The following is a 288,358-nucleotide window of genomic DNA, read 5'->3' on the forward strand; positions in this document are numbered from 1 at the left end:
ACCACTTCTGCAAGCCAGAACAACTGTGTGGAAACCACAGCCTAATGCTGATACTCACAAAGCAACAGAGGACACTCTTTCGGTGTTGACCCCCTCAGACATGCTCCAGGAGCTAACAGATCAGTAATATAAAGCTGTATTCTTAAAAATACTATTTATCATTTCCCCACTAGGCAAATTAGATATAATCTTTTATAGTCTACAGTCACCTGAATCAATATTCTTATGCTGTGATCCATGCTAGCTGAAGAAGTAATAAGTTCATTCTTTTTACCACTCTTGCCTATGACTTCTTCCTTTTATTCTCATTAATTTGACAACTGTTTTTGGCTTAGCTAAGGCTAAAGCCTTCAACTGTAAAACAGAGAATTGATAAAATATTCTCTGGTCTGTTAGAAGCCTACAAAGGTGTACTAGCACCACTAGCAGAATGGCATTCCCCATCCACATTTCTTATTTGTTTAGATAAGGAGAAGCCACTCATTTCTTCCTTGCGCACTGTTTTAGCGTAACAGTGTTTTGGTCCATGATTTGGGATCCTCCATGTTACTACAGGAATGTCTTGCAGGAATTCATACCAGTGCTGTGTTTGGTCTGCTCTGGCACTCTCTGCTAGTCTCTTGAACATCAACACTGGCTTCTGTCCCTAGAAAGTAAAGGTCAAATTTGAGCCAACACAATATTTTTTTTCAATCAGTTTTAGTACTTCATGATTTTCTTCCCTGAACAGAGAAAGAATTTCTAAAGAATGGCTGACTTGGTAGGTTAAAGCACACACACATGAATTATTGTTTTACTGCTTATTACATCAGTCCTTAATTACCACTGAGGGGACAGAACTGCTGATGCAGCAATGCCAGTAAACTGCAGGATTTATAGCCAAAAATCTTGGTGCTAAAGATGGCTGATCACAGGGCTCCACCCTGAGAAATGGCATGGCTGTAAAAACACCTCACTTTGTTCACAGGTCCACAGAGGCCACAGGAAGGGTTGCAATTGTAGTTAACTTAGGAACAATAATACATTGCATAACAAGTACAATTCACAGTGTCAAGTGGGAAGAATGCAGAACGGCAACACAACTTACGAGGTTTACCTTGATGACCCATTTATTATCTGTTTAGCAAACAACATAACTTTTAAAGCCAACTTTCTCTCCCCAGTGTCTGATTTTATAATAGGTCATTCATCTTGAATGACACAAAGCCAAGTGGTGCAGCTGATGCTCTTGAGGGAAGGGATGCCATCTGGAGGGACCTTGCTAGGCTTGAGAAGTGGGGCCAGGCAAACCTCATGAAGTTCAACAAGGCCAAGTGCAAGGTCTTGCACGTGGGTCAGGGCAATCCCCAATATCAGTACAGGCTGAAGGATGAATGAATTGAGAGCAGCCTTGTGGAGAAGGACTTGAGGATACTGGTAGATGAACAATTGGACATGAGCTGGCAATGCACACTTGCAGCCCAGAAAGCCAACCATATCCTGGGCTGCATGAAAAGAAGTGTGGCCAGCAGATTGAGGGAGGTGGTTCTCCCCCTCTACTCCGCTCTTGAGACCCTACTAGGAGTACTGCATCCAGCTCTGGGGGCCCCAACATAAGAAGGACATGGACCTGTTGGAGTGGGTCCAGAGGAGGGCCATGAAGATGTTCAGAGGGCTGGAATACCTCTCCTGTGAAGAAAGGCTGAGACAGTTGGGGTTGTTCAGCCTGGAGAAGAGAAAGCTCCAGGGAGATCTTATTGCAGCCTTTCCATATTTAGATGGGGCTTATAAGAAAGGTGCAGAGTAGCTTTTTACCGGGGCCTGTAGTGACAGGACAAGGGGCAATGGTTTTAAACGTTAAGAGGGTAGGTTTAAATTGGACATAAGGAAGAAATCTTTTACGATGAGGGTGGTGAGACACTGGAACAGGTTGCCCAGAGAAGTTGTGGGTGCACTATGCCTGGAAGTGTTCAAGGTCAGGTTGGACAGGGCTCTGAGCAACGTGATCTAGTGGAAGATGTCCCTGCCCATGGCAGGGGCGTTGGACTAGATGATCTTTAAAGGTTCCTTCCAACCCAAACCATTCTATGAGTCTATGATCTCTATAAAAAGTACTTACTCTCAGCAACTTTATGTTGTACTGAACAGGATGATTATATGATAATGTAGGCAATAAATTAAGGAACAGTTCTAAGCTGGTACATCTTTTTAATCAACAGAGGCCGACAGGTATTCTTCAGCATGACATGCATTACCAAAATATTGATTTAAATCATTACAAACTTGAGCTGTCTTTCTTCCAATTCTTTTGAAGGTAGACTTCTTCATTAGGACCCTGTAACTAATTTTTTCCACAGAGAAAATCAAGCATGCCCTTGTAGTACCCTGTCAGAAGTAGAAAGTACTGTGTGCCCAACCTTATCTGAGAGAATGGAAGGTCTAAAGTGAAAAAATGTAAAATATCTTGACCGATTTGAAAGCTGGATAATACCCACATAAATGTGCCACAAATGAAAGAAGAATCATATTCCACCATATTTTTGCCACTCTACTCAGTTCTGTGTTGCAAGTAAGAGGAAATCACAGATTTTCACCAAGAACTCTGGAAAACACAGCTTGTCGCAGACATGTGATGGAGCTCTTCAGCTGCTATGCCCTGTGCTCCAGGCTCAAGAACTCCTCCATGTCCTAAGGAACACCTGCAATGATGCTCAGTCCCACAGAGGGAACAGAAGAAAGTTCAAGATCAGTGAAGGTGTTCCTAATATTGTCCCTTGAACACCTATGTGAGAGCCAGCTGTGGTATTGTTCAAATGACATCTAGTATGGAATGGAAACTTTAATCTCATTGCTCAGGAATTTAAAACTGGAACCAAGATCAATAAAAAGTTTTTGCTCTGCATATTTTTGCTGACCATTGATAACTACAAAATATTTCTTTTCTTCCACAGAGAAAATGCCCCAAGAAAGTTTTTAGGCAGCTGCTTGGGAATTATCAAAAATTTTTATCTCAGTGCACTGCAGGCAAATTGAGTACTTACACATGAATCAAATTCTGTTCTCAAGTACACACACGCAAGTCCCATTAGAACAGTGTAAATTCACACAAAGGCCAAATTGGGCAATTTAAATACTTTTGGAAAATGGAAACTAACCAACAAAGGTAATAGAACAGAGGAAAATAATTCCTTTTAAATGTCAAAATACTGACTAATGTTCTATAATTTCTTTTCTACTTATCAGCAAACAAAGACTAAAGCATGAGTGGAATATTCTTGCTGCTGATGGAAAGAATGACATCACCTTCTCCAGAAAAATACCTGAACTATTTTAAAGCACTTCTATGCTTTTGTCATAAAGGTTTAAATTACAGTTGTTATTGGAAATTAGCTGGAAAAAAGCAGTTTTAAAGGCTTGTCAAAAAGGTTGATTGCCGCCCTTTATTCACTTGAACGAAAAGGTAATTGAGAGAAAGTTGTTGATATACTGGGGGGTGTGAGAACGGATCCAGAAGATACTTTGTTTCCTTGTGAAGGGAAATGTTGCACACTGTTCCTGAACCATGGAAGTTCACAGAATCCTTCCTTTCTTCCAATGCTCCAACCTACCTCCATATTCTCTGCATAAACTTCCTATTACTGTGAAAAACACTCAATACGATTTGTTTCAAGCTGTTATAGCTGTGGGTCCCACCTACAGATATACGCAGATTTATATTTCTTTGTTTAGATCCTTATTCCTATTTTAATTATTAGCCTCAACTGGAGTCTCTGAGGAGCTGTGAGACCCCCCTCTCATCTAACTGCATCCTTTTAAGAAACAATGAAATTAAAAGTTTCCTGTCTGACAGAATGGTAATGGTCTCTGGCAGTGCACAACTTTGGTCTTAAGTTGATAAATGGTTGTAATTAGTTGAAAAGGGCAGGAACCACTGTTCTTTCTTCTGTTTTAAGAGACCAATACAGGAATCTGAGATTTGTTATCTTCTTGATGGCCTTGAGTGGTACAGGGTGTGTAGGGGGTATGTGTAAGAAACGTTTGCTCTGCTCTGGTAAGAATGCTCCAATAGGTCTTTCCCTGCAGTGCTTGTAGGCAGAACTGCTGGTAACATCCACAAGTTTCTCGCTTCTGTCCACCCCTCAACTGCATCGGTGGTTCTAATAAAAGAGTGTATTTCTCTCTGCAAGCTATGCTTTGCTGATATTTCCAGTCAACCCCTCAAAGCTGCAGAAAAATTGCTCTTACCAGGCCCATGCAGACCTTGCCTGGAGGACTCCCATGTGCTTTTTTGCAAAACCATGCATATGGACCAGTTCTCAAGAAGAGCTCTAAGAGATGGTAACTCTGGGTAGGTAGACAATTTTTTATAGTTCAGGTATCAAACTATGTATCATGTTCAATAGTAACCTCCATCATATATACTAACTCTTATACGTACTGAGCATAAGAACAGTAAGATTTTTTGAAGTTTTATAACCCTGCCTGGGGGGGGGGGGGGGGGTTACACAGTTACGTGCCACCAGCATGACACTATTGACAAATTTCAAGTGTGGGTTCCAATCTATGCAATAAAAGAGCTTCAGGATGAAAGAATTTTTAACATACAAATTTCTACCACCAGCACAGCATCTTTTCTCCTAACTCGTTTTTAGACCTCTAAGTTGAGCCATTTTATCTGGAACTTTTATTCCCAGAGTGCTTCTCTAAATGCTCTGGTTCAGCAGGCAGAGCTCTAATCCATATCAGGGCTCTTCTAGCCTATACCAGACAGTGGGGCCTTCATAAACTAAAGAATGAAGTAAGATTATTCTTCCATTTAAGATGGAGAGACAGATTTTTATGCTACTTTTAGAAGAACACACTGTAAAACTACTAATCAACACTCCTGATAAAAGAATAGGAAAGCATGGGGGGTAAAAAAATCACACAGACTATGGAGGCAGTAGAAAGAGTCCCCTTCTGACAAGAGCATAAACCAAACCAGAAGCAAGATTCTCTGAAACAGAAGAGGAAAATCTGGAGAGGATATTTATAGGACTTAAGGTAATCAACTGATGAAATAATTTGAAAATAAAACAAGTATAGACAACTACTATAGATAAAACAAATATATTTTCAGTATAGAAACCATTACACCGAAAAATGTGATTTACTTCCTTCCATTCTGGATATCCTTAGTAACAACACAGGAAGTAAATAAAAATACAGGTAATCAGATTATCCACACAAATAAGCACATATGAGAAGCACAGCCCCATTATTTATAATGACACTCCAGACCAACTATTACCTAAAATATACTTAGTTGAACTAAGTATCCTAACACATAAAAAGAGAAAAGTACCTAGTACTTAGACAACCAGGGAAGCATCTCTGTAAGCACCACCTATGGCCTTTATAATCTAAAATAAAATAAAATAAAATAAAGTAAAATAAAGGAAAATAGAAATTATCTGAACAACAGTATCATTCAAGAAATTCAAAGCACCTCTTCATTTCCAAGAATCAGTGGACATATCTGTAGCTTTCCAATGTTAATAACTTGAAAAAACATACAGAATAGAGAAATCAGAATGTATATGTGAAGAATCTACTCTTTAAAAAAGTTTTTGACTCTGTATAGCTGCCAGGATTAAAACTCTAGCTGATACACACTGAATCAGATGAAACATAAACCTAATTTATATTATTATTTTAAATAATTTTCGCTTATTTTTTTTTCTTATCACTAAGCAAATTACGCAGATGTGTCATTTCTGACAAAAAAGGTAATCATGCCTGTGATCACAGGTAGATTGAGCTCACTCCGAAGCTAGTGAAATGCCTAATCACCAGTTACCAAAAAGTCCTCCTGCTCCCTTCTTGACTTTTGGAAGGTTCTTCAACACTTTAATCAATGTTTATTCTTGGAAATTTATCACCTGTCAAATGTACCCTGAAACACAAACATTCACACCAGTCTTCTTGGAAGATATCTACTTTTGACCTGATATTCACAAGCTCCTGCTTTTTTCAGTACCTCTACAAGACTACAAATAATTGCAGTTAAAGATGGACCTTGAGGTCCATCTTCTTACAAGAGCAAGAGATATGCTAAGACATAGCCACTATTTACAAGATAGCAGAGTTATCACATGAGGAAGAAGGCAAAGACATTTGGCTAAACCAAAAAAAATCTGGTGCATTGAACTCGCTCTTTCTTGTGAATATTGTCATTTTGAAGTCAAGCAGCATGAGATCACAGACTTGACTTTCCTGAAAGTCCATGTTGAAAAATTCATGATTTGTACTCAAGATTTATATTTTCATATTTTCATTCAAACTATCCCACCATTTCAGTTTCAGCAGAAAAAAGCAATCCTACACAACACCTTTATCAGAACAAAATTAATTCAGAAAAGATAAGAGTATATGAAATAAAAAAAAAATATAGGTTTTCTCAATCTTATCAGTCTTTGGACACAGTCTCATCAGTCTTGTTATTGGTTCATTATATAACTGGAAAGTTCATAGATGCATAAATTCATATTTTTGTAACATCTGCCTTTGCAAAGACAAAGATCCTGGCTGTAGGTTCTTTTAAAGTTGTGGATTTAAGGTAGAAGAAGGAAGGGTTTTTTTGTCTTTAAATGCCAGTGAATTGTCTCCTTGAAACTGGTTCAATTAATTAATGTGATTTACTTAACAATATTGCTTACTGTGGTTAGTAGTATATTTTAAAAGTACAATATAAACCTGAAGTAAATGCTTAGAAATGTCAGTGAAATTCTCTTTCAAAGACCGAGATTCTGAATGATCAGATCAAAGATGGATTGAAGCAGTTCATCTGTATAGAGTAATTTTCATGTTGATTGTTTTTCAGTTGACTACTGTAGTAGAGATGATGACAGCTGGTATGAAGTTGTCTGAATCAGTGATACTAGAATGCAAATACATGCCCATACTTTGTATAAAAACTGCAAAGCAGATCTATTTCTGCACTATGCCTTTTGAAATCTCAGCGCACATGTTGACTTGAATTGGTGTCCTCTCTTTTTGATTTTCTTCTGCCAAAATAAAATGGAAAGCTAAGAACAGAATATAAAATCAGACACAGCTACACAGCTACCCCATAAAAGAGGGCAATGGTGAACAAAGAGGATCCTTTCATAACTGAAGTTTAATGTTTAATTCTAGCAAACAAATATATTTAAGGAACTTTGCTGTACCTGACTTCATAGTCGTTCAAAGGGATGCCAGTCAATCTGGGGATAGTTCTGAATATACTGAAAAGAAAATTCAAAGTCTGACGAGTAACCTGATAAACATTTGTAATCTGTTTGTCTTGCCAGGTGGCAATGACTGATTAATTTGGAGCACACTATTTTATTGGATACATATTTAGAGCCGACTAGTCTACATGTCATTCTAAATACAATTTGTAGAAATTATAGATTTTGATGAAAGTGATACATTTTCAAAAGATTGTACAGGGTTTTAGTCAACTAGCTCATTTAGTCAGAACTATGAATCAAACTTCACTGCAACGCTTTGAAAAATCAATCACCTCCAAACTATCTCCAGACTGTTTAATGTGAATATTTTGTGAAAATCATGATTCTGAAAGACATAATTATAAATCACTGTAGCTAGGAAATTACTATTAGGAGTAACCAATGTTTTGAAAAAGAACCTGAGTGCAAAGGAACCATTCAAACAAATTGCTTTTATGGTTGTATCTATAAGAGCAAGTCAATAGGAAAAGAGATTACATCATTAATGGAAGATTTTTTGCCTTGATTAGGAAAGGGAATGCGTAATGAGACTTGAACTAATAACACATTCATACTAGATTTAGCTGTGAGAAACTTCCTCCTCTGTCACAGAGGGATGGGTGTAAAATAAACCTATGAAGGGCCGGGACAGAAACTGTAATAGAAACCAGAGAAGAAGTATTGAGTTGAAATAAGTATTCAGTCTAAAATGGACTTGTACAACATTTCATTCCTCTTGCTTTTTTTAGCAAATTTTGAGACTGTGACTAGAATTCTTAGGACAGATGCTAATGTAATGCTCTGCGTGTCTTTCACAGCCAGCAACCACTGGCTACTGAGAAAACATGTGTGACTTACTCACTATACCATATGGCTGATAATCTCAACATCACAAATTGTTCTGGTTTTGGAAGGAAATGTTTTGAAACACTGTGGGATAGAACATGAAGTGGGGAGAGAGAAATAGAGAAGTGTGCTATGGACTGTCTCGGTAAAAAACAGAAACGCAACTATAGCCTTAACAGAAGCCAACAGTACCCAACTACAAACAGGACAAGAGCAGGATGAGATAAAAAACTACATCTTCCCTTTTTTACCAGCACAAAACCCCGTACTCACAATGCACTGTTTCAGAAGACAAGCAATGTTACATGCAGTTGATTAAACACACACGCATAGCAGGGTCAACAGCAACATAACTTGAAGTTGGGTTAAAACACACAGACTGTTCCTACGTAACTGAATCAATGGCTGCTTGGATCTATGGAAACTATCAGATAAAAAGCAACATGACTAATGACAAAATAAAACTGAAGACAGATGTTAATTCCTTTCACTCTCTGAAGACACTATGACTACAAAGCTTATGGGTATGCGTGCAGGTATGCATGTACAGCCAGGTGAAAAAACATTTACCTGCATCTCCAAATTCACTGGGTAATAATGATGTTAACACCTCACCCACTGCTTTATACCTCAGAGTAATAAAAGTATAATGCAGCTAGACTTTTTTACCTTTGAAACTTGATTTGCTAATCCAAACATTTTAAAGTTTCTCCTTCCTGTGTTCTTCTCTCTCATAATCTCTTTAGCTGTGCAGAGTATGATATATGAGAATAAATAATTCTTGTTTCACAGAAAGTGAGATACAGCCTAATGAGAGTGTTAGAGTATTGCCTCCTAAAATTAGTTTCAGATGTATGAATAAGTAGCTTGCTCTTTGGAAAGGCATAAACACCTGTGGGTAAAGCAGACTTAAGATGAAGGTCCTCACCATCACTCCCTATCCCTGTCCCACTTTCTGGGCAGACACCAAAATGCCGTGCCTGGACCCAAGCTGTGGAAGCCGTTGGATTTCTAACCTGGTCTGATTTGTGGAGTTGATTGTTCATAGCTCTAGATTTTTTTCAGATTTTTTTGTTTGGCGCACACATGGGTGCTGAACCCAATTGGTATCCAGCTGCTGAAAACAAAGTGCTGCGAGACAATTGAGAGGCCTCTGGGTAGCCAAGATGTCTGTCTGGGACAGGCAGATATGACACAGGGCCTCAGAAAAGACCCACATCCTCTGAAGCAGCAGCTGGTAGCTAGGGTGGATACCCTCCAACTGGTCTACATCTAAAATAGCACTAAATGCCTAGGTTTGGGCAATTGAATGTCACTCCCCATGTCTGATAACTGTCTTTAGCAGGGAGACCTCAAGAGTTTTGTCACCTAAATCCTGGAATTAATGTCTTAGCCAAGGGAACTTCTAATAATTTAGACACATTTTGTCCCCTATTAGAAGTGCAATCAGCAGATCAAAGTGCGTGGTGTTAAGGCTCCTTGCATCTCCATTATATGAGCTTCAGGAGGCTCACCCTGATTCAGATGTTGGCTAGTTTCCTGGGCCAAACATCTCCACTACATAGCTGGTTCAGTGCTCCGGGGAAAGCGATAGGCACAAACTGGAAGACCTTTCGGTGGTATACTCCACAAGTTAGGAACCTATTATTGCTGAAGAGCACTGCAGCACTTCTGGAACAACGTTTCTGATTTAGTTTCCTTCCATACAGAATCTGTTTCATGGGTACACAACTGTCCTCAGAACTGAACTAATACACAGTAAATTGAGACGACTAAGGGATTTGCTTCAAAACTGCATTACTGCTCTGAACCAAGCTGCTACTGTAGACCTGGTTACACTGTGCATTCAAACCTTAGATTTGGCACAGGGCCACTAGGCCAGACCACTTTTACAGTTTTATCAGCTTCACTGCTTGGTGAAATAGTTTCCATGTTTTAGAAAGCGTTATCTTTTAAAAAAACCTCTCCTGCATTTACTTGCCATTGCACATCACCTGAGGAATTTCCAGGCTCCAAACCTCCATGGGCAACTGGCAAAAGATACCTCCTTTGTGTTAAAGGGGTTAGAGCAACTCAGAGTTGATAGCCACTACCTAATCTTTCATAGTTTCATGACTGCATTTCAAGTTTCTGCTACAGTACAAATATTCAAAAACCAAAACAGGTTTCAAGCAAAATGATGGCTGAATTATAATGGCCTTAAGTTGACATAGATATATCTCAGTACCTTCAAGAGACAGCAGCTAATGTAGAAATCTTTTGCAACCACCTAATTGAAATATCCTGGTTTTTATCAGTTTTGCAATGCTGAAACTATTATCATGCCTAAGTAAATTTCATATTCACTCATCTGTGATTAAATCTACAGAGACACCCTCAGTATATGGCTGTGTAACTTATCTCATGATTTGTTCTTCCCCATTCCACACATACTGCTTATGTGTCAACTTCTACAAATGGTCTTCTATAGCATCTTATATAAATAGTATAGAATCTCTGATTCCTTTTGTATCTATTTTAATTGGAAGACTAGTGAAATGGCAGTTCTGTGAAATGATGTTCATCATTGCCATGGTCTCAGAGTCAAAGATGCTGTTGCCATAAGGAGGTAGGTGCTAACACCCTGTGCCCACTTTTAACCCTGCGCAGAAGACTTCTCTTTTTGGTCTAGGAATCCAGAAGCATTAGCTGGCAGGGTGTGTTCAGTCAAACGTGGTCCTAGGGTATCTTTGAAGTATTATCTTACCATCCATCCTCCTTTTCACATGTTCCACCTCACTTTATGGGAATTGCTTGGTCACTTATGTATAGGCTATCCAAACCACACCTACTACCCAGTGCTGCTGGGACATCGTTATTAATGACTCAATAAGCATTCAATGAATCCGACTAAAACCAAAGAGGTATCATATTATTTCATTAAGAGCAGGCACACAGAATCCTCTCATGGCAGTTTTCCATGAGCGGAAATGCATGGGTGGATGCATTTTCTATGCAAAATTTCTGACTCATACAGGAGCACGGTAAGCACAAAAGTGCTGTGTCACTTTAATTTGGTGAAGAAGCTACTCTCATGCTGATGCAATAGCTAAACCGCATAAGCACATCAAATTTCAAGTTTATTTCTACCCATGAATTTGGAAGGCATAATGTATTTTCCTCTTTAGCACTTAATCTTTTGTTTTCCTTGGAGTCATCAATATTTGAAAGCTGATAGTAGAAGCAGAAAATCATCCTGCAAACTAAATATCTTGTTTAGAGCAGGCTACTAGTGAATGATCAAATCCTACATGAGTTCTTGTAGCCTAGAATAGTTCAGAAGTAAATGCTGTTGATTGTTTTAGGGCACTGCCTAGCACAAATACACAAAATAGCGCAAGCAATGCGATGCCTAAGATGCAATCTCATTTGCTACTATTTGTTGCTGGGGGAATGGTTGGCTTGGAATTCTGTTGACCTTTATGGCGCCTGAGGGAAGCTCTCTCAGACAGCTAGGTCATTCCATCATGCTTTGAAATTCAGCCTATTTCGAGAGACCAAGAGCTTTCATCGAATAAATGGATGTTCAACAGATTATAAGATTTTCTCTCGGATGCAAAATGATACAACTGTAAGAATAGTTCCACGGCTTGTCGGAACATGTTTCAATTACAGAAGCTTGCTTTATTTTATTACAATATTCTAGGACATTCTGCATGAATGTTTTTTAATAATTATATTCCTTCATTCCTCGGGCTGCAGTGCAATTGACCTCTCTATATGGTTGGGCACTAGTCTGAACTGCAGCAGTGCAGTTGCCATGAGAAGTCAGGGGGATGCTACCTTTGGCACCCATAATTATTTCGAACAAATGTAGAAAGTGCTGGGCCTAGCAACTTCACAGTCTAATATCAACTCTTCTACCCTTTACTGGCATTACCATGTGTTAGCCCCTATAATGCCCTGAGCCCAGTTTAGAATAAACACATAGTAGAAACACCAAACTGGTGAAAAATGAATAATCAGGAAGGAAAGCAGTTTTTACTCAGACTTTATGAACACTTTTTAATTAATATGTATTTATTATGTATTAATCAATAAGTAGTATGTACTGTTTAAAGAGATTAAAAGTTGCTGCTTACATAAAAATACAATTTTCTTTCAGATTTGTTTTCAGCCTGCTTCTGTAGGGCCACTAGAATAAAAATGGGAATGTAAGAGATGATATTTCTGAAAATTCTAATGTGAAAAAACAATCATTCACTGCCTTGGTATTAAAAAATGTTGCAAAGAGGAACAGAAGCGCTGCACATCATTCAGTGCAAGTGACTTTTATATTGAAGTCTTGGGAAGAAATTAATCATTGCTGTAAGTGGGCAGAACACAGCTGGGAGTGGCTGAATTGTGTTTGCAACCGAGGCAAGCTGAACAGCACTCTGCGAAGCAGCTCAGCTGGATTCCTGAGCAGTGAGGGGAAGGCTAACCATCAGCCTTTTAAAACACCGCAGCAGTAAAAGCCCATCAAATGGCTGCAAGAAAGTGTTTGGTCTCACGCCCAGTGGGAATTTCCTGAGATTTCAAATAGTGGGGGCCATATGTCAAAATCCCTGCAGCAATGCTTATCTCGAAAGTAAACAGCTGAATATATTTGGCACAGTTCTTACTACTGCTGCTCAAGCAGCTTTTGTATGGGTTTGCATGAGCGTAGCTATCACAGCACTGGAATTAGGAAGAATCCTTTTTTAAGTCAATATTCTTTTGCTAAATCTCCAGAAAGCATGTATAGGGAAGATATGAAAAAACCCCTTAAGAAATAGATAAACAAACATGCAGAATTTTTTACTCATCTCAAACAGAAATCTCCCCTCCAATCATCTACGTATACATAAGGGCAACACTTCTGAGTGCCGGATAGAGTAGGATGTGCTCTTCAAACTTCATGAAGGACTATTTTTCTCCTTTTCCAGATGATAATTTACAATCTTAATGTCAATGTTGCAGTTACTGTAATACACAGCCTTTGCCTCCTAATACACTAATGCTACTGTCAAAGTAGGTAAGTTCCAACAACGCAGATTCACATTAACAGACCAGTGGTCACACTGACATGAAAAAACATCATGTTCAAAGGTCATGCCAGAACTCTTTGGTCTTCAGCTGGCTGACACCTGGACATGCTGCAAATGATAATTACCAAAACATTACAGCACTGAGCAGTATCAACTCATCTAGTCCCAACAGCTGTTTTGCTGGCAGACTCCAGGGAGACCTCTTATCATCATCTCATAATGAGGTATTAATAGCGACCTCAGAGGAAACTGCTTGCTCTTTCTCAAAGAGGAATTACCAGTAACTGCAGAACTTGGTTTATTGCAATGTACTGGATGGAAATGCTGGTGACGAGGAATGCATTCCCTGGATCCTCCTCTGCAGGTGGGAAGACACTCCTGAGCTATGTGCTTCCTTCCGATAGGAAAAATTGTACGTTGAAAGTCCAATACTTGGTCAACAGAAAACTAAAACAAAGACAGTGGTCTTTGATGATTCTTTTATATGAGGGATAGTAAGAGGAATTTTTGGTTTTGCCTGCTTAGGTGAGAAAAAGCATTGATCTGTAGGAAATGAGTGAGAGCCACTTACATAAGGATGCTACAATGAGTTCATTTCATTGCATAATAGAGGACAAACGAAGTAGACTAGCTGTAACAGAAAAGGACCAAATCACAAAGCCCAGTCCTCTCTCAAAAGCACACAAGGCTATACTTTCTTGTGGCTGCTATAAAAGTTCTCAGAATATTTCGAAGAAAAAAATGTCTTTGTTCAAGGTTACAGTCCTTAGAATCCATAATATCCGTATCTGGACTGTTTATAAAAATCAGTGTTTCTCAGAGCAGCATGAAATCTTACCACCTAGGTTCAGTTTCTCCTAGGCATTGTATATGTGTATATTGAGGACTACCTGCCAGGGGAAAATCTATAGCAACGCAGGCTAGATGAGCAGGTGGCAACAGAAAAAGGGCTGCGTGGAAGAATAAACATTCACAGAACCACAGATGCCTATTGCTGGCTGATTTCTCCAGGACTCCTAGGCCTACAAAATATCTCTCAGATATTGATCTTTTTTCCTTGGTATGGAAAAGATGAACAATCCCGCTGAAGTTCGCAGGAGCTGACAGATGCTATGAAAGGCTTTTCACAACAGCACTCTCAAAGTTGCTTGCCTGTTTCTTCTGCCAGATGAAAAGATCATATGGCTTCACCGTTGAAAGAAACAAAATAGCAAACAAATACTGAGCAATTCTTTTAAGGTGAAATAAGTATTCAGGCTGCTCTTGCCTTCCAGATGTAGAGAACCCCATTGTTTCCATATGAAAAGCAGGTTCTGCATTGTTTAGGTTTGAAGAAAATAAGATGAAGCAACACTTTTGTCAATAATTCTGAAGCTCTTACAATCCAAATGTTATAATCAACGTTTCAATAGTGGTATATAACAATTAAATTATGGACATGAATTCTTCAAGAATTTCAGCACCTCAGAATGCAAGGAAGAAACAGGGAGCATTTTTGACAAATTAGACCTGAACAAGTACGATAGAAATGATTTGACATTGTTAATCTTACCTTCTGTCAAGGTAAATATTTGTTTGCTATGATAACACTGATAAGCAACTTCTTTCTACTAAAACAATTCAAATTCATTCAAAACTGCACTAGGTACCGAGTTTTTATCAACCACAGTATAAACAGACAATTAATGTAAAAAGTGATATTTACATCTACGCATCATGAAAAGATGGTGACTCCTCCCTTTTACCTCTTCCTTATTTCTTAAGATTATTAGAGTCATTATTTTCCTCTTCAATGAAAAAAGAAAAAACCTTCACAAAATAATTCTTTGTCTTTGGGCATATAAATCCTCAAATTGGGTTACTTAGGACTTGAGCCAACAGGAGGATTAAATGAGCCAATGGGAGGGTTAAATGAAGCTGCAATATCTAGCAAGGCAGTGTTTTCCCCTCGGATGACAGGCTGTTTATACGGAGCTACAGGACATCCATACAGCCTTTCTGCTAAAGCCATCTCTGACTGCATGAAGGGGATACATAAAGTCTAAATGGTTTGGCCAGCCCTTTTTTTTTAATCCATTTCACTCACCAGATGCATAATCCTTGATCGTTGTATACTAGTGATATTATCCAAAGCGATGTTGGTTTAGCACCCTGAACAACCGCAATCTCTTCTGAGACATGTTTCTCAGTGGAGAGCTGAGCTTGTTTCAGTGGAGACCCCTTTAGCTCTAGCTGTCCTGCCTTTCCCAACACATTGACCCAGAGGCAAGCGGCTGTCCTGCTTTGTCTCAGCTGGAGATCCTGAGGCGGACAGGGTTGACAGCACTGGCACTGCAGCCTGGCAGGGAAGCCGGCTGGGGACGGCTGGAAGGGCTGCAGCACAACACCCTTTCTCAGTCAAGCTCCTGTGGGGCAACCAGCCCTTGCGCCCCGCGCGATGCAGCGCTCCCAGGGCTGTGCGGTCATACGGACTAAATGCTAGACTTGTCTGGTGTCGGCAGCATGAAAAAGGCTAAAACCTTTTCATCCCTTCCCCACTGAATTAATTGTTGGTATGTGAAGTACTTCCTTCACAAAGGGAGTATACTATTGAAAAGGCTGAAACGCTGGAGCCTAGCGTGGGCAGAAGGTTCAATTTTTCTTGTTATCTGAGGTTGGCAGGCACGTATTTACAGGTGAATCAACTCAGTTTCTTAGGCAGAGAGACAAATCAAGTCCCTAGTGCTTCATACCATGGGAAATGCTTTGCAAAGTGTTCCAAGTAGTCCTTTATCAAATAACACCGTGGTTTTGAGCCAGCAGCTCCTCATCAAAGTATTGATCCTTTCCTGGCATTACAACATCTTGCTGAGATGATGACATAATGTTTCCAGTGGAGCCAAGGGCAACTCATCCCCTCTCCAGACACGCTTGAACACACTGAAAAGAGCAACGAGATGCAGAGTGCTGATGAATAGTCCTTTGCCTTCAAGAAAGGAGAACCTGAATGCAAACAAGGATTTATTAACATAAATGCTTCTTCCACACTTTGTGATGAGTGAAAACAAAAGCACAGAAGCTTCAAGCTTCAACCTGGCTTATAAAACACAACAGAAGTTTTCCTAAGCAGAGTTAGGTTCTGAAAGGTTACTGAACAACGAGGGTGCTATGAAAAACATCATGGCCAAACCCAAGGCCTACTGAAGGCAGTTTTATCCTAGATCCATCATTTCTAAGCACTAGATGAAAACTGACTGCTATTTCTCTACCATAATAATTTTCTCATTAATTTTACTGGTTTTGAGCATACTGCCAACTATCAGGACTGAAATAAAGTGGACATTTTCTTCTTTTTGTGCGGTGTGTAACAGACAGAAAATTGGAATACTGTAAAGAACTCATATAGCTGCTGCTGTGGTGATTTATTCCTTCACTGCCCCCACATGTTCACACTTCAACTGGCTAATTATTTAAGAGCTCTGAAGAAATTGCCTGAGTTACTTGTTCCAAAGGAAAAGGCCCCAATTTGGACCCTCTCTCATGAGGCATTTTACAGAGGGAGCCAACCCTCCTGACTTCTCAGTGAAGGGAGACAGCGCGCATTTCCAGGCAGCAGTTTAGGTCTTAGCCGGACTAAAAACTATGCAGAAGTGGTCCTCTTTCTTCACCTACACCAACACAGGAAAGCTCATTTTTAGACTCAGCCATTTAAATAAATTTGTTTCATTAAATTTCCTCTTTCCACAAAGAAAATGTCACTATTCTTGGTGATACTCCAACAAAACCACAATTTAATTTGATTCCTATAGAAGACTAAGCATGTGCATCTAATCTGCATTCATATATATATATGCATATATACATATGCTATGTCTAAACCAATGTAATGTAACTATTTCTCTATTGTAGAGAGTTTAAGTAATACAAGCCATAAGAGAAATGAATAATAAAAAGAAAACCAGAAGGGAATAACTTTGAGTGCAATTCATAGGTTGTACAGCCCAAGGGACTGTTATGATCATCTCCTCTGATTTTCTGCACAAAGAACATAGATTTTTCACACAGTAAAACCTCAATCAAGACCAATGAATTGTAGCTGAACTACAGCATATTTTTCAACAAGACATTCTGCCTTGATTTAAAGAACCAAATTTACAGAGAAGCTCCTACACCCTCTACCCAATGATGCAATTGCTTATCTTCACTCTTTAGGTAGTATTCCCCTTAACTTCTAGTATTAATTTCCAACCATTAAATCATGTTATGACTCTGCTACATTCTTTAGTAGTGATTGCCATTATCATGATTTGCAACTCTTAATTTTTCCCACCTACAAATGCATGGCACCAGAGATTTTGAATTTTTAGAGCATTAGTAAGAATGTTGGCTAGCATTGTCTGAGGACTGGTACAAACAGAAGGATACCACATACAAATTAATTTAAATCATAGACAGTAAAGATGGTATGGGATAAGCTTGATATTAATAGTGTTAATAATTCTATTATTATTAATGTGGGAACATAAATACAGTATGACATGAACTATGAATTTAAAGTTTTTGTCATGCAGTACTCATAAAACTTTTTTTTCAGTATCAAATAAATTCTTGGGTTTTTTGGGGTTTTTTGTTTGTTTGTTTGTTTGGTTTTTTTTAAACCCAAAGGTTTGCCTGGTAGAAACCTGGCCGTTCTTCCCTCGGCTACCTTAGCTAGTCTGATATAAAATACTATCTCCTTGTACAAATCTTTCCTCTCACAAAGCAAAGCCAAAAAGGAGAAAACACAGAAGTTTTCAAGCTTCATTAGTATTTCAATATTGTTCCTGTTCTGCAGCCCATGGCTGATTTTCAGAGTTAGAGAGATTTTTGAAAAATGATGCATAACGTTATTTATTTCCTCTGGCTACTTATGAAATCCTATTTTAATGACCATGCATACTAGAATTATTACCACTATACTTCAGGATTTCAGTAGAAAAGATTAATCCTTTGAGCTCTTTCTATTTAAAATGGCTTTAACTTCGGAGGAGCTGCCTGTGATTGCCTTATCATTTTCTCTTCAAAACTTAGGGACTCTCTGGTGGTTTTACGTCAGTATTCTTAGTTCTTTCTTGAGCTAAGATTGCCAGTCCTGAAACAACTGTCAAGACCATTCAAGCGAAATTGCAAATTTTCATTTCAAGGTTTAGAAGCTAAGCTGTTTTTTCTTTTATTAGTTTACAACATGATGCTACATGCCATGTTATACAAGAAAGTGATATGAATAGCGAAATACTTCATCCTCACTTTATAGTTTTCTTTTTTTTCCTTAGCTGAGAAACTTATACTGTTCCTAGCCCTTTCTCAAAAGTAAAAAGGTCTAAAAAGAACAAAACTATGCAGGTTTTGTTTTTTTCCAATTCCAGCAAAATTCTTAAATTTGGGAAAATATTTATCACCTTCAGCTAACAAGTACTTCGTAAATCCAATTCACTAACAGACTATACCTCTTGGATAAGGAGCAGCAACGCTTTAAAGCAAATGTATAAAATATTTTGTTACCTTTATCATATCTTTTCACCCAAATATCTGGAGTTACCCTCATTTTCTTTGCAATGTAATTTTGCTTATGTCTCTTCCGTCAAGCTCTCAGTCCCTCTGTTGCTAAATCATAAGCCTTCCCAATACTCTCACTAGTAAAATGGGCTTCTCAGCCAACAGCATTACTGCAGGAGCACTCAGTAACTCTTTTCTACTGAAAGTCATGCTGGAAGGATCCTGTTACTAGAAGTCCAACTGCAATATCTTCATTATACTCATCACTCATGTTTACATTTGCTCTCATTCAAACAGGAGCATAGAGAAACCACAAAAACAGTAATAAAAAAATCAGGTAATAAAGAACAGTTAATAAGACCTGATATAGACATACCTCTAAAGTAGCAAATTCCACTCCTCTTTAAGGAAAAGAAAACATGATTTTGATACAACTCACTTGACTTGAATAATAACTATAAAGTATTATACTGAAGATATTTTTGGAAATTATACGTATGCAACACACTGCAAGGCCAACTGTGAATTTATAGTCTATCCTGTATTTGTTATTCACCTTACACACCACTGTACCACTAATCCTTTTCTACAGAAATTGTATTAATAGGATTTCAATACTGAAAATATGTGGAACACTAAAAAAGAAGGGAAGAAGGCTGTTTTCAGTTTAAGCGTGCATTTCAACTGCTATGCAGAAAAACTCAGAAATGGATTAAAAAGCAAACAGGGAAACCTAAGTACCTTCTAATATATATTTGGATCAAAGAGAAATTAATTGAGAGAGAAGTGGGGTTGAATAACATGGTAAAGATTTGCTATCCTCAAGAAACACCAAAAAACCCTAATCCCTCACACAGGTATAGATGACATGAAAAAGGCATTAATGGTGTCTTTGAGGCATGAAAAGAGAAGTCAGTGGTAGGCTTAAATTAGATATAGAGATCCAAGGAGAAACCACAAGAGGAATTTAAAAAAGCGCTGGTGATGGAGCTGGATGGTCAAAGACAAGACTAGAGCAAAAAAACCAAACCAACCAATCCCTGCAGCAGTAAGTCACGAAGATTGTCAGAGAACAAATGTATGCTCTCAAGATAAACTGTAGATGCCAATTAACACACAGCTTGATGAGTTCTAACACTTGAAAAGATCTGCTGAAGATAATGCATCAAAATTTCTGTGTAGTATCATGTCTCCATTCTTCTTACATATTTGGGAGGAGTTAAAGATTCACTTCTAAATAGCATTTTTTTCACCAAAAAATGGAAGGGGCCAAGGACATGACTGATGCCAGTGGCATGACAAAAGCAACGTCTCCATGCTGAATACATCTTCTGAGAAACTTTGTTTAGAACCATGGATCAAACAGGAGGAGAAACACAGACTGGCCAGGGAATGAACTAAAGGGAACATGTCTTTTATAGACTTTTATAGGTCTGGAGGTTTCCAACACTGAAGAAGTCTCAAAGATCTACGTACAAATTCATCAGAGATTGTTATAAACCACAGGTCAGAGCACGTCAGTATCAGCAGTCACAGCAGCAGCAGGATAAACAAAAAAGTAAATAATGCTGAGAAATACTTCTCTCCATGGCTGGTGCATTTCCTGACATTTGAGATGAAGTTGTCCATTAGAACAAAAAAGACCAAAATTGAGAGGTTGAACCAAAGCATCTAAATCTGCTGTTTAATTCCTCCTTAGATTTACAAGACACTTAGTTTCAGGTACTTTCTCCGAAAAATTCAGTAGTACAAACTTTGAAAATAAGAAAAAAAGTGAGGCCACTTAGCAAGGTGAGTATGGCTATTCTAAAAAGAAACCTAAGGGATCTGACAGCCCTACTCACTCTCATATTACATGCCCAAATCTGGTTTTGCACTCCAGTTAATTACAGATGAGACTTTAAAAAAAAAAAAAAGCCAGCATGTAGATTCAGAAGAAAAACTCCAGACACCCATCTTTTACATTCTGCCCTATTTCATGTCCAGTTTTTAGATTAAAGCAATAATAGTTTTGCTATTTGTTATGACTTTGGAAAAAGAAGTGGTTCTGTGTCTGTTCCAAGGAACTGCCTACTCTTACTGACTTTAGAGAAATGGTATTGCCAACTTCCTCATCAAGCCACAGTACTAAGCAGGTCTTCTGGCACCTCCAAAGCTCTCCTGATAACTGGAGAAGATTTTTTAGCCTCAGGAAAAATCAACTAATGCTATAATGATTTTGCTTTTCACCTTGTTCTGACAGCAAGTGTGAAGTTTAGAAACTGATTTGGATTGTATAATTTAAAGAAAAGAAATTTCTATCAGCAATGAACAGAAGAGAACTATCAAGGCTTAGAGCCAAATATGCATTGATTTCTTTCTCCGTGTTTAAAGTTCTGTCGTGCTGCAATGCTATGTTTGAACCTTCACTGTATGTACTGGAGGCATAATAATGTGGAATTTCAAGGGACTAGAAGCATGTTGGAAAGAGGACTTGTTGCTTTTGCTAACTTCCCTGTCTTCTACCCAAGACTTCCACTTACAAAGCATCTTTCCTCCTCTGAGTCATTTAAGCGTCAACTGCATATTGCATCGGATTTCAGGAAAGAGCAGTTTCATCCACTGGACTGCGGGTGAGCGAGCACTCCTTGGACACAGAGTGCTGTTCCAGGCTATGCCCAACAGACGGTGTCAGATTATCAGTTGATGCTGTGACACAGATAAAAACAAAACTAAAAACCTTCACCTAAAAATGCATGAAATATAACTATAAGCACTGTTACTAAAATTCTAGTGAATGACAGCTTTTGAAAACTATCCACATTGATCATTCTTCTAGAAGGAGAAACAAGAGACAAAGACGCTTACCCAGAGACAGCACATATTTATTTATGCTCTTTTCTGTTTCACAGTCTTCTTTCACTGTTACTGAATACAGAGGGTGAGTGTGCACAATTCCATACATGTGTACTACCAGCGTGAGTGTATTTTGGCAAGTCCGCTTTTATTTTCAAAATCTTGTTTAATTCATGTGCAATAGGGAAAGCCACTTACAGAGAAAAAGTTACAAAATGCTATGATGACTGTCCGTCTGCAATGATAACTCCTCCTGGCCATTAATCTCTCGTATTATTTCCTTCCCCCTTTATCCCTCTCCAATTTTCTGGAGAAGAATTACACTGCACTGAAAGACCTGTTGTGACTGTGCAATTTGCTGGACCGTGTCTAACCTCTTTCAATCTAGCTATTGGCTGTCCCTCTTCTTTAACATCCCTTTGTTCTTTCTTCCATGGTTCTACATGACTACTACTCCCATTTATATTACGTTACCCCGTATCTTTTTGTCACCGAGTACTGTACCCTCCGGGATTGCTGTCTGCCCTAGTATAAGTGGCTCTCTCTGTTTTTACCTCCCTTTTCTCTTTGTGCAGAATGCTGGTTTTGGGTTAGCTTGCTTGGGAACTTCACTCCCTTTGCTCAATTTTATTTTAAAGAACTGCTTCTTCTATGATATTTACAATAAAGTAGATGGGTACAATGGCTCGGTAGAAAGGCATGTGCATGACCAAGCAGAAACAGTGATCAGCCACCACAGAAAGCCCTGTGTGCTACATTCAGAAGCACTTCCACCGGTTTGTTAAAGCAGTAAAAACACGTGCAGAAGCTAATGCTTCAACATGGAAGTGGCTCATTCGCATTCAGCTTAAATTCTTTTTCCTTATTGATTAAAGCAAACAAAAAATGCATATAGAGAAACATAGTCTTGTTAGCTTGTAGAATAAGTCAGTTTAAACCACACCTCGCAGTTGCATCTACATTACAGCGTGTTGCTGACACAGCGATGTAAGGATAAGCATGAAAAAGCACACTCCCTAGCTTACACAACTTTATCAGCAAATCTTCCTGGTGTGAGTATAGCTATGTTAGCAGGGGAGTGCTGTTGTCAGCTTAGTTAATTTTGTTTAGCATCAATCTATACTTTCCCATGCATCATCAGAAAAGCTTCTTTTCCCAAAATACACTGCATCTCCACAGAAAAGTCTACCTGTATAACCATACCAGCACAGCTATATTAGCAGCAGCTCTCTAGAACAGATGAGCTGAAAAACAATTTGGTATAACTGAATGTCTGCTGAAACACATGCATATATAACTCACCAGCTATCACACTAAATAGACATCTCAGTGGCTACTTTGTTCAAAACATTGCTAGCGCAAGCGACAACACTTCTAATTTTGATCAGCCAAGAACATGGCTACATTTCTACATTTTAGAACATACCGAAACTTCCTGGGCATCCTCAATAACATTTACTGACTGTACGCAGTAGCTCGAGTCTGAAAAGTGCCCAAGAAAAATAAAATCAAAGAAAAAAAGAAAAAAGAAAAGCCCACAGCCTACAAACCTCTCATTAGCTCAGTACATTATTTGTCCATGCTGGCAACAGACCTCTTCCTAACTATAGATTCTTGCATACAGCTTTGCATGAAACAAAACAAATATTGCAGCAGGCCTTTTATCATTTCTTCTTGCCCTGAAGTAACAAAAATTCTGATGCGAGAGGTAACTGAAATATTGCTGCAAGTTTAGACTGCAATCCCAGCAGGGCAGAGCTTAGTTAACATAGCTGCGCAGCCTTTGAAATAGCTAGTTTGGATGTTTGAAGCAGTGTAACTACAGTTAAGCACAACTCAACATTAACCGATTTCCCCAGTGCTTATTTAGATTCTTGGGAGTATTTGAAGGCTATACTAATCAGCTGCAGTAGGCGAGTCCCAGCAGTGACTGCCATGTTGTTATACTCCTTGAATGACAGCACCTGAACGCTGGCAGATCTCCTTCTCAAACACAATAAAGAGTTTGACAGTGGAATCTGTACACTCCCTCAGCTGCCCATGTTACATTTCTGTAAGTGAAAAAGTTAAGCAGGAACACTGCTAAAATACATGTTCAGACCACCTTCTCCTTCCAAGTGCTGTATAGCTGTGAACTTACCTTCTTATGATACTCTATTAATACCATTTCATAAGTCCTTTTCAAGGACACACTCTTTGTGGTCAGATCACCCTAAGTGATGGGCATAAAGAATTGTAGCTAAATTACCTGATGGGGTCTTGAAAGGTTCCTCCTTCCAAATCCCTTCCATCTCCAGAACCTTGGCAACATAGGTTTGTGTCAGGGATAAAATAAAACAGAGAATAAGGAAAAAATATGAAAGTGAACGGAAAGGGAATGAAAATAGTGTCCTCGCCTTCTTGAAAGCCAACAACAGAGAGGGCCCACTCCATCTACGGATGACTTCAGCCCAAGGGTCTGAACTGGCAACAGCCCTCCATAGTAGCAGAGAGAGATTTTGTGACGGTGTACTTCCAGTTGTTCTTGATACAAATGTAACCCCATTTGTAGGTCAGACTTATTCACAGGAACAAAACAATGCAACAGTTATTGGTTTCCAATACAAAATTCTGCACCACACTAAAACCTTAAGCACAAGGTAACATATACTGAATATAATGAAAACTAAATAATACAGTTTGTACTGACTTCATGATGTAATTCAATAAAACCTCCACTTCTAAAATGAACCAGATGTTCCACATGGCTGCACCAGACTGACACAAAAGTTAAACGGCATTACTTCAGGATCCAGGTCAACTTTTACAAGGATGACAGATGGCTTAAGCTACCTAGGCTGAAGTTAATTAAGTTTCCCTTTGATAAATATCAACAATGAACATACAAAAAGAACAGAAATATAGTTTCAACATCCATATTAGTGCTAATGATAGAATGTATCTTTTATGGATTTATCACTTCTTTGACTGTCAGAACTGAAAGTACCTCATTTTTGTATTCTAACAGCAACAGGTCTAATTTAAATTTGTCTAGCTAAGACCAAGCAAAGTTCCACTCATGACCTTGCAGGTTTCATTTTCGCTTTAGCTAATAGACGTAGTTCATATTACATTATGTTTCTTGTGTATTCTATTAAAGCTGCTGATACTCAAGGTCGTGATGCATTACAAAAAGCTTACAGGTCCAGAATCTGTGAGGGGGATCCTATTTAAAGGACATGAGTAGAGAAGAGGATACTACCCATAGCATATTTCTCTATAAGCAGCATTGAAATTACCAGGACATGCAGCTCTCACTTGTGATCTAGCAAGATCTGTGAAACATTTTATTTTTGTCAGTTCTTAGAAGGTAACTGCTAAAGTAAATCCCAAAGCAGGCAGAAAACTTTGTTATTTTTTTATTCTTAATAAATAACTTACACATGAAATACATACTAAAGAACAAACGTTGCATTGCAGGTCAGGTCTTGTACTACATGCCAGTTTTTGAGTTAATTACGGCATACTGTTCCCTGAACGATCTTTGACTTATTAAATCAGTCTTGCATTAGGATGCAGCAAAAAACTCTCTAAGTCAGCATTGTTTTCTCAGAAGCCATACTCCAAAGAGTAACATAAAACTACACCTATTTTGTTTGCAGAAGCAATGTATCCTTGGATCAGAATTGCTGAGAACTCTACAGATTCGTATAAAGACCCTCAATCTTGTATCATCTCAAACCAAATAAACAAAGTGGATACAGTGACTGGATGAGTCCAATCTTCAGAAGAACTTTAAAGCTGAGAAAGATTAAAGCCCTTCCCTGGCACCCCAAGGTAACTGGGTAAATAACTGTAAATAACTGGAAAAAAATAAAGTGGAAAAAATCTGATGTATTTTGTTATAAAATGGTGTTAGATCTAATTTGATTGAAATCTGTCCTCTTATCTTCAGTTGACATCTCCTTCCAATGACATGGCAGTTTTGCATTTCTTTCTAAAGAGTACTCTGAATTACTCTTAATTAAACCAAAAAGGATGAAAGCCTGAAAACATCATACCCGAAGTACCATGAAGTAAACCTGACTTTATAGGAATACTTTAGTTCACCACAGACAGGAACCGAGAGTGGGTCTCTGTACCATTACAGGCTGGCACCTAACACACCACAAGGCCCGGTAAAGTAAGGGAAGGGAGAGGCTCCCTGGCGTCAGCGGCCTCAAGCAAAACCTCCCAGCACTGGCCCACCGGGCACCGCCGCTGCCGGCTGCTTTCTCGCCGCCCGTCTGCCCACCCCTACTACGACCTCCCCAAGCAGGCGAGGCTGGACCCGACCCGCAGCCCTACCGCCACGACGTGAGGGGCGGACTGAGCCCCCAGCGCGGCGGCCTCTTCCCTCAGTTCCCTCCCCACCCACCGCTCAACACTCCCTCGCTGCGATTGGCCTAATCTGACCCACCCGGCAGCACTCTCACTTCTGGTTGGCTCGAACCTCCGGGCCGCCTTGGGGGGCGAATGAGGAGCGGGGTTGTTTCCTGGTCTCAAGATGGCGGCGCTCAGTCCCGTTCCTGTGGAAGGGAATGGGGGGGAGTGAAGCCTGAGGGAGCGGGTCGGGGCTGCGAGCCGTGTCGCGGGGAGGGGGATGAGGTGACGGCTGCCATGGCGAGCGACGGGGGCAGGAAGCAGTTCTGGAAGCGGAGCAGCGCGAAGGTGCCGGGCAGGTGAGAGGGGCCGCGGGAAGGTCGGGGCCCACGGGAGGAGGCTCTCCGCGGCGGCCGCGGGCCCGTCCCGCCGCCAACTGATGCGCAGGGCGGCGGGGCGAGCCTCCAGCCCGGTGGTGCCGGGCCGTGGGGAGCGGTTTTGCCCAGCCCCGCCGTCGCGGGGCCCGAACCGCTTAGTTGTCTCTCCAGCACCGTGTTCTGCCGCCTCGGCCGCTGAGTTCAACGGATCCTCGTCGATCCTGTGCCCTCTGCAGGGAGCGTGTCTGGTCGGTCACTGCTGGTAGCTGGGAAGTCGGCGTAGGGCCTCTCCGTCCGTCCCTCGGCTCTCTCTTGTTAGCTCAGTGCCCGCAGTGTTTCAGTGTTGGGCGCCTCCAGTTATCTGATCGAAGATCACTGGTGCTCTTAACAAGCATTAGTTATAACTTGTATCAGAAAAGTTGTTAAATAATTACCTGAACGTGCGTTCCTAGCTTGATGTCATGGTTAAAAGAGTCAGTGTGATTCTGGGGATGTATTCCCTCGAAAATTTTGAATGGGAGAATGTATTTGTAGCTTTTAGCAATGATACAAGTTATGAAATTTTGTGACGATACAAGTTATGATATTTTGAAATACTACACAGGAAACTGCACTTCATAGGCATATACCTATATTTTACTTTCTGTTTGATAGTTCAAAATATCATCAATTTTTTAATTTTCTTCCTGAAGTGTAAACAGCAGACCCAGTCATTGTATCATTGTTAAAAGCAACAAACACATTCTCCCATTCAAAATTTTCTATGGAATACATCGCCAAAGTCACATTAACTTTTTTGACCATTACGTCAGGCTGGGAACGCATGTTCAGATGGTTATTTAACAATAACATTATCTTCTCCCATCTCTAAACTGTTCTCGCAGTAGGGTAATTCAGTTTCTTATGTTCTTTTTGTAAGAATGATGCATATTCTTCGCTCTCAGAAAGCAGTAACTCTATACTTCATACCATTTACCTGAATTCCGCAAAAGAATCCTGCTCCTTGTTTAACTTCTTCCATTTTCAGTTACCCATAAGCATTAAGTGGTAGTGGTTTTGTTTCTCTAGTTACAAACTCTTTCAGTTCAACTGTTCGTGTCTCTCTGAACTTCTTATTTTGCAACTTTGCTGAGCCCTTTGGGGGTAAAACTCTTCTGACCCTTCTCGATTACACAGGGTCTATGAAGAGTTGCAGTTAATTAATTTGCAGGCAACTGCAGACATGGGGAAAAATGAGGACACTGAAGAACGTGCTTTTGTTTTTTGCGTTTTTTTGACATGAAGAGGATTGTTGTTGTTTTATATTTGGGTGGATTCCCATCGTGGTCATTCACAGCGTGTCTGAAGGAAAAGGCATGTTCTGTCTGTATGCCAAAATGGAAGGTGACACTTGACCCTCACGTGAGCGTAGAGCAGGAGAGTGCAGACTTGACTGTGGAGTGTATGGCGTACAGTCGTATAGAAAGACTGGTGGTGGAATGACTTTTTGATTTGCATGGAATCACATAAAAATTGATAGAGTTTATAAACCACCACCCTCAATCATCTCTAGGGCTAATTTCACTACTGTTAATGCTGCCCCTGTAGTATAACTGTAAGCCTCTCAAGATTTGTTATGACTACAGTCTTTTTGGTTTTGTTCTATCTTGGGTTTACTAAGGTTGGACTTATTTATATTTATGGTCTGGAGATTGGTTTTGATTTGTCAGGAGGGCATGTTTGTCTCTTTTTATGTGGTTTTTAGTACAGGTTTAGGTAGATGTTAATGTTGCATATGATTTGCTCCTCTTGCAGTCAGAGAGTTTTGTAGTAATAATTTCCATTATGAAGCCATATGCAAATCCTGATGTGTTTTCTGTGGATTTTTTTTTACTTATAATTCGATAGCTGAAAACTGGGACGAAATGAACTTTTAGTTTGTAGAGAGTTTTATTATTCACACAGTAACATGCTGTTTTATAATGTTAGAGACTGTAGTGAGTACATCTGTCTTTGGAAGCTTATTTATTTCAAAGCATTTGTTTTTAATAATTCCATGAGTTTTATTCTCTAACATGCTACCTTTTGCATTTTTCTTTAAATGTATCAGCCTTGTACTTTAGTAATGGTTAAGAATTGACTGGTTGGATTTTGGGTGACAAGGGTGCATTCAATCTTTGCAGACGTTTCTTTGAGACTTTTTATTTTTTTTCAAGACATAAATGAAGAAATGATATATCAGGGAAGAGAGAGAATTTAAAAGCAGTGTAGATTCTTATTGTGGAGTTAACTTTTTTCTTGTTTTAGTTCCCGGTCAGAAAGTTAAGTCAGCCTAAGTTAGCTTAGGCCTCAAAAAGAGCTCCTGTTTGGCAAATCTATGATTTTTATTAAGTTACTTTTTAGCATACACTTCAATTTCAGCTTTGTTATTTTCAGTGGTTATGTGGGATTCTTTGGAACAGAAAACTGTTGGAACATTTCAGTTCTGTTTATTACTGACTATTTACTTAATGCACAGAAAAAACCCAAATGTTTTATTATTTTTGTGATAACTCTCTTTCTTTCTTTTCCTTTAGTATTCAACATGTGTATGGAGCTCAGCATCCACCTTTTGATCCATTGTTGCATGGAACGTAAGTTAACCTAATATTTAAGTATTCCAGGTAAATTGGATCTCCTCTGCCTTCTCTCCTCTTTTTTTTTTTTTTTTTTTCCCCGTTGGCAATAAAGCTTAGCGTTAATCTTCCTTTTTCAATTTTTGTCATAATCTTGACTTCTCTATTCTCACTTCTCTATTGTAACTTCCTGGTGCTTACCATATTGGGAATAACAAATCAGCTGTTCAGTTCTTAACTAACATAGATTGCCAACTTTTATTATCTGTTTGCAGTGCCTTATAAATTGGAAATTGTATGGTAAATACTAATCTTAATTTAGCAGATGAAGGTTACAACTCAGGTGTAGGTGGCTTTCCTGCCTGCATCTTTCTGTTGCCTCTATTTGTCTATCTATAAGAGAAAAGAGTCAGGTTGTGTTGTAGTTAATTTTGAGGCAAAGGTGGGCATTTTGCTTGTGAGTGAGAAGGCAGTAGGTAGAATAGATTTTCCAGTGATTTAAGAGTTTATTGCCTTAGATCATGATTAATGGATATCAGAACACAGTGTACATGAAAGTGGCAACATTATGTTAAGCATCAGTAGTAACCAAATAAAATTCATGCTGATAACCCACAACTAATGCAAGTGAATGATTTTCATCTCCTTATGGCTGCGGTGTTTAGTAAAATGATGAATTCTGACAGCTTCTGCTTTTTATATTTTGCTTTATTGTCTTTTTTTTTTTTTTTAGGGCAGTTTGTTTTTAGCTTTGTGAAGGACAAAGTCGTTTCTGGTTTGTTGGTAGATTTCACAGCTGCTTTGAAACCACCACTGCTGTTAAAACATCTGTGTGTGTGAGAATTTTGAGAAAATTGTATGACCAATGAAATGAACAGCCTAAAGCAGTAGGGACAAAAAATAATGTTAGAAGGAAAAGTATTGGCTTGAAAGGAGGTCATACTTCTAGTGGATATTTTCAAGGGCTGGTTTGAAATGTCACTGGAAGTAGCCATGTGCTAGTTAATTTTCAGATGACACAGAGTTGAAGGCAGTTGAAATGTGTGACCTTGAGGACTGAAGAAAAAGGAATGGGATGAATTGATTCAAAATGCGGAGTTATAAAGAGAGACCCAGTAACAAAAACTAGAAGCTTATTGCTTGAAATGGTGACAGAAGAAGAGAAAGACCTTGCTGTTTTAGACAATTATGACAAGTTGGGCAAAAGTGTTAGTGTTGTAGCACATGTTAGGAAATACATTCCCTGTAACGCATAACAGAAACATTACTGACATTGTATGAAGACTGTGTGGGAACTTTTTCTGATTTCCAATTCTGGCTGCCTTGTCTTAACAGAAAAAGGTTAAACTAGCATAGGTGGAAAGACAGGGATGGTCAGAAAGTGCAATTAAGTTAATGGCAGTAACTTTTTTTTTGAGAGCAGATTGGGAAACTTTCTCAACTTAATGCCTTATTTAGCTGAAATCTGAAGGGAGATGTGATTGCTCTGCATTACCATAAGTGAGAACAAGTGCCAAGCTAGGGAGGGGTACTTGGTTCATCTCTCATACTGCGTGTTGACAGAGGGACAAAAGGTTAGGAGCCGATCAGGGTACACTTAGACTAGTAACTAGAGGAAATATCCTGCCTATGAGAAGAGCAAAGTTCTGAGGCAAATTCATGCTGGCATGCCTGGATGGGGAGGAATGATAGATCTAATGAGTTGTAAGGTGAGACTTGATTTGTTTATGACAGTGATTGTATTACATGATTGCTTATGATGATTTAGGAGTAGACCTGATGACTTGATTACTGCTCCTGTGTTGTTATGCAGCAATTCCATTGAAAGGCCTGAAATGTCTACAGAAGTTCATGAAGCAAGAGAATTGCAATGTATCCTGTCTATCTTATAAACTATTCCAGTAGTATTCATTTTATTTTCATTTTATTTGACTTTGGGGTTGGTCTTTGGGTGGGTTTTTTTTGGGGGTGGGGGTGGGGCCAGCGGTGGGTTCTGGTTTTTTGTTTTGGTTTTTTTTTTTTAAGACAAGGGAAGGAAGGATTTATTCAGCTTCTATTCAAAGCTGAGAAAAGTCAGATTTTTACCTGCCCTTTTTCTCAGACATATTCAGTTGTAAGTTATCATGGGTGGATGTAGCCGTAACATGAGCGGAGGGAGATAAATATTTGCTACCTATATAAAGTCAACCATGGACTTCTGGTTTTTTGGCCCTATCCGTAGTGTTTTGCTTACTCCATTACTAGCTCTCTAAATATTGTTTATTTGTTTTTGAACAGCTTGATAAAACCAGGTTCAAAGCCACCTACAACTCCGGTGAAACTAAAGAAAGTCAGCACTTTCCAAGAATTTGAAAGTAACACAAGTGATGCTTGGGATCTTGGGGATGACGATGACGAACTCTTAGCAATAGCTGCTGAAAACTTAAATACAGAAGTGGTCATGGAAACGGCTCACAAAGTAATTCAGAATCACAGCAAGTTACAGGAACAGCATAAATTTCAGGAAGAACGTCTACAGGAAGAAAAACAAGTAGAATCTGCAGAGCTAACTTCAATTGCATGTGGTGATAATAGGCTTGTTAAATCAGTCAGTGAAGGTCATACATCGAGTTCATCAGGTATGTTAAAAAATGAAAAAGATGTTGAAAATCAAATGAGAAGAGCAATAATATTTGCCCTTTAAGACATTAATCCCTTCCCAACCTTTTCCTAATACCACAGGAAAATATTATTAACCAATATTGATTTATTTGAGGGAGACAACTGCATGCCATACTAAACTGTAAAACATGTGTGTGAGACATACATGGGTGAGGGAAGAATAATTAAACTTTTTTGTTTTCAGCCTTGATACATCCTCAGTTCTGGAAGGAAGTTGCTTTATTGAATATATTTTAATAGTTAACTGCACCAAGATGTATGCAAATAATAGTATTCCTACTATTGTCAATAATTGTTATTAAAATGCTACTTTATAAAGGATATTGAAAAACTGGAGAAAACCATGCATGTGGACTGGGAAGTTCATTCTCATGTGATCTGGTCCTGTGTTTTATGTATAAACTTTCAAGTAACCAATGGCAATGATTTCCCAGTCCCCCTTTTTTTTAAGAATGGTGAGGGGGATAGAAACTGCTTTCAGTAGCACAGAGGTTTTAGAAATCAATTAGCCTTGCTGTTATATGAGCTCTAATTGATGTGTTTTAATTGTGGAATACTGCTTGGAAGTGGAATGCTCCTCCTGCTAAATCCAAGTCCTTTGAAGTCCGAACTTGTGCTATACTTGAGCTTACATTTCTCCAAAATGTAATTCTATTTTAAATTTAGAAATTAAATTCACGTTATTAGTAGCCTTCTCACTAGTTGAGGATAACTTTTATGCTTCTTTTTTCCCTTCAGATAATGCTAGTGAAAATTCTTCCATGCAGAGATCACAGTCCTTTCCACAAACTTCCACACCTCCCTTGGTGAGTGGAATTGCAGACTATAATACCTCAGTTACTCCTGCATTAACTGAAAGAGAAGCATCCCGATTAGACAAATTTAAGCAGCTACTTGCTGGCCCCAATACAGATCTTGGTGAGTATTTCTTATAGGAGCTATAAATTAAATCTAAATTATTCTTTAACTCTAAAATTTTCCTGTTTGATGTACTGTTCTGCCTAATCCTTTCAATATTTAGAATTGATCTTGCAAAAGAAAGACAGAATATAATTGAATGCTTATAGTATTCATGCTTGTAATATGCAATTTGCATACATCCTACTAATATGTAGGGTGTTAGATGGCTTCTTGTTCTTTTCTTTCTCACATTATTTCTTCCTACTGGACTAATCTCTGGAGAAAAAACAAAGTATCAATAGCTGTGTTTAGTGTTAATGCCTCATAATGGAACAGCATACAGTACAAGAATGATTCTCACGCTTAGAAATATGAATGTGAAAAATGAGGCGTGGAAGTATTACTGCTTGTCTGCTCAGTGTGTGTTCTTAATGTTCACAGACTGATACAGTAGTTCTGTGTCTCATCTGTGAATGCTGACATGTTAACATGAAAACAAATGTATTGTCAGATAACTTGACTGTTCCCTTTGTGCACTGGATTTTAACTGCTGAATAGTAAATGCAAGTATTTGAGAGGGTATCACAGAACCGAATGGCTTCGTATCCCAAGTGAAAATCTGGAGCAAGTAGAAATAGTACACGGCATTCGGAGAACTTGACTGGTCACTTAGAAGTAGGATTTTATGTCAAAATAATTAATAAACAAAATCGACTTTAAGTTAGACCATTCTGGAAGATATCTACAGGAAAATGTTATGGAAGGAAGTAGAAACTGCATGTTTGCAGTTCTTGAATTGATGCTTTCCTGCCCTGTAGTTCTCATGAGACTTCTTCAGTATAATACGGTTCAAGTTGTGGCTATTTTTTTTTTCTTTTTGTGCTGTGTCTTATTGTGAGATTGATACTAGCAAAGTAGAACTATGGAAACAATACTAACTAGATGAGACTTAACACTTCACTGAGTTATAGGGCATTCTTATAAAATGCAACTGTGAATAAACTCTAAGGTGTTAAAACAAATTACATGTTTTATATAAGCTTAAAAATGATAATCAAGTATCACTTTTTCTCCCTTTGAGCTAACAGATGTTATGAGCTATGTGATTGTGACTGATGTGAAAACTTACATAACTTTTAAGAATGTTGTAATGCTAGAAATATTTGTTACATAAGGTTAAAAAGGGAAGACAAAGTTTAGTTTAAACCTATCCATTTCACTTCGGCTGTCTAATTAAATGGGAATACTTTCCCAGTGAACCAAATTTAGGGATTAAAGTAAAATATTTTAGAAGGGAGTGAAAGAAAATTTCCACTCCTATTAGGAATGCAGTCACCCTGACTGTGGTGAGAGTTTAGTCAATATTACTTAAACAAACTGGGTTTGTTTTTTTCCCTATTGAACTTTCTAAATCTCACACAGAAATACACATAGGAATACAAAATTTGAGTATGTTGCTCTTATAGCTAATAAGCTCTCAATATTCTTTCTTGTAGATAACACTAAATAATGCCTTTTCTATGTCTGTTTATAGGAAGCTGCTTCTTTCTCTTTCTGTACAAACTGTAATGAGTACAGGGTTTGAAGTTGTGTGAATTACAATTTTAAGTCCATTTTTTGTTTTTTTGATACAAATATTTTGACTTTTGTATCTGGGATATATCCAGCAGCATTTCCTAATAAATCTGTAAATAATTAGCGAATTTTCTTAGTGAAGGAAATGAACTCTTTATTGACGACACACAAACTCTTGATGATCATGAAGCTATTAGTAGTGGATAGTATGTGATGGTAGTGCTCGGACTACATTATATGTATATATTAGGGAAAGTGTGTGTATGCATATATACATGTATATGCATATGACCACATGTACAGTTCATCAGAATCTGGCATGTGGATGTGTGTATACGTTTTTGTGAGTTGTTTGGTTTAGCTCCATGGTATAATGAAGACTATGTTTAAAAAGGAATCGATTTAATGACAGGAGTAGCCTAGGAAACTGTTGTGGGATGTGTGTGGTGGGTTTTTTGTTGTTGTTTGGGGTTTTTTTTCTTTTTATTTCTTCTTTAGAGTAATATTGAAAATGGACTAAGGTAGAACTAGGTAACAGCCTCCGAGCTAAGATTGGTAGTGAGTAATGAAAGGACAGGTAGCTCTTCTGTTGCAGCTGGCTCATTCTCTTTGTGTGTGATGTTGTGGTATGTGTGGGCCTTTGTTTTGTGTTAGATCCACAGATAGTTGGGTTTTGTTTGTCATGATGGATTGAATTAGTGGGTAGTAGTCTTGGAGACATTTTAGCAAATATTTCTGTTCATTTCTGCATGTAGGAGTGTTGGTGTTGCTTGGAAGTAGAAGTAGCAGAAGTAAAGTATTTCTGTTGACTTTGTTTTCTTGATATAGTTTTGCATATTGTTGAAAGAGATTATGTGACAAGTCCTTTAAATGCAATATAAAAATAAGTTAATCTGTGGAACTGAAACAATGTCATGCGCATTTTCAAGTCAAGGCTTTTCTCTTATCCTAACATGAGAAATCGACATAGACTAAGAACACAAAGTAATACAAATGACCTTGAAATCCTTTCAGTCACACTTGAATAATGATTATCCTATAAAGACTGTAAAATGCAATGTTGGTCTTGTATGTCAACTAGAGGTTGTGAAAGAGTGTGTTCTTTCACGAGAAAAGTCTCAAAAGATGGATTATGCATATAAATTTGGAAGTGAAGGTTATTTTAGCTATTGAAGTCCACTAATAGATTTTGGAGTTGGGTTTGGTCCGTAGGTTGGGTATTGTGAAGTTGTGGGAATAGGTAGGTTCTATCAACCCCATTAAATTATGCACTGAGCAAAATAATATATCATGTATAGTCTTGTCGCGAATGAGTGGTTTAGGCCGCTTAAAGAATCACTGTCAAGGGTTATTGGCAAAAGTTATTTTAATACAAGTTTATAAAATGTGACTAAACAGAATTCGATGGCAAGGTCCACTCTGCTACTTACTTAAAACATACAAAGGAAAATCAAATTAGAATAAACTCAGGATGATTTATACAGAGAGAGCGGAGGAACAAAAGGGGTAAAGAGTAGGGAACACTCTCCCGTAGAGTCACGAGGTTCAGAATGGACTCCCTTGCTTTCTAAACTTCTCAAAGAGGAGTTTAGGTGCGGCTGAATCCAGACAGACTTGGTCAACGGTTTGTGTCTAAAGGAAAAAAGAGGGTACAAGGGATAAAGAAATCCTCCCATTGAGTCACGAGGTTCAGAATAGACCCCCTTGATTTCTAAAGTCCTTCTCAGAGAGGAGTCTAGGTGCAGCTAGGTCTAATCCTAGTCCCAGACTTGGTCAACGGGTTTTATCTAAAGGATTATGTGTATTTAGCAGCACTTTCAGGTTCATTTATGGTTTGAGGTAAACCATAAGATTTTACCAACAGTTAATCATGGATTAGTTTTAAGATTTACAAAGCAAGCTAATCACAACAATAGCTTGATTACAGGTTGATTTGCACACATGCACGCAGACATAAAGATATAGATATGTACAAAGTTCTGTGAAAATACTCACTTCAAATGTCTCGGCATTCCTCAACAGGCCAGGGTTGAGTCTTGGGGAGGAGAGAGTTTTAGCCCAGGTCCTGTTGCCAGCTTGGCGCAGTCCTCCAAAATTTCACGAACTGGAGAGTTTGTGAAACTCTGAGAGGCGTCCCACTCGGGGGGAGATGCTAGTTGCAGCCCGCTGCAATCCAGGAGAGCTCAAAGGGTCTCACTTGGGACCGCTGTTTATAGGTTCGCAAGAAGATTGGCTTTAGTCATTGGTAAGATGATGGAATTTCAGTAACCATGGTGTCATTCCACTTGGGTTATGGTCCTGATAAGGAGTGCTCCAGGACTGTTAGGGAATGATGGATCATCCCATTTTTCTTGCTCTCATTACCTGCTTCAGTCAGGTAGCAGGTGTGCCTGGTACAGTCAGTGCTGTTCCCTGCCTTAACCATGCAAGAGTTCCTGGTACGGTCAAGGGACGCTTAACCGCCCAACTCATTACACAAAGGCCAGTGCCTAGCTGGCATTTCTGAGATCGTAGAGTGGTCCAGGGGAGAGGGGGAAGGAATGCATCACCACAAGTCTGCAATTGGGATATGAATCCACTGGTAAATGTTACGTAACTATATAATGACAGAACCATTCTCAAAGTTTCTGTGTACAGTTTTATCCAGCAGACACTCACATACACAAATACTTATTAGAGCAAGGCACAATCTGAGAACACAATCTAGGAAAGCAAGAAAAAAACCCAAACCCAGAATTCTCAGAAAAGAATGAATTCTTTTAGGTTACTTAACTCTTATTTATGAGTAAAGAGCCTATTTCTGTGGCTCAAAAGTGCCCTTAACTAATTTTTTAACATTTTGTAGAGCTGAACTAATAAACTCACTCTTGTAATTTACCTTGTAATTGTCCTTGTAGTTGTTCTGGGTCTTCCCTTAAGCCCTCCCAACACACTTTACTTCTCTGTCCTGCAAGCATTTTTGTTGTTTGCATGATAAACAGATGCAAATAATATGCTTTATTTCCATTTGGCACTTTTTATTTGACTATTGCTATGTTGTTACTACCTCTAATATAAATGGGGAAAGTATAATATGAGTTGGATGTCAAGAGTAGTTAGCTGTATGAAAAAAAACCCAGTTCCTACAGAAATGTTACTTCTAGGTATATGATTTGTGCTGCAGGAGAGAGGTATTCAGGAGCCCTGACAATATACCTTCAAGTAGTAATATAATGCAAAGAATGGGGAGATAATCTCATAAAGTTAAAATTACAAAATGAAAGCTGCTAAAGAAGCTGAACCATGTTACGGCAAGAAATGTGAGCTGGTAGAAGGAGCCTGTTGTAAGAAACAGTTTTAGTTGGAGAGGGACTTGAGGACTGACCCCTGTCGATTAGATCATATTGAGGTATGCTGGGTGCAAATTCAGGAAGCGGGATAGGACTGGAGGTAGCAGTACAGCTGTGTTTAGTAGACAGCTGCAGCTTAGACTGTAGGGCCTATGTGTCTGCATAACCTCACACTACTGTTACTGCATGCCAGGTTATTAAGAGAAAACAATTTATGCTAGTTGTTTTGTGTAATCAACCTGTGCTCATGCTTGCCTTGCAGTCAATTTGATGTAAATTTGCTTCATGTCAGGCCTTGTCTTTCCTTGTAATGGACCTGGGGTTGCTGAATGAAGATGGGCTCTGTGCTTGCAGAATCTTTTGCCAATAATCGGTTGCTTTAAGAGGAGGGGAGGGGAAGGAACTTTAACAAAGCAGTACAGGGAGAGTGTCTGAGAAGAAATTTATCTTTCCTTCATCAGATCACTGTTTACATGTTTAAGAGTGACGATACTGATATGTTTATCCACTTTCCAATTTAAGTTCAATTCTATTAAATTTGTTAGACCTGTGTTTTTAAGTAGTCTTGTACAATGTTTTAGGGAGCTGTTTGCTGTGCAAACACAATGGAAGCAAACTATGTTGATAAAATCAGACTGATTTATAACAACAAGTTATCTCATACTTGTAACCTCAGCATAGCAGGTGTATGATGGGGTTTCTAAATATCAGTTGAAAGAACAGATTATTAAAGCACTTCTTTAACTCCCTCTTTATCTTCAAATCAACTAATTTTTTGCTTTTTTTACACACATATGGTTAATGAGTATGTAATTGAATGTTAGAAACATGTTTATTTAACTCAAACAATAACCAACAGTGAGCTTGGTATACTGTGTTCTCTTGATTTAATAAAGCTTCATTACATTGTAATGCTACTGTTATCACAGAATCACTAAGGTTGGAAAAGACCTGTAAGATCATCAAGTCCAACCATCAACTAACACCACCATGCCCATTAAACCATGTCTCACAATGCCTTGTCCACACATATATTATGCAACATAGCACATGTGTATAAAATTTTTCAAAGTCAAAACAACTGATTTCTTAAGATGTAAAGTTGTTCTGCGTGTCAAGGTGACTCTTCTTTCTACATATTCCAAGTTGAACAAAATAACATCTTGACGTTTTAGCATTACTACCTTGGTAAAAATAATAGAAGGCCCTGTAAAAGCACCCATGAAAATGGCAAAGCATTCCTGTCTTAATTTGCTCATATTGCTCTATCCTATATTCACTTTCAAAAGCTTTTTTCTTTGCACTGTTTTTAAACTCATCTATTTCGCTTACTCATTCGAAAAAAATCTGTGAAAAGAAAACCTTTGCAGAGAGCACCACAAGCTGCTGAGTGGGGTGCTGTCTCTTAGCCAGTGCTTTGCTATAGAAGTAATAGATAATGTTGTGAAGTCTTACAGAACATATAAAGAATAGCTGAACCTTTGATTAATCTGATGGCAAAAATTAATTCCATATTTTTACAGAGATTACAAACAGTGTAATCTCAGATTCTCATAACAATAGCTGGTTGCCTCTGTGTACTATAATAAAAGAATTCCAGGGTGGTTCTCTAGAAATGAAATTTAGAAAGAAAACTTATGAGATGTGTCTTTTTTTCCCACCACAGTGGTCATCTGTATTGTTGCAGCAACTTGAAAAGTAGGATTTTCGTATTTGTGCTTACAGTTGTTTATACATTCTGGATGTATATTAAACCTGATTAAACATAGTAATTATCTTTTATTTATGGTTCATAAATATAGTAGTCTGTAACAGCAATCTGTTATGTCCTTTAAAACTGTTTGTCAAACTGTTATTGAAAAGTTTCAATAACTTTACAAAATGCATTAATTGAAATGAACTTGATTAATTTTGTTCCCAGCCTCATTAATTTATCTGCACTGAACTGCATATTGATTTATCTTTATGCTCCTAGCCCATCCATATAATTTAGAATTTTATTGCCCACTGCAGTTTTGAATTATCTGTAGTTGATCATGTTAGTACTTATTCTTCTTCCAGTTCATTGATACATAGTATAAAGTGAACAACATGCGTCTTACCGCTGCTTCGTGTGACATGTCATTAGTCATATTTATCTTTTCAAACTATTATCACCAAAAGGCGTCCTCTCTGATTCCTATTCTGTTCTAGTTAGCTTGTTATCTGCAAAACATGCTTGCCTGTTCAGCTAATAAACACAACTAATAAAAAAGGGTCAGTACTCTACCGGTAGGCTTTGGAATATCTTTTTTTTTTAAAAATTAAAAATCTGAAAGAAATCAGTGGTAAATATCCATAAATGATTTCTTATATTAATTGCTTTTTGCAGGATTAGTGTATTGTCTTCTTATTTTCTATGGCTTGGTCTCGTAACTTGTGGTTTCAGGAAATAAACAGCATTTATTCTGATTACTGCTTTAGTGGGATATTACAATTTAAAGGTGTTAATTTATTATTTTCCATTGTAACTAGGTGATAATAGGTTCTTGAAACAATTTTGAGAGGATTTTGTGTAGTTTGTCTCCAGAGGATATATTTCTCTTCTTTTGTATATGTGATTGATGTAGTAGTCATTGCATTACATAATGTGTTGATATTTTTAACTAGTTTGCTCTGTATTGGACCAGTCTTGAAACTTTTTTTTTTAGTAAACTTCTTTTCTTCTAAAAAAGTAAAGTCTCTCTTCTCTTGTTGAACCTTGTGAGATTCACATGGGCCCACTCCTCAAGCCTATCAAGGTCCCTCCAGATGGCATTCCTTCCGTCTAGCGAATCAACTGCACTACTCAGCTTAGTGTCATCTGCAAATTTACTGAGGGTGCACTCAATCCCACTGTCGATGCCATTGATGAAGATACTAAATAGCGTTGGTGCCAGTATGGACCCCTGAGAGACACCACTCGTTACTGGTTTCCACTCGGAATTGAGCCATTGATTGTAACTCTTTGGAAGTGGCCACCCAGCTAATTTCTTATCCATCTAACAGTCCATCCGTCAAACTCATATTGCTGCCATTTAGTGGCAAGAATGTTGTGGGGGACTGTATCAAAGGCCTTACAGAAGAACTGTAGTTGGAATCAATAGCTTCAAGTAGAAGAAATGTAGATTTTCATTGTTTTCTTTCAACAAGGATTTGTTAATTTTGACTTGAGCAAAGACTTCTGTTCCAAGTTCCAAACATCACTTATCATTGAATTACATTTTTATTGCAAAAAGACGACTAAGATTGAAGAGCTGCAGATCCTTTTAAAAAGCAAAATAATCTTCCCCTTTTCTCAGTTGTGAAAAAGGAGCCTGTACCCTAAATCTTTGCCTTTTTTTTTTTTTTTTTTTTTCCCTCCGGTCAGGAGCTTTGATATTCAAGTATTACTCAATTAGTGAACAGATATGGGACATTGTGGACTACACAGAAGAGCCCTAGTTCTGAGGTTCTGGACTTCTTTCAGGAAATGCTTGCCTATAAATTGAGAAGCTCGTATCTGATTTTTGTTAATATCAATTGCAGTGGTATAGCATAGAGAGTAAAACTGTTTCTTTTTGTGCTGAAGTCCACAGAGAGTATTCTAGGTTAAAACCGTTGATCTGAACACCACTCAAAAAGAAATGTGCTCTTAGTGCAGTCTTTAAAACTCCCATGTTATGCTCATGGCAGTAGGTTCCTTTCAGCAAGATGTGGAGTTCTGAACTAATTCTGTTTCCAGATGGGTTTGGATGTAGAGCATTACAGTGGGACCGTAACTTCAGCTGATGCTAAGGGATTACTGTTTAAAAAAAAAAAAAATCCCAAAATTATAATCCAAATTCCTGTGTACACACAAAATTACCTTGGTAGTTACCACTAATAGATCATTGAAAAAAATGGGAATTAGACATAATTCTACTACAAATTGCAAAATTCATTAATTAAAATTTTTTTTTTTCATGTCAGATAAAGTTTTAGCAGAGTTTTTAGGAGATCATATACCCTTTATTGTATTGATTTGTGATCATCTGTTCAGAAATCATCTTTAAGCCTGAGCCATGTGGTGAACAATATGATTCAGAGGGATATTTTACTCTGGATGGGCTGGAAGAAAGAAAGTTACTATATGATGAAGTATTCTGGCAGTTTTTTCTGGGTGGTTGTTTTTGGTTTTTTTTGTGTGGTTTTTTTTTTTTTTTTTTTTTTTGGTGTGTGTGTGCTGTCTCACTTTCTTTCCTGGTAGTGTCATGAAAGCTGAACTTACAGACACTATGTGCAATCTGCATTATCACAGTAAAAAAGGCTTGGGTGAGAAGTTCAGTGTTCCCTGTGGTAGCCATAGTCTTTCCAAGGGAGCAGCCTCATCTGCTTCCCGCACCATTGTGCAGACAACACAGCAGGGGAGGAACTTACTAGGAATGTCACCAACAAGGCTAATGGGAACTTTGAACTTTCTATGGGCCCTGAAACTTTTGAACATCAAGATTAGCAATTTACCTGTTGTAATGAGTGGCACATCCTGCTTGTAAGTCAGTTTACCAAGACTCAAGGAAGTATAATTCATCTTGTATGTTCTCTTGCCACCATCTCTTCCACTGTTAAAAAAATAGAAATTTAATTCATGGTTAGTTACTTCATTTGCAGTGACTTGAATTTGTGCATCCGTTGAGAAACTGCATATTAATCTTTCTGCAAATGTTTTGCCTTATTGTAGGAATTAACTGTCATCTCCAGAAAATAGGTTGATGCTTTGTCCCTCTGATTTCAGCCTCTTTTGATGGTGGAAAGAACCAGAACCTAAACTATAATATGAAATTTTCATAAGATTCTCTGATCCTATGAATACTTTCTGAAACAGCAGTACAGTCTGTTAAATATGTCTCCTTTGCAGGATAGCATTCTTCACACATGCAAACAGATTATACTGCATAAAAAAAAAATCAGATTGTAACTGGAAATTGTTTTGCAGTGAAGTGTGTCAGCTTCAAACATAGCTTTAAAGAAGCATCCTTTGAAATTATAACTTAATAGTTCAGATTTAGAAAATGCCTGGAAGAAAGACGGAATTGTTATTAATTTTCCTGATTGCAAGATGTAACTGAAGAATTTCTTTAAAAAAATACTTATATTTTCTTGCAATCAAGTCTTGCATTTAAAATTTTTTATTATGTGAACTGCTTTTTCAGTATGAAAGCCTAATGCCTATTAAGATAGTTATGTTTGCCAGCTCAAGCTGGAACACAGTCTGGTGTAGATTAAAGGTAGAACCATTGTAGTGGTCTGAGAAGTACATGGAAGAAAGCTTAAATATGAGAAGTGTTTTCTATGAAAATGTACTTCTGAAGTTTGAGTCTTGCTTTTGTATTTTGAAGGAAGTCCAAAACTGGAAGATTATATATACACACACACATATATGTATGTGTGTGTATGTATAAAAATATATATAAAGAAATTATTCCTTGGGAAGGTAATTACAATGGAGCATATTTCACTATGTATGTTTGTGCTATGCTACCGTCCTGATACTGATTATTGGTTAGATATGCCCTCAGATGTATTTTAGCAATAATGGACATCTACTCTGGAGAGGTAATGCATGTTTGTACTTAACCGAGAAAACCTTATGTGGATTAGAGGTTATGGGCTAGCCTTTTACAGGAATTTGATGTAATAGGAAATTAGGGAAAAGCTTTTAAACCCTATCCTGAATGTTTAAAAAAATTGGAGCTCTTACTGTTATAATTGTGAGTCTTTACTCCAGTGATGGTATTGGAAATAATATGTTCAGTTTAGGTATAGATGAGGTTCTTTGACAGCTGGGTGTTTGTTGTTGGTTAATGCTGACAATTAAGATGAGTAAAAGGATTTCTCATTGTATGTACTAGCAGTTTTTCATTTTTTGTGACCTGTGAGCTAAGTTCAGTTTCTCTACCTCCTTGTACTTGACCACAGACTGAAATTCAGCCTTGTTTCCTGTCTTTGCAAATCCATGAAACATTTAGGAGGAATGCACTATAGTCCCACTTTGAGTTGATTGGCAGACATTAGCTCTCCTTAGAGGCAGGAAATACTAAAATGTCAGATGCCTGAAAGTGGCACAGAATTCGCTGTGAAGCAGAAAGAGCCAAATTCAGTAGTTGAAAGGCAGTCTGTAAACTGTTTTGGATGACCAAGTCAATTCATTCATTTTGCAAGATTGCCTGCTTTTTTATTTGACTTTCCCAAGGAGGACAGTGATCCAAGAGCAGAACTGTAGCTTGTTAGGTGCATTCCATGTGAAATTCTTTGCCTGATCAGGATCCTCTCTGTTCTGTACATCATGGAGTTTATCAGCAGCTTTTCTCCTAAGCCAAAGATACTGAGGGAAATTATAAAAAGAAAGGAAGTCTTTGCTTTTCTTATGTGGTAAATAAACACACATTGTAGATAGACTTACTGGTTTTGTTAATGGGGGAAGCTCTCTAGTACTAGCTCTTGTGAATAATGGCGTGAATTTTGTGGCTCAGTAATCTAGACGTGTATTTATTAATCCTGATTATTTCAGTTGTGCCTTTCTTGTACTGTAGTTTTACTATGAAGGACCAATGTCAGTTAGATTGCATTTTTGAATGTAGATATTGCAATAGTGTTTTTTTAAAGTCTGTTTTAGTTTGTTTTGTAGGAATCTTTTCTTAATAACATGAAGCTTTAACATTATAATTAAATTTATGCCTTGGTTATTTGTTCCAAATGCATGTGAATTTTTTTTTTTAAAAAAGGTATGGGGGGATGGAACACAGCTGACATTGTCCAAAAGTAAATAGTTATTACATGGCTGTTCACTTAAAAACTGGATTTTTCTTGTGATTGGTCAACAGACTGCAAAATTCCATTGTCTCCCCAAACAAAACAAATAAATACTGTCTGTTATTTCTAAATAAGTGGGAAAATTGTCTCCTTGAACTGTTACTGTAAGTGGTATTTCCTATTTTCTCTATTTCTGTGTAGGTAGATACCTTAGTTCTACTTGGAAAGTTTGTTAGAGACAGTTTGAATGGCTTTAAGGTAAAAATAAAAACAGTTGATGATGCACAGAAATTGAATGTTGCAGGAGAACTATGAAAAACTATAACGCCATTTAAAATCTTCTGCCAGCATAGTTGTTTTCCATTACTTATTTCTGTAATTTACAACGTTGGCTTCACTTAGTGGTTTTATTAATCTTCCTTTTGCCTTACTTTTCCTAATTTTCTGTTCACTTGCTTTCTCATACCTTCTAACACCAAACTCATCTACTTCTGCTTCTCCAACTTTCTACATGAAATAGTGGACGAGGTGTACTTTCCTGCTCTTTTCTAGCAAAGGTCCTGAAAAGGAACTTTACCTGCATTTACAACATTGGATTGAACTTTATTTTCTGTTTTCTGCATGCATTCAGAATAATTCTTTGTTCCATTGCAAAGATTAAGGGCAGTGTTTGCTTGAAAAAAAAAATTAATGAAGTGCCTAACAGAGCTATTACTCATTTTGGAAACCAGTTGCTGTGGTTGCCATAGTAATAACAAGCCCACTATTAAAGCTGTTTTCTATATGTGCTGCCTGTATTATAACGTGCTGTTGGGGGAGCTGCAGTTCCGTGAATCTATGCTCTTGAAAGAATTTTCCAGCTTTGTATAGTTAAATTATCCAAGGAATTTATGTTACAGGAACATAAAATATGTAAATCTAGTTTATCCTATCTATCATGGAGTTGTTCATGCAGGCCATCACTTCATGTAGCCATTTACAGTAATCTCAATGAAATAACAGCTGTATCAAAAATGAATAATGCATACCGAGAAATTTTGAACTCCTTTAATATTTCTTGACTTATTTTTTATTTATTTGTAACTGATAGAATGATGAGCTTGTAGTTCCAAGAAAAACGCTTGTAGGCTTGGTTGTTTCCCCTTGTGTGTTTTAGGTGTAATGGATAATAGCTCTGGTAATAGCTCATGGGGTTAGAAAGCTGGCAAATTAATGACATGTTTTCTTTGTAGAATGCCCCGTGAAATATTTATGGAATATGAAGAATCTTTAAATCTACTGCGGTAAAAGGATGCTGTCCTAAGATTTCTTTTAGAATGATTGCTTTAAAATATTTCTTCTTTAGAGAGAAGAAAAATGTATCTGAATGTATTGTAGTAAACCAGATAAAAATTTTTAATTAAAGGAATTATATAAATTTGAAGCATTTACCTACCACATAATTCCTTCATAATAAGATACCCTAACCCAACAACGTTTCTGCAAAAAATAGATGCTGTCTCCTAAGCCGAAGTGATAGTTGGCTAGTGCTATCAAATGGAGATATTTTTGGTCTAGAATCTATGAGGATTTATAAAGATTTTGATACTTATTGGTCACAGAATTATGTAAAATAGTGAGACAACTGAAAGACAGAGTAGCAGTTGGGGTTCAAAGTGTTGCTTCAGAAAGTGTCCTTTCAGTCTGGGACAGGGTTTACAGACAAGGTTTTGCAAATACTGCTCTTGGATCTGGCTAATCTCAGCTCTGAATCAGTAGGTTAAACTTAATTCTGTGCTCGCATTTTTAGCAAGTGATCGTGTCTGTGATAAGAATGTTTTACAACTGCTAATTTTCAAAATAATTGTTCTGGAATTTTAAGAAAGTGTTAATTATATTGAAGCAAGGATATTTTTGCAGTACTATCTTGATTGAAAATGTGTGTCTGATTTGTAGGTGACATTAAAACTCCTTTGTAGAAATCCTGTGCTGGGGAGCATGTTCTCATAGAATCATAAATCTTTTAGGTTGGAAAAGACCTTTAAGATCATCAAGTCCAACCATAAACCTAACACTTCTCCAGCTCATAACTAGGACATCTGCTTCCTTGAGAAATCTACACGGGGAAAGAGTTAGTATAATGACAATAAATTGAAATTATGCTTTGACTAGGGAGAATGTAACATTTCAACCAATGACAAATAGTTTAATGGTTAATTAGGTATTAAATAGAGGACAGGTTTCAAATATAAGTGCAAGTACGTTTCCTTGGTACTCTCAAAGTCTTGTTTGAGGAGGGATTTCTTCCGATGCCTTGATTTAAAGTGTTGCAAACTATGGGGTAGGCATATATAGTCAAATAGGTTTTTACAAGACAGCAATTTCCACGTTTGAAACCTTCACACCTATACTTCTATGCTGCTACATTCTATGGAATAAAAACTAATAAATTTACTGTGTGGTTGGAGTCTCTTTGTATGCTACACAGCAGAAATGTGGTAGCTTTAGATTTGTTCTTTATTTGCCCCTTATTTAATTCTTTCCTGTTTGACTTTATTAAAAGCAAAATTGAGAGCACTCTGATAGCCAAGCACGAATTTGGGAAAAAAGGCATGTCCATGGCATCACGGGTATAGAAATGATGTGAATATTAAAAAAACCAAAACCGAACAAACCCCTAAACAAAACCAAAAACGCCAAATAAAAAAAAGCTCCCAGCACTTTACTAATACAAGTCTTATCTTCAGAACTATCGTGAAGGGGTGTCAGCATGGCCAAGACCCTGTTGTGAATCAAACCAGGGGATAACAAAGCTGTGAAGTTCAGATGAGCATTTCTTTGGAAGAAAAACTGAAATTCAGCCTTTCTTTGGTGTAAAATATTAGCCATTCCTACTGCTGCGTAAACAATTACAGAAATCAATGCAGAGGAAATCAGTAGTTAACAAACACTCTTCTGTTTTCCCCAATTATAGTTGTATTTGGATAGGTGCTCTAGGAATGTTCCCCTCAAAGAAGTAGTATCAAGTAAATTGGATTTTGCATTCATCCTTTGCCTTAATTATTAACAATAATAGATGTGTAAAAATGTTTCAGAAGTTAAATATAACCTGCACCTAGACACTTCATTTTGACCATTGGTTGCCTTTCCTGCATTTGATGGTGTGTAGACAAATTTTTTGATGGTCCTTTTATATTCTACTGATCTTCCTTACTAAAGATGACCTGGAATAAGAGTACAGTGCTTAGCTGTTACTGATGAGAGAAAGGCCCTAGTTATACTTTCGCTTGTTGGAAATTGATCAGAGAAGGCCTTTATATTGTGTATTAACAGCAAGTGATATATATTAGCTTTATCGTAAGTATTATAATATATAGTATATAATATAATTTCCCTTCTTTTGGATGTTATACTAGACTTCATGCTAAAATGAAATAAAGAACTCAAACTTCAAGGGCTAACAGTGAGAGTCAAACAGCTAGAGTATTTTAGTATGCATACAGCTCCAGCTGCATCATCAGACTTTCTGTCTTTCGATTTACCGGCTTCATCTTAGCAAGTTATTTTTGGCATCTCTTTCCATTAGTTGGCATTCATCCTTTCGTTTTGTGAATCCATTGGAATAGTCATATATGTTAGGCTGGGAAAGGGCAAAAAAACTTTCAGGAAAGGAAGGAAGTGAAAACTCCTGGTGGACAGGTTGAAGAGGTAACAGATTCCCCATACAGAAAGCTGTCTCTCTGCCTCCTCTTTGTGAAGATGTAGCATCTGTGAATGTAGGTGAGAACTATCCAGTTTCTTTGAAGCTGTGAGATGGGTTCCAGGTTTGGAACTTCTGTGGCTGTTGGGAGCCACGTGGGACTGGTGACAGCTTTCAAGGCCAGACACTTGGGCATGCGCAGATAAACACAAGGCATTCTTTTTTCTTGGATACCAGGAAGGATTCCGTATCGGATGTTGTGCGAGCTGCATCTTGTCCTGATTTTTATTATGTCAAGGCTGTTCATAAGAGCAGCATGTCATATCTGTTTTCTAACAATGTTTTGTCAAGTGTCTCATTTGCTTCTGTTTCTTGGAAAGATGCTGTTTTTTAGAGGTGTAATCAAGTAGTTTTTTCTTTGTGACATCTGTGTGGATTTATTTACTCTTAAGTCAAGCTTCTGACCTCTGCCAGGCATTTCATATATTTTTGTAGCTCTTTTGTATTCTCAACAAATTTGTGTCTAGCTATTTGTTCTCTTGAGCATGTTGTGTTACATATTGGCCTAGTATGGAACTTTTTTTAAAAAAAGTATTTTTATCATGTGTTTATATGAAGAAAATTCAGCCTTAAATGGATTTTCTCTTACAAGGTACTGTAAAATATGAATGTACTTAGCACTTCTCGGTGGGAAAGTTAGATATTCAGTAGGAAACATGGTAGGAAAAGGGAAGAACCAGGTGTTTTAAAGAAGAGCTAGTGAAAATTGGTTAAAAAAAGTGTGATACTGTGGCGACTTACAGACTAGAACTTAGTATTTTAATTTTGAGATAAAACATCAGAATGATTTCACCCCCCTCAGCTCTTTTTTTAATTAAGATTCATGTGTCTCAAGGAAGCCTGAGAACTTGAATGCAAGTATTTCAATTACATGTTATCATTTGATTTTACGAAGTGATCTGGTGGGTCATTTATAAGAATAAAGTCCATCTTAAAAACAGTAATAGATACATTTGCTGTAAAATTTATGCATGTATTTAAAATAAAATGTACGTATAATTCATGTATTTTGACAGTATTATTAGAACAACTTCACTGACAATGTTTTACGTATATCTAAAATGGTACTCTATGTATAGGCTTCAATTTGTTCTTGCCTCTCTTGTCACCAGAAGCATTTTTATTTTATGCTATAGTAGTGTTAGACTAAGTCTAGGAATGACTTTTTTTCTGCTTTTGTAATTGTTGTTGGGAAGGGCAGTGTTCTTTGTTTTCTTTCCTCTTGTTTTGGTGATGAACTATCAGAGGAAGGCATAATGTGAACTGATGCTTTAACGATAGCAAGGCGCAGGGGTCAGACCATGTGCTTTTGGAGTGATAATTATGAAAGCTTCCTAGTACACCCGATAAGAATTCTTGCATAGCCTCTTTCAGTTGTAATGTGTGCTGTTTGTCACTGGCAAAATGCTAGTTGAGCTCACTGTAGTGAAAAATTAGGGCCAGAATTTTATACGATTTTTGGAGTAGTCTGAGATCCTGGAATTTTGGAGGACTGTCATATAGGACAGCAGTCAGTGTTGGTGCAGAAACGGAATTATCGCATACCTAGGGCTAATGGGTTGTGATGGAATTGATTTAACTCTCAGATATGCAATCATCTGTCTATCTAACAGTTTCTGTACTGAAAGCAATTACCGTACCACTTATGAAAGCAAAAACAGATACAAAAGCCTTGAGAAAGTTCAGAAGGATCCTGTATGACAGGACAACGGAGTAGAGGAGGTTATTAAATACAATAGGAAGTTATTAAATACAGTCCAATAGGTAAAGTTCTGTGTCAAATAAGGAGAGTAGTACAGAATATAAATCCTGTCAGGCTAAATGCATGGAAGCACTTCTAAAAAAGAATTTGAGAAACAGCTTTCAAAAGGTATAAAAACTAGCGTTCAATGCTTTTTATCAAATATATTGGGAGAAGGAGCATTGCCAAAGATTCTGTAGGCCCAGCAGACAATCCAGGTGTAAAAAGAGCACCCAGAGAGGATAAGGCTCTGGCAGAGGAACAGAAATAATTATTTAATTTGTGTTCAGCATTCAAGAATGTAGGGAGGTATTCACTCCCAAATCCTACATTATGGAGAATTAATTAGTCAGAGGATCTGTTTCAAATCGGTGTTATGTTGTAAAACAAAGATGTTTTGTCCTTGGTGTACATTTTTATTTCCATGTTCAGTGCTGAGATTTTCTTCCAGAAAGAGCAGTTCTTTGAAACCCAGTCCCATAGGTTATATACGTTATTGTTTGGAATTACATGACAACTCAAATTATCTCTAATTAAAGGAAATGTATGTTCATTGCAGAAGAGTGTCAGGAATGAAAACTGATTTCTCTTGAAACTTGCTGAAATAAAACATTATTCCTCCTTTCTCTTTAATTTTCAAAGAATGACTCCTTAGTTCAGTGAGTCCTACAAGTAGTTGTTTATATTTAGCCTAGAAGCAGAGGTTTCATTTGAAATAGTGCCATAATTTAAATTTTCTTTGTAAAAACTGTCTTTGCTTGGTCCTGAACACAGAAGGAAAGCTCAGCTGCATCACAAGCTAGAAAGTTTTACTAGAATAGGCTATATTCCAAATTGTTTGCATAGTTCCTGTCTTTGGCCTTAAATGAGTTACCTAAGAGTAAGTGGAATTTTTGTCCTGGATGGTTTGTCACTGATTTAATCATATGCTTCACATTTCTCATTCTGACAGTAGATTGGCAACTTTTCTTGTTTTACGCTTGGCTTTTTTTTTTTTTTTCTTTTTTCTTCCTTCTTTACATGGGTTGTTTTTAGAGGTTGATACCCATGTTTGCGCATAGATTCTTATTTGCGTCGAGTTAAGGGAGGAGGAAAAAACCTGATAAGGTGAATAGAGTTCAATGGGGTATAGAGTACAGAATGAGCAGCTGATGTTACTTGAAAGGAATAAAACTAGTTTCTGAGTTGCAACTTATTTTCTGTTTTCTGCATATACTATGACTATTACATAGTTTGTAAATGGTGTGCTTGTGTGTAACAGTAGCCAAAACTTGAAGCTTTAGCAAAACGATTGTGTAAGGTATCACACAATCATTAAGGTTGGAAAAGACCTGTAAGATCAAGTTCAACCATCAACTCAACACCACCATGCCCACTAAACCATGTCCCACAGTGCCACATCTACATGTTCCTTGAACATCTCCAGTGATGGTGACTCCACCACCTCCCTGGGCAGCCTGTTCCAATGTTTGACCACTCTCTCCAGAAAGAAATTTTTCCTAATATCCAGCCTAAACCTCCCCTGGCACAACTTGAGCCATTCCCTCTGGTTCTATTGCTAGTTACATGGGAGAAGAGACCAACACCCACCCCTCTACAACTTCCTTTCAGGTAGTTGTAGAGAGCAAGGAGGTCTCCCCTCAGCCTCCTCTTCTCCAGACTGAACAACCCCAGCTCTCTCAGCTGCACCTCGTAAGGCTTGTGCTCTAGACCCTCCACTAGCTTCATTGCTCTTCTCTGGACATGCTCCAGCACCTCAATGTCCTTCTTGGAGTGAGGGACCCAAAACTGAACACAGTATTCGAGGTGTGGCCTCACCAGGGCCAAGTACAGAGGCACAATCACCTCCCTACTCCTGCTGGCCACACTATTTCTGATACAGGCCAGGATGCCATTGGCCTTCTTGGCCACCTGGGCACACTGCTGGCTCATATTCAGCCGGCTGCTGACCAACACCCCCAGGTCCTTTTCTGCGGGGGAGCTTTCCATCTACTCGTCCCCAAGCCTGTAGCGTTGCATGGGGTTGTTGTGACCCAAGTGCAGGACCCGGCACTTGGCCTTGTTGAACCTCATACCATTGGCCTCAGCCCATCGATCCAGCCTGTCCAGATCCCTCTGCAAAGCTTTCCTACCCTCGAGTAGATCAACACTCCCGCCCAACTTGGTGTCATCTGCAAACTTGCTGAGCTCTCAATCCCCTCATCCAGATCATCAATAAATATATTAAACAAGACCGGCCCCAATCCTGAGCCCAGGGGAACACTGCTTGTGACCAGCTGCCAGCTGGATGTCACTCCATTCACCACAGGAAGTAATAAACTAATGCATAAGATATGTTTCTTTTCAGCCAGACTACCAGTGACACAAGTAGATCAGACCCGGTAATGCATACTTGTTCATAAATACTGCACAAGGTCTAGTGGAGCAGTATGATGCACAGTTGGAGATCACTTGCTTTTGAAGACTTGGGGCTTTCGTTGTTATTAATCCGACACTGGAGCTTGTAATCATGTTCTGGGGTGGAGGAGAAATACATATATAATTTGTAGATGTGTTTAGTGAAGGCAGATATTCTCTCTTTTTTTTATTCATAAACTATACAAAATACCATTTTTCTAGTGTTGTTCATCATTGTCTTCTTACTTTGCCTTTACTTGTTCTGACCGATTCCTGCCTTTTTGGCTTGTAGAAGAATATAACCAGTGATACTGTTACTTAGGATTTAATGCTTGCTAGCTTGGGGGTTTACTTGACATTGAATCATGGGTGGAATTGAAACTTATTGCACATGTGTTAGGGCTGCAGGCAAATATCTGAGCTACTGACTGCCCTGCTCAGAGGTTGAGCTAACTCCCTAGGCTGTGGAGAACTATTGGAGGTGATGTGAGAAATGGCTGAACATAACAAACGGTGTGAGAAGCTGACGGAAGTTATAGATAGCACCCTATGGGATGGCTGGATTTGACAAGTAGTAACGGGGGAATTGTGTGAGAAATGTCCAAACAGTGCCATTGCATGGAAGGGAGCTCTGGGGCCACTTTGGAAGGTGCAGTGTTACAAGACCAACAGTGCCTAGGTAATCATTTCAGAAATTACAAATTTGGGTATAGTTGTAGCAAAACTGGGGCCACTAAGGGAAGGAGTAACTGGAGTGGTTTGTTAATTTGGGGCAGAGAAAAGGAGCTAGAAGCGTGGTGGAAAAAGAAGATCGAGTAATAGGAAAAAGGGTAAGGTATGTGACCTGGTCCTTTCCGGGGGTACCTGTTGGGCAGCTTGTGCTTGATTATTGCAGCTGGAGTCTGACAATAAACTAAACATGTTAAGACCACACAATACAAGTCAAACCTACTTCGAGGTGATGGTTAAAAACGCATGGATTTTTATATTATAGAATGAGAAAACTAGTATAACATTACATATGGTGTCTACTTGCTTCATAAGATAAAATACTTTTCTAGAGTGGGACAAATCTTTTAAAAAGAGAATATAATATAAAATAATCATGGTTTTTAAAAAGTTACTGGGTAAACAGAGTGACTATAGTTCATGACAGCAAAATTGCCTAAGTTACAAAATTAATTTAGAATTAACTTAAGGATAGAAGTAACTTGATACTTAAGAGATAAAAAGTGTTCTTTCAACAAAAACTTCAAGGTAAAATTTGCTTGTGAGAAGTTGTCATAGCAGGACAACTGTGTTCAAAGTTAAGTAAAAATAATGAAGACCATGTTAAAAAAAACCCCTGCAAAATTTGCTGCCTAGACTTCATTTTTGGAAGCCCTATCAGCAGTCTGGTGTTTGTAAGTTAACAATAGAAAATAACCCAAGCTGTAGAGAGTAACATGACATCAAGATTAATTGCGTTGAAGCACGTACTTTGTCTTTAATGATTCTAGTGTATTTAAATGTAGTTTGGTGATATACTGATCCTCTACAATAGCTTGTCTTTGTGAAACTGAATAGAATTTTATTTTTCTGATGGCAGTTCTTGTTACAGGCTTTAGATTGTAGAAGGGTAATGAACATTTGGACTTCATGTAATTTTTTTCCCTTTCTAATGCACATTCTTACGTGTTAATTTTAAAACATCTGTGATGCAAGAAGTTGTAGTTAAATTTATTGTTACAGTGTGGTATAAGTAAGAAAGCAAGAGAGCATCAATCTCTGAGATCATTCTGAGATAAAGAACAAAAAACAGGTTCCTCTGAAAATACTTAAAATAATTAGATTTTGGGTTTTTTTAAGCCACAGTTCTGTTTTAAAGATGGTACCACTTTTCAGTTAATAATTTAAGGTTTTAACTATACAGTGAATTCTATTGGCGAGCAATGAAGACAGGTGTGGAACTTCGGTTGATGATTTGCAGAAGGATACAGCTGAACTATATAGGGATGAGGGCCACAAAGGAGGAAAATAAGGAAAAAGGAAGTCTGGAGAACAGGGTGACATGGATAAATGGGACTTGGAGTGATCTGCAAGTATGAAGCAGAGATTAGGAAATTAGTGTTAGAAGGGATGAAGGTTTTCTTTTGGTTTTGTAGTCATGCTACTATCAAGGAACCTTGGTATAAGAGTGAACTTCGTCATTGTTACTAGTATTGTGTATGTACCTCAGTAGGTGCTCCCTTCTGAGGTACCTCTGTGCTTAAAGAAGGGGAAGTAAAAGAGTTCAGCGCCTTGCCGTATCTAGATCTTCTCTGAACCTAATATGTCTCTCAGTCTGCCAGTTTGGGTTTCCCTGACCGAAGCTCCCTTGCATTTTTTGTTTTGGAGTTGGACTGTTAAAATGAGTTGAAATTTGTTTCTGCCTGATAGTGTATGTTTTTATTTCCAGATTAGAGAGCAGGCAATAATCTGCCTATGCCAGTTATTAAAGAGGGAGGGGAAGAACTGGCATTACAATTTTTGTGCAAAGAATATTTGCTGTAAATGATCAGCATATTGGATAGGGATGCACTGTAGATAAGAAAGAAAATAAAATGTAATCAGTTGCAGTGAGGGTAGTTATGTTATTAACTCTGTACTGCATTTAATCTTACTGTTGCCATAGACATGATGGATAGGCTGCAAGTACAAGGAGATACAAGGCTGAGGAGTCTGTTGTTTGCTGGAAATCAAATAAGTCAGTTCATATATGGTGTGTTCTTATACTTTTTCCTTCAGTATTTGGTATTCTAGTCTTTGGATTGCCTAGGTATATGACTGAATTTATCTTTGGTCGTGCTGAATATAATCTTCCTAAATGGTTAGATATTCTGCTGTTTTGGTACACTTACACAGTAATACATGTCTAAATATAATTTGTACTGATAGAAAATAACCTTGACTTATTTATGTACTCTTGCTTTAACAAGGTGTCACCTTGATGTCCTTTTATTTTTTCTTCTATAGGAAAGATATACATTAGTTCATTTAAAAACAAAACTACAGAACAAACCATGTCTTTAAGTCAAAAACGTATTAGAACATGTATTTTTTTTTTTCAGTTTTTCCCTTGTGTCAGTGTATTTTGATTTCTTCAGGGCATTGAAATGTTGTAGAAAAGAAAAGCGTCTATTAATGAAACTTATTTTTGTCAAACTCAATACTACTTTAAAGCTTATAGATGAAAGACAGTTTCATTGGTGTTATAAGTCATCCTTTAGACAGGATTCAAGACTTGTGATAGACACATTCACTTTGCTATGATGGGCTTTGAATGTCTTGTTTCTTAATATCTGTTCTTTTTCTCTGGTTTTGTGAGTTTCTGCTGTGTTTTGGTCTTAATGCAGCATCTGGTCACTGTGTTGCTTGGATTTTGGTGCCGTATCCTCGCTGTTCTAAGTGAGATCTCTGTGCAGCCGCTGTTGTCTTGGCTGAACCTGCTGCTCAAAGTGAGAGGGAAAACATAACTTCTTGAATGTGTATATCCAGTACTGTAAAATTTTTCTTACTTGAGCAATTGTTGGTAAGCGCATGCCTGTTTGGAATGGTCGTGATCGGTTTGAAGTGACCACCCTGAAATCAATCACCTACCTATGACCATAAGAATCTTTCATTTCTGCCTCCTGCCAATTTTCCTTTCTCTGTATTTTCTGTAAGAAAAAGAGATGGAAGTATAAATTAATCCAGCTGGATTTTTTTTTGCTATGATTTATTTAACTTCATATTAATGCTGTCATCTCATTTTAAGACAAAATGGATTTTGCAAGTATCATTTTTACTAGCATGTATCTAAAGTAAAAATAGGGCATCTTAATGGTCAGATAACTTCATACTGCAAACTCCAGGTTACTAGAACTTTTTTTTTTGTTTTAGGTGATGCTTCTTTGAGCAACTTTAATTGCTAATTAAGAATTCTTTTCTTTTTTTTTTTGCATTAACTATTTAGCACCAATACACTTCTAAAATCACATTTCTTGTTCTTGGAATATATTATATATTTTTTAAATATTATACTGGTTTCAGTGGACTGTGTTTTCATTCCTGGTTAAAAGTAGTTGTAAATGTGTCTAGAAATAATTTGCTCTATGATAACATACCACACCTAACATGATAACTTACATTTCTTGAGATTATAGATGCAAGTTTCTTTCAGAGTAGTAGAAGGAGGGTGGGAGGATGAAGACAGAAGTTACTAATAGGAGTCCTTGTCTTAACAAAAAATGAAGAGAATATGCATCTATAAATGGCCAAAGTCAGTCTGTTGTGGTATCCACTCAGAAAGTTCTTATTCTGATTACTTTCTTCTGTGCTTCATTTTCTTGGGGTGGGTAGATAGAATATTTTATAAGTCTTTGTTAAAGCATAGAATTTGGAAAATATATGCTTATGATAGAGACCAAATTCACTGGAATATACGTAGTTAACTCAAATATATATATATAACTAATTGGAATAAGTATATACAAAGTGAAATGTAGAATTTTGTTGTTCTGTATTCTTTAGGAGGTTGATAATTTAAACTTGTGCAGTCTTAACCCATATTTTCTACTCAGAGTAACAAGAGAAAGAGCTGTAAGTAGATATCTCATGAAAATATTGTTTCTTAGGGACACTGATAACCATCTTTTGTCTTTACATTTTCCATGATTTTGCTATAATTTTTGTCATATGATAAACAGTTTTCGCATGTGTGAAGTCCCACAGATTGGCTTAGCTGGGTATAGTATCTGACAAGAAACTTTCAAGAGAAAGGAGTACAACATGAAGAATGAGAATAGGCATGGGGTTCAATTCCAACATCCAGACATAAAGTATCATTCTGTTTCTGTAACTGTAAATCTCATTTTTAATTAGGATCTTTGTAAGCATATTATACAATAAGTCTGAGTATCTGTTGCATGTTAATAGAACGCATGTATACTGAAAAGTAATGCTGAGAAGTACTCTAGAATGTTACCTTATCACACTCACTACTTTTTATTATCATAGGTATCCCTATGGTTAGTAATTATCCAGTATTTTATTAAGTCATTAGAATTACCATATAATTCTGATTTCATTGGACTTTATAAAAAGACATGATCATTGTAATCAACTTTGTGCTAACTTGAATATATCTGTGGTAATAGTTTCCTTAGTTCTCATGAAATACTTCTCTTTTAATAGAAGAATTACGGAAATTGAGTTGGTCTGGCATTCCCAAACGGGTTCGTCCAATTGCATGGAAGCTTCTTTCCGTAAGTTGTAATTTTTTTTTTTCTTCTTCCTTTGCATTTAGTAGTAATAGTTTTTCCAAGCATTGCAAATAACTTTGCTTGTGTGTAATCCATCAGTGATACTTGAAAACATTGTGTCTTGTAGCTGAATTGTAATGAAAGTTCTGTTCTTTTGCTCAATTTCAAGATTAATTTGTCAAACTGAAAGGAGGGGAATGAGAAGTAGTAGTAAATCATGTCAGCTGTATATCTTTATTTTTCAGCCTGGCATTCTATGAAAGAAAGGCTTATGTGATAACAGTGGCCTCTTTCAACCAATTTTGATGGAACGGTGGAGAGTTCAAAGACAAGTACATTCTTACACTTTTCTTGAAAATAGTCGCACAGTGGAGGAAGTGAAGCCTATCAGTGTCCTACGAAAGGCTTCATTCTGACTTCACATTAAAGTAACTGCAAGAAAGGATTAACACTGTACTGAGGAAAAGCTGTGATAGGATCTTAGAGGTTTTTTGGCCGATTTTTCTATAGTGGTTTAAGACGAACAAATCTGAACCGCTGTGGTCACTTACTTACCTTGTGGCACTGGCTCTTCTGATGTCACCTGTGAGTCAGTTCAGGGAGACAAGAAAATTAAAAAGCTCATAACTTTTTTGTAGTGTGAGGTTTTGGCTGGCTGAGCTCTCTGAACTTTGCCCAGTGGTGAAAGGATTTTGCAACAGCAGTAGCTTGGGAGTAGGTTGACTGAAGTACCATGGAACAGCACATGGAAGTGTTTCAGTTGGGCATCAGAGACAAGCTTGCGGGAATTTGGGATTAACTGAGTTTGGTGTTACAGAACTGGATTTTTTTTTTAATCTTACACTATATTTAAAAAGGTTCTTCTGCAAAAATACAGTGTATTGTATTCTTCATAGGAGTATTTTTCATGTCAATCTTTTCAGCTATAATACTTGTGATGGCAAACGGTTGTGCATTGTAGCTGTTGTTTGTCTGCCTGTGGTTGGGAGAAGAACTTGTGAAGATGTTTGTATTAAAGAAGCAAAAATCTCATGCTGTCTACTCTCCAGAGGCTGTGAAAGACACTTGATCAGCAAATCTTCATGCATTTAAGAACTGTTTAAAATTCTGAGTTATACACACAACAGTTTAACACTATTGAGTTTTTCAGAGAGTACACTTAAATAGCTTTGCTTTTTATAGAATAATTCAGTGGGGAATGCGAAGTATTTACTACAGATTGAGACTGATTTCCAGTGACTGAAAGAGTCTCTCTTGCTGATGAGTTCTACTAAATTTGCAGCTTAGTTCCTTCTAAAGCTAAATGCAGATGCAGCTTCTTAATGGTGGATATTCAAATATCGTGCTCTAATTGTAATTAAACATGCAGTGTACAATTTATTTTGGTTCTGTTTCCGAAGTTGTTGTCTGAGATTTTGGTAATGAAAAGAGCATTTCTTTTTTTTTTCTCTCTTGAAGTTTAGGATGCCTGTTTTAAAACACTCCAAGTAAAAAAATTATGGCTAACTCAAAATTGACTTTGAAACACAGTAAGCTAAAGCATAAGGATAGGTTAAGTTCTGAACCAGAGGACTGACACTGAGGTTTAGAGAATTGCAATTACACAAAAGTTAACTGCAGTCACTTTCTTACTTTCAAGTAAGAGCATGGGCTTTCTGTGAGCTTCAGCTTCATTCCGTAAGTTGATTCTACTTTAGTATTCCTGAGATTCCCAGTCTAGAGAAATTCCTAAGTGTAGAGTTCCCTTGTTCTATTGTTTTAACCACTCCAGTTCACATCCATTCCAGTTCGATTGTTTTCTGTGGCTGTCTTGCCATGCCTCTGCAAAGAAACTGTCTTCAGTTCATATTGTTTTTACTGTAAGAATTAAGTGGATTTTTTTTTTTTGAGTAAGAGACTTCTGAAAGTGTGGTTTGTTTTTGTTTTTTGTTTTTTTTGGTCACCAAATAGCAATATTTTGAAAGTTCTCAGCTTTTCTTATGTAATTCTTAACATGATTTCTACATGATCTACTAAATGGTCCTCAGTGAATATATTTTGGAAACCCAAAGACAAGTCATTTGGTAATCATTACTTCTCTGTACTGTAAGGCAGCAGCTTGTTTTATCTCCTTTCCGAAGTGGGGAAGAAAAAGTGCTTTGTGTATTTGTGGTCATAAACTCCATGATGCTTCTTTTTAATGGTAATTAATTTTTAAGTCACGTTAGTTGTTTAAGCATGTTACCTACTGCTAATGCACATCCCAGGTAAGAGGGGGTAATGTGCGAATCTGTTGTGCTATAAGGTGCACTGGGAGCTACTGGGGAAACAAGTGTACAAAAGCAAAACTGTTTTGGTTAAAGATCAGTTGCAAAACCAAAGAAGACCAAAAAAGCAAAGAAACCAAAGCATAGTTTAGAGCTAAATTAAAGCTGGATGTGCTTGTTTTGGAATTATTCAGAAGTCTTACTTGAAAAGCCCAAACTATGACTTATTTGGGGAACTGAGCACAATTTGTAGTATCTGAGGCAGAAGGTGATTGTCTTGTTTGTAAAATCAGCATTGAAGTTGGAATTTTTAAAATATTATTTCAAAAATTTGACAGTTGAGATATTTATTACATAGAAGGTTAATAATGTTAACATGTATTTGATGGATACAGTTTTTCAAAGGGAAAGCATATGAAAAGCAATATAATCCTCAGGGGCTGTTGATGTTCTGCATGTCTACTGGTAAGAATATATAAAAAAATTACATGATTTATTTTTAAAATACAGCAAAAATTTTAGCTATACTGTACCTAAAGAGCAAGCAGAACTATTCAGGCTCAATTCTCTTTTGAATAACAAAACTAAAGCTATGGTTGCAAAAGCCTTTGGAGGAAATAAATGAATAAATGGATTAAACTCTCCACCAATTTATTCCCTGATGATATGTTCAAGCCTTTCCAACTTTTAAAAATAAAACCTAATTTGTGAAGTGAACAGGAAACAAGACATGTCTAACTGAAAGATTACTTCAGTCTTTGGAACTGAATAATGGCAAAAAGACTTGCTGAGAAAATATTGGTATCCTTTGAACAATCACATTTGATCTCACAAATGAATTCTTTTCTAATGGAACTAAGATATCCTACAGGAAAAAGAAAACAACTGCTGAGAATGAACAGGAGGAAGAATTCAATATTTAACTTAATACAAAACACTGGGACAGGATATTAAATGTCAGACTGAGTCTTGAGGCGAAAGTTAAGCTGGTGCAATTTAAAGTACCTGGAACCAGACGCAAGTCCGTACATCTTAAAAGACACAGTTTTGCCAAAGCAAGTACTTCTTAAGGTATCTGGAATGTAATATAGTTTGTACTTATTCTGTTGTCATCTTAAACTAAGAAATTAAAATATAAGGGAATAATACTTTAAAAGGTTTTAATATAGAAATATTTTCAAAAATCTATTGGTGTTTTAGTATGGTCTGTATTTTTTATTTTTCCCTAAATGTTGAGCAAAACAGAAGTTTTAGAAATGGGATATGATGTTGGATTGTTGCAGGGAAGTAATGGAACCTATATACTTACTCTTAGAGTGTTTAATTTTATTGTATAATTTGCAATTTTAGCATGTTGGTTTTACGCCTTCCATTTTTGTTTGTAGTGTTTAGGACCGAATAAGAAAGTTGTTTTTGTAGTCAAATGCGCAGCATTTTATTAGTTACTTGTGGTGGCTATGGCTCATTGTATAAGTGCAAATATGTGCTGCACTTCCAGTATAGGATTTTTTGATGTTATGAGGATTCTTTCTTTTTTAAGGAAACTTAAATCTAAAATAAATTTGATTTCTCTGTTTTACTAATTACCATTAGTATGGTGGTAGCCGTTATTGTGACAGGAGAGCTTTTGTAATATTGGCAAGTAATATTTTAATTTGACTTGACTAGTGAATAATATAATTAGTAGATTTTTGTTACATTGTCTTGGATGTTCAGTTCTCTTTCAAAGCCATTGATCTTCAGAATGATTCTTATACAAAGTATTTTTTCAGGACTGCCATGTATGTAAAATATGAACTAGCTTTCTTTTTTTCAGTGTTACAGGATATTGGTATTGATTGTTTGAAATCAAGCTGCTTATAAGAAAGCATTAACTATTTCTGAACGTTCAGGAAACTTTTTGATAGCCAGTTACATGAATAATGGTGTTTCTAATAAGTGTACTTTATATATAAACTGAATATTTAATAACATTCATGATATTTCCTTTTGTAAAATGCTGAAATAGTAACCTGAGCTTTTTTTTTATATGGAAAGTGGGCTGAGATGCCAGAAATGGGGATCAAACTGGACAAAAGAAGAAAATGAGAATGGATTTTTTTGTGTGTGTGTGATTGGGATTTTCAGATATATGTATGAATGAGTTCAATCAAGAACAATTCAGATATATTTTGTACTCAACGCAACAGTGTGTAATCGTGCATATCTGACACGTGACTTCCTTAGTGTGTCCAGACCTTATTGAAAATAAGATAGTATTTGTAAATTGGTTTTGGGAAACAACTAAAGAAGTATATAGGTAGTGTTCTTGCATCTAAGAGCCCAGTCACTGGTGCTGTTGAGTCTTTTTCTGTGATGAAACTTTTAATAACCTTTTGAGATGAAATGAAAGCTAGAAATAATTTTTCTTCTCATCTGAAATGATGAAATAAAGTAGCTGGAATGTTTTTAAGGCTTTTGTGTTAGTACCCCATTGTACTACAAGTTTAACCATAATTAAAATGTATTTGCTAATGTATATCATTCCTACTTGAAGGCAACTGAGATAATACGCATTTTGTTTGAAAATTTAATAATGGCCACATAGAAATGCAGAAATTAATGACTCATATACCATTACATTTATCTGAACTTATATATTTGAGCTTTTCTCTTTGGAAGGCAAACATCATCTCTGAATTCTTGGTGAGAAATTGTTTTTCAAAGGTGGAAAAACTTGAACCTTTTTCTTAAAAAAAAAACCCCAAACCTGATTTTAGTAAGGTGTTTGTATCTGAACTTCTGTATCAGTTAGAATGATTAGAAATTTCATTTACTAAAGGATTATTCAGGTCCACGTAGGACTGCATGGCACTACATCAGTTTATTAGCTTTCCTGTCACATGTAATCAAATGCCAGCAGTTCTTTTTGTAAGGTAAAGAGTAATATCCTTTTCATTTAACTGTTTTTTTTCAGGGCTATCTTCCTGCAAATGTGGACCGAAGAGAAAGCACTTTAAAAAGAAAACGCAAAGAATATTTTGCATTTGTTGAACAATACTATGATTCCAGAAATGATGAAAATCACCAAGATACCTATAGACAGGTAGAACACCAATTGAAGTAACTTTTATTTACAGGACATCTGCTAAAGAACTTGAAGAGATTATTTTTGAAGTTCGCTATGGTTTTTCTTTATTTCTTTAATCTTACTTGATAGACAGCTCTCTAATAATTGTTTTTCTACATTTCAGAAGCTAAAATATGAAATATTTTGGTCTGAAATTTGAAATAGTGGATTTCTTTTAATGTCAGCTTTAGTCATGCCATGTGGTGCTGCCATTCCGTGCTGCCATGATTTTCTGTTTAAGAATAGTAGGGTTTTCAGATCTTTGATCTCCTGCTCAGACCCTCCTTCAAATGAGTGAGGACAGGGAAAGTATAACAGTGACTGTTTTTCTTACTGGCTCCATACTTCTGCTTAAAAAGTTGAAACTGTACGATGTGCAAGAAACATAGACATGTCGGATTTTCTTGTCCACCCAGATAACCAGATAACTTTTCTTCAAGTTTTATATTAAAATGAAGAGTTTGTATGACTAAGTATAGACTAAGCAATCCTATTTTAGCCTGCCTTAGAACAGAAGAAGCTGCGATCTTTCTTTCAGCTTCAAGCCTGATCCTTAGTAGCAAGAAGTATATATGATAGTGTCAATTGAACATGACTTTACAGGAGTAGTAGTATGTATTAACTCATAATTACCCTGAGTTAATGAGTATTGCCAATATGACTATAATTAGCAAACAATCAAAATGTGATATAAGGATCCTAAAATGTTGAAAATTAAGTGTATGATTTTTTAATGGTGCCTTATTGATAGTTTAACAATGACTTAAAGATTCGGCTGTATGTTTTGAAATACAGTAAATCCATGTTATTCCAAAAACAGTGATACAATGGGATTGTAACTAATACTGTAAACCTGTAGGATCGTTTTAACTATTATGGTGTTAAAAAGTGTGTTGTTGGTTCCTTTTACAGTATTCTTCTTTCTGTCTAATTAGATCCATATAGATATCCCACGCATGAGTCCTGAGGTTTTAAGACTTCAGCCCAAAGTAACAGAGGTAAGAATGATACAAAAAAAACCCAAAAACCCACCACCCAAAAAAATGAATCTGATATCACAGCATTGGTTATTAATTAATTTGACAACACTTGCTATTTTGACTTCAGAACTGGCTTAAAGTCCAAAAAATGAGGATATATAAGTATAGGCTAAGAATAACAGTGTAAATATGAGTAGTAAAAGGAAAGGCATCTCATTAATCTCCTGCATTGAATCTGTCAGTTTTTTCTTTGGTCTTGTGCCTTTGAAGTTTTTTTCATTTTTTGCTTTTAAAATATTTTGTTAATAATGTATTTTTGAAGGATTCCAGAGGATAGTTCCCATGGTTCTATGTATTTGTTAAAATCATTCAAGGTCTGGAAGTTCTTATCATAGTCTTCCACTTGGGAAATTCTCTTTTTGTGAATTTGTAGCATGACAGGTTTGTGTTCCTTATTTGATATTGCTTCTTTGGAAGTTCTATATGTTGACTACACTATTTAAATTCTTTTACTACTGTAGCAGATACATGTCAATTAATGGTAAATATGTTAATCAAATTGGACTATATTGTTGGGTAATTGAATGCCACAGTGACTTTTCTTTGTAAAGTATATAGGTCATAAATAATATAGATGGTGTGAATCATCCTCTTTCAATTATTTCTTTTAATGCTTCAATTTCTTCTCCTTTCAAACGGTTCTGCTTAGACCTTGAAATGTACTTCCCTGTAGGTTCTGTTAGTATCATTATAGAGCCACACAGAACGTCTTCTGATAGTTCATTAGATATGAGAAGTTAAATGCGGAACTAGCTTTCATTTGTTTTTCCAGTCTTGCAATTATTTGTTTAATGTAAATGCTTCTCCACATGTGTTGGAGGAATTGATTTGAAGAAATAGCCTATTACAGTTTTTGAAATAAAATTGTTTAAGAATACTTCTTTCTGTCTGCTTTCTGCACAGTGGTGTTTTACTTGGGCTCTTCTAGGGACGAATCAAAGAGTAAAATAAGAAAAATGAAGGGACAAGAAGGGAAACAATACCAGCAAGAAATAAACTATTAAAGAAATGAGTAAGATCAGTGTTAGTGTTGTAGCTAGAAATGAGGCAGTAAATGAAATAGGAGGTGAATATTATTTAATGAAAAAATGGCTACAGAAAGAAGAATGCTCAAATACTTCTAAGAGGAGAGAAATACTTGAATTGTATCAGGAATAGTCTCTTAAATTATTCTAAAGAAGTATTTGCATTCAACATAAAGTGGTGGCTTTTTTGCAGTGTGGTTTTTTTTTTTTTACTTCCTTGCATCTCATGATTAAACTGTTCTTAAGGTTTCAATGAAGATCATCTGTGTCTCAAATGAATACGACTGTGGTTCAGATGTACAATGATTGTGTTTTTCTATTCCTTAGTTTGGGTGAACATACCCCAGAATGATGTTGCGTTTTTCCCCCCTGTGTTTTAGTGGAGAAATTAGGAGCTGTTTAACTTGTCTGGTATCATAAAAATGTTATTAAGGCAGACAGTCTTTGGAGAATATTTTGAACTAAAGTGTTATTTAGTAAAATTATGAGTCTGTCAGGTAGAAGTAGAAACCTGTAGGATCTTGGACTAGTTTTGTCTTTTTGTTTATTTGATTATGCATGAGACAAGATACATTTATGTGACTGCTCTTAAGAGATGGCTAGTACATTTCTTTAGACTAGATGCAGACTTAATAATAGTTTGTAGGAACACAGCTTTGTATTTACCATGGATATCTGCTTTTTCCATAATACAGTTAGAAACGTTAGAGTCAACTTGTATTGATATTTAAGGAAAATATGGTCAATGTTTTCCAACAATTAACAGAAATACACATTTCAAGTATTTAGTGTGTTTGGGAAAGCATCCTATAATAAGACATTGAAAAGTATTAGAATTACAGGATAGTTACAAGCCTTTTTTGGTTGAAAGATTAATTTAGAGCTAAAGAGTTTATTTGGGAATTTGGAGAATATATTAATGTGAAAAAGATCTTAGTGCAGTATTTTTTACAAGCAGTCACAGTTGAAAGGTGATTTTCTTTTTTAATAGCTGAACTATAATTAATCTGAAAACATGAAATGAAAATGCTGACAGTCAACTTCAGAACTAGAAGACACTCCCAGAATTAAACACTTCTCTTATTATTCCTTGGGAGTAATTAAAATAAAAAGGAAATACTGTGTCTGGGTAACTTCTTGCTAAGTAAAAGTGTAAAACAAAGGTGTATTTTAATAATATTCTGTTATTTGGGAGTGAGTGGTCTGGAGGTACAGAAGAAAATGAAAAGGGTGGATAGCAGCAATCAGTGGGATAAGGGGAAATCGAGGAAGTATTTGAGTTATAAACAAGTGATAGAGATCTGATATAACTTCTACTGATCCATCAGTATCCTGAACTTTACAGAGTCACGGGATCTTCATGTGTTAGATGTTTTTAGAGCTCCACTGATCTCCTGACTAGGTGTGTGGGCTACTGGGAGGGCGGGCTTGTGTATGTCTTTGCCTTTGCGCTCTGTCTGATACAAGAGAGCCAAGCCCAACTTGCTTGATGTCATCTTATAAAGACTAGTGCAAATGATGCTGGAAGGGTCATAACATCCAACTTTTCCCTTGTTTTTTCCTCTGGGTTTTTGGAGCCCTACCCTAGCACAGCCTAATCCCTTATCCTCACAGGGGAGCCCTGCCTACTCCCAAGGGCTCAATGTAGACAGGGGCCTTGTGTTGTTCCCAGAGCTGACTTCCTTCTAGGGAGGGGGAAGATGTTGCTGGTGCCAGGCAAGCAACCATCACTTCCCAGTGATGCTTCAGAAGGTGGCATAGTATGCAAGACTGTTATTGTGGATTTTATGATGTTTTTTGTACATATTAATTTTTGATGTTGCAGAGGTTTAGAATATTGATACTGCTACTAGGAAGAATGTTACTTAGAATGAGGTGAAGAGATTGTAGGTGACAGAACTGAAAAAAGCTGCTAGTCAAAAGACCAGAAACATAACATGTGTAAACCTCACAATGTCTTTTGACTTCAGTTTTCAAATGTTACTATTCCAGGATTTTTGTTGTTCTTGGTAGTATCTGAGTCTGTTCCCAAAGGGCTTTTCGTTAGGGTTAGTAAAGCTGTTCTAATTTTTTTACCTGAACTTGGAATTTGTTTCTGTAATCAAATGCTTCGTTACAGAAGAAGGTGTTTTGAGTCTGACGTGTGGAAATAACTCATTATTATATGTTCCTTTTTAAGTCAGTTTGAAGTGTTTATTTTTTATGGGAATTATGTAAGTCCAGGACGGGGGGGAAGGTGATGTTGGAGCCAAGACTTAAAGGACTGGGAATAAATAAATAGTGGCCCTTAAAGAGGAGGAGAGAGAAGGGGGAGTCAAGTTTATTTTAAAGGCTAATGACTGTAAGTGTAGGTTTAATAAAATTGATTAGTTGATATGGAGTAGTCTGTAATTTATTATCAATTTCTGCTTTATCTTTAACTGAGTTTTGTTGAAATGGATAGTACATGGCTGTGTATTTCCCATCTAAGCTTGTATTATCTGGGGAACTACAGGCCTGTCAGTCTGACCTCAGTGCTGGGGAAGGTTATGGAGCAGATCATCTTGAATGCCATCATGCGGCACGTAAAGGACAACCAGGTGATCAGGCCCAGTCAGCATGGGTTTATGAAAGGCAGGGCGTGTCTGACTAACCTGATCTCCTTCTATGACAAGGTGGCCTGCTTAGTGAACAAGGGAAAGGCTGTGGATGTTGTCTACCTGGACTTTAGTAAAGCCTTTGACAATGTTTCTCACAGCATTCTCCTGGAGAAGCTGACTGCTCATGGCTTGGATGGGCACACTCTTTGCTGGGTAAAAAACTGGCTGGATGGCCAAGCCCACAGGGTTGTGGTGAATGAAGTTAATCGAGTTGGCAGCCGGTCACAAGTGGTGTTCCTCAGGGCTCAGTACTGGGGTCATTCTTATTTAATATCTGTATCAATGACCTGGATGAGGGGATTGACAGCATCCTCAGTAACCTTGCAGATGACACCAAGTTGAGTGGGAGTGTTGATCTGCTTGAGGGTAGGAAGGCTCTGCAGAGGGATCTGGACAGGCTGGATCGATGGGCCGAGGCCAGTTGTATGAGGTTCAACAAGGCCAAGTGCCGGGTCCTGCACTTGGGTCACAACAACCCCACGCAATGCTACAGGCTTGGGGACGAGTGGCTGGAAAGCTCCCCTGCAGAAAAGGACCTGGGGATGTTGATCGACAGCCGGCTGAATATGAGCCAGCAGTGTGCCCAGGTGGCCAAGAAGGCCAATGGCATCCTGGCCTATATCAGAAATAGTGTGGCCAGCAGGAGTTAGGGAAGTGGTTGTGCCCCTGTACTCGGCGCTGGTGAAGCCACACCTCGAATACTGTGTTCAGTTTTGGGCCCCTCACTCCAAGAAAGACATTGAGGTGCTGGAACGTGTCCAGAGAAGGGCGACGAAGCTGGTGAGGGGTCTGGAGCACAACTCTTATGAGGAGCGGCTGAGGGAGCTGGGGTTGTTCAGTCTGGAGAAGAGGAGGCTGAGGGGAGACCTTATCGCTCTCTACAATTACCTGAAAGGGGGTTGCAGCGAGGTGGGTGTTGGTCTCTTCTCCCAAGTGACTAGCGACAGGACAAGAGGAAATGGCCTCAAGTTGTGCCAGGGGAGGTTTAGATTGGATATTAGGCAAATCTTCTTCACTGAAAGGGTTGTCAGTCATTGGAACGGGCTGCCCAGGGAGGTGGTTGAGTCGCCATCCCTGGAGGTATTTGAAAGACTTGTGGATGAGGTGCTTAGACACATGGTTTAGTGGTGGACTTATCAGGGTTAGGTCAACAGTTGGACTTGATGATCTTAAAGGTCTTTTCCAACCTAAACGATTCTATGATTCTATATGGGAGAAGTAATTTCAAGGAAACAACACAATTAGAAAAGTTTATAAGTTTTTCCTCATCTACTTCCCCCCCTCCCCCCCCCCCTACTTAGAGAAAGAACAAAAGCTTTCATCATTAAAGCTTTGGGGGTTTTGGAGTTCCTCTGAGGTGGTAAAACCCACAAGAAATTAAAAATCTGCCTTTAAGCTACTGGATTCTTCTCTTTGTGTATATGAATATAGTTCTTACTGTTATGGATGAAAGTTAAATTCAAAGTATAATAATTGATTGTTAATGACATCTCATGAGATGTAGTGGTTCACAGTAGAAAAATAGTTCTATTTTCTGTTGCTGGTCTGGAAATCAAGAAGGAAATCTTTTGGGAAAGTGACCTTTTTAATGAGTGCTATTTGAACACAGTGATGAGTGCTGTATAGAAACTTAAATCAGTCTGCCTTTCAGGTATTCATAGCTCATTTTTTTTCAATTCAGAACAGTAAATGAAATTTTATGAAAATGGGTAGGAAATTAAAAACACTATTTCAGTGTGTATTTGTTGAATTTCCGATTAGATGCGTTTGGGTATATTAAATCTGGTGTGTCAGTCACTGAGTGATCCTTCCTGCTCAATAATACTAAAAAAACCCAAACCCAGACAAAAAAACCAACTACAACGCTCCACTGCATCTTAGCTTTCATACCTGGATTTTAAAAATGCTTTGAAATCCATAGGCATCTCAACTTGCAGTGCAAACTATGTGTATTGTCATGTCCTGAAAGAAGGAAGGGTTGGTGGTACAATTTTTGGGGTTATTTGACTTGAGACATACCTTCATGAAAAGCACTGTTTTTATAGTTTTTACAATGGGTGGCTGTTACTTACTGAATTACTGATCTTTTTTTTTTTTTCTCACTGTGCATATTTTGTAACCCCATTGCACCAGGAGTTTTTTGTTTAGCCTAATGCAAAACAGTATTTTACATTCAACAATTGCTATTTAAATAGGTTTTTGTAGTTGCCTCTGTCTGATACTTGTTTTCAAGAAATGTTCAAGTATGTTAAACCTGTCCTTTATTTGAAGCGAAACACAGAATGATAACACTGATAATATCGAAAAATCCAATGTTACTGAAACTAGAAATGGCAACTGACAGAAGCAGGAAGGATGGCTGTGAGCTAACTAACCTAGATAGGTTTGCAGTTTTCCAATAATAGTTAAAATATGACATAAACAACAGTAGTTTCATAAAGGTATAATTTTGTAAAATGTAAAAGCAAGCTGTAAACAGCAGAAGTTAAGGTCTTTATACAGTTGTTGATAGACAGTGAAACCCCACTGGATATTGCTTGATGGGCAGAGGATGGTGTTTTTTCAGTTTTATATGCAGTGCTTATTAAAAAACATGAGGTGACAGGACTAGCACCAAGAATAATTTATAGCTAAAGGAATAAGCATCTTGGCTAATGAAAACAAGAGGCTTTTATGGAGAATTTGCTAAATGAATACCTCTTTTTCTGCCTAATCTTTGCCCCAAAACTGAAATCCCATTAAGCAAAACCTGAATCTCAGTTGTAGCTCTAATGGATCAGACATGAGCTGCGTTAAGGCTTTTGTTTCAGTGCCCGCTAAAACTTTTCATATTTGTTCTTGTTGACCATCTCTCTTGTTCTGTGGATTTTCAGCATGCCAGGGAAAATAAAATCTGGAGATTAAGGAAGGTTGATTCTCAAAAGAAGCCTGTAGGAGAGGGGTAGATGTTGATGTTAGGGATGAGTTTTCAAAGTAGAAAGTGCAACTTTGTTTCAGCTTCAGGTTTCTCATGTGGAGGCCTGTGATGGGACACTCAGGCACCCGTATGTGAGTCATATATGCCTAGACCTTTCCTTACTTGAAAATGACTGTAAGAGGGCTTTTAAACTAAAGAATAAGACTTTATTTACAATTGAATTAGAATAGTTAACTACTTAACCTGGCAAAAACTTGAAGTGAGATTGATTAGAAATAGTACAGGCTTCATAAACTAAACTTCCTCTCCCCATTACGTCCTTTCAGGGCAGGTCTTTTACAGGCTTTCTTAAAGCCTGAGCATTCATTGACTTCTGGAGTTGCAGCAGACTATGTGATCTCCTTGGGGTCCTTACAAAGTTTCTCCTTTTTTATTAGTATTGAGGCCTGCTCTTAGGAGCGACATAGTCCTTTGGTTTGAGGTCTTCTGCCTCTGCATTCTGGCTTCTTGGGCAGACCTTCCAGGGAAAGACCAAAAGTTCTTTTGCCTCAGAAGGTTATACCTGATTGAGTACCTGTAGTTAGGACAAAGCACATAGCAGCTTTTGCTCTGCTGCTTATTTGCAGCATTTTAAAGACATTTAGCACATTCAGAAGCAAGTAATTGAGAGGAAATACAGCTTGTCACAGACATAAATTGTGTCAGAGATAAGGTTCCCTGCTCCATACTCTTCTCATGCTGTCCTACCCATGATCAGGTATGTTGTGGCCTTAGGAGCTTTTGCAGATCCTAAGCAGGGTACAGTTTACAGAGTTGAGGGGCTGAGGTTACTTGATAGGGCAGGCAGTTGCCTTTTTTCTACATTTCCTGGTATTTTTTATGTGACTAAGTGCTACTTTGTTGTAACTACTGTAACTGAATTATATACTAGATTTACACTAGTTTAACATGTGCTAATACCCTGAAAATGCTTCTTTTTGAAGAACTGAGAATCTTACTTATCACTTGAAGTTAATTATGATTACCAGTGTTCATTTATGATTTTGTATGCATATTTTTATACTAGTAACTCTATGATATTAAATTTGTCCTTGTATAATTTTCAAGTGTCTTGTTTAAAATGTGCTCCTCACTTGATAAATTATCTGATAGTTTCTTTAACTCTTTTTCAGATCTTTGAAAGAATTTTGTTTATCTGGGCAATACGTCATCCAGCCAGCGGATATGTTCAGGGCATAAATGATCTTGTTACTCCTTTTTTTGTAGTCTTCGTTTGTGAGTATATAGGTAAGATTTGTCTTAATACTGCATTATGAATTGGTACGGGTTTTGAAACAGCATCTTCATTTTAATCTGAATAATGATTTGGATTAACTAATCAAAACATAATTTGATACATGAATTTTATCAAGGAAAACTTTTAAATGAGTGGTGGGGAGTTAAATGAGTAGTAGGGAATTTAAAGTAGAGGGAACCTATTAAACTGGATCTGTGACTGAAAGAATGGCAACCTGGAATTAGGGTCTGAAAATTAAGGCAACAGTAATCAAATTTCTCTGGTTTTCCAGGGCTCACAACAGTACTACAAATAGTAGTGTAAACAGATGTATTTCTGTTGTATTTGTGCCTTTATATGTGAATATACTTTTTGAAAACTCTTTTATTTGGCAAACTCTGATGTTGGTTAAATGCTCATCTCTTACTAGAATATCATTAATATCTTAAATGTATATATTAGTATCTAAGTCTCATAAACATTAAAAGTATGACTTGTTAGCAATAATTCATTAATAATTTGGATAGAACTATAGATATAAAAGGTAAGATTTAACAGTAAAAATTACAATGTTAATCTGGCTTGAAACTGTTTTCCTTGTATTTCTATTTGTCATGCACATATACAATGAAAATACACAACGCTTACATGTAAAATTTAGCAATGCATTGTCTGACTGCATCAGTGAGGCTGTATATACTGGATTCTTCCTACCTTCTCTATGCAAGATACTCATTGGTGTCTTAATCCAGATTGATTAGATTTAATGAAGGACAGATTATCCTTGAGTGGATCATAGACTATCCATTTACTCATTTGCATGGTAACACCTCTGTTGCTTTGTTCGTTTCTTGTTTCGTAGGGGCATATTTCATTGCTAAGCAACTAATGAGAACTACTGTTGCTTTCTCCCTAATCATCTCTTAAGTAGGGTAGAGGCCTACTCCTGAGAGTACTTGCAGTTTCTGCCTTTTACTCCCTCATTTGACAGATAATGAAAATGTTCTTAATGATCCTAGAACAGTAGGGTCTCTAGTAGAGGTTAGGGTTGTTAATTGAAATAAGAAGTTCAAATGAGATGTGATTAGAGAATTGATATTCCATGTTAAATAGACCATTTAATTAATATGGTAAATAAGTTTGTCTTTACCACCAACTTACATTTGGAGACCCTGGTGATTGTTAATGTATTTACCAGTTCTTCATTGTTTTCATATTGGAGAGTATAGCTGTTCCAGTAAGCATCCAGTAAAGAAAGACAAAACTCAAAAACTAGCAACCATGAAAGATATTTTGCCACTGAAAATTTATGAAGCCTGTGTTCTAAAAGCTCATTTAAAAGCTACTATCTATATAATAAGAAAAATACCAAAATGAAGGTGTTTTCTTCAATATAGTAGTTAGTGGTCCTGGCTAAGTGCTAACAGTAGTTATTTTCCCCAGTGACATATAAAACTTTCTAAGATTTGTCTTTACATAGCTTTTCGATTTGAGTCTTTCTAATATATTGAAGTTACACTGAGTGGTGTACTCAAGTTAGAATGAATAAGAGTGTGCATTTTACTTTAACTTGAAATGAGGACATGAAATTTATGAAGTACCTCAAAAATCTTGAGATCTGTAATAGTATTACAGAAAGATTAAAAACTCAGACTATGTATTGTGCTTAAGTAATTTAGATAGAAATAAATGCAGAATTGCAGAAGATTCCTAGCAAAAATGTTTAAGCTATTAGTGTATTTAGTATTTACTCTAGTAATACTCTGTATTTACCTTACATTTTTATTCTAGATCTTATTTCTTGCTTTGATTTTAAGTGAATATTGGTTTGTACCTTAAATTGCTTTATTTATTGCAGTCTTTTAACTATTGCTTTTTGTTTTTTTTCTCAATTTAACTGAAACCTTTGGGTTGCAGTTCTGAGTCACTTGGGTCCTGATTCATGCCACTGGAAGTGATAATGCCTTTTATTTTAGGTTCTTTCTGTAATTAAAAAAAAAAAAGAAAGAGGCCCTGAGGCCCTAAAGGATTATTAAAGAGTAATAACAAATTATTATTATTATTAACAATGCCATTAATAATAAATCTGTGCCAATTAGATCATCTGATGGTATATCCTGATAATGTTTACACACAGTTGCAGTTTTGTCAAATATTTTGGTGAGAGGAAAGCCATGTTTATTTTAGCTGTATGACAACTGAGAGAGCCCTTAATTGTTAATCTTGCATAACAAGTGTGTGACACATTTATTCTAGTGATGGGAGTCTTTCTGCTCTGCTAAAGACATCCAAAAACCATTTGGAAAAGTGTTGTTAAAAGAACTTTTGAAGATACCAATTACATGTATGGAAGTGATAATTTACTTGCCTATAACATTTTTTTCATTCAAAACCGAATGCCAAAAAGTAGGTTTGTGGTGGGTCTTTTAATAAGGACCAAAGTCATAGATTTTTTTGATGGTTTAGTGTGGATTGAGATACCTAATTTTAGCACGTAAGTTCACATGTTCAGAATAGGTTGAGTGACTGAATGTAGGAATTGAGTATGTTAAACGTTGAGAGCATTCTTTCAACCTTTCCAGCAGTGTAAGTATGATGAGAGTGTAATTCGGTAATGTCTCATTAGTTCCCTACTCTGCAATAAAAGCAGAATACTTTAACATTTTCAGCAAGATAAAACTTGGTTGTCAAACCAAGCCAGGAGAGGCACAACCGCAGTTAAAATTTCGGAGGGGGTAGGTACCAGCCGCTGCTGGAATAGAGTAGATCCAGATTAGGATTCCTGGTCTAAATTAGGAAGAGGAGGAATGTAAACCTTAGGTTTCTCATACCAGGTGACTGTGTATGTCAATCTCAACTTTTTCTTTTTTACCTCCATGATAAATGCTAGAGATCTGTAAGCTTGTTCTGCCATAATGTACCAGCTTCTTTAGAATTTCAAACACTAGTGGTACGGGAAAATATTTTGTGCTTACATCTAACCTCCTACATGACATAGCACTGTTATAACATGTGGTGTTAGAACAAATGCTAATTACTGTCAGGGAAGTTTTCCTGAAAGCTCTGTGTCTTTGTAGCATATTAGTTTGTGTCAAAATGAATCTCGTCCTTGCAGATGAAATTCCAGAGGCATTTTTGTTAATGAGATAAGATATGCCATGTTACTGCTCACTGTTTGCTGACATAATGTGGACAAGGAAATTTTGCACTGGATTGCAAGTCCTATTTCAGGTTGCCACATGTTGCTCTCTTTACACACCTTCCTGTTGCTCTGAGTTCCCGTTGATCTACATTGTTTCTAGACATTAAGTTGTGCTGCACAGTTGCTTGTGGTTTTTTGCTCATGGAGTCACTATACTTCACTACATCTGACATTTCAGTACTACGTCTGCATTTTAGTAATTCACTGGGCCTTGTGTGTATATCTAGAGCTACAGAGAGGACCTGGATTTATTCACCATCCAAAGAGATGAAAGCTCAAGAGAAGCACCATCATAATAAGCGTGCATGTCAGGCCATTGCTAAGTGGGATGGCTGTGTGAGATCACTTTGAGACCCCTAGCAGTGTTGGATCAAGAGGAAATTAGGAGTTCGTAGGAAGTCAAGGGCAGAAATTGAACACTATCGTAGCACTTCATCATTTTATGTCGGATAAAGAATGTCAAGAAGAATGAAGCTGCTGAAGACGGGAACGGCAATTGAGATATTGTCTGCAATCTTCTTGCAACAGAGGAGCTTGAGACAATTTGAGGATGCTTACAAGAACTCATGAACTGAAAACTTTGGAAAGAGAGGGGCCTTACCCTTGTAAGTATTTTTCTTGTGATCTTAAATCCTTTTGCAGAAGGCATTCAATGCCACTTCTGTTACCTAGTGTTTTTTAAATTGATACTGCCAAGACTTTATGGAATAATTATTCCAGGCTCAAATCCTAATGGGATTGGGATGGGATTTAGTCCCAGACCAGTGTTACTGTGAGAACATAAAGGTTCTTTGGTCCTGGAAAAGCCAGTCTGTCTATGCCTCCCTCGCTTAACTTTCTTTCCATTCCTTCTCATGTGTCACAGGAAGTCTTCCTGTCCTTAAAATGAGATTTCATACTGGTTATTGCCTTCTTTCCTTCTTTTTCAGCATATCTATCTGCTGCAAATAATTAAATTTAAAGCTATTAATTTTGGTTTTTCCGTAGTTTGTTGAATGCTGTATCTAAAATTATTTTCATTATATAATTGGAGTAACGTTTCAGAGCATTGTGTCATAGCTGTATCTGAGGTAATTCCTCAGTGTTTGTTTATAAAATATGAAAAAGTTGTCAATTTAGCAGAGCTTTTTTTTTTTCAGGAGGGTTGTAATTTTTATGCAATAAGTAAATCTGTTCAGAACGTACATAAAACTGAATTTCTGAACGAGGCAAAGTAAGCCAGAGAGCAAAGAGTATTAACCCACTAACTCCAGAGAGCTGTTAGAAGATTTTTCCAATACTTACAGGGTTAGACGGTAAAATTTTATTTAGCATGCATTATTTCCTTTACAAGACCAAGCTGAAATCTTGATTGTTGCAGTATGTAAAGTAATCTGAGATAGTTAATCCTGCTATCTAAATACCTAGACCTTTCTTACTCAGTTCCACCAATTCACTAGTCGTTGGACAATTGCGAATAGGGCTCATGCATTGGGGTTTTGAGGCGATAAAGTGGAAAAGATGTAACATATTTGTAGTTCTTCTACTTAGAAGAGACTGAGTGAAACTGAGGGAATGACAAATTATTTTGATAAAATGGAAGTTGAACAAGAAGCTCTAACTGGATTAACTGGATGCTTCTCTCCCTCCCAGGCCCTTCATATGGTTGGAGACTGATAGAATCATCCTTGCTGTCTTCTGGTTTGCCAGGAAAGACATACTGGAAAACCTCGCAGCACATAGTGCTCAGGAATGTGAGGGATTTCTTCAGTTTGAGAGATGAAAAGATTTTATTTGCAATTGTTGTATGCTCTTGAACTTTTCTGATAATTTTGGCATTGCACTGTGTAACAAACTTCTACTGTTTTTAATGCTTTTCTTTGTTCAAATAAATACATGTTTTTGAACAATACTGTATTAAAATGTTTTTATTTACAGATTTTTTTGAAATGATTTATGAAACTTATACAAATTAAATCTGCATAAAAGCACTGACATGCAGCATAACTGACGTTTTAACATTTTCTTGCAAGTTGTAAAAGTATTAAGAAAATATTTCCTCATTTTTAAAAAACATTGTAAAACTTGAATGAAAAACTATTCAAAATAATTTAAATCACTCTTTTGTCATATGAAAATTCAATGCTACAAGTTCCATTTGATCACATTAAATTTTCTCTCCTTAATTCAAATCACCATAATGTAGTTTGCACATACAAAGGTATATTTCAGTGCTGCTTCTTAATAATTTCCATGATGTTTTATAGTAATCAGTGAAGTTAACTGAAATTCTCATAAACATGAACGATATTCTATGAAATATTCATTGATAATTGAATGGAATATTGTTATCTGTGTGATTTGGGTGGGCAAGGAATGAAGAAAGCTTACACAAATCTCTTTTGAATTAGAGTCTTGAAAATACTGAAAACCCAATTCCATCTTCTACATAAGTCCACAAAACATCATACACATTCCTCTGGAGTGGATCTGCAACATAGACAAGCCGCTCAGTGATCTGAAACTTTTGACTTACCTGTCAGTTCTCTTTGAAGCACTCTTTGCTTTCACATATTATGAAACACTTACTGTATACATAAATATATGTAACTATAACATGATGCAGAAATTGTTCAGCGTTATGTCAGCTTGCTGTGAGATAACCACTGTTCACTTTTTCAGTTTCTAGGAATATGTTCCCACACTCTCATTCTGTTGATGCATTAATCTGTTGGCCAGTGAAAGTATTTTGAAAGTGGTGCAGAGTAGCTGAAGAGAGGGAGGACTGTGATGAGTAAGATAAAGAGCATTTGAATTTCTTTTGACACATTGATTCCTGCATTGCACCATGGAGAAGGTAAAGAAGGTCCACAAGTAAGCAGAGACCTGTGTTGTGCCTGTCCACAGTGCTGAGGACTTGGTGCTTCGGTACCAGTCTTCTGTGCTGTGTGGCAGCACTGATTTTTGATTGCAGTGGGAAAGCAGCTAGAAATGATAGGTTCTGAAAGAGAGTCCTAAAAGGGTGTTTCCTAACTCGTTATTAAATAGACTTTGTAGAGCTAAATCGTGTTTTATCCTGTTTGTTTCTTATGATTTGGCTTGTTCTACTTTATTTAGGAGCTTCCTGAGACCCTTTTATAGGTCTCATTTCCTCCTTACGTCTTCTGTTTTATACCACCTATCAGATTCCTCAGCTGGAGTTCAACCATTCTTTTTGTGCGGAAAGTACTAATTGCCTTATTTTTAAGTCACTGCAATTTTTAGACTCTGATGTTTATAGTCCTGTTATAATTGATCTTTGTGAAGAAGCAGTGTATTCTAAGAATTTGTATCACTTTAAAATATATGCATATCCTTCTGTAATTCAGAAGGTTGTGGTATTTTTTTAATTCATTTAAATATTTTTGAGTTGTAATGAAAAAACCCCAAAGTTCCTCCAGGTAAATTACATTGCATCAAAGGAGATAAAAATATAGACCTAAATTTTAGTTCTTTAAAAAAACCCTTAGCACTCTTTTGAAGCACTTGGCTAGATTATATTTTTAAATTGTTCATTTTTTTATGTATGTCTCGCTTAAGAAAAATGAACCATTCACAATGTCTGAGCAATTTTATTTATTAATATATAATAAAGTTTCTCAGGCCTAATTGAGCAAAGAAATCTTACTGTTTTACATCCTTCTATTCACTTCAATCAAGGCGGAGAATCCATGCGAAAATAACTATCAGTGAATTGTTCGAATTGCTTGTCAGCTAGCAGTGCTTGCCATAACATACCGCTGTGTCTAGGGTTGGTTAATAAAGCAGTATATTTGGAGGCATTGCAAACAGAACTGTAAGGAAAATGTGAATAGAATTCAGAGGACATCTCATGCTTACTTTATGAAGGGTTAGGGACTGAGAGAGCATGAAGGAGGGCAAGTGTGTCTGCAGGACTTGTGGAATGGAGAGAATTGATTAATAAGGGGCCAGTGAACTATAAATTGCCTTTAATCTTTCGATCCTTTTGTTTTTGTGTCTGGATATTTATTTTAATTATTTACCTGGACAAATTAATCTTTGTCTTTCAGCATGACTTGTTGGATTATTTATTTTTTAGTTGCAGTTTGACTAATCCTGTAGTGAGCACTTTGTTCTGGCTTAGAGTTATAGAACTATTTCAATTAAGGACTATTTTTTCATGTAATTATAAAAGCCCTAATGGATATAGTTGATCTTTACTCAGGTATGTACTTTGTGTGTGGCTTGCTAGTGATAGATTTTATTCCCTACTGTTTTTCCCTAGTTGCTTAACCTCCAGGAAGTCAGTGGTGGCATTCAGTATCAAATATATGAGTGAATCTGTCTGCGTAAGCTCTTTCTTAGTCTGCTTTGCTCAAAATGAGGCGATTTACTTATTTAATTAGTGGATTTTTAGCTAACTGTATCAACCTGATTTTTGCTACTGGCATTTCTTGGAGTATAGTAACCTTGAGAAGGTGTTAATAATGAGCAGCTGAGCACACATCTGCAAGTAACTGGTGTACTTGGGTGATAGTATACTGCTACATATGTTTTTACTCATTAACATATATGATTCCCAATAAGGGATTGAAACTGTGTGAGCTAGATTACTATGTGCTGTAGAATTCATTTTCTTCCAGATCTCATTTGCTGTTTCAAGAGGTTTACGTACCCTGCCTGTCCTGGCTTCATTTCACTGCTCTTTAAACTTAACAGTGGAGCTGCATATTTGAGTATTTCCAAATCAGGTTTAGTTGGGCAGAAGAGGGTTTGCTTGCCATGTGCTTAGATCACACAGCTAAATCAGGACTTGTTGCTGTCAAAATTGGTAGCTTTGCTTTGTCTTTCCAAACCCCAAACATGATCCTGTCTTCTCTCTTTGGTCAGCATTGGCTTTTCTCTGGCACAGTGGATCAGTTCAGCTAAACTGTCAGGAAATTAGCCCCATAATAAAATGAATAATTTAATTTTCATCTCTCACCTCAGTGATCAGAGATGAATGTCAGTACTGGTGTGGGGATAGGAGTATGTTAGAGATCCTGCTTCTCCCTTCTTCCCCGTTTTATGCCAGGTAGCTCTTAGACTGCTTTAGCTGTATTATTAAACTGCACCCTCATGATAAGCCTTTGTGAATTCCACTTATTTTTCTCTTGGCAAGATAGGGAGCACTCATAAAAGCATCTCAACAGACAGATGTAGGGTACGGTAACCTGCTTTTCTAGTATTTTTACTTTCTAGTATTGTCTTGAATGGTCATGATTTATTATAATAGACAGTACTGTTTTACAAAATCAATCCTTCTCTACCTCTGTGTTTCAGTTTTGATTTCTCTCTCTTCAATATACTGTCAAATTTCCAAGCTAATTATAACAGTTCATCTGAAACATTGGATGCATGGTTGCATCCAATAGACTTCTTGGAGAAAGATTTGAGGCTGATTGAACAAGTTTTTATTAATAATTGTAATAACCAAGCAATGTGAATATAAGTTTTCCAGTTAACAATTTCAACTTCAAGGCTAATTAAAAAAAAAAAAAAAAATTGTTATACAAACTTTTTTTTAGTCTTCCTGAAAATTCCCCTGAAAGGTGGCAAAGCTTAGGCTTTGCCGCCTTTCTTTGCTTATCGTATGTAGATATGTTTTCTATAATCTTAATTTTTTTTTTTAAGCGGTCCATAGATCTTTGTAACCAAAGTGTTGGAAGTTGTATCAGACTGATGGGATGGAGAAAATAACTCAAGTCATCTTCATGACCTCCACTGAGAAAAAATTAAGTTCTTGAAAATCCATTTGCTTAACCACACAATTTGCAAAATCAAATTTCTTATTCTTATGAACTGGCACATATTGCAAGTTTGAATAAAGTGTGGACTGTGATAAAATGTCTTCTTTAGTTTGATTATAGAAGCATAGTAGTAATAGTGCTGAGTATTTAGCTGTGGTGTGTTAGTAGAGGAAGTAGGATGTACCCTCAGCTTCACTATCTGCCAGGGAAAAAGTAGCTTATTTTAACTAAAACTTTTCTGTGAGTACTTTAAAAAAGGTTCCTATCTATCTGAACTGGAATAAGCCTAATTAAAGTTAGATTTCTCTGGCTGTGGTTAGCAATTGCTGTTAGAAGTGAAAAAGAGACATAAAGATTATCCTAGTAAGTATATCCAACTGCTTAATCGCCTGTTATTTTTAGTTCGCTATCTAAGAGAAAATTAATGTTGAGTAATGGTATTAATTGCTGATAGTGTCTTACGAGTTTCTGTTTCTAAAAAAGAAAGGAAAGAAAAAACCCCAAACCCTGAAATTTTAAGGTGTATTAGTCTTTCAGACTTTCTTAGGCTTTTAAATAGTCTTCAAAGAAAGGGCAATCCACATAACTAAAGCATGGATTCTTGAATGTTAACGGTGAATGGAAAAAAAAAAACCCACTACATAAAGTATCTGTGAAAGATGCCTGTGCAAAAAAAAAAAAAAAACCAAACACCAAAACACGTTAACAGGGAGTCTGTTGTCGTGTTGATGTAAAACTTAAAATATCTGCAATTTTCTATGTTAGTAGAGTTACCAGGGATGTCAGAATTCAGCTCATGAAACCAAAGCACTGTGTTTTAAGTCCTAAAACATATAGAAGAAAAAGTTCAAAACCCATGATCTGTTGAAAAATAAAGCAATAATATTTCAGTTTTACTACTAAATGAACTTCTCTGTTGCGTTTATTCTTTCATACTCTAGTTATCGATCTAAATTCAAGTTTGAATGACAAGGGAGAAAGAGAATCTTCATAAAACTCTAGTAGATGAATACAAGTGTGACAGATTTTCTAACTATCACTGCATCTAATCTGAAACAGTTTGCTTTCTATTTTTAAAGTGTAAAGTAGGCTCTACTAAATCTTAATAGGATTGTTGCATTGCTTTATAACATTACTGTTTACAGTCTAGATATCCATGGTATTTTTTGACTATTCAAAAAATTTTTCAGATAATGCTGTCTTTGAGTTTTATAGTTCTGAACTGTTGTATATTCAACATACTTTTGTGGGCAAATTATCAAAATATAATTCAAGATAACAATTTGGTTTAAAATTTTCTCATGAGCTTTTATTTGATAAATAAGAGTACATGTTTGCTTAAGTTGTTTTTCTTCTTTTGGAAAATACTTGTTCTATTCCTTTGTGCTTATACTAATGTCATAATGTCCTAAACCAAACTGAAATAATACAGTTGTCTAAAAACAGTTCTTCAATGTAATCTCCCTGATTTCTTTATCTGATGCAATTTGAGCCAATTTCTGTAAATAAAGAAGTGTAAACAGAAAGATGCTTTCACCTGTTCTGAAAGCTGTTTCTAACTTTTGGTGTTCTGAGTCAAATTATGGTAATGCGAGGAGTAGAAAAGTTAGACAAAATGCTAAGTGGTGGATTTGTACTAAGAGTATGCTAGAGGTTACTGAGGTATTTCAAATTTAAAAAGGTGAATGATTTCTTATGAATATACCTTCACAGGAAAACATTGTTATATTTAAAATGTAGCTTTTCCTTTCTTCAGGGGAAGAAAGCGTAAAAATCTGTAATCCCCAAACTTCCCTTTTTTTTTTTCTTTCTTTTATTTTTTTTTTTCCCAAAATGTTAGCATTATTTTTGTAGGACTTTGAATAAAAAGAAAGGACTTTCACGTAACTAAAAAGAAAATAATCTGAGTGGGTCAGACTTGTCATATTAGAAAATGCTCTTCCTTTTTCAGAGTGGCATCTACATACTAAGTCGGTGTGCTCTGAGTCCCAAAGGTGTCCCTTTTACCTACCTAAATAGGTATTTCAAAGCAGTAATATATCTAATTGTCATACTGCCGTATTTTCATTGAAAGTGTAGTAAGCAACAGTCTTTATTTTTGATCTGTGTTCTGGTGACAAGCTTTAAAAAAAGTGTCTAAAAGGATTAAGAAAGATTGGCTATGGAGAAAAAATGTAAGAGCAACTGTTGAAGAAGCAAACACCTACTATCTCAAAGATTAATAAGTGTCAGATGGAGGATTTATCAGACATAATGATTTCTGTTGACTGGTAGTAATTACTTCCGGGTACTACTATTTGAATTCATTTTTTTATCTTAAAAATGCTGCTGTATGTAACTGTCTTTCTTGTTAAACAGGGAATTAAATGAAAATATTTGATCTTTGTTGGCATAAGATAGTAACTGAAAAAATGGTAATTGCCATTTCATACAAATTTTTTTGAATCATTTATGTCCGTAGGTGTAAGATTACCTTCATCTTCCTACTCTTCCTAACATAATACCTTGTTCTAGTACAAAAATTTCTTACTGCTGTTAGGGCAAAAATAACTAAATTATATTTCCTTAAACTTACAGCTTCTTGTTATCTGTTCTTCTGTTCTTTGCATTATTGTGAGTGGAGGCATCTGCAGGTCGGGCTTGGGGAATTTTTTGGTTTTGGTTTTGGGTTTTTTTTTAATCTTTGTCTGCATGCTTCTGTATCATGTGAAAGAAGAGTATGTTGAGAATACTGATCAGTATGTTACAATGTATGGCCCAGCCTCTGTTTATTATTCGTAGTAAAGCTATGGTGTGAAGACTTTTTCGAAAAGCAGAATCAAAATATGAGGAAAAAAAAAAGGAGTTTATAATCCCAGGAAGTTAAATCTCCTTTTGGATGACTATCATCGTTTTACATTTTAGAGGAACAGCCAGGAAGTGACTTGAAAGTTGCTAATAAAAATTTCTTCAATCATATCAGTGCCAGGAAGCCTATCAAAGCGTCAAAAAGTCTGACAGATGTGTGAAAGGAACCTCTGAAATGTCACTCCATGGCAGAGGAGCTGTGTGGATGCTTTGCTTAGATGTTTCCTGTGAAGAAATTTTCCAGACCCTGTCTTATGGACAGAAACAGAGTAATTCTTACAGCAAAAATTCAAAAGAGATATATAGAACAAATCCCTAAATTAATAAGGAATTTCTAAGGTCAAATGGGACTAATCAAAGGCTTCTAACAAAATTAAATTAATGTTTCTGTAATGTAGTAATATCTCTTTATAGACTATGAAAGCAGCTTTTGTGTCTGTAAACTTGTCTTGTGTTCTTCTCCCTAATAGATCAGTTGGTGTGACAAGAAACATGTTCATCCTACAAACCCTGCTGCCTTTTCTGACTATACTTTTTCTTTTCCTGGCTATACAGTTTCACCACTGAGAGATTCATCCAGCTTGAGTTACTCAGCATGCTACCTTCTGTGTTTTACTAGAGGAAGTCTTCAAGACCTTTAAGGGTCATTAATTTAATTTTATATTGTGATTAAACACACAAGCTCTAAAAATGCTGAGGTAGCATAATTATATTAATTTGTCTTCTATTTCTGCTGATTGGTGAGCAGAATTGCTTCTTAGACTACATGTTGTCTCTGCTGTCTCTTCTCTTCCTGAAAGTTTATTCTATATCATTTTACTACTACCAGGCATTTCCGTTCTCTCCAAGAAAGTCTGTGAGGTCATAACAATTGCTTCACTGGCTATGTGATTTTTATTTTATTTTATTTTTTCTTTTAAAACAATGTTTACTGTGCAGGTGGTGAAACACTGGAACAGGTTGCCCAGAGAAGTTGTGGATGTCCTATCCTTGGAAGTGTTCAACGTCAGGTTGAACGGGGCTCTAAGCAACCCGGTCTAGTTGAAGATGTCCCTGCTCATTGCGGGGGGGCTTGGAACTAGTTGATCTTCAAGGTCCCTTCTGTGATTCTATACTGTTCTTCAGATAGAGAGCCATGATCGTATGTTCTGCTTCAAGTGCTTTGGGTAGTTTAGAGGCTTAATATGGATTTTCTTCTGGCCTACAGTTACATATCTAACTGTACTCTATATTAAATACTATTTTATGTTTTCATACAAAAAAACAAGCTCAAAAATTTTGTCATTAGTATTCAGAATAAATAAGTCAGAATTAGTTTTTTCTGTTGATTTTAAGTATTTGAGGTTTTCAGCTAACTCATATTTGTCTGTTAAATAACAGTCTTTATATTATTGCAGTATTTACTTCTAGTTCTTCTGTTTGTTGTTTTTTTTTCTCTGAGGTATACTAAAGAGTACTTGAAGAAAAAATATTTTTATTCCCCATGTACATAAAGAAAAATTCTAACAGAAGTCCTATTTTTGTGCATAGGATGATGTGTTTAAGTGTATAAATATGATTACTGATGGGGATTTTAATTATCTATTTTTAAAGTTTGCTTTGCATCTGTATGTGTATTTCTAAATTTTTCAATGCATCTGTCTGAAGAAGACGTTATTTCCTGATGCTTAATGCACACTCCCAGAATTTTAAAAATTAAATTAATTTGATAATATGAATGTTACCTTAAAAAAAACCCCAAAAACATTTCTGTTAAGTTTGAAATACTTTTTGTGGCTTATATTGTCTCATTTCTGAAGGCAATTAAGAAACTAATAGACTTGCACTGTGAGGAAGTCATGAGAGGTTAGTGAACGGTATTTTATTTGAAATTACAAACTGGAATTGTTGGGTCATGGGAATAAATGGAAAACAAGATCTTGAATAATGGTAGAAGCAGTAAAATGAAACTGAAGAGAAACCAAAAGATTTCTGCAGGTGTAAAAATTAAAGAATTGTGAAGAGGGAGCAAGTTAATTACAATTAATGTAACTATGGGAGAGACATGTATTCCAAAGGGAGCTGCATATTTTAGTTCTGGCTTGTGCATTCATTTTACTCTCCCCCATGGTTTCCATATAGTTATAATTAATGATCATCTTTCTATAGTGAAGCAGCACAGAGGTGGTTATACTTTCAGATCTAAATCTTCTCAAGCATGCTTTCCAATAGACTGGGAAATTACTTTAATGGCTTTTGGCATCCAAATATCACAACTTTCTGTGTTTATGATAAAGTAACTCACAGGAAGAAAACCTGAAAGAGAAAGAATTACTTGAGCAATGATAACATGCTGTACAAATGTCAGGAACGTAACATTCAAATACCGTTGTATAAGATGGGTAGTATCTCAAGGTCTAAGAGAAGGTTTTTAAATTTGGTGGATCAGTGATTTAAACATAGTTGTACACAGCTTTTTTTTGTCTTATTTTCAATGAGATACATGGTTAGTTGTAACTTTCAAACCAGTTAAAATACAGTTGTCAAATTTTGTATGCTGAAACATTTTAATTTGTATAAGCTTTGCTTATAGTTTAAATGCAAGCCTTTTTTAATCATAGTAATCACAAAGTAATTGGGCTTTTTCATCAGTATGGGGATTTCTTGCTTTTTTTTTAATTGGGGAAATTGAAATTTTTAATTTCTACTTTAAGCTGTGGAAAACTAATTATAAATCAGAAATGAAAAATTAAGTACTTAAGCACAGTAACCAAAAAAAGGAAAAGGGTAAGTTTTTTTGCAAAATAATTTTTCTTCTATGTGTTTTAGTTGGCTTATTTCATAGAAACAGAAATTATTTAATGCTTTTATAGCACATTGATTTTAGTAAAAATTAATACTTCAAAAAAAATTATTGACTTATGAGTTGTATTGTCATCAAAGACATTTCTGAACTGATTTGCATGTTCTGTCTTTAGTTAATTATGAGATAAAAAGTTTACTTTGTTACAGTACAACTGCAATTTAAAGGCACTACCTTTCTTACAGTAATATAGGGAAAGAAAAATAAAGTCACCATACTCTTATTTTTGAGTAGATCGAGCAGGTTTTTTTCTTATAGCTTGTACTATGTGATATGATTATTTCTTTATCTTAAATACCTATACAGTATGTAAAAATATGATTGAATCTCATGACTAAAGCAATCCTTGTGGCTTTTTTGCCACAGACTCATATGTGACAGTTTCATTGGGAAACTGTAAAGCACAGCAGATTAAGATAGTTAAGGATTCCACTCAACAATTAAGCAATATAAGAAGCAGTGTTGCCTGTGCAGTCAGAGTTCATTCTCCTCAAATATGCTTCTTCTAATTCAGTATACTCAATTTGTGCTAAAAAGTGCAAATAATGGATGGTACTTATGTTCTGTTGAAATAAGGTGAGAAGTCTGTGAGGTGCATTTCTTTCTTACTAGCTGTGAATGACATGGGAGATTACAAAATAAGGAAGCATGTAATTTTGATTAAGAAATTTAACCAACATTTCACAGTTTGGATTTGCAGCAAACTGCCATGATCATAGGCTCGTGCGTATGATGTCGCAGAAGAACAGTTAATTCCCCTGCCATCCATTTTTCTTTGAGAATTTATTTAGTTGTTCAGTTCAATGACAATAATAGGTTAAAATAAAAATTTCTTCATGAGCAGGTGAATTTATGCTTATATAGAGTTATTGTCATATGTAAATGGTTGCTGAGTATACTTGACAGTGGCAAATTTTTCAATCTTTCATCACTGAAAAAATTAAACTTCTGAAATTTTAAACGTTTTTATATTTACATACAATTTCTTGAATAATTTTTATTACTTTTATATTTATCAAAGTTAAAGTTGAACCTTAAGCTTGCTTAAATTATCCAGGTCATGTATTAAACATATTACTGTTTATGGGATTGTTCAAATGAGTTCTCTTTGCCTACCTTTTAATATTAACTAATCACATGCAAGACAATTTCTTTTTTTTATTATAGTTTCAGGTAAGAAGTATTAATTTTTAGTACTTTAAAAATTCACCCTTGCATACGCAGATATATAGACTGGGTTTTAAAAATATTTTAAATACATTTTGGCCTTTAATGCAGTTTAATTTTTTTCCTGTCCAAAAAATAATTCCTTTCAAAATTAACAAATTATAGATTCTTTTTGAAGGCTCTTCTGTTTTAAAAAATACAGTGCTAGAGTGACTATCTCTAAAATAGCCCTGCAGTCAATCCCATACCTTAACACAGGCAAGGCCTGTGTTCCTGAGGCTTGCTTTAGACTTGTTTGACCACTCTATGGTTCACTCTTATCTCATTCTTGCTGGTTTGTGCACTGCTTGTTTTTGTGTATGTGCGTACATAGGCTTGATGCTTTAAAAAATTAAATGATAAGCACAAACTAGATAATTAAAAAATGTGGTTTGGGAGACATGTTCAACCTTTAATCTTTCATTTCCTATTCTCCAAGCACCTTTTGGATTTCTCAGAAAACTCCCTTATCAGGCATTCTAAGAAAATGCTCATCAGCATCCTGTGCTCATTGTGCATATTGGATGCTAATTACTAGTCCCGTAATTTGGTATCACATGCACCACTTCTGCTTGGCAATCTGTTTTGGTTGACAGCAGCAAACCTACTGAAGTGATTACTCTGAGAAGGATTTGTGCTGAATGTTGTATTCTTCATTGTTGCTAAAATACATTTTTAAGAAGAGCTGTCATCTTACACACTTTGAAGACTCCTGTTTCACAACAATGTTATACTCAAGGATGTGGCTTGTACCTTTTTTTTCCTAAGGGTAAACTGCATTCACTGGCTAGATTTCTCACCTGTGTAAGAGGTTGCCAGTTTTGTATGTGGCATTGTGTAAGTTCTGTGGGTCAAAGACCTGTTGGTGCCACCTGGTTTACTTAGTTCTCTTTTGTACCCTATTTTGGTGGTAGAGCTGTTGAAGCAGTAAAGATGTGTTTCATCTTTCTCATATCTGAATTGTTGCATGGTAATTTCAGTTGTCTGCAGCCTGTGAGGAACTGATGTCTTTTGTTTAATTTGCAACATGAGCTGAGAATTTGCCCTATTTTTCAAATAGATTTATCATTCCTAAAAACAGGCCTATTTCTGTGTAGATATGTGCAGTGGCTCATGAATAGGAATTAAGGGCAAGTTCTGGACTACTTAGTGTGGGGGAAACAAAAAAGCCATTAAAATCTAGTTTAGAAAAAGCCTGAGTAGAAAATCTTACTGGCAAGCGTGTAGGCCCACTAAGGGAAGTCTCTCAGTGATTTACTGATTACTGTTATACAGAATCTGGAATTAGGGAGTAAGTATATCTTTTGTGGTAGAACAAATTGAGAGTACTGGCAGGGTCATACATTAATTTTGATGAGCATAAAAATTAGGTCAAAGTAATCAAGTTTACAGGGGTTTTGGAGATGGTGATTTACCTTGTTCTGCAGGTCAAAGGAGATTATGACATTCCCCATATACAGTAAAATTATTTAGAGATTAATATTAAAAAAGTAAAATGATTAATGTTTAAAACATTCTTATACTGATGTATAAAGACATTCATCTTGCTTCCTATAGCATCTTAAGGAAATTGTGGCAGATCAACTGAAAACAAGTGTAAGATTATTAACAGTGTTAAAACAGACAAGTCAACAATACCTTGTGTGTGTGTGCAAATATGACTGGTAATAGGGGAATATTTGAAATGCAATAAGGTCATACTTACCTAACCTGGACTGGTGAGATGATTGAATTATTGTAATTTTTTTTAATTTTACCTTTGTGACTGCAGTATTGCAAAGAAAGGGAAGTTTTTACTTCAGTGATTAATCCTTAACGTCTCAAAAGCTATTTGTATCAGATAAATTTGTAATTAAGATTTTTTCAATGAGAGATATTGATCTGGTTATGTACATACTTAATTAGGTAATTGTTACTGAAAGAATTTACACTTAAATGCTCTAGTATGTCCTGATCTCCTTAGAAAAACATTGCCTTAGTGCAGCAGTGACTGAATAGCTGTTTCATAAGGCTTTTTGAAAACTGAGTTTGAAGTGGAATATGTAAGATCTTCTAGATATGGAAATATTACTGTGCACCTCTGCATGCAGTCATATGCCTATAGTTTTGTATTTTCTGTACTTACTGGTAACTTTTAGGTTAGGTCTATCTGAAGATGCAACATCTGAAGTAGATTACAACATAGTAAACTTTATATGGACAAGTACCTGTGCATGTACAGTCAGAATGATTTCCTTGCACCTCTGCAAGAGGTATGTAATTTGGACTTGGAACATATGATAATACTTTTTATACATTTGATGGGAAATATGTTTACACAAATTAGTGCTAAAAAAAGAGCAATTTTAAGATGTTCAGAGAATTAACCTTCCTAATGTTTATATGTATTATTTTGTATATTGGATGTATGTAAATAACAATCCATAATTTACTGATGCTCTTACAGTCTGTTTTGGGCTTCAGCACTGGATCTTTCTTATGCCACCATCCATTTTGTCCACTACCTTCCACTCCAGTGAATTCATCTCAGTTTTGCCTGATTCTGAGTGCTGAAACACCGTTTCAAGATAAAAAGCTAAAATTAAAACATTAATAAGCCAATTAAATATTTGTTTCCTTAAAAATTAGTTTCCTTTGGAAGAATATAGGCTTTATGTAATAGAGGTATTTTTTGTATGAGCTTGCTTTGTGCAATGAAGTAGTAAAGCTATCAAGTTACATTCATTTCTTTCCCGCTTTATAAAGACTGAGTATTGGTGTTGGTGTAAGTAATGGGTTTAGAGAAATTGTGAGTGCAGGTTGCCTTTTTGTTGGTTGCGTTTGAACACATAGTTGGACACAGGTGGCTATTTGGATGCATTGAGAGGGCTGCTAGTTACTGTAGCAATATCATTAACCCACTTTAATATTGTCATATGTTTTCAGTATTTTAGTTCTATTTCAGGACATGATTTCTACATAAATAAAATTCTCTCTAAAATTAAGATTTTCCAGTTCTTTAATGAAAAAAATTGTTTCGGATGATTCCATCTGTCTGTAATGGCAGATGTTTTTACCCATGATCTGTACTGAAAAGGTGAAACTCAAACATTTTTTAGAAGAAATCAAATACATCTAAAAGATGAAGATCAGATATAAACTTAATTTTAGCATTTTGAACAACTTCCACCAAAATTGTCAACTAGGCTTAATCTCATATTAAAACCTATTTTTAATGGAGGTAAGCTATTATCATCTGTTTATCATGTCTATTTTCTACTGTCATTGGAAAAAGAAATCTGTAAGTAGTTGTAAGTAATAATGTTTTTATTTTTCATTTTATCCTTATATCTTTGCCTTTGGGAGTGGATCCAGTTAAAGCTGTTTAGAAAAAGTTACTTCTTTCACACTGTGGGAAGTTTCAAAAGCATACACTGGGAATGAGTAAAGAAACAGCTAATACCATGCTTACAGCAATGCACATATTCAGATCAGCATGTCATTGACTCCATGCTACAGCAGTTTTCCTCCAGGCAACTATTTTACTGTCTTCTACAATTACATAGATAAGACTATAAAGATCTCCACAGGAGACTGAAGAAAATGAGGAAAGTTGCTGTGAGACTTTGTAATCGGAAAATTTTATGCAGTGATCTTTTTTCTCCAGATATTGATACATGTACATATTGGCCTGCTGTTTTCCTCTGTATTCTTGTTATTTAATCTTTATATTACTCTCCATTCAGATTTCACTCATTGAAAATAAATGTAAAGTTATCTAAAACCAGAATTTGCAATTCTGTTTTCAAGCACAAGTCTTAAATTGAAATAATCTCATGTACTTTTGAGATGGTTATTTCTGCTTCTGTTATTTGTCCTGAAATCCCTTCCACTCTTTCTTTCCTAAACATCTTTAGTGTGTTTATTTCTTCATTCAAATAAGCAAAAAACCCAAACCCAAAAAAGGGGAGTAACGTGCAGCTTCATTGCTTTTCCCCTTAAAACTGCGTGGAAAAAGAAGCACTTTGCACTATGTGCTTATACAAATAAATGAATAAACTTTAAATATGTAAACTGTTACTTTGCATATTATTCTGCCAATCAAATGTTTCTTAATTGGAGCTTGTCCTGAAAATGGATGGCCGTTTTTTTATTTCAGCTGTAGTGTGGAAAAGGGTCATTCAGATATTAAGAGTCAGTTTTGAACTTCCTCAGTGAAGTGCAGCAAGTTGAGGTGAATTGGTGCAGCAGAAACCGTTGCACATCACTGAGCATTTGCTTGTTTGGTGGCTTTTGTGATGCTGTGCTGCCTTTGTTAGATGCACTGTCTGGATGGCTTCCACAGTGTCTGTCTAATTTGATAGTCCTTCCTTACTAGAACAATTAGAATCTAGTTTTTCCAAAATATTGATGCTGGTGTGTCTTTGCTGTCCAAGTTGCTTCAGCCTTGTTTCTCAAACTGCTGTTGTTTTCTCGCAGCCTGTCATTTTCAGTTGTTGCAGGTAGTTCAGCCACAGGGTGGGAAGTCTTTTGATGGGCATTTAAAGTTTTATTTCAGCTAAGTTTAGACTTCGACAGTTTAGAGGTCTGCATTCTGAGGCAATCCTTTTAAGTTCCAGTTATGGCTAATACTGAGAAACAGCGTTTTCTTTGGATGTGATTCATCTGATTTATTTTAGGTTTCTGCTTTAGAACAAGATAGCTAATACTCTGTCGATGGTTAGGTGTATCTTCAGCTTTTTTGTTGGTTTAAATCCTGGTATGAGAATATAGTGTGAAATGGTAGATTTTGAAAGAGAAGGACAAAAAAGAGGTAAGATAAGAAAGATGAGAAAGGGAAGATAAATAGTCTTTTTAATTTGTTATCTCTTCATGCCCACCTGTAGAAGAGTTATTGTGTTGTGCTACGGTTTATAACTTCCTTTTTGTTCAGAAATGTGATAGCAGTATCATGAAAAGAAAAGGTGCCCAAAGGCAGGAAATTTGCAAAGGAACACACTAGCTAAGTAGTCGTAATCTCATTCTTTCAGCAAGTGTTTAGTGAAGGAGGGCCTGAAGACTGCTTCTTTCAAGGGGAATAAAGTTCAATATATGTTTGTGTTTTATATAAATATCAGGAACTCTGGTACATTTATTGTTTTTTCTGTAGACATTGTGAGGCAGAGAGAAAATGGGTTACTCCTTTTTTTGCTGTTTAAAATGTTAAAATGAAAATTAAAAATACTAACTAGACTTTTTTGTACTGGGGCACTGTTTTATGAATATATAATAAACATACACTGTATAGCTGTAAGAAATTTTTATGAGCTAAGATGTATAGGATATACAAAAAAAATTGTTCCTGCTGTAGAGGATATGTCATTCATCTTCTTTTCTGTCTGGAAGAGTCTTTCTCTTCTAAATTAATGGGAATATTCATCCTTATTTTTAATTTCTGAACTGTTAAAAAGGGCTTCTCCGCTGAAAATTGTGGGGTTTTCTTATTTGTTTTAAAATCTCAAGGCACATCAGGTTGGAGATAGATAGGTAGATACTTAATATTGATTTTTTTCACAGGTTCATAGGAAACTTATCATCTTAGATTGACTTGTTTTGTCCGTGTTAAGTCTAATAATTTTCAGTCTTTCTGTGAGTAAGTCTTGTGAGCACTCTTAGTAATTTTTCTGTTAGTGGGCTTGGTAAAGGCATGCTGATATTAATAACAATTTGCTACTTTTTCTGGACTTTGAGAGACCTTTCTGTGGTCGTCTTTTTAAGCTGAGGAACTGGCATTTCAATTTGGATTAATTTTGCCAAACAGACATCACCTGAGCTACTTGTCTAACCTGAGTTAGGTTTCCTCATTGTTAGATGTTTTGGGGTTTTTCTTGATGTTGGTCTGTTTGCTTTCAATCCTTTCTTGTTATCTCCATTGTATTTAAGCATCTTTACTGTGAAAAAACTTTCTTCTTATATATTATGCTGGGCTTTTCTCTTAACATGCTTTTTCTGAAGGAGTTAGATTTAATAAGGGAAATGAACCCAAGTTTGTTCTAGAAGCTGCCTTTAATGAGGGGATTCTAATAGAGGAAGGAAGTGATGGGAACTGAACAGAAAGATGTTAGAGGGGACTATTACCTCCCAATTACTGCCTGTGTTACCCCCATTTTCCACACAGCATTGTGAGAATTTGCTGTCCATTGCTCGGAGGGGAGTTATGGTACTGATTTCTGGGGGGTCTGTCCTCCTTTTTGCTGGGAGGAATATGCTGCTGACATTGGGTAAGGAGTTACTTCCTCCTCACAAAAGGATCTGCTATTAAAAAAATTTGCTGCTGCAGTCTGCTACTTACTCTTTCTTCACTGTTTTGCAAGGCAGTGTTATATCTGAGATTATGTAGGGTATTTAAAATATGTTTGTTGATCATCTTTTAGAAACTGGGTTTTTAAAACTGTACTCCAGTGCAAAGGTGGCATTCCTTTATTAACCAGTAAGTGACTACTGGTGCATTGTTTACAATCCTGTCACCTCTGACATCGTGTGCTTTTATTTTATGGAGTCTCTGCTGCAATCCCCTGGTTTACCTACCAGGTTTCCCAATATCTTAACTAATGTTTTATTAGCATGACCTAATCTCCTTGCCCTACAGCTATTAATATTTTACAATCCAAAACCAGTGATCTCTTAAAAGATGCACACCCACATATAGACACCAGTGCAAACAAGAATGCTTTGGTAACACCTTGCTACCGGTGTCTACTAGTAGTGGTAAAATCACTGGTACGTTAAAATAATTTTATAACATGTAATGCTCATGGTTATTACCAATTGAGAAGTAAGTGCTTTAAGGTAGCATAATCAAATGTCACAACCTAAGGATGTAATTAGGCTTCTGTAATGACATACTGCAAAGCTATGAGACAGATAATAGAGGAGCTTTAAGAAATTAGATGTTCTTGGTTTTCTCTTAGTGTTTATTCTACGCTACCTTGCAGTTGCGTAATGGAGGAAATTCCTTCTTTGGTGTATCATACTCTGTTTAAGTAGAATCAAACACCTTTCTCTTCTGCACCTCCCCCTCCTTGAGAAGAAACCAGGGTTGGGAAAGATGCTTCTTTGATTCTCGTCTTGATACAGTAAGATGCTGTGAGCTGCTGCAAGAGGGAAGCCATAGCATTTACTCAGAGCATTCCCAGCTCGTGTTAAACACTCTTCTGGGGCTGTATGGGAGCTTTGGGAGTTAGCTGGCAAGGCAGCACATTCTGTGTTCTTTCCAAAAGGGATTAATTCAGATGCTGTGGTTTAAAATAACGCAACATGGCTTAGGTGGTAAAATTTCAGTTCATAGTGAAATGTGAATTTCTTTTAACACACTTGTGAGAAAGACACAGTTTCCATGAATTAGACATCATTGGGCTTCTATGCTTTTCCAATATTGAGAATCATGGGGTTTTTCTGGGGTGGGGAGCAGGACTCTTCTGTTTCCTTTTGTCTGATTTCCTTCTGATTCCAAATGCTTGCGTGAAAACCAAATCTTCCTTGTAAAGCTGTAGTCAGCTTTCTAAATAAATTTCACTGGTTTTCTAAAAAGTATTTTTCAGGGCTTTTTCTTCTGTAAGGCTGGCAACGTAGTTTGCTGTGCATGATTCAAACATAGACGTGTTCTGCAGAGATTGTTCACACATAGCTTGAGGGCTCTCAAAAGTGCTTCTGATGATCCTCTTTCAGGTGTGAAATGTTTAGAATGAAGTAATTTATTATATATTAATCCTGGTTAACCAGGCATGATTTGAGATTTTCACAATCTGCAAGAAATTAAGTATTCATTAACATTTAAAGCCATTAGATGACACAGTTGAGCAATAAATGATTCATTTAGTCCCTGTTAAAGTAAATGTGTGTTGAAGTTTCTGACTAGAAGATAAGTGGTGGTTGTCTTTGTTTTCAGTTGTTTTCCTCATCCTTGCTTTATTTATTCTGTGCACTTTGTTAACTTGTCTTTCTCTCTCTTTTCCTGAAACAGAAGAAGAAGAAGTGGAAAATTTTGATGTTTCCAGTCTGCCTGAAGAAGTGCTGCAGAACATAGAAGCTGACAGTTACTGGTGCATGAGCAAGTTGCTTGATGGCATTCAGGTAAATTGATTTTTCCTGTCTGTAAGTAATGGAGTTAACCGATTAATGTCATGGCTTTGAACTACTTTAAGGTTGTTGACAAAGAGTACATCTATGAAAAACAGAGGAGGAGTAGATTTTCCCATTGGAGAAATCTTCTTCAAGTTTGACATAGTATTAAGAAAGGAAAAGGAAAAAAAAAAAAGTGCAACTTTTTTTCATCAAAATGTCTGCATGTTTCATTGTAGTATGATGTTCTAGAGCAGAGCTGAAATCTCCATCGAATTCTAGAGGCACGTTGTGTACCTCAGTCACCAAGCATGCAGAGTGTTTGCTCAAGTCTCCAAGTAAAATGGTCTCACTGTGGTGATGAACAGCTGGCTTACTTATTCGTTTTTAAGTTATTAATATAGCAACCTATAAACAATATTTGTCTTAATATTTCCTGATATTATCTTCATATTTTTAAAACATCCATTTAAAACTTGATACTCATGCTACTTCACTGAGTGTTTGAATTTTTCCTGTGTGGGGAAGCTATAAATGCGGGCACAATTTTCAGTTAAATGCAGCAAGTTACAGACCTAGAATGGTGGATTTGTGTGTACGTTTGCATTCTCTGGCATATAAATTTATGAAGATTGGAAGGATCTACAAGAAAAAGTAAATATATAGCTGAATGTCTTGCATTTAGGTGAGGGAGGAATCCATACAATCTACCGTAGATTAAATGGGAGTCATTGTTTTTAGCAATGTTTGGTAGGCAGACGTTTGCAGTCAGGGTTCATTTGCTGCTTTCGGTGAGCCGATTAGAAAGTAAATTATGGTTACAAATATTTAGCCCATTGTTTCTTCTTCTTTCCTTTTTTTTATGTTCATACCTTCTCTTTCTGATTATTCCCTGCTTTTAGGTAAGCTACTTGTATAGTGAAGAGGATCTTTTCTGTGAAATTGTTTCAGTGTTATTTTGGTGACAATAGAAATTGTTAACAGGGATAGCAAGACTTTGGTTGATTTATTCCTAACATTCTCTTAAAAGATAAGGTGATGGACAACTGCTTCTACTGTACTTACTGGATTCAATCCTTTTGATAGGGCCCATGTAACTTTATTTGTTTTGAAATGCTTTGGACAAATGCTTGAAAATTAGAGGTTTTGTTTGTCCAAGTGGTTTTAATGTAGCAAAGACCCTGGAAGCTGAATTTATGTCTGTGAAAAATGGCTATTCTCCAATCGTTAGTAAATCATCGTAAAATGTGAATAAACATAAAAATTCCTATGAATTGAAGCTTTACTTTTCAGTGAAACTAAATTAATGTTTTCCAGAGGCTTTATTTTGATTGCATTTTTTTGATAGAGATTTCTTTCCTTATGGTACTTACTATTTTTAAAAGTGCTTTAACATATTCTTGCCTATGACTTATGTTTTAATATAAGTGTTTCATTGGCTAAGGCATGTTGGCTAAGGCATATTGTGAATTTAAACGTGTAACAGTTCATTTTTGACAAAATTGTTATAAAATTAAGTCAACAAACAGAAGTCTCTAACTTCTTTGAAGGTATTTTAAGTGTATTTCTTCTGGTTAAAGGTAAAATGACTAGTAGCTCAATGTTTTGTGTAGCAATGTTGAAAAGCATAGTCTTTTATTCATGTTGATTCCTCTAAAAAAAAAAATTGCTGCTTTGCTTATTTCAGTCTCTCAGAACTACTACATTTTAAAATATTTGTCCACATATCAAAAATATGTGAGAACTTACAAAGAAAAAAAGTGAGAACTTGAAATCTACTTGAAAGGAAGAAAGCCAGGTAAAGAAATGCAAGCCCTCCAACTATATTACCTGTTTCTGGATGTGCTGGTGTTGGCTGGGATAGAGTTAATTTTCTTCATAGTAGCTGGTATGGGGCTGTGTTCTGGATTAGTGCTGAAAACAGTGTTGATACACAGGGATGTTTTAGTTACTGCTGAGCAGTGCTTACACAGAGTCAAGGCCTTTTCTGCCTCTCACACCACCCCACCAGTGAGTAGGCTGGGGGTGCACAAGGAGTTGGGAGGGGACACAGCCGGGACAGCTGACCCCAACTGACCAAAGGGGTATTGCATACCATACGATGTCGTGCTCAGTATATAAACTAGGGGGAAAGCTGGCCGGGGGACCGCTGCTTGGGCTGGGCATCTGTCGGAGGGTGGTGAGCAATTGTTTTCATTTGCATCACTTGCCTTTCTTGTTTGTTGTTGTTATTTTCCTTTTCATTACAATTTATTATTATTATTATTATTATTATTATTATTATTATTTTATTCCACTTCATTTATTAAAGTGTTCTTATCTCAAAACTTTTTGGTGCCCAACGTGTGGCTCAAAGGGTTCAAGATAATCACAGGTTTGATTGGAATGTGCTAGATTGAATTTATAGCTGATGGAGCCCTGCTTTCCTGGAGATGGCTGAACACCTGCCTGCCCAATGGGGAAGCGGTGAATGAATTCCTTGGTTTGCTTTGGTTGCCTGCGTGGCTTTTGCTTTACCTTTTAAACTGTCTTTATCTCAACCCATGAATTTTCTCACTTTTACTCTTCTGGTTCTCTCTCCCATCCCACCTCGGGGGGGGAGTGAGCGAGTGACTGTGTGGTGCTTAGTAGCCAGCTGGGGTTAAACCACGACACTGGACCACCTTCTATCCCAGACCTACTGCTCTGTTTTTTTTCTAGAAAAGGAAGTTCAGAGATTACATGATTTTGCCTTAAAATTCTGTTTTCATACAAACCCATCAAGTACTGATAAACAAAATATTGAGACTAATTGTAATGGAATTAAACTGCATCGATTAAAATTTAAACTCTTTTATAAATGGAATAGTTATCAATTGGATGTATTCAGGGATGCACTCATCTATCAAAAGCAGGCTTGAAAGATGATGCTAGTGGTGTGACTCATGATGTTACAGTTAATTCAGTGCAACTGCAGAGTGCTGCTGAAATGAAAGGCTTTGCTTGTTTTTTTTTCTCCCATTCTGCTGTTTTGGTTCCCTTCTGTGTTGATACCACTTTACTTGTCAGATAGAGGGGTCATGTAGTTGCAGGCTGAGTTGGTTGGGAGAACTAACCCAACAAGAAATTAGCTCATTGAAAGGAAGGGGATAAAAAACCCCAGAGAATAAAGATTGCTTTACTTGAAGGGATGCCATCCAGAGGGACCTTGACAGCCTTGAGGAGTGGACCCATGTGAACCTCATGAAGTTAAACAAGGCCAAGTGCAAGGTCCTGCACCTGGGTCAGGGCAGTCTCCAATATCCATACAGACTGGGGGATGAATGGACTGATAGCAGCCCTGAGGAGAAGGATACTGGTGGATGAGAAATAGGATATGAGCCAGCGATGTGTACTTACAGCCCAGAAAGCCAACCGTATCCTGGGCTGCATCAAAAAAAGCATGACCAGCAGATGGAGGGAGGTGATTCTCCCCTTCTACTCTGCCCTCGTGAGGCCCCACCTGGAGTGCTGCATTCAGCTCCGGTCCCCAGCACAGGAAAGACATGGACCTGTTGGAGCAGGGCCAGAGGAGGGCCATAAAGATGCTCAGAGGGCTGGAGCACCTCTTCTATGAAGACAGGCTGAGAGAGTTGGGGTTGTTCAGCCTGGAGAAGAGAAGGCTCTGGGGAGACCTTATTGTGGCCTTTCAGTACTTAAAGGGGGCTTGTAACAAAGATGGAGATAGACTTTTTATCAGGGCTTGTAGTGACAGGACAAGGGGCAATGGTTTTAAACTGAAAGAGGGTAGATTTAGATTGGACATAAGAAATACATTTTTTATGATGAGGGAGCCCAGAGAAGTAGTGGATGCTTCATCCCTGGAAGTGTTCCAGGTCAGTTTTGAGGTGTCTTTAAGCAACCTGATCTAGTGGAAGATGTCCCTGCCCATGGCAGGGGTTGTTGGACTAGATGATCTTTAAAGGTTCCTTCTAACCCAAACCATTGTATGATTCTATGATTGTAACTGACTTGCGTTCTGGATGCATGATCACCAAATGCACTGGTGGGGGGCAAAAACTAGATGGGGATGGGTGAGGTGGGATCTGGAATCATTTAACTTAAGATCAAATCATGCCCCAAATTGCATAAGCTGATTTATGTCAAATTGTAATAATCCTATGCTCCTGCCTGCACCTGAATGCTCATTCCTGTCTATCCCTTGCTGAGTGCTACCTGTTGTGAGCTAAATCAGAGCTGAACTGCCTGACAACACAACAAAAGAAAAAAGCACTGCTTGGTTCAAGGGGTGAACACCTTGACTAGGTACTGTAGCAAAGAAATGAGTAGAACTACACAGCAGGGCCAAGGCAGGATCATGACAGCTGAGATAAAGATTTACTTTCATGGCTGTAGATTCTCAACTTACCAAGCTTTTTGCCAATATGCGGCAGTCTAGATGATCAGCTTAAGTCTGTTTACTTCTCAAGAAAGTTGCTGCTGATTGTTTCTTGAAAATAGTAATTAAATTAGTTCTTATTACTCCTTTAGTATTTTCTATGTGACCTACTATAGATAGTGGAATGTCTTCACAGCCAGCTGGGGAGAAACTGCTTCTCTCTCACAAAGCCACAAAACCAGACAATGTAAAAACACAAAACCAAAGGAAAATCCCAAACCAGATTAGTGCTATTATGTTTCCTTTTTTCTGGGAAAATATGTTGTAAGAGACTCATGTATGACTACTGATACTTTGTCTACTTTGTCTGAGATGTCTGAATAAACTGTACAAGGATTTTAGAGAAGTGGAATATGAGACGTGGTGATAACTGCAATCTAAGTATCTCTGCAGAATATATCCATTAATTTATTCATCAATATAGGCTTGCAATTGATGTTGGCCTACCAGTACTGGATAAGTTTAAAGCGTGTACTGTGATAACAATTAGGGTCCTGTTATGAAATTTTTGACTAATATGAGCTAGATAGGTTTTTTTGTGTGTTTGTCTTTCCAACGCATAAGAGTGTAATGGAAAAATGGTTGTATTCATATCCCTTTATTATTCTTAACAGAAAACTCATTTATTTTTCCAACCCATCCAGACTGTCTCATTTTCTTGATTGCAGAATTGTCAAAGGTGTTATTAAGAAATATGTATTTCTTGGTTGAGTTTTGATAAACATAGTGTCTATTATTTCTCCTTTCCTCACTCATTTTAGCCCCCCTCCCTTCTTTATCTTCATAAGACTCTGTGTATTTTTAATATAACAGCACATCTTTGAACCATAGGGACCTATGGAATAAAAGACAGTGTTGGCATTGAGCAGCATGAAAATCACTTCCTGACATGCTTTCAGTTCTTAGCCTGGAGAAGAAATGTGAAACTTGGTCAAATCATCTGTTACTTTAGTGGATTCACTCACGCTGTTTTTTGGTGATCTGGGGGTTTATGTGCACGTTTGTCTTTGGCTCCAGTTAGAGGTAATATTTCTCATTTTTCTTTTGCAGAACTTTTCCAGTAGTTAATGTTTGATATCGCACAATAGTTTAATCTATTTTGTGTTCTCAAATTACTTTGCATCTTCTTTCGCAGTTTGTTCTCTCTAGTTACGGACTCCTAAGTGGCTACACATATATCACATCACAATTTAATTGGCATTTTTTAAAAATTGATTTAAATAGAAATACTAGATTTTTTAAAATATAAATTTGTCTCTCTAAGCTGTCAGTTAATCTTGTAATCTGTAGCTGTATATATTGTCTTATAGCAGTCAATTTTGGATGACGATATGCCATAATGGTTTTCCTTTTCAGTGTTTCATGACTATGTGCTGCAATTCTTTTCTTTACCTTTTGTCCCAGAAAGATTATACGTCACTGCCATTTTTCTTATTTATTTCAGGAAAACAAATGAGAACTTCTTAAATCATGAGAACACGAGAGAATTCTGCTAGGAAGGGGCCTTTACAGGTCATCCAGTCCAACCTCCTGCTCAAAGTAGGGTCAGCTCTGAGGTCAGATTGGGTTGCTCAGGGCTTTGTCCAGTTGGGTCTTGAAACCTCCAAGGATGGAGACTGGAGGTTAACCTGTTCCAATGGCTGATTGTCCTCATGTTGAAAATGTTTTTCCCTATAGCCAGATGGAACACTTCTTGTCTTTTATCCTCCCACTATGCACCACTATTAAAAGCCGAGCTCTGTCTTCGTGGTAACATAGATTTTATCAGGCTGCTCTTAGGTGCTTCTGAAACCTTCTCTTCTTCAGGCTGAGCAACCCCAGTTCTCTTAGGCTCTCACAGGGCATGTGCTCCGTACCTCTGGGCATCTTGGTTACCTTTTGCCCTTGCTCCAGTTTATTCATGTTTTTCTTGTATTGGGGTCCCTAAAACTGGATGTGGTATTCTAGATGTGGTCTTGAAATACAAGAAATTATTTTTAAACATTAGAAGAAAATTCTTTACTGTAAAGGTGATTGAACTCTGGAACTGTTTGGTCAGAGAGGTTGTAGAGTCTTCATCTTTGGAGTTCAAAACCTGACTGCACATGACCTTGAGCAGCTTGCTCCAGGTCACCCTGCTTTTGGCAGGGGTTGGGCTTAGATGGTCTCCAGAGGTCCCTGCCAACCTCAGTGATTCCACAGTGAGTGCTGAGTGGGGATAATCACTTCCCTTCATCTACTGGCCCAGGAGGCTGCTGGCCACCTCTGCTGCCAGGGCATACCACTGTCTCAGCCTGAGCTTGTTGTCTGTTGAGAATTCCAAGTCTTTTTCCACAGAACTCTTCCCCAGCCAGTTTGTCTCCAGCCTGTATTCTTGCAAGAGGCTCTAATTTTATAAATTTATATTTGATTTATAAAAGCCTGTTTCTGAGGGTGTGTGTGGCCATGTGCAAAATATGTCTAAGTAAGACCACCATTCTTGATTATTTTCAACACACTGTACTTTATAACATTTTCCTCAACAAAGTCCTGTTAACATTCAAATAAAAAGTTCATGCTGATCTGTGCCACCTGAAAATGTAATGTTCATGTATAAAATAGAGTATAACTCTTCATTTTAACTTCAAGCATAATGGTAATAAAATAATCAAAGGGGAAATATATGCATTGTATAACAATCTAACCAGATGTATTAAAAATAGCAATAAAATACTAATATCATTATTTATCAGGGCCTGGGAATTTTTAGAATAAAAGGGAGATAATTCATTTTCAGGGACTGGAGTATACTGAGGTATATATTAGCTAGTTCTATGGCTGATTAAATAGCAAGATTTATGATCTGCAAAGGGAACCCTGCAAAGTTCTTTCTCGCTCCTGAGTTGCGGAAAGTTGTTGCTTATATTTGCCTCAAGTCTGAATTATGGATGGATGGAATGCTGCTTGGAAAGCCTTTCAGAGGTCTGCGGGAACACATAAATAGCATGAATATGGCGCTCAAATGTTGAGAAGTAGGTACAGAAATAACTGATGCTAGCTCTTCTGAAAATTCTTCACAGGACCTTCCAAAGGTTTATTTTTAAGGAAAAATAGGTTGAAGATAGTTTTCTTTGTAATTTTTCATTAAACTCTTGCAAGACAATTTTCTTGATTATGTCTGCAATTCATTTTGGTAGCTAGTTTAGGGTTATGATAAATTCTGTTGTCTGAGAATATGGGTTCGTTAGCCAAGGTAGACAGATATAAGGAATATTTACTGTAAGTGTCTGCATCTGTCTTCTCTCTGTCTCCTGTCATGTGAACGGTGTGTCTGCTGTATATGTGCTTTCATGCACGGGTCAAGTTTCTGTATCACAGGTACCGCAGGGTCTACCTGTGCAAATGCAGTGATAGCTTGTCTGGGATTTCTGGGTATGCATCAGCTCAGTGCTTCTGGTAAGCTTAGCTAAATGGAGAAAGTAGTCTTTCCTCCTGCCTTCCTCATCTGAACATAGCACAGCAAATGTGGTGTGTTCAGGGAAAATGTGATATATAACTGTCTCCCAAGCAGTCTTCAGAGTTTCCACTGACATTGTATAGCTGATACTGAAAGACAGTACTGCAGTTGTGCTCCAATTTCTGTATAAACAGATCCTAATGCTAGTCAGAAATGTATGTTTTAGAGATGTGGAAGTCCTGTCAGGAATTGTCAGAAATGCTAGCAGTAGTTATATCTGTACGTAGTTCTCTTAACATTTGAGCTGCTTATTCATGCTCGGTGTCTGTTCCTGCAGCTACGATCACTGTAACTCCATCTGTGAGACAGAACTTCTATATGGTAATAACTGTTTTGCAATTTCCAGAAATCCAGATTGTTCCTTTTATGCCAGTGTGTTGTCCAAGTTGAATCCTGAGAATGACAAAACATGGTGGGTTTTTTTCTCGAAACTACAACTATTGTAAGGAAAAACAATGGATTGTTTGATCAGAATTGTGTTTTAAAACACTTACAGAGGTAATGGCTTTTTATTTTAGAATTAAAGTGCAAGTTGTGTTGTAAAACTTTATGAATGATAATACATATAACTATAGGGATGACTGCTGATGATTGCAAACGGATTGCTCTGTCTTGCCGGAAGTGAGTTTATTGTTGAGTGGAGATTCTGATGAATAAACAATAGTTTGGGATTACTCTTATTCTTTTCATTATCAGTGGCTTACATAAAGCTATTTCTACATTATGAACAATTTTAAATTCAAATATCCAGTTTATCAAATTTAGAAATTAATTGGAAAGTCATAAATATGAAAAATTTCATGAGAAATAGGTTCTGCAATTAGGGCAGGCATTTGTGCCTGTTCAGGATTCCAGAATGCCTTTTCTAATGAGAAATGGACAACTTCAACATTTTTAGTAATGACTTATCAAATGATACCCCTAAATGGCTGTTTTTCTGTTACTTTATCTGCATGTCGTATGTGAGACTCAAATCTTCTGAAACGTAAGCATGGCCACAACAGCTGCTTCTATCCAGAATCCTTTCTGTATTCATGCTCAGATGTCTGCTTCTATTTTTCTTACATAATCTCTTGGAGCAAATACTGTTTTATGGTGTTTTAAACTTAGAGTGAAGGAAAAGAAGATTCAAAGTAGAACAAGAGTCTAGAAATTTTTCTGTAAGCAGGTTTTACCTTTCTCAGTTCAAGAGAATGTTCTTACATAGCATACACATAAATTACTGTTAAGAATGAATACCATTAAGGGCAGACGTTTCTGAGGGCAAAACACATGCAGTATTGTGTCATTCTGTGTGACTTTTCCTTTTCCAAAGGACCTTCAGATCTTCAAAGTCTTGTTTGAAGCTCCTCTTCATAGAATTCTTTGAAGACTTTATTAGTACCTGAATAAAAAAGATACATTTTATTGAACAACACTAGGAAGTTAATAAACAAACTCAGGCAGTAGGGTTGTGTTAATTACATTCCAACAGCTTGTAATTACAATAATTATGTTAGTTCTGTTCTTTTGATGTGACAGTAATTAAAGCATGTCTGCTATTGTCTGTTCAAAACTTGGAATAGTTAAAATGTAAAAAAAAGGGTATCTGCTATGGTCTTCCTGTATGGCTCTGAGTAGATTTAGTCTGAGCAGCTAAGGACTGTATTATGGTTGTTGATGATCTGACCTCAGACAGGTTATTTCAAAGTAGATCTTGAAACTCTTGATGTACCAAAAATGGAGATAAATGTCACCATTTTAGATTCTTGGAATAAATGATCCTTCAAACTCATCTACACTGAGACTGTCATTAAGAATGAGCCTGGGTCATAGAGCATTAGTGTCTACCTTGCAAAGTATAAATCATGCATTGATTTAGAAGAGCTGTAATTAAATCTATTGTTTGTGACATAACTGAACTGTATAGTAGGAGTATGCCACAATAAATTTTGCGCTAAAATTGCTGAGTTTGGACCAGTGCCTGACCACGAGAGATCTTTTTGGACTCTCCTGAAATTTCTAGTGGCTTGCTTGATTACTGGAGGATTTATATTCCTCCCCGTCAGTTTGGGAAGATTGAATTAATCACTAGGATACTGTACATCAGGTTGCCTAGTAAGAATTTCGGAGACAGTTGCTAACTCTGCTCAGTTTGAAATATATCTGTGATTACATCCTATGAGGGTCTCTGGTAATGGGTAAATGAGAAGATCAATGCTCAAAACTGCTTTGGTACGAGAGGAATGCAATGGGGTGGATATGACATCAGATTTAGAAAATGGTTTTAAGGGGATTCAGGAGAGCTCAGACAATTAGATGTGCACATCAGGGAAGTTTGTAGAAAATGTAAAAATAGTTAAAGGATAAACCCCATATTTTTTAATATTTTCTATAACTCCTGTAAAGCAGCACAAATCTGGCAGCTTTTGGAAAGAATCAATGAGACTGTGAACAACTGTATGGTTTAATTGCATTTCCAAAATGCAATTTCAGAAAGTCCTTTACCAGAAGTTCATAAAGAAGCTAAATGTCCATGGTAGAAGCATTGCCTGTTACCACAGAGGGAGGAGAAGGGTTTATATAAGTAGTCCTCGAAAGAGAAAACATCACTTTGCTACTTTTAAAACCTAAAATGAGTTTGTGCTCAGTATGCTATGTGCTGTTCTAATCCCTTCTGTCCATCCCATTTTGAAATGATGAATTAAAAGGTTAAAAAAAAAAAAAGCAAGTTTGCAGACGACACCAAATTCGGCGGGAGTGTTGATCTGCTTGAGGGTAGGAAGGCTCTGCAGAGGGATCTGGACAGGCTGGATCGATGGGCTGAGGCCAATGGTATGAGGTTCAACAAGGCCAAGTGCCGGGTCCTGCACTTGGGTCACAACAACCCCATGCAATGCTACAGGCTTGGGGACGAGTGGCTGGAAAGCTGCCCTGTAGAAAAGGACCTGGGGGTGTTGGTCAGCAGCCGGCTGAATATGAGCCAGCAGTGTGCCCAGGTGGCCAAGAAGGCCAATGGAATCCTGGCCTGTATCAGAAATAGTGTGGCCAGCAGGAGTAGGGAGGTGATCGTGCCCCTGTACTCGGCGCTGGTGAGGCCACACCTTGAATACTGTGTTCAGTTTTGGGCCCCTCACTCCAAGAAGGACATTGAGGTGCTGGAGCGTGTCCAGAGAAGGGCAATGAAGCTGGTGAGGGGTCTGGAGCTCCTCTTATGAGGAGCGGCTGAGGGAGCTGGGGTTGTTCAGTCTGGAGAAGAGGAGGCTGAGGGGAGACCTTATCGCTCTCTACAATTACCTGAAAGGAGGTTGCAGAGAGGTGGGTGTTGGTCTCTTCTCCCAAGTGACTAGTGACAGGACAAGAGGAAGTGGCCTCAAGTTGCGCCAGGGGAGGTTTAGGCTAGATATTAGGAAAAATTTCTTTACTGAGAGAGTGGTGGAGCATTGGAACAGGCTGCCCAGGGAGGTGGTGGAGTCACCATCCCTGGAGGTGTTCAAGGAACGTGTGGATGAGGCATTGTGGGACATGGTTTAATGGGCATGGTGGTGTTAGTTGATGATTGGACTTGACGATCTTACAGGTCTTTTCCAACCTTAGTGATACTGTGATTCTATGAAGATAAGTGTGGTCAAAGGTATGGAACAGTTTCTGGGTGATGGATTAAGTTCTTCAGCTTGGATTTCTTAGCTAAGTGGACGAATGTAATAGAAGTCTTTAAAATGATGAGCTGCATGAAGAAGGTGAATAGGGAGTAGTTGATTTCCATCTCATCTGGTGGAAGACCTAGATAGTATCTTGTAATACTGTTGAGTGATAGGCTTAAAAAAAAAAAAAAGTGGCTGTGTAACTAAGCTGCGGGGCTACTTGTCAAAGGATGAAAAGCATTTTACATGGGTTTAGAATCTGAACAGTTTGAAGTTTGGTTGAAGAAAAGTCTTTAAACAACTTTCCCTAACTCAAGGTGATATCTTGGTAAGTCTTAGTGCTGCACACTAGAAATGGAAAGAATGCTGCATAAGAGCTTATTTTGCTCTTATAGTCCCCTGTAGTCATTTGCTGCTGACTGCTCTTAAAAGGGGAAGAAACAAGGCGGTTCTTTTGTTTGGCCCAGTACCCAATTTTAAGTTTGTAACAAAGCCTTTGTTGGGACTTCAAATAATAGAAAATTGAGGGCATCAGTAGGATGTATCCTGAGGGCTGTAGTTTTTCTTCAGGACAGGTGTCTTCAGAAGCTCTTAAGGAGCCTGTGTCTCTTTGGAAGCCAATAACATGGTTTTCAGTCTCAATAACACTGAGAGTAAAATTTTCAGGAAGAGAACAAATCTATTTTTAATCGGTTCTGAATACTTACATAAAAGGCATTGTTTTCTGTGTTGTAGATGAAATATACTGTGCTATCAGTATGCTTCAGAATAAAAATATTTTATTTTCTACCTAAAATTTACAGTGTCAGGTTTTGGGATTGCAAGTGTCCATATTTATGATTTCTAGCTCTTACCCAGATTTGAACAGTTGTCTGGCCTACACCATAATACAAAAATATACCCTGAGCACTTCTTTTATTGCTACTTTGAGTTTCTGTAATTTATAATACATCCACTTGTGTAAAACTGAGGTTTGATTATGTAGCCCAGTAGAAGATTGGGTCTTTGATTCTGAGACTATGGATACTACCATAACACGAGAGTCAGCACCTACTTTTTAATAAGATGTTGCTTTTTCCATCCTGTTATGTAGGAATAGATAAGATAATGTTTTCCATGTAGAAAATTTTGGGCTGCAACACTTGGTAAATCTCTTTCCTACTGCTTAGAAAATTTTAAGTTTTCAAAAGTCAGGCTTAACTACAAAGCTTGAAAGATCTTTTCATTTAAAGGAAGTATCGTGGAGTAATTATGGAACATGCTATGGGATATGTGCAAACAGCATGCTCCAAGCACATTTGTTTGTTCTTGTGCATGCACATTCTCTTTCTCCTGAACTGTATTTAAGATTGAATTTACATTATAATCTCCAACTTCAAGAAATATTTTGGATAAACTATGCCTACCATTGACAGTATTAATATACATGTTGGCTATCATCATCTAAGTGTCATGCTTCCCTCCCACCTGCCCCCACCTTTTTGCATAACTCTGAGAGCAAGGTGAACCAAGATTTTTAATAGGAGTTTACTTAGAGGATACACAAATATGTGAATGAAGTACTTCAATAAGCTTAAAAAATAAAATTGAAAAGATCCCTTTCTGACATAATGAGAAAAATATACACCTTTAGAAAGCTTTTTTTTCCCTCAGTTGTCTCTTGTTCATGTGATAATATATTTGAACATACCTAAATTGATGTTTAGGAACTCTTAAATATGTATCAGTAGAGAAAATATATGTCTAGGTATGCTGTATACAGATTGCTTAATATATCCTTTATATTTAGAAACTCTGATCTGATTGATAAAACCTTATTAAAAGCAAACAACACGTGAAAACCTCGTGTCAAAACTTTTCATTTGCTTCTGTAAATGGTTCTGATATTTTCATCAGTACATGGTTGGTGAAGAGCTTGTGTGACCTGAAAGATGAGAAGCACTGTGCCTATACTTGTGCTTTACTGCAGTCATTATTGTCGAATTATTGACAGTGATTTTTCCATTCAGTTTGGCTGGCTCTATTTCTCCTTCTGTGATGACATAAAAGGTTGTTTTCCTCTCCTCTTCAGCTTTCTTCTTCTCTTAAAATTATCCTGTCATCACCTATTTAAAGAAAAAGATGGGGGCCTTTGTTTAGCTAAAGCCTGTGATGTCTGAATTTTCAAAATAGACAGTATTCCTGATAATGACAACTGTGGTAGAGGTCATACCTGCAGTATATTAAATAGTTCAGTAAGGTTCTGTGTCATTCAGAGGGCATTGTTTTCCCAAGGTTCTTAGGTTAGAGAGTTGCAAATTTATTTCATTTTCTGACCCTGGGAAACAATTTGTAATACTCTGAAATTCCTTCTATATATTTTTAAATAATATAAATCAGTGCAGAAGGGCAAAGGATCTAAAATGTTAAAATTTCTAATGTGTAGGTAAGAAAAGTTGCATTTGAAACTTCAAAATATTTCCTAAGGAATGAGTAGAAAAAGTAATATAGTGTGTTTACATTTGTGTGTGTGTAAATATATAAAGTGTGTATATATATCTGTTTATATATACACACAGAAGGATATATATTACTTAAAAATTTATGATATATAATTAATAATATGCATATGTTATTATATTTATATATAATACTCTATGTATTTGATACCTTCTGTGTATGCTTACAGCTGCCTTTGTACTTACACACCAGATGGCATTCACAAATGCTGTTTACGTTCCTTTTTCCACATGCAATTAAAATAATCGAAGAAGTCAGAAGGAAAGATGTTCAGATTTATTACAGACTCATTGATATGAAGTACCTGTAGTATTTTGGGAGAGATCTAAAATTAAAATAACACAGAGATATGCTGAACTTACTGAACAGTTGCTTTGTAAGTACATTTAACATGCACTTAAAAAAGCATCTGTGTTCTTTTTAGCACTCCATCATAAGTGAGTAGTATTTTGAACAGATACCTGTCAGTACTGTGGCTGTATATGGTGATAAGAAATGGAGTGTATTTGTTACAATATGGATCAGACTGATTAATAAGAATCTCATTGATATACATCGTTGAAAATACTAGAATCTACTTTGGTGTTTTGTTCCTGATAGACAAATAAAAAATGCTAGCAATGTATGGTGTAGATACTCCAAAATTTGGAGGATATTAAGAATGCAAGTAGGACCGTCCTCAGTTCACTCAATAGCACTTTCTCAGTGCATCCACAGAAACGGTTACTTTAGGACTTACTTTTCAAGGTAAACACCTTTCCAAGTTATATCTTACTGTCAGCATTCAGAATAGAGCTAGCAAAATGGATGGGACTTGACACCCAGTGGTTAAGCATGCTTTTAGAAACTGTGATCTCCCTCTCCTCCCCCTCCTTGTATGGGAGGATAGTCCCAGTTAAATTTGTTCAGTGTGTTTTTTTATTTTCACTTTCTAATTAAGTTTCTTCCATTTAGAATTTATCTAACCTTTAAAAAAATGTAAGTAATTACCTAATACGTTTTTTTCATGTTTAGTGAGGGCTATAACTGAAATATTTTATTTTAAATTATAATGGTTATTTTTTTGAGAAGAAGTCCTACCAGACCTACTTGTAGTTGCAGGGCAGTGCGGTGGTTATACTAGCCTCTACAGAATAAGTATGGAATACTAACAAAGATTTGAGACTGAAGCGAGTTTTGAGCCCTTGTGACATTATAAAGTCTTAACCTTCTGTATTTTAAGGTGAAACTAATTATGTGTTGGAGTCTGAACTAGATATTATAACCATTCATCTGTGAAGTAGGCTAGCATAGTTCACTGAAAGTATGTTGGAAGCTGTCTGAGCAGAATGTCAAGATATTTAGATATTGCACACCAATGCATGATTTTTTTATGCTTATCATAGATTCTGTTGTGTACTTATGCATACTTTGTCATATGTGAATACTTACTACAAAGTGTCAACACAGTGGTTTTATTCTAAGGTGTTTTGTGTTAACTGTTTGTGGAAGATCTGTTGAGGGAAGACAATCCTGTTGTCCAGTTACTTATGACTTTTTCAGAGTTTGTCTTTTGCGTAATATTGATGTTCAAAGTTACACAAGGAATAAATGAAGAAACATAACAAAAACTTGCAGGATGAGTAATGAAACATTCCTGTGAGGACCCACAACTGTGAGGTGGAATAGGTAGGAGAGTTGAATACTGAAACACTTTTTTCTGCAAAAGTTAGCCGAGAACTTGTATTGGGTTTATGTGGCAAGTTTTTGGTAGCAGGGGAGCTGCAGGGGTGTCTTCTATGAGAATAGGCCTCATGTCGGACAGAGCCAGTTCCAGCCAGCTCCAAGGTGGACCTGTTGTTAGCCAAAGCTGAGCCCATCAGCAATGCCGGTCATGCCTCTATGATAACATATTTAAGAAAGGGTAAAAAATACTGCACAGCAGCTGTGAGAGAGGAGTGAGAACAAGTGAGAGAAACAACCCTGCAGACACCAAGGTCAGTGAAGAAGGAGGGGGAGGAGGTGTGCCAGGTGCTGCAGCAGAGATTCCCCTGCAGCCCGTGGTGAAGACCATGGTGAGGCAGGCTGTGCCCCTGCAGCCCGTGGAGGTCCACGGTGGAGCAGATATCCACCTGCAGCCCCTGGAGGGACGCCATGCCGGAGCAGGTGGAGGTGCCTTGATGGAAGCTGCAGCCTGTGGAGAGCCCATGCTGGAGCAGGCTCCTGGCAAGAGCTGTGGCCCATGGAGAGGAGCCTGCGCAGGAGCAGGCTTTCTGGCAGGACGTATGGCCCATGGATAGCGGCAGAGATGAAGTGTTATGAGCTGACCACAACCCCTATTCCCCATCCCACTGTGCTGCTTGTGGGGCAGGAGGTAGAAGAGTTGGGAGTAAAGCTGAGTCAAATTTTGAAGCTGGTATTGCCAATTGAATTGTATGATAGAGGAATCAAAATCTTAACCATTGTAATTCTGTATTGCCCTGAGAAATAATTCATGAATTTCATGAGTTTGACATGTCTTTTCCTTTAACTGTGTTACTGGGTTTTTCTTCCACCTATAAGCACAAAAGGAGCAAGAATAGTAGATGACAGAATACTTCTTATGTTTACAAAGTCCTACTCACAGTTTCACAAACTCCAGAAAGTCAATTACAAGTGTCATAGGAGGGAATATGTACAGCGAAGTTTAATTAGGGAGTACTGGGGGAGCCTGCAAAGATCTTTCCAGTTAGATGAGTCAGCACAAGTAGAAGAGTGACTCCCAGCTGTGTTCATTTGCAGCTGCAATAATGAAGAGAAAAATAAATGAATCAGCAAAAGTTAAAATGTAGTGAAGAGCAAACTTACCTGTTTTCAAATCCAAGATGGCAGTTTTGTATTGCATTTCCAGGTGTGTACAGAGTAAATGATGCTTCGAGAAATAAAACAGTTTCAGATTCACAGATTACAGTTGGGAGCTGCACTACCTGGGGAGAGACTAATGATCGAAGTAGTAGTGTTTTAGCTCTGTGTTGGCTTTCGGTGTTAAATATGTGAAGACACTTTTACAGAGAATCTGTTATAGATTAAACAATTGAGTACCATATTGTTGTACTTTGAGTACAGTACTACTTCTAGAAATACCAGTTAACTTTCTTTAAATAAATGAAAAGTATATAAACATTTGAAAAAAAATTTTGAATGTAGTTTTCATTACAATTTTCTGTGAAGAATATACTATTTCCTAAAGGTGCTGTATCCTGAATATGATACATGACTAATACGGGAGTGTGTCAGACTTGCATAAAAGGTATTGTCCCAGTGCATGGGATAGTTTATCTCTCCCTGAAACAAGATTATAGTAGATTTGAATTCTGTGTGAAACTTTCCATTCTTTGAATTTTGATGCTTTTTTGCACTACTGAAGATGCTCATGTTCTGTTTGAGAGACAATGCCAACAAGATGAAATGGTTGCCTATTTTAGTTGGTGATTCCCATGGAAAATTCCAAAATTCAAGAGAATTATCCTTGCTTCCTTGTCAACACTATTTTGGTTTATACATTAATTTCTAATATAAAATACTGTGAAAGTGCTACTGCTAAGCCAGTAGAGAACTTTGCTGTAGTTTTTCAAATAGCTATAACTGTGGTCAGTTACAAGTGATCAGAGCACATAATAGACTTTTTGATACTGTAAATCACTGGTGTTGGCATAAGTACTGTAACCAACAGAATTATTAGTGTATAATTTTTCCTTGTGAACTTTGTGGAGGGTTTCATACTTTATAGCAGTTATATAGAATTTGAAGATTAAATTGCGATTCAATTTCATAAACCAAAATCAACCCCCCCGTATAAATATTGTAAAGAAAGTCAATATGCCCTTTTTTTTTAATATAATGAAAAATGTCATAAGATACATAAAAATGAACCGATATTCATCCCTTTACTTTAAGGCCAAGTTAAAATTTGAAATCAAGTCAAGAAAAATTAATATTCAAATGTCAGTGAAAATTTTTTAGGAGGATTTTTGGGATAATGCTCAGATCTCCAATTGATTTTCATAAAGGAATTATATAAACAATAGCAGTTAAGATGAAAAATCCTTTACCCTGGTTTTCTGTGTCTGTAGTGGTTACATGAAAGCAATTTTACATCGCAACTTTCTTTTAAGATATGTATTGGTAATTTTCTTTTCTTGAATCTCTCTATATAGAAAACCATAACAAAATGAGTTGAGTGGAGGGATTGTTGACCAAATATTCAGAAACATTGCTGTGTATTTAAATAACATCTTTATTTAAAAAGAATCATCACTTTGGGGTTGAAGTGGAGATAACTTTCTCTTTCTCGTTATTTCAATCTATAGTCTATGTTATAGACCTGCAATTCAAAACTGAAAAATCCATTTAGAGTTAATACACTCAAACAAATACATGCAAATACCCTGCCATTTTAGCTCTATAGCTTGTGTGTTAGATTTTGATTCATGATATTAACTGTAACCTTGGGTTCAGAACAGTCATGACTCCATTGAAATAGACTTTTGATTTCTTATGCTGCTGGAAGATATTATTCTGAACTTCTAAAGACCAAATTCTTATCTTGTCACTGATTAGGGTCTAAATTTTCATATTTCCTACATTATTTTTGATAAAATTGTAAATTTATGAGAAAAAAATCACCTTAAAAAAATCTCTAGCATGGCACATTTTGGCATTTAAGATGACAGCCTTTTAAAGCTACTTGGACTCCTGCAATAAAGATGTAACTTCAGGGGCTCTGGATTAGCAAGTAGAGAGCAATTGATGGAGTAATAGCTATAGGGTATACTATTAGAGGCAGGGACTTGAAGTAGGACTATACAGTGTGGTGGTTTACTACTTAACTGTAGAAGCAGACCTAGGAAATGTAAAAACAAAACACGAACTCCTCAAGAAAAGATAGAAAAATACATAGATTGAGATAAGTAACTGAAGGAAAAGAAACGGGTTTTTTTTTTCCCCATGAACTTATACTTGTATATGGTCTCTTCTTCAGGATAACTACACGTTTGCACAGCCAGGAATTCAAAAGAAAGTGAAAATGTTGGAAGAACTTGTTAGTCGGATTGATGGTAAGTCTTAAACTGACCTAATTTCTAACTGGTGTTTCATGGAAGGTGTTTAGTTAAAATGTTTGCAAGAAGTCAAGCCAACATCACTGCAGTTACCTACAGTGGTGGGGTAACACCGCCTTCCTCAGATCAGGTGTCATAATCAATTTGTGGCACACTGGCCTTTGCAAGATCACTGTCGTGTATCGTTTGAAAGAAAGCCACTAGAGCATGAGCCACTTTCATTACTTTTTATTACGGCAATATAATCAAAATTCAATGGCAATTTCTTTGCGGCAGAGTAATGACCACATGCAAAAGGCAGCCAGTATTCATTTCATATTAAGCTCAATGATTGTTGTAATTCAGGCGAGTCACAGTGGTTGTTTATGGTTGTCCTTTGGTGCTATGTTTTGTGCCTTTGTGCATCATTTTGCTATCTGGAATGCCTGAATAATTTCTCTGTGGAATCCAATTAATTATGAACTCTGGAAATAACATCTTTAATATTATAGATAAATTACAGTGTGTGCAGGGGTAATTTTAGATTATGCTTTCATGTTTTAGCAGGGCACTTTGAAAGATTTTCTACCTTCATCCTTAAAATAATTCCCTTCATGAAATGCTGACTGTCATATTGCTAGAACAGAGTTTAATTAAATGAAATGCAAGAGATAATGCTTGCCCATTCTAAACATACTCTCTTGATAGTTTTTTAAATTAATGAACAAGAGTATTAACAAAATGTTGCCAAGCAGAACCAGGCATATATTTGCAACACTAGACTGTCAATGATGAGAAAGAAAAAATATTTCTTGTCTAGCTTAATATTTGATAATCTTCTTGGAAAGATTAATTCCATCTTTTCATTACACATACTGTGAGGGTTTTTTGTGCCAGTGCTTACCATAGCAGATTTTGGGTTGGCCTGCACATATTTACATCCTGAATATTTAAAAAAGCTCTTTGTGCCCTTTTAGGTTGTTAAAGTATTTTTAATGATTGAAAACTAAGGGCAGGAGAACCATGTTTTATGTAAGATTACACTATAAATGTAAATGTATGTAAAACTTCTTGTAGATGCACTTTGTTGTTTAAAATGTAAAAGAAAGTGAAAAAACATAAGGGGATACTTCTATATATAGGGTAGTGAAACTTTTATATTAAAAATATTTTTACAGCAGTGTATTTTGTTACTTCAAAAATAATCTAACTGCTTGCAATATGACTTTTTATATGTAATTTTATGCTTACATCAATATTAGTGTTTACATTTCAATTATTTATAGAAGCAAATGAGCCCAGAGAGTTGTGGTGAATGGAGTGAAATCCAGTTGGCAGCCCCCAGGGCTCAGTTTTGGGGCCGGTCTTGTTTAACAGCTTTATCAGTGATCAGAATGAGGGGATCGAGTGCACCCTCAGTAAGTTTGCAGATGACACCAAGTTGGGTGGGAGTGTTGATCTGCTCGAGGGTAGGAAGGCTCTGCAGAGGGATCTGGACAGGCTGGAACGATGGGCTGAGGCCAACTGTGTGAGGTTCAACAAGGCCAAGTGCGGGTCCTGCACTTTGGCCACAACAACCCCATGCAATGCTACAGGCTTGGGGACGAGTGGCTGGAAAGCTCCCCCACAGAAAAAGACCTGGGGGTGTTGATTGACAGCCGGCTGAAGATGAGCCAGCAGTGTGCCCAGGTGGCCAAGAAGGCCAACGGCATCCTGGCCTGTATCAGAAATAGTGTGGCCAGCAGGAGTAGGGAAGTGATCGTGCCCCTGTACTCGGCGCTGGTGAGGCCGCACCTCGAATACTGTGTTCAGTTTTGGGCCCCTCACTCCAAGAAAGACATTGAGGTGCTGGAACGTGTCCAGAGAAGGGCGACGAAGCTGGTGAGGGGTCTGGAGCACAAGTCTTATGAGGAGTGGCTGAGGGAGCTGGGGTTCTTCAGTCTGGAGAAGAGGAGGCTGAGGGGAGACCTTATCGCTCTCTACAATTACCTGAAAGGGGGTTGCAGAGAGGTGGGTGTTGGTCTCTTCTCCCAAGTGACTAGTGACAGGACAAGAGGAAATGGCCTCAAGTTGTGCCAGGGGAGGTTTAGGCTGGATATTAGGAAAAATTTCTTTATTGAGAGAGTGGTGAAGCATTGGAGGTCTTTATAGTACTGTAGTTAATAGGACATGGTTGAAGTAGTTCCATGTCAAAAACTGTAATTATTTATTTATCTTTCTAAATGTGGATCCAGTTTTTTCTTCAACCTCTGCTTTTGCCTTTCTTGATCTAAGGGGACAGGGATAACTTAGATCAGTCTGTGTAGAGTCTTGCCTGTTGAGTTTTGAGTAACTCCAGGGATGGAGATTCTGTGACCTCCTTGGGTAAGACTGTTCAAGGGTTTGACAAATCATTGTGGTTTGTTTTTTTTAATATAAATAATTAAAATTTTTGTTTATGGAACTGGTGTCCCTTGCCTTTTATTTTATCTGTGTACCTCTGAGAAGAATCTGGCTCCGTCTTCTCTACATCCTCCCATTAGGTAGTTGCAGCTGTTCATAGACTTTTCTTTTTAAGGCTGAACAAACACAGTTCTGTCAGCCTCCTTTCATATGTAAAGTGCTCCAGCTTCCCAACTACCTTAGTTGCTCTCACTGGCCTTGCTCCTGTATGCCAGTGTCCCAGAACTGGACATAATGCTTCAGATATGGTCTCACAAGTGGTGAATACAGAGGAAGAATCACTTCTCCTGACCTGTTGACTTTTCTCTTCCTTAGAAAGCTCACTGTATAGTTGGCCTGTCTTTCTGCAAGAACACACTGCTCACTTGAGTACAGCCTGTTGTCCACCAGGACCCCCAAGTCCTTCTTGGCAGAGCTGCTTTCCAGCCAGTTGGTGCCCAGTCATTACTGTTGCATGAGACTTTTCCATCCCAGATACAGGACGTTTGCCCCTCCTGAACTTCAGGAGGGTTCCTGTCAGTCATTCCTTCAGCCTGCAAAGGTCCCTCCAAATAGTAGCCTTGACTTCCAACATGTCAACCACCCCTCTCGATCTGGTATGGTCCACAAACACAGAGTCCACTCTATGCTATCATTAGTTTTTAATAAAGGTGTTGTACAGTATTGGCCCTAGTATTGACCCCTGAGGGATGCCATTAGTAATTAGCTGTCAACTGGACTTTGTACTGCTGTTCACTACCCTTATAATACAGTGGTCCAGTTAAAGTTTTGGATAGTAAAAGATATACATCTTTCAACATTCTTAGGGCTGTTTCTTTTTGTTTAGAAGACTGTGCACTCAGATACTTTCTTTTGCCAGAAAAATACACCAAAGTACATGTAAGATTACAATGAAGTTTTAGTTGTTAAATAGGCAATGGTGGATGTGTACTGCTGTCATTTCATAAACTTTTGGATGCCACAGGTAAGGGACCCTGACCTGGTTGGCTTTTTGATGGAATCATGATATAGTTTGATTAAATTATATGTTATTGTGCTTTGCTTTTCTCCATTTATTTTTGCTTTTGTCTTTTTATCTTTATACTGGGTCTGCTATACTGTAGCTAAAGGGATATGTATGGTTGATGCGAATTCAGTAACTTTGTTTTTAAAAAAGAAATCTCACTATCTATATTTACTGTAAATATCCAAAGTGCTAATTAAGGTTATTGTGGAAGAAAATAATATTCATGTTGCTACTGTGTCACATTATTTTCTTGATGATGGGTAACTGCATGGTGAAGAGAATCTTAACGTAATAAATGGCTGTGTGAGTGGATGAAGCTTGTACAGCTTGTTTGCTAATCGTAGTGGGTTACCAGTGTATGAAAAGTGATGCTCACCCTTTGGAGTCTGTTAATGCATTAAGTTAGTGATTCAAGCAACTGTCATTAACCCAGCCTTATGGATCATAATTCTTCTCAAAGTAACTGTCGTTGTTCGTACACTGCAGAATATCGCAGTAGACTTCAAACAGCCAAGCTACTCTGTTAATTTAATCATAAAATCTCAGTCTGTTTAAACTCCAGAAGATAATTTTGATGAATCATGTGTTTAATGGAATTTTCAAATTTGTTAATAGAACATTGTTATGGACCAGATGGAATGTGAAGGTAAAACATTATTCAATCTCATTTATCTCCTTGTCATCAGCATTCAGATTGTTCTAGGAATTATAGTAAAATATTGAGAGCGAGGATCAATAGATAGCTCAATAATACAAAGAATCTGTCATAACTAGTTATCTTTTCTGTTTCCTATAACATCAGTAGAGCTTTTCTGCTCTAAATCATGAACCTTCTCTCATTGTTTGTAAAAGGTCACACTCTATTGCATACAGTCTTCCACTTTTGCTTCATTTAAGCTTGAAAGCAAAGAAACATGGTGTAGGAATGCCTAAATTAATTCAAGATTTGTGTTTCCAGAATTTACAGATGTTTACCATTTGGCTGATTTCATGCTTGGGAAAGTCTCAGATTCTTCAGTTTACTGTAAGACATCTGGTAATTAGATTAGAGTTTGAGATAGCCATTTGGAGAAGGCTGAACTTTTGTACATAAAAGTAGTCTTGGGTTTTCATAAACATTGTAAAAGATGTTAAAATTGTGTGGCATTCTCTCTAAATTAGGAAGAAGGCCGTTCTAGAAAAAAAATAAAATAGCTTATTAGAATGTTAAATGTATTTTTTATTTATGTCGGCTTCTCATTAGCATTACAATAAACTATAAAGGCAGTATTGATGACTCAACTTAGTATAAATATTCTGCATCTTCTGTGAGAGTAAGTTTGGGAAGATTTTTTTCTACATCTTTTATAGAACAACTCCTGGGGTTTGCATCTGTGTTCTGCACAGCGTGATCTGTGCTTATGTTTTCTTGTAGTTAAATAAATTTTGTGTTATTAGTGTTCCAGATTCTTTCACCAGTAATCACCAATCTTATTGTAGAATTAGCCCTTGAATCTTAGTAACAAGAAATGGAAAAATAAAAATGCAGAAAATTATTAAAAAAAAAAAAAACAAAACAGAAAAAAGCTCTTACTGTTGCGGTATGTATTTTTTCCCCTTCTTTTGAAAATGGAAGTAATGGAAAAATACCTAAGAACATAGAGTGCTGCATTTTGACTTTCCGTAAGGAAGTTAATTTAGAATTCAGCTACATTTTTGAAAGGTTCAGTAATATTGCAGTATTTCTGCTGTGTCCACTGTGAATGCATCCTCTGGCCATCTGTTTTGGAGAGTTAACTACAGGTATTCTTACATGTGATATTATAATTAGGACAATTTCTGGTTTATTTCAATTCTAATTTTGCAAAAAAAAAATTTACAACTTTTTCAAGAGAAAGGAAGATATTTTTAGTGCAAAATTAATTTTTTTATATTCAGTTTTTTAAAGAATGATTGTTTTCATAAATACTACATAGTATTGTTTGGGACAATATTTTTACTTATTCCTCGGTGCAGTTAAAATGTTCTTTCACCTTTTAAAACCATGTTATATTAAGAATTCTACAAGTTCTATTTTTTTATTGCTGCCATATCGTAAATGTGTTAGTTTCATTCATGTCAAATGAAATGCAAATTAGATAATGCATTTTGGTTTAGTCTTCTGAACAAATTAATCTTGGCTCCAGTAATCATATTTTATTTGCTTATTTCTGTCTTGGGTTACAAATGTCTTGGTTGGTCAGTTGTCTTGGTTGGTCAGTTCTGTAGGTAATGCCACAAGTAAGGACTTGTAATAAAGTGCTTTTATATCATGGCCTTAAATTTATACTTTACATATATTTTTGCTGTTTATGCACACAGAAATTTAAAATATGAATCTCTTGTATATATTTATATGTGTTGTGTGCATATATCTGCAGGTCAAGTTCTTCATGAAACGTAGTCAGTTCAAAAATTTTCATTTTTATATGTATTTTTGTTTATGAGCAGTGAAAGAGGTTATTTAATTGCACCATTCTGTGTACTTCTCATTCTTTGAAATATTTGCTGTAGATTTGTCTAAAAGGTTGGTTGATATAATTCTTAATATTTATGTATCATGTTATGGTTTCTTATTTAATTGGAGATGTTTATAAAACATCCTTCATTAGAATAGGATTAGTGTCTGAGTTGATTTACGAGCTGCGTGTTCTTTCTGGGCTGCTAAAGTTCTAAATGTCCAGACTATACTCCTGTGAACGTTGAGTTGGTGTGTGGGATTCAGCAGGTTCTCAACCCAAGAGATAAAGATACCTGTTCCTGTAGAACTGCCCAATGCTTCAAACCTAAATGTTTCATGGTTCTGCTCCAAACTTAATTTCATATGATAAGTTAAGCCAAAAAGTACTTAGAGAGACCTATTGAGTAGTTTTGGTACTTCCGTAGTTGCTAAAGGACATTCAGTTTCTGTGCTGATTGAACTTTTTAAACTGCAGAGAAAAATTATTTTGCTTTTTTGTTTAGGAAAATCTGAATCTCAAAAAGGCAAAATATCAACAAAGACTAGTATGTCGTCTTATTAAACAACTTACTAGTGATCTGTTCAATATACTGTGATCGACATAGATTAACTAATTTGTCTGGTTTTTAATTTGAGTCTTGCTTGTTCATACAATGAACTGGTGATTAAACTGTGGTAATAGGTGACATTTGATCAATCTTTGTTATGTATTCAATCATGCTAATGATTTTTTTAAAGTATGGTTAAAGAATACTTAATTGTATATGCAAAATTATGTTCATGTTTAATTATATTCTAAAGCATTTTACTGACACCTATAATTTTGAAATTGGATTGTGCTGAAGTGTATGGAAAAAAGCTCTAATTGTAATAGTTGAAAAGACTGGTATTCTTTAACCATGTGGAAGCATTTTGAATTGGAAAAGGAAGCAGAATTTATTTAGACCTTACTGCTGCTGTTGAAAATTAGTGAATAATGAGGAGCTTCTCTGTCGGTCCATCTTTATATGTCAGCTTGTTGCTGAAGTGATTAAAAATCTCATAAGCATTTAATAATTGTTTTAATTAATTTGTGCCATAAAGCTCTCTTTCATTTTAACAAAACCATTTTATTTAGCTCACTAGTGATTTTTTTTTATCTGATTTTATAGTTGTAATTACTGTATTATACTTTAATCCATTCTTAAGTGCTGCTCACTGGGCATTATAATTATTTAATATCTCATTTAAATCATATTTTCATGTTTTACCATGGAGATTATATTTGTATGCTATTACAGAGTTCAGACATCTTAGCAAGAGTTGAGATTGACTGTAAAATCATTTGTAAATCCCTGACCTCTGTAAGCACTTGAACTTTTGAATAGCCAAAACTTACTGTTTTAATGGCAAATTGAAAAAAAAGGGAAGAAAAAAGTAGTTTAACATGACGGGGAATTTAAAAAGTGTTAGGCATAAACCCTGTTATGAATGCATACAGTTGGATTTAGAAGAACAGGTTACGGAAAGCCAATGAATGCTACCTGGAAGTAGAGGTGTCTCATCAAGCATGTTTCTCAGTATTGTTTGTTGTACTTTAAATATTAGCTTAGAGTTCCACCTGGAAACACAGGATATATTTTTAACTTTTAGCTAGAATAGTAGGTCATCTAGTTTCCTCCATTTTGCATTGGATACCACAGAGTGGTTACTTGCATTTGATTCCCTGAAGCAACTAGGTCTTCCCCACCTCATTCTCTGCCTCCTCTAGTATTTTCTTTTTTTGCTTTGGTATCAGCATCTTGAACTTTTTAGTATTGGAGTATCGGATGTATCTTTTGTGTATGAAGAAGGTATTTCTCAGTCATAGCTACTAGCTGTACGTTTAGTGAGCTAGATTCAAATAGACCATTATCTCTAAATTGTAGGCCATGAGGAGAATATAATTTGGTAATATTTCTGGTTTTCTGCCAGTTGTCTTTTCATTTGGTACAGGACTTTTCAAATTTTATTTTTTTTTTTCAAAGCTTTTATTATAATTCTTAAAATGGATGGTTTTAGCCAGGTGTAAAAAGCAAACTACTTCTGGAACAAGATATAATCAGCATGTAAATCTTCAACTTGGATCCCTACTATTACTTGAAACAGAACCATATATCATAATGAGATCTTGTCTTCAAGTGCACACTTATGAGCTTTTGAATGTCTTTTTCAGTCATCAGGAACTTCTTTTGTTATTAATGTATATTAATAAAAAATAATATACATAACTAACAATAACTCATTGCTAAGCTGTAGTCTTGACAGAATTACTTTTGTTCAGACTTTCATTAATTCACATTGGGAAGTTGTAAGCCTTAATCTGCATCTGGCAACATCTCGTGTTGAGATTTCACTCCCAACTCTGGCCTTTGTCTCGCATAAAAATACTGGCTTTGAACAATGTAGAAATGATTCAGGAAGAGAGGGAATGAAATGCAAACTTTGCTTTCGGTAGGTAGACTACTCAAAAAGAAAGCAGTCATTTACTGATGACAAAGTTCCTTCTTTTGAAAAGCAAGGTTCAGTATGTGGGAGCTATAATTTTAAGGAAATGGCGTTGTTTAACGTATCTAGGTGTAGTAGAAAAGACTTCAACATTTTGTTACTATATTGACTGAATGGATAGTACACATGAGCTGGTGGTGGATATGTTGGTTGTGGAGTCCCTAAATGAGTGAATGAAGTTGCATGTACTGCTCCATGTTAATCAATTGTCTATGAGGCTAGACTGGAGCAAAATGTGCTGCAAAATGGTGGAAGACAAGCATGGATGACCATATCCGTATGGGTGCTGATGTGATCAAAGGGTTGCTTGTTCCCTACGGACATCTGGAAGCTTGCAAGCAATACTTACGAAACCAGTTTTATCAGATGTTTATGGTAAGTCAGAGGTGAATCTTAAGCAGTCACTGCTTTTCAGGAGATTCAGGTCTCATGCGTGCAAGCTAGCAGGGACAACCCTTGTGGATAAGACCGTTTCTAGTAAGCAGTGTTCCTCTAGATTATGTAGTTTATTTGTGTTACAATACTGTCTTTTTTAATAGCTATCCACACTTTTAGAAAGTTCAGCTAAGCAGAAATAAATGCCTACTATAATACTGTGTTAAGTGGAATAAAATCTAGTTGGTTGGTTGCTTTGCACAATTAAGGAAACAGTACTAAAGTTTTGTAGATGGAAACTAGTTCTTGGAAGCTGTCAGTCAAGGATCAAGTCACAGCATTATGAAGAAACTGGAAAAGAAATGTTACTCTACACAATTTACTTAGATTGGGCATAACATCTAATACTTGTAATGGGCTGGGCCATGAAAACTATTCTGTACTCAAGAAGTTGCAATATTACACAGGGAGGGAAACATCATTGTTGCCTACTCAATGTCACGTAAAATGTAGCGGTGCAATTTACTGGTTTTAATCTAATGGTCAGACAAATTCCAGGCTTGCAAGCACATCCCTTGTGAATGAATCTGAGACTAAATCACGTGATTTTAATTTTTTTTAAAAAAACTAATCCTTTTAATAAATAATCTGATATCTCTAGTAAAAGGTAAATGTTTGCATGGTAGTGTATGGGAGAAATCTGATCAACCATGAGGTAGTGAAATGCCAAACTTCGTTATATTTTGACTATTTGTCACAGCACATTTTAGAAATTTAAACATGGATTGTCTATAACCGATGTTATGGAGCTTCATTATCACCATTAACTGTCAAGTTGAGTGAGTTAAGTCATAAATAATAATCTCTTACTACATTTTACCTAACATGGGATGAAAGGGGTCTGGATTTTAAATTCAACGGATTAAATTTTCTTCAAAACTGCTTCCTAAGGAAAAGAACAGTTTCTATCAAATTGCTGTCAAATTCTGCAGCTGAAAACTTGCTGGATTTTTATCTTTCCTACCGATGGAAAGAAGACAGGAGGAGAAATCTGGATCACACTGGTCTATTAATCAGTTTTTTAAAAGGTGTCTGGAAAGATGTTATGTTGTATTTAATAGCAAGAGCTAATTGAGGAAAAAACCTGTGAATAAAATAGTGACTGAAGACATAGGTATCTCTGAAGTAATTCTTAGTTATGCATAGTAGTTCTTTCTCCACTAGGTTCCTCTGTAAGTTTATTACCTGCCAAAGAAATTTTTTTTGTTTGTTTTAAAAAACTTCTTGTCATTGTTAGATTAATATTTTCATACAGGGAACCTTCCAAAGGAGTCATTAGAGAATTAAAAGAAAGACAGGCTCCTATCTTAATTTTGCAAGACTTTATGTATTTCGAGATGAAAGGGTTTTAAGTTTTGAAACAATGGTTCTTCTGGGTGTCATGCTTTCTTACTGGGCGCCTGTGTTATTATCTCTAAGTTTATAGATCATGATGTTTATTTATTTCTTTGCAATGCCAGTTGTTTTTAAAAATAACAAGGTGACTGAATAAAAAATGAAGGTAATTAGATGGTGGAGATTCTCATCTGTAGTAGACATGGAAATTTTTTTCTGAAATGTGTCAGTGCTTCACACTGTTTGCTTTCTTCAGCTTGTCTTCCATTACATTAGTCTCTGAATGATTAGTCTATAATGCTTGCCTTTATTGGCATGCCAGAAAGAAGATAATTGTGCTAGAGTGCTGTTGGAAAACAGGAGTGCTACCATATTTCTGTAACATGTTTGCGTACGTTAAGGAACAATGCACCAACATCACTCTGAGCATAAATGGCAGTGCCAATAAGCATCTGTGGCAAAGGTTGGCTCATTATGTTACTGTTAATTTTGGATTGGTACCAGAGGAGTTACTCTTGTAGCTAGTGCATGCTCTTCAGGAAGAATTGTGTGGCTTTTCATGAGAAATACATGCTTTTCTTCCTTTTGTTGAACTAAAAGGCCCATTTATCAGAGATTCTTAGCTTAACTGCCTTTCAGATAATTTTTAACAATTAGTGCTTTTTATTTTTACAATTAAATATGTATAAAGTATTGATAATATGGAGTTAAAAATGAAGTGCCTGAGGTATGAAATAGGAGTAAAAATGAACTTTGAATAATTTTCGAAAGTGTCAAAACCAGGTCGAAAGTCAAATGTCATAAAAGATTGCTAGGGTTGATAGGAACTTCTAAATAAAGGTCAACACGAAAAGGCTAATATTCTGAAGTAATAAATTATACAGATGGATGCGGTGGCACCATGCTGTGCCACTGTAATTTAGCAATTCATGCATAATTTCACTATTATTTTGCAGTTCGTCTTTGTTTATATGTAAACTTTCCTAGGCACTCATTCTGACAGTATTCCCCCAGTCAGGACAGCAGTTAAGTTGTGCTCTAGTACAGGTTATTTCTGTCCTTACAGAATTCTGTCCTCTGTGGCTTTAGTTTGTGATTCTGTAGTCACGTACAACTTTAATTCTGAAATCAGTAAAACAGCATGAGAAGCTGACATTAAATATTAACAATAAATACTTTATATGTATTCTTCCGCCATAAGACGCATCTGTTTAAAGCGGCTAAATGCGATCATTCAAAATAATGTATCCAATAAGTGCATTTATTAAATTATAAATAGTTATAAATGCTTTTTATGTACAAAATACATATTTTTGGCAGTATGCTACTTTGGAATGCATCTGTGTAATGTATTTTATTCTTTAATTGGAAGACTTGCTTCACCAAAACTTCATATATAGATTTATTGAAAGTGTTGGAAAACTTATTAAATGTAATTCTTCTTTCTTTTGAATTTTGATAAAAGAACTATTTTTCTTTAAAACTGTAAAATAATTTTACTATCAGAAACTGCAATAGAAGTATTTTTTATGAAATACTTGAAATCTGAAATCTGACAGTAATTATATGTCTTGCTCGTTCATTGCACACACGTACTTATTTTCATTGAAATGGAAAATTTAAATTTAGATTATGACTGTCCAAATTACCTTTATCAGCAAAATAGCCTCTACTCATGATTACTTACAAAGTAGGAAGAATTAGCTTTTTTAGTCAATGTATCTTCTATTCCAGTCTTGCATCAATTGTATATAATGCACGGAGTTTAGTAGTCTATTTTTCAACTTGTTTAGACTAGAAAGCAACTTTCAAGAAATTCATTATGCCTTTTAACAACTGTAGTTGAAATACCAGAACTGGCACAATTTATTGTTCTTCATTACTTACTTTCAATGGCTGCAAGCAACCAAATGAAATTCGTTTCTGCTGTGTGAAAACCAAAAATGTTTGCAAGTTAGTAACTTCAGTTAGGGATAAAACTGACTTTTTTTGCATCCTGCTTGTAGTGGATTATCTAATTATAATAGTCTGCAATACAGGTATCTAAATGTGACATAAAAAAAAAATTAACATAGTATCTCACTTCAGTATATTTAACTTGCAGCTAAATTTGCCTAGACCAAAGGCAGACACGTGGAAGTAATTCGGTACTTGTCCTCAATGACTAACCTAATAATGGTGCGCTGGGTGAAGAACTGGGTGAAGGGCAGGGCTCAAAGGGTTGTGGTGAATGGGGCTACATGTGGCTGGCGACTGGTCCCCAGCGGTGTTCCTTGGGATTCAGTTGTAGGGCTGGTTCTGTTCAATATTTTTATCAACGGTCTGGATGCAGGAGTTGAATGCACCATTAGCAAGTTTGCTAATGATACCAAACTGGGAGGTGCTGTTGACTCTCCTGAGGGATGAGGGACTTTGCAGAGGGATCTGGATAGACTGGAGCATTGAGCAATCATCAGTGATTTATTTAACATTTGAAAATTTAATAAGTCGAAATGCTGGATTCTGCATCTGCGATGGAGTAATGCCAGGCACAAGCATAGACTGGGAGAGGAGTGGCTGAGGAGCAGCCCTGCAGAAAGGGATCTGGTGGTGGTGCTGGTTGACAGCAGGCTCAATAAGAGTCAGCAGTGTGCCCTGGCAGCCAAGAGGGCAAACCACACCCTGGGGTGCCTCAAACACAGGGTCTCCCACAGTATTCTCCTGGAGAAGCTGGCAACTCGTGGCTTAGAGAGGTGTACCCTTCGCTGGGTAAAAAACTGGCTGGACAGATGAGCCCAGAGAGTTGTGGTGAATGGAGTCAAATCCAGTTGGCGGCCGGTCACAAGCGGAGTCCCCCAGGGCTCAGTTTTGGGACTGTTCTTGTTTAATAGCTTTATCGACGATCTGGATGAGGGGATCGAGTGCACCCTCAGTAAGCTTGCAGACGACACCAAGTTAGGTGAGAGTGTTGATCTGCTCGAGGGTAGGAAGGCTCTGCAGAGGGATCTGGACAGGCTGGATCGATGGGCCCAGGCCAGTTGTATGAGGTTTAACAAGGCCAAGTGCCGGGTCCTGCACTTGGGTCACAACAACCCCATGCAACGCTACAGGTTTGGGGATGAGTGGCTGGAAAGCTGCCCCGCAGAAAAGGACCTGGGGGTGTTGATCAACAGCCGGCTGAATATGAGCCAGCAGTGTGCCCAGGTGGCCAAGAAGGCCAATGGCATCCTGGCCTGTATCAGAAATAGTGTGGCCAGCAGGACCAGGGAGGTGATCGTGCCCCTGTACTCGGCGCTGGTGAGGCCGCACCTCGAATACTGTGTTCAGTTTTGGGCCCCTCACTCCAAGAAGGACATTGAGGTGCTGGAGCGTGTCCAGAGAAGGGCAACGAAGCTGGTGAGGGGTCTGGAACACAAGTCTTATGAGGAGCGGCTGAGGGAGCTGGGGTTGTTCAGTCTGGAGAAGAGGAGGCTGAGGGGAGACCTCATCGCTCTCTGCAATTACCTGAAAGGGGGTTGCAGAGAAGTGGGTGTTGGCCTCTTCTCCCAAGTGACGAGTGACAGAACAAGAAGAAATGGTCTCAAGTTGTGCCAGGGGAGGTTTAGACTCCGTATTAGGAAAAATTTCTTTACTGAGAGAGTGGTGGAGCATTGGAACAGGCTGCCCAGGGAAGTGGTAGAGTCACCCTCCCTGGAGGTGTTCAAGGAATGTGTGGACGTGGCACTGTGGGACATGGTTTAGTGGGCATGCTGGTGTTTGTTGGTTGAGGTTTGGACTTGATGATCTTACAGGTCTTTTCCAACCTTAGTGACTCTGTGATTCTGTAACCAGTCAGTCAAAAGAGGTGATTATCCCACTGTAGTCAGCGTTGGTATGGCCTCACCTTGAATACTGTGTGCCATTCTGGGGCCCACAATTTAAAAAGGGTGTCAAGGTCCTTGAATGTGTCCAGAGGAGGGTAACAAAGCTGGTGAAAAGGCTGGAAGGAATGTCTTATGAGGAGCAGCTAAAGACTTTGGGTTTCTCTAGTTTGGAGAAAGGGAGGCTGAGGGGCGACCTTATTGTTACCTACAGCTTCCTGAGGAGGGGAAGTGGAGAGGGAGGTGCTGATCTCTTCTCCCTGGGATCCAGTGATAGGACGTGTGGGAAGGGTTCAAAGATGCATCAGGGGAGGTTCAGACTTGACATTAGGAAACGCTTCTTTACCGAGAGGGTGGTCAAACGCTGGAACAGGCTTGCTAGAGAGGTGGTCAATGCCCGAAGCCTGTCAGCGTTTAAGAGACATTTGGACAATGCCCTTAATAACATGCTTTAACTTTTGGTCAGCCCTGAATTGGTCAGGCAGTTGGACTAGATGATTGTTGTAGGTCCCTTCCAACTGAACTATTTTATTCTATTCTGTTTAGAAATTAGATGCATGCAAGGCCTCTGTGTGGAAAATGAAAATACAGAGGCTTCTGAAGCTTATACTTTCTTCAAAATGTGGACTTCTACATATAAACTGCCTTGTTTAAATTTTAAGCCTATTTCTGTAAGGTTGCAGAACATACATGGTTACCACATCTGTCTTCTCCTTTCAATAACTTTTCAAGCTGAGGACTTGCTTCATCAGCATTTTACAGAGGGAGAAGAGTCTCCACTGTACAGAATTCCATGAGGGATTATGCAGGACTTGATGAAATCACTTAAAACAGCACAAGATCATTACTTCTCCACCCTCATTCTCTACCTTTTCACATCCCATAGTAGCAGTTCAGTCTATCGTATAGCGGAAGTATCTAATTAGCTGGTTAGTGTTATACATAGAAATGAGATGAATCATTTAAAGATGCACACATCTTTATATATAGCTACGACTTTAAAAAGTTCCCAGGAGAGGTAACAGTTTTAAGATGTGTATACAGTTTTATAATTTGTCTATATTTAAACTACAGAAGGATATGATTTGAGGAACATAGATACCAGGTCTGCTGAAGAGTGCTTTAGGCACAGATAGATAGAGGCTGAGAAGTGCCATGGAGAAATACCAGTGCTTTATACATTTCCATAGGTTTTTGTTTTCAGACACCACTGGAGATGGGATGTTGTTATAGGTGAACCTTTGGTGTAATGTGTTGTGACTGGTCTTATTTTTAAAAAAGCTCACTGATGATTGTTTTTAAAATCTAAAAAATTTCTATTTCTTGCTTCCATATTGGAACAATTATATCGTATTGGCTGACACTTTCACATAGCCACAAAATACATCTTGAGGAAAAAAAAAAATATTTGAATAGCTTCAGTCGATATTATAATTTAGTATAATTTAACTTCTGTGACTTTAATCTTTAGGTAATGTTTGCTGTAACAGTGCTACCGTACTCCTGGGATTATTTTTTCTTTCATTTAGTATTTTAGTGCTTTTTTAGATCTTTCTGAAAAATGTGAAATTTGTAAGATCAGCATGTACTCTTTGTTTTAGCTGATAATACACTTCTGTGAATGTGGATGAAGGATGATCTGGGTAGCAAAATCTCCCAAGAATGTATTTGTATAAAGAAAGACAGTAGGAATGTCTTATTTAGGCTTTAACAAAGACTTCTTGTCATAATTTTATCCAAAATAAGACATCAGCATTTCTGCATTGTTTTTCATTTGCACCATGCCAATGTCATACTTGAGCCTGTTAGCTAAAGCCTGTTAACAGAATGTCTGTGATCCTTTTAGGAGGAAATTCTGCTAAATATATAAAAGCCGTGTAGTAGATTAGTTCTATTAGCTCTAGCAATAACCCATACAAGTGATTATCACAGCTTTTAAATAGTAAACATGCTAAATAAACACAGTGTGTATGAATACTGCTTTAGAAACATTGATTTGTACTGGTTTTTATTTGTATTTATTTGTTATACTAAGAAATTATTTAACTTGCAAATTACTTAAATTTGCTCACTGTATTTCCTACACATTAATCCTACTTTTTTTTTTGTCTCAAGTAAATGCAACCTTTACATGTACTTTCCTTACATTTCTTTGCCTTGTTAATTTAATGTTGTCTTCTTTTTATTGCCAACACGTTTTTTTTTGGAAGCCCTTATGTTATTTGTAAACCTTGTTACTTGTAATCTTGCCCCAAATAATTTGTAGCTTAAGAAATTAGTGAGGATATATGTATCTAATAATTTCGCCTTATAACTTCGTGTATTTTTTTGTGGTATGTTGTAAAGCTCTGACCTTAATGTTTTCTTAAGATAGCACAACTGAGAGCAGTTGTTTAAGCCATCTAGAGGCAGAAAAATAAATCCAATGTAATGTTTAGCTAGTCGTTTCTATTTTGGGGATTTTCATTCAGTTGTAAGAGTTTGCATGCACCACTACATTATATTTGCTTGGGATCAGAGGAGTATTTTATTTTTTCAAACAGTGCATTTGATACTTAAGGACTTCAGAAAAGTTGCAGTAAAATGTATGTTTGTTCTGTCTTCAGAACAAGTTCATAGGCACTTGGATCAGCATGAGGTGAAATACTTGCAATTTGCTTTCCGTTGGATGAATAACTTGCTGATGAGAGAAGTCCCTTTACGGTGTACCATCAGGTTATGGGACACATACCAAGTAAGTACTTTTTTAAACCTCCATAACTCTGGTAGTGTGTTTTGGACATGCCAGTATGTTTGTGTGTGTTTTTTCTTGAACCTTTTGTTTTAATGTTATCTGAGAATCATCATAATAAGAGAAAAAAGCCTTCAGTGATCATTACCACTTAGAAACATTTAATGTCTTCAGTCTTCTTGCCCTTCAAAACCAAGAACTTGATGCTATGATAATTTATAGTAGTAAAATGAACACTCACTCAAAGTATGGGTTAGTGTCAATACTCCATTCTGTCTCTTCAGAGAAGCAAAACATTGAATTGTGCTTAATCAATGCCATCCATCGATTCTGAGTTCCAGGCTTCTTACTGCCTGTCTGCTTAACTACTCAGTCCGATACTAGCTCCCAGTCTCCATTTCTCAGCCTTCATCCTTCTGTCATGTCTTCTGTCTTATTGCTTGTCCATACAGAACTCTTTATGTTACTGACCTCTAGTTGAGGTAATTCTTTATCCTCAATAATTTCTCACCTGACTGTCAAGTGAAGGAATTGATATCAGAGAAAAACTGTTCACCCATTCTTAGTTCTGTTACTTGATGTTCCAGTAGCTTCTGGTTGCAATTTTTTACTATATATTTAAACAGTATGCTCTTATCTACTGTCTTTGTTGTTGAAGTTAATGGGGGTAAAAAAAAGGGAAAAAAAATATTTAAAATTCCTTAAGAATTTTCAATTGAATTAATTTAGTAAATATGGGAATAACTCATAATTTATAATGCCTTGTAAAGAGATGTAACATCTTTAAATATCAGTGTATTTACATCTGCTCGTTATGTAGCAATGTTTAGTTTCATATACTTTAATGCCAGAATGTCCACTCAGATCATCTATTCAGACCTCTAATAGAGGGTTAAGAATTGCTTACTATTCATTTAATGAGTCCAGTAAGTTGTTTCAGTGAAGTGTGTTTTGTAGAATGCTATCCAAATATGATAAGAAAATGTTAAGGAATTGAGGGATCTATCACTTCTACTGTTAATCTGCTCTAAGAGGTGATATCCTTGCAGGTTTTATTTGGTTGTTCATCTTCAACAAATTTCTGAATGGAATTTGGCTCTTGCTTCCATCTGGGGTCCTTTTACCTCCTTTGTCTCATTATAACATCTGTTATTCATTCTAGTATCTGTTATTACCTGCCATTTTCTTCCAGTAGAAGATATTTATTCTTTATAAGATCTTTCTGATAAACTGAAAGACTGTAGCTAATTTCTCTCATTTTGAATAATTTTTGTTGCTATTGCTGTAGCATTTCTAACTTCTGAAGGTTTTTTTACCATGCTAACTGTAGCACTGCATTTGGTATTTGATTAGTCTCATCAATGTGCTAAAATGATGTAAAAGCTCTTCCTTAATCCAGCTAACCACCCATGTGCGTCCAAGGAATAGCAGTTTTTCGGTAAAACTATCATTCTACAATAATGTTGAGAAATTTCTTTTGAAGATCAAGCGTGTGGTTATTTCTCAAACTAACTGTTGCCATGCTGAAAGGACAGCATTTCTCATTGCTAGCCCATAGGCACCTGTCAAGTTACACTTCAATGGGATCTTTATCCATAATAAGTGGTTCTAATTATTTAATTCCAATTTTGAGCAAATTCTACTGTATTACAGTAGTGCTTTATAATATTTAAAAGCTTAAGACTTACGTATTTACATGGGATTTCCAAATGTATATTTTAAGTCAAAGTTTCTTATACCTAAATGGGGTTGTTATACCTAAGTGGGATTATTTTTGTATATTAAACATGCTTAAGGAGTAATTCTGTGTTCAGCAGGTGCAGCAGATCTGTACTGTTTTCTAGGTTTTGTTATTTAGCAGATTGTTCTGTGTGCACTTCTTGGTGAATAGCGTATTTAAAACCAGTAAGGATATTTTAATGTAGATGGTCACCTATATTGCCAACCCTTTTCTGAAAGAACCTCAAGCAATTCCAGAAGTTGCATATCAGATTTCAGTTGTGCTTATACCAAATTCATTGTCAACCTGTAATATGGATGTTATCAACCTGATAATACGGATAATATACGCAGTGAACCTACAAAAGCCGGTAAAGTTTGTGCAAAGGTTTTGCTAAAATGTTAAGCAACATTATAGACTTTTACACAAATAACTTGTCACTAAGCCATTCCATTGCATATGATTTCTAACTTAATCATTTACAACTGTATCAGTGGTGCTGCTTTCCAAATGGAAAACACACTTTAGAGATGGAATTTGTTCAGTTAGTTTTATCTTCTGATTCATATTTTTAACTGTAAAGCCTGCTATAGGCCAAAATGTCGTTTAGAGATATATTGGTAAAGAAGTTTTTCAGAGGGTCTAGCTATGGATGGACCTGTGATGTCAGATTTGAGAGAGGTAAAATTAGTAAAGGCAAAAATAGAGGATCTTATTTTGAAAGAAGTTCAGCTTTCCAGATACAGATGGAAGGTCCAATCCTATTAATAATTGTAAGGACGTGGATAGATGCTTAACTGCTTTTCTCACTGTACTCAGAGGCTGATGATGCTGTTGTCAGGCTTGCTTTTGCTACCTCATGTGTCCTAAAGCAGGCAAGTAAGAAAACATGGGGATTTTCCTTAGATTTCCACACCTATGCCTTCTGCTATTTTAGTGGCTACTCAGGATGTGCATGTAGTGACTTTTTCCCCCCGATATTCTCGAACTACTCTAAACAGAAATGCCTTTAACTGCAGTATTAGTTCAGAGGAAAGGTGAACTAATCATGTTGCAATGTAATATTAGCCCCAGCATGGACTACAGGCATCCCTTACACTGCTGATGTGTGAGGGCTTTTGCTCAGACTCTACCTACCTTATGGCTCTTGGGAAGGAATGAGGCATATTGCAAGGCACTGTTTACAGGCAGCTCTAGTGGCAGTGCATGGCATTAGTTGGGAACGGCATAGGAGTGGTGCCAGAGGAGGGTCAGGATAGGCCGGACAGTCAGATTCCTTTGTGTCGAAGGAATGGGAAGACAGGCAGGACTGTTGGATTCCTTCATGTCTGCACCGGGAGCGTGCTCTGGCTCCCCCATTTCCTGCAGAAATCCAGGGTGATGGTGGATGACCTCTCTCCCCTCCCAGAGTTTAGAGAGTAGTGGCCTCTCTTGAAAGAGAGGATCCTGATGATGATGTTTTCACAGAAAAAAACGTTTTGTCTCCTTTGTCTTCTCCTCTCCCCAACAAAGCTGAAATAATGCCTTGTCTCACTGAGCATGTTTTCCTCTGTTTGCAGTGGAAAGATAAAGATTGTGCTGTCTCCAGCTTAAATTCCAGATTAGTCATTCTCAGAGCAGGCCCCATTTTCTCGTGAACTGCAACGGGGTTTTCAGGGGAATGACAGCACACTTAAATAGTCTCCCATTATGTATTTCATAGAATCATAGAATTGTTTAGCTTGGAAAAGACCTTTAAGGTCATCAAGTCCAACTGTTGACCTAACCCTGCTAAGTCCACCACTAAACCATGTCTCTAAGCGCCTCATCCACAAGTCTTTCAAATGCCTTCAGGGATGGTGACTCCACCACTTCCTTGGGCAGTGTCTGACAACCCTTTCAGTAAAGAAATTTTCCTAATATCCAATGTAAACCTGCCCTGGCACAACTTCAGGCTGTTTCCTCTTGTCCTGTCACTAGTCACTTGGGAGAAGAGACCAACACCCACCTCACTACAACCCCCTTTCAGGTAGTTGTAGAGAGCGATGAGATCTCCCCTCAGCCTCCTCTTCTCCAGACTGAACAACCCCAGCTCCCTCAGCCGTGCCTCATAAGACTTGTGCTCCAGACCTTTCGCCAGCTTCATTGCCCTTCTCTGGACACACTTCAGCACCTCAATGTCCTTCTTAGAGTGAGGGACCCAAAACTGAACACAGGATTCGAGGTGCGGCCTCACCAGTGCCGAGTACAGAGGCATGATCACCTCCCTACTCCTGCTGGCCACACCATTTCTGATACAGGCCAGGATGCCATTGGTCTTCTTGGCCACCTGGGCACACTGCTGGCTCATATTCAGCCGGCTGTCAACCAACACCCCCAGGTCCTTTTCTGCAGGGGAGCTTTCCAGCCACTCGTCCCCAAGCCTGTAGCGTTGCCTGGGGTTGTTGTGACCAAAGTGCAGGACCCGGCACTTGGCCTTACTGAAGCTCATACAATTGGCCTCGGCCCATTGATCCAACCTGTCCAGATCCCTCTGCAGAGCCTTCCTACCCTCGAGCAGATCAACACTCCCTCCCAACTTGGTGACGTCTGCAAGCTTACTGAGGGTGCACTTGATCCCCTCGTCCAGACCATTAATAAATACATTAAACAAGACCGGCCCCAAAACTGAGCCTTGGGGAACACCACTTGTGACCAGCCGCCAACTGGATTTAACTCCGTAGACCACAACCCTTTGGTCCCGGCAATCCAGCCAGTCTTTTACCCAGTGAAGAGTACGCCTTGAGCAGCCAGCTTCTCCAGGAGAATGCTGTGGGAGACAGTGTCAAAGGCTTTACTAAAATCCAGGTAGACAACATCCACAGCCTTTCCCTCGTCCACTAAGCGGGTCACCTTGTCATAGAAGGAGATCAGGTTAGTCAGGCAGGACCTGCCTTTCATAAACCCATGCTGACTGGGCCTGATCACCTGGTTGTCCTGTACATGCCACGTGACAGCACTCAAGACGATTTTCTCCATAATCTTCCCTGGCACCAAGGTCAGGCTGACAGGTCTGTAGTTCTCTGGATCCTTCTTCCATCCCTTTTTGAAGATGGGTGTCACATTTGCTAACCTCCAGTCAACGGGGACCTCCCTGGTTAGCCAGGACTGCTGGTAGATGATGCAAAGTGTCTTGGTGAGCAGTTCCGCCAGCTCCCTCGGTACCCTTGGGCAGATCCCATCTGGTCCCATAAACTTGTGTGTATCTAAGTGGTATAGCAGGTCGCTAACCATTTCCCCTTAGATTGTGGGGGCTTCATTCTGCTCCCCGTCCCTATCTTCCAGCTCAATGGCCTGGGTACCCACAGAACAACTGATCTTACTATTAAAGACTGAGGCAAAGAAGGCATTGAGTACCTCAGCTTTTGTCACTATGTTTTCCCCCGCATCCAGTAAAGGATGAAGATTCTCCTTAGCCCTCCTTTTGTTGTTATTGTATTTATAGAAACATTTTTTATTGCTTTTTATGGCAGCGGCCAGGTTAAGTTCTAGTTGGCCTTTGGCCCTTCTAATTTTCTCCCTGCAAAACCTCACAACATCCTTGTAGTCTTCCTGAGTTCCCTGCCCCTTCTTCCAAAGGTCATAAACGCTCTTTTTTTTTTTTCCTGAGTTCCATCCAAAGCTGTCTGTTCAGCCTGGCTGGTCGTCTTCCCTGCCGCTCGTCTTCCAGGACATGGGGATGGCCTGCTTCTGCAGCTTCAAGATTTCCTTGTTGAAGGATGTCCAGCCTTCCTGGACTCCTTTGCCTTTTTTTTTCCTAGCGCGATGATAACTGTTGTCTGCAGTTGTTAGAACCACAGTCTGTCTCTAAAAATTTGTTGTAGTTATTCCATTGACTTCAGTGAGAATAGGATTGGACGCTTAAATGATATCCATCTCTGTCTTGGTATGTACGGTATCAAAGATACTCTAGCTGGTGTCATATTTTCTGTCTAGTTTAATTTAGGATTCATCAGTCATTTGTTAGGATCTGTGAAGTATATCATTGAACATATAATCCAAAATACCTGTACCTGAGCTAGTTAAGGTTTAGGGGAAGAGATATTTGGAAAGGCTCCCAAATCCTCACTTCAGTAAATACTCTTGTATTCTGTAACTCTGTCTATGAAATTCACTAAAATATATCACTGTCTTCTGTAGCAGAACTGGTAAAGTAGAAAAATTAAAGACATTATGCATCTTGCTTACAAAGGATATGTTGTGAGAGCTTCTTAGCCATAAATATTTACTTTGGTTTATTCTTTAACGTGAATTGCATTTTAATGAGAATGAATTATCCTGCTTTTTCACTTGATTCGAGCTTTGCTATTGTTGTTTCTTTGTTGTTTTTTTTAAAGATAAATGCTGTAAATACCTTGTAAATTCTTTCAAAATAGAAATTGCTTGGTAAGTTATGCCCAAGACACTCAAATTTTAAATCTGTTGAACTGATTAATATGAATGTTCATAGACTTTGTCAAGTGTGAAAGATTCCACAAACCAAAATAGAGTAACATAAGACCTCAGTTTTATCTTTTTATTACTTCTTGCCTTTTTGTCTTACATTTTGTCATCTTTTTTGGCATAAAGGATTGGTAAAATGAGATAGCATGATGGCTGAATTATTCAGGATATATAAGTGTTTAACATATTTCTATGGACTTATGAAAAGCAAGTTAGTTTTATATTTTTCCCTTGCCAGAGGGGCATTTTGACACTAATTTAAAGATTGCTTTGTGTTTTTGAAACTGACTTATGTTGGCTTCTAACTTTGGCTTAAAAGATTCAACATACTGTATTAGAAATGGTGGGGATATCTCCATGCTCAGTGTCTTTGCTGTTCTACTGTAGATAAATATTTTAAATGTTTACCATCAAAACCTCAGAAAGTATTCTTGCTTCTGTTTAGGAGATTTTATTGAAGTTTGCGTAAAGTTTTTATTTTGTTTTATCTTATTTCTTAAAATGTGTGTTGTTCTTGAGGCACTTGCAAGATCCCCTGTGTTTATGTAGCTGTGTACTTCTCTGTTGGGGAGGCGAAGCAATGCCATTACAGTGATGGCATCCATTCTAAACTCTTCATCCTGTACTAGAAATGGGAATACAGGTCATGAATGTCATTGGTTGTATACCAGTATTTACAGCAGAACAGTGTTTAGTTTTAACTATCAGTATTTTTAAACTGCTTAAATACTGAGTTCAAAACTACATTTGATTTCTGGCAGTTTGGAGCTGGAAGGAAGTCTTTAACAATGCTATCAAATCATCCTGATACAAGATAACATGGTGTTATACTGACTGCTGTTTTAAATAGGATAAGAATTTTCATTGGCACATAAGTACTTAATTTTATTTACTTTTCATGTAGAATGGAGTGCGTTTTTCATTACATTGTTTTCCTTCTGATCTGATGTTCTTACATAAATTACCTTTTTGTGCTGTCTTTTGTGCAGTGATTTCTCTGTGTAACTCTGTTGTAGTACATAATTCGCAGAAGAGACACCGACATGAGTTCCATAGCAAAAAACTTGCTCAGAAAAAAAAAGAAAATGAAAAAAAATGTAGCACCTATGTATATTAATTTTCAATTTTAAATACATGGTATTAAGTGCCATGTGAATGTTTAGAGTTCAAGTGTACAGCCTAATATTTTCTCCTGCCAGGAAGCCTTTTTGTTTAGTACCACTTAGCTGACTGCTGTATTGCCAGCTCACCAGTAGGCTGATGAAGCTGAAATGAGTTATACGCTCAGACTCATTGGATATACCGCAAAACAGGCAGGTGAGATAAGTATTGTTTACAGTGCCCTGGTGTCCTACTTTACAGCTTTACCCTATTCTTGTGTAAGGAAAACTTCAGTGTTACCAAGATATCGTAAGGCTTATAATGGAAAATAAATGCAAATTAAAGCATATAATCCTACCGTGTAAAACGCAAAACAGTTAAAGGTTTACAAAAGGTATAGGAAAAAACAAATAATAACGCTGATAAAATTTGACAGTACTTGTGAGTTGATTCGCTGTCTTATTGCTGAAGTAGGTTTTTCTCCTAGTTCCTGTTACCCCCTGCTCCTTGGTGGTATCTGTTAGTTTTCTTCAGATTAGTCCAGTGAGAGGGGGCTGATGAGTACCGCAGCCAGTGCAACGGAGAGAGGATGAGAGAGCAGAGCTGTGATTTGAACCCTAGTGTTAAATCGTAATGATTGCTTGTCCTTTTCCAGCGTATTTGCCGTCTTTTCCTAAGGAGATTTTCTTTCTTGGTAGATAGTACATTTCTCAGGTTGCATCTGTTAGACAAACTTCAATAGAGAGCACCCATTGCTCGTGGAACCTACTGGCATATGCCTCTCTTACTGAAGTCCTGTAGGTGGGTCCAGAAAAATGTATTTTTTCCTCCTTGAAATGTAGTCTGTCTTCTTCATCCAGGACACTGATGCTTCCTTTGCTCAGAATAAACATTATTTCATTTTTCTGGAAATGTAAGTGTGTCTTCGTAAGTCCAACTATTATGACATGTACTTAACCAGCCATTTATATCCTTTCCTTCTTCGAGGAGGGATGAAGTTTATTTTTCCTCTCTTTGACTTAGTGTTCATTTTTATTGTCATGTATCTCATGTTGGACCTCACATACTCTATTGACCAATATGGTAACAGACATCTTTGTTTCCCATTTATTTGTTGGTATCATTTATTTAGCTTATTACTAGCTTTTGATCAAAGGGATTTTGTTTAAAAGTAGACATGATGAGATGCATCTGCGGGTCCTGGGGGAACTGGCGGATGAAGTCGCTAAGCCACTATCCATCACATTTGAGAAGTCATGGCAGTCCAGTGAAGTTCCCACTGACTGGAAAAGGGGAAACATAACCCCCATTTTAAAAAGAGTGAAAAGGAGCACCTGAGGAACTACAGGCTAATCAGTCTCACCTATGTGCCTGGCAAGATCATGGAGCAGATCCCCCTAGAAACTATGCTAGGGCACATGGAAAACAAGGAGGTGATTGGTGACAGCCAACATGGCTTCACTAAGGGCAAATCATGCCTGACAAATTTGATGGCCTTCTACGACAGGGTTACAGCATTGGTGGATATGGGAAAAGCAACTGATGTCATCCACACGGACTTGTGGAAAGCATTTGGCATTGTCCTCCATGATATCCTTGTCTCTAAATCAGAGAGACATGGATTTAATGGATGGATCACCTGGTGGATAAGGAATTGGCTGGATGGTTGCACTCAAAGAGTTGTGGTCAGCTGCTCAATGTCCAAGTGGCAACCAGTGACAAGTGGCATTCCTCAGGTGTCAGTACTGGGACCGGTGGTGCTTAACATCTTTGTTGGCAGCATGGACAGTGGGATTGAGTGCACCCTCAGCAAGTTTGCTGACAACACCAAGCTGTGTGGTGCAGTCGACATGCTGGAGGGAAGGGATGCCATCCAGAGGGACCTTGACAGGCTCTAGAGGTGGGTCAGTGTGAACCTCATGAAGTTCAACAAGGCCATGTGCAAGGTCCTGCACATGGGTCAGGGCAATCCCAAGCACAAATACAGGCTGGGCGGAGAATGGATTGAGAGCAGCCCTGAGGAGAAAGACTTGGGGATGCTGGTGGATGAGAAACTGGGTATGAGCCAGCAATGTGTGCTTCCAGCCCAGAAAGCCAACCATATCCTGGGCTGCATCAAAAGAAGCATGCCCAGCAGATCAAGGGAGGTGATTCTCCCCCTCTGCTCTCATGAGACACCACCTGGAGTACTGCATTCAGCTCTGGGGCCCCCAAACATCAGAAGGACATGCGCCTGTTGGAACGAGTCCAGAGGAGGGCCACAAAGATGCTCAGAGGGCTGGAGCACCTCTGCTATGAAGACAGGTTGAGAGAGTCGGGGTTGTTCAGCCTGGAGAAGAGAAGGCTCCAGGGAGACATTCTAGCAGCCTTCCAGTACCTGAAGGGTGCCTACAAGAAGGCTGGAGAGGGACTTTTTACAAGGGCATGTAGTGATAGGACAAGGGGTAATGGCTTTGAGCTGAGGGTAAATTTACATTAGATATTAGGGAGAAATTCTTCACTGTGAGGGTGGTGAGGCACTGGAACAGGTTTCGCAGAGAAGTTGTGGGTGCCCCAACCCTGGCAGTGTTCAAGGCCAGGTTGGACGGGGCTCTGAGCAACCTGGTGTAGTGGAAGCTGTCCCTGCCCATGGCAGGGGGGTTGGAACTAGATGATCATTAAGGTCCCTTCCAACCCAAACCATTCTATGATTCTATGATCTAATGTTGTATTTTATTAAACAACATTGATACGATTTTCCAGAAGTGCTGAGGACCCAAAAATCTCATTGACGCTCATGAAAAACTGCAGAAGCACAGTTTTTCTCTTTATCCAAATGGAAAAGTAGAGGTCTAACTCCAGGCACATAGTAAAATAAGAGTTTAGTTGCAGAAATTGTAATGCTAGCACCTCCTGACAAAAAAAAAAAAAAGAGAGAGAGAGAAAAGATGGGGGGGAAAGGTTACATGTAATAATGTTATTTGTCTGGCTTGTCTGGCCATCAGTCATTGAAATTTAAGAAATGTTCAAAAATGCAGTTATCGTTTTTTTCCTATGTTTCCATTTTTTACATAAACCCAATGAGAGATTTTGATTCCCTGAACATGAGAATGATTAAGTTTGTTTTTCAGTCGCGTTGTCTTGTGATTAGTATTTATTTAAAGGAAATAAAAATCAATTAAAGTTGAAACAGGAGTGCATTTCTCAGCAGACACCGGAGAATCTATAAGATATTACTACTGTGGTCTCAATCAAAACCTTAAGCCACCTGAGACAAGAGACTCAAAATACATCTACTGAAAGCAGATTTGATTTTTCATGGCCAGGAATATTTTTCTTTTTATGGCAGTTCTAACATTTCTTTTCCATATTGAGTCCATGATATTAAGTAGACAGTTGTTCTCACCTCTTACTGTCCCAGTGGTCTGGTCTTTTTTCTTTTTTTATTCAAAGCATGGTTTGGACCATAAAGATCCTTGAACCAGGTTGTGTTAAGTGGACAACAACAAACATTTAGAGTGAGAGCAAAAGAGTGGGGAAGATACAGTTTGATATACTCTCCCATCTTCTACTACTCAGAAGCTTTATTATATCACTAACTGTTACACATTTTTTAAAAAATGCCCATTGAGTATTATTAATGTATCTAATTGTTTTAAAATACACTGTTTAAAACATCCTCTGGCAGTGATTTTTTTGCAATTTCTTTATGCAGTGTGAAAAGAAATTGTCCTCCTTTGATTTGACAAAAGATTCTTTTGAATTCACTTCCACTTATTTCTTTGATTATAAGAAATTGTGTCAAATCATTCTTTATTCACTTTTTCCCATCACCTGTTTCAAAACTGTTTTCTATCTCTATGCAATCACTCCTTTTCCAAGCTGAAAATATCTGTGCTTATAGAAGCCATTTCATGCACTTTTTGTCTTTATCTTTCATTTCTGTAGTCTTCATAATTTTACTGTAAGTTTTATTTCTGTCGTATACTAAATGGAAACTTCTTCAAGAGATGAGCACACCATAGATTCATAGTGAGATGAAGTTGTTTTCTATTTCTTTCTTTATTTCTGTGTTTATAATTTCTCATGGCTTTTTCTCTTGTTGAATACGAATGCTCTCAGGTAACTGTATGTAGTTAGTCCAGCTTGTCTGTCTTACCTGATGTTGTCCTTCACATTAACCACTATGTATGCTTTGCAGTGTTTTTCCCTCTGTGTGTATATCCAGACTGAATTTCACTTGCCATTTTATTATTCAGTGACACGACAGCTCTCTGCAACTTTTTGCAGCCAGGTTTATTTTTTTACCAGTAAAAGCTATCCTGAATAATTTTGCATCTCTACCAAACTATTCTTTTTCAAGACCACTTAGTAATTTAGTGAGCAACACAGATCCTATTCTGTTGTTTTTGTCCTTTTAATTAATAAATACTTTCTCTCTTGTTTGACAACAACTCAATTTTAGAGTCTCGCTTTTAGTGATCTTGTTAAAAGTGTCTGCACATGTGAATATTTAATATCCAATTACTAATACATAGGTAGGATCATGTCTTTTAAGATTTCTAGGCATTTGTCAATTTGATTGAACCTGGCCAGTTGGTTAAATGTTTCTGGAATAGGGGAGACAGATGTAGTGGGATATAACTTTTCCTGCCCAGACATAAAATGTGAATGTGAAAGTTTAATTTTCTTAGGAAATAAAGGTAAAAATACTGTGTGACTTGGTACTGACTCTTTTTGTCCACCTGCCATATACCATCAGAGAAACGAGCTCCTGCATTCAGAAGTATCAGCAGCCTTTGGAGCCTGTACTCAGGTCGTGCCTTTCCCTTTGATTCTGCCATCTCTTGTTTTCGGGGATATTTTTTTTTAGCTTCCTACCTGAGAGCTGGAATTCACTGTCCTGCTGTCTACTGAACGCAGCCTTGATCTCAACCACTTTCACTATAATTCAAGAACACCTTTTCACATTGTTTTCTTTAAAAGTAAATCTAAAAGTATGATTTAAATCAAATTTAGTTCTTGGACACCATAGGAAGATGTGAACACATGAGAGAAGGACTTTTACTTGCAAGACTGGCAATCTAAACATGTTCCTGTTTGAACAAAACATCCTTATTCTAATTCTGCATTTCTTTGGAAGTCACTAGATCCTTTTGTGTTCAGCAAGTCAGTATTTTCCCTTATGTCAGTAGACTCCTGATATATAAAGCTTCCCTTCAACTAGAGCAATTGAAAAGTTTTTATACTTTCTGAATCTTTGTCAGGCAAGTGATTGTCATAACCTCCTACCACATGGATAGTTATTTTCTGGGATAACTTTGTTGCCAAGGCAACCTCCCATGGACAAGAGTTGTGCTCATTAGGACTTTATTGTGGCAGGCAATTATATTTCAGGGGTATAGCACTGAAGTCAGTGACCTCTTATTGTTTATCTTGTGCTAACCACAACCTAAAATAACATAAACTCAAAGAAAAGAAGGTAAGAATGTTAGTCAAAACAAGAACTGGACTGCTTTATCTTGAACTGTATCTGTAAGTTTATGGAGTCTTTAATGTGCATAAGGACTATGTGCACAATGGAGAAAAAATAAGTTTCTTAAACAGTAATTCAGCTTTTCAATGGGACCTTAAAATAAAATCATTCACATTTATATAAGCTCTCAGGTTTTTCTTTTCCTAGAAAAGAAGAAAGCCAAATGGTATTTGTAGGAGTATAATGATGTGTATATACAATTGGTACTCCTTTATTGATTATCCAGGTCTAGTTTGTTAGTTGTTCCTGTTTATTTTGCAGTATTTTGCAGACAGAGTTCCCAAATTCCCAGTGAAAGCAGACTAAGTGGGTCCTGATTTTGAGCTGGACCACAGTATGCACTTTCAGATCCCAAACTGTGATCTGCAGTTATATATCCTTACCTTCCCCCATCCTGTCTTGTATGTTTTGCCTTGACAAGGATTTAAAAAAAAAAAAAGCTAACTTTCTTTGTCCATCAAGTAAAATCAGCTTTGTACCTGTGCCAGCCCTCTACCTCTCCTAATTGGGATTTTAGCCATATGACTTAATACATCTCATCTGCTTAGCCCTGTCTTTATTTTCACATTCTATCTTGGCCTTGCAGGAATAATCAATCTTGGCACTTTATGTATCTCTGCTCGAATTCTGTGGTACAGCAGAGCAGGTTGGGGACTATGAGAGATGTGTATCAGGTTACTTCTTGGGAGTAAATGCCTGTATAGTGGTGTTTACCTGAACTCCAAGAAATACGCACTTACACTAGCAATTATAAAAATGACAGTAGCTGCCTGTATGAGATGCTTAAATATGACTCCCCATAAAAATTGAAGTTACCATGTAGCACAAGTGCATGCCATTGAATGGGTTTGCATGTTACCTGCCAGTACATGGGAATTTCTGGATTTAGAGGTCTGTCAGATCTGCAACTCCAAGGTTCCTAGTCTCAGGCCTTCCTACCTGTGGGTTCACTGTAAACAGTGGAGGTGGGGTTCAGTTTGAGATACAAATGCAAAAATATAGGTGTCTGTAAGTTTGTATGTGTGTATTGCTGTGTCAGGTATCTAAGCTTCCATGATAGCTGATGGAGACCTAGTGAATAAACTCGGAGGAGCCTAGAGAGAGATTAGTTACAGCTTAGAGTGGCTGGTCAGCTGAATTCCTTTTCAGGCTCCGTTGAATGTATTGACTACATCTTTATTACCTGTGTAGCTTAAGTACACAGCATGCTTGTAGACACTTAAATTTAGAAATCTTAATCTCAAAATGGAATGTCTCTGAGTTTCTGCAAAAAGTGAGTTAAAGTTCCTTTCATAATATTCAAAAGGTCTTTTTTTTATCATGTGAAATTCTGGGCCACTAGATCACCTGTTTTTAGTGTAGGTAAGTGTGGATTGCAAATACGTTTGTGTATTGCCAATTTTTGTCCATTTTTCTTTGGTAGCATTCATTGATGTCAAGGAGGATTCAATGTGGAAAATAAAAGAAGGAAAATGTGTAGCCATGCTATTTTATGAGGAAGATATTTAGACATGCAAAAAACATACAAAATCAAAACTCAACTGATATGCATAGGGAAGCCTGTAGGTTTTTCTGGGTTCAAGTTCTTAAGGCAGCTTTCAGTACTATTGAAATAGATGGTAATTTTTCTGTGGCTAAATGAAAGTTGATTGTGAATGCAGAGAAGATGAGATAAAGTACTTTCTCTTATGCTTAACTTAAAGAATGTGAGTAATCTCATTTTCTTGAATTGAACAACTCATGAATTAAGTTAATTAAGCAGGTACTCTAAAGTGCTTTATTGATCAGGATCTTGATGCATGACTCTATAGCATGATAATAGAATGTTAGATACAGTGTAGAAAATAGTTTGTTTTGCTTCTTACCTACTTTGAAGTAGTCAATGTTTCTAGAGGAAGATTTCATTAAAATTAATATTGTTCTTAAAGACCAAAGTCTGAAAGAGAATCATGTTGCTATACAAGAAGAGAGAAAGGAAAATTACCTTTCCCACATCCATATGCTCTTTAATTGTGTGCATCTTTTAGATTCTTAGATTCTGTACACATCAGACGTTCATAACACTTTTCTGTAATTTCAAAGGTAGTTTTAAAATTAGTATCTCTAGTCCCCATATATTCACTTAGTCTCTGAATTATGTTTGTATTTGGAAAAGTTCTCAGCAGTGCCCCGTGACAGGACAAGAGGTAATGGGCACAAATTGGAACACATGGAATTCTATCTGAACACAAGAAAACATTTTTGTCCTGTGAAGGTCATCAAACACTGGCATAGGTTGCCTAATTTATGGGGCGTCCATCCTTGGAGATATTCAGAAGCCAGCTGGACATGGTCCTAGTCAACCACGTCTAGGTGACCCTGCTTTAGCAGGGTCTGGATGATCTTGGATGATCTCAGGAGGTCCTTTACAACTTAAATGATTCTGTGATTTATATTAGACATAATATAAATGAGTATGTTTTAGGAGTAGCTGCTTCAGATCTGTTATGCCTATGCAGATTGGGAAGTCAGGAACTGAGAATTTATCACATGCTTTTCAAAACGCAGTTTTCTTGCAAGTGATTGGAAGATATGTGCCCACATTTGCTACTTAAGACATCTAAATGAAGCAACCACTAACACATATTTCTGCCTTTGCTTCTACATATGCCATTGTCCATTATTACAACTTTCCTTATACTGATGTCGTGCTTTTCTGCCCCACAATGAGCTGAATCATCTAGAATGGTAAAGGTGAATGTCTTTCTGATAAGTGAGCTGTCAGAGGTTTTCTGGCATGTCGAACTGTCTATCTTCGCTGTGATTTCACTGTTGCTTTGAGATGATATAACTTTTCTCTGTTGGGTAAGTTTTCACCTAGATTAGTTTAGTGATGTGGCTCCTTACATGACTACATAACCCTTTATGTTGGCATAAATGAAATTGCGTAAGTATGTGCAAGGCAGTGAGCTAGGTGAAACTACCTTTTCAGCAGCAGCCTATGCTTACGTTGTTCTAAAGCAGCCGTGGAACTCCATGTTATGAAGTTTTTCATAAAGCTGACTTTGTACATGGATTTTTTTTTTTTCCCCTCTATAGGAAGTCTGCATACGTGGGGGGGATTTTGCATAGCCGTATCTCCTCCTCATGTGGAGATGTGAGCAAAACCGTTTAGCCCATCTGCCTCACGCTATAGGCACAACAGCTAATTGTCAGAGCAAGAATGCCTGTGTACAGGTGAAGTATTAGCAAGCACCATTCAAATAAAAGACATTTTATAGAGTTCGATGTGGCATTAAGTGACTTCCCATTACATCGCAAATGAATTATTGTAGGTGTTCCTTAAACTCATCATTTGGTTCTACTTAGAAATTTATTTTTCTGTTCCTCTAAAAGAAGAGTTAATGGTTCCTAAATGAAGAAACTCCTTTGTTAGTGCTACTTATGTGAATAGGCCAACAGTTTCTAGATAAGCTGATGTTATGCTCTGGGTATTTTGTTAATAAAATGGCATGGATAAAGGGAGAAATATACTTGGCTTAAGAAAGAAATACTTAAAATCTTGCTCAAAAAGCCTTGTGCACTTTTACTTTACTAATGTGCTTTATTGTTATCCCAGATTTTCAATAAAGTAGGCTAGGTTAGTTAAATATGTCAGATTATAATCTCCTTTGACTATTATTTCAGCTGCTGTTGAGTGTATGGCTGTTCCCTGAAAATGGTAGTCCGCAGTTTCTGTTGATTGAATTAGGTGTTCTCTCAGTTTACTTAGACTTATCTTAAGTTCTCTGAATGATCACCTCCCAAAGTATCGCTACCGGATATGATGCTATTGGAATTTAATTATGTTATTTTCATAGTCTGAATCACACAGATTCACATAAACCAGGTGCTTAAAATAAGTAATATCAGTGCTTCTGAAAAGTAGGTCATTCTCTACATACAGTATTGTTAAATATTGTAACTTGTTTTAGTTCAGTTATTCCTGGTTTATCTCAACGAAATTGTTCCAGTGTCTGTGAAACATACTGTTTACTTTCAGTTATTAAAATTAATTTTGTAACTGCCAATACAGCAATCTAAAACTAGTATGTGAAAGTCGAAGAGACTTCTTAATTTTAGCTATACACAATGAAAATTCTGTAAGCCAAATGACAGTTGTAGTAACTGGTAACTGGAAGTTTGTCTTCAGGGCATTTATTCATGACAAACTGGTTCGCTGTCAATGAAAAGTACCTTTCATGCATGAAGAAGCACAGATCCAAGCTATTGAGTGCTGTCAGCTGTGTGGTTTTTACAATCTCATGGATTTTACTTAGAGTAAGGAGAGTAGGAGAGTAAGTTTCCTTCGTTATTTTAAAAATAGATGGTTATTGTTAGATCTTAAACACTTCTGAAAAAAATTTCAAACCCATTGTAAGCATCGTTTCATGGATTATAGCAAAATAATTGCCACTGTCTTTGCAGGGTGTTCAGTTAAAATTGATTCAGTGAAAGTTATGCTTGTACGGTTCACCTTTTCTGCCTTTAGGTACTAAAACAAAAAAAAAAAAAGAAAAAAAAAAAAAGAAAGAAAGAAGGGAAACACTCCATTACAAGCATTTTTATCTGAAACTTCTTTGAGCTTACTGATTAAGGGTTTTCTGCTCATATACCTAATGTTCTTTAAACATGAGAGTTAGTGGAAACAATACTGTATTCTGTTAGTGCTTCTGTTTGTGTCATGGATGCAGGGACTCTCCTGTGTAGGTTGTGAGCAGGGATGTGGAGTCAGTGTGTAATTCACAATTCCCAGGGGAAGGAGCCGGAGTACAACAGCAACTTTGCAGGCCACCCCTGCAATGCAGGATAGAGCTCCTCCTTCCCACAGGGCCCTTCCTCACTGAGCTTCACTTCTGCGTCTTAAGAGACTATGCTACTAGTTCAAGTTCTTTAATTTAGTATTTTAAATGTGGAATCTAATTAGTTCTCTTTTCTCAAGCTCCTGCTGTTAGTTATGCTGGTTATTGGTGTTTGTAGAAGTGAACGCTAAGAGCTAAACCACGACTGCCATTTGATTTTTTTTTTTCCCTTTTGTTTCTGATGTCTTATTGTTGTTAAAACCTGAACAAATGTAAAATAATCCTAACATGTTGTACAGTTCTCTGGTTCCTTGTTTCAAATTTATTAAAGCATCCATAGCTACCACGTAGTTGATACAGATTACCTTAATGTGAGGACGCGTGATGTTTCCAACTTTGAACAGTAAAAACTCAAAATCAAATCGGAAGTGTTCATAGTAGATGTAAGATGAGCAGTTGAATAAAAATGCAAGCATTTTGTTACTTCTGTAAATGAACAACAAAATTGGAAATAATACTGACTATATGGTTTATATTATTGTGCATAATAAATTTATGAATAGCAGAACTCCATCCGGGTAGGAAACAAAATAAATTACCATAAAATAGACTTGAAATCCAGAAATATACAGTTGATAGCACTTTACAAAACAGGGCAGCCTCACTACCATATGTAAAATAATGAGTACATATTCATGACAGAATTCATCTGTGCACTGCAGAATGTTCTACTACACTGAAGATTAGTAGGTTGAAGTGCATAGATTAACCTGATTTGCTTCGAAGCAGACTATTTCAGTGACAAAGCTTTTAAGCAGCCTGCACAGAAAATCTATTAAGCTTTCAAAATAAATTTTAACTCTTTTCCACTCTGTAAGACATAGTACCTAAATTCAGACACAACCTTGGGGGGGGGAAGAAAGGACAAACTAGTGTTCGACAAATCCAGTAAAATCCAGTAAAAATAGCTTCTTTATAGTAGCATAGATACTTGTAGGGGGGTTATAAAATCAGTATAATTACTGTTTTGTTTGTGGAATGCACATCATTAGAACTTCATGAAATACTAAGAACCTTATCTTTTTTTCTCTCTCCAGTGCTTTAGCTCCTAGTAATGATCACTTCTTTCTTAATATTCCGGCCTTTCTTGTTTTCCTGATACATGACAGTCTTGTGCTTTGCTCTGCCACTTGCATTGCCCTTGACTGTCTATTTTCAGAGCTATTCTGCCCTTTCTTCCAATCTCACAGGGGTTCTTGATCCTTTTTTACTTTTCCTTCTCCATTCTATACATGGGTGATCTGAGGCTTTCCTACAACTTCACTGTCAGCTTATGCTGATGATTTGCATATCTACTTTCTTTTTCTGACCTGACTCCCTTTGTTAAGATGTGCATTTCAGACCATCTGTATGACAGTTCTCCCCAGATAGCTGATGACAATTACTGATACCAAGAATTCTTTTTCCTCCCAAAAGCTCTTGGTTCTCTTATTTTGTAACTTTTTGTAGTAGATCCTGCATAGGACTTTTTTGTTTAATATATTTTTCTCTTACATTTTCCAGACTATCTGTACTCTACTTTCCCCTCACAGAATTTCAAAAAGCCCAATTCTTATTCTTATTTTGAACTTTTTTTCTAATATGAATAATATGAATCTCTTTAAATCAGATAGAATATGTAATTTGCTGCTTCTGCCATTACTCAGATCTTCCATCATTCAGTTCCTTCATTTTCTTGCCATTTTTCTCTAAGTATTCTTGTGGTTATCTCAATTTAGGGTTTTTTTCTCCCAGCAGTAGTTCAGGAATTACTGATCAAAAATTATTTCAAAGTGTATATAAATCTGTGCTAAATTTTGACTATTCTGTGCTTAATTGGAATTAGTATTTTTGTAGTGTGAAACTGAAATAATGCTACATATGCTGCAGTATGTAGGTGAATATGAAGAGGTTCTAAAGTGATGCCTAATGTGGCATCAGTTACGGACAGTGGTTTTCAAATTAAATTTTATTTCAGCTGTCCTCTGGACTGTCTTTAGTAAGCGTTATTCCACTAAGTCTTTGCCACCTTTAGCTGTTAAGATTAATTTCCAAACAACAAAAGATATAAGCATAGGAATCTTCAGTTTGGCACTGAAGTTGTTGTAGTGTTTATTCTGATTGAGTACACAAATCAGTTGTTATTAATACTGCACATTTTAAATTAATGAATTAATTTGATACTACTATATCTTAATTTTTTTTAATGTTGTCTAGGCTATTCACCAATTTGAAAAGATGTGTCTATGAAAAAACATTCATTTCTATATTCAACATTTTTGGCTACACCCTAGTCCATTTTCACTGCGTATTTAATAAAGTTAACTAATTTGTACAACAGGAGTCAGTAGCTAAGATTCATTCCAGGTAACTCGGTTGTCTTCAACTGTGTTCCATAGGGTAATAATATCTTTCAGTGAAGCTAAAAATCAAAATAAGTCTCTCTAAAGCACTCACTCAAGACTAAGTATAATGTCTGACTCACAATTTGAGCATCATTACTGTGCTGTGATACTGTCATGATTTTGTAAACAATGAAAGAGTTTGCAAATAAAATTAAAATAGATGTTGTGGGAAACATATCTTTCAGAGATGGTGACTCCACATCTGCTGTTGAAATTTTTGAAAGCCACGAATGTGGTGGTAATTGAAGGAAGATAACTTTCAATTCAAGCTGGAGGTACTTCAGTTAAATGCCGGAACTGTGTTTTTCCACAGTAGAGTGAGAAAAACAGGGCTTTATTTCTATTTATTAGAAAAGTTTATTGTAAGAAAGAGTAGTGTTCTTTATGGAGCTTTCTTAGTTTGTATTAACTGTTTGTTTGAGAAATGTTTGAGAAATACTGAGTTTAGAGTTCATGCAATCAGATAGAAGTTGAATTGTGTGTTGCCAATGGCACAAATTTGTCATTCATGTATGCTGACAGAGGTTGCCAAAAATGCTTCTGGGAACTTCATTTGAAGGTAGCTTATGAAATGAGTTAAGAAAATCATACTTTTTTTCCAAGTGCCTCCGGTTGAACACTCCAAAACTGGTAATTCGTGAAGTTGAACAATACACTTTTCTCCAGCGTTTACAATGTGCTATATGCTGAATTTAGCTACTATTGTTTTGAATGGTTGAATATTATTCCACTACGGATACTTCAACCCACTGTGGCAGAGTAGTAAAGTACACTTGTATTTAGTTGATTACTGAGATTTCTTTTCATTCCAATTGCAGGGTTTCACAATGCTTTAATTTCACCCTGGCTTGCTCTTATTTATCGACTGTATTAATCAGCATTGACAATTCACCAACCTTTCTATCTTTGTTTCCAAGTCCTCCAATTGCAGTCTTCATCTTTTTCATCTTTTTATTTCTTCCCCCACCCCCCCCACCCCTTGAAATTAAAGATGTTTTCTCTTTCTAGAACCATTAAGCTGCTGTTTAGAAGACATATTTTTTACAGCCATGGAAATTAGAGCTTCCAACGCTTTTGAACAATCTTGTCATAATAGGCATGCTGCTAGTTTTGCAGCTTTGTACTTGTAGGTGCTTATAGGCAGTATCCCTGCAGTCATGTGTGATGACCTTGATTATATAAATTAGCATGTGCAGCTCATGAATTCTTCAGTTCCCATTTTGATATGCTGACATTTTCTAGGTTGTTTCGATTTTTCGTTTATTAGGCGCTTTTATCCAAAGTCTTCTCTTGAGAAGCAAGATTTAGATGCAAGTCTGCATATACATGCAGCAAATGCAAGTCTGCGTTTTGGTTTGTGATAGTAGTGCAGTTCTGAAGCAAATTCCCCTTTTGTTCTCGCTTGTCTTCTATTGGTTTGGTTCATGGAATATTTTTGGTGTTAATTCCCTTCTGAGGAAATTTAATGGTAACCTCTTTTTCAGCTACACACCAAAGAGGCTCCAACACAGAATGTCCCCTAACAGGGACATACATGTCTCAAGGCAATGACTTGGACAGCTTTGAACCACGTGAATGGTGGGAACGTTGTATTTGAGGGCTCAAGGCTAAATCTAGTCTGAAGTAAAATCCAAGACTAAATTGAGTGTGAAGTAAGATGCAAATCCAAACTGCATTTACTGTAGCTGTAGAAGCTTCAGCCTGAACTGCTCTGATCTTCTTATCATCTCCTATTGCCCTGAGTTACTTGCATTTACATCAGCAGACGTGAGCGTTTAGATAACCCTATTTGGTCCACCTCGCATAGCCCTAGATTACTAGAGACTATCTCAAGGCCAGTAGTGCATTTTGTTATTATATGGAGATCACTGCAGTCTATCAGATGGCTCTTAGTCTGTATCTTATGTTAATCAGTGCATCTTCAGTGTCTGCTGAAAAGATTTAAAAGTTGTGCGCATTTTTTCTATAGTCATATCAGAGTATTAGTGCTCGGTTAACAAAAGTTCAAATGTATCTAGTTTTGCTGTCATTGCTGTATCATGATAGAATCACTGGATATCATTACACAAGATAAAATTCATCATGTGTTTGTGCAACTGTAAATCAGAACCTAGTCCTTTGTTTATTTTCGTTACTATGGAAAGAGTGTTTGTATAGAAAATTTTCAAGTTTTGTCACAATACAGAATATTGCGTTGTGTTGATAATAGAGTTGAAAATAAGGAGGACCTGTCCTTCACAAGCTCCAGAGTTGAAAATAAGGACCTATCCTTATTCCAACTTAAGTACCATAGGAGATAACTGTCTTGCTACTAACATCATATTCTGATTTCCCCTATACCAAGGTGTAATTCGTTATGACAGGATGGTTATAAATCTGCGAGATTTGTGCTATAGCTGTACCAGATTGCACATTAATTTTATTCATGAATGGTGTATGAATCTTCTTTTAAAATATAAAATTTAATAAAAATCAGTTGGGAGAGGAATAAAGCAATGTTTAGATAATGTTACGACTGCCAGAACAACAAATTCAAGAAGTCAGAATTATAACAGATCATTTCCTTTTCTGCAATTCCTTGAATCAGACCTGTTGACAATTGCCAGACATGCTTGGTCAGTTGTTTCGTATTTCGAACTTTCTGGATATTTCTAATAGAAGACAGAAATACAGCATTATATATTCTTATTTACAGCATAGTATGTAGCTATAAAATATAGACTATACTTTATTTACAAACTCTGTTGTAAATATTTCAGTTTGCGACTAGTAATTTTTTCCTGTATAGCTCAACAATTCCAAAAATTATCATGTTATTTGCCATACATGTAAACTAGTTGCAAGTTCCATGTACGTTTTTAAAATAGAAATGTATCTTCACGAACAAGAAAATCACATAGTTATGCTTCATTTTTGCTAATTTATTCTTTTGGTGGGAGGAGTGTGTTTATATATGCCATCATCCTTCATTTTCCTTAGAAATTTGCATTGGAAAGATGTGGTATTGGTGCTTTTCAATTTAAATGCATTAGCATGCACTAAGGAAGTTGCAGTAACTTGCAGTACCTGTATTTCTAACGGCAGCATATGTTGTTGAAACTGATTGATTGTGTTAATCTAATCAAATTGTCAAAGCAATCCTCCTTACAACATTCTTCTTCTTAAACCCATTAAGCATTTGAACTTGTAAGCCTTTGATGCCTTTTCCTCAGCAGAAAGTAAGCATGGATCACAGTCAAAGGGAAAGGGTTTAGAAATGAGAATATTCAGAAAGATTTAACTGACAAGGTGATATGTACCTGTGAGAAATGGAAAAACCATATCATGCCAGTTGCTCATCAACAGTAATTAAAATATAGTTCATAAACTTATAGCTGATACTTTAAAAAGAACTAAGGTATGTATTTTCCAGACTTTTTAATACAACATTTCAATCGAACATACTTTTCTTTTTGAGGATAGGTGATTAGCGGTGATTCATACGAAGTCCACATTATCTTCCTGTGTCATGATCTTTCAGCCTGCAGATTAAGTCATATTTAAAAACAGAGGTTCATTATAAGAGGTTCATTTCTAATTTTGTTGTGAGGTTGTTTTTCTTCCTACTGACTAAAATGGAGATTTATTTTTTTTTACAGGGAGTTTGGTAAGAATTCCTGAAAACGTTATCATCTAGAAATAACTAGAAAATAATAACAGCACCTATAGCATTGTTTGAAATAATTCTTGCTAGGTATCTATACCTGCATTTTCCACATAAATCTTGTTTTGCTTTGAAAACAATACTCTGAAATGTGCTGTCTTTTGTTTTTCAAATATTTTTTTTTTCCCCGCTCTTCCTTTTCGAGTACATTTTATTTCAGCACTTGGTAATGTAACCCAGTGTCGTGGTTAACTTCCTCGTTTGATCTCCAAATACATGAGGAGAGCTGGCCTCTTTCAGTCTGGTTCAGCAGGTTGCTTGATTTGCTGATAAATGAGTGAAGCGAAGTGTCAAGAAAAAAAATCGATACAAATATTTTACATAAAATCGGATTTGTATTATAGGCAAATTATGTCTCTGTTTTTCAGTTAATCCAAGAAAGCCTTTAATTAGGTAAACAACTATTCATCAAAAATGTATTTTTTAATGGGATTATGATAGATAGACCTTTTTGTGTGAATAAACTCTTACTCAAAGTACAAGGTGGTTTCCTTCAGGTATTAGTATTGGTCACAGAGACAAGGCCTGCTTTCTGTTCATCTGCTTCTGTCTTTAGTGCTTCCTTTTCCTGGTCTCAGGCAAACATCACATTTGACCTCCAGTGTTTCCAGCAATCCCTTTTTTCATTATTTGTATCTTATTTAGTTTCACATTCTTGCAAGATAGATCTCGGAAGCATTTTATTCTTACCAAAACATTAATATCAGTCCTATGTGGATTTACATGCCAGGAGCACATGCATTTGGAAATAAATATTTCTTTAATTTTAAGCATGATGCCTTTCCACTAAGGACAAGACATTTATATTGTTTAACAGCATTAGCAAAAACTAATGTTATTCCTTCAGCAGGGGACCAGGGAGGGAGCGGGGAGAACAAAGAGTAGTAGAAACGAATTGTCTTGTATTTAATGTTTCTAAATAAAACAGTTGTGTTAACATGCTTTGATCCCTTAAAGAACTGATTGTAAGATCAAGGGAAATGAAGGAAATTCTTTCATCTTTTTTGAGTCATTTAAAACCATTCTGAATTTGTTTTTCTTTGAGCTTGTTCCTTTATGTAAGAACTAAATACTGCATTATTAGGTTTTTCCATCATATTGCTAAGTCTAGGTCATTAACAGAAAATTACACGAAGTCAGAGTAATCACAGGCTGACAGGGGTTGGAAGGGACCTCTGGAGATCATCTAGTCCAAACCCCCCTGCCAGAGCAGGTTCACCTAGAGCAGGTTGCACAGGAATGCATCCAGGCGAGTTTTGAATATCTTCAGAGAAGGAGACTCCACAACCTCTCTGGGCAGCTTGTTCCAGTGCTCTGCCACCCTCAAAGTAAAGTAGTTCCTCCTCACGTTTAGATGGAACTTCCTATGACCATGTTTGTGCTCATTACCTCTCGTCCTGTCACTGGAAAAAGACTGGCCCCATCCTCCTGGCACCCACCCCTTAAGTATTTATAAGCATTGATAAGATCCCCCCTCAGTCTTCTCTTCTCCAGACTAAAAAGACCCAAGTCCCTCAGCCTTTCCTCATAAGCAAGATGCTCCAGTCCCCTAACCACCTTCGTAGCCCTTTGCTGTACCCTCTCCAGCAGCTCCCCGTCCTTCTTGAACCGGGGAGCCCAGAACTGGACACAGTACTCCAGATGCGGCCTCACCAGGGCAGAGTAGAGGGGAAGGATAACCTCCCTCGACCTGCTCGCCACACTCTTCTTGATGCACCCCAGGATGCCATTGGCCTTCTTGGCCACAAGGGCACATTGCAGGCTCATGGTCACCCCGTTGTCCCCCAGGACTCCCAGGTCCCTTTCCACAGAGCTGCTCTCCAGCAGGTCAGCCCCTAACCTGTACTGATGCATGGGGTTATTCCGCCCCAGGTGCAGTACCCTACACTTGCTTTTGTTGAATTTCATCAGGTTCCTCTCTGACCAATTCTCCAGTCTGTCCAGGTCACGCTGAATGGCAGCACAGCCTTCCGTTGCTAATGTTGCAGGTGCTTTTATTGTAGTAAATTTTAGTTTCCACAAATGACTTTTTAATGAGGAATTTAACAGTTACTCATTTCAGTATTAAAATGTAATGGTTAACTGTTTTCTTTTAGATGTGTTTGAATTTGTATTTGTATGATTTAAGCTGCTTTATGTATTTTATCACCTTAGCTTTTTTCAGATTTATCAACTTGTTGCTATAAATGTTTTTTTCTAGTGTCATTTCCAAAAATTCTGCTAGTATCGGTAGAAAAGCAGACTTTGTGGAGTTAAATCTTCATTAAATGTTTTACCCACCGATGCAGTAATTTATTTTTTTTTCATTTTGTCCTTATTCTGCTTCATTGGTTTAGGAATGCAAATAAATCCTGATTCAGAAAACTCTTCATATTTAGAAAAAGTTTTTGGAAGTATGAAGAGCACACATGGAAGTATGCTTCCTGAAGAAGTTTACTAAAGCACGTGGTGTTAACTACAAGCTTAATCTCATGCTTAATCCTGAAACTGATGCCCGGGAGTTCATTAATGTTGTGTAAAAACAGTTTGTTAACAACCTTGAGAGTTCTTTAGCTCGTCAAGCATGGGTCTTCTTGCAATCTACCTTTGGCACAGCCTAGTTCTTTTGAATAGTGTTATTTACTGAAACCAAGCGTGAGCTGTGAGTGCTTTCTTGTTCTCCTGTCAGTGGGGGGTCTGGACATGTGGTATCTCAGCTGCCATTCATTTCCTTCCTTCTGCCTATGGCTGTAAGGAGGATCCTGTTCTAATTTCACTGTATTGGTTATTAGACATGATTAAGCTCAAGCAAGGCATAGGGAGCTGGGCAGTTCTGTATCGCGCTGTTGTGAGAGGAGGCAGGGGATGGCTGTCTGGCCTAGTTAGAAGCAATCATTTCTGGCCCCTTTCCACATGTGATGTGATTCAGTTTTACTGCCTGCATGTGCTAATAACTATTTGTTAGGATATAATTAGTATAACAGTTTTGACAAGTTTTTGTTGCTCACCTATACAAAAAAAAAAAAGCCCCTTTACTGATTTCTGTCGATGCTTTCTCTTCATTGACTGAGAGTTCTCGGCATACATTATTGGGAAAGAGTGTCACCAAAATACTGTATACTGAAGTCTAGCACCACTGAAGATGCAATTGTAGCTATGTACTTTCACTGGGGAAGGTACTGAGTAGAGCTCCATCCTGAGTTTTGATCCTTTCACAAGCACGATTGAGAGGTGCAGGAGACAATGTTTAAAACATTCCTACTGGAAAAGCTGCTCTTTATATCACTGCATCATTGTAGCTCCTCAACAAAACATCATCAGTTGAGTCACTCATTAAGTTTTAATGTATCTCCAGTATGCTGAGATGTCAGTTCATGTTCTCAAAACAGTGTTCAGGAGCCCCATTCGCTTGCCGCATCAATGCCTTATTCCTGAGAAGGGGCACAAAGGTTCTCCAAGCAGGAGTTGGTGCTGACAGATACTTCACAGCAGAGAGATTTCACTTTATTCCTGTTTGCTCTGAAATGGACTGTAGAGTGTAGTGCACTACTGAAATAAGCTGCTTCTGGTCAAATAACACAAAGGCATTTCACAGTCTACAGCACCATCCTTTCTCTTCATACTTAATGGAACAGCACATGAATTTGAATTAGCTCACATGAAAGGAAGATTTTTTTAATATACAGAAATTTTAACTGAGGGGGAAAAATCAGAATATCTTAATGAATATACGGAAATAGAAGCATAAACACATTGGGTTTGAGATTCTGAAGTGTAAGATTTACAGAATGAATGGACTTGCAGCCTAGTGTTGATTTAAAAGCGAATGACCTTAAAAAAAAAAAAAAAAGAGTTTTCTTAGGATAGTTGCTGCATTCTGTTTGCCAAGCTTTCTGATGTCTTTCCTCCTTTCAGCCACTCTTATCTTATATTCACAAGATTGTTTACATTTTTCAGTATCATTACAAAAATAAGTTTTGATTGAAATGTTTTAAAAATATTCAGTAGAAATAACCTTTCTAGAGGACAGACACTGTTTTATAGCCGGTCAAAAAGTGGAGTTTATCATAACATACTGTTAAAATATATTATAAAATGCTTTACAAAAATCTATATTTATTAGTGAAAATCCACCAATATACTTGAGCTAGAAAGATACACTTTTGTTAGTTCTTCCTGCTAAAGCACTGCTTAGTTTCATGGTGGAGTGTTGATGACGTATTTGAAATTACAAAAATAAATGCAAAAAAACCTCTGTCTGAGTCAGTCCTAAAAAGCCATATTAAATTTTGAATGACAGTTCAGTTTCCTGCCTGCATTGTCTGATAACTTGGTTGATATGGTAATCTAGATTCTGGGGGCATACTAGTAGAGATTTCATATCAGGCTAAATCCCTTGTTTTGCCTAAAACAGTGTGCACAACAGTCAATGGTACAGGGAGGAGACAGACTGAGCTACTAAAAGATTCTACTTAAAATGTTTACAATCATCCATTTTTGGATCTGGATGTCTTGTTTTCTTCTCTTTATTATAATGAGCAAGAACAAGTCTATTCTTAGGTCCTTGCATCAGCAAAAATAAAAAGAGCTTAAGGAGAATTGAGTATCAATAGATGAGACATTCTGTACTGAAATTCTGAATATCTTTCTCACTAGTAGAATAATTATTCCGCCCATCCCTTTCTTCTGACAAATGGAACGCAACCGCTGCCAGTTAAGTCTATTAATTGCGTCCTTTATATCAACTTCCAACTCCTTCTATTAAATTTTATATGCTTTATTTAGTATATTACTCTGTAGATATGTTTCTTAGCATTTGCACTCAACAGATATTTTTGTCATGCATGCATTCCTCTGGAAGAGTAAGGAAGTGTGAAAGAATGTGTTGAGCAGTGTCAGATGAAGCTCATTGCTATTCTAACAGCATGACTACACTCCTTTAGGAGGGCATTCAATCCTTGGCATTCATTCCCTCACACTGATGTGATAACAGAATAAAGGAGCTTTACAGCTGATTGAAGTCAAGTAGTAGGGCCATTGTAAAGGCTCACAAGAAGATTACTGATGAATACCATTACTGCTGGAGGTTGGACTAGCAATTGTGCATGTCCATGCTTTCTTAAGAGAGTGAATAATGAAAGAGAGCGTGTGTTAATAATTATGAATTAGCTATGCTTTCCTTTTTTAGAGGGAAGATGGTGGTGTCCATTTGACTTCCGAGCGCTAAGAATTATGTGATAAATATTTACCAAGTTCTGAGAAATCTTCATTTTTAAGTGGTAGTTGGAGCTGTGGCTGTATTATTTTTCTAGTTGTGAATATCAGAATAAAGAAAATTGGGCATGATGTTCTGTTTTAGTCTGGAGTCAAAAGGTGTTTAGCCACTTCAGGAATTAATGGAAATTCACAGTTTTTTCCCATCTTTTGCAGTGCAACATTCTTGTTTTTCTTGTGACAGGAGACAGATTGAAGGCTTTTAATTTATTTTTGTATATTGAACATTGTTTGCTTAAAAGTGGAGCAGATGGCTGAGATAAAATCACATACTCTTCTGTGGTTTAGTTTGGCTGAACGTTTTTTGAAACTAAAATACTTTGTGTCTGATTGTCTTTTCCTGCAGAGAGAGAGTATATGGGGAAACATGTCAAATTCCCAGTCTGACTCTCATTTTTTTCTGTTATGCTTGTAAGTGATCGTGGAAATAGAAGATACAAAAACTTTGCAGCAAGTCCTTGATGTGCAAGAGGATAGTTCTTAACTACCTGTACTACCTTTGACAGGACCTCAGTAAAACCTCAGGTTGGCCTGAACTTGGAGGTTGGTTAACACAGCTCCTTCTCTTTCACTTGAAAGCATTCCAAAAAGGCTTTTTGAATTGTTTAAAGGCTGTTTTTTATTAAGTAGAAATTGGAATAATTAATTTCTTTACTAGTCTCAAAATTCTTTCTATTTATGAGAGAGCAGAAGTAAAAGGAGTTTGTAGGCAACTCTGCGTCTATTCAATGCATTTTTGTAGGGCAGGTTTGCTTCCAGGTTTGATTTCTAACTTTGAGTGTCTGCAGTAGCAAATAAAGCAGTGCAACAGGAGTGCATCTGTGGAGAGAAACTCTACAATTCAAGCCGTGATTTAGTACATGAATGTACATGAGAACGTATTTCAAAAGAATGCTTGCCATCCAAACCAAAACACTGCAGTAGCTGTGCCCTTACTGACTTTCTGAACCCTAGCAAGCTCCTCAGAGCCCTCTCTGGCGTCTACAAGATCTCTTTTGTCAAACTCTGTTTGCTTCCTGATCCTCTCATTGGTTTTTCTGGCTCTGGTTGTTGCAGGCCCCCAGTTCTTTTTTGTAATTTTCCTTCTGGTCTTCGCTGTGGTCACTGGAACATTCCTTCCTAGGTGTCCTCAGTTGCTCTGAAGGGAAGCTCTTAAGGTATCTCACTTTCCCTCCAGAGGCATCATCCTGACCTGCTGGTATCTGTTTTTCAAAAGGAATATAACCTACACAAACTGAAAACTTATATATCAAACTGACAATCTTTCACAATATTCTTAAACCGGATCATCATAAATATCCATATGATTACTGTACACTGTGTTGTATAACTTTAATATACATTCTGTTGTTTTTGATAGATGACAATAATTAGACACTGTGCTGTGATTTTTTTTTTTGTCCTTTACCTGTCTTTGAGAACAATGGCAATAATTCCGTAGATTGTGTTGATACCTCTGAATGAAAAAGGTATTATGAAAAGTAATAAATGGAAATGATGCCTCCAACTTACACTCGCTCTGAATTTGTTTCTAACGGAACTTTTATGAAACACAATAAATAGTATTGAAAATACAAGTTTTATGTAGTTGACTTAGGAAATCGTAATAATACCTTGAATAAGCTAAATAGATATAAAAAGCTATACAGCAGGTTTTTTGCATTCTAGGCAGAAATAAATAGTTTATTTTGGAGGGGAAACATGGTCTGGTAGATAAGGCAATAGAGATAGCAGTTGAAATGCCTGTGCCTTCTTGCTTTTTCATTTAAATACTGTCAATTTTTTTTTTTCTCTTTTGCAAAAAGTTAAGGACGAAAATTTCCAGATAATGTCAACAGACTACCATTTGCTTTACTTTCCATAAATGGAGAACACATTTTTTGAAAGTTTTGTATAAATTATTAAATACGATCAGCTCAACAAAACCTGATTTTTCTGATTATCCTTTAATAAATTCTCATGTAGCTGAAAAAAAATTCCTTATTATTTTGCTCAAATACCTTTCCACAAAATTAACAGTTGCATTTTCATTATTGAGGCTTTAAGTTCTAATAGTCTTCCTGTTTGTTAATAAACAGGTTTTTCTTCTCTCTAACTAGAGTCTTTCTTTGTTCATAGTAATTTATCAAACCTGCAGAAAAAGCAGTGTTAGTGGGAAAACAAATCAATCTGTCCTTTTGGAAAGGTATAAACAACTTTCATTAATGATACTTTTTCAAAGCATAGATTACAGATAAAGAAAAGTTGTCTCTTAAGTATGTTTTAAATTAATTTTAATATTTCAGGAAGAATTGCTTTTATGGGGGTGATGTGCTGTTGTTTTATTTTGAAATAATCCAACACCTGCTTTTTAATAAAACATTTTCATAATTAACAACTTTAATTTTGTGGAGATTTCCATAAGATACAATTTGAAATACATTTCATTGCATGGTATCGTATCACTTTTTGAAGTTCCATATTTAAGTGCAGACTAAATGTTTGTATGATTGCAGTATATATATTTTTTTTTAAATCAGGGATGTGGTAAAGAGCTTTTCTGTTTTCTGTCTTGTAGATTCCTATCCCATTTCATTATACATGCATTCTTCATTTCTTTTATTCTAACTGGACTATGACTTCTTTTTTTTTTTTCTTTTTTTTTAAAATTCTCTTTGTCTCTGGTCCTGTACCCTTTAAGGAAACAGAACTCTGCAGTTTGGATCCCTGTAGGCTCTCAATGAGCAGTGCGTGACAACCTTTGCTTTCCGTCTGTTTCCATAGTAGCAGCACCTTGTCGTTTTTCAGAAATTAGTATTAATTTGGTTTATAGTTTAGGACCCCAGGGGTGCAGAGGCTTTTCACAGCCTTCTAAGACTAGCTATGCTTTATCGAGGTAACATGAAAAATAAAAAGCCCTAGAAATGTTCATGATAGAGTCCTAATATCCAGTCTAAACCTCCCCTGGTGCAACTTGAGGCCATTTCCTCTTGTCCTGTTGCAGTCACTTGGGAGAAGAGACCAACACCCACCTCTCTGCAGCCCCCTTTCAGGTAGTTGTAGAGAGCGATAAGGTCTCCCCTCAGCCTCCTCTTCTCCAGACTGAACAATCCCAGTTCCCTCAGCCGCTCCTCATAAGACTTGTGCTCCAGACCCCTCACCAGCTTCATCGCCCTTCTCTGGACGCGCTCCAGCACCTCAATGTCCTTCTTGTAGTGAGGGGCCCAAAACTGAACACAGTATTCGAGATGCAGCCTCACCAGCGCCAGGATTCATCTTCAGTAGCTCATCGCTAGTCCGAAGAATTGTAAAACTCCTGGAATCAATTAATTGTTTGACACCACTATTTCTAACCCTGTCCCTGGACAAGGAGTTTCTGCATGGCTCTGGGAGTCTCTTCAGTGTGTAAATCTTCAGTAGAATTTCACGTGAGCAGATTTCCTTGTTTCACAGTGCATTTTGCAATACACATTGGTTGGTTAGAACACATTTCTTCCAACTAATAGCACTGTACTGCCTCCATTTTGACTGGAATGAGCTACATTGTCAGTATATGGTAAGCTTCATGTTTCCACAGAGCCATTCCGTGATAGCAGAGATTTTATACTGCTAAGTTTTTAATACTACCCTGAAAAATAAAGTGTATGGAAAACAGTTTTCCAAAATGGTATTAGATGATCAGTATTGGCCATCATAAAATCTCTGCATGCATTTTTTTAAGGTATCAAAAATCTAATTGCAGTAAAAGTGTTTTATTTTTTATTTAACTTTTTACATCCTGTACCATTTTGATACTAATTCAGGGTGTTTGGGAATCGAGGAATACCAGTGTACACAAAGTAACTATGGATGAGTAAGCTGTGTCAAAAATCTTGTAGCTAGGTACCAAATGAAGCTGTATTTGCAGCTTAAATGGTATCTGAGCTGTTAAAACATGGGGATTAACTTAAATTTATGTTTGAACACACAGTTTGACATCCTTCTTTCCAACATTTCAGGGCATATTCTAGTCCTATTTTAAAGCCTAGAAGTTCAGAGTCTTCAGTCTTCATTGCTATAAGCAAAATCATGTGGGAAAAATCTGTTTAATTAATTTGAAAAATAGTATAAAGCTGAAGGACGGATGCAGTAAAGAATTACATTTTGATACATCTATTAATAGTTAAATCTATTATTTTAGTTCACAACTTGGGTAGATAATATTTTGTTTGTCTTCTGTTGTAATTTTCTAGAGGCTCAATTGTTATTTTGCTAAATATTTGTTCCTTTCACATTCATTTTGTTGATAAAATTTGTCCTTAAGCCTGGCAGCATGGTTTTTTTACGATTGTCTTATTGTTGATTGCTACAACTTAATGAAAGAGATTTGAAGAAAATGATACAGAAGTATAAGTTTTTTGTTTTATAATAGTAAAAAACAAATCCAGTAAGAGTAATTTATAACCTCAGTAGGCACTCTTCTGGAGGTTTGAACAAAATAAATTGTAAAACGCTTCTGAAAATTTGGAGCGATGTTTAGGAATCTAATGCATTATACAGTGCCGAAGTTGTTTCAGTAGGACTAGTATTGCGCTTTTAAATTATTTGGTCAGTAGTTCTTGATTAAGGAATTTGCAGAAGTACTATACTAGATGTTAACTGTGAATTTCAGCTGAAGATTCTGCGTTCAGCCAAGAAGTTCAGCCGGAAAGCTTTTATTTGGATCATGGCTGTCCTCGCGTTTTGAGCTGCTTAAGGCCGTGGAGGTAGTGATTAGGACACTCTTGCTTGCTTCGTCGTCTGTTGGAAGTGTCTCAAGATACTGGTACTGAAGACTCAGCCCTTTAAATGTCAACATGGATTATTGACAACAGCAAGAGATTTGTATAACTTAAACTCTGATGATGTCATGTCAAATGTGAAAAACATGAAGCTGTATTGGTCACCTCAGGCTATCAGTATGGAAGAACCTGTTGTAGAGCAAGGGCTTTTCAAGCTACTCAACTGTTCTGTATCTGTGATGGTTGTCCAGAAAAAAACCCCACATTATTGGTAATATTAGAATTAATGAAGTTGTAGGCAGGTGGTAATATCTTAAAATTTGCCTCACTTTCTGCCACTTTTTTCTTCATTTAAAATTGTATAGGATATTCTTGTAGAAGCTTTCCTCAACAAAGCGGTCATAATCTGTATGCTTAGGAAAGTATTGATGATTAGTGTGTGATACACCTGAGCTGGAGAAAAGTATGAGTATTGCTGTCACGTAATTGCTCAGGGCTCTTCAGGGTAAAGACAGATCTTTCAGTTCTCAACGATAAGAGTAGTAGCATCAGAGTTAACCTCCAGAAAACCTTGATAAAGCAACTTGCGACAACTCTATAGGCATTGCCATTCCCACATAAGTCTATTGTTTCATGGTGCTGTCTTCAAGCAGTGATCTGGTGTGAAGACTGATTATTAGTGCAGACTTGATTGTGCTGCTGTCCACTAGGTTTTGATATTCAGCATTTTGAGAAGAATCAAATCCAAGAGCTTACCTTGACTCAATGTCCTGAGAGATACTTAAGTACTGAGCAGGCTATGGTGTCCATAGAGACATGTTGCATCTTCAGAACAATAGTGTTATTCACAGGAAATATTTTTGTTGAAGCTAATAAAGTCAGTTATATTCAGTGGATGTTGTTTCTTATTCTGAGCAGAGTTCAGCAAAGCTGCACCATTTCATCACTATTATTCTATTTCTGTACTAACCAGTTGGTGGATGAGAATAGAAGTGGTGTGAAGAGTGTTTTTTTGATCAGCTTGGTGAGTCTTTTGTATGAACTGTTTAGGTAAGAAGCAGCTTATCTTATTCATCCAGACAAGATCAAGCTCCTGGCAATAGCTATCAAGTACCTAGTGAATTTAATTAAAATACATGCCTTATTAACATTTCCAGCTGTGATATTGAGCGACTAGTAATTTTCAGATACTTGGAATGAGTAATGGTGTTGGCTTTTCAGTTGCTTTTGACAGCACCCCTTTAATAAACCTGCAGTTTTGCAGAATCACAACTATAGAGCCTGTGTGCTGGACGTAGCTGAAGAACAGCTGCCTAATGTTTTCAGATGTTGTGTTTTTTCTTCTTTTTAATCGGTGAAGATGCTGCTGCATTCAGCAGCTGCCTACTTTAGTTTCTGTGGCATTATTAGTATGTTAGTTTTAATAGAAGCTGAATGAAATGTAAAGCATGCAGGCCAAAGAATGTTGTTAAGCAGTCATATATGGTGACAAAAAGCTTGGTGCAATTAGATCATCATCACGAGACAAGATTGAACATTCAGCCAAATTGCCATCCCTAGGTAGAGACTGATTCAGAGACTGTTGCTCTGCAAGGAAGCAATATTTTCACGAATAAGTGTTAAGAGTTTTGCAGGCCAGCAAGTGGAGGAAAATACCGGTTCCAACTACTTCCTTGTCTCTAGAGGAATACTGGTGGTCAGAAGTTAAGGACTTTGTTGCTAGTTTGTAGAATGTAATGTGGTTTAGTGATGAGAGATGGGGATGAAAAAAGCTAGTGGTGTATCTTGAGAATCTTTATAATGGTTGTGCTAGAAACTTGGGTGGTGTTCTTGACTTCTTGTCATGACTTAACTCTTGTGGTGACTAAGCTTAGAAAGATTAGCTTGGAAAACAGGAAAGGAAGACAATAGCTCATGCTTATTACTACATACCTTTTTGGTATTTCCGTTTCCACTGTCCTATCCACTTACCTTCTTAGTCAACAAGACCACCTATTGGAAAACTTGTGACTGAATGTGACACACCCATTTGTTCATTTTCAGTTCTTATGGCATGTTCCTTGAAAGAACGGAAAAGTCATTGGAATAGTTTGCACAAATTTAGTTGTTGTTATTATTAAGAAGAAAATAGGTCTTTCTTAGACCACACAAGGTTTTGGTATAAATGTCATTTCATGTTCAGAATCTAATAACAAATCTTCACAAAACATTTACATATTACATTGATGTATTTATCCCTTCATTTTACAGATGTGGGAATTTGAGGATTGTAGAGTTTCTGTTCACTGGACAAGAATTCAGTAATATATTTATTGGATTATTACACTTTACTCAGTGAATAACAGTGAAGCTTGGATTATTAATATGCTTTACTCAAATGACCACTAATGTTTCATTTAAGTGTTCATTGCAAATGAACATACCAACTTTTGTCCAAAAAGGCACACATGTAAGCCTCCATATCTGGAACTGACATAAGTGGCCTAAACCATATTTAATGAGAGGATGTCTTTGAATTACATGTTGGCAGTGTGTCAGCAAGCATATTCTTGTCATTTGCTGAGAAGCTGGAATAAGCAACTATTGTTTTTTAATACTGTTACTTAGATGTTGTTTTTGTCTTTCAGTGTAAATGTGATATGTATTTGTACAGTTATTCAAATGATTTATTTCAATTGTGAAGTGTTAAGCTAATACTTTTTACTTTTTATAGGTCTGCTTTGAATAATTAATAACTTTTATAAAGTTAATAATATGATAAATAAAGCCAATTAATCAAACAATTATACAACTATTATACAACTATTTCAGTATCTTTCAAATCCGGGGGCTAAAAGCTCTAGTGGTTGTCTTGAGCATGGATTACGTATTTCAGCAAAATGTGATAACTGATGAATATCTGCAGAAAAGGATGTCATTATGCTCTTTTTAATGAACTAACAATTTCATACAAAAAATTCAGCACTCCCATTGTTTCAAATAAAGGGATACATGTAAATGAGGCCAGTGCTGAAATTGTATTTAAACAAAGCTGACAGTTCTTCTATTGTGTCCATTAATTAATTTCCCAGCATCAAGGTTCTCTGGGAATGAACTGCAAAAATAATTAAAATGATACATGAGGTAAATAGTTTAGAAATTCAAAAGGTGAAATAGGGAATTAGTTTAGTAAATATTAGTCATACTGCTTACTTGTGCTCATTTGCCTTTTAAAAGCAGGTTATTGAGGAAATATGATCCGGTTTTGATTCACATGATCTGCTGAAGTTCTGCTCACAGGTGGAAAAGTTGCCATATTCTTTTTAAATCAATGGTGCCTGTCCTTGTTTCAAATCAGTAGTCTGCTTAAAGCAGGTTAACATTTATGTAAAAATATTTTGCCTTGCAACAAAGTTCTTCAGAATTAAATCAGTTGCTGCATATTTTTATTAATGATCTGGATTTAGTGTGTGCTTTGTAAGGTAAGTTGTATCTTTCAGTAGAATTCTGTGAATAAAAGCAGTTTTGGTTTTCGTGTGACACAGCTTTGCTTATTTCCACCACAGTTTTGGCCAACTAATTGTGTCAAGTCACTACTTGAGAAGGAATTTAAACATTTAAGTTCAAATTAAATTAGTGGTTTCAGTTAAAATGAATAGGGTCTTAAATAGAAGGAAACTTCAAAACAAGTTTCTTTCCAGCTGGACAATCATGTCTGAATAATTAAAGCCCAACTTTAAGCCTAGCTTAAAATAAAAGAAGTCCTTGCAATGAATGTTCTTTCTGTCATTGAATGTAGATGAAACAAAGATGAGATTTATATTTTGGTATTCCAAATGTGCATGCCTTTGCAAATATTTTGTCTGGAGGTTTTCACTCAAATCTGCCATATAAGCCATTAAAAAAGAAACAGCCTGCAGCTTTTAGAAAATGTTTTCTTCAACTTTACCTGTGCGGGAGGGTGGGGGGGGGGGCGGTGTGTGGTGTGTAATTAGTCTGTCACTTCTGGTTTTATCCTCATCTTACTGCTCCTCAGCCTTTGCATGACAACTCAGTCAGTACTTCAATAACTTCTCTCATGCAAGAAGGATTTTAAGTTACGGTGGGGGACATCTGAGTAAATTAAAGATGCAAACTGAATTTTCTGGGAAATAGCTAGAGGGTTAGACTTTTCAATCGTGTATATGTTTTTGAAAAGACTGTTGGTAGTGTCATCTTCTCTTATCCTTTTACAGTTTGTGTGATCTGGCCACCTAAGCCTTTTCCTGAGGAAAATACTCAGGACTAAGGGGTGTAGGGAAGCGTATGCTTCAGCTTTATACTCATGCAAGAAACAAAATACATTGTATGCTTGTGTTTCACGCTATTAGAGGAAGTAAAAGACGTAGTGATGCTCAGTGTTAATTATATAGAGTTCCTCTACTTTAAGTCATTACACTGCGTCATGGCTTGGTAAGATAATTAGGTACCATATTAATGGCTCTAACTGAACTGCTTTGTTCTTTAATACATTAGCTATGGTGAACAAAAGAAAACATAGCTGTAAGTAATCAAACACTTTCTAAAACCTAAACAGTGTAAATTATCCACTGTTATTGATGAGGACTTACAACATTATGTGGCTGTTACTTGCTAATGCACTGAAACCAGCCTGGAGTAGTTCCATTAGTTCTTGCTCCTGATTCTGCTGTTCTCATCTCCTAACAAGTTGGGAGTTTTTGATCTTAAATACTTACATGGAAGAAAAACTTGCAGAAAGTATTTTTTTTTTCTACTAGAGGAGCCATAAATATGTATATTAGACTGGGATTTTATATCTCATCCCTCACCATTATGTTGTTTGTTGTTAGCTAAAATTGCAGTGATTTATTATCACTGGTAGAATTCATGCTCACATTGCCATGTTCCTGTTCTTGCCATGTTCTGCCTAGCCATAACTAGTAGGTAAAATAGAAATTGTTTGCCTTCTGCTTTGTAGAAATTCACAGCAGCAGATTAAGTAATATTTTCTCCAGTAAGTACAAAGAACAACTAATGGTCGGTCACTCTTCACTGCAGGTGAGAAGAGACTTACTAACATGGGAAATTACAGAAAGGAAATCAATAAGCTTTCTGATAAGTTTCACTATGCATAATTCTTCCATGTATATCTAGATACTTTTCAAAGTGATGTTGGAAATAAGTGTTGCAAAATGTAATTGTTCTCCCTGTGTATAGTTCAGCATCACCTTGTATTTGTATTGAAGGCATTCTCCAAGAAAACTGCCTTATTCCACTTTCTTCTGTAAATACCCAATTCAGCAAGAAAAGACTATAAGGGAGTTGCCTAAGAAGCTCCATTCCTTTGCTGAGATCTAGCAACTTTCCTGCATGTGAAGATAATAAACGACCACCCATTAGGGGATAAATAACTATAAAAGAAAAACACATTTTAGTATTGACAGTAATTTAAACTCCACAAGCTAATGTGGAAAGTTATATGAAAAGTGCTTCTTAAAACAAAATGATTAATGGAAGACTGGATAAATCAAGTAAATAGTAATTATCAATAGCATCCATTTATATTTGATATTGATTAATAGTCTTAGCATGAATTTTGCAGGCCATATGGAGCATTCTAACAGGGCAAAACAATGGTCCAAAAAAATTTCCAGCAATGGTCTGTGTTCCTCGTGGCTGGGATTTCGCAGCAGGGGTTTATATCACAAGTCTTCTTTTGGGAACTGTTGCTGAGTTGTTGTTTAGTAGACCAGAGAAGACAACTACTAAATTTTTACGAAAACTGATTTTCACGCAGTTTTCAGCATAAATCTGCTAAATCTACTAGAACATTGTAAGATAAATAATTTTTTTGAACATTCCTAGCAGAAATAGGAAATGTGAACACAGTTCTTGTAAAGGTTTTTTTTTTTTAAAAATAGCTCTTCTATAAGGGACTTACAATGAGCACTAAGGGCTGAGATAATAATTTTTACATAGTGTTTTGTCTGTGCCAGATACTTCTGTCTTGCTGTTATATCCTGAAAATGTTAGTTTCCATTACAGATTTTAAAGTGCTATGAAATGTGTTTGGATCAGATTTGTTTTTAATGAAAAGAGCAAAGCAACCCATAAATTTTCATATTAATTGATGGATGTTTGCATTAGAAATGGCTACTTATAGGCCTTACCTGTAAGTAAGGTGGCTTTTTGGTTTTGGTTTGGTTTGTTTTTTTTAAGCATAAATGATGCAACTTTGTTGCTGTGTTTATTGTCAAATTAGATTCAGCTTAGACAATTGCTGTTGATCACTTACTGCTTTTAGGATCATCCTCCTCAGTATAGTCATGGTGAAACAAAAACAATGATAGAAGACAATCCAAAATGTGCTAACTCAACAAAAATAAATGTTAATAGGTATTTTTATGTATAACTGTAAAATAGTTTTTAATATGTGTCATGACTAAAATTTAACATTTTAGCACCACAGAATAATCAAATTTAATTATATAAATAAAAAACTGACAGTAATAAAGTATTTTTTAATATTTTACTTTATTTACAAATAAAGTAAAACTGACAGGCAGGAGAAGGTTATGATTCTATATGAGTTGGTAGGCGGCTGTGTACAATGAAAATAGTTGTGATCCTTGAAGTGTTCCAGTATCTTTTAGAATGACAAGATGTAGGTGACTACAATACGGTGTTCTCTAAACTTATAACATTCTTTCACCGTGAGTAAATATGACATTTTAAGAAAGTGTTGTCAAGATATTTGTAGTGAGAAATCCCACCTTGCAAAGCTTTAAGAGCCAGTGAACATATGTACCAGGTTGATGTAGCCTATTGAGATTGCTGAAAACAGTGAAGAAGGTTCTTCACTAAAGGTTATTAAAGGAAAAACACTGTTGTGGAATTAAAGGGAATGCCCTTGTATGAATAATAACTGTCTGAAAGATAGAAAACAGATGGTAGGAATAAGCAGGCAGGTTTCAAAATTAAAGGAAATTACATGTAATTCTCCTACAATTCATGGTGAGGCTTTAGCTGTTTCTGCTGAACTGATTGGAAAAGGGATACAGGAGTGAGACAATAAAGTTTTCTGCCAAACTGTGTTATTCAGAGTAGTAAAGGTGAGAGATTGACAGCAAGGAGCTGCAGGACTTCATGTTGCTGTAAACAACCAGGCAGTAAATAACAGGTAAAATTCCGCGTGGACAAATAGGAAGTGATATTGTGTGTGTTTGGAACAATCCTAACCTTACCGCTATAACTATGGGCTTCAAGTTGGTTTTCTGCACTCAAGCGGAAGAGGAAAATATGAGCTCAGTAGCAGTCAAGAAAGAAAAAGAAAAAAGATCAAAGGCTAAGAATTACTGGGAAAGGAAAGGAGAACAAAATATCATTATGCAGCTGTGAGAGTTATGTTCTTTCTGCATCTTACATGCCGTACACAGTTCGGACCTTATTTCAAAATCAGAAAAGTACAGGAAAGGATGCTTAAGAAGGCTGAGCAAAGATGGTGGAACCAGTATATGAGGAATGGTGGAATAGAAAAAAAAAAATTCTAGTCTGCAAAAGAGAAGGAAAGATGAAAGGACTGAAGAAAGTGAATAGGAAGTGATTGTTCATACTCTCTTTCAATGCAATAACTGAACAGCGTTGAATGAAACTAGCAGGTGTTGGGTTTAAAACAGACCTGCTATATAGCACGCATTTGCATTTTGGAATTCTTTGCCACAGGACTTTGCAATTAACAAAAAAGCTTACAGTTGCAAGAAGCTTTGGACAGATAAGTAAAGACAAAAAATCCATTAACAACTGTTAAATGGATATATTCTACAGCTTGTGTAGGGACACCTCTCAGCACGAAATCATTGGAAGTTGAGAGAGTATTCTGGGGAGGTACTGCTATACGCTTGCATTCTTATACTCTTAGTCATCTGCTGTTGGTCATTCCTGGTGGCTGGATAGTTAGCCTGATGGACCTCTCTGTGGTTTGCTTGTGCTGTCTTTCTTCTCTGACTGTAACTCTGAGTCTCGGTTTTGACAGTGTGTTGAGTCTGTGCCTGAGAAGTCAGAGGTCCTGGCTGATGGAAAATGCAAATCTTGGAGGAGCAGCCCACACATTCCACTTCCCATGACAATCCTGTGCTTTTTCTGCCACAGATTGCTTGGATAATTTTGGAAAAATTACTTAAACCTCTTTAGAGCTAAACTATCTGCTCGTTGTAATGTAGTAAAAATGGAGTTGCTTGAAGTTGCTTTGCTCATCTCTAATCATAAAGTGTTTGGAAGTCCTTGTGTGTGAGCCATTATTTGTGTGTGAAATGTGGTGGTTTAATACCTAACCCTGACTCAATTTCATAGCTTTAATCATTCTGAGTACTTAAAAAATAATCACATATTGTATTTACTCTGTCAACAAATACAACACCATGAAATATTACCCCCCTTAATGCTGAAGTATCCAGGGTATGGGAGGCAGGTTAGACTAATCGTTGACTAGGCAATAATCAGTCTAGTCATACAACAAAATTTGCATTCTTTTAGTGATTGTCTAATTCAAGAAGTTTGGGGAGTGCATTATAAAGAATGCCTTTCATTTCAGCTGCAGAGGAGATCTAGCATTTTCAGGGCAATGAGATACTTGTGATGTTAACAATCTAAATGATTTTTATTGATAATGACAGATGGTTCTTAGATAATGTGCTCTGAGTCATCTGTAATATGTTCAGAATAAGTCTTCTGGAAGGTTGTACATCTGTCTTGAGATCTTTTGGTAAAATATTTAAATGAAGGTCATTGTTTATATTTGATTTTAAACAGCTTTTAGCTGGTAGTCTGCATTTCTGTACATTTAGAGATCAAACTGTTTGTAACTTCAAGAGCTACAAATGGAAAAGTATAATAGGTAGCAGGTGTTAGAAAAGGCAATTATGCATTAGCTGTTTTACTCAATTTCCAAAACTGTCTGAAACTATCCATTGGAAGTACTTTGTAGCCTGGACTTATCTCTGAAGCATGATGAATTTTTAAATCTATAGGGGGATGTGCATTTTTTTCTCTAATGAATTGCATATTTAAACCTATTTGGTTTCATTTAAAAGAGCTGAAGAAAATTGTATTGGAAAAAAAAGAGGTTGAACAGAAAATCTCAAGAAAAAGTACAAGTTCTTATATACTTCTAGATCTTTTTTCTTCAATTCCTCAAAAACATTTTCATTTTCCAGTATTGCAGTTCTGGAGTTTTTTGCTTTTAATTTTTTTTAAGCCACTTACCTTGACTTTCTGACTATAGAAGTATTTTCTTTATTATGTGATAACAGAATGAATTCTTGGGCTTTAAATCAGAATCTTAGGTTATTATCAGAAAAAAGAATAATCTGATGATCTAATTTGACTACCTGTGTAATGCTGTTTTGTGAGTCAATGTGAGAGAGCAAAATAAACAATTTTGCCAACAGCTACTGCAAACTGACTTGAAAAGTTAAAATGCTGCTTTCAGACAGATTTCTTTAATCCTGCCCCCTTCTCCCCTGTGCTTTTCAAGAACTTACATAATGTTGGAGGAATGAGAAGAAAGGAGGATTAGTATCTATTAATACCAAACCACGTTCCTTTCAGTTCTCTCTTTCTTGCTCATGTCATGTAATTGAAGACATGTAAACCTTTATTATATTCAGGTAGTATAACAAATAATCCACTACATAAAATATCCTGATTAAAAATTATTATTTTAAATGAAATTTTCCTGCCTACAGACTATTTGGTCTTCCTACTTCTTCATCTCCAAAAATAGACTTCCTCTTTCTTAATCTACCCTCAGCAGTATTTCTATACTTTTCTTTATCTGTTCAGCAATCTCAGTCCAGCTTTATTTGCTTCTATCCCATAACCATCATTTTTCTTCTCCCCTGCTTTCCTGTGTGACTGCAAATGCTCAGGCTGGTGCCATGCTCTTCAGTTACCGGTTCTTTGAAGTCGATCTAAACAGGTCATAGTTCACCAGGTAATGGTGAACTGAGCTGGTTCTTGCTATGCCAGAAAGTCTTCACGCGTGACAGCACATACTTCAGAGTGGGCTTCCAGAACATGTGTTGATGTTTTCTTGTAACTGTTGACGTAGTCTGTTTTCCTTGGATGTTACTACCCTGTTTGCCTTCCAGATTTGAAGAAAGGTTGTAACTTTTCTGAGATTATGTTGTGTATTCCAAAATAATAGAAACTTTTCATGTATGATTAAAGGCTGCTACTTGAAAGGGCATTTTTAAAATTCGTGTTGAAAGTGAGAAATTGGTTGCAGTTCAGTGCTGAACGATAAATAGACCACAAGTACTGTTTCTATACTTAATTTTAAAAAATTTTAAATATTTTTTCTCATTTTAGGGATGAAAATGTTATAAAATATTATCAAAAGCTGAACTGAAAAATTACTGCATGTTTTGTACAGTTATTGACACAATAAAGTTGGAAGTAGGTTGTTTTCTTAGAATTGGCTTTCTGCATTTTTAGAGTTCTGTTTGATTATTTAAGTATTGCTACAATAGTATCTGATAAGATAAGTGGTAGCAGCACGTTGCTTACGTCTTCTTGAGATATCATTTTATGTTTTTATATATATTAACTTTCCATCTCAAGAGAAATGCCAACACTAAAGTAAAAGATGTGAATTTTTCAGGAGGATGGTAGTGAGTACATGATTCTGTAAAACTCTAACTTCAATATTGTAAATTGGACTTTACTTTGATTTTTCTGATTAAGACAAACTCTAGAGAGAAGTCCAGTTAAAATGACCATATGCTTTGTCTGTCCTGGGATTTTACAATGTTATTCAAGTCATGTTTTTCAAGTAGAGTATTTTCGTAGAGTTGGAAAAATATCACAGGATTTTATAATCAGAATCTTCCTTTTCTGGTTCCAAAATTAACTAATTTATATCTTCAGTTCCAACTACACTTTTAAACTTAATATCTCCCTGCAAATAATTGGCATTATCTCTTTTCTTGACTCTTACCGACTCAGTGGACAGGGTGATGTGTAGTTTATGTAGCTGCTAGCATGGTGTTCGTACCAACCCTATGTAGAACACTGTGCACTTCTACCAGTCAAGGGTAGAGGCGAAGGAAAAGGAGGAGGAGGAGAGTATTTTTCCTTCTCCACTTGTGATAGCAGTGAGGTTACTTTATTGCACTGTTACAAATGTTATGTGGAATATTTTAAATACTGTGCTCTTCTAGGTTAAACAGCAATAAAATAGGTATTTTATCATGTTGTGTGTTACATAAGAAGTTGTTTCAGTTCACTTTACTTGAGCAGAACACTGTATTTTTCTACAGATAAACTGTGGTTCTGAAATGACCAGTGGAGAATATGAAAAAAAATTTACTATACTTTTAAAGTGCTACAATTAGATCTTATAAATTATGTAGATATCAGCATTTAAATATTCCTACATGTGTCAGATTATGTAGCTTAATTTTATAATTATTATTTTTAAATGTTGTTTTGATGATATTTTACGTAGCATTAGGTCATAGTCATCGCATTGATAATTAAATATCATAATTATTTTTTCAGTTCTCAGTGGTACATAAAATAAAATCTAAGATTAATTTGGTAATATGAGAAAACTTAGTGGTCTTTTAAAAATAGGATCAGAAATTTTTCTAAACTCTTAGGTATATTTATAAAATCTTAATTTCTAAGGGGGGTTTTATAAAGTAACTGAATCTGCTGACTTGAACTAGAACAGAGAAATACAAATACTCAAATTTGAATACAAATCTGAGTTGTAAATGTTTTGTGTTACAATGAGTAGATTTTTTTCCTTTAGTAAAAACCTCTAATTCAGTCAAATATAGACCAAGTTGTATATTTTTAAAATGCTTAATAATTACCTATAGCAGAATTTATAATGAAAAAGCTACTAGAAGTAGTAGAGTTTGCTCTTAATAATGGAGATGAAGCGTATGTTCACGCCACCATTTTGAACTAGACAGTACAGTATTTCATGCCAGATACAAACCAACAAATAACATCAGAAATGGAAGGAACACATCTGTAAAGAATGAATTTACATATGAGAAATGGATGCATACCTCACCTTAATTCCCGTTAGAGATACTAGCTATGAATAGGTTTGGCACAGATGAAATGCAAACATGTTTGTGATATGAAGAGAGAGAGATTCAGCTGACATTTGTAGTTAGTAGTGAACGCGCTAAAAATGCACTTGGGGTATCTGGTGATCAAAAGTATTATTTGTGTATTGAAGAGATGTTTGGTTTTTTTTTTCTAGTCTGAACCAGAGGGGTTTTCTCACTTCCACTTGTACGTCTGCGCTGCCTTCCTTGTCAGGTGGAGGAGAGAGATCCTGGAAGAGAAAGATTTTCAAGTAAGTGAAGGGGATATTTTTCAAGCACAGGGTGGTATTTACTAAATTTAGCTTCTTAGCGTTACTTGGGGATGAATTTATGACAAAATAGTAGCAGTTGCACCAAGACTGATGGTGTCTGACTGTTTTAGAGTGGCTCCAAAACTGTTAGACCTGAAGTGATGGACCCTAAGCAGTAGGAGATGTATTTTCTTTGTCCACTCTGGAAAAAAAAAAGCCGTTTTAACTGAAACAGACTTTGAGAAGATGATTTCTGGAGATGCTTTTACAAGTAAAGCCTTGGTATTTCACAAAGAGATTTTCTGAAAAGGTAACTGGATTTTTTTTAATCTTAAATGCATCACTGGAGTTATTTATTTATAATTCCTCATCCATATAATATAACAGCACACTCTAACAAGGTGATGTTCATACTTTCAAAAAAGCTAGGCAAGCAGTCTCTTGAATTAAGGAGCCTATTTTTCAGTGGGAAATAAAAGGACTGTAAGAGTATTTACTTCAGATTCCTACCTTTCAAAACCTTATATTTTCCCAGCAAGGATCATATCAGAGAGTTGTTTGGAATGGGATTTGAATATGGTAAATAAGAGAATCATTTGCATACCCCTGTAGAAGTTCAGTTATGTTTGTGAACTGGTGACAGTTCACTTTTATAGAAATACTTTATATTGAATTTTACCCTGTAATACACATACAATGCCTGAAAGGCGTTAAAGTCCTGTTTACAGGCTGGCTGTAACCAAACCATGCTGCAAAGTCTCCACCATTGCCTGCCCCGGGGAAATGGCCCATTACCAGCTTATTTTCTCTCCAGCTGACTGAACTCTGTTGCCCTGTACAAATGAACCATTGTGTAAATTTGTGTATCACTTCAATCTGTTTTATCTTTCTTCATAAAACGATTTGTTCAGAGCACTTTAACTGTTGTTGCCTATCTTTGCAATAAATAAATGCCCAAGGGCACAACATAACAGCTTTAATTTATACTACCTGCTAACACTGTCAGATTTTCTCAATTTACGGTATTTTGTCACAAACAACTTTGTTGTTGGCAGCCATGCCTCTCAACTACAATTGTTTACTGTTAATCCTTCCTATTAATTTTTTCCTGTTGATTTCCTTCACCAAAGTTCATAAGAATTTTTCCCTCTCTACCGAATGTATTACAACTATGTTTGAAGTAAATAATAATCCCAAGGTATGGTACTATGAAGATTAGTTTTGTTCTCCTTGTATATGTTCAGATTTGTTTACTTATTTAATAATTACGGTATTTCTTTATGGTTTAATTTCTTTGTAGGCTATGTAAACTAGACTATGAAGTAGATAAATCAGGAGCACACTGGAACACGTTTATTAGACTCCTTTAGCTTGCTTACCACATAGAAATGCAATTAGTAATTTTGAAGATCTGTAGACTAGTGCTAGTTTTATCACTATCATATGTTATCACTAAAAGGCTTGGCCTTCTTTATTGTTTAACATGACCTTTTAAAATTACTAAAACTGTTATCAGTTCTCCAAATGATACTTCTCTCCCACAGGCAAGAATAAAATCCATTATTCTTCTGCTTTGTTAATAATAGCTGTAGACCATTGCCTAGTCTTCAAAGTAGTAGCTCAAGTAATAGACATTTAAACTACATTGGAAAATTGGGAAGTTCAGTATGTGCTGTTGGAGTACTCCGACTGCATTGAATTCACATTATTGAGAAGTCATAGTACATTTTGTACTGAAAATTTGTGTTCTGTAGACTACACCAAGAATCATCAAAACATGCATCCAGTCATTTCTCTTGCACATAGTGTGCCTTGTATTCGTTTTTCTGCGCATGAGATAGATATGGCAAGTCTCTCCTAATTGTCAGTTGGAGGGTCTGGTTCTTTAGTACTAGCTGTGAAAACTCACGCTTTTCTTTTACCTGTCTGTTTGACCTCTTTCAGTAGAATTAAAAACCTCACAGGAATTTTAAGGCAGAATAATTTCCCCAGAACATCGGATGTGGTGATATGCCAGATGAGACACTGAGCAGGTTTTGAAAGGCCAATTTTAAAGAACTTGGGTTTGCAATACTATTTGGTGAAGTATATTATCAGTAATGTTATAGACTGGATGATGATAGGAATGAATCTTTGATCTTAAGACATTTATTTCCATTCTCTTAAGTGTGTCTTGTTGCAACCTAAGCAATGAGTAGAAGTATGTGGTGTTTACTCTTTGTCATATGAACAGATTAATTAATAGATTTATATACCAAATAAACCAAACAGCATGTGTGTGCGGTTCTTGTTTTGTGTTTGGGTTTTTTTCTGTAATGTTGTGTAGCAGACAAAGAAATTTTGCAATGGAAGGAGTTAGGCTGGCTGAACTAATACTACGGAGTGATAAAACCTGAAAACTACTTGGTACTTGGTTTACATTTGTAGAATTAAGTATTATTATATCAAAGGAAATACATTTTCATGAGGAAAATAGAGGAAGAAACCAGTTCAGGCATCCAGATGTTGAAATAATAATGTATATATTGTATATACTATATATATGTATACAAATAATCATGTATATGTAAACTTGTAACAGAAACGTGTAAAACTGTGTTCATGCTAGTCCAGTATTTTTCATGTTTGAAAGAACTTGACAGAATAATTTTCTCACTGTAAGATGATAATCAAGTCATGATAGAAGTTGCGTTCATTTTAATCTGTTTGAACAAATTATTGTTCTTACTGCCATCTGTTTAATAAGATATCAGTGTAGACCTCCTCTGAAACATGAGATTTGCAGGTAGGCATAAGTTTTAGCAATAGACAAATGAGGAGAAAGGTGATGCTTTATACGTAAATTTTGAACAATTTACAACGTTATTTGTAGAATTTGTCCCATGTCTCTGCTTTATGAAAACTGGCACCTCTTGACTTTCCACAGATTCCATGCCACTTGTCTATGTCCTTATAAATTGTTCCTCTCTGACTACTGTAAAATACAGTACAATGGTGAACGAAGGATAACTATTTCAAACTGCAGTGTCCCAAGAGAAAACATTTGATTTTAGGAAGCTGGGGAGGAGGAAAATGTCAGACTTCTTTGTTTTGCTAGGAGTTTATAGTTGCTAACATTTTGTCCTGCTCAAAAAAGGTATCTGTAACCTTTCTAGTAAGCTTTGATCCCATTTTGAAATTTGCTATGTAATGCAGTGAGCTATTCAATGCAATGCTATGTAATGAGGGCAAAAATTATTACATGTAATTTTGAGATTTCCCAGAGTCATTTTTTGATAGCAGTGAAACTATAGTGATACATTTTCAGGTAGACATTTTATATATTTCATGCCCATGTATAATACAAAGGTTAAGATTGCTGAAAAGAATTATAGCGCTTTAGTTAGAGCTTGTTATTCTCTCATGGTGCTCACTTGTAGAGAGTCTGCTTTACCTACATAGGATGCTCCACAAACCCAGGTACAGAAAGCTAGTCTGGGTAGCTCTGTAGCTCTATTTATACTTCAGATTAGTAGTTTTTACTTCACATGTCAGGGAACAGAGAACGGAATGGGCAGACAGTAAAAGGAAGACCTTTTAATCCTGGTTCAGGTTTTCCTTTGTAACCGATGTGATGTTTTATAGGATCGAATGGGTCATTCTTGGCTTATTTATACCATAAACAGAAGTATCACGTTCTGTGTTAATTCACTGGTTCCATACTAGTGTCAGATTAAAAAAAGTAAAAAAAGTAGTAAGTTTAATATAGATAAAAATACAATGTTTTTTTTAATGTGATAAAGTATGACTTGTGATGTGAATGCAAAATGTGAAATTTATTTAATTTGTACTATCTAAGCTTAAATAATTAAAAATGCAAGTAATGAAGACCTTTCTGTTCATCAGCATGTCTCAGACTTTGACTTATTGTTACTCATTTTCCTAAATACAGCCATAATTCCAAAATTCTCCTGAATTCTTGAGAGATGTGAGTGGTTGATGCTGTTAAGTGATAAAATATTCAAGCATGACTTTGGGCATATTTGGAATTAAAATATTAATAGAAAATATGGCTGTTGAGTTTAATGGTGTGTTGTACAGGATATCTGAAAGATTTGTAAGGAAACAGGACTTCAGGGACTAGGTTCAGCTGTCAGACTGAATATAAGCTAATAGTAATGTTGGACTGATACTGGTTTAACTGTTAGAGATTTAGTCCAAATTTTCAGTTTAAGTAAGTTATCATTTTGTTGACATAGCTGAGCTATAAAAAGATACTCAATATGTTGTGGTAAGGAATCTGTCTTGCGGATTTTTTTCTTCTTCATGATTCTAAGATACAGGATTCTCTGTCTGTCTGACAGACATTTTCACCCATGCTGTCATCAACCCACGTCTTTATTACTGCAATGTCCTTTTCTTTGGCTTTGACAAACGCATTTTTGCTTCATTTATATTCACTCAGACTGCAAAGAAGCTGTAAAGATCATTTTTCAGTTTATCATTTTTTCTTGCTTTGCATCTCCTTTAGCTCCCTTTCCTTTATAGCACCAAGGAAGACTTAGACGCTTTCTCTTTCAAGGCCTTTAATGGACTAATACCAACACCTTACATGTCATCTCATATTCAGTGTTGAGATGCTGATTGCCAGTTTATCAGCCAGTGATGACAGCCTCGTCACACACTTGAGCTCGCAAGAAAGTATCTGTGCTATCTCACAGGTTGACTGCGTTGCTTAAATGGAGCACCTAATGCAGATACTCAGTTACTTTCCTCTAAATCCTTATGTAAGTTCTGTTTTTCTGCAATGCCCAGAATAGAATTGACAGGTAGACTTGAGTCTGTTAATAGCACTTACAGTCACATTGACTAGTTTTGTGTTGCTTCTTTTTACTTTTCTTTGAATTTTTTGTCTCTTTTTTTATACTTGAGCCATAAAATCTTTGGGGTAGTGACTGTCTTTATTCTGATTTATATGATCTTTAAAATAATGGTTCTTTAATCATTATTTTATAGAAATACTAGGGAGTAAGCCTTATTTGCTTCATGATCAAAATGAATGTGTGCACAATTGTCTGTCCTATTAAAATTTAGATAAATGCTCTTGATTTTTTAAAATGTTTAATTATGGTGAAGTATTACAAGCTAATGTTAGTTCAAATGTTAATGTGAACCACCATCTTCCTACATCATATGATGAATAAAAATTTAAGGATATAAAGGTTATTGTTACTACTTACGTAAATGTTTATGCCTTATGAAGTTGTCGGGTTTATTCTTAGTTAAATCTTAGGTTTTGTATATGTTAGTTTTAAGATGGTTGCCTGTTTCAGAGGGTAGTGAAACATTTCACAGAGCCTGCATTTGAATGAAAGTCAGATACAGACTGACTTTGAAGTGCATCTTTAGCTTAGTGATGGAGTGAGCAATGTCAACACCTTTGGTTTGGTTTGTTTTGCCTTTTTCCTTCCCTTTTTAATAATCACTTAATTAGAATCAGTTCAGGGTTAGAAGGTTCACTACTACCTACCACTCTTCCTAAATCTCAGCTCACTTGAATACTTTGCCCCCTTACTTCACGTAAGAGTAGAGAAGGCCCAGGTTAATGTCTTCTGATTTATGGTAAGAATACACTACTGATATTTCAAGTCTCATTTAGCACATGAGCTTGCCCTTTTAGTCTTTTTCCTCACATTTGTCAGCTTTTTTGGGGTGTGAAGGCAATTGTTTCTACTTTGATCTGTTTTCTGCCTATTAGGTGCCAAAGTTCCTGAAGCTTTATGTTATCCCCTGAAATAGAGGAATAATGCTCTATTTTTATGAGTGAACCCTTGGCATCTAAAGGTTACTGGCTTGTGTTACTTCAGGCCTAATGTCAAATTTAAAAAAGAAAACCCCAACCGGCTTAACTTTCTTGCAGAGGATTTCACACCTATATTAAATGGTGTTAATATTCAACATGAAAGTTGGAAATAGTGAGAACACTTTAAAACCAGAGCTGTTGAGAATAGCTTGTTTTTCTTCCCTGGAAATGTTTTCTAGGAACATATAGGTGATGAGCATATTGTCTGTTTCATTCTTTGACTTTTCTTCCAGTTTTCTTCATTACAGTATTACAGGATTTGTATACAATCACAAAGGAGTCTGTAGCTTGCATTTATCAGCATTTGGACTGTTACATTTATTACGGGTATATTTTTTATTTCACTTTTCACATGAACTTACATGTCTATTAAATTAGATTCTTGTATGTGAACTAAAATCACTTGAAAGAGAAGGATTTAAAGAAAGACAAATCTGATTCTATACACCTGTCAGAGTGTGTATTTGCTACAGCTACACAAGTTAAATAATATAACTTTGCACCCTGAAAAATGGGATTAGTAGTAGATGGTTACAGAGGCAATTGGATAATGAGATGCTTGGAAGACAAATTCGATTCATACTGCTGTCTGCATGAGTAACAGGCTTTAGTTTAAAAAGTTTAATATGACTATTCTTCCTAGTGATTATCTACTATAGGACCATGTCGTATATCAGAAACGTGATTTTATACCATCTGCTTATGCTCAACTGCACTAATAAAGGTTTCCTTAATCTTTTGTGCTCTTGTTCCTAGTTTAGGATGTGAATTTTTAAATAGTTACTTTTTTTTGCATTCAAGTACAGGTCTTCTCACTTCATATGATATGAGGCATAACTAATAAATATATTTTTAATTTAGCTTCTTGGTGTGTACTGTGCTAGAAATTTAGTTCCCATTGCTACTGCAGTAAAAATAAATGTTTCTCGATTTAAAAAAGAATTTAGTTCCCATTGCTACTGCAGTAAAAATAAATGTTTCTCTATTTAAAAAAAAAAAAAAAGTAATGTCTCTGAACAGATTAGTTTTCTGAACAGAGGAGTGTTTACACCTCTTCTTTGTAAGCTCTATGATTAGATGGTTTTGTGATTCTGGATCCTGTGCCTTCACTCTTCTGTGTATGGAAGCTAACATGGACTTTTCTGTGAATGTACCAAAACCTGTAAAGAGTTAAGGACTGTGAACCTGGAAATCTTTCTAACTTTAAAGGGCCTGACTACTAACATTGCTGTGATTTTTATTCCCTGCTGTGAGCGCTTTTGGAAGACATTCAATATATTGTCATGGGTTGCAAGAAACTGGAAACTGTTGTTTTAGACTTTGAACATCATAGCTAGCAATCTGAAGTGGTTGCTCCTTAATCTCTGAGTGCTGGCAGTAAACGATGGGGAGTTAGCACTGTTGAATCATTTATATTCAGAAGGGCCAACTTAAAATAAGAACTGCAAAGAGCTTAATCAACAGAGAATGAGGTGACTGGTTAAAGTTGTATCTAAATACAGTCTTATAGGGGAAAAAACATCAGATGTCCATTTTTCCTGACTTCAGCTATTACAGTTTCGATTTAACTGCTGAGTTAACAAGCCTACTCAACTTAGTCAAAAACTTCTGCATCTTTTGATTATCATTAATATCTTGACTTGATCTCCACATGTGAGTATATTGTAAATTAAATGCAGTGACGTTTTATCATACGGTCTTAGACATACAAGTTTGGTCCCACAGAAATTATTATCACAAAATTTTAGTATTAAACTGAAATATAAAGGATAGACTGTACATCATCCTTCTTTTCACTTTGAGAAACGAGTGGTGCTTGCCTTGTACCAGGAGGAGGAGTTGCCCTCTGTCTCGATGGTTACTGGAAGATTCTGACCGGTTTATACAGTACACTAAAAATGGTTTAAGAAGCATGAAATAAAACTCCTAACACTACCCTTTCTTATCTCTGAAGCCTCAGTGTGGATTTCTGTGATCCTTTTGAGACTGTAGGCCTATTTTTTCTTATGTTATACATTGTTTTCATCAAAAGCTTTACTATAAATATGCAAAGCTGAGAACAAAAATCATAAAAAACCCACCCAACAAATGGACAAACAGAAAACCCCCACTTTTGAGTTACATTTTGCTCAGCTAGCAATGTGCATAATTTTATACCTGAATTCACCTCTTTTTCCTTCTTTTGCTTGAGTTTATAGGCCAGGAGTTCATAGTAATAATGCGTTACTCATATCTGACTTTTTAAAAATAATATTTAACTTACCTCCAGCAATACAGATAAATTTTGGGTTCTGTATCTGAATATGAAATCTGCATATCTGTTTCTGTTGCCCTCTTTCCATCTAGCTCCCTCTCCCAGAAGTCGTGGTTACTCCTCAAAATATTTGGAATAGGTAAAATTGCAAGTTATAGTACAATGATACTGAATTGCAAGTAGCTTGAAAATATATTTGCTGCTGACACTCAGAAGTTACTCTGTGCTAGGAACTAGTCTAATATTATCAGAAAATCACAGGAATCAGTGTAAACTAAGCCTTGCTCTCTCCAAAGCAATTGAGTAAATTAAGTCCTTGGGTAGTAGATTTAGCTGCTTATGGAAAGAGGTAAATACCTAATTACTGCAGCCATGAATTACCTTGGGAGATCTGTCTAGTTTTTAACAGACCCATCTTCTACTCTAGAGAATATTATTTTAAAAAATAATTCATTTATACTGAAACAGGATTGGCAAAGCAGAAATTTTCAAAATCACCGAATCACAGAATTATTAAGGTTGGAAAAGACCTGTAAGATCATCAAGTCCAACCATCAACCAACACCACCATGCCCATTAAACCATGTCCCGCAATGCCTTGTCCACACGTTCCTTGAACAAATCCCTGCTGAAGGAGACTAGCTCTACAGGGTCAGCATACTATATCAGTAGGACTTCTTGTCTTGGAAATGCAGCATGAAAAGTAGAAAGGTGAAACCTTGGTGATACAAAACAGGAAGAGGGTCTTCAGGTTTTGATATTGATATAAGTAGAATAAATATATTTTCTTAATTTTTTAATATTTTATAAATATTTGTAACTGTACTCTTTATTATGAATGTTGGGATTTAGTAACTTTATTTTCATTTTTACCATAACCTGTTCCAAGTGCAATTTCAAGTCACATGGCTTTTACCAAGTCATTTATTACTCAGGAGTTTGACAAATCTGAAAATCAAGGTACTGGGACATAGTAACAAGTGCCTTCATCCCCAGCACATTAGTCGAGAACACCTAAGAGCAAACAAGGCACATGACTGTGAAAGCTGCAGTGTCTGTTTCTAGAGGAAATTTGTAAGAAGTAAGAAGAATACAGAGAATTGTTTTCCAGTGATTGTGAGCTACTTTTTTGTGCAAGTGGGTGGGGGGAGTATGCTTGAAGAACAAGGGTCTTAAGAAAACTTACGTCACTCATCAGAACAATTTGGAGACAAATTTTGACTCATTACACAGAAGTGTTCGTGTGTAATATTTCTACATTTGTTTATTATTAAAAAAAATCTTTAAGAAGGGATATAGTAATTTACGATCTTGGATACTCTGTTTTTTTCCTCCGTGTAAATATTCATGGCATTTTGAAAAATTGCATTTAGACAGCGTTCTTCAGTTAGTTCCAAATTAAGTTACTATTTGAATAGTTTGTTATTGTGATAATCAGGGAATATGTTGCAATTTCAGATGATGCATCAAATTAAAAAGTTCAAATGTGAGCACTGAAAGTGCAGTTTTGTGCTTGGCTTTCATGTGCAATATATAGCAATTCATTAACTTCTACCCCTTCTTTCATGCAGAACAAAATCTTTGACAACAGATTTAATGTATTAGACAGCTGAGGTCATAATACCATATATTAGTAGGACCAAGTTGTAATTCTAATGTTTTTCTGTGTTCTTCAAAAAGAACAAAGCAACTGTATGACAAAATTGGCGCGCATTTGTATTTGCTAAATCAATTATGTGTGACATTAGCTAATATTTGTCTTCCTTATTTTTCAAATATTAATCTTTTAAGTAACAAAAGAAAGATGTTAACCAGATCCATAGTTCAGTACAAATATGATATGTAGATATGATTCATTTTACAGAGACCAGTTAGTTTGAAAATGGGTTATGTTATGTAGTTAGGCTTAAGGTTTAATGCAATAAAGCCAATCCTGTAAGCCAGGTCTAAATTAGAAATAAAGTCACTTTAAATTACATTTGTAGTCAGTGGAAAGACATGAGTGTGAATCAGTCACTTCTGATCTCACCCTACTGCTGCAAATATTTATTTCACTCTATTAATTACAAAGGATCATGGCACTGGCAGAAATTAGAATTAATCTGTTAAATGCCTACATTTAGTGGTCTGAATATTGAAAATTCCTTGAAGACTTGAAGATTTGAATGTCTCTTTGCGAGCCCAAATACCGTTTCCTGTACTGACGGTTACCAGAGACGTCAGTCAGGAGGAGGGAGGGAAGCTCTTAAGCATCCGGGAGCAAATCCAGTGGAGACTGCTGAATAGGGGGAAAAAGATACTGAACATAATTCCACTTGTAAAACTTGCTGTTGTGTGGAGAAAAACTGTGGAGCATAGCGTTTATACAATTCGTATTGCTTGAAAGTTACCTTTAAATTCTGAACATTTTCATGGGAAAGAAAAGGTCTATGTTTCTTTAGCATGCATTCATTCTTCAGGGCAGAGTTACTTGACTATGCGAGAGTCCCGAGCCCTGCCCCTTTGTGTGCAGCTCTTTTATTTTTATTCTTCTTATTGGAGTGTAAGGAATTTAGTATTATAGCCTTGAATACAATATGGTTTTGGTGGAAAACACATCCATGTGGTGGTAATAGGAATGTGATTTTCAAATGTACAAACAATAAGATGCCTAGTTTCTACTTCTGAACATGTTGATTTTAACTCTTGTTTAGTAATGAATTTCATCCCTTTACTGCAACTGAGTGAACCCTAGAGTGCATTGTTATTTTCTTTGTAGTTATTCTGTAAAATCATACTATGCGTTCTGCATACTCTTGCCAATAATTGACGTAATGTATTTTATTGATTTGTTTTAAACCTTTCCATTACTACCCATTTGGTATAGTCACTAATTAGCAGAGCAACCTAAAAAATATTATTACTGACGTATCACCTGGTCCCTGACTATCTACCATAATAGTCTGTTCAGAATCAGAGTTTCCTGAAGAAGGAAATGTAAAGGATTACAGAAAACAGAGGACGTGGAGAGTTACCTGAATCTAGAACTTTAGAGATCATTCCAGTAACAATGGTGTAGTAATGATTTCTTTCTCAAATTTTGTGTACCATAAAAACTGTAGGATCCTAACACTCTAATCGTGTAAAGCTGACTACCTAGTGTTACACATCTGCAAAGTTCCACAGTTTACCAAAATCTTTATTTAATTATACTCCCTGAAAATTGCATATTTTGAATGTGATTAGATTGATCCCATTAACCTTACAGTGCCGTCGGTCAGCTTTTCCTATTTGCCCCAGGAATTAATTCTCAATTTTTAATGGAAATTGCTTTGTGAGATTTGTGCTAGATGAAGTGCTTTTTTTCTCTATTGTTTCCATTAATGTTGTTGTTTTAATTGCAGGAAAATGTTTAATATGGCTTTATGTCCCATACTTGATTGTTTTTGTTGAAGGTTGTCCCTGCAGAATGAACTGACACCCAATAAATAGGCCCAGATGTAGCATCAAAAATCAATAGCAAATGCAACTTTTGGAGTGAATGAGACTGGCCTGGACTGAATGTCGTGCCATCATTGTTGTTTTAAAGGAGGTTTCTTTATGAACAGTGTTATAGAACCTAGTTTTTGGGTCCACATATTCTGATGAGTTCCGAAAGCATTCATGCATAAAATATTTAATGATGGATAACAACATTTTCCTGAAGTGAAGAGCAGTACTTGGACTTTTTTTTTTCCCAAGTCTGTATAATCTGGAAATCTAGAAAGGTTGAAATGTTGCAGTGGTTAACTGATGCTGGATTTTGTAGCATATTGTGCTGTTATTGTTGGAGTAAACTACAAAGCAGAAATGATGCAAGTGTCACTCACTGGACCTATGACAAGCAAATAAAATGATTTCTGCAGTTACTTTATCAGTATTTAATAGTGAGAAACTATAGTTTCTGTCTTGGTCACTTTATCTAATTTTAATCTATGCTGAATTATACTTCCCAGTAAAAGACTCAGAAGTGATTACAAAAAGTAAGATGAAATTCTGTAATAGTTATTTTACAACAATGTAATAGACATTGCAAGTAACTTATTGTCATCCAACTAACTGAGATCAGAAAATAACTTTACAATGCTCTTTCTAATATGGTGTTGCTGTTGGTTTTTTTTAAAAAACAGAACGGTATATATATTGTTACAGATGATGACACCCGTATTTTACGTTTCTCCGCATTATTAGGGTATTACACAGGGTGATGATAGGTTTTTCTAAAAAAACCCAAAAACTAATAAAGTTTTTTCCAAGATACAGAGGATCCACAGTTTTATTATGTTCAATTATACAACATACAGGGTGAAATGCTTTAGCAAATCTGTAGCATTCAGCAAAACACATACCATTAATGCTACTAGTGTGCAGACAGCACAATGAATCCAAGTTTATGAAAATTTAATATTGTCCTAGAATTCATAAATCAGTAGCTTAATCAAAATCAAGTTGGTAAGAAATTTTTTTTTCCCTCAACCCTTTAAGAGATAATCAAAAACAAAGAGGGGAAAAAAAAGCTGTTTAGGGACAGAGGACTCTTGACAGTCTCTGGCAAATCTAGTCATTGTGTCACTAAGTTTATTTAAATAACTTTTGCTAAACTTTTAAAATTATGGTTTTGGCACAATTTTGTAATTACATTTAAGTGAGAAGCTGGAACGGTTAAGTAGTTCTGATATCATCTAAAAATCACATTGTATGTCATAATTGAATGTGCTGGTTTTGGCTGGGATGGGGTTAACTTTCTTCATAGCAGCTAGTATGGGGCTGTGTTTTGGATTTGGGCTGGAAACAATGTTGATAAAGCAGGAATGTTTTAGTTACTGCTGAGCAGGGCTCACACAGCACCAAGGCCTTTTCTGCTCCTCACCCCACCCCACCAGCGAGTGGGCTGGGGGTGCACGGGAAGTTGGGAGGGAACACAGCCGGGACAGCTGACCCCAACTGACCAAAGGGATATTCCATACCATATGACATCATGCTCAGTATATAAAGCCGGGGGAGGAAGAAGAAAGGTGGGGACATTCGGAGTAATGGCGTTTGTCTTCCCGAGCAACCGCTACGCGTGATAGAGCCCTGCTTCCCTGCAGATAGCTGAACACCTGCCTGCCGACGGGAAGTGGTGAATTAATTCCTTCTTTCGCTTTGCTTCTCCGCGCAGTGTTCTTTTGCTCTACCTATTAAACTGTTTTTATCTCAGCCCACGAGTTTTCTCACTTTTACTCTTCTGGTTCTCTCCCCCACCCCACCTGGGGGGAGTGAGTGAGCGGCTGTGTGGTGCTTAGTTGCCAGCTGGGCTTAAACCACGACATTGAAATAGAATTTTATTTCACTTCTAGAAAAAAGAACGAGATGAAGAGTATATACATAACATACAACGGGTATGAAGAATGTAATTTGTCTAATAAGCCTTTGGGAAAGATGCAGGGATAAGGACTGATTTTTGTTCACTTATCCTTGATAATCCTCTGGGTCTTTGGTTGACTTTAAGTGAAACAGAGTAATTCAGTTTTGACTTCAGTTGAGTTATTCAACAAATTCATCTCACCATTTTTAGTAAATGCTACTGTTGAAGAGTTAAATTGTACACAGAGAGAAAAATGCATAGTCTTGAATATTTTGAGTAGGACCTCGGTGTCCAGAGGCACACTGTTATTACATAAATACAATCATACTTCTTTTCAAAGACTATTCACTTGGGCATATTAAGACTCAATAAAATATAAGTTCAATAGGCTTCAAAACAAAAAATGTTTTCGAATATGCAGAGCGATTCAAATATAATTGGCAGAGCTTTTTACCAAGATATGAAGGTTTTACTCTTTCCATTTTATAGTTGAGACTAACACATATCATTGTTAATACTGCATAATAAGATCCTGGCAGAAAATGAGATGAAAAAGCTGAGCTGAGTTTTTTACATCCATATTCTGGTGTCATCCCTGTTTTTAAAAAGTGCTGTTTCATTCTGGATGTGCTGCTGTTAGCTGATTTTAAATGGGTATCAAAACCAGGTAAGACTTTTTAGGAACAGAAAATGAAATTACAACCAGAAATTTTAGGACTGGCAAAACTTCAAAGGTATCAAATCTCCTTTCATGTTCAAAAAAAACCCCAAAAACCACCATCGAAAGCAAAAACCAATCAAAAACATTCAAAGCAGAAAAGGCTGCCTATGCTATCTCTTTGGTAAAAAAAACAACTGTGCTTTTTAATGTATTCATCTATATACCTTGCAACTATGATTTCTGCATGGAAACAGCATGTAATGTGTAACTTGCCATGACATTTGAATTATCACCTTTTAACAGAACGGTACGCTTCCTGGAACTGGAGGGAATTTTTGATTCTTGCAAATTCCATTGGATGTTCTTATCAGTCCAGATTTCATTTTTGCTACATTACAATCATGCTGTATCTTGAATGGTTTCATCAAATTATTTCTTTTCTCAGAGTAAACACTGAGTTTGTCTTAATTGCAGTATTATCATATTTTGTCTTCCATAAGGATGCCTGTCTTAACAATTTGAGCCTTAGGATAAAAATATCTACATAATAGAGGACATTTACTGTAGAAAAGCAATGCCAGACTGTCAGTGTGTCAACAAATTATACTGAAACTAATTCAGATAAAAGTGATGTGGTGAATACCAATGGAATTGAGAAAGTTGACCAAGAGAAAATGACTAATGCTGGAAACATGAAATTGCAAGGTGTTTTAACATTTATTTTGTAATGCCTATTTCTACAGACTTAATGGAGAGAGAATTAGACACAGAATAAATATAGATGCAACTGAAGGAAAAATGATGTGATCTAAAAATATGTTAACTAATTTAATGGATATCACAAATTTAAACAGATCGGAAAATATCCCAGTTTATTTCACAACAACTAAAGTCTAGATACTCAGCAAAAGAAATTCAGTAGCCAAAATTATACTCTCTAATGAAATGACTAACTGAATTTATTTGAAGATTTGATCAAAATTAGAAATTCAAATACAAAGTTTTGATAGGTGATTTCTGAAGTGACCAATGCACAGTATTGTTCAGTGGTTGGAAAAAGGAGTAGCTGGAAAGTGCGATCTGAGTTCTTACTTCTTATATTAATTTATGATATTTTTGTGTCCAAACCTCAATTTTAGTTCTGTTTTGAGAGGTGACCACATATTAATGACACCTTTATATTCAGATGACTGTTTATAGTAAATCGTTATTGTTACAGAAGAAGATTTAAAGTTCATCTCTAATTCAAAATACCTAGGTACTCAGTTGAAGTCTGTGCTTTCTCATTACTGAAATAACTTACCCCATTAAAAACCTACTAAAGAGGATAAGGGATTCCAAAGATATTAGTAGGATTGTACGCTGAACACAATGTGTCTTCCATCTCTTAATTAGCTTGTGTATGTGAAATCTAAAGCACAAGAACAAATTTTAAAAATCAGTCCCATAGTGTTGGGGCTTGCTTTCATTGGGTATTTTTTTAATGTACAGTTGGTCACCAAGTCACTCATGTTGTGAATTTAGAAGAGTTTCCTGCCAGCTGACTGCCCAATCCTTTAACTGAAATGATAAAAATTTCTGCAAAAAATAAGATTTACATTACTTGCATGATTTTCACACGTATCTACCTAAAGGATGCATGTCTCAGTCTGTTTTGCGTAAAAGCAGTGGCACTATGATAAAGCATTCCAGATTACTGCTATATTCACTTGTGTATATTGGTAATATTTCTGCAAATTTATACTAAATTTTATAGTAATTTTTCGTAGTGTGTGGTAAGAGCTTTTTTACCCCAGATGCAGGGACGGGACAAGGGAGAAGGGAGAGTGTAATTATCAAAATTATTGAAAGAGTAGCTGTAGTTAGAAAACCAGCTAAAAGTAGCTGTTGCTATGTGTCTAAACTGCAGATGGGTCATGTTTGTAGCTGATGCTCTGATGAGCTTTAATGTGTCTTCTTTCTTGGCCTATTCACTCTGAATTAAAAGCATAATCATACTCAAGGGGTTTGATGCTTTGCTAGAACTCAAATTGGGTACTATATTAAGATCTACAAATTTTAAAATGTTTTGTACTTTTAACAATTTTTTTAGCCTTTCAAGATATGTGATATATCATCTATGTCTTATGTAGATGACATCTACGACTGTATTTTCTTTAGAGATGTTCTGATCCACCCATTTGACGTCAGATCAGGTATTAAAATCTAGAAGCTTCAAAGTTTTGCCTTTTCAGATAAAATCTTGTCAGTAGTCCAGAGGCTGAAATTATAGAAGGGAACGATTAATTATCTTTTCCTGCTCTTCAGATTCCTAGCAATCTTTTTCAAATAATTTGATTATAGTTGCTAAATAGAGTTGCTGAAGATGCACTGTAAAAAGCACTAGAAAAATCCAAACCACAGAATTCCTGAAGATGTAAAGAACACAGGTAAAGATAGACTCTTTGGATTAAAGGAAAAAAAGAACTCTGTTATAGTCTCAGCTTAACTGCTGTCCTCATGTGATTAACAGCTAAATCTTTCATTTGGCAAAACATGCCTGTATGTTTGTGTAAGCATTGAAACAGAGTTCTGTGTGACTGTATCCAAAACTTGTAATGCTTCTTTATCACTAGAATTAATTTCACCTGATGTATAGACTTTATATATTTTAACGCAGGCAAGCAAGAGTTGTTTCTTCTTGACATGTAGTTCATCATCTGCTCCGGCTCTGACCATAATGAAGTCTCCCATCATAAAGTAGTGTGATAGTAGCATAAATATAATGTAATAACAGCATGATTTAACAGCATGAATCAGCAGTGGACTGTTGTGGCTTTCCAAATCTGTACTGCAACTTCGCTATCTCAACAGAATGTTAGAAAGTAAATGAGGTATCATTAGGGTTGGAGTGGTTCCAGTCATCGTAAGTAGACTGACTTCATGCTTCGCTGGGGCTGCAAGGATGCTGTCTCGTCCTATTTCAGTCTTGCTGAGTGTGTTATCGTTTCCCTTGTGGCAGCATGATCACTTACCAATAAGTGATACAGTGTAGGTCATGAATGTGAAACTGTAATGAAAGAATTTGACATTTTATTACCTTTATTTGTGTTTTCTTTACTTTTCAGAAAGAAACACACTCCAGTTAAAATTATTTTGGATATTTTTAGCTATTTGGGTACTCTTCGATATTTATTTTTGCTTCCATGAAGACTTTGAATACTCAATTACTTTTTGTTAATGTATCTACCATTTAAAGCTTATCAGAACTCTTAGTGATGGGTTTGTTCTCTTCATGGGTAGGCATTGTTGTACCCTTGAGAGTGCTATCCAAAGGCTTTTCCTAATTTTCAGGAAGACTGTAAAGTGGGAAGCTCCAAGATATCAGAGGATAATACTGTAAAGAGACTGCAGTTTTCTAGTGACCACAGTATGTCCAGCTAACAATAATAATAATAATAATAGGTATTAATATTGTCTGCAAAAATAGCTTTATCTTTATTTTCCTTTATCGATTTTAGTGGAAAGCTTGTAACATGTCAATTCTTCCTGTCTCTGTGACATTTTTTATTTATCTATCTCAAAAGACTCTGTGGGAAGAAAATAATAGTGTTATGTTCATGAAGATTATAAAGATATAGTTTTAATTACAAGTATTAAATATTTTTCTCAGCTTTACTTAGCCAGTATTTTTCTAATAATTATTATTTATCTAGTTACATATGCAATTTTCTTACTATCAGTTAAGAACATATGAAACTTTTTTTCCCAGTGTCATTCCTAACAGCTTCATTTCTATATTTATTCCTGAAAAGTGAATCTACATTAGATAACAGACAAGACAGTGAAACTGGACTTTATTCTTTGGTGATGCTATGTATTTGGTTGATAGATGTAAGTGTGCAAGATAATGATTTCATACCGTGGTCTTTTTTTTTCTTTTTTTTTACTTTTAAATAGCATTTAACAGTATGAACAAAACCATAATATGATGTCCTACCAGGAGGACTAAAAAATGTTTTTTAGTTAATTGCATTCAAGAGGAGGTTTTTCTAGTGAGCTTCTGTGGGAGTCAGTAATTGGCGTGATGCTATTCAGCATTTCCACTAATAAAACCGCAGATAATAAAAATATGTGGATGACACAGACTTACCATTCTAACAAAGTGAGGAGAACAGAGCAGTTACATAAACCAATCTTGAATCATTTGTTCAGTTGACCTCTTCAGGCAAGCTGTATTTTGATATAGTCAAATGAAAAATTTTTGCAAATACAGGATAAGTAGAATAGGTCATATCTCTGGAGTGAGAGACTGTATCCTGGGATGCATGGCTTTTGAAGAGATCCTAGGGGGCATTGCTGACAGCTATCTCAATGTGAGCTCCCAGAATGATGCTGTGGCACATGGGAGTAATTGGATCCTTAAAGTAATGAACATAAGAGTTTGTTTTGCCTTTTGGTGAGGTTTTTTTTGGTACTATTGCATCCAGTTCTGATGTCTGAAGTCAAAGACATAGAGAGGGCTCAGAGAGGATGACTGAAGTGCTTAAAATAATTAATTTGTCAAAAAGAAAACCAATAGGTGAATTGTTTAATATATGAGAAATTTGAAAGGAAAAAAAATGAAAACACTAACATAATAAGTAATGAATTTCTGCAGCTTTTAAGGATTTCAAATCAATATTTTTCCTGAAAGAAAAAAAAAGGGGTTAGGTTTAGTTCCTATTATCTACACCAGAGGTCAGACCAAGATAAGTAGTGATCTTTCCTAGCTTTAACGTCTATGACTCTAGGAATCAGCCCAAAATTTGTGTTGTGTGTCTGACAAATACTACTCCCACTGTCATATATGGTTGCTATCGTGTATAGATACAGAAAACTTCTGAAGTTCTTACAGTTGTTGAAACAATTAGACAATGAATTGGCCTTAGAGTACAGTTTTGAAATGGCAGTCATAATTTCTAAAACATGTATAATGTTTTTGCCTTCACACAATTACCTATTAAACATTTTGATATCTAGTAATTTTTAGTTATCCTTACCGACAAAGAAGCACACAGTGTTAGAACCACATTGCTGTCATAAAAGATCAGTCTGAAATTGTGGAACTCTGTAAAGCCTAGTTGCAGAGAAAAAGCACTATTTTGTTTAAAAGGGTTCAACAGTAGTTGAGTAATCATAGCTTTTTTTTTTTTTTTTTTATTTTTGTTATCATGTCCAATAACTTAATTGAACTCTAGAAACAAGTTAATTTTGTTCTGCCAGTAAGTTGTGTCCTTCCATATCTTGGAAGCCTATATGAAGTAACAGGAAATATATGTATGTTTTCTGCTCAGAGCTTTGCAGCTCTAAGGATGCTGAGACCAAACTCCATACCGGTCCAGCAATGCATTTTGCAGGCTGGGAGGAACACCTTTGCAAACTCTGGGTCCCCTTTCATCTGCACGTGTTGTCAAGAGTTCTGTTCAGTCTGACTCCTGCTAAAGGAAGGGAAGGATGTGATGCAGGGTGTGTATAATCTGGAGGGATTTCCTGTAAGCCTTGCTTTATCACTTGTATTTTACAGAGATGCTGTTACTATCCAAGTTTTAAATCAAATCTTCCACACAATGAAAATCTGATTTTATTGTCCTGTAAGTTTCCAGAAAAAGCACTTTCTGATTACTAGAAGGTATTTTTCTCTCATCAACCAATGTTTTTATTTATTTCCAGTAAATACCACAAAGGGATCTTTGTGTTTTCTCCATTTCAATATAAAAAGGATTTTCTTGAACAAAGAAAAAACCCTTGTTCTTCCTGAGCAATTTAAGTGACCTGCTAAACTAAATACACTGGCAGGCCTTCCATTTAGTTAGTAATTCACAGCTGTCACTGGAGACATCTTTCTACAAAGAAAACTGTTTTCTTTCCATGTTTATTTTTTGAGCAGAAACTGCTGCATAACAATGTCAATTATTGGCCTTATCAGTGTGTAACCCTGGAGAAGACTAAAATCGCAGGAGCCTGTACACTTCACTACCAAACTCAATCAAAACTACTGATAAGAGAACAAAGAGAAACTAAAAGCTTTTGGAGTATGAGCTGAATAATAGGATGAAGTGACATATGCCTTTCTTTTAGACAAGCAGATGGAGGAGGATTAATTTTCTTTCTTTCAATCATCTGTTCTCTCCGATGGTTTTCTAAATGTATGTAGATTTTGCTGTCTTACAACAAAATTGTCTCATTGCAATTGCAAGACAGTAGAAATAACAAGAATTAAAATGCCCATTGCTTTGTCATCTACTGGTAAACAAATTGGATTTAAAATTCTTCCAGAAATGCCATTATAGCAGGTTTACTATTGCCATCGTAGCCTCCCAGTTAGCTCTTTCAGCTGCCATAATGAGTGAGATCTTTACACGGGACAACTCGTTTGCTCTCTGTAGTGTTTTTTGCATTAGACATCCCGTCCCGTCCCATCCCATCCCAGTAAGAGTTCCCATTTATCCCATCCTAATTCTTTTTCTGCACGGTAGCATTTGCTTGCTGTTAGCTGAGTGAATAGCAGTGGTTGCATTCACCAAAGCTTTGTGTTAATTTTTTTTCATCACAATTCTTACACATGTGCTTAGTTTCAGGTGCTGATCTGCATAGATCAGCAGGTTAAACAGGGACATCTGAAAACATTAATAGCTGTTGTTCTCTACCATGTCCTTTCTTAAAGGTTGCCACCCCTGAGAAAAGATGACAGAGCATAGCATGGAGCTGCCTCTGAATTGCCAGCTCACAGGCAAGCCTATTAAAGCAAGCCAAAATTGCCGCCAGTAATATACCTCTGAAAGTTATATTTCATGTAGCTGATGTCTTCATTCTCTTCTATGAGAAAAGGCCACATCTTCGAAGCTGTGCTATAGTTTCCTGTCTTGGAGATTATTGTGATAAATACAGGAATTCCTCCTCTCATCTGCCTGCTAAGGAACAGATGAGAGATGTAGTCACTGTGGGCAAACCAGCCCATCAAACACTTGTATTATACCACATAATGCACCACTGAAGTATTTTTCCATTAGAAATGTTATTACAGTTTTGACCAAACCCTTAAACACGTTTTGGTCATGCTCATTTATTTAAACAAAAGGGTATTTTATTCACAAGGTACGGTTTTATAAAAGAAGTAATGTCAAAAGCCCAGTTCTCTAAAGAAAATCAATTTGGGTATAATGTTTTCCTTAAAACCTATTTGATTTGTGTGTGGTTTTGAGTCTTTAGATAATTACTTCAGACAGATTTTTCAAGGCTTTTCTCTGAATCTGTGAAGGCCACAAGACCACAGACTTTTTCTTAATGTAATTTGAATTTTTACAAAACCACATGGACATGAGAAACCTACACCTGGGAGAAATACTGCACACTATTATTAATATTTACTTCATGTAATACTAGCATCTGTCACATGCTAAAATGATTGTTATGAAATCAGCATTTCTCTCTCCATATTGATTTTCCATGTTTTTACTAAGATTTGTCCTTAAATAGTGGAAAACTGAGGATTTTGACTTGCTTAATCTTTGATGATTTGTCTGGTGCTGCTTTGCAATTGTCAGATTGCTCCACTGCCAAACCGCTCTGTTGGGTATTGATACCATGATAGGGGGACACTGCTTTCAACGTGCAGATTTTTGTGAAGTTTTAGAATGTAAACTTGATTATTTCCTTACATGAATGGACTAGAATTACCAAGAAGAAGTACTCATGGCCTAAGCACTTTTAGGACTTTAATCTTGGAAATCTTAAAAATCAGCAGTCAGAAAAGATTAACCCAGCCCATTGTCACCCACTGTTCTGGAAAAACGTTCATTTCTTCTCTCACGTTTGTGTCTGGAGGCTGTTCCTTGTAGCTAAGCAAAGAATAAGTCCTGCATTCAGCTGTTGGTTTGCAAGCTCATATTTTCCATGAAAGTTGAGGAGTTCATCATCTTATATAGAAATTTGATCTGAAATTCTGGTTGGCCAAAGCCGAAGTAGATTTCTGTTTTTATGGGTGTAGCGATATGTAAGAAAGGCATGTAAATATTATCTAAGTAAAATGTGTTAGTATTTTAACTGTGTTCGAATCCTAGGGCCTTAGGATATTTGTAGGTACCTTAGGGCTTTAATGTACTCCATTAAGAATTAGTATTTTTCCATAAACCCAGTAATAAACTCTTTGTCTATATGCTTTTGAAAAATTGCATATCCCTGGGATTTGCATGAGAATTATGTGTTTGGTTTTTATGTATAACAACAACAACAGTAGACTGAGAAATTAAGAACTTGCCCTAGCAGAGAGTATTAAGAGAATGTGGCTTATTTAACCTTGTAAAACAAAGCTTGAGAGGGAGTATGATTAACTTCAGGAACGCATTTGGATCGCTTTGTAATGGGGGTAAAGATTTAAGTCATAATGTAATTTTGGTGAAAGATCAAAAGGATATAAATTGTTCTGCTTTGATTTATAAATCATTAGATAAAGTGAAGCACCTTCTATGTAAAATGTTAGGAGGTAAAGAGCAGTATATATTTTCTGACAAAGCTTGATAAATTTATGTCATTGTGTAATATAGTGAGATCAATCCTGGTTTGAATTTCTTGTCCCCAAACAGAGGTTGAAAGATGTCTTGAGCACAGTTGTTAATCGTGTTTCTTGCATACTGTTTTAGAATATTTTTATTCTTTAGCTTATAATGTACAGTTGAATTATATTGTGTTAATTTGAATTAATGCTTCAGTCTTATTGTCTGTGGAAGCACTTTTGGAATTTCTCTCCAGCTGATGAGTTGTTTCTTCTAAGAGGTACAAAGGAAATGCATTTTCATATATTTGTCTCATAAGGCATCAAGGAATCAACAGAGATTTGGGGGGGATGTTGTTGTTTTTTGTACATTGGATGATCCCTGTCTTGTGCTCTTATGCCTGCATGCTTTGCTCACCAAGGAAGCTTAAACAATTTCTTGATGTGAACAGTGGTGTTCTCAAAGTTGAAGGGATTTTTGGATTAGTTGTTACTGATTTTGTAAGGCTTCTCCAGTTAATTCGGAAATTTTCAGTTATCAGATTCCCTGCCAATGTAGAGGCATAGGACTTTGGGCAGATTATTAATCTGTCCTTTCCTTTAACTATGATATCTTCATGAAGGTGGTTTGGTTCTTCTCTTCCACCGCCAAGTCATTGGTTCTCTCTATTAATGTCCTTAAGTCTGCCAGAGGTGCACAGATGTTTTGGATTTTGACATGGCAAGTGTGGAACTATTATTTATTATTCAGAACAAACCACCTATATTTGGCTTCATGTGGTGTGGGTGATTGAACAACATAATGGAAATTGCCTCTTTCAGTCCTATATCCCTAGGATACTGCAATATTCCATTTTAATTATGTTTATGAATTTTTTTTAGTTCTAAAAAATGCTAGTTTAAGTAGCCACCTCATTATGACGTATTTATTGTCATTTATGTCTCACTACTACTTAAGTTATATATACAGGCAATTTTGCATCAGCAATCCTTAATATATGTATTCTCTTAAAATAAGATGAGATTTTACTCAGAACAATTTACAGCGTGAAATACCTTTTTATCAAAACATACTGATTGCTTTAAGTCTGAAATATATAAAATTTTGATACACTCTTCTCCCTGTGGTTCATTATATTCAATTGGTATTTTATTATTTTCTTTCTTCTTTTTTGCTGAGCTTTTAGCTATTCATACCAGTGTTAAAATTTAAGTCATTGTAGAGGGGGGAATATGTGTGAATTTGAGCTGTGCAAACTGTTCCACTTAAAATGCATTGCCAAATTATGGTCAGGAAAACCAAACCAAGAAGTGTGGGTAGCATATGGACTTTATGGAGAGGCAGAATTGTAAATTTTCTGGTGGAATCTGCTGTACAAATATTTTGATCTTGCTTGACTACAGGAAAAAAAATAGAATGTAGTAACTTACTCACTGGCAATTCATTTCAGAAATGAAATTCTGCCGTAATTGCTGCAACCTTGATTGGTACAGCAGGTCCTATGTTTGCATGGAGTTTGTTTTTTTGTTTTTTTTTTTTAATAGAATGACTTCTGATCTTCGTGACTTTTTATAGTCTGGATATATTTGCACCTCTTTTCCTGTATTTGCTGTTTTTTGCATGGAGCTAGTGACAAGTGATATACTTGGGCTTTTATTTATTTATTTATTTGCTATGTTTTCTATTTTGGTGCATAAGAAGTACACATATCTCCAAATACCAGCAATATAGCAATATCTCATAAAACAATATGGCAAAAAGTATAATCAGAGTGGTTCAGGACCATTCTGCTCTGTGCTGTAGCAATTGGAGTACTGAGAAATCTTCCTGGATATTTCCTGGGATATTCAATTTTCATATGAAATGGAAGTTCTGTCTTCTCTAGGTCAAAAGTAAGGAAGAACCCAAGACTGTTTTTGTTTGACTAGCTGATTTAAGTATGAATTTACATCAGGGTTTGAGTAAGATGACTTCCTCTTCTTTCTTGAGTATTGAATATTCTGTATCAGTACCTTAACTTCTTCTATTTCACATGCATGTAATTTTGAAGCATTTTGAGACAGTTCAGAATAAAAAGGTATTACAAAAATAAGATGTTTGTTTATGGAGTTGAACATCTTTAAGTTCTGTGGCAATGCTTACTTTGTTTTTAAGTCTATGTCCTTAACTTTGTATTATAAACTTGTAGGTAATAATATATAGATAGTAAGTTTTATTAAGAAAAATACCTAACAAGCAAATTTGTTTCCTGTTTTAAGATTTAGGGATGGGGATTACTTGTGGGTTTGTTTTTTGTTTTCATTTGAGACAAGGGCGTAAAGCTACCTCCAATATTAGCTAAGAGGTAGTCCTTTAATGAACTTTTTTATCATATTAATTTCTATATTTTCATACCCGTGTAAATGAAGATGTAAATCTTCTCTTCAGCTAGGTGAGCACAACTTCTCTGACATAGTTCTTTAGAACCACATATTTTATGATTAGCAATTAAGGTTGCTAATGACTTGCCTAAGAGATCCATACTGGATGAAACAGGACTTTAATTGCTGTTTTAGTGGTTTTAATATGCTGAGTCCAGGAATCTTTTTCAGTAGTCATGAAAAGAAAAACATGAAAGAGAAATGATAAGACCATCAACTTTTCGTAAGCTTTCTTTTTCAGAATATTAAGGTGTGTTCCTATGGAGGTCTTATTAGGAATATGAAATTAATTATAAGAATAGCATAGTTCTGTGTGTTTTCAGAAGATTAACGCGAGATTGCTCAGTTGAAATAAAGGATAAAAAAGTGTGTATTTGAATCAAAGAATATATATATTATATAATTGAATCAAAGAATAAATAAAAAAGTACTTGTTGAGAATCACTATGCACTTGAGTTGCTGAATGTAAGCTGACAGAGGAGGAATTAACTTTTAACCTATTTAGATTTTTTTTTCAAAGTATCCATTTTAAGATGCAACAAGTCTAGTTAGAACTCTGAATAACCTTTTTTTCTGTAGCTAGTTTCATACTGTTTCGAGTTCTGTATGCTGTGGTTTGTTGCTTAAGATGTCATGGTGTATGAAAGAAAGGTCAAAATTAAGATAAATAGGAATGATTGTTTAATAGGCAATTCTTTGGAAAGAATTAATAACCCTTTCAAGAAATTCTAGATGCATAATTTAGGTAACGTGCAATGAAGAAATGTACAAGAAAAAATCAAATTTAGCATTGAATTTACGAAGTTGAATGTTCACTATTTCAGCAAATATTGGGAGAGGAGTTTGGTTTTTTCCTCTGAACTGTCACGAGACGGGATGTGAACTTTCACATTCAAGGTGGGAGTTCTTGAGTGACCACTGATTTATGACTTGCCAAGAATGTATCTCTCCTAAATCCTTCAGACTGTGCCCAGTGCAGGCTTAAATGCTCCTACTACTTAGCGTTGATAAACCAGTGTTTTCCCATCTTCTGCTTCTCAAAGTTTAGGTTCACCTATAATCTTTGAAATTATGAGAACAAGGAGGGCACTATTGCATTCAGTATCCAAACCAGACTGTGTTGTGCTATCTCAGCCGTCACTGCCTACACTGCATGTGCACTGTGGCATGCAGCTTTCCATGCTCAGGAAGCGGTACCACTGAAGGATCCAGGTCCGATTACGCCTCTTATCCTGTATCTGCAGCAAATATTTCTTAAGCTGCCGTAGGTGACCTATTCCTACTATCTCTTTAATATTAGATTTTGAAATCTTAGTTTTCTCAATTCCAGCTGTGCCCAATAGGAAAGAAATGTTTTTTGACTCTGAGACACAGGTAATTAATAAGATGCACAGCACTCCAGAAATACGGCTCAACTCCATGTAGCATGTTAGGACAGCTGGAGAAATAAGAAGTGGCAGCAGTGTAGGGAATATTGCTGAGTGCATTGAAAGAGGCAAGACAATACTGAAGAAAGAAAAGAGAACTTGTCTCAGAGCTAGAGCCCTACTTATTTGGCTCATTACATATCAACAGCGAGGGGCAGTGAGAAGGGAAAAGTAGCTCTAAGGCATCTGAACAAGGTCAGCTGGGCTCTGCAGTGTGTGCTGGACCTGTGCTTTCATGTTACCAGCCAGTGTGTTTGTTACTACTTTGATAGCAGGCTGAAGGGGAAGGATTTGGACTGAGCTTGGCTGAGTCCCAAAGCAGCAGGTATCCTTCATGCTAAGTATCTGGGAAGAGGATTAGAGGTTAGCATTGCACACAGCACATTACCAGCCTGGCCACTGCAGCTGTTACAGGGTCTCAGCCAGGCAGTAGCTCTGGCACATCTGTCTGTCTGCTTCGCTGTGCAGCGCAGGGGAGGGACCGAGTCCACAGACAGGATGCCCGCTTGGTACTAGCCATCCATGCCGCCCTTTCTGTTACACTGATCCCAAATATGAGCAAGCGAAAAAGAACGTTTTTAAGGAAATAGGAATTAAATCATTCCTATATTAAGTATTTCTTTTGTCTGTATAGTGGTTACATCCGGCTGGAAAAAAAATTTTGAATCATTGTCCAGTTCTGGCTATCTCTGGCACCACATTATACAATTTCCCATAAAATCATAAAAACATTTAGAATTCTTTGAATGTATGCATAAGGTTGATTTCTGTTTTCTATTATCTGAAAAAATAAATAGGCTTTTTTTCTGGCAATAATTGTTTTCCTCCTTAACTTGTCTCAATAATTCCTCTAAATAAATTTTAGTAGTATTGCACTTCATTAGTTCTTTAAAAGTAAGTGCTATGTTCTAATTTCAAGTGCAAAATTTGAAAGTACAAAAAACTCTCATAAAGAAGCCGTTCAGTCAAATTGCTAGCATGAATTTTGCAGTGTTTTCCATGTGTGCATAATGTCTAACAGATACAGCTCTTTTTCAAAATATAGCTGTTAGCAGTTCCTTATTAAATAATGAAACATTATATATAAAGTTAATTTACCTTTCATTTAGTTATATGCAGTCCTAAACTATAATATTGAAAAGTTCATAATCATAAAATATGTTAAGATTGCAGGTTCTGCCTATCAGTACAAAATAGAGCTGTGGTAGACCAGAAGTACTCAGACCATAATTACATTGCAGTTAGCAGCAGGAACGATTAACAACTCTCGTAGAAAAAGACTGTATTTTAGGATTGCCTTTATTTGTTAAATTAATAGACCAGTTCTCAGTTTTGACATTAAAAACTAACTCTGTTAATTTCCTCAGTATGTTCAAGTTTGATTTTAACTTTAGTTATTTCCATTTTTATATCAGCTAGAAATAAAAACACAATTCTATTACCGGTTTTTATGTTGTTAAGTTTCTTCTGTTAAAAAAACCCTGAAGTTGAACTTTGTCAATAATTCACACAGACAAAAAAGTCTGAATGGAGTTTTCAAAGTAAATAAATTGGTTTGATTATTACAGAAGAGACCTTTGTGCTCTACTCATTAGAACACCATTTTTGTTTTATTAACTATCAACATGTTATTTGTTCTATAATTGGTTTTGATGTTTCTTCCTTCAAGATCCACGTATGGAGTCAGAGTGGGGGTGACAATAAATGCATTAAAGGGATTATAGTGGACTTGATACTATGAGTGGACTTGTTAATGAACCAGATTTCAAGACATGATAAAATTTGCTTTCTTTTGCTTTTGGGTTTTTTTAAGATTGTTTTGATGGGCTGAGATTTCATTGGGTTACAATCTCAGTGAAATAAAAGAGACTGATGACTTTGTAATAATTATTAAAAATGTGCTTTGTGAAGTTTTATTGGTATTCAGTTTTGATTTGGTTTGTAAGGAACAGATCTTGACCATTTTGATTTTAGAGGAAACTGAGGAATAAGGGCTTCGGAAATCATCTTCTTTTTGAGATACCTGTCTTGTAGTCTGGTATTTTCTTTTAGATATATGTATTGGATCTTGCATGATAAGATTTTTTTCCCCTCAAGAATAGTTTTATATCTGACAACAGGCATTGCTTAACAGGCAGTATTACTCCCAGGTCTTATTGCCGTGGTGTTTAAAACATAGACCTCATACTTTTACTTTTCATGCTTCTAAAGGTACTTTTGGTACCACAGCACTTGCAGCAAGTTTGCCACTGTCTTGTCTTGATTACATGGTGAATAGGATAGTTCTTGAATATGTGTTAATTTACCTAAGGAAAATGACATTTTGAAAGTACATGTACTTTAAAAGGACATTGTATACAGCTGCTCGTAAGTGTTTAAACAAACTTCATGTATTGTAGCATAGTTGAGCATGATACATAAAGTGGTTTAGCATATTTTAGCATATCTTACAAAAACATGTATGTAGAGTATCATTTAAATCCAAATGCAGTAATGGAAATACAATGGGTGAAATTGTATAAAAGAGGTTTTTTGTTTGTTGGGCAACAAAAATGTTGAATTTCAAATGTGCTGAAGAATTATTTCAGAACTGTGGTTTAAATACATCAACATAAATGAGAAATCTCTTACAAAGGTTATTAAATGCTTTATGCTTAGATCTTTTGCCATAGTAAGAAATCAGTTTGGTATATAGATTTTTAATTTATTCATAGTATGACCCAGCAACACTGCTACACCAGCCCCCTATATCCTTTCATTCCAAATAAAAAAATACATCCTTCTACTTGTTAGGAAACGTACCTTTATTGTTTCCTGAAATGGACCGAATGAGTAAATATGTTTAGCAGTTTTTTGTTCTACTTTTGGATTGCTTTTCTAATTAAGCCCACATCCTTTAAAGAAATAAAATACTTGAAAAATTCAGCATGGAAAGGAGGTCCATAGTGCAATCCGCTGCTGAAAGCCAGGCTAGCGTCAGAGCTAGAGCAGCTTGTTCAGGGGCCTGTCCAGGTGAGTTGTGAAAATCCTAACGAATAGATTCGGCTGTCTCCCTGGCAAGCTGCTCAAGCATCTCATTAAGAGGGGCTTTTTTCTTATGACAACTTACCTTCGACTTGTTACTCTTGCCTCTTTGCCCTTCTTTCTTCTTTATAACCGTCACTGTATGTAGTGGAAAACTGCTCTTGGATCCTACCTTAGCCTTCCCTTCTCCCAGCTAAAAAGACCCACAGTTTTCTCACAGTCTCCTGGTATGACATCTACTGCAGCACCCTAACCGTGTTAGCGGCCCTGTGCTAAAATCTTTACACTTTTTCTTGTACTTGTGGGAGGGAGGAGCAAATCTAAGTAGTACCTTGATCCTCCTCTGCTATGGGTAGTGCCTCTTCCCCCTAGCTGTTGCTCCTACACGTGGAGACTGGTAACTTCTGAGAGCAGACTCGGTTAGTGAAGACTGAGGCAAGAAAGGTAGCACTGTAATTTCATTCCCTACAGTGTTAAGGTTTTTACCACTTTGAAAATACTTTAGATTCACTAGTCAGTATCAGTCTTAGACTTTGATGAGCAGTTAAGGAATGAGTCTTTTCCCTTGGTAACGGTGGCAAAATGCCCACTCAAACAGAAATGGACTTTGACGGCCAATGGATTACTCTGCCATTTATTTATATATTCAATTCTGATTAAAATTATTAATAAGTTTGCAATTAATCATAGAAGTGTTAAACTAGTTCTTCACCAGTAGTCCTATTTCAGATTTGAGCTGCACATTAGATTTCATATACTATGGATATTGAAGATGTAGTCTTTGCATGTTCAATGAAGAGTGTAAGGTTGAATGGTTTGAGTTTTCCAGCCTTGAGCCTGGAGCACATGATTTCTCCTGCTGTTGTGCTGTCTCTCCTGGGAGAAAAGTCATGTGTTTTGTCTAGTTCTCTATGGGTCATTTCCAAACAAACCTCTAAAACTGTAAATTTATTTTAGAAAATGTGGTTTGTTCTGTAAGATAATGTGCCTTCAGTGCTTTTGGAAAGGTAAATGTAACAGAATTAATGTGTGTTATTTTACTTCCTTTTTTAATCATTGAGCAGTCAGATGTTTGTAAAAGTGCTATGTAGGAGGTTTTAAGAAAATAAACTATATTTTTGTAATCATTTTCTGATATGCATATCCAGTATGATCACCTTACTGGCAAAACTGAATATATAAGCAGAATTCATTCATCTACAAGAATTATCTGTGTTTCACAAAAGTGTAGCAACATTTTCTAGTTTGAAAAACATGTACAATTGCCACAGAAACAATCAGTGTAGTGGACCAAATGTGTGACGAATGTTTCTAATCTCATGCTGGAACAGTTTAGCTTTCGTTCACTAGCTATTGAATAGCTTAGTGCCTTCTGTACAGGCAGATGTTGGTTGCAACAGGTGATGTCCTACAAAGTACAAGTGCTGAGGTCTGCTAGAAGGCTCGCTGTTCTCCAGTGGCTGGAGGATTGGTTTAGGCCAAATTTATTTGAACAGTAGCCCAAAGGAAAACCAAAACACTGCTCAAGCAATAAGAATCATTTGTACCAGTTTGCACATGAAGTCTGACCCAGCAAAGTCTTGGCACTGCAAACAGTAAAAGAGCTAATTTCACAAAACTCACTGAATTAACTGCGGTGTCTTAGAGCTGGTTGAAAGTTACTTTTGTAAAAGGAAAAAAAAACTTTGATGGAGGTAGGCATTTATCAGCCCTCCACACAACCTTCCTACTCTGCACAGCTAATTTATTAATTACAGTTATCAGCATAACTGTCAAATAAGTAGATAGAAATAAAAAAGTGGGATTTTTGTCAGTTGTATAACACTATTAAAAATGTGCTCTCTCAAGTGTAATAGACAGTCTCACGCTAACTCTGTTGTATTACTACTTATTATTCGTAACTAAATATATAGTACTGCTCAACTTCTATCCTTTCTTGTTTCATCTTACAAGAATCAGTATAGCAAGACCATGAAATAGATGAAGCCAAAATAATTCTCTCACACACAAAAAAAATAATTTCATGTTAATTTTTGCTCCTTGACGTTTCCTGAAATCACAGAATTCTTGCTAAGGGCTCCTATAGCCATTTCCATGAAAGCAGATGCAGAGGAGGCAGAAGGGGGGATGAGGAAAACAAGACCCTTATGAATAAGAATAATTTCACTGTGTACTTATACATGATATTGCAGGATTCTGATTTACAGTGGGATAATGGTTGTGGTTTTAATTGCATTCCTGCTTACTTATTCTTGCTATTTAGAATAAATCTTAACAAACATATTCATGCAAAAGTATACATATGCATGTGCTCACAAATATATGCACATATACAAATGTGCACAAATTGTCTGCCTTTTTTCTGCAAAAATAGAGCACCTCAAAGATACAAGCAGACTTAATAACTGCACTTATTCCTAAGGTTGCCTTGTGACTCCCATCATAAAATTCCACATTCAGTTTGTTGTGATGTAACTCATCCAAAACCTTCCCTTTTGCTGCTTTGCCACAGCTTAAACTTTAAGGAATGTTTTTGTCAAAGCAATTAAAAGCATGACATGGGATCTCCAGGTGATCTTTTGTTTGGAAGGTTTGAAACATGAATTTAATAGTTGGCCTAGGGAGGCTTTTGCATCAGGTTTGAGGATTTGTGGGCTTTTGGGTTACCATTTATTTAAAAAAAATAAACTAACTTGCCAAGTTTGGTCAAATTGTGAGCCTTATAAAGTTGTCATTTGCATGAACTCAGGAGATAATTAGTAGTAGCTGATCTTCCAAAGAGTCCTCTTCTCACAGCTGTCAAGTTTCAGCACACAGATGAGGATTTGAAGCTTTGTGCTGCTGTGGGTCATGGTGGATTTTGGTGCTGTCATCAGAGCTGAACACAAAGGTGCTGTCCCAGTGAGCTCCTTATAACCTCTATTCCTGGGCTTAGGCTGCTTGGAAATGAATTTTACCAAAACCTAATACAAGAGAGAGGAAAAAGTGACCTGTAGAAAAATATTTTGGGACAAGAAACCAGAAAAGAGTGGGAAACCAGGGCCAAGAATTGAGGTGGGAGTTGACTGCAACTGATTGAAATAATGATTTGTTTTATATTTTTTTTACGTATAAACAGAAAAGTAGCTTATCTTTATGTCAGTGTCAGACACTTCTCCCCGGACTATCAGGGAAGAGGAAAACTTCTGAAGTGACTGGGAAGTTTTTGTCAAAAGTCCCAGACTCAGCGATCAACCATGATTTTGAGAATGTATCCAATTATATAACTCCATGCCCTGGAGCACAACAATACTTTGGATAGGCAACAACACAGATAGATATAATGCCCTTTTGACCATTCAGTGATGGGATAGGAAGCAAACATTTTTCAAGTAACTCTTTTGAAGGGTCCTTCAAAGTGCCATCAGTGGGATTTGATCTTGTGCATCACAGTTCAGCATAGAGCTACAGTCCTGGGGTTTTGGCCAGCAGGAGATTGAGCATATTTGCTGATACCACAATAAAACATATGCCCTACAAAAGCAGGAATCTGTATTTTAGGACCTTTTCAAATTAAATTCAAATTATCATTTGAAATTACTTTTATTGATTAATTTTATCTGTATTGCTATATAATTAACGTTGAAAGAAATTGAATTGTTATTTGCTGTACTATATACAAGGCATACCTAGAAAGCAGCAGCAGAAGTCAGATATTCTTAATGTTTGCATGTGAAAAGACTAGGGATGAGAATTTTAGCACTTCTGCAATGTAGTCAGCAACTTTGCTTTATCTGTAGCTGTCTGCCTCTTACCCACCTGATAAAGAGTTTATAAAAACATTTAAGGTATTAAAAATCAAATGAATATTTTATAGCTCCTTAAAGAGGAGGTGTAGGTATTCCTCTTGTTCATACCTAGCATAGGGATATTGAAATGATCTGGGCAACAAATGTAGGTTGAAGATCTTAAATGTGGAAGATACATGTGGAATTTTTAAAGAACTATATGCAAGCCAATATGTGAAAATTTCTAGAGCTTGGTTGGAATTGGCAAGTGTGTAAGATGTATCCAGGTGCTAAAATAATGTAGGAAATACAGCAAATCTAAAAGATGACTGGGTCCTGTGTTAAACCATTTTGGACTTACAGAGCTCAGAATTAAATTTCTAGAAGTTTCTGGTGACTCCAATACCCATGAGCATTGTATCTCAATTACCAGCTATAAAATGCGTATGCTAACACTATTTACCTCTTAGAAGTCTAAGGGAATGGTTCTGATACATTGCGTGTGAGTTCTTGTTTGTCTGAGCACAAGAAGGGGTCTCCATCCATGATCGAGGTCACCAGTAGTGATCTAATCATACAAGGGCAAGTGCAGGTACATAGAATTTACCCATCTTTCATTTGGGCAGTAATGCATTCTTTCACTCACAGTGTATACAGACCGAGTGTGTTATGTCATTTTTCTGAACACTAGAAAATAACCATAGTTCAGCTACAATTAATATCTGGTTTCTGAACTGAAAGGTAGAATAGCAAGTATTTCTATAAAAGTTACAGGAAAATCCCTAAACCTAACGGGATCTCAGGTTTCTTTGGGCTACTGAGATGCTACATGAGTGATTGCTTATAAATAATCATTGCATAAGTACTACATTGCTATTGCACTGGTATTTGAAAAAATATATCTATTTCTTTTTTTTTTCTCTCCATCTAGGAATTGCTGATATTTTTACAAAATTTGCCCACAGTACACTGGGGAAATGAAGAAATCAGTGTACTCCTAGCAGAAGCCTACAGACTGAAGTTTGCATTTGCAGATGCCCCCAATCATTACAAGAAATGAATATAAAGAGCCAGAAATCATTACAACGTGTTCTGCAGTATTATGGCATCTGTTGTTCTGGTTGTGCTTTCAGCTCATTGCTCTTTCATTTGAATTAAGATGACCATTAACATTTTGTTAGAATTTGCAGAGTGAGAACAGAATACCAAAGAAATGGACAAAGCAGGATATCGAGCATTGAATGAATTTAAAAGTGAACTTCTTTGCTCAGCATGAAAAATGAGTTCAGAAGTCTATCACACAAGTCTATCACCCTTCTCTAATTAGGAGCATTGCAGTCTGTCTGATTTATGTCGAGCAATTTTTTGTATATACCGAAGACTTAAAACTACTTATGGAATGATTTTGTCATTACTTCAGTGTCACCTGCCATGACTTCATCAGCCAGTTTTAGTCAGTAAAAGTTACTTACTTTCAGTGGAAAAAAAGAACTTTACATAGTCGTAAAGACCATATGAGACAGCAACGCCTGTGTTTTGAGGTCTGGTTATAACTCAGAAGATGCTGATATTCACACACTGTCTGCTGTTTTTCCATGGAATTAGGTTAGAATACTCCAATAATATAAGAATATAGAAGGTTGCAATGGAAATTGGTGGCATTTTCTAAACATTACTCAGTCTTGCAGGGTGCTGTAGAAGCTTTTTAGCCATACAAAGGAGTTACTTAAAGACGAAGACTCATCTATAACACTAAAATAAATCCCTCTCTATGTATTTTGGAGTAGTTCTAAAATATCGAATGAAAGAGAAGAAGTGGTCTTGTCAAAGTAATTAAACCTTTTCTTTCAAGGCCTTTCAATTTTTCAGCATGAAAGTTCACTTTTAAGAAACGTATTAAGAAGCTTGGTTTACAAAGCAAGATATATTTTTATCTCAGTTGTTGCCTTATTCTCCATTTCTAGCATATTAGAAAAGGAAAATTAATATATCTTTCCAAAGCTTATTTGTTAAATAATTTAATACCTTTTTTCTTGATTATTCAGAGGGAGCGAGAAGGTAGTTCCCAATAACAATAAAAGTAACTATATACTCAGATCACTCTTGTGTCATTAGCAGAATAAAAATCCTCTACGACTTTATAGACTGAAATTAATGTTTCTTCATATAATCATGGGATGCTGAATAATGTCTTAAAACTTGCATAATTTAAGTGCGCTATTTATTTTCAAGAAATCTTTTCAGATAAGCATTCTGAAGTTGCTCTATTGGATGTAAATAACTCATTAATTTGTGCCTATCCTACACATACAGGTTATTAAGGGTGAGAGTTGCAATAAGCAATATACCGGAAGCTCACAATTGTTACTCCTCAGTTCAGTTCTCGAGTTGCACAACGTTGCATGAAAAGTGTAGTGCACTTTTAAGTTTGGGAAATAAAAGATCTTCAAGAGGTTTTCTCTTATGACTTGTATTGGAAGATTATTTTCAAGTTGTTAAAAATACATGGATACATATTTTAAAGAAAGCTTTCTAGATGTGGTAGTTACATTGCTTGTTTTAGGGGCCTTAGTTCTTGACACTGACTTTATAATAATTAGGTGTTTCAGGGTAAATAGAATAAAACACATTTTTACCAACATGTGATTATGAGAGCTGTATTTTAAAATTATATGAAAACTTTGGTAGAAGAGAAAAAACTGAATTAATTCAGAAGCAGGAGTGTTTGGTGACTAGGATGCAGTTCTGTTCCACTGGTGTCAGCTGGGGTTTTCAGTTGCAATGGATACAAGTTCAGGCCTCCTAGATTGCTGCATTTGTGGTTAGAGTGTGTAGTGGATCTGTGTTTCTTAAATGTCCATATACTGTTTTCTGTAACTTCAGTTCATGGTCTAATGTATGAAAAATTATGTTTACGAAGAATGTCATATTGTGCCTAACAGAATATCTACCAGTAACAGAATAAAAGAAACCTGAAATTTATGACCATTTGCTTTAAACTTAGTATCTACAATCATTTGTTAATAGTAAAATGCATATTATTGTAATAAGAGAAGACACACAGCATTAAATGTACAATGTTGTAAGCGTTTTCTATAATTAACTTTTTTCTATTAAGATGTTATTTAAGTAGTTACATGTTACATGGAAAGTTGACCCAAAGTTGTCTGCTGTGTCAGATGCTCCTGCATAACGTTTATGGGACTGGATATATAAAATTTCCTTCATTGGGTCCACATAAGTTGTCTGCCATGTCTTCCAGATTCAACAGGTACCTCTTACTTCCCTTGGAAGAAGGTATTACCATTAGAGGTCACATTTACTGTTGTGTCTGTGTCAGAAGTTGGATGTTGTACTTGAGCACATTGCTTTTTAAGGGTAGTGGGAAGTTTCCTAATATAATAACAATGCTTATTTATGTAGATACAGACTTTTCTGGAAAATACGATATAGATATATAAATAACATTTATATATCTATACAGGTAGGAACAGTTTTCAGTAAATAGAAGGACAACATTTATGTAAAATTTAAAATTTTCAATACTTTAAGATTTACATCAAATACTTCATTTTATTAAAAAAAAACCAAAACACCTTACATTTAACAATTCTACATCTCAGGTAAAATGTCATTCCAAACAAAATATTACATAGAAAAGGAAACAACATTATCATTATTACAACCAGTGTACTTATTTTTTTCAAAATTCAAGATTCTGAATATTATAAAATTCCTTTGTAATATGTATTTTCTTATGAAGGAGGCATCTTGACACATCACTAGTGAAACCAGGCAGTAATTTCCTAGAACTCATGTGAAATATTGAAATTGTAGTGTCTTAAAATGTGTGTCAAAGAATTTCTGTAATAAAAATTTAAACAAAACTGTATAATATAAAAAGATTTATGACTACAGTATTTGAAAAATGTAAATAATAAACAAATTAGTTAACTATGTAAATACAGTACATGGAGTAGGATAGAAATGTAATTTGAAATCTTATGTAACTCTGTAATATGTTATAAAAAATCAGTTTCATTATTTTTTGGCTCAGTTCCTTATGGAAAGGCCCATTAATTTGTTTTTAACTTCAGAACTACAGAACAGAAGTATCTGAAGTTCCATTGTATGCTTCTGACAAATATTAACACTGAGGCACTGGTTAAAACTATAAAACTGATGAAAGATGAGGAAATAAATGCATATTTATGAAGTGCTATATGGAGTGGAAAGCTTTTTTGTTGTTTTCGTCAAGCACATTGCATACTACATCAAAGCATGTTTTCAGTGTGTTTATGTTTTATGGTCTCAAAACCCTGTATCACAAGAGCAAATGCAGTAGCAAAACCTCTGTTCTCAGTTACATCTCTGCAACTCTCTGCCCTTGTATCTTGTAGATTTTGCAAGTTAGTAAGACAGCCAACTTGCAAAGGTATGTCTCTGCATATCACAGAATCACAGAATCACTACGGTTGGAAAAGACCTGTAAGATCATCAAGTCCAACCTGGGGAAAAAAAAAAAAAAACACCACACAAAAAAAAAAAAAAAAAAAAAAAAACAAAAACCCACCATACAACAACAACAAGCCACAACACACCCAACACCACACAGCACCATGTCCATCAAGCTACATCCCACAATGCCACATCTACACGCTCCTTGAATATCTCCAGGGAGGGTGACTCTACCACCTCCCTGGGCAGCCTGTTCCAATGTTTCACTACTCTCTCAGTAAAGAACTTTTTCCTAATATCCAGCCTGAACCTCCCCTGGCGCAACTTGAGGCCATTTCCTCTTGTCCTGTCACTCATCACTTGGGAGAAGAGACCAACACCCACCTTCCTGCAACCCCCCTTCAGGTAGTTGTAGAGAGCGATAAGGTCTCCCCTCAGCCTCCTCTTCTCCAGGCTGAACAACCCCAGTTCCCTCAGCCGCTCCTCATAAGACTTGTGTTCCAGACCCCTCACCAGCTTCGTCGCCCTTCTCTGGACACGCTCCAGCACCTCAATGTCCTTCTTGGAGTGAGGGGCCCAAAACTGAACACAGTATTCGAGGTGCGGCCTTACCAGAGCCGAGTACAGAGGCATGATCACCTCCCTGGTCCTGCTGGCCACACCATTTCTGATACAAGCCAGGATGCCGTTGGCCTTCTTGGCCACCTGGGCACACTGCTGGCTCATCTTCAGCTGGCTGTCGATCAACACCCCCAGGTCCATTTCTGCGGGGGAGCTTTCCAGCCACTCGTCCCCAAGCCTGTAGCGTTGCATGGGGTTGTTGTGGCCGAAGTGTAGAACCCGGCACTTGGCCTTGCTGAACCTCATACAATTGGCCTCAGCCCATCGATCCAGCCTGTCCAGATCCCTCTGCAGAGCCTTCCTACCCTCAAGCAGATCAACACTCCCTCCCAACTTGGTGTCATCTGCAAACTTGCTGAGGGTGCACTCTATCCCCTCATCCAGATCATCAATAAAGACATTAAACAAGACCGGTCCCAAAACTGAGCCCTGGGGGACTCCGCTTGTGACCGGCCGCCAGCTGGATTTCACCCCATTCACTACAACTCTCTGGGCTCGGCCATCCAGCCAGTTTTTTACCCAGCGAAGAGTGTACCTGTCTAAACCACGAGTCGCCAGCTTCTCCAGGAGAATACTGTGGGGAACAGTGTCAAAGGCTTTGCTGAAGTCCAGGTAGACAACATCAACAGCCTTTCCCTCATCCACTCGGCGGGTCACCTGGTCATAGAAGGAGATCAGGTTGGTCAAGCAGGACCTGCCTTTCATGAACCTGTGCTGGCTTGGCCTGATCCCTTGGTTATCCTGCACGTGTCCCATGAGCGCCCTCAAGATGAGCCTCTCCATAATCTTCCCCGGCACCGAGGTCAGGCTGACAGGCCTGTAGTTCCCCGGATCCTCCTTCCGACCCTTCTTGTAGATGGGCGTCACGTTGGCAAGCCTCCAGTCATCCGGGACCTCCCCCGTTGACCAGGACTGTTGATAAATGATGGAGAGCGGCTTGGCAAGCTCCTCCGCCAGCCCCCTCAGCACCCTTGGGTGGATGCCATCAGGCCCCATAGACTTATGAGTGTCCAGGTGGCATAGCAGGTCATTAACTGCTTCCTCCTGGATCATGGGGAGCCTATTTTGCTCTCCATCCCTGTCATCCAGCTCAGGGGGGCGGATACCCTGAGGATACCTGGTGTGGCTGTTAAAGACTGAGGCAAAGAAGGCATTAAGTACCTCAGCCTTTTCCTCATCCTTCGTGACAATGTTCCCCGCCGCATCCAGTAGAGGATGGAGATTCTCCTTGGCTCTCTTTTTGTTGTTAATGTATTTATAGAAGCTTTTTTTGTTGTCCCTCACGACCATGGCCAGGTTGAGCTCTAGCTGGGCTTTCGCCTTCCTAATTCCCTCCCTGCATGACCTAACGAGGTCCTTGTATTCTTCTTCACTTGCCTGCCCCCATATACCATATACATGCAAGGTACTGAGCGTTTTCTGTAAGAAGCAGATGAAGATAAATTTGACACCACAGGAGAATTAAATGGGGGGGCAAGTGGAGCAAATCAGGGCAAAGCAAACAAAAGAGGTACAGAATTCTGTACGTCTTTGGAGGTGAGGAAGGAGAGGAAGCTTCAGCTCCGTGGGGGGAAACAGTAAAAGGCAGTGAAAGGGTCAATAACATCTGGAAATTTACAGATTATTGGAGTAGATTAACAACCAAGGAGAGACGTCCTGTACACACAGGAAGCTCAAGTCCCTTATGTCAAGGAAGCTAGTGGGAGACTTCCAATAATCTGGATGAGTCTGATGAGAAAATATGCTAGCCTGGTTATATAGAAGGCAAAGTTAATAACTTCTCTGTTTGAAACTACAGACAGCATTCAGGAAAAAAGAGACACAGGGATGCAATGGGCAATCTTACGTGCTTGAGTGACGATGAATTGTAATCATGCTGGTTTCTCACCTTTAATGAAATTTGTGTTTCTTCATCTGCTATAATATTCTGAAGATCCTGCAGAAAATCAGCAAGGGGAGATTTTTCAAATAATTTTTTCAAAAGCGGAAGAGATCAAGAAGGTGTAGTAAAGGTCCTGAGGTCTCACAAGGAATGTGCTGGGAGACATAGCGGAAAGCTATTTTTATGTTGATTTTCTTGTACAAAAGCAGTCCTGGATACCTATCTTATGTCCTGGGCAGATATCCCACAGATACGAATTTGAAGTGCAACAGAAAGGACTTTCCGGAAATCTGATCTGCACTTCAGGTCACTTCCTCCTTGAAAACGGAGTGGAAAGGAAGGTAAGTGCTTTGTAGTGCTTTACATTCTGTGGAGATGGGAAAAGGAGGCGAGGTGGAAACGCTCCCAGTCCAGCAATCACTCAGGCAGGATGCTGTGCCATGGGAAAGAACTCCAGCTCAAGTGCTTCTAATCACTGTATGATGGAGAGTGAAGTTCCTGAGCAATTTAATTCCAGATCATTTGCATTTTTGTAAGTTAAAGCTAAAATCTTGCATCCCATCTAATTCCTGAAGCTTCATGTAGCTGAGGCAGCACTGGAGTAAATAATTAAATTGCTATGGCACCATATCAAAGAACCTTTTAACACTTCAAAGTCTTCTGTACATATCCCACATTTAAGTTAGGATATCTGCTAGAAATGAGAGGCTGTGAGAGATGTGATACTACAGAAAGCCTCTCAGGGATGGGTGCTCCGAAACGTGGGCTTTTTTTGGCCAAAAGAATTTCCTACAAGCTTCCAACTTGCACAGTCTTCCAAATGGTGCACAGTCATTAAAGCATACTTGTTTGAACTGGACTTCCATATTTATGCTTGTGACCAAGCTTCCTCAACGTGAAAAATTAAAGTCAGAATTTGCCACCAGTATATACGGAGGTCTTCAGAAAATTATGCTCCAGGCACAAGCTTAAAAGTCTGAACTACAGTACAGGTAATCATTTTGTTTCTAATACAGAATTATCTAGAAACGCAAGTCAGAAAGGGCCAAAATTTCTAGCGGGAGTCTACTGCAATGTCCATTGGTCTGCCTTTGGTATCAGATTAATGAAGATTTAGTGTACATATTTGCTTTGATTTTCCTGTTACGTATCCTTCACAACTGAGATTTCATTTCTGTGAGACTTGGATTTTGGGGCCCGATCCACTTTATTCCAGAAATTTCTTATCCAACCATCACTTACCTGTGCCTACTCAGAGATCCTCCTCATGGGAAGAAGACCGTTCCGAATTTCAGAGCAATAGAAGAAAAAACCAAAAACAAACAAGGAGAGTAGAAGAGTTTTATTCCCATTCATTTCTGATTTCCAGAAAGGATGCATCTCTTGGGGTATTTGGACAACTTCATCCTCAAACTCAGGATGCAGACTCTGACACAGAGCTTTTTGGAATTCAGGTTATTTATTTTCATGTATTTTCATCTTCCTCCAGAAAGAACTCAGATTTCCAGTGAACAGTTCCTGCTACCAGCCCATTTGATCAATTCTGTTCACTCTTTTAGCAGCAGCACAAACACAAAATACATAGCTGTCATGACAGCTCACAGGAGGTAACAAGATGCCCAGGCTTATCAATAGTTAGATGGCTATCTCACTCATAAAATGTCATTTTAACAACTAAGGCAATTCAACAAACTTGGCAATTTTTCATCACTTTTGGTCTAAAAATAAGTCAGTAATTCCAGCTCAAAGCAGTGCTTGTAGAAGCACTTCTAGACTGTAGTTAACAATAGGATATATATCTGGAGAAAAAAAAATTAGTCCTATACCTACGTGATCAAGTAAAAATTTATCCTAAAATATCAATGAGTATTTGCTGCTACCTTATAGAATACATTATCTCATGCAAACAAATAATTCAGCTTTTGCATGCAGGAATGAATATAGTTGGTGTATCAGTAAAGAAAAGGTTTTGTTGTTATATTTTTTCCCAGATATTTTACCATATTGCATCAGTGGAAAATTTCATGTAAATTTGAAAAAGAAGTACATTTCTCTTCATCACTGTCATCAAAATACTGGGCAGACATCTTCACGTTCAGGTGAAGCAGCCATTACATTCTCAGTACAGAGGCTACTCAAGAAACTTTATGTGAGTGTTTCGACGGTAAGGGCCAGCCTGTTGTTGAATGTGCAGTCATCCTCTGTGATGTAAAAGTTGTGATAATTCAAATCACTGGCTAATACTATTTCTCCTATCCACAAAAGAATAATAAAAAAGTTCATCTTTCCCCATCGAAGGACACCTGTTTGTTTGTGGAAACTTGTATTCATTATGGAAATGCTCTGAAAATAATATCGAATATGCTGTCAGGTCAATTCAAGTTAAAAGCAATTGTAGCCAGCAAAGGATAGCCAAATCCAACAAGCGCTCCCCAAGAAAAGCAGTAAGCACAAAATAATTGGCCTAACGGGGATGTCTGCGGACAACAGAAGAGTTAGTGTCGGTTAAGTAGTTACTTTGTTAGATTTATGCAAGTTATTATCTCCCCAGTTTTACAGTATGTCAGAAATGTAGACATCTACATCTGAGCTTGGCACACACTCCTTTTGTAGTCGATGGAGAGAAACAGGTCCTTCCAGGTGCCATTGCCCCTGCCTCTGAGTAGACCTCTGAACCCTGCCACGAGTGGCACCCAAAAAGTTTCTCTCTTTCCACTGGCACTAAAGGAGTCTGGGGGACAAGCCCATAGCTAGGTGTTAGCATTGTCCTTTCCATATTTTGAAGTGGCTGCTGGCAATTTTAATTTGAAACAGCATTTCTGTACATACATTAGAAAGAATCATAAATTCTCTCAGACGCATTTTTAAAATGCACACTTGAAGTTCAAATTTTATGTTCACATGGCCCAAATAAACTATAATCTGAAGGACACATTGACTTGTTTGTTGCAGCTACTGTACTGTAACATCAACCTTACTTAGCTATGCTTTAGCTCCAGCTAGATAGCGGTTCGGCCCATTAGCTTGCTGTTTATATTTGCTATCCTTCCTGCTGTGAATAAACTATAGCCCTGTAGCACAGCCAGAGATAAAGCCTAGTATCCTTGCATGCAAATTGAAATGAGTGGAAAAAAAGAAATGTTGACAAATTACTTCATTTTAAAATGGGCTCTTTGCACTGGGATCTTCTCCCTACCACTTGTTATGTAAATAAATACTATGGGCTGCTAAGTAAAATGTAGAGGACACAATTTCCCATTCTATCTAAACGAAAGTAACAGGAATGGTAGGGTTTACTCTTCCTATTTAAGTAGCATCCAAACTATATCATTTGTTTTCCAGACAGTGAGGAAGATAAAGATCCTACCTCACAGAACGGACTGTGTATTTGTCGGTGTCCTCGGTGAAACTGCTGAATGCCACAGGGAAGTGTTGGCTGGGACGGTGATATATGACAGAGAGTGAGGACTTGGAAATGTCCAGAGGAGGTCCTGCTTAGCTGACCAGATTCCCAAACCACAAATTAGTGTGAAACTATGTTCACTTCATATACTTGCATATTTCTCTGGAAGAAAGAAACAGTATGTCAGCAACAAAATGGCCTGATTGTGTCCTGATGGAATAATGTGTTCTTTAAAAAAAAAAAAAACCACAACTAACACCCAAAAATTAGTAACCCACAAGTAAAATATCAATCCAGGGGATAAACAGAATAACTTCCTTGTTGTGAAACTAAACTGTTTGTTGAAGAATACCAATAGCAAGTGACAGTATTAAAAACTGAAAAATTGAAATGTTTCTTAAGTTCAGCATGAGTCCAACAGCTATCTGAAAAGTAATTGCATATGATAGGAGGTGACATACAGTGTTTGTATATCAGAGGTTAGACTAGTTCTCAAAGCTTTTTTAACCCTTGCATTCATCTTTATGAATAGGGTTGTGGGTTTTTTTGCATGTCAGGAGAAGAGGCAAACTTTGGAATATAGGGCTTCAGAAATGCCAAGTCTCCATGTCATCCACTCTTTAGTTAGCTAGACCCATCTCTGTATCAAAGAGCCCAACTAGCCTACTTTAAATCATTGTCCCTCAACTAAATTAATAACATTAATCTTTTGTCTTGCTAATACATATATTGATTGTATTTTATACAACTTTCTTGTGAAGTGTTGATGTAGAAAGTTTCTGTAAGACAGCAGTAGTACTCTCAATTTCGAATTATCAAGTAGATCTAGGGGAAACTACATGAAGTTTTATTGAGCAGGAATATTGTGAAGATGCATCTTTTCATTCTGAATTACTGCTTTCAGTTCATTAGACTGCTCTGAGTTCTTCATGTAGATCCTGTTAGACTCCTTTCTGACAGGCGGGACAACCCCAACTTTCATCTAACTTCTTTGGAAATACCAGAAATGGTTGGAGGAAAACGATGGTTAGAGGGAATAGGTGCTGTAATTGGTAATGTACCATGGAACTTGTCCAAGGTATCTAGCCGGTATCTATACAGAATGGATTAATAGAGCTACAATGATAACAGGTTTGGTTTCAAGCAGCATAGTTTTGGGATCCTGAGGCCCAGCTTGTATGAGAATATGTATCTTGGTCAATCTCTTGGTGACTAATAAATACTACCAACGATGTTTTAAACTTGGTTAAAAAAAAAAACCTCTGGGAAACATTTGTGTATACTTTTGGATTTTTTTGTCAAATCAAATTTTGGACCTTAAGTGTTAGAACTGTAAAAGCATCTTCCTAGTCTGTCATGTTATGTGGTAACTGTATATTGTATACAGTAAATATATTTGAGCATCTAGTAATAGCACAAACTTCAATCTCCACTTTTATAGAGTTGTCTTTATAAGCTTTTTTTTCCTTCTGGCTTTTAAGGCATACTAACAGGAGCTGCAGAATGAGGAAGTGATACAGCATCAGCTTCTGGCTTATTGAAAAGCAAGTGATTTTAACTTCATAAGTAATTGGTAGGTTTCTCTCTTGGTTGGCCTGAGTGAAAAGAAGTGTAATTTCAGGATCTGAAATCAGGTTCCAGTACGAAGATTCTTTTTTATTAAAGGAAAGAAACAAATTGGGTAAAAAAAAAAATGCTGATAGATCTGAGGCAGCCCACAGCATAAGAGCTGCCAGTGTCTGAATGGAGACTAAGTGTTGCTTATGTTTAAAGTGCAAATTAATTTCCTCTCTAGAGAAATGAAGTAGCTCAAAGCTATGAAAATCTCATACGTGAACATGGACTATTAAAGAAACTGCCAGTTAAGACAACTGATGAAATAAATGCAGCAAAGGAAGAAGACTGAAATTTATGGTGACTAGGCAAAATAGATCAATGGAAACAAAATACATCTGGAATTTCCCAACCTACAATAGGAGATGAAGAGAAATAGGCTGAAAAACATCCAAAGACAAAAATATTACTCTTTTTTGAAGAAGAGCAAGAAAAAAGGAAAAGAAGAAAAGACAAAAATTGATCTGACTGGATAATCCGTTGAAAGGAAAGCAGTCCAATACATCTCTAACCCAAATAAAGATACCAGCATAATTTGTACTGCTTTGGATAGCAGTACAAAGAGAGAGGGAAGGCAAAGCATATTTTGGGGCAGCTGGATTGTCACCCAAAAAGGTATTATTCACAGTACTCATTTTTAAGCAGCTAGCTTGCTGCCTACATTACTCAGCTGATCTCTTTAGGTTGCTTCCAGGGACCGTGAAGAGACAAAGATACGGAGACAGTTGACAGCCTCTAACCTATGCCCTGCTCCCCGTCACTCTGGGGAAGAGACGTGCTAAGAGCTGAGATGGACTAGTCAGCTACATGAAAATGGGCAATAGGAATACCTCTCCCTCCCAATCCATGCCATTTCTGAAGGAAAATATAAAGAAATAGCTGACATAATTCTTCTGCCATTTGAACTAGAATTACCTCCAGGAGCTTTTCCTTGTCAACAAAGACACTCTCTTGGTCAGTTAGAGACTCCTGTATTTTAGCTCTGTAACACAGGCACCTTACAATTTACTGTTATGCTCTAACATTTCAGGAAGAAGCACAGACTCTTGAAAAATGCGGTCATTTACATTGTTGGACACAGAAACTGATGGCCACTATTTTGATTCAATGTCTTGTGGTGAATTGCTGCAGGGATGATGGTATCAAAATCAAGTATGTAAAAAACAAAGGGTTTCTCAGTGGTTCTAGCTAAACTCTAGCGGTTCCCTGAAATTAAAATGTACATCTGGTGCTACACTCCTTCAAGGAAGTTTATGCAAAGTGACTGTTACCTTGAAACGTTTCTTTCTTTACCCTGCTCTATTTGACAGGAATTTTACTCATTTTAGGAAAGGTGGACGTACAAAATCTTATCAGACCATCCCTGGGAGAAGCAAAAGCTCTTGGGGAATGTACTCGTTTGTTTCTTCCGACTTGGGTTCACTGCTTAAGCAGACAGGCCAGCTGGGAGGAGCCAGCCCCACTATTTTTATTGCTATCTGTTTTGCAAGTCTAAGCTTCTCCATTTCTTCCAAATTAAAAATGTTGTCAATAAATTCTGGATGATTGAACGAGAGTTTTGGCAGAGTTGCTATCTGACAAAATTTTGTCAAAAAAAAAATATATCTCCAAATCTCTATAGATAGAGGTGTCTCTGGCCTCCAGATGCTATGGCTGTAAAAACACTTCGGAGCTGGTACACGGGAGGGCGCATCTATCCTACAATTGCAAAGAGCCAGAAGCCGCACTCTTAGCAATCAGCTCCTGAGCAGTAACTCTTTATTTCTGAGCGTACAAAAAAAGACTTCAGCAATCAAGTCTCTAGCTATAACATAAGAATAGTAAAAATAACTGCAGTCCAAAAGCTTATGCCATACAGGGATAGTTACATTACAAGCCAGTCTTCAGAAATTACTCGCTTTCTTTCAGTATCAGGGTCAGTCAAAAGAAATTTGCTTAACCTGCCATGACGCTGTTTTCAGAACCAGGAAAATCCAGTATGTCTTTTCCGTTGCTGTTTGGGGACTGGTCAGATCTTACAGGACACAACTGCAGGGGAGCAAATCTGGCAAAATGTGGCCTTTAGTGTACACCATGCTATGCTTTGGCATATGGGCTGAAACTCTGTATAGGAAAATAGCATACTGAAAACATCAACCATATGGTAAAATCAGTGAAATACCAGCAGCAGTAAGACCAGAATGACATAATCCTGCAAACTAGTACTGTGTCTCATTTAAGTTGTATAAGACTGGATGTCCCAGTCAGAATTAGGGGCCTCTGTGTGAGGTATTCGACAATCACTTTGCCTTGAGCAAACAAAGCTGGGAAAATAACAAAGACTGGGATTTAAAAATCCCAGCCTAAAGCAACAAACAGTACAAAGCAGAGTCTCATAGCTTGTTGTAAATGCCTCTGATTGTGGGATTTATCGCTTTCCCACCTGTACTCTCCTAATCTAACTACTTAGCCTCTGCAAGCTCATTCAGAGAGTGACTATCTGAATCCTTCAGCTGCTCACCTTGAGTAATACCACAGGGCCAGATTTTGTCTCTGCAACTTCGTTCAATATTGAAATGGAAGGACACAAAAAGAGCACGTGCATAGTGTAGGGATGAATCCCAATTATAGTTTCTGTGGTTTCTTGGTTGCAAAGACAGATATTGGCCAATGGTGTCATGAAAGAGAAAAGCGAAGTCACACTCCTGCCTCATTTTTTGCACAAGGCAGCACTGTGTCCCTGCTGCAGTGGGGAGACCATGCCAAAGTCCTTACAGAGACACAACCGACCCCTGAAAGTTCAACTATGGTGCTTATGTCACCTTTTTGAGTCTGAACTCACTTGTTCTTACACATGACAATCACCTCCCATAGCAAAAATCTCCAGGCAGGCTCTCGGCCTCTGAAATCCGGGGAGCTCTGGAGCTGCATTATTGAATATCAGCACAGTGTGGTCCAGTACTTGGGCATTGCTCTTAGCAACTGTGCCAGTGCTTCTCCTAATAAACCAGAGCAACCAATTTAAATGGCAGCAAAGGCATGCAAAACCTCCTGAAACAAACTGCCAGATGAAGAAATGTAACCAGATACCAGTAAGGCCCCAGATATGTTAAAATCTGCAAACTAATTGTTTCCTTAATGGGATAATGCTTCTGAAGACTGCTGTTTGGAAATGCAACGGCGTGGAAAATGGAGGTCAATAAAACAACAAAAGGACAACCAGCATAGCTGAAAGAGGAGAGCATTTGATGGGAATAATTTAATCACCAAACTAATTCCTTATCTGTTAAGTAGGGAATGCCGGTTGGGAACGCAGTGGAGCATGTTAAGTCTTACAGCTGAAGTCCTAACAATGTAGTTAGTCATACTTTGGTGTAGCAACATATATCCTTTGAGATGGAACAACTCCTCTTATGTTGTTTTTCTCTAAAAAATATTAAAATGGCTAGAACCAGTAACAATAGCTGATTTTTTGTTATTATTGTTGTTGAGGCCAGGATTATTCTGTATGTATGATACACTACCTTCATATTTTACTTTCTTACCAAGTTACCCTGTATACTATGTTCTTGATACCAAGTCTACCACGACAACTCTGGTCTGAAAGCTGATGAAAGGTTCTTTGTGAATTCCTGCACATTGCCGCTGAACTCCTCAATTGCCCAACACAATGACACTCTATTAAGATGAAGTTTAAGACACTCAGATGAAAGACCATCCCTTACAAAAATTCCTCCAGTCATAACTTGTCACTGAATCCTCTTCCTCTGCTGTAGTTTATCTCGGTCTAGAAACTGCTTAAGTGGTAGCAGAGTTTCTACCTCTTACTATCATTATATGGCATAATGTCACGTAATTCAGACCATTTTTTCCAGAAAATCAGGAAACACTGCTACATAACATGGTCAAATATAGTCTGCCTTACGAGAAGTCTCAGATAGATAGTATAACATGCAATGCAAAAAAAGGCAGTGGGACAATAAAATAGCAGAAAACTATGTTGCTCATTGACTGGTACAGTCTGTAGGCAGACAAGCTAATGCTACCTGGGATTTTTGAGCCACAGTCCTTCCTAGTGTTTGTTCTTCTATGCTTTTACGTGTTTTCCATAAATATTTTTTCAAAAGGTTCACATTGAATTTGTATATAGCACTTAATCTTTCAGAAATACACCGTTAAAATTGAGCTAGGAAGTACAGCTGCAGCTGTCCCTCCCAGATAAGGGAGGGGAGTATTCAGCTTTTTGTTTGCGGCAGAGAAAGGCTGGAGACCAGCCAGTGTTAAGCTATATCAACGTTGTAAGGTAGACTCTGAGGGTACTGAGCAGTATCACAAGTTTGGACAAAGTGGGTCAAGCAAAATGACTGGCACAGATTAAGCCAAGGATGTTAAGAGAGGAGAAAACATAACCATCAGATATGTAGCTAATCAGGCTCGTGAGATACGAGGAGTCCAAAGAGTCAAGAGTAAACAGTCAATAAATAATAAGATGGCATGCTTCAGGGTTAAGAATGTTGCTGATTTAATATGATGTGATTTAACTGCATGTGTTTTCTGTTAACAGACCCTTTCCAGCACAGTCTGGGAAGTCTGATCATCATTTAGGTTTTCACGTTCTCTGCCAAATGATGCAAATACTATGTGTATGGAGAAATGCACTGGAATGTGTAATACAAGCAGAAAGAAGGTCTATACCAAAAGGTAAGCTGAATAACAAAAATGCAAAATATAATCAAACTGTAATGGAATTTTTTTCCTTTCTCTTATTAATGTATTTTCTCAGCTTTGATGTAGCAAATCACCTTCAAAAGCAGGATGAATCTTGAAAGCTGTGGCTCTCTCAGAGCTGATGCTGTTCACTAATGATTTGCTGCTACTGTCTATTAGAGAGTACTCTCATTAAACCTACAAGTCCTGTTTCGATCAGGATGGCAACCTGGGGAAGAGGAAATACAAAACATCTTAGTTTATAAAAAAAGGTCTCTGTCTCTATTACCCAAAAGGGGCAAACGTGTATCTATGGGGTTGCAAAGCAGCTTGTGATATCTGCTGAGAGGCATCATGGTGTGCTTCCACAGCAGCTTTAGGTAATCTAGGACTAGGAAACTGTAACCCGTGCTTTCCCTGTGGACCAAGGCTGCACACCTCCGTCCCTTCTCTTGCATTAGCCCTGGCATCTCTCTGACTTCAAGCAAATCCCATTCAGGGAACTTACCTGGCTGAAAGCTAATTATTTTATTTCATGGTAAGTTTTCAGTTTTTCCAGCTCTATGAACCATTTCACTATGCAATCAAATGAGTGCCTGTGCTAAAGTCACAGAGGAGAAGGGCGTAAAAAGCTGGAAATGGGCAGGATAGTGGGACCAGAGCAACCTTGATTTAGATTAGCTTAAAACACATGCTGAGAGCCCTCTTGTGAGGGCTCTGAGTGGGAGAGGCCACAGACATCTGATCTTCTGCCACCTGCTAGCTAACCTATGCTCACATTTTGAGAGTGTGTTCAGGCCTTTTCCTTGCTTTTTCCTCTACTGCTTTGTTCACACAGCTTAAAGAAATGTGTTATTTCTTCTAGGCAGACTGTCTTTCTCTGCTTGGTGTTTTCCACTGGTCAGAAGAGAAGAAAAGCAGTGCGACTGTTCTGTTGGACCATGGAAAGGGCATAGCTGGTACGTGGGCAATGAGGGTCTGCCCTCACCATGCAGCAGACAACAAAGATGGTCAATATTCCTAGCATTTAGTCTTCAAACTCTAATTTACAGAGAACAACATGCTAATCTTCACTTGATGAAAAATATCATTTTTTTCACAAGAGGACAGCAGAGACTATTTCCAAGGTACTTTAAGGATGCTCATCTCCCCTCAGCCCTGCTCTTCCTTGTCTTTAGATTGGCCTTCCTCTGCCTGCTCCCCCTCTTCCCTTTCCTGTGCTTCCCTCTATTTGCTGTTTGTTGGCACTTTGCTTTTCCAACTATGACAATGTTTGCATACTTTCTCTTTTTACTTATATGTAAATGTTTTTGTCTTTAGACTTTCAAAATGTGTTCTAAATGAATGTTTCTCAAGTCCTGGCTTGTGTGCTCATTTAAGCAGAGCCTCTTACATTAAGCATTCCCCAGAAATCAGTCTCCTTTCTTTGTTTTGCATATCTTGTATTAAAAATCTTGTTTAAAAATTCACACCATAATACTTACTCCTTGCTTCCAAAGCCAGTGGATAAATTCCGCCACAAATATGGACTCTGTTATATGACAGCACATTCATTATGTATAATTACAAAGCGCACAAGATGTTATTCGATGTTGTTAGCTTGGATACACTGGAATTCCAGCACACATCTGCACACAATTTATAGTTGCTTACAACATATGCTAGCACACAGCATGTGAACAGCTAGAATTTAAACTCAGATCCTGCATGATGCTCTTTACGAATCTACTCACAGCTGCTGCCAGTATTGCTTGGTCTTGGAAAACAGGAACAGTGGAATTCTACTCAAGGAAAAGTGAAGATGGGTCATGAATGCCAAGGCTCTAGGAAAGGGACAAAGATTCAGCTGACTCTAAAATAGCTTTCTTTTTCTTCAAATAAGGATAAGGAGAACTGTGGGTAGTTTTTAGGAGTTATTTCAGAACATTTAATTTATTTTCTTTTTAAAGAGAAGATATTAATGATTGCCTGACAAAACAGGAAATAAACTCTCAAAGCGTAAGAGAAAGCGGTAATTATACTGTAAGTTAAAATTGCAGTGCCTATATTGGACTGACATGGAGCCTCTCAGAATATGTTCGGGGTCTTACATTAGCATTAAGCAGCTGTTGAGATGTTGTCTTTAATAATGCACAATGTTATTACTCTGAAGAGTACCAGCACTGACATCTCCAAGCTCATATTAGAAGAAGAGCAAACTACTTTCATTGTATTATTCACTATTTCATATGTCAGCACTGCCACTTTAGCTTTCAGGCTCTGGAGACAGACTACATTTACTTCTGTGTCTTATGCTCTGCAGTAAAAACTTTCAGGCAACAGAGAATGCTATTTAAAAAGTAACCCTTCAGCTCTTCTAAATTTCATGAATTGAAGTACGTTATTTCACCTAAACAGACTGTAAATATCATTTTTCAGTAGCAAGCAATGCAGGTGTCTCTGTACCTTGTGAAAACCAAACACTATAATTTCCCAGTGTGGACAACTGAAAGTTTTTCTTCTCTCAACTACTTCAAACAGCTTGGCTATAGATTTGCTGTCTTCCATGCCTTGAGTTAGCTGCATCACTTACACCTGTGCATGGATTGAAAGGTGCTTCCTAGAAAACCCAGCCTTTGAATATCTGCTTTCTGAGTCCAGGAAATTTAACTGCCATCCTGCTATCATTTTTTGCTATTTGAAAAACTGGATTCAGAACTGTGAGAAAAACCTCAAGTGAAAAGGTAAAAAATGTGCCACTGAAATATTGCAATGATGTTTCATTCCAGCAGTGTGAAAGCTTATGGCTTTCAAATCAAAGTATTCCCAGTTACCTACAAAAGCTCCACTTGATTGTCTTCAAAGCCAACCTTTAAAGTCAAGCTTGTAGGAGAGAGCATGATAGGAGGATCCCCAAATTCGTTGTCATCTCAGAGGTGGTTACCATAGTATCTAAACTGACCATTGGTAATAAACTGCATGTATCAGTCTGGCTGTGACATCCTATTAAATATGATTAACAAGTTGGATGTATATGTAAAGCCTGAAGTTTACATGTGAAAAAGTTTATTCCTGCCTTTGCATAACATCCCTGGAAAATATCTTTTGATAGGTTAACACTTTATTAAGGCTTAGCCAGGCATGTTTGCTTCTGGTCAGCAATGGCCAGCTGAGAGTGGCACTAGGCTTTACCCGTGCAAAGTTTTTGTAACAGGCAATGATTTTATGTAAGGGAGGTAGAGATATTTCTGCCTGAGGTAATAAACAATAAATCAGGGAGAATTCTGAATTTGAGTTACACCCAAAAGTGGAGCTAGGTTGTAAAAGAAACCAGGACTCCCTAAATCCCCATCCTCTTCCAAGAGTACAAATGGAGGACATGAGGTTGGATGAAAGTGTCCTCAGCAGAAGGGCTGGGAGTGGCTGGCAGCTTCTCAGCTGGACCATGTTGACGGAGCAGCCACGTGTGAGGCATGCTTCATTTCCCTTCATCTCTGTCCAACTGTTTCCACAGACAGCGGAGTTGCTCTGCTTGAATTTGGTACACGGATTTGCTTTTGGCTTTTCCCACCCTTTCCTAAGAGTAGTGTCAGAGTAACTGGCAAAACTGGAGAGCTCCATCATTTTTGGGTAGTGATCCCAAGGACAGGAGAGCAGCCTCCTCCTCAGCCTACCTGAACCCCCACACTTATTCCCAGCAGTGAAGTGCAGAGGTCTAAGGGAAAGAAGAGTCCTTCATTGGCCAACACTAGTCAGGAAAAGCATCCAGAATGCAATGGGAAAGCAGGAAGGATGAAGGAACAAGGGGTGGCAGTGCCACTAGGAACTGGCATCGCACTGAGTTGACAGACTGTCCTGGGTGGCCCAGGTGGGACCTGACATCCAGGCTGCTCGGCCAGGGAATCTCCATCATTCCTGCCTCCCCAGGTCACATGCTTCAAATGGTGTGTAGGGACTGATGGCTGGGGTACAGCCCCAAGGAGTTCATCCTGCTGGGGGCTGAGGATAAGCTGGCTGAAACCCACAAATATTTCAGTGGAATCCAGTCTGAGTGACAAGGGTCTATGGGGTCTTTGCTTCTGCTCAGTGGAAAGAGTCATTGATATTGACTTGTTTCCACAAGGAATTTTGCTTTCATTTTCTGAATGTTTTCTGACACAATTTTTTTGTAATGGAAATTTATCAACAGGCTATATAGAGTGCCAAAGTTATGCTCAACCATTGATCTACTGTCCAATGATGTTATGGTCAGAGTGGATCAGTATGACTATCTTATTTGATCTGCTTTAAATAGATGCTTCTACCCTCGCCTCAAAGACCCTACAACTGCCCTGTAACTTCTTGTTGTCAGAAGTTGAAATTCAAATACTTCAAGTCATGGAAAATGATATTTTCTTTTTTCTTTTCTTCTTTTCCTTTGCTCTAGCAATCAGAAGTATGATTTAAAAATTTTTATGACCCTGTTTGTCATGCACCAGGAAGAACTTAGCCCATGGATCTCAGCACTGTGAAATGAATTCAGTTTTATAGCTGACGTGTCTGAGAACTAACTATTTGTGACATTGTGTTGGTAGTTATAGAAATCACTGAAATAGTGAACTCTTTTGATAATGCACTGACCATTGCAAACCAGAATTATGTATTTTTATACCCTCCACTTTAGGAAGTGGATCCACTGGTTAGTGATGGCTGTCATCAATGAGTGCCCCAGAATTTGTATGTTAAACGAAGTGTCACTCATGGAAGGACAAAAGTAGCAACCTCCAGCTTCACAAAATCTCTGCCTGCTTTTTTCCAGCTGTGCTGAAAACCCTTTTCCCATTTAAGCTAGTACTTGAACTGATGTTCATCACCAGTAGAGAAGGACTCATTTGGAGGTAACACATCTTCTTTCTAAAAGATTTGCTAGCTTAATTTTCAGAAGTACTGTGCTTTTCTGGTTTCTTCTGATGATAATGTGGGCTGCATTTGTTCTGACACTGAGAGAACCGAAATGTCCTGAATAAAAGCACCTGTGCTGAATGACAGAATTACATCCAAATCACATCAAAATCAATGGTAGCCTTTCCACAGACCTCCAAGAGAGTTGGACTAGGTGTGTTTGTGATCATATTTTATCTTCACTCCGTGGTTCCTCAGAGCACATATGTTTATTCATAGCCAAACTGATTACAGGTCAAGATGGCTCTACATAAAACTTGACCCTGCAACTGAAAGGAATTAGTTTCTCCTTGGATAGTACTTAAGGTGAATTACAGACTTTCTTCCTTCAGAGTGGACTTGCTTATCTTTAAAAAAAAAAATGTTTCTTTTTTATCTAATCTCAGGACTTGCTCGTATCTCTTTCCTGAACAGTTGCAGTAAATCTTAGCAGGATTATCAGAGTTTTACAGGCTTTTGGAAGCTTTGGATCTGCCTTCATGCTGTTAGGCAGCGCAGGCGTGAGAGGATGGATCTGCATCACATCTAAACACCTGCCACTTCAAATCCTGCAGTGACAATGAGGGTGTCCCAGTAGGATCACCCAATTACTGCAGCCTACAAAACACACAATTTTTCCTGCAGCCACAAAAAATTAATTCACGTTTTGTCATAGACTTACTGCACCATGCTATGATGCAGACAAAATATGAGAAGGTTGGAGACTATAACAGAATAAAAATGAATTTGCTCTGAAATTAAGTGGTACTATGACAGGAGAGAGAAAGATAACTTAAACTAACATGTTGTCCAAGGAAGAGGATTATGTATTCTTCCTTTTGAGTAGAAATGCCTTTGACAGATGATTCTTAGGGCTCTGGAGAAGCGAAGGGGTGTATTAATGTAGGCATGAACACTTTTAACGGTGAAGAGCAGGTAAAACAATAGTTTAGTAGAAAAGTGTTATCAATGAGCTACAAACGGCACTAATACTCCAAAGGAATTGCTGTTTCTGCTGTCCTGGAGGATAATAGGTGGAGAAGTGCTGGGAGTCTGTAGTGACACCAGTGAAGAAGAATGAAATGTCATCTACACCTCTGTATTACTTTCCAGATATCTAACTAGGTGACAAGGAAACACAGATGCAACAATTCGGTGACAATTTGGGCTGTTATTTGTTTTGATGAATTTGTGCTCTTTAAATAAAAAGCTGTTACACATTTTAATTGAGAGGTACAAAGAAGTCATTTGTGAAAAGGTTCAGTTATGTAAAAAAAAAACCCCACAGCAAGGCTCCAATTTCACACAAACCTTCACAGAATAAGAAAGGCCAATTATGTCTTTTAATTATAAAGCTATTTGATTTATAACTGCAGACGGATATGTTTTATTAAAAATGGTCTTAAAGAAATACTTTATGCCAAACTTTAAGAATACGCTAATATTTAATATTAGCAGCCAGGCAAAAAAGCTTGTTTTTCTGAAGTGTTTCTAATTATTGCCAGGCAGTGGATAATTTCAGGTTCTTGAAATCAAGACCCAAAGAATTTGACCACAATTCAATATTACCTTGAATGACTGGTGACTACAGCATCACATCCCATTGAATGAAGCTTGAGAACACCGCCTGAAAAGAACCTGAGTTTAGGTACCCAGTGTATAGCTTTATGCAGCATCATGAGCCAAACAAAGTGGTTAAATGTGATGGTATCCACCCCCACTTCTATGCACTGCTTACTTGGTGCTGGATCTAGCGTTCACCAGACCAACCTGTGATCCAATTAAATGTACCCAGGAAAAGACTAAACTCTAAAAAAGGTTAAAAAAATTACTGGATTAGTGAATTTAAAACATCTCAAATGAAAGCTGGCAGAATACAAGGAACAGGTAGAAGTGACTAGGATCAGGGAGAACGGAAAGGATGAAAGCAACATGGACGAGTGAAAAAGAAGGAAGTCTTCTCCCTCTTTGTGAGCCATGTACAATTCCACAGCTTCAGATACTGTTTGGAAGGGGAATATGGAGCCCAAGTGCTTTTTCCTTTTGCCTGGCTGCTTTACTGTCAGTTCATGAGATAAAAAGTGTGAGGTAAACATTGCAAGCTACATCTACCTTTTTAAGTGACTTTGTAATTTTGCTTTTTTTAAAATTCATCTCTTTTTTCTTTCTGAAGTATCCAAAGTATCCAATTCCTGTGTACAAATGCCACATCATAGAAAAACTTTGGAGCAACAGTTTCCATAGGTTAGACAACTTAATAAAGATCCTGTTTTTCCTGCATGTGAACCAAACGTTTCCCCACTCCATCAGTATACTGCTGGCATCTTAATTTGTACCGTAGTGGCACCCTCCAACAAGCTTCTTATAGTAGCTGACAAGGGTGGAAGAGAGAACAAATTTCTGAACTTTCCAGAAGTGAGGGCTCTGCAGGCTAAGACGATGATCATCACACACTTTTTCAGGGTATACTTCCATGCAGATTTTCTCTTGGGGTGCAAGACTTTTCACACCCAGCCTGCAGTTTAGGGCACCCTCAGTCTCAGTAATGCAATTGCCCATTGACCATGATCTAAACCACTCGTGCAATAGGATCAAGGTTAATTATTTTTGAGTGCTAATTATTGTAGGGTTTTTTTTGTTGTTGTTTTTGTTTTTAAAAACACCACCATTTTACTGGTCCAGTTTAGAATGTTTTCCCAACAGATACTTGCACAACTGATGGGTGCAGAAAATTGCAGCGGGGAGGATGGGCAGAATAAGAACTTCTTATACTGTCCTTGCTGTAGAGAACTGGCATCTAGTCACTGCCTGCGACTGGATGACCAAGGCAATTGACTACAGCAATGTCATTCCAGTTCCCTCATCCCTTTTCTTACTTTGGGATCAAAAAGTAGCTGTTGCAGGTCACGCATTTCCATGCGGAGAAAGAATTTTCCATCAATATTGCTGCGTGGCATCTGCTCTGTGTACTAGATGTTAAGAGGGGGTAGTTTACTGGCCTACATTGTTAGGAGTGACCTTTGAGGAATATCCTATATAGCTCGCTCCACGGGAGTTTAAATAATTGGCTGCAGCTGAAGAAGTTGCTCTGAGCATTGCTTTCTTTAGCTGTAGTACATCTCATGTCAGTGTGCTAGAACAACAACTTTGGATGCTGGGTGTAGGTAGTGAGCTGCCTTGCTGAACCACTGCTAGGTAGGACTGGCTTAGCAGCTGGGCTGGTTCTAGCAGAACAGCGTTAGTACCACACCATGTCAGCTGCACAGTGAGGGCAGGCTGCGGGTGGGTGGGGGAGGGCTGTTATTTAGGATGCCATGCACAAAGACGACTGCTATTTATCAGTTATATCAGGAGTATCCTTTTCGCAAAAATACACAGATATTGAAAATACTTTTGCGAAAATCTGTCACAAGCATGTTGCGACAGGCTCACTGTCCTGGTCTCAATGGAGTTACATTAGCACCTTGTTAAATACTCCATTGATTTTAGAATTGCTGTAATGGCCTACCAGTATTGCAGGGTTCTGGGTGTCTGTATTGATCTCAGTGGCTGGTCTTGCACTGAGTCTAGATGTTACACTGCAGGGGTTCTTTCAAAGGATATTTGAAAATACAGGTGCGGGAGTGCCCTTTTACTTGCTGAGCATGACTCTTTAGGCATTAATTTGCAACAGGAATCTGAGACTTTGAGTCATATAAGATGCCATCTTCCTGTTTCTTTAATAAGATTTTTTTCTTCTGACAGTCCTTTAGAACATGTTAGTTTACTGTTAAAACTTAGAGAGGTGTTCACTTGAAAAAAGGATTTATTATATTACTTATAATTTATTCTCTTTGTTTAGAAGAGAACAGTCAACAGAAATGGTAAAAAAAGATCTTCTTGTCTCTCCCCTTTCTTTGGCAGGACTTTCAATTTCACTCCAATGAAATACAGTTGAACTCAGCAATCGTTTTGATGGTTGATGCTCTTATTGTTTGGGTAAGTAGCTACCAGTCAGTTAAATGCAGGGAGGACAAAAGCCAAATTGATTCCTTAATGTGTGCACTCTGGGAAGTCACACTAAATGATCTCAACTTTGCACCAAGGATGCTTGAGTGTGACACTATTGGTGACAAACACATTTCAAAATGACCTTGACTATGGAACAGCCACATCCCATGGCATTAATTCCCTGAATAACAAGTTGACTGCCTTCAAATGCAGAGGGATGAAAAAAATCTACTACAAGGAATAAACTTCCTATCTATTTTTCAGTCTTTTTGGCTATTAGGTGCCACTGCTGATCCCTAAGAAAGAGGTTTCTTTGTGTCTGTGAGGAGCATGAGGCTCAGATCTTTAGACTTCTGAGGTGACTCAAGGTTTTAAGTCCTTGAGCAAATGATCCCTCTTTCAGTGAATAACCAGAGCTAAACAGCAAGAATTAGTTTATGGTTTCTAAGAGAGAGAATAAATATGACTATCAGGTATTTTTTTGGAGGTAGAGATGTGTTTCTATTTAGCTACAAATGACAACTGAAGCGGGGTTTCTGAAGTCCCTGCAGAACCTTGTTCTGTCCCATTCATTCTCAAGCACATCCGTCTGAAGTGCCAGCAAGGCTTGCTGGCACAGGCAGCACGCTTGGATTGCTGGTTATCACTGGATACCAGGTAGCAGATATGGACAACAAGGGAATGACTGACAAAGACATTCCTTGAATAGTCCAGAACTTATTTACTGCCAAAGACAGAGGGAACAGTATGAAGTTCAGACTGGGAAAAAATCATGTGTCCCAGAGGCACAAATGTTAGTATTTAACAGCTCCTGAAAAAAACCCCAGAGACTTCTGAGGCAGCCGTAAGAAAAATTGTTGTCATGGGGGAAAGATGATGAATAAAATGTTTGTGTGTATCTATAGTCACTCCTGTTCAAGAAAGGGGATTTCTGTGTTGACTGGGTGCAGGAAAAGACTAGTAGGGTGGAGGAGTAGAGAGTCTGCTTTCAAAGATGGGAGCTCAGCTTCTTTAACCTAGCAGAAGGGGAGCTGAGAAGGGGTATTCTCGCTGTAAATTCATCAAATATGTATGAATAGTCCTAGTGCAAATGCTGAACAAACAACAACCACTGAAAAATTGAAATGGCTGCTGAAAAGAACTTTAAATTAGAGGCTGGAGAACAGGCCTAATAATATCAAGTTTAAAGAGATTGCTATGGTTAGCTTTATCAAAAAGGACAGAGAGATGACTTGCTCACAGTGTATAAGTACCTCCCAGGAAAAATGTATTTGGTACCTAAGAGCTCTCTCAAGTAGCGCAGGAAGATGGTGAGCAACCACTGCCTTGAACCAAAGCTGGAGAAGTTCAGACAGGAAACAGAGCTCAGATCTTCAACAGTGGGATTATCTCTTACAGCAAACTATCAAAGAGAATGCTGAACGGTTCAGCTCCTAATACTTATCTAGAAGACACAGTTTTAGCCCAAAGCAGCTCTTGTTCCATGCAAATGGATGTTAGGTGAAATTTCACAGACTGAAAGAGGTAAGGTATGTTGTGACTTTGGGGTCTAAGAATATATCTTATGACAAAACACAGAACATGTGGCTCTGCAGGAGGAAAAACACAGCTAAAATATCAAAGGCTTAGAGGCAAACACATGGGTTTTCTCCTCCTCTTCTGAATACATTTGATTAATTGATTCTGGCTGTTTCCTTCACCTATAGAAACTACCCTGTTCCTGAACGAACTCATTGCCAGTCTCTCGCTCCCCTGCTGCTTACAAAATTATTAGTGCCCAGCCTCTCCCGCGCAGCCCTGCGGTTCAGCCCACCTGGTGGCACTAATGACATTTTACAGCTCTAAGTCACCCTCTTTGGTCCCTTCACCACTTTGTGCTACTGGAGTTTATAATCCCTTTTCCTCCTCACCTGCATAAACCAAGCTTGTGAACACCCTGGCTGTGTCCACAATGGACAGACCTGCAAGCAGGTAAGCTTGAGGTTGGAGATCAGACCTGACAAATATTACAGCTCACTACATGTGAAGTCCTTCCAGATAGCAGGGGATATTCCAGCGTTAAGATTTCACGTCTCTTCCCACTTTCTAGCTCCAAAGTCAATTACTAACAGTGCTTCCCGATAACCTTTTTAAATTAGAAATAGAATAACCAAATATATACAAATGCATACAAAATATTTTACAGTAAAAAGAAAAAAAGATTCCAGGTCATTATTACACAACTTTGATACAACTGATTTTTTGTTCTTGGCAAACAGATCAATTTGCAAACTGATCAATTCACGGTGTGACATGGAACAAGCCATATTTGCCAAACTTTTTTTTTTCTGGAAAAAACCATAATTCGGAGACAGCTTTGCTCAGAATTCATGAGCAGCTATTTCCCTGTGCTACCTGGAAAAGAAAAACTGATGCTGATCCATTATTCCCACTAAGCTCAGGATCTGAGCCGTCTTTGTGGGGTGATGTCTGGTTTGCATGGAGCTCTGCTCATAAGCCCTGCAGGCAGAGGATGCAACCAGCTTTAAGTCACAAAAGGCAGCTGAGTGGGCTGTTGCACTGCTGCTGCCTGGGGTCCACTAGCTTGCGCCTAAGAGGGGTCTAAAAAGCTCATGGCAGTATGGGAACCATCACTGGTTCCTATACATCATATTTCTTCCCACCATTCCCAATTTTCCTGTGGCATGCAAACATTCACCTGTCAGCTTCAGAAGCTGAAGATCTCTAGTGAGAGCTCAGTAAATTCTCTCTGCAGCTCCATGAAAGACAGCTGCAGAAATGGGCACTTTTAGTCCTTCATTATGAACCTACCTCCACAAGATCACCACAGGCTCTGATTCACTATTTAATATATTTTCTGTTAATAATGAGATGAACTGAAGTAACTGCAAAGAAACTCAAGTAGTATTGTAGCTAATAAAAATTATAGTTATGACAGAAGAATTATTCGTAACTACAGAATGTGCTTCTGCATGTTTTTTGTTATTTAGCCTGTACTAACTCTTGTAATCTAATATATCCTTGCACTTCTGAACCACACATGGCTTCCCACTGAGTAGCACCTACAATTTGTGTCTACAGAAGGGTGATTTTTTACTGCCATTTCCCATTGCCAGTATCATTTTCTTCCATCAAATGCAGTAGTGTAAGACACAACTCCAAGCACATACTTAGTATTATAAGTACAGTTAACTACTTCTGCACACAACAAAGTCTACCGAAGAGGTCACAAAACAGTCAATTAAAACTTGTCTACAGACTTGCTTCCTTCACTGCTCACCTGGCAACAGCAGTGGTGGTATTTTTTAGTCATTAGACTTTCACAAACCAGTGGATGTCAACTGTTGCCTATGCAGGATTGCCAGTGTTGTTCTAGTGTTTTATTTTGCAAGATAGGTTATAACCTATCTTAGCACTAAGGAGAGATGCTGAAATACCTTAATGAGAGGATTTTTCACACAAGCATTGATAGTGTTCAGTGGCCATGGAGATGCCTGGAGAGGTTAGTGTGTAATTGCCACTTGTGTCTTTGAAAAGCTCTTTCTCTCCTGGTGTCTTTTACAAATAATACTTTACTCTGGTAGTAATTATCTTCCACCTCTGCTGGCAGAAAGAATCATTCTGTGTTTCAAATTGCTTTTCATATGTCTATTTCAGTAATTAAAAAGCCCAATTTATTACATAAGCATAATAAATGATAATTGGAAACAAACTCAGTATTTTCAACTATATAGATGAGAAGGAAAAGGAGGTGTATAATATCAAAGGGATGGATCCCTTTTCCCATGAATTTGCCAGAAATTTTGTCGCTGGCTTTACTGGAGCTATGTCAAGTCCCATTGAGTTCTGTAAGTTGAGAGCAACAGTAGGTAGTTTTGTGTTTCAGAGTGGGTTTTTAGCTCTAAAAAATGTTTCCCCAATAATCACGGTAATGCTTTTACTGACATAGTTTGAAGGTATGATTATCTAAGAACGATAGCACATGCCAGCATGAACAGGTAACATTTGATGACACAAAACCTCTGCTGTGAATACATGAACATTATTTTTTTCCTCTATGTTGTAGAAGTACATATACTTTCAGACTAGCAAGAAAGACAAGAGCCTGAAAATTTATTCTGGCCTTACAGTAATGAGCTAGAACAACCACTGAACACTAGAATGCAACTTCTGAAATAATTTGGTTAACATTTTGATTATGCATTTTGATTAGTACAAAGTAGACTGTAAAAAAACCTGCTTGTGGTACAGTTCATCTCTGGTATAACTCCACTGATGGGAGCCCAGTGGGGATGATTTTAAAAAAAAAAAGAAGACCTATTGTCTTCCATTAATAATTTATGTTCTTTTCTTTGTAAGTGACCTACTAAATGGAAATAGAAGAATCAGATGGAAATGTCTCAAATATAAAACTAGGTGCACAGTGTCTTTATATATCTCATTCTCAAGACTTTCAAGTGCTTTGAAAGAGATGCTCTTTCTGATTTGGGGGATACATGGCCAGGCATCAGAGAAAACAGAGACATAAGGCAACAGCTGTAGAAATAGCATGATCTTTTCCTTAATCCTTTCTGATAAATCTCAGCCCACCTGAAGCAAGTTACGACTACAGTGTGGAAATATGAAGACATTCCTATAAGGTACATATTTTTACTGATCACATGAATACCAGTAAAATTTAAATACCCGCTAATATTCTAGTTTCCATAGTCAAAATTCTCATTTTGGCACAAAGTGCAGATGCTAACTCAAGTTTTTAAATTATGGGAATAAAAGTCCATCTCCACACATGCATGAAAGAAGATGGGGGCACAAAGGAAGGCAGGAGGGGGAGCCCAGTAGCCCAGTCAGGGAAACAGCCCCCCCAGTCTGGGATGGGCACTGGAGAGTCCAGAGGGTCTGAGAGTTGGCTACTGGAGGGACGAGGAGGTCTGGTGTACATGGTCCCTGGAGCCCCATGGGTCCCCAATAGGCAGTGTGGACCGCCTGGTCCCTTTGGGATGGCCCTGAGAAGATGGAGCAGTGTCAGTCTTGCCCCTACCAGCTGCTACAGCAGCTCCTAATGAACTGCCTCCATTCCTGGCAGTTTCACAAGTGAAACCATCCAAAGAGAGGAAATATAGCATCAATGCAATCACAGTCTCATAAAAGAGCGGTAAGCATGTGCTAAAACTCTTCCGTAGTGGGCAGTACTGAGGAGAAGGAAGAGCCACTTTGTGATGGCAGGGGTGAAGCACCACAGCCCCTGCGGGGAAGGCTGCCAAACCTGAGCCCTCTTCCTTTGGAGGGGACCGGACTGGGTTATGGAACCCAGGTCTGGCGTGTTCCAGCCCGGCAGCAGCCCGCAGTACCATTGCCTGCACACTGGGGAAGGACCATTGCCTCCTCCACTCCAGGGTTTCCAGAGGAGACATCACGGAGGAGCTGGAGAAAACACGGTGTTCAAAGATGCTGCAAACCCCAAACCCTTGCTCCTTCCAGAGGACTCCTGGCTGTTTTCAAGTCCTGCTGCACCATGAACTGAGGAATGAAAGTGGCTGTAAGGGAAGAAGGAATTAGTCAAACAGGCTGGCTAGTCTACGTTTACATCATTATTTCAGCTAAGTTTTGTTTTCAAAGAAACTTGGCAAAATGCTACCTAAACTGCTCTCTATTGTGAACAACTGAGTTCCCATTTTTGTTGCTGAAATTGGTTGCTGAGGAAGGTAACTGTGGCTGGGGAGGGATGTCAGGCAGGGGGTCCTGTGCCCGCACCCCACGCATCGCTGTGGCTGTGATGGTGGCCGCCCCACGAGGCCGGCAGCTCTGCTGCCAGCCCTGGCAGCAGCCTGGGGATGAGGGCAAGGGAAAGCGCCCCAGGGCAGACTGAGCACCCTTCTCTCTACACTAGTCCGGTAGAGGCTGAGTTGTAGCCTGACACTGCGGAGGAAGGCTGTCATGAGGACAGTGCAGGGGAAATGGATCAGGGAAGAAGTCTCATCCCAGGCTGTGCTGTGCTTCTCCGGCATGTGACTCCAAAGGTGTCTCTCCCCTTGCTTTACACGTTAAAATATGCACTGCTCTTTTTGACATCTGGCTTTATGCAAACAGGTATTTTTACTGAGATTGAAGGCAGCACTTATTTGCAGAATAATCATTTTAGGCTGCGTTTGAAGTGTTCCCCTTTCTCCTTACAATGATTTTCTCTGTTTAGTTTTGCTTGAAGCATTTCTTAACAAGCTTCTTCAGCTTGCCTTGCAATCTCTGCAGCTGGGTGGGTGGGCTGGGCCACCGCTGCTGTTTGATTGAACATCCACAGCTCCTTCCAAAAGATTGTTGCAGGCCCTGGGCCCACGGATTTCTCAGCATCGGTTTAGCTTTAAACTTATGAGCCTTACCGAAGCCATGTGCATTTGGAGCATGTCCAAAAAGTCCACAAAAGAGACTTTTAGGCCCTTATCGCTCCTAAGTCAGCTGTGAGCTCTGTGCCCAAGCTTTCAATATAATTTTAAGAAACCTTTAAAGAAGCTCACAGCCACAGCCACTCTTTCTGCCGCTTGGGACCCGACCCTGGGGGGAGCCAATGCAGACTCTCGCAATACTGAAGTCGCTCCTTATTTTCCTGGAGCCAGATGCTGAAGTCGGACATCTAAATCCCTGATGCACAAAACCACCAGGTGCTTGGGACAGTTTACTAGTGGAAACTTCAGTAACTTCAGTAAGTCCAGGGTCAGGGGCAACTGTGTGTGGCCATAGGCGTTACTTTAACTTGGGTGTTTCAACCACCAGCGGTTAGTAATCCAGTCCCTTAGTCATCTGTATCTTAAGTATTTAAATCTTCAATACATGCTTCACCTTCCATTCCTTATTTATAAAGGATTAAAAATAATGCTAGCCAAAACTTGGTCTTAAGCAATCAGTTTCCAGGATTTTTATTTTTATTTCAAGGTATTATTCCATCATCAGTTGCTTTTGTGTTTTGGAAGTGCTGTAAAACTGAGCACATAATTCTGAAATTAGATTTAGCTTTTGGTACTTATTCTTTGCAAGATAGTGGATTATTTAAAAGATAGACAGAATAAGTGGGTTTAGAATTTGTGTGGTTCTCTTTTATTTTACATTTTCAGTAAGGGAACATACTTCAGAAAGCTTAAATTAATATCTTGACCCAGAGTAAAAATATAATGTCCTCATACAATTTGCAGAAATAGTCTAGATAGGAAATGCAACTAGATAAGATAAATGTGCAAGAAAGCCTGGTTTAGGGATAACTTACTGAAACTCAGTCACTCCTTGTCAAGTTTGCATGTCAAAAAGTTGATATTCAAGGGACACTAATCATCTCCTTTTGTAAACAGAAAATGAAACAGCTTTGTAGGACATACACCATTATTTTTATTTCCTGTTAAAATTTTCTTAACCATTTAGTATGTGTAGCACTATCACTTCTGAGTTTGTTCAGGTATTCGCTTTACTATATTTGATCCCTGCACTGTACTTTTCTATGTCCTTTTAATATCCTCTCTCCTTCCAGTTTTCAATTTATTCCACTTTCTCTGGTATGCTTTTCATAACTATAATATATTCCAGTATCAGGTTTTATAATTACTTGGACTCTATTAATTTCCAAAGTTATATTTCAGGTTGTATTTCCTCCTGTGTTACAAGGAACTGAAAAGCAATCTAGGTTATACGTGAAAATTATTGCAACAGTAGTGTAGGAAATCTGGTTTAATTTGGTGAGTATCTGGGTTGGTGGTTGAATAGCGTGGGGGAATTATTCAACAGAAGACAGGTAAGGTGGCTTGATACATCTGTAGACAGCTACTTTTTAACGTGCTGATCAGCGGATGGGTGTTTCTGCCAGTACTATCTTTCGTTTTACTGAAATTAAATGTCAGCACTTCAGGGCACAGAATCTCCACACACTGGAGTTAGTTAGTTACAAAAAATGTTGTGCTTCAGATCTGGCTCCGGAGAGCTCAATGCTGCATGGACGCAGTTCTGCGCCAAGCAGCACCTATGGACGCCAGAGGAAAACACAAGGCTCAGCTCTGTGAAAGACTGAGCCCATGAACCCTGGTCCACCTGGGGAACTTAATTTCCTACTTAAATTTCAATATGTGCACAGGTGCTCACAGCTGGAGTGGACTGCACATGTGCTGAACAATAAGTCGATGCTTAAGTGCTCCAATGCAGCATTATGTTTAGTATCCTGCAAAGCTGAGCTCTAATGGCTCAGGGCAATGGTACAAAAATAAGTTATGGGTCAGAAAAATGCTGAATCTTCAGTGTGGAGAATAAATACCTTGCAAATATGAGGAGTAATCACAACATGGACATTTTTTAAAAGGGGAAATCCATAAACTGTGTCCAAAGATTAGTGGAGGGTGAATGTAGCTACTTACAGGGTCGCTCATTATTGCAGAGTGAAAAATCATGACATTTATGAATTGGAACAGCAGACATGAAACAAATTTCAATGTACTGATGTTCAGAAGGCAAAATGTGTAGTTTGTCCAAAAATATGAAGGATTGCAGCAACTGTAACGTTTGTAACATCGGAACCTGGTTGAAATGAGCGCTGAGGAGAAGAGAGGTAAGAAAAATAAAACATACCTCTTCAGGGATCATATTGAGGGAAAGGGAGATTGAAAATGTGGTGGGAGGTGACAAAAGATACCAGCACTGATGAAAGAGTTCTCAAGAAAAAGCACTGAGGTAGTGATTTTTGAATCAAAAAAAAGGCATATACTTTGGAAAAAAGGTGCTTAACAATGACTTTTATAGAAGGAATGAAATAAGAGGTAGTACAATGAGCACTGGAAGTGGATCAAAAGAAGAAGTGATCTTTTTTTCCTAAACAGAACAGTTACATTCATTGAGATCATAAACCAAATACCATAAAGAGGAGGGAACGAAGGAAGGTGAGGAGGGAACGCAGGAAGGTGGGGAGGGGTGGCACGAACGGAGCCAGAGGGAGGAAGGGAATGCTGAGAGCAGAGTCCTGAGTTCAGCGTCTCACCACAATGGCATCAAAAGGGAAAGAAAAAAAAAGGAAATGAAGGAAAATTGCAAATTATTCTTAGTTACTGTTCTGAAAAGAACAAAGTTTTGGTGGGAAATAGGTCTTGAAAGGTGTGAAGAGGTGAGGAAAGAAGGCAGGACCTTTGTTTGCAAGAGCAGCATAAAAGTGGGGTTGTTCAGACAGAAACAATGTGATCAGAGAGGAGCTTTCCGAGGCTCAAATGGACAGTCTGCTGCTTTTCAGAGTCCCGTTGTGTCTAAGATCAAAGGATGGCCAGAGCATTGTAGTATCATAGCTTACAGATAAAAGTCAGACAGGTTTTGAGACAGGCTTTTTCATTATTAAATGGAGGATTAACAGCTGTATTAACATTTACAGTGATTAACATGCTTAGGAGCGAATGAAGATGATGTGTAATTGTTTGTTTGTTTGCTTGTTTTATACTGTTTTCTGTCCCTGGGGAATGTGAGTGCCTTCCATGTAAAACTGATAGCTGAAAACTGAAATCCGCTGGGCGCTGGAGGGTAGCCAGCATTGCTGCCGCAAAGTCCTGCTGGTTGGGAGTACACAGAGAAATTTTATTCTGTGCCATCCATATGGCCCCTGCACCCATCCGACTTTGGGGGCCAGAGCCTGATTTATTCCCCCTGCCCCTGAGCTCCTCAGCCCCACCTGCACTCTCTCACTGTGCAGCTGCAGGGCAGAGCCTGACCCTTCCTTGCCCCGTGGTGGGCCCAGGAGGGGACACCCAGCAGGGAAGTGGGAGCAGAAGTGTCACCCCTCTGACACCCAGCTGGGCTGGCAGCCACTTCCCCTGCTTCCCAAGCTGCAGAAACACGAGATGAGTACATATCCATCCACAACCATGGACCAGGCTCTACAGGTGCTGAGTGTATCCTGCAGCCAGATACTCCTCAGACACCCCAATGCCCATGCTCTGATACTGTCAGGCTCCAGGTGGCATCCCATTTATTGTGCTGAGACCCTTTGCCACCATCGGGCTGCTGTTGGCCTGAGCTGCTCTCTTGAGTGGTGGTGGGATCCCCAGGGCTCCCCACTGACTATAGGGACACTGAAACATTCACCTCAGGATGGATCCAGAAGGTGCTGGATCAGGTTGCAGAGCTTAGACTAGATGCCTAGAAAGTCTGGCTGACTATGGCTTTCCTGCAATAAGTAAGAGTTGTCCTATCTACAGTAAAATAGAACCCTGAGAAAAGTATTTTCTAGAAAATTTTTTTTACTCTTGTTTATCCCTTCAGTTCTACGACAAACACCCTCCCTGCAACTGAGGCGCTGCACACAGAAACGATTTGCATGGAGTAGTTTGGTCAGTAAGCTTGTTTATGAATTTATAATTAGAGTTACACTGATTAAAAATAGGAGAAAATTTAATTACAAAGTCCTGCAGGTCCATGAAGTCAGCATTTCCTACCTCTTAATCTAATAGTTGACTAATGATCATCACCTGACTCTAAATAAGTTCCCCATGTTCACAGCAGAGTAAATGTACAAACAAGTCTCTCAGCTGAATTTCAGGTATTTCAGATATATCTATGTGGCATTAATTTATAATTCTGTCCTGTGCAATATTTCACCTAAACACTAGCAATTCTATCCGGTAAGGTTTTCTTTCTAACCCAAAAGGATTATTACTGAATCATCTTCTCTAGAAAGAAAACAATCATTAATCTGCTGAAAGTGAATCTATGAGAGTAAACAAAATCATTAAGAAGTTATATCGAACCAGAATACGTTTATCATCTGAGTGGTGCCACACCTAGGCCAGGAATACAGATTTTGGCCCTCCATTGTACAGGAAAACAGAGAATAATTTCATAAAAGTTACTTGCTAAAGGCTTTGATTTTTCTCAGATGATGTTCTCATTTCATTACCTTTACATACCAGTATACACTGAGCTTAATTTTCATGTGAGAAAATCACAGTCAGTGGCAGGAACATTTCTATTTGGCTGCAACTTCAAAGAGGGAATGAAAAATTTAGAAGGTAAGATCAATAGTTGGAAAATGGAATTCATCTTAACAAGGAAGCTTAAGACTTAGAGCCATGCAAAACAGCCAGAGAAGCTGTGACTTTCAAAATCATACTGAATGAGAAATGATAAAGCTCAACTGAATGAAGCAGCTGTTCAAACTAAAACAAAGAAATGCAGCAGGAAAAAACACACCCTTCTTCCCCCTTTCCCAGATGACTGGGATGTAAAAATCAGGTGCAGTGGCTCAATTAACCTTCCATCCCCAGCTGCGTGGGCCAGGTGTAACTGCAGAGCACACACCTTCCCATCCGACTACACTGGTACGTAGAAGCCCTTTTAGGAGCATCGAGATGTGGCTTGGGAGCCACAAAGAGAAGAAGGTCCTGAAGAGGAGTTTTCCATTTCCCGGGTATTTGCATCATCCAGGGGGGGTATTGCAGAAAAGAGGGGAGGCAGTTTTGGGTCCCCAGTCCCAGGCAGAGACTGATAACTGGGAGAGAATTCAGCTGAGGGCCACCACAACGGTGGGGAACTGGAGTACTTGCTCTGTGAGGTGAGGCAGAGGGAGCTGGGGATGTCCAGCCTGGAGCAGGAACGGCTTCTGGAGGGCTGAACAGTGCCTGCAGGGAGGTATGGAGGAGGTGGAGCCAGGCCCTACGCAATAGGGCATGGAAGGAGGATGAGAGACAACAGGCATAAGCTGAAACAAGAGAGGTTCAGATAGGATGTTAAGGAAGATCTTTTTCCCCATGAGGACAGTGAAGCAGTGGGGTAGGTTGCCCAGTTTGTGCAGTCTTCATCCATCTAGGTTTTCAAGACCCAACCAGATAAAGCCCGGAGTAACCTGCTCTGACCTGAGAGCTGATCCTGCTTTCAGCAGAAGGTTGGGACCTCTTGAGGTCCCTTCCCACCTGAATTTATCCTATTAAATACAAACAAACAAACAAACCACAGGTGAAATAATTGTCTGTATATCAAGACTGATGTGAGTACCTAACCCTAAGAAAAGTTTTCAGATACTGGAGCCCCCTTTGGCAGTTGTACCTCCATGCACAAAAGATTTCAGATACAGCTTTCCCTTCAGCATCTCCTTTTTGCTCACTAGCTGACCTGCCTGCACCACCCTTAGCCGTTCCAGCCCAAGATACCCATTTCCTCCTGTGTGCAGAAGAGGGACCCCATGTCTGGGGCATAAAAAGGGCAGTACTGAGTGAGGGAATACCCAAATCCATTCAGGACTCCAGTCTGGAGTGCATAATAAGCCAGATAATAAGCTAATAGCTACTAATTAATTTCCCTATATTGCAACTAGTCTGTAGGCCTTTCTGTTACTTTGGAAGCTACACAACACCTGCCCGTTCCCTACAAACCACTGTCCTGTGTGACTGATTTCTAATCCTGCAAATTAAATGAGCTTAATTCTTTTATAGTGGCAGATTCCACATGTTAAAAATAGGAGTTTCCGGAGGGAGCCATAATGGCAGGCTCCAGATGGGGCAGTGACAAAGTATCAAACAATAATCCCACTCATAGGTTTGAAGATCAAATCCTATATCCCTCCAAAGGACGTAACTATAATTTGATGCCTAAATCCCAAAGCATCTTCCTCAGCTGCTGCGTAACCCTATATACTGTAGGAACATGAAACTTCACCTCTGTGCATGCTCACAGATGCCTTATATTTGACAATAACGAACATTTTGGCATCTGTGTTACACCTGAGTGCTTCAGGTTTCACAAAGTAGCTGCTGTACCATCTGTCTCAGTGTGGCTGTTTGGTGCATTAGACATGCTCTCCTAGTGCCTGGATCAGAAATTGGGATCCTTACTTGAAAGAGGGGAAAGGAAAATCCTGAATTTCAGTCCTTTTCTGAGGACTGTTGATATATTATGCAGTATCTGAGTAAAATGCTAACTGGGTTGTAAAATGCTTACAGTGGGATCTGAAATGCAGGACATGCCCTCCTCGGCATGTTCCCTTGCGGTGAAGGTAGCAATCCAGGTTCGCTGCTGTGAGCTTTCTTTGTGCCTTGGTTAGTTTTGCAGCCGTGGCTGTGCTGCGACCCATCTTCACCAAGGGCGACAGACTGTCCTCAGCTTGGCCAGCAGCTTAGTCTCCTCTGGGGAGGTAGTTCTGAAATTGCAGAGTTTCAAAATATGCAGAGATGAAGGGAATGAAACGGCCCACATCCTCGGTGAGTGAAACGCAAAGCAACTGCATGAAAGGACTGGATGAAGCCTGCTGCTTTCAGGGAAGAAAGATTTACCCCTGGGCAGTGAGTATCTCAGGCAGGCTCCTCCAGATGGGAGGAGATGGAAAGGAGGGAGAAGAGGGAGAGCAAAGGAAAAATGTGTTCTGTCTCCTCTTGGCTAGATAAGTGGCTTCCCCTTCGGCAGATTTATTTTGTGATCCTTTCCTGAGGCATCTCTTCAGATAGGGAGCCAAGTTCCTGAAAACGGGGCTGTGAGACTGAGCACCTTATCTCTTTGTGATCTGGGCTGAGGTGTTTGTAATTCAGAAGCAGCATATAGCTCATTCCTCAGGAGTACTTCCCTTCACTTCAGGGTAGGCATAGATTACATACAGTGTTTGATCAGGTTTTATTTTAAATTGAGCCTTGAAGTCTCTGATGTTCTATAAAGGGCCAAGCACGCTGACGATGCTGTCTGAAGGACAGCCCTTATGCAAACACAAGTGTGCTGCCCGCAGTCAGATCCCTTAACAGCTTCCCACTGCTATTTTATTTCACTCACTTTTACCTCTTGGGCACTTTGAAGTGATCTTTCCCTTATCCCACATCTTTCTGCTACTCAGTCAGTCAAGATGGGATGGACAAAAGGATGCTCACTCCTTTACACCTCTACTGAGTTAGCTGCGCTGTTTCAAGTACCCATTCCTACCATTGTTTACTTTTACTAAGGGAAGCGTTAAGGGATTTCATCAGTTTAATGTCTACTTATGGTTAATTTACAAAATATAGAACAGTTACCTTAAAGAAGGTAAAAGATGAAAACAAGAGAATACTTAAAATTTGGAACAAAGACAGCTTTTTAATTGACTCTTTATAGTGCTTAAACCACCGGGATGTGTTTCCAGGCAACAAGCTGCCTAACTATATGTGACCAGCAAGGACATCTGCCCTCTTTAACTGTGCTTAAAAGGATCCACGCTGCCTGCAGTCATTTTCAAAAGGCCCAGAAGGGTGTGTAACCTCCTCCTTTACGTGTTTAGTCAGAAGATTTGCTGTCACTAACTGTCCTAGTCCATCTAACTGGATCGTTGACCTGACATAATGAAATCATCATACAGGTTTTCTATTTGACTGAACATTTTTTCCCCTTCCCTCCTAGAGAAGCAAAGGCCTTTCTCCTTAGGTAATGCCCACTCCAAAACAGGCATGTCATCACTTATCAGCTTTTGATGAATATTTCCTCCCACTCCTATTTCGTATCGTACAAGAATGAGAAGCTCTTTTCTGAACTCATCTCCATTAAAAAATCATGTAAAATAGAACATTTGTCAAAACTGTAATCAGAAATCCTGCTTTGCCTCCTCATATATACAATTCCTTGGCAAAGCTGTTACTCTGATGTGCTGGGATGGAAGACAAAGTGATGAATATTGCCCACAGAGCATTCACGTGATACCTTTTCTGAACAGATTGTAATTCAAGATGTAGACTTACTTTTGCTATGGAAGCATAGGGTACAACATGGACCATGCCCCACACTGCACACAGCTCCTAGACCAGACCAAAGATGTCTTAGAATTTCCCAATTACTCTTGCAGGAGAGCAGAAAAGAAGTTCCTAGGACAGAGTTAACATGAATCTAACACCAAACAACTGATACTTTGTGTGGACAGCTCTAAAGCAAATAGGCTTGTTTTCAGTGTGCATAAGAGAACTCTGGAGGATGTATATTACCATCTCTCTGTAGTTTTGGGAGTATCCATAAATGATTTAAGAAGTGCTTGAGGCACACATTTACATGGTTAGGGCTCTGTCCAGCCTGCTCCTCTCAGCGTTTAAAGATTTGTCGGGGGTGAAGGGAAGGAAGAGGGTGTTGAGTGTCTCTTGGCGAGAACAGTACAGTTGCATGCCATAATGCCATGAGCTGGCACTGGTGCTCAAAGCAGCAGCCTTGCAGTACACACTTCTCCAGCAGCTTCTACCTGACCTTGCTAGTTCATTGCCTTCACCCTTGTGCTTAAATTTCTCATGAACTAGTGCAGTGAGCCTTTTGTCCCCGCTCCCACTCTCAGTTCAGATTTAGCTTGTCTCAGCTCCCTGTCCCACTCTGCCACTCAGCTGCATGTAGCTTTGTGCCAGGGTGGAGAAGCACAACAGCAGGACCGAGAAGTGGAGGAAGCTGGCAGGATGTTTTTGTTGGTGGCAATGCTGGCAAATGCCAGCTTAAAGCACTTGTGAACCTGTGGCCTGAAATGGGCCATTAAGAATAATGTGCCTTGGAATTCCAGCAATACTGCAAATTTTTATGGCAGAAGGACAAGTCATGAACAAATTTTTCCCTGTGTTTAAAGATGGTATCTTACATAATTAAAAACTAAGGCACTTGCTGCAGCTTCTTGATGGATTCTTAGCTCTTAATAGAGTAACACAATTTATTACAGCCTCTTTATTCCATTCTGCAGCCTCACAGGACTTGGGTTCAAAGTACGGTGTTTCCCTGGAAATTCAGACTGCAGTGAAGGATTTAGACTAACCTTCAGCCAGCCAACTCTGACTGCATCGACCCAAACTCCATTTGAAGAAGCACATTTCTTTAATTTTACCTTGAATTCATGTCACAGGTTGGATACAGCTTTCAAGAGAGAAAGATTGTTATTATAAATAGATAACCATGGCTTCAGGCTGCACCATTTGTTACTTCAATCTCAGTTAGGTCCATAATAATGTTTGTGCTCTGAAAATTCTCAAGAGCATGAGAGTGCATTTGTATGGCCTGTTAGGCACAAAATTGCCTGTTTTATTGGTGCAATACAGGTGCACCTTTTAAAAATTTTACTCCCTGTGTTTATAACTGCTCAACTAAAAAAATCACAAAGCAGACATGGCACTGCCTGGTAATACAAAGACAGTGGCTGCTAATGCAATGTACACATAATTTAATATGCCACTTTTCTTAACATACTAATCTGGTGCATTTCTTCAGCCTACTTCTGAGAATTCTTTCCTAAACAACATCAACGCCAAAGCAGAGCTGGAGACATCCAAGCAATGGCATTACATGAGGATCTCATGAAATAAATAGCAGCTTTCCTTCCTTAAATGGTTTTGTTACTGAGCAGGTTGAACTCTACTACAGGGATATAGGTTAAGAAGTGTCCACACTGTGTTTCAACACAGAGAACAACTTCTAGTTGTTTCACCTCCACGGTTGGCTAAATCACACCACAATGTGTCAGCATTCTGTGTTTTTGCTCGCCTCGGTACCAGTTATCAGCTTAACTGTAGGTATCACTGTTGTGATCACTGGCTCATGAGTATATATGTTGACTTTTGAGAGAGTGCATTACTTTGCTGTGCTCCCGCAAATGAATTTTAGGTTTCATAGTTCAGTCTGTAATAATGCAACCACATGATGATTTAGTCATGTACCCTTTGTGTTTGACTGGAGAGGCATTCTCACAGACAAACCTCCAGCCTCGGGGTTAGGTGTCTTCCAGTGCAACAGGTCTGTAAGCCAGGACATGAATGCTGGCAGTAGCTCTCATTTAGAGGGATTAGGAATTAACCTTTTTTTTCTCTTTCTGCTAAAGGGAATGGAATCCCTAGATAACTTACAGATCAGAGCAAAGCTCAGTGGTCTTCTTATGCAGGAGCCTGAAGAAAGCAGCACATCTTCCTTTGGATTTTCAGAATGGGAAGGACTCAAGGCCTTGGTAAGATCATGACAAATATTGTTTCCCCCCTGCTTTCACTGCTTTCAGGGTCTTGTGCCTGCAGGAATCATCACTTCCAGCTGGCAGAAACAACATAACTACAGCCACTCCATCTCCAGTGCTGCCTTCCCCTTCTTAAAATTTAGTCCTAGTCCCTGAGACACTTCATTTTCCCATTCCTGCTGAAATCAGTGGGACTACTCATCTGAATAAATTGTGGAAAATTAGGCTGTTATTCTTTAGAGAAAACATAGATAAAGGCAATGCTGCAAAGCAGCTCTGTGGTAGCTGAGTTAAGACTAAGTTAGTGTAGACTACATAGCTAAGGGTTAGATCCCAGTTCTCTTCAAGGATGAAGTCTTCTGATTGATCTAAAAACCTCCCTGGAGTTTTCCAGGTTTCTGGTGTTGTGTTACAAAAGCTTATTGCTGTGTTTTGGAGTGAATACAGAATTTTGACTCTAACCAAGGAGTCGTGGCCACTTGAAGTTTCTCACATTGTTACTGTGGGGTACAAACATACATAATAACTACAGCTGCCTATTAGGTTTACTAAACTGCTGATATCCTCCTTCCCTTTAATTTGTTTAATCTTTTCTATTTTACATACCTACACTAGTACTAATATTGTACTATACTACACCTAAAAGCTAGGACATCTTTGTGCTTTGTTAATGGAAAAGCTTTTGCAGCAGTATCAAATGAGACAAACTGGACAAATTCTTAAAGGACACACAAGGGTAGTTTCTTACTACTTATCTGGGTATGTACAACCCCCAGAATTAGGCAAGGGTTTATTGTCATCCACTGACTACATATCAGAAACTTGGGACTGAAGCAGAAATGAAAAGGCCATTTCACAAGATCACCTAAAAAGTCTGTGCTGGGACTAGAAATTGGACTGAAAACATCCTCACCCTCTGACAGCAGTGGCCAGAATCTGCCAGAAAGAAGAGAAGCCGCTGTCTGCCTCTTTTTCTTAAAGCAGCTACTGCAAAAAATACCAGAATACGTTGAACTTCGAACATTATTTTTTATTAGAATAGATTAAAACAGTAAGTATTTTTTTAAAGTGAGAAACTCAAAAAGAGCTGAAAATAAAAGACTGTAAACCTTCTGCCGCCTGTACTGGGCTGAGCAGGTTTTTCTCTCCAGCCCTATTCTCAGTCTAGCAAATTTCAGTAGCTTTCCGGTTTGGATCAACTTCCACCATCCCACCAGGTACCTCAGGAAATTCTCTTTTTAGCTCTGGGCTGACTACATGTTAGTATTCTGCTCCCCTCTGCCTGTTTCTGTGCCTTAGCAGCTCGCTGCCTGCCAAGTCTTTCCCTTCCCAGCTGCCCAGCTCTGCTCTCCTGCACCTTTTCCCCACTGAACAAGTTCAGTTGCTGTCAGAAGAGGAGCAACTGCCCCATCTGTAAAATATTCCTCTTTTGCCAAAGCCCAGTAGTCAAGGCAAGGTAAACAAGCAGTCTTCCTACCTGCTGCCCAGCCACTGATTTTTCAAAGGAACATAAAAAACACTAACTGCAAACCAGAAAATTAAACAGGTGCTATTCATCACCGTCCTACCCCAGCACCTAGACTGCAATACCATCTCTTTCCACTTCAGCCCTTCTCTCTCTTCTACATCTTGTTACTTTATGCCATTCCTGTCAGCCCAAATCCTTTTATATTTTCTGTAATCTATATCAAAAGCATTTAATTTTTATTGAACTTCACCCGTCTTGTTCCAAAGACTTGATGTTCCTAGAATCATCTTATTTTTTTCTTCTCCTCACTTATAAATTGCTTTTCATTCAAGAAGACTTTCCTTTTTTTGCTTAACTGAAACCTGATATGCTGTTTCTGAGTTTTTTTTTCTTCATTTTGAATCTACTCATCCCGGTCTTCCTTTTCCTGATAAGCCCTGTGTCCTTGGCTTGAACACAGTTTTGAACACTGATTGAGGTGTATCCAGACCAGATCCTTGCAGGGAGCACACCCTGCAGGTGGGCTGATATCAATGTTGATTTATTTTCATTTATGCAAGCTCAGAATTTGGTTCCTCTTTTTTTCTTTCATTTAAATTCAGCCTTTTTAAAAAAAACTTCATGCCTTACCATTCATGGCTTAGATTGCTACCAGGTAACGATGCCTACTTCTCCCCTCTTTTTTTCTGTTGACAAATAACTGACTGCTCTGCCCTTCCAGGACTGGAGCTGTCTATTTCTGCTTGTGTTCCTACTATCCACACTAATGTCCATTCTCAAACTCCTTATTTACTTTTTTCCCTTTATACCCTAGAAGTTTTATCTGATCTGTCAAGCTTCTTTTATAATTGTGTTCATATTCTTGACCTTGTCATATGTTATTTTCTTTATAAGAACTTGGGAATTGCCAAATCAGAAAACAAACAATGATTCATCAAGCCTACTAGCTTGTCAAAGAGGGCAGAAAAAGCTCACAGAATACCTAGACAGGAATACGGTATTATATAAGGGGATATAAATCCTCCTTGGCTTCCAGCACTGATCAGTTTGAGCCCTCAGGCTTTAGATTATATAGTTTACAGTTATTATTTCAGCTAGTATAAACTACCTATGGTCTTTTTGTGCATGTGTATGTAATGCTGGTTAAATTTTAACAAAATTTTGACTAAAAAATATTGTGTAGCTTTTTTGCAGATTATATTAGAAGCCTTTTTCAATGCTGAGAAGACATCTGCTTACAAAAAATCTCCCTGGTTTATCTAAATATAAAAAAACCAACTGAAAAAAAATTTCATTTTATGCACTTTCTCTGAAACAGGATCCTTCCTCTCTCTGTTTTTATGTTTATATGTGACTCTTTTATATTTTTCTTAAGAGCACTAAATAATTTTAGGCTCTCACCCACTCTGTCTGGATTTGTGGTCCAAGATATAAGAAGAACAAGAACAGCTTCCCAGATGGATAGGAAAGTTATTTCTGTAGATCTGCAGCAGGAAAACACACAGGACAGCACTGCAGGATCAGTTCTGGTAAAGCTTGATGGTGAGCCAGGGACTGAGACAGTCACTTTAGAAAGATACCTTTAAGAGGAAAACTTTAGACAGAAAGTTTTAGATAGCTTTTAGTTTGACGATAGTTTCATTTCCTCAAAATTCCTGCCTTTGGGATGAGAGAATCACCAAGTTGCCACTTGCCAAGGAACTTTTCTTCAATAAAACCATGAGTAGATACAGTACCACTCCCAAACATATTTCTCCCACGTTTTTTAGGTACTTAATGTTCAAGTCACTCGATGGTCTTTACAGCTTTTCTTTCCCCCAGTCATAAAAAAAAGCTTGAGAATGGGATATGTAGGTGCCTTTTTTTTTTTTTTTTTGTAAAACACATGAACCGTATATTGTTGTTTTCAAACAGAGGAGTAAAACTCCAGCAGGGTATCAGACATATGGCCATGATCTTCCAGTTATGAGGTGGCTGTCCTGTTTGGGGTCAGCACTGTGGTACCACCATCACATTCACTTTGAAACTACACGCACGAGTTGAAACTGAGCAACACCTGTGTCAGCTGTTGAGAGAAGGCTCCCCTGTGCCATAGTCTTCAGCCAGCAAAGCTATTGCCTTCCACCAGCCAAGGATGGCGTGCTTGGCCCAGCAGGGTCCCAGCAAACTAGCCATCATAGCATCCCGTGGCCCCGCTGGGAAACTTCAGAGAGTTCATCTCAGAGCCCCTTGAAATCTTCTTCCCAAAATGACCGAGGGCCCACAGTCAGTTTATGACTCTTACTATGATGTTCTTTGAGCAGTTTATGGACCATTATCCATTAAATCACTCAAGTCATTAAACTCTCATCAGTTGTGAGATCAAAATACGAAAGCTCTGAGTAATGTACTGCATGTTGTATTACACTTCAGGTAAATAAAATAGCTGGGATGGAAATCATAGATCAGAAATTAGGTTTTTCCCTCTTTAGCTTGTGGGAGGAGTCAGAGAGCTTTTATTTTATCTCCACCTACTAGTACTAAGACTCAAAGGATGTAACAACTTGTCATAGAAATGAACTTCGTCAGAGCTAGTCAAATTTTTCAGTCATCTCAGCTCCCTCTGGTATGTTCAGCCTAAATAGGTGATGCATGTAGTATTTGCTCTGTTTAGTAGCACAGGATGCTCTGCAGTCTTCCTTTAAATGTCCAGAATAATTTTCCCTCTTTACCACTGAAAAGCATGCCCAGAGCTGCTTCTTTCTACAATTTATTTATATGAATTTTGACAACTTTAATGTAAAAAGATGGTGCTTAAACATTACTTGTGTCTTTCCCTTGTTTCTTACCAATCACAGCCCCAGAGGAGGTTTGAGTAATTCTGTTTCACTGATTGCAAATGAGCAGGAACTTCAGGTGCCATGTGTTGTCTTCTAACACAGCCTTGTTAATCAGCGAGGCACCCAGAGAGACCAGCTGCATGCAAGTGAACCTCGGCCATCTAGTTAGTGTGTTCCCACTTGCCTGAGTTGCTTCTCGGACCCTGCTCTCTCCCAGCAGAAATTCAGCACGGGCAGTACTTGCTTTCCAAGGTTAGTGGGGAGGAAGGTGCCAATGTGCATGTACACACTTTGACTTCCTAAATCAGAAGGGTAAGCTCTGTATTTGAAGCATGTTTTCTATATCTATCTGAAAAAGCATTTGGTCGTCATTTGGTATAATTACACTCTTGATGCATAGGTATTTAAAAATGAAAGGAGAGCTGGATCTTTAGAAGAACAATAACACATTTGGTTACGAGGCTGAAGGAACCATTTGCTCTTGAATGCTTAGCAGCTGATTCAACACAGGCTGATCAGATAAAGAAAAGAGAGTGGAAGGATAATAAATAAAACAGTGCTGTGATGAGGGTTCTAAGGAAATGAAAAACACTTTATTGATAATCAATCTATGGTAGATTTTGATAATGAACTCCTCTATAATAAGCAGCCTGTGTGCTCACCCTGCTGCTGGAATTCTAATGAGGAAGATAATAGATCCAAATTAGAAGTTTGCCAGTGAGCCTCTTATTAAAACAATTAAACATTTTTAATGCAAGTAAACAGAAGTTGCAGTCTGTATTTTGCCATTAGGTTATATGCTATCTTCCTTTTGTTTCCTTACTAATAAATGTGCTAAGTTATCCTCTGGATATATACTTTTACAAGTTTTATGATTACTGTCTCTTGAACCAGGTGAGACTATTGTAGATGAAATAACTGGGTTAAACATCGACATAAGATCATGTAATTATGTTGTATAAGGCAGGTAAAAATAAGTTTTCATGTCAAGCCACAGAAATATGGATATGAAAGTCCTTCTACCCTTGAAGGTTGTAAGCTTTATTGACCTACTTTCTGTTGCAAGGCAGTGGGTGCATACATGGCACAGTATTTAAAAAATATAAGTCTATCCATCCAGGAGTTAATCAGATTTCATCTTGCATCCAGACAGCTATGATCAACCCCTTGCTGTGCTCTGCTGGAATAAGCACTGACCAGAGCCATTCCCACACTTGAGCGGCAGTGTTTCCCCAGCTCAGACCCACCTTCTGATGATGCCTCTGTGCTTAAACACTTGCTATAATTCTGCCTCAGTGGCTATAATATCCTCCATCAACTGCTTCTCACCAGCCTGTTCAGACTCTGCCTCTCCACCTTACTTAACTACTGTTTAGCTCATCCCTGTTACTCTCATTTTCTTTTTCCAATGGACTTACTGCATGATTGATTCTTGCTAATTCTGCCAGCCGGTCACTAACTGTTTGTTTCCAAACAGGCTTGTCACATTGCTCCAGCACTTTAGTCTGTGCTCTTTCTCTCCTCTCTTTCCAACTGCAGCCATCGCTAAAAACAGGGCCCAAGTGGTTGCCTGAAAGCTTGTCGTGAATGAGTGGTTTAGGACGCTTAAAGAATCCCCGTCAAGATGGCAAAAGCAATTTTAATAGAAGTTTATAAAAAGGCGACTTAACAGAATCTGATGGCAAGGTTCACGCTATTACTCTACTAAAACATACAAAGGAAAATCAGATTAGAATTGAATCAGAATGATTTATACAGAGAGACCAGAGAAAGAAAAGGGTAAAGAAGACCCTCCCATTGAGTCACTAGCTTCAGAATGGACTCCCTTGCTTTCTAAACTTCTCAGAGTGGAGTTTAGGTGCAGCTGAATCCAGACTTAGTCTCAGACTTGGCCAGTGGTTCATGTCTAAAGGAAAGGAAGGGTACAAGGGACAAAGAAATCCTCCCATTGAGTCACAAGGTTCAGAAAAGACCGGCTGGGTCCACTCCTAGTCCCAGACTTGGACAACGGTTTATGTCTAGTGGAAGAAATACAAAGAGTAGGGAAGACCCTCCTGTTGGAGTCACGAGGTTCAGAATAGACCCCCTTGCTTTCTAAACTTCCCAGAGAGGAGTCTAGATGCAGCTAGGTCTAATCCTAGTCTCAGACTTGGACAATGGTTTATATCTAAAGGATTCTATGTATTTAGCAGCAATCTAAGGTTCATTCACAGTTTAAGGTAAATCATAAGATCTTAGCAACACTTAATCATGGATTAGTTTAACATTTGCAAAATTAGTTGATAGAATTTACCACAATCACAACAGTGGCTTGATTACGGATTTGGAATGATAGTATTATACTTGCTATTGAGTACTCAAATTGATTCATACATGCACACACACAGACACAAAAAGATATATATATAAAGGTATACTCGTTAAAAATTCCCTTTGGGTTCCATGAAATACTCACTTCACATGTCTCAGCATTTCTCAACAGGCCAGGGTTGAGCCTCGAGGAGGAGAGGGTTCTAGCCCAGGTCTCGTCACCAGCTTTCAGTGGCGGTCCTCCAAATTTCACAAACTGGAGAGTTAGTGAAACTTTGAGAGGCGTCCCACTCACAGAGAGATGCTGGTTGCAGCCCACTGCAGTCCAGGAGAGCTCAAAGGGTCTCACTTGGGACCGCTGTTTATAGGTTCATAAGATAATTTGCTTTAGTCATCAGCAAGTTACTGGAAAGTTACTGGAATTCCAGTAACACTGCTACGATTCCACTGGGGCTATGGTCCAGGTAAGGGATGTTCCAAGGCTGTCAGGGGATGACTGATTATTCCCACTCTATACCTGCCTTGAGTTGGGTAACAGGAGTGCTTGGCTCGGTCAGTGCTGCTCCCCGCCTTAGCCATGCAAGAGGTCCTGGTACAGTCAAGGGACACTTAACCACCCAACTCATTGCGCAAAGGCCAAGGCCTAGCCGGAATTCCTGAGATCATAGAGTGGCCCAGGAAAAAGGGAGGGGTGGGGGAAAGGAATGCACCACCACAAAGCTGAAATGGGTCACTGTGGTTTCATGCACCATTTTGGCTCTCACAGCACTCTCTCCTCTTCCCTTTTACAAATGCAGGTTAAGCAGCTGAGCAGTTGACTTGGAGATGTAAGTGGTTTTAATCTTTCCTGTTTCTTTGAATAGTTCAAAGTGAATTTCATATTTCAGCTTCTACCAAGCTCGTCAGAATACTTCATGTCTTTGAGGTGTGTGCTGGGAGAAAAACAAAAGGAAAGAAACGAGAAAGGAAAAGAGAAGGACCAAACCCATTAATAGAATGCCTTAGATAGCTTCATGAATTTTAATTTTCTCAGGGAGTGACCAGGAAACAATGTCCTTTAGAATGAAAGATGATTTAAGTACACAGAGCAAGATTCACATGCATTGTTGTAGCAGATAATATGCTACTCCTGAGGAGAGAAAAGCCTTTGAAATTATTAGTATCAGGGCCCCAAGCACCCCTGACCTCACCTAGGACCCCACCTGCACCCATTGCCCAGGGCTCTAGGGCCCCATTTCAGCTCAGGACTGAGCCCCCAGCCCTCACTGCTTCCTGACAGTCAGCTAGAAGGATATCTTGAATATAAAAAAAAATAAATAAGTTGCAGCTCAAAAGACTGCAGCATGACCATAGCATATGTCCAGTTCTGTTTCCTCTGGAATTATGAAAAATATCTGTGCAACTGATAAGTGAAATGTTCACAAATCATGATCAAGGGAAAGGATTTAACAGCTTTCAGTACAGAAGAGATTTATGTATTGAACTAAAATATAAAACAGTAGCTGCTTCAGTCTTTTTTATATGCATCAGTCTTCCGTTTTACTGCTACCTCTTTTTGACATGGACACTCAAATTCATCTTGCAAATTCTGTTTGCTCTCATGAGGCATTTTAGCTCACTTTTAAAGGACATGAAAGGTTTAAAGGTCTGTGGTTGAATTAGTAGTGGTTCAACCTCAGACAGAGATTGCTATGTGGTGATCCAATCTGTTTAATAAAACAATTACTTACATAGGAAAACAGGGTAAAATAAAACCCCAAACCCAAAACAAATTGAGTAATACAAGGCATTAGAGAGAGATATTGATTTAATACCATACTAACACAACAGGCTGACATTTTGGAGAACATCTAATTTTTCCATTCAGGAGAATTTTGGGGCTGAGAGGGAGAAGGGGTTGTTAGACTTCTTATTAAATGTTATGATGTGGCAGCTCTACATACCAGACATATGTGAATAATACAGATCTGTGCTAGCTTCACCCAGAACACTGTATTTACTAAAGCTGGTGTTACCCAATGGGATTTTGAGGAAGTGTATACTTGTGGTGGAGTTCAGATCTCTTTCAGCTGTCTGCAAAAGCAAACAGATTCCACGACAGTAATTTCTTAGGAAGCATTTACATTTCTTTCCCTACCTACAAAACCTAGAAATTTGTAGGGGAGATTGTATTTTTGTTCTCTTTTAAAGAAGCTTGTAATTTCAGTATTCAGAAAACTGAACCTTAAACCCCAGTCAAGGTACATCATCGCTTCTTGTCCTGAAGTGGTGTCATAGCTTCTCCTTCTCTTGTGAATGCCCCTCATTCTTGACAACAGCATCAATTTCCACTACCTGTCTAAGCACTTCTGCAGAGAATAGTGCTCTTTGTTCCATGTCATCAATCCTATATAGAAGAGGTTCCCAAAGTTAGGTCATTTATCCATTGCCCCTTCCTCATCTCTTCCCTAGAAACAACAAATTCTGTAATGTTAGTAGTATAAGATAATAACTGGGGGATTTTTTTCCAACCTTCTTACTCCATTCCTTCTCACTGTTTGCATTGTGTTTCAATTCTAATGTAGTTCATGTGGGCTTCTATCTATTGATTTCTCCAGTATCTAACACAATGAGTTCTTAACGGGGTAAGAGAGGGTTAAGGGGAAGGGAAAATTCTAGGTGTTACCATAATAATATAATTGGCAATACAAATAAAAAGCTGTCTTCTTTAAAATATATTTCTCTGTGCAAGAAGGGATGAAACATGCTTTGTATTCAGTCTTCTCCACTGTGACTTACATTTTAATATCCCTAAGGTAAATCTCAATGATGAGCGTTTCCCTTCTGGGGTCACTGCATTGAGATACTCTGCAATCAGGAAGGATACTGTTCCTGGCTTTCATGTAGGACAGTTTTCCATTTAATTGAAATATCATGACCAGTCTGCCTTTTTTTCCCCAACTCATACAGTTGGCCTTCATCAAAACAATTTGCTTTCTAAAGGAAGATGAGACCAAGAAGTGACACTTGCAGCATGAAATGAAAAAATAGTGGTAAATCATACATGACAAATGGAGTTCTAGGAAAGTTTAGGGTGCTATTCGCCACTCTTCCCAAGTAGATTCAATTTATTGTTCCCCCAGGAACAGATACTATAGCTCATGCAGTAAGGTGTTGATTTTGCCCCTTACTGAGGGTAATGGTGTATATTTCTGAGTTGTTGCATTATTCTTGAATGACGTTTCTCGGTTATTAAACAAAAATACGTTTTTCATACATACGTTGTTCAAACCTGTCAGATTCAAGAAATGCTTGTTTTATGTAATTCTTCAAAAATAGAATAATGATTACTGTAAAATACTTTCTGCTTATTACTGGTAGAATTTAAGTTCTATTCATATATGTGTTTTTAAGGACTTCTTTCAGAACTGCATTGCAACTAACTGGTCCTTAATAATTGCCTAAGTTTGAGTACTAGCAACTGAACTAGTAATTTTTCTGAAGTTGAAATACCAAGTTCAGAAGGAGTCTTTTACTCGTTAATTGAAGATATTTCTTATAGCAACATTAAAGAAGAAAGAATCACTGTCTACTGGACAATCAGTGGAGGAAGATTGTATTAAGAAGCAATTATTTATTCCTGTATGATAAGACTAATTTACACCTATTCCCAGTCAGCGCGTGGCTGATTTTCAGAGCCTCTGAGCTAGACCCTTAAAGGGAACCTAAGCCATCCATAGCATTGTAGCACCACTTTTAGGCATTTTGCCTAAATATTACATACTGCAGAAAACAGTTGTGACTTAGGCCATCTGCAGAAGACGTGTACTCTAAGTACCACACGGTAAACTTGCATCCAAGCTTATGGTTAATCAGCAGGCACATACAGGTCAAGTCATGAGTTTGGACTGCTTTTCTCTCCATATCATCTTTTCCAGAAATTGGGGTGAAATGGTGGCTTACAGGCTTGTGAATGTGGAGGACAGGAAATGACTTACATTTGTAAGGGTAGATAGGAAAAAAAAGAAGAGGTGAAGTATGAAAACCAGCTAATAGAGGTATAATTTAAAGTCTTTATGTCCTTCTATCATGCTGTCCTTATGTAATAGACCTGTAAAAGAGTTCATGAGAGTTCATGAGTTGGACTTTAAGAAAATGTTGAGCTCCTAGTAGACAACTTGTGGACTGACTTCCTGTTAAAACCTAGTCATTTCCTTTGCTGTCTTACTGAGATATGAATTTTTTTGAATGTTTTGTCCCTGCTATAGAGGTTTAGTTGTTCTGAAAAGTGTAGCATGGATTGCTGTCTTGATACTCTCCCTGAATAACAAATAGTATATTTTGTCACTTGAATGTTTTTATAGTCGCATATAACTTACAATGTTCTGTCAGTGCAGAGTTTGCCTCCTAAACTTCCAGAGGAAGTTGGACTTACTTATACCAAATCTGTATGTGAATTTCTGATGCACAGAGAAGTACAGCAATAAAAAAGATTTATACTCAGAGTTTATTACTGATGAATAGAGTCATGCTGGAGTCAGGCTAGAAAAGACGTGCTTACTGGTAGTAAGTCTCTGTTTAAAGTGGCAAGTCCCAAGTTTGATGGGATATGTGATATGCAAGCAGAAGACAAAATTTTACTGAGGTGATGAAGTGAGTATTGTTTTCAGAAGGATTTTTGAAGGAGTGCAGGAGAGTTAGTCATCCACCTCCAGCTGATGTTGAGCGAAAGCTGGGTGCCAAAGTCCCTTAAGCTCTCATACACGTTTTGTGCAGTAACTCTACTGGAACATTCTTAGCCTTATTTATCACCACAGAGAAAGGCTCAGCCTTTTTTCTTCCACTTTCCTTTATACTAGGTGGGAAAATTTGTCAGCTTTATTACTTAAAGGGAGTGGATGTCTTTCATGTGTATGAGATGCAATTGTGTCCTTTGTTTTGTTCACATTATGAAAATATCCCTGTTATATTGTCTGTGGGCGCCTTACTGAAAGTGTGCATTACCAGGGTCAACCTTGTTTTCAGTGTGGGAGAAGATTATTTGCTTGGAGATCACCTCAGTGTCATCAGCACAATTTATAGGTAGTTTGGGAACTATAATTCTTTTTGCTCAATTTCAGACGTTTTCTAAAATTAAGATTTGCATGTCAAGTCGACTTCTCTCGCCCTTTGAGCTCTAACTCCACGCAGACTTTTCTCTGTAGCCCTCCTACACTTGCAAGCACTTCTGGCCTCTTTCAGGATGCAGGGAGCTGTGAAATAGGGATCTGCGTGTCTTACATGCTGCTACGGGAAGATGTAGGGCCTTGGCATTGCTGTCTGATGAATGGCCCCTAAGGTAGTGCTCCAATAAAAATATCAAGCTATGTATGCTGGAATATGTTCAGGACTGTGCTGGAGTTGACCTGCTAGACTTCTTGGGAAGCATTGTATGGGCCTGAAACAGCCCAAGTGGACCCCAGGTCTGAATTACATGCAGGATGTCTGGCCCTGGCTCTCTGTGCAGTCACTGTCTACTCCATCTGCTCCTACTGTGAAATAAGGGGCTTATAGTTAGATAACAGGGAGAATAACCTATGGCTTTTCCTTTCAAGACCCAGGAAGGCTCTTGTGCTATCCACACTAAGATGATGGGGAATTACAGGGTGCCTGAACACAGGTTCAATGCTGCTTACCTGAAAGGAAAAATCTGGATGTCATACGCTGGATCCTGAGGGTCTTCAGGGCTCCATGGTATGGAGTGTCCAGCTCGCACCACAACTTCCCTGGCCAGCGTGCACATGCATGTGCACAGTAGTGTGCACATCTACATGTGAAGGAAGGTCCCCTGGGCCAAAACTCCATAAAAAGCCTAGAAGCAGGCTCCGTTGCCCTGTGCCATAGCAAAGCACTCTTTGATTATGTGGTCATTGTACTGTGGTGGAGCAGATACATGGGCACTGTGTTGCTCATGGTAGGGAAGATCCCATTTCTGTCTTTGCAAAACTTCTTTTTGCATCCTATAAACAAGTTCAGATTAGATTGTCTTCACAGTTCTTAATGAAATACTACCTTTACAGTCTTTCTTTTTTTTTCATTCCCATCAAGCCCTTTTGCTCTTCAGAGGTTCACTGGACACATGTTTAAAGTAATTTCAGTATATAGTAAACTAGAACCTTAAGAGCAGGGCAGGAAATCAGTCTATTATGGAGGATTTTAGCTGATTTGCCAAATTAATGTTTCAGATCACCATGCAGCAGTAGATATAATTAAGTGTCAGAAAGGGCTAAATGCATGAATAAAATATCTTATTGTATCATTACACTTTTATAATAAGATTTACTTGTCAACTTAAAATGTAATAGTGTAACTAACAAGATAATTTATTTCTCAATATAATGAAGACATACAGAAGGCAGAGGCAGGACCTTGTAAGATGCCAGCTTCACTCTGTGGCTGAGTCTGCCTGGTAGCCTTCACACTTAATGAAGGAAAAAACGTACTAAACTGAAGGAGCGGGCATAGCCGCGTAGGATGGATAGCAGATGAGGAAAGAGCAGGAGTAGGCATGAAGTTTGGATGTGGTGGAGGAGAGAAAGATGAGAGAAAAACTGCGATGACAGAAGGCGTAAGAGTCTGCTGGGGAAGACGCTACCGTATGCATTTCTCCAATCGATAGAGCAAGACATTTCCATAATGTAAACTTTCAGAGAAAGAAGGTTAAAATAACTAATTGCCTTGGTTTGGGCTGATAATATATGTATGGAAAGCTATCCCAGACTGGCTAACACATGCTAAATTGTCTGGCTGTGTAAGTTTTAATGATCCCTTCCGCAGGGAAAAGGAGGCCTACTGGAAGTCAGCCAGGAAGACAGGAATCTTGAGGAGTTTTTCCCCAAATTAACTACATCTGATAGAGACTGTGATTTACAAAAATATGAGAGCTGCTTAAAGAGGTTGTGAGGAATAATTTCCTACCAACTAGTTTCTAAGACTATGGCAGGACCAAGTCCTGGAAAGGTCCTGCTTGTCACCATTTCTAGATCACGAGCAATGCCCTTTACTTGCCATCTCTAAATTCTTGTCTGTGGATCTGTGTAAGAACAGACATGTATTTGCAAAGAAACGGAGGGCTATGCTATCATTGTGGCTGGCTTTGAATATAGCAACCCTGGGGAGATGCAGCATGAGACCCTGCATGAGCTACTATGAAGACTGTTGTTGCATCCTTCCTGGCTTATTCCCACAGAGAAGAGTGCTTCCAGCAATCGCCATAATTGTGCAAGGCAATTAGAGAAACACATCTCCCCATGTCTGAATGGAGCACAATATAGGGGTAGGTATACTGGGGCCAAGTTCAGTGTCACTGTAACAGGTGAATGGATGCAGCCTTGTCTCAGAGAGAGAACAACACATCCTAAACGGATCTGCTCATTCTTATTAGACCTGGGTTTTGGCCAGGTGCTGAGGGAGCTGGCTCTTGCTGATGTCTGTGCAGATCTGTAGGGATTCAGTGGAAATGGTTGCAGGATAGGCTGCAGTCTGTGAGACTGCTGGAGCACGCTAGGAGGTGGTGACAGGCTCCCTCTATCAGCATAGAAGAAGAAAGAGTTGCTGTGATTATCATCCATGGTACACTTCCAGCTGTGCAAGGCTGCGTTGTGGAAAGTATGTCATTTCTGTATAATCTACTCTCTCTCGTATATCACATGTAATCTACACAGCCAGGCAATACACAGAATAGTAATTGCACACAATGTAAATGCATTCCTGAACTGTGTAGCATAAGTATGAATGAGAGGGAACATACTGCACTTTAAATTCTTTGTATATTGTGCTGCGTGTTATGACAATTAGTACACTGCGATACATTATTCAAAATGTGAGAAGTACAGTACCTGCAAATGATGTTTTGTTTTTCTCCTCATAGCTGCCAGATGGTATGGAACCATTTACACAACATCTGAGTGTTAGTGCATTTTAAGCAGGGAAAGAAGGAGCCTACTTAGTGTTTTGTTTCTCTCTCTTTTTTTTTTTTTTCTTTTTAAGATTTTTTTATTCTTAGCTACCTAGCTAGAATATTTGAAGATTTCTTTTTTGTACAGAACAAAAAAAAAAGCCTACTTGGTGTATTCCTTATTTTGTCTTTCCAAGTCACTTCAGGAACTTTGGTTTAAGCAAAGAAAGAACAGAGTTTCTCATTGTTGCTTTTATGACAGTGGAAAAATGGAGAAAGCTTTATTTACCATGCTTATTTTGTTTCTTCACAGAGGTCTAGTGTGATATGACAGTGCTTGGAGAGCCAACTAGAACACTTTTTTTAGGACTATTTTAAGAGGTCTCCTAGACATGAATGAACATATGTACCACATGGATCCTCATGACATAAGGCAACATTATATTGTCCTTGTGTTCAAAATAGTGGACTTACAAAAGAGATCTTCCATTCGTATACAATTTGATAAGCATTTAAGGAACAAGTGTACAACCTTTCTTTACTACAGTGAAGCATATATAAAAATTGCAAAGTTTTCTAATATGAATTTTTTTTCATAGCTTGAAAATACCGTGGAATACTAGAGAGAAGTGAAAGAGGGAAAGAAATATTTTCACCTCTACTGCAGTAAGTATTCCTGGCCACTCCAGAGGGAAGTGTTATTTGCCTAGGTAGGCCATTAGTCTTAACTTGTTTGTTTTTTCTTGGAGAGCTGAGATGGTGCCATAAGCAGGCCACAGCTGTGAGGTCAGTATACTCAGATTGGCTTCAAGTCAGCTCTCCAAAGAGACCCAGAAGTTTTCAAAATCAGTAAAGTTTTGTTTTATTTGAATGGAACTTCATTTTTTTAAATAGAGCTCTAAGCAAATAGGGAACACAGACTGGGAGTTAAAACCAAGAAAAATAGTAGTTTTACATACAGCTCTTACCCTACCCACTGTGTCCTAGCCAATGAGTTCTTGCTTCTAACCTTTACTGCAGTTAACACTAGCTTATAAAAAACTGCTGAGTCCCCTTTGGTCCTAGGAAATTCCTTTCCATTGCCTCTGAGGTCTCTCTGTGCTGTGATTCTTTCACGTGTCATAGCATACACTGTCTTGAGCCTTTTCTTCCCGAATATGCACAAAGGCTCTCCAAGGAAATGTGCAATCTTTTGTCTTCTTCCAGAAGTTCTGCCTGACCTAGTCCAGAAACACTTTGCTTCTTAAAGAAACTGTTGAAAACAAGCCAAGTATACCCCCAAACACACCAAGTATATTATGATGATGGAGACTTGAATTCTCCCATCTGCAATGAAAGCTGAGGCTACAACTATACTGTGGCATGTTTAGAGAAACCTCAGCTAGCTTAAAGTTGCCTTTCTTGGATTTGGCTAGCAGTGCTGCCATGACAGCACAGTCTTGGTGTGGGGTCCAGGGAAGTTGGGACAAATTTCAGATACAAAGGTCCACTAACTACAACTATTCCACTGGTGCTGACCTACGTAAAGTTAGCAAAAGTGTGTGCATGTGGGCTACAGTAGTTGCTGTGTAAGCTTATCCCTAACGCATAGTAAATGTTTTATGCTGCTGAAGTTATATATTTGATTCATTGACTGGCATTTTTCCAGTCACCCTCTTCTAGGTTTCAGTAATTTCTTCTTTCTGTTAACAGTTCCACTCATGTCAGTATATCGGGTTCTGTATGGAAATCCTGATATGTTCAAATCTCATCAATGTCTTTGTTACCTTTTCTTCTTAAATGAAAAGAATAAATATACCTTGATGATCAACTTACAGAAATAACCATTTTCTTACTTTTTGTGGAAAAAATAAAAAAGGAAAAAAGTTTTGGCAGATTTCTGGAGCTGGCACACTGTCTTCTTCCTTTGAAAGTGTAAGAAAGAGGTGGATTAGAGTAGTGACCTTTGCTGCACGTACAAGGGAGAAGGGAAGGAGAATTGTTGCTCACCTTCAGTTTCCAGCATTCTCCCACCTGTTCACGCTGTAGGAAGTCGCTAACATTCAAAGTCAAATTCCTAAAGTGTTTGAGCATTTGAAGCCTGCATTATAATATTGGCCAGTGTAAGTAACTTCTATTCAGTCTTGGAGAAAGGGAGGATAAGAGGAAGGGAGGAGATATTGTATTACATTGCTAGTTCATTAGGGTCATTCAACCTTATAGAATACATGCAATTTGATATAATCTGATATAGTGCATCTTCAAGAAATACAGTTTTCATAGTGGGTAGAAGCTTGTGAGCAGGTAATAAAATCCTTGCACTGACCAGAAACTGTTGTGAACATCTGTTCCCTGACTACTTAAATTATACTTGGACAATTTGATGCATCTCTGGCATCCATCCCATGTTCTAGCGGAATGAAAGTAGAAGAGAACAATGTAAAATCAGAGAATCCTGTTGTTTCGTAAACTTTCTTTCTGCTTTTTCTATTTTCTTGTCCCTCCAGTAAATCTGTCAAATCTTTGTTTAGAAACCTAAGACATCCTTTCTTTCCCTCAGTTGTATTTGCAGCTGCCTGCATACTTATTTTGTGTACATTGATTACAGCCGTGCAAAGCTTCAGACTTAATTAAAAGACATGCCAAGAGAAAGATAGAAGTTTCTATAGAAATATCTTCTTGTGGAATGCCCTGTTGAGTTAAATCCACCCTACCAAACTATAACTTCTGAAATAAATTATTCTTCCAGGAATCTCATCTCTCGGTACCATCTTCACCTGAATTCTACTGGGCTGGTGTCATAGTCAGGGGTTTTATATAGCCTTGAAAAAAAGTCTAGGAGAAGGATGATTAGTTTGGTTGAAACTATTATGGTGACACACAAAAATGTGAATTGCCTTCAGCTTCCCCAGATATTACAGCAAAAGAGCAATTAGTTCCCATCCCCATGTTAAAGCTACACTTGCCCAATTTTTAAACTGTACTTATGCACCTGTAGTGTTAGTCAATGTGGCAATTTTCCATACTGGCAAAAACAGTGCTTGATTTAACAAAAAGTGAAAATCAAAGCCACTGCACAAATTTTAAACTCCATTTAAAAAGAGCAAGAATAATTGATTAACTCAGAATTATTAGTGTTTTTATGGGTCTTTTTATCTCATTTTGGCTCAAGGATATAATCTCATTTTGGCACGCTTACATGAAAATGGGTTGGTGTCTGGGGCTTGGCTTCCACAATAGTAATTTGGAATATGAGTCATCTATCACTAGCTTATGCACATGCAAAAATGTAGGCCTTGTGTCTTATGGCAGTGGAGGAAGACTACAGCATGTAATAACAGGTGTACTTCAACTGTGTGGCCCTGGGAGATGCTCCAGCTGATATTCTTCTCTGCCAATGGCAGAGAAATCCTTTACCATATATGCTGGTATAAATCTACTCCATACATGAGAAGAAACACATTGTGATTTCAGTAATCATACCAGACACAAAACACAACTACTAGCTTTTATTCAAATAAAATTCTGTAATCCTTTCCACAAGCTCAGAGCTGCATTCAGCTGGGAACTCTGAGAATAGCTTACGTGTCTTATGAGAAATGGAGTACAGTGAAAGACAGAATTATGTGCCTCATTCAACAAATATGTTAATACTGAAGATTTTTTTTCCCCCTGTGAGTAAAGGAGGAGACAGCTGACAAAAGTCCTGGCCACAAAAGGCAACCGAAGTTTCTATGCTAAGATACATGTGCTAATTCTGTCAGATGGGTGTGCTATCTGTCTTCCCAAGCAACTAGGACTTGCCAAAATCCTTTATGCCATTCCTCTTCCTGCTTCCTCAGAATAACTTCTGTGCAGATCTTTGGTCTAATTTGCCATCATTTCATATGTTGGTACAGGTAACAAAACCCTGTTTTAAATGCAAAATTCTTCACATTAATTCTCTCTCCTTGTGAAATCCTTCACAGAATCATTAATTTGCAAAGCCCAAGCTTGCTTCATTGAAAGGAAAAATGTGCAATATATATAAAAGCTTTAAATACTGTATTAACAACTCAGAATCCTCTTTCCTCCTCCCCCAGCCTGGATTTTTCTCTTCTTCTCTCATATATCCGAGTGCCACATCTCCATAAATTAAGCACATCATATATTAAAAAATGGAAACAATAGCAAATCTCATGCTTTCTGCGGGTTGTAAGACCAATAACTAGATTAATGTAGCAGGATGTGTATGAAAGTATTTTTCCTAGAGAAACTTAAGTCAAGAAGATGTATTTTGTACTTTGCCTCTTCTGGGTGAAAGAAGACAGTTCCTTGCTCCTTCTGGTATAAGTTTTGTATCTGAGAACTGCAAAACTTATGTCCCTTACAGATCAGTACACTCTAGTAGAAGCTAATTATTATGGACTAAAAAGGAGAACAAGAGCACAAATAAGAAAAAAAAAAAATAAAATAAGGGAAATCAAAGTAAGAGAACAAAACTAAAAGCAAGGGATGAGTTACTTGTTTTTGTATTTGTTGTGATTATTGAAATCACTCTGTGTTCCTTTTTCTGTCTGTAGAAAGTGTACAAGTATATACTAAAAAAGATCTGAGAATAACGTTAGCAAAGTATATAATTTGAAGCATGTAAGAAAAAAAAAAAAAATCCTCCAAACCCCTCAGAAAAAATAACTAGACGTAGAGAATGATGTCTATATAAGAAGAGATAGCTAAGCTAGCATTTTTGACCTTGGAAAAGAGACAACTGAGGAAGGATATGGTAAATGCTGTTATGTTTAGATTATTAGTCAGGAAGTGGTCACAAGGATATGACGTAAAGTTAGTCACATCTCTGACCACCTCTAACCATTTGGGTTCTCTGGGGGATTGAGACAGAAGCCAAGTGCCTGTTCATCTATGTACAAGTTCCCAGCTAGGTAACAAACACTCATTTGCCGTCAAAAGGTAATTCTTGGCATGCATAGCTAATGTGAAGCAGAGATGGACCTAACAAGTGTAAGGGACTACTTGGGGTTAGGAAGGTTGGTAGGCAGGTTTGCTGTCTGGGACTTAGCAAGATTTAAGATGCCTGGTAGGACTGAGGCAGACTGAAGAGCACCCCAGGTTTATGTACAAAGCAGTGATGGCAAACTCCTATCTGGAGGACAGAAAGACATTTGTACAACTGTTCTACTTGTACACACAGACCAGGGCTGTGGATGTGATGAATGCATTTTCTGGGGGTGGATGCCCTTTGTATTTGGTATTGCTATGAAGGAGGCAAGTTCTTTAGTGTATTTTCTCAGTTTTTTCGATTTCCACATCTTTGCTCAGGCATTGCTTACAGGCTGCTGTTGAGAGAGCTGATTGAAGGAACTGTTCATGGTACTCATTGTTACCTGCATAGTATTATCAATTCTGTGTACATTATCCTATCATCTCTTCCTAAAACTTCTGTAGATACTGAGTAACATGGAGAAAAGGGCAGAGCTGATGTGGAAAACTGCTCATTGTAATCAGTTCTTCAATTCAGCTGGAAAGGAGAAACCTGAGCCACTGCAGGGTGTTTCCATTCCATGTTTTTTTTAAGTTGCTTCTGAGAGTTTACACATGAAATATATTTTTTAAATGTGCTGTAAATGTGTTCTTCAATTTTTAACAGCTTAATTAAGTATTAAAATCCAATTTACTTTATATCTCAAACTGCAAATTCTAGGAGGTTTTGCTCTCTACTATTTATTAGGAAGAGTGTCATAATTATTTGTTATGTGTATTAAATGTTGTATGAGTATGCATCATTTAAAATGTAAATACTTTTACCCAGAATGACAATCAAAGATAAGATTGGTGCATACACAAGTTATGATCACACCTCCTGAAGAATCCACGAGCTTCTAATCACAGATGTCAGGTGCACATGAAATAAAAAATAACTGCAGCGGATCTTCACAGCTGCATTTGGGGTATCTGTACACTGTAACAGTGTGTAGTCATAGCTCAAATCCACTCTGAATGACTCTGCTAGCTTTAAACTAGCCACACTGGTACAGGTACTTGGTACAGGTTTCATGTCATTGTATCAGCTATGGCAGCAGAGGATGCAAAGTACGTTTTTTAAATGTTAGGGTGATTATTTTGCAATGAGCTGCATGTTACTGCAGCTACACGGCTAACGTTGCCCAAGGTAGCTTGCTTAGAAATAGCTGAAGAAACCCCACATGAGCTGAAATCACCTTTGACAGCAGTTTATAGGTAAATAGAGATAAGAAGGTGTTATTGCCCTTATTTTAGTCAAGGGGAGAAAAAGGAACTCTGGACTTAACTAACTTGTCAGAGACTGCGAGGCTGATGGACTACACATAGGATGGCCAGTCAATAAATCTAAGGTCTAATGTGGGTTCTAGTGCGCTCTTGCATGATGATTGTGTCACTTAACTCCTCTGAATCTCTGGTTTTTGTGCTCTAAGATGGAAGTAATTATATGCAGCTACCATATCATATCCACAGAGAGCTGTGTATTTGGAAGGTATCACTGAACCCATCAACAGGAAAAATGGGAGGAAGTTAATAAATTTTAAGGCCAGAAGGGAACATCATGATCATTTAACCTGTCCTGCTGCGTTACTGAGGCCATAAAATTTCCCCTGTGTGATTTCTGAATTACTCCTCAAACTTGTAGTTTCAGAAAGGCATTCAGACATTTTCTACTCTTGATGCAAATACTTTTAGAATCCATACCAGTAAGTTTTTCTAAAGGCAATAAATAGAAGTAGATCTTTGGTATCATAGGGAATACTGTGCTTCAAAACAGGAGGAAAACCACATTTAAAACAGTGTGAAGATATTCTTTAAAGCAAAATTCCACAGTTTGTTTGAGTCAGTTGAAATATCTTGTTTAAATAAAATTGAGAATGTTAGCTCTGTTTCTGCATCCTGCTTCCCTCTCTGGCTGAGGAGGACAGAGGTTTGCCGATGGAAACATACACAGGTGTACAATGTAGATCTCTCCAGCAGCTGGGCTCTGACACCCAGTAGCTGCCCGTGGCTCCCGGTCTCCCTGGTGTCCAGCACTTGGACATATGAGACCCCAAGGCTGCAGCCTCATTCCATCTGCTGGTACCGACCTTCTTACACACACACACACACACACTGTGCATCCCTCCTGTAATTCGGCTTCATCGCATTCAGCAGCTGGTCTGGGTCATCACTCTCCCCTCCTTCTCACTTCAATCCCAGAGACAGACAGACAGACAGACACACACAGACACACACACACACAGAGATCGTCCCTCACCCAGGAAAAGAGTTAGAAAGACTGTAGCAAGAAGACAAGACAGATTGCACTGATCGGGTACAGGGCATGGCCAGACAAGGTTACTGACCAGCGTCTGCCTGTTCATACAGGACCGATCCCTTCTATCCCCTTATTCCTCCATCTTCCTATGCATGTTCCTCCCCCCAGAATCTTGATCATTCCCTTTTCCACCTCTGGTTCCTGCCCTAAAGGTCCCATAACCAGTCCTGTGCAATCCTGAAATGCTCTTCCCCTCACCCCATAGTGTGTCCCATACCTCTAGGCAGTGGTCCCCCTCAGTGTGAAAGGTGACCTGGAGAGCAGCTCCCGCTGCCTCATGGTGATGGGTGTCCCCAGCCAATGGTGCTGAGGCTCTCCTGGGACAGTCCTGGAGGAGCTGGGCAGGGGCTGTTTCTCTGACTGGGTTACTGGGGCTCCTCCACCTGCCTTGAGCCTCTGTGCTCCTTTATGGGTGTGGAGATGGACCTTTGATGGGCTTATGGCTGGGATGGACCTGGAATGAGGTGGGAGAGGGTGTAATTTGAGCTCCCCCTCCTACCTGTGTGCCTCTGTGCTCCTCTGTGTGTGTGCAGTCAAGCTTTTTATCCCATTACTTAACAATTTGATTATTGGAATGCATCACAAAATCATGTTTTTCCTACTAATGTTTCTTTTCAAACAAGCATTTTTCAAATTTCTTAAGCGGTGGTGAAACATTTCCTCTTGGGGAAATCCATATTAAAATATTAAGTGGGGATGTTTCCAGCTGGCCTCCCTTAATAGTTCTTATGGTGAAGATTTGTACCTTAAGAAAACATTAAAACAGAATAGAAAACCTCCTACCTCCTAAGAGGGAAAATCACCTCACTCTGCAATAGTCATCTTTGCCAATTATTTTAGGATGGGACAATCTTTGTCTGGAGGTTCTTCCATCTTTCTGTTGGTTATAGGGTGAATCTATACCTTACTTAAAGTAAATGCCTAAATTTGAGATGGCTAAAACCAGGTGAGATGAATCCCATCCTGCATATCATTTTGGGGGAAAAAGGTCAACATTTTCTCCTACAATCACTGCTACGTGAAAATGTAAAATGCTTTCCCATGTTATTTCCAGAAGTGTACAGACTAAAACAGCTGATCAAACAGCTGCATTTCAGGAGCTTCAATAGTCCAGAAAAAGAATCAGTGAAAAATAATGCACCCATTTTTGTACCTTTTATGATTTATGGTTGTAAAAGCCCATTCAAACCCTTTAACCTGCAAGGTATTCCCAAGAAACAGGCCTTGAAACTGCTATGAATTGCATTGCAAATATGACACGAGAGCCAGAAAATCCCAGTAAACCTCACACCACAAGCTTAAACTTTCTGCTTTACCCCTTTGTCAGCCATTGCTCCTGAACACAGCTAGCAGGGCCAAAATGTGCTGCTTCTCCTGGTAATGTCCATGCATAGTCCTCCATCTCTGTGTAAAGTCTCCTCCACAGACAGCTGACCTTACGTTGAGTGCCTGAGCCATGGGGACGTATTTTCTTCTATGGACTAGCAGTCTTCAGTGCAGTAAGGGTAATAAACCACTGAAGATGAGTAACCTGCCATGGTGAGATTTCACAGATGACTCATCTTTCATCAGCCATAACTGTAATTCTTTCTTAGATGCCCTCCCCAGTTCTTCATATTTGCCATCACACTGAGGTTCAGAATGATCAGGCGAACACCAACTTTTTTAATTCTCTGTGCATCTTCCTGTTCAAGATTTAAAGATATAATAACACAAATGATCAAATAAAAGAAGGGTGGGGGAGAAACACTGTTATAAAATTTAACTGTGGTTAAAACCCAGCCAACTAAATAACAGTTAAAAGAATTTTGCCAATTCATTCAGTCCCTAGTTGATTGAAAGATTTAATAGAAATATCGTCTTTGCTATAACTACAGCACTACTCTTCTGACATACAGAGTGAAGTTTCAGGAAGTATACTTTTAGCAACCTTAATTTAATGTTGAAAAATGTTACTTCTTCAAGCATTAGGTATTTTATATACAGTTGTATAATTGAGCACCATGATTGTCACAGCATCCATAATGTGATCATGAAGGTCTTTTTTTAATCTATTATAGATATAGGTCTAATGTATGCCTTTTAGAAGCTGTGTCAAAATGGACATGGCTATATGAGGTATTCAACTTCTGCCAGGAAAAATGTCTAGTGGGTACCAAGAGAAGAGAGGTAGGTAACAGAATCTGTGCCCTGTAAAAAATCGTAACTGCTTCTTGCTGCAGTACTTCCACTGTCACTTTCTGGCTTGTACAAAGTGAGGTCCTGGCATACCCTGCCTGTTCCCCTGCCAGAATTCGGAGTGGCCAGAGTCCACCGCAGCTGCCAGATGAATGAACTGCACTGAGAGAGGGAAGGCATTGCCTCCACCAGCTCTGTTTTGTGCCAGCACAATGCAGAGGAAGGCATGAGTCACCCTGCACAGACTTCCTGTATGACTTTGATTAGCTAAGATCTTTCTTTAGATAACTAAATTTTTAAAGGAGATGATGTATAATGGCCTGCATTTTCCAGAGTAATAGGTTACTTTGCCTACTCTCAGCTTCTTTGCTGAAATCGGTGAAACTGAGTGTCCAGATCTCTTCTGAAAACAGACCTATTTTAAGGTTGAAGTTAGGCACATGCTTTGGTTTAAAAAATGCTGGCTCTACTTAGATTGTTTCCCAAATTCATTCCATCTAGGTATGAGTGGGCATTGCCATTATACACCTGTACCTTGAAGACAAGCTCTTTTGAAATCAGTACACACTTCTTTCTAAAATACACCTATTTTAAAAATCCACATTCCAGTTGGTTAAAATTCCTCTTGCCCTGTAAAAACTGAATGATTTTCTTATACGATTCGATGCAATGCAGACTGCAGGCAACCCGGTCCTTTCAGAGTAACTAGGACTGTGAGCAGATGACATTTGGCCCTGCGTGTGCTGGGTCCTTTTCTTTCAGTGTAATGTGAACAAATGGTGACTCTTTTTTTTTTTTTTTTAAGAACATTTTGATGTTTTCTGGATGGGATTACTATATAGCTCTGAAAACTGGCTATTGCACAGGTCACATAGCTGTTTTGATACACATTTCCATTGCAAATTCTACCCATTTTAGAAATACTTGGAATACATATGGTGCCACGTAATTAAACTGTGATGGTTCCAATGGAAGTGTTATGCTCTATCAAGCTCATAATATCAGTTGAAAAGAATTTTTTTAAAGAAGATGCACACAATGCAGTGTGGGGAATAATATATTTTTTCACAATGTATTGAACTACATTTGCATAATTTAATTTTTTGAAGTCCATAAATACTTATTTATTTGCAAATGCTTGACATTATGATGTGACTGTATCAACTCTCATGTACTCTAAGGAGAATTGAAGAAATTAAAAATCAGGGCACTAGCACAAGAAAAATGAAAAGAGTCCTGTATAAATAGTCAGGAAAATATGATATGAGAAACGAAAATCAGACACATTTAAAATTAAAGCTGACAAGCTGTTCTCAGTCCACCCCACTGTGTATAGGGACTGTTGAACAGTGGGTGTTTTGTGATTGTTTTTTCAAAGTGAATCTCATTCTCAGGAAAGGCCCTGGGCTGACACCACTAGCATGCAGAAGTTGCATTCTTCTTTAAAATGTTCCACACTTGAACTGTAGCAAAACCCAAGAAACATATGAGCTGCTGAACATCCTTATCTCCCAGGGAACTGGATGGAGGGAAGGGCATTCAGCATCCCACAGCGTGGACTTTCTCTTTGTTTGCTTTTCATTTGCTTTTAGCTTTTTTCATAGGAACGAGTTCTACGTAAGAAAGTAATTAGGTTTCCTTGCCTGTCTTGCCCATAGCTGTTTGGTTTGTGGGAATTTCTGGGCTTCACAGCTCCAACACAGGTACTGGAAGGGTCTTCCTCTTACCACTAAATCTCTCAATCAAGCACACCTTTTGTGGGGTGAAGATTTTTGCCTAGAAAACATCTCATTGTTATAGACAGGATAATCTCACAAACTAGGTGCACTGCCCTCTTCCATACAAAATTGCAAGGAAGTTAATGGCCTGGAAATGCATTTATTCACTTTTGTTTCCTAGTCCAAAAAGAGCCAGTTCTCTAAAACAAAGAAGCAGAAGATTTAGCTAATCTCCCTCTGAATGAGGTTCCTGTTTTTGCCCCGAGCACAAGGATGTTTTTTGCACTGATCTCTTTGTAAGACCAAGGTCTGCTATTGAGTGCATTCTGATCAAAATCAATATTCAACCCTTTACATGCTTGGGTTTGTGAAGGAGTTCAAGAAACAAAAATCTATTTTCATAGTAAAAAAAATGAAAGGCATGAAAAGCAGCCCAAAATAAGACTGTAGACTTTCTCATTTGAAATTTAACAGAAAGAAGTTATCAGGCCACTGTAAACTTAGCTGCATAATGCAGATGCTTACTTGAAATATGAAAACAGGATTTTATTCTAGCTGAATTTGGGGGTTCTTTCCTTTATCCTCTGCAGTAGAGATGAACACAGTGGTGTGAGCAGAAGCATCGCATTGCATTCTCAGCTGGAACATGCAAACAAAAAGCCTCTCTCTAATTGTTATGCAATGGAAAGAGACCCTTGTAGCAGTGTCTCAGTGGCACTGAAACAATTCTTCTGTACTTTTTTTCTTATTATAGACAGGAGCAGCTATCTTGTCTGCTCCACTCCAACTTATTGATACAAGTCTTGACAATCAAGCTGTATATGAAGTGGATGCATCAGTCTGAGCTACAAGCATAATTTAAAATACTCAGTTGCATAGTTTAGATATTGCTATACCATAATTATACAGCTGTATCATGCTTCTTGTCCAGAAATTCCTGGAAACCTGAAATTGTTTGTTCCTTGATGTGGCCACAGGCTGTTGAAATACAAATGAGCTTTTTGCTCGGCTGGAATTGTGTTAAGTCTGTAGGACAGCCTGTGATGCCTGGATTGGAGGCAGGACACTACTCTTGTTAGTAAATGTGTGTTTGAGCGTATTGGTATTACTGAATGATAGCTAATCATCTGAAAGTCAAAGTAAGCCTCTTTAAGGGAGCAATGCCTTGCCAGGACAATAGGCACAGGTTTGGGCCACATCTTTAGAAGTAATGAATTCTCATTCCTTTTCAACCTACCAAATGCCCTCTTTAAAGGTTAATTCTTAAATAGTCACTTGGGAAGAGATGCCTCCTTCACTCTGATCTCTGTGGGTCAAGCAGACTGCTAAGAAACTTGTTTGTCTCTTTTATTACCTGATGCCCCTTTCTTTCAGATTAAAACTGCTGATAAAGATGATTTCAGCTGCCTGATCTCCTGCATATTTTGTAATTGCTGAATAAAGGAATGAGCTGAAGTAACTAAACAATAACAAACTGATACCCAGGCAAGTTACAACTGCAGTTCCCAAATTCCTCACTGTTCTTTGAGGTAGTGAGGCAAAAGGGAGTAAGTTTTTTTTGTATATCATTCAGGTGGCACGAAGACTCTGAGGAGGCAACTGCCTTGGCTGAACAAAGGTCCATAAAGGCTGTTGGGATGATATAGTAAATTGCCATTTTCTCTTATTTAGGATGATCTGGCTGAAGGCTGAGTAGCAAATAAAGTATGTCCATGACAATCAGAAAGGATGCTGTCCTTGTTCTATGGCCCTCACGGACATAGATAATCACCCCCACCTCCCACCCCCAGCTCTGAAATTCTCTCCAAGATAAAACAGATTGAAATTGTTTTGACACTATTCATTCATCTGTATGAGCACGGAACGAGAAGGTTCGACAGGAAAATACTTCAGAGACATATGATAAACTAATACTACCCAGATGAATGCAAGTGCTGCCTGGAATATATATGACGGTGGGCAAATTGCTTCAAATGAGCCTTATTGATTCCATTCTGTGTTGATGGGGCATATCTGAAGGAGGAAGTTCCATTTAAACACTTGGGCACTGCAGTAATTAAATGAACTCTGGGACAGTTTACGTAACGGACTGGCTCTGATTCTTTAGGAGCTGGTGACTGTCTCCCTTAAACATGAAGCATGTTAATAGCCAAGAAGCTAATTCATTATAATGAAATGAAAAAATACTGTAGCACCCTTGTGGCCCAGATAATGTAGCAGCAGGTTACTGTTCTGATGAATAGGGATGTTGCTCAGCAGATGTAATTCTTTCTAGTCTTAGAAAAGGATAGATCAATTTCTTATTCTTTATGAAGAAGGATGATTCCTTTGCAGCACTGCTGAGAGATGTGGACGTTTACATCTTTGAGATAATCACCCCCAGAACAATCCAACCACTACAGATATGCTTAGCTGTTATTTTTCTTGCTATATAAATAAGAAATTAATTTATAAAACAGGAGATACAAGAGGGATTTGATTTCTGTTTCTGTACCTTGACGGTATTTCTATAGACTTCTACTGCTCGCGTTGTATTTAAGGAATACCAGAGAGGGAAAGGCCATCTCCTGCGGGCAGGGAAGGCTGCAGGTGGGAAGATATGGGACTCCCAGGCTGAGCAAGCCATGTTTGGGTGGGCAGCCCAGGGAAAGGCTGTGGTTCAGTAGATGGCAGTCTTCCCTCAGAGTCTGCTTAGTCCCTGCCCAGGCTGAGCTGGGCTGGAGCTGGGAAAGGGACATTGCTCCTCTGGAAAGCTCAGGGCTCCCCCTCATTGCAAACCCCATTTGCAGACCCTTTATGCACTGTTTCATAAGGCTCCTCTGGAAGCTAGTGGTGATACACCCGGTGCTCCATCAGCATTGTTTAGAAGTGCCAGTTACAAACCCCTTTACTAGTATTCTGGCCCCAAAGCTCCCCGTTTGCCTTTATTTGGTTGTTAGAGGTGAATTGTGGCTGAGCACACAGAAGAGCAGAGGAATAGAGCACGCACAATTGAACCAGCTCTGGTAGCAACTGTCTCACAGTTTTTCTCTCAACCAATATCTGAGATCTCTTACAGTCAGGTTTCATAGTAGACAAAAAAAATGACATAGTGACAGAGTGTTGATGAATGCCCTGGACAACTTCTTCCTGGCCATCTCCAAGGAATAGCATTATAATAGTATTACTGAATGAGTGACATTTGGGGTGATATATTATGCTTTGCATAAAGAGGACTCCTAACATAAAAATCAGTGTCTGGAATTTATTATGTCATTTAACTTAACTCTTGATTTTCACTAATTTGGGAAATGTAGCACCCCCATTGGATACTCAAAAAGGAGAATGCAGCTATGATGTCCTATATTGCAAGCACATAAATAGCAAATCTCCCCCTGCCAAGATTCAGGTCTATTTGCAGAGAGTCCCTGCTGTTCTCGCTGCCCCTACTTTTGGTATTGTAATAAGATCTTCCTGATTTAAGAATACTTCAATAATTTTCTGTTACATTCTTTTCTTGTGGTCTCTCCTGATTTCACTTCCCTGCTCAGCCTGTGCCATACTTGAGAGCTCACCCAAGGCTGTCTTCAGCTGAGACAAAGCTGAAGAAGCACCCTTTGGCCTTTGCTTACTTTTGCAGATGTGCTCTGAGGTAGTCCTGCACATTTAATCACAGAGACAACACAGAGCTGGAAGTGAGGATGGACATTCTGCAGGAAATTCTGATTATCCATTAGTGTCAAACTGAAATGAACATCTGACTGTGATCCTGCTTGTGAAAAACATTCTGAAAAATTGTTTAGGGAATAAAAAAATGACTTTTTTCTTTTTATAACATATGTGTGCTTTGTTTCAGTAAGGACCAGACGCTTTGATTTGATGTTATTTGTCCTACTGTACTGTACAGGTGGAAGGGAGCGACTGATGACATTTTTCTATACTATTTCCAAAATGATGAGGTAAAATATGTTAGATATTAGGAATAACTTTTTTACTGGTAAGCAGGATGAAACTCATGATAAAAAGCCTTGTGAGGCTAGATTAGACAAAGCCCTGCCAGGGATGCTGTACTTAAGTTGATCGTACCTAAAAAGCAGAGGAATGGACAGTCAGTTGCTGTCTTCGGGCAACTCCCAGCCTGTCAGTTCTGAGAGACTCTGCAATAAAACACAGTATCACTAGCAGTGAAGGAGAATGCTCTGGATTTCTCAAAATGAAATGTTTCAGCTCTATCGAAAAGGAATGAGTGGACTATTTTTGTAAATTCTACAGATGGAAACATTCCTGCAAAAGTGCTTTGATTTAAGTAGGACAGAATTTTCCATCACGAATTTTTTAAACCAGTTTTGCTCTTCCTGTCTTTGGGGAATGCTTTGTTACACAACTGTATCTCTCACCAAAAGTTCTTCCAACAGCCTGTTCCTTGGGTGTTTGCTAGAGAAGTGGTTTCCCAGTCCATGTTTTTCCCAGTCCAATGTGTTTGGATTGCAGCTCTGCAGGACCTCTTGGTAGTCTGGTTTGCCTGACTCCCACCAATGTGCAAGTAGGAGAGGTCCCTGCAGCAGCACATACATTGTTAGAGAGATGGAGGTCATGCTGTTGAGATTCAGGTCATCAACCCTGAGTCTAGTCTTTACTGAAAATAATTTGAAAAGCATGTATCAACAGAATCAGACCCTGCAAAGGCTATGGCTGTACTTACATAACATTGTTCATGTCCTGAAGACTTCAGCCAAGAAACTGTCTGTGTGAATCTAATTGCAGGTCAAATTGACAAAGAACAGTATGTGCTTGACTCTTACCATTAATCTAGTTTTATATTGTCTGTAACCAGAAGCTATGTCCCTTTCTCAGAGGTTTTTACAGGCTATGTCTACACTAGTAAATAGGCAGGGGCAGGTCTTCAGTCGTGAGGCTAGTTGGCGCTGCATGGTGTGTGTCCAGCCAGAAAGAATCCTGCTCCCCTTCTCCCATAAAACGGAACTGCCATGCCCAGGCTGCCAGTGAAGAGGAGTCCCTGCCCTTACTACCCCTGAGCCCTTCCTAGGCAATGTTTGAGACTTCAAAGTCAAAACCAGTGGTAGAGATTGTGGTAACAGCTGAACTGAATGGATAGCTGCAGATCTGCACTTGGCCTGTGTCTTGACCTTGTTTACTTTACTCCTATAGATGTAACCATATGTGAAGATGTGTCCACTCTCCATTTTTTATTTTCTCCTCTCAGTATCCTGCTAAGGTAAGGAAGGACTATACTGACTTTCCATGCCTCCCTACCTTCACAGATAAAGCAGTGAGAGGTGATGTGGCTTGCCCAGAATTATGTAAAAATCTTGTGGAAAAACTGGAATGCATGTGCCGGGGTCTATGTTGCACAGACCACTGTTGTTTAAAAATGTGCACTGACAGTCAAAGCTTTGTTTTATGCAAGGGTCTCTGTTGTCCATTCTGGCAATGGGTAGGGACTTCAAAGTATGTGCACTTTAAAGTATTATAAATCATGTTTATAATACCAAAAGAAACCTCAGAATAGATGAGAAACAGGCGATGAATTTTTAAACACTCTTCTCCCCTTAAAAATTTGATAAGATACAGGCTTATTTTTATCTCCTCTTTGTTTGGAGTGGAAAATTTGTTTCTATTAGAGTGGCAGCTCCTCACCCCCAAAATGTTCCGTAATTATCAGTGAAAAGTGCAGAATCAACAGAAAAATCTGTTTCATGAATTGCTCATAAACATAAATCGTTCAGACAATACAACTCTACTTCCTGCTTGGGCACTTATCCAGGCAGTGCTCCAGCTGAGATTTATTCTATTATTTAATTTTAATTGAATGTGCTGCTACAGATACTGTGCACAAATAACAAGCACAGTAACTGACTTAATTACATAATTTTTCCTGGGAAAGCGTTACTTTATATATCCCCTTAATACAACCATAGTTCCTGTGTAATCTATCTCTCTTTCTCACTTTGGGTTTTGACAGATGGACTCTGTCAGACTGAGCCACCATGATCCAAGGTGTTACCACCCTCAGGTCTCCTCTGCTCCACGCTGCTGGGAGCTGCTACCCTGGAGCAGAGTGACAGAAGCCGCCGTGATCCACTCCATTGCTGCAGCAGTCAGGTGGCTTTGCAGCTTGAAGTGTTGATGAGTTGAGAGTGTGGTCTCTGCTGAGCAGCAGGTACATTTGCCTCTGATGACTCTGCTACAGGAACGCTGACTTTGGAGAGAAAAGGGGGGTGGACAGATGGGGTGATAATGCTCTCAGCCGCACTTACTGGTCTGTCAGAGCCCGTGGCTTCTTCTAACAGCACCCCAGCACTGCCTCCACATAAATGAATTTTCTGTTTCAGTAATATCAGCACAAATTTCCCTGCAGCAAACTCCAAGCCGCTGCCCTGTTGTCTACCATGTCCACACCCAACTGTTCAAAAACCTGAGTCACGCTATATTAAAGCATTTGAAAATCAAATTCTACAGTTTTGCCTTCTGATATTTGAACTGTACAAGCATAAAGGATACCGAGTTACGTTTTTTTTGGTTGGTTGGTGGGTTTTTTTGTTATGATAAAGCTGAATTTTTACATAACTACATGAATTCCCAGGGACATAGTGAACCTCTTCTTCCAGAACTTTCCAGAGAGTTTGGAGTGGCCAATGGCGGTGCCAGAGCAGTGCCTGTCCAAGCTGTGATCCCAAATCAGTGCTGCTGCCAGGCTCTGCTCTGGGATTTGCATGGGGGACAAGGAGAGGGTTTACCCCCTGCCCACTCCCGCACTAGAGAAAGCGCCTGTGATTGCTGCCTGGAGCAAAGGTGGCATCACTTTTCTCCTTTCTTGCTGAAAAAAGAGACCAAAGAAGAGCAGCACCGGGCTGTGGGAGCAGTATGTTGCTGCCAGGGAACTGTGCAGTCCCTGGGGGTGAGGGAGTTAGTCATCCTGCTCCATGTTAGCCCAGTCCTGTGTAAGCAGAGTGACGGCCGCTGTCATCTCAACGGATGAGCCTGCCTGGAAATTATGCTTTTTGGCACAGTCAGCATCTACTCTTCATATATCAGACCCTAAATGACCTGCTGCCTCCTCAAAGTGCAGCTCAGGCTGTTGCTTTTGATCATTAAAGCCTCTCACTCTCTTTGTGCATTACACAGTTCAGCTGGGAATTGTTTTCAGCGAGAGTCTTCTGCTCTGGAGCTGACCCCAATCTCAGCCACTGATAACATCAGAAAAACGGAAGGTCTAGCCATAGTATCATGATCAAGAAATAATGATTTATAGACCACTTTGACAGATCACTATAGGTCAAGATGTATAAGAATATTTTAACGCAGCTTCAACAGACGCATTTGCTGAATGTTAATGGCAACTCATATTTTGTCCTCAGCAAGGATTGAGTTTTTTAACATACATTGTATTTATCTGTGCAATAAGTGTTAACAAACTAGCTGACGTATTTATTTCATTCTGTAGCTTGTATCAAAGAGCTATTTATTCACAATACAGTAATCATAAATTTGGTTTCCTTAGTGATTTCCCCTGCGTTCATGAACTCTGGTTTATGTTCAAATTCTTTTCCCTGTTGGATCAAATTACTTGTGTTTAGGGAAGATGGGTGGACTGAAGTGACACCATAATATTTGTGATGAAAATCTGAAAAATGAGTGCTTTTGTGTTTATTTACAAGGCAGATAGTGGAGAACTGTGTGTTCATTGTGTTTTACTAAAATTATAGGATAAATAATCTGTTTGGCTTTTATCCATAGAGATGGAATGGAGCATGTATTAATTCTAACACTTACAATTGTATATCAGGAAGATGGATGGAAGAAGAAATTCTCAAAAAACCCCACAAAACATTTCATCCTAAGTTTCCACTTCTTCATAAGGCTTTTCTGCTCCATAGCCTTGTGTCGCAGGAGATGTGCCTCAAGTCACCTCATTATAGTATCTTGTGTTGAACTGAGTAGTGTTCACATGAGCAAACTTGAGAGTAGGTCCAGCCCCTTGGAGTGTCAGTATCCTGTGTCAGGTTGTTTGAGCAGAAAAATCATCTGTTCTTACACATTTTATTCCTTCACATCCTCTATTTCTATCCTGAAGAAGGATTTCTGAAAGTGTAACAAATGTTTGGGATTTTCAGACTAAGAAACATGGAAATGGGGGAAAACAATTTTATTTCCTTCAATCCCTTTAGGTATTAAAATCTCTCCCTGCTTTTTAAGAGCAAGGAGAGAGCAGAAGCTTAGCTCACAAAGATGCAGGTTTAGATGAGCTTGCGACCATCAGGGAGCATGTACAGCTAGGATCTGCATGATTTCCTTAAAGATGTTAGCAAATCCATGGTCCTAGTAACGTGAAATGCTCCTTGCTCTGCAGCCTGTTGGGAACCTTGTTGTGCTCTGACTCCCTTTGAGATGTGATGGCTGAGAGTACTGTGTTTTCTGTTTATCTGTAACTCTCTTGTCTTTTTTTTAATACTGGAGAACAAATCTGAGGTAAATTACAGTATTGTCTTGGCTCTATGTTATTCCTGGGCTGTAGTTCTTAGTTCAGGGATGTGTTAGGTTTGCTGTCGTGATGGTGTTGGGGGCTGTGATCAGGATTTTGCTCAGCTGTGCTAGATGCTGTCACACCTGCAGAGTCCATAATAGTTACAGAAGTGAGTCTTGAAGAGGGACTTGCAGGTTTGAAGCTAAAGCTTTGTTCCTTACCGAGCAATGAAGAAAGGGTGAAAGCCTCTGAAAGAAAAATGGATGTGTAAGTAGTCCACGGCAGCAACACTGGGAGTGCAGGACATGGGTAAGGCCTGAGCTGAGGGTAGAAGCAGAAGATGCTCTTGTTCCTTTTCATACTTTTAGCAAAATGATGGCCTTCAGTTACCAAGAGTGTGACTGCCTAAGAAAATTCAGCACCTAAAAGAGCAAAGCAGCATTTTCTATTTTTCCACCTTAATTTTGTTGCTGTTCTCTGCATTCATCCTTTGGTTTCTCATACACTGAATGACTGCAAAAAACCAAACGAACAAGTCCTTGCAAACCTAGTAGTTTTTCTTGCTTACTTACTGCTTAACCAGGCTAAAAAAATGAAAGGCATACAACAAAGGAACATGACAGCTCAGGAGAGGAATAGAAAAGGTTTTCGTGTAAAACAGCACGCTTTTGGATTGACACAGGAATTGATTGTTTTAAGGACTGGGAAAGTAAAGGACGGTTAAAGGCAAATTATGTATTTTTTGATACATATTATGTCTTCAACTCGTATCTTGCAGGAGAAGTGTTAGGATCTGAGTCTACTGAAAAGTTCAGGATGGACAGCGCAGTTCTTCATCTCAAATTTACAAGGCTACACTTATTGTCTTGCTTTAGCGCATTGTGACAACACAGTGGCAATCATTTTGGCAGCCACAGAGCCCCTAGACTTTTCTAAAATGGTCTAAGTGGTCGACAGTTTATTAATTTACCCATAATGGTGCCATTATGCTGGTTGTTTCTGTGCTTTCCTAAGTAGGGCAGAGCAACTTCTGTTGTGGCAGCTTTTGTGGCAAAGGCTGAGTGAGGTATGTCATACCATGT

At 37.7% G+C, this 288,358-nt stretch overlaps 1 protein-coding gene across 4 annotated transcripts; it reads left to right on the forward strand.

Moving 5' to 3' along the window:
- Window positions 1–26,113: 26,113 nt before the first annotated feature.
- Window positions 26,114–214,834, forward strand: TBC1D22A (TBC1 domain family member 22A). 4 transcript variants are annotated; one of them, XM_059816198.1, is made up of 13 exons: window positions 26,114–26,175; window positions 28,749–28,805; window positions 31,065–31,405; window positions 32,187–32,366; window positions 57,112–57,182; window positions 62,382–62,510; window positions 63,470–63,532; window positions 71,328–71,442; window positions 95,278–95,387; window positions 114,389–114,464; window positions 131,115–131,242; window positions 177,255–177,350; window positions 211,556–214,834. In XM_059816198.1, exons 1-13 carry the CDS (start codon window positions 26,114–26,116, stop codon window positions 211,682–211,684), a joined length of 1,557 nt encoding a protein of 518 aa, XP_059672181.1. In that variant the 3' UTR covers window positions 211,685–214,834. The 4 variants fall into 4 exon arrangements, with proteins under 4 accessions (XP_059672181.1, XP_059672182.1, XP_059672183.1 ...); XM_059816199.1 differs by having other exon boundaries at window positions 95,281–95,387; XM_059816200.1 differs by lacking the exon at window positions 32,187–32,366.
- The last annotated feature ends 73,524 nt before the right edge of the window (window positions 214,835–288,358 follow it).

The sequence above is a fragment of the Gavia stellata genome, chromosome 4 (assembly GCF_030936135.1).
Source record: "Gavia stellata isolate bGavSte3 chromosome 4, bGavSte3.hap2, whole genome shotgun sequence".
Taxonomy (NCBI): Eukaryota; Metazoa; Chordata; class Aves; order Gaviiformes; family Gaviidae; genus Gavia; species Gavia stellata.

What these genes read in the sequence shown, in the direction of transcription:
- TBC1D22A (XM_059816198.1), top strand. Translation starts at nt 26,114, where the DNA reads ATGGCGAGCGACGGGGGCAGGAAGCAGTTCTGGAAGCGGAGCAGCGCG. An exon ending in CTTCGTTTGTGAGTATATAG is followed by an intron (nt 71,443 to 95,277) that starts GTAAGATTTGTC and finishes TTCCTGAAACAG; the next exon opens with AAGAAGAAGAAGTGGAAAAT. An exon ending in GGTTATGGGACACATACCAA is followed by an intron (nt 131,243 to 177,254) that starts GTAAGTACTTTT and finishes TTTTTTTTCTAG; the next exon opens with TCTGAACCAGAGGGGTTTTC.